Below are 288,358 nucleotides of genomic sequence, written 5' to 3'. Positions count from 1 at the left end.
AATTGAAGTTGAGTTGTTCAGTAAGGAAGATAGCAGAACTGAAAGGAGAGAATGAATTTGTAGAGGAGGAAGTCAGGCTGGTCACAGGGTTTCCACAGCAAGATAAGGAGCACTGGAAGCAGTTGTTGGGATTGAGCCAGAGGTGGGGACTGGCTGGTGGACCGGCAGGGTGGAGCTTGTGATGGGAGAGAAGGGAAAATGAGTTTCTGCACAAACAGTTTTGCCATTTCTGAGAAGGAAACCAGTGAAAAATAAGTGGGCAAAGAGTGGTAGGAAAGGGGTAGGGAATGGGTAGAGCTTTGATGCCAACTCTCAACATGCTGAAAGGGTGGGAGTCATAGTTTACTGCTAATATACTCCAGCAGGAAATTATTACTGTCCCCTTCTCAACTTTCCTTAGGGAGAAGGGAGAAGCAGAGAGGGAACTGTTTCTCAGATAAGTGTCTGAGGCACAATGCTTCCTGGGTCTAGAGCTGGGGTGGTGCAATTCAGGCATAATCCTGATCAAGAGAATGGTGCCTAAAGACTGTATAAGACCACAGAATATTCGTTTGGAATATATAATGTATTACACATACATATATTTAACCTGATAGTGTCCCCTTTAATAACATAGGATGTGTTCTATTGCTAAAGTAGCTTATTGGGAAAAACTATTTGTAATCTTACCAACATGCTGAGTGAGCTGTAGTTTGTTCTGGTTTATGCATCATCAATAGAAATGTAAAGTACATTTTAATTGAAGAAAGAAAAGGAGGACTTGTGGCACCTTAGAGACTAACCAATTTATTTGAGCATGAGCTTTCGTGAGCTACAGCTCACTTCATGGGATGCATCCGATGAAGTGAGCTGTAGCTCACGAAAGCTCATGCTCAAATAAATTGGTTAGTCTCTAAGGTGCCACAAGTCCTCCTTTTCTTTTTGCAAAGACAGACTAACACGGCTGTTACTCAGGAAACCTGTCATTTTAATTGAAGAATCCTCATCGTAAGTGGTGGATGGCAAGTGATGTGTGAAACAGAAAGAACCCAACTAGTCTGAACTTGCTGTGTAGACTGTTAGATAAAAGGCAGTTAAATAAAGTCTCTGCTTCACTTGTAAACTGAGCAGATTTAATCTGGAAGTCACAGAGGGAAAATAAATGTGGTACACGATGGATGTCATTTTTATAGTGTCATTTTCTCTGACCAGAGTTACACTATAACAGTTCCCCTGATGAGATATGGGCACCACAGGAGCCTCATGTCTTATAGAATGTTAACTGCACACCCCCTATCCTTAAAACCCCCCCAAACCCAACAGCAATAACACACGCTACAATCAACATGAACATAATTTACACCCACATCAACAAGAAACTAAAAAGCTACAGCCAGCATTGCTACGTTAATAAATTCCTTTGTTTCTAAGAATTTCCATTTGGTCTGAATTCAGTTTGAGTTATTAGAAAGTAAAAGTATTTATAAAATGCAGTGGTACCCACAAAGTGGTATTATTATCCACTTCATGTTATTCCAATATCAGGTATAATTATCTCCCTTTTAATGAGAAGAGAGGAAGAATGTTGGAATCTGAAATGTTGAGTGTAGGGAATGGCAACTGGAGACAGTATGTTTGCCACAGAAAGACTAGCTTAATGAGATAAAGGACAAGTGAGTGAGGAAATGGTTCCAGGAGGCAGGGTAGAGCGTGAGGCAAGAAAAACAGTAAAAGGAAAGTAAAAAAATGAGTTGAAGAAGGGAAAGAGCAAAAAAAAAAGAACACTAGAAACAGAAACCAAGTGACAGCAAAGAATGTGGCAGGGAAAAAACAAAGAAATCCAGCTGAAGAGAGGCAGTATGTGAGCACCTAGATACCACTGAGTGCACCACGGGTAAATTTAAAATTTATTACAAGCATTTGTGTGGCCCCAGCCACCACAGTACCTGGAACCATGCTAAGATGTTTTTGTCCATTCATTTACTACATCCAAAAAAGTGTCAGTAGTACCTCATGACTGAAGGTTTTGAAAGCCATAGTTCTGAATGCCTCTTCCATCTACTGCAACATCAAGAACTGAGCATTCCTAGTTACTGAGATCTAAAGCACTAGAAGACTTCTGATGTGCGAATTGGCCTTATCACTTCCCTTTTCTGGAAAAGATCATCAAAATGTGATGAGGACATTCATATCAAGAGATTAATTCTAAAACAAGAGCTGGGTGTTCAAGGTCTGCAGGCAGCTTGGACTTGCTTTGGAAGGCATTTATAGTTCCCCCTGCCCTAGTAGTGAATCTAAGCATTTCCCTGATATTCACAAGGGTGTGGATCCAACTGGAAGATAATTGAGTGGCTGTAATGTAGCAAGTCTAGAATTTTTGACCTGGACACTGGATGAAATTCAGGGAGGGAAGATGGCGCAGTTAGTCTCTCCTGCATTGTCAGAACTACAGTGGCTTCAGAGAAACACTCTTAGCTCCGACTGATCTTTGCTGATGAGCAAATTGAGATTTCCTCATAACAAGAAACAGCTGGTTTTGAAGTCAGTTGGAGTAAATGTGTTAATCCAATCGTCTACCAGGAACAGTTCTGTGCAGAGTAGTAGCTTTTTTAAAAGGTTAGAGAAGAAGGTGAGTTTATTGTACAATATTTTCCTACTCTTCTGGCATTTGCTGTGTTAGCAATATGGGGTGCTGTCTTCTTGCCTCTAACTGTTCCTTATGCCTCTGGAGAAATTCTGTATAACGCTTCGCAGAGGAAATGTAGTTATGTAACATAATGTCACCTTAAAGAACATTATTATAGAAGAAATATTGGAGAACTTTTATACCGTATGAAAAGAAGTTTGGGATTCTGTACCCAAGATTCTACTAGGTGTAGCATGTGTGCTGAGGGGTTGCAGGGGAGCCAGTTGTGGCTGTGAGATCCTAGGGCCAATTTTATGCAGGTTGACAGTCACCCCCACAGGGTTATCTACTAGCCAGGAATTGCTGGAGTTCATCATGCTCTGGTGACAGTTCCTCCTCACCCCATCTCATCCATGCCAGGGAGCATCAGGATGGGACATACCAGGGCTAGCTGCATTGACGCCACACCTCAGCTAGGAAGATCTGGTTATCTTCAGGCTTCTTTGCACTATCAGGTTAGACAAGAGATTCTGGCCCTTTGAATTCACATAATCTAAACAGTATTTTTCCCTCTAAGGATGTTATTACTGGTGAAATTGAAAACACAGCATGAATTACAAACTTATTGTACCTGTGGAGCGTACTTCATTTTGTAAACATATTGGCGTACAAGGATGAGAACTAGTTCAAGCAGAGTCAGCTCTTAGTTTATTGTGGCGTTCATAAAGGAATCTGGACTCTGAATACACAACAGAGACCAGCAACCTATGCTTCCCACTGCTTGCTTGGCTGAGCCCTACCTGACTTTGAACAGCATCTGGGTCACTAACCTACTTTTTAATTCTTGTAATGGAAATAGAACAAAACTCATGATGAAAAATCTTAACTCTAATGAAGTTATTTTATATTATTATTTTGAGTGATGCCCAAGGTAGTGCTAGGTGCATTCCAATAAAGAAAGATCATTGTAGGGTTTTATTAAAAAAATAAAATTAAAGGAAATTTCAAAATGAAAAGTCACTTTGAATTGAAACTTTTCATTTTGAAAATCTCCAACTGAATCACTGATTTTTTTTCCCCCCAGCTGAAACAATTTGGTGAAATTGACACACATTCACAAAGTGTTTAGTTACCACTGAATCTTGATTTTTCTCTGGGAAAAAAAAAAGGCAAAAATTTTTGCTCAGCTCTTCATTGGATATTGAACTCTGTCATGCCTTTAGGCAGAAGAGTAGGAGAACCTGAATGCACAGCTGTGTTATATCAAGGGACAGCTTAGTCAAAATTTCAGAGCTAGTTTATCTCTACTCAACAACATTCTTGCTCTCTTTTCCAGAGCCAAGTTCCATGGAAGCTCTTTATTCCCAACACATGGGAGCTCTGCATGGACCAGGTTAATCCCACAGAAGGACAAAGTGGCTGCTCAGGACCCTAGAAGCTCAGAAGTGGATGGAGGACACATGCATTGGAGTTCCCAACGCTTCTGTTGGACTTCACATGTCCTTACTTCTGCCTCTCTCATACAGCAGCCCAGAAACTTGTACTGCCTGGAGGAAACAGTAGTGCCCATGATGCTGCTTGCATGGAGGAGAAGGAGGCAGGCAGGAATATACCTGAAACTATCTGCCAGAGCAGGTGCTTGTGGGGGGTGGAGATAGGAGTGGTTGGATGGATGTTCCAGAGGCTCTGCTGCCCCTCTGCTATCTTTTCCCTGTATTTTTGGCTTAATTGGCCTTTTTGCCATCTAAGAGATCCTGCTTGACAGGAGGTAGCAGGCAGAAGTTATTTGCTCCTCCCAGAAGGCCGTCAGCTGGCGATGCCCCAGCCCTCAGGGAGGATGTCAGGTGCAGAACTGCCTCTTTCCACACTTGACTCTTCTGTATCTCCCTTTCTCATGCATGGGTGGGAGCACCAGAAAAAGATACACTTTTGGTTCTCTCCTCTCATAGGCAACTGTAACTGGAACCATTTAGATACCCTCCTTTTTGTCATTTTCAACTCTAGCTACTTAAATTAAAAAAGTAAAGCAGTGGCCTCACCATTTATACCCTTAATCACGCTTTGCAAGTGCAGCTGTTTGCTTATATTTTATAAATAAAGCCCCACGTTCATTTTAAAATGTTACTCTAATAGATTTTTTTTTTTAAAAACCCCTAATGAAGCGGGTCTGGGTTGCCTTCAGATAATGTTGTGGGGAACAGAGCAGAGAAAAATGAGCAGTAAGCCGGCAGTTATGCTAGTCCACTGTACAGGTAATTTGCCCTCACTTGTCTCCTTCACTAAGGCCTAGAGGACTGAACTGTTCCTGACTAATTTCAGCACAATGGTTCAATATGTCCACATTAGTCATGCTGACTCATGTTCTGAACCATTGACGTTTCGCCCCACGTCCATACTAACTCTGCTCTAAATCATTGCAATTGCAAAGCTTTGTGGGTAGCTAACCCCCAGCCCCCAGCACAGATTTCAAAAGCAATGAGTTCTGGTGGTGTTCAGAAGGACAGTGGTGCACACTGGGCGAGTAGGAGGAGGACTGTCCAAACGGTTTCAGTCTGAACTATCTTAGTATTGGCTGCACAAGCACAAAAGCAAGTTCAGCCTAAGCTGGTATTTAGTCCTGCGGAAAGCAAATGTAATCCAAGTGATATCTGACAGGAGCGCAAACCACTTGGGTGCGAGGATGTGAGTTGTTTTACAAGCACTTTAAGAGGCCTGTGTGGTTCTGAGCTTGGTAAATTTCTCTAGTGTAGACAAGGTCTGAGAGTGGAGATGGGGAGGAGCAAACTGACAGAGTTATTACCAATTTTGGGGAGACGAGTGCTAAAAGTGGAGGGAGCAGAGAGCCCAGAGGGAGGAGAGGTAGCTGCTGAAACACATGTAATTTCTAGATTGCATAGGAGGAAGCCAGGTGATGATTCCCTTTGATCCCCTTCAGCAGCAGTGGTGGCAGCATGCTAAGAGCCCAGTTGCAGAACTGTTACTCCTGTTCACCAAACAGCTTAGCACTGCCAGAAAAGAAAATTGGATTGAAAGAACAATTGAGTAGACAGAGGAAAAAAGTACACTAAAATAAACAGGCAAAGAAAAAAGGAAAAGAGGAGTAGGGGAAAGTAGAGTGGATTGAAAAAAAACCTGAAAAAAACCCCAAGGGAGATGTACCAAGGAAACTTTTTAAATATTGAAAATCTAATACCAAGACACCTGTGGATAATATGAATACATGTGATTCTTGCAGAGGAATCAGCTTTTGAGGGGAGCTCCCACTTCCCTAGTCGGACACTGTTCCATCACTCTCAATCCCTGCATCATATTCTCCTTCCAGCCTGTGACCCACTGCTCCTGATTTGCTGTATTCCTCGTTATACCCCTCTCTTAAGTTGAAGACTGGGCCCGAATATCACCTGTCCTGCAGTTTGTTTGTCCACTGTACCCCAATCCTTAAATCCATTCCTATAGGAAAGAGGTTAGGCCATCTAGTCCTTTCCTCTACTAGTACATGTAATATGTATTCTCTATAATGCATTATACAGAATTATCACTAGGGCTTTATCCAGTCTATTTTAAAAATACATTAAAATGCCCCCCCCCAACATCAGATTTATTTAGGTGGCAAAGTCAAGCACCTGAAAGTTAGGAAATGGCACTTTTACAGTTGTCTAGGCTCTTTAATTCTGCTGCCTTGTGCAGCCAACCTGTGCACTGAATGAGGCAGATGGTGGTCCAGTGGGAAAAAAACCCAGTATGTCATCATGTAATTGAAGACTATGATAATGGATATACACAAGGGAGATGAATGAAGCTTGCATGGGCAACCATAAATCTGGCATTTTAAAAAGTTTTGAGTACTTATCTTTGCAACCAAAACAACATTTTTTGCATGTAATTTCTTAGGGTTCCCCCTCCCCCCCAGAAAAACAAATTTCTTATGTACAATTGTAACAAACCCAGATTTTATGCATCACCAGCAGTGTTAGGACACTGAACCTTCAACACTGTAGCACAGACACCTACCATGTGAGCTTTAGGCGTAACTATGACAGCTGGTAGCCAGCAAAGACTTATCCCCAAGGTGGAGGAGGAAAGAGATGGGCCACTCACACCACATGCTGGGACTATAGAGTTTATGGAAGGTGCCTGGCCCAGCTCTTTCCCGCTACTCTCTGGGATTTTGAGACACTCCTGTCCCAGATGGGGCTTCCAAAATGGGGATGGGCTTCTGGGGCCATGTACCAGATATGGTGATAAAGTCACATATTGGGGTGGGGATCCCAGCCTGGACTGGCTATCTTCACCTCCTACTGCTACAGTTGCTCTGGAAGCTCCTATGGCAGAGGCAAGAGCCTAGCTTGAGGACTTTCTCCTGCTGAATTTTAAAGACTATCTGCAAATAACAGAGGCGTTAATAGTGTCTTAAAAAAAATGACAATTTTTTTCTATAATGGAAGGTGTCAGGCAATCTAATTAGAAAGGTCTCTATAAGCTCCTAGACTTTCTTAGGACCACTATTTCACACTCACAGTAAGTTTTCTAGACCTGGTTGAAATTTTTCTGTTTGAACGTTTTTCCATCTCAGAATGCCTTTTTGACAAAATTGAAACTTTCTGCAGTAATGGGTTGATTTTGACAAAATTTCATTTTGGAAAAAAAATCAAAATGAAGCATTTCAATAAGATCTATTTTGGCCTATCGGAGTGGAATGATTCCTTTTTACATTTTGAAATGACTTTCAACATTTTATATTATCAATGATTACGGTATAAAATAAACTATGGAAATCAGAACAAATACATTTCATGTTCACTGAAATGGAACATTTCAATTTACATAAAATTCTCAAATTTTGTTTTGTGGAAAATATCAATTTTTTGCTGTTATTCGAAGTTGGAATGAAAAATTTTGCAATCATTAAATTTTCCATGAAATAAAAATTCTAGTTCCCACACAGCTAGTTTTCCCTATTTTTTTGGTACAGATTAAATTTTCCTTTTTTTAAATTTCATCCCATTACCCCACTTCCCTTTCAGGGCTCAAAGTGAACAAGCAGGGAGGCACTTTGAAGGTAGGAAGGAGGCAGTCACCTGGGAAAGGAGTACACCAAATGGGTTGTGAGTAGAGTTTCACTATTATTCCCTCTTTCCCATTTCATTTGGTGGGGAAAGTAAGTCTTCAGCAGGGAGTTTACTGTATTTCTGCCTGCACAAAGGCTCTGGCCTCTGTTGCAGTACCAGGCATGCTAATATTTAAACTAGAGCCTTCTGCATGTATTTCTAAATTTTTATTACTCAATTGATGTCCTAGATGCAGACCACAATTTAATGTACTTTCATCAGTAAAGTGTTGACAGTTGTTCTTTTGGTAAAACTGAAGGATGCTATCAGAATATCTATCATGTATAGCACGCAGAAGTACAGCAACAATTTATTCCTCTTAACACTTAACAGATGAGGAGATAGAAATGTTAAAAATGTTTCTGCATTGGAAGCACCAAAGCAAATAAACAAAGCCTTCCACCCCCAAAAAACCAAACCAAACAAATAGGGTCAAATTCTGCTCTGAGTTACACTACTTTAAATAATACTGGAATAACCCTTGGAGTCACATTGTCCTTTTCAACCCTCTTCCCCAGACCCCCATTTACAACTTTTGCTTGGCATATTTGGCTAAGTTTTAGTAGCTCTGATTGTCAGGCAGGGGCTGAGAGAACAATTTGGTACCATTTGTCTATCTACAGGCATGAGAAGGAAACTGAAATGGGAAGAAAATAGTCAAGATCAATGGAGAGGCCAAGAAATATGCAAAGGGAACTAAATAGATAGCCCCAAACCAAAAAGGAGATGGCTTCTCACTTTTAGGCACAGTGAGCACAGGGTGGCATTCTGTCTCAGAAGGCAGAAATTTTTCTTGTACTCTCCAGGTGTAGGGAAAAGCATACAAACTATTAAACTTCTTGATGGTGTTGGGTGGCAGAACTGAGCAATACTCCACCTGCTCACACAAACCCCTTTGGGTTGTAGTGTGCTCCCAAGGAAGTAGAGATGCAGCCGACCCTCTACCAGGACAACAGTTCTACCTGGCCGTTATCAGGGCCACACAAAGGACAGGGAGGTCTTTTTGTGCCCTCCCTTTGCCCACAAACTGTGCACCCACATAAAGGCCAGACAGAATATAGTCCTAGGACTTTATCCCTGGTCAGAAGGATGAAGTTGTAAGGGGAAGAAATTAGATGTGGAACAAAATCAGACAAAATAGAAGCTTAATTTTCTTTTCCCAGGATGGAAGGAGAATCTTCCTTGGTGAAAGATATGGATCTTTTTTTTCAAGCATGAAATTTGACATCCTCCTCCCAGTTCTGCATTAGGAAATATGCTGGAAAAGTTTAAAGGAAAAAGTGGGATACTTCAAGGTCCTGGCGAGAGTCCAGACAAGTTGGAGAGGTGCTTTGTACCAATGAGAATGGTATTAGGAAATTAAGCACTAGAAAATTACAACTAAAACAGCACTATAGCTTACTAGGATACTGTTTCTAAATGTGGGTGAGAAAGTGAATGGATACAATTCTCTGGAGAGCTATTTTTACTGAGATTATGCAGCACTTATGCACCCCTTTTGGGAAAAAAAATCATTTTGATATACTTAAGAGCAGCGAAGCATAAGATCCTAACTGTAGCACTGGCTTGTACAGCAGATCAACAAAATGTCGAGTTTTTTTTCATTGCCTCACTCTGAACACAAATCTAAAAGCAGACAATAGTAAGGTAAAAGGGGTCTTTCCTCAAATGGTGAGCTAAATATTGATCAACAACTAAAGATGAAAAGTAATTGTCAGATCTACCTGTGTTGCTTAGATATAGACCAGTAAGAAGAAATTATTTCAGGCATTAGTTATTCATTAAACTACATTACGCTTAATATGCTGTGCACACCTTATTACGTAGTTTTGAAATTCTTCTAAAAAAATAAAGAAAATTTAAGTTTTATTTGTAGAAAATATTATAAAAAGTGACCAACAAAGAGGTCTGAGGGAAAACTATTATTCAGTAGAGGTATTGAAGGTTGTGTCAACAACAGTGATGGTGAAATCTTGCCAGACAAGTCAAACAGCCAACCAAAGAAGACCTTTTGAGAGATGGCATGACTGAGGCTTGATCTACACTACAGATTTATGCCAATATAACTATGTCACTCAGGGGTGTGGAAAAAATTCCACATCCCTGAGTGATGCAGGTGTACTGACCTAACCCTTGGTGTAGACAGCACTATGTCGGCAGCAGGGCTTCTCCTGTCGACATAGCTACCGCCTCTTGGGGAGGTGGAATACCTATGCCGATGGGAGAAGCTCTCCCATTGGTGTAGGTAGAGTCATCACTAAGCACTACAGCGGCACAGCTGCATTGTAAATCAGCATTGTAAATGTAGACAAGCCCTAAGCAGAACTTCTTTCCTCTCCCACTAGGATTCTAGAAGCGGTTTACATTGCTCACTCAGAAAGCACCAAACTGAAGGCTCAACCGATGCCCTCAACTTGTTTCTTCCTTAATGATGTTCTAGCTTTGAATTTAGTTTATTTTTAGAAAATGATTATCAAGTAAATGTGGCAAGGTAAGTCTCATTAAAATCACTGTTAAAATATTAAACTATAAAGCCTGCACAAAACTAAGTTAAAGATGCTAATCCGTGTTAAGGAAAAGTTAGCTAAAGTTGACTAGCCACACTTTGAAAAAAAATGAGGTAGAAAATTGCCACATTATCACTTTTCAATTCCAATGATCTCCTTTGGTAACCTGGTATTTCTTTCATTATGCATTGTGTTGGCAGAGTAAGGCATTGAAATAACTCTGAATCTGGTTCCATTCTGCTCTTTCAACTATGGAACATGGAAGCATAAAAATGCAGCCTGTTTATCAGGGATGATTTAATTGGGGATCGGTCCTGCTTTGAGCAGGGGGTGGGACTAGATGACCTCCTGAGGTCCCTTCCAACCCTGATATTCTAGGATTCTATGATCAGTTTCATATTCTGAGTAGCTTTGCATAATGACGGGTTTCAGAGTAGCAGCTGTGTTAGTCTGTATCCACAAGTACTCCTGTTCTATATGCTTAGTAGGAAACCATCACTGATGTCTATTAAAATCTAATTACCCTAGTGGAATGTACTCATTTCAAGCTTTATTTCAGCTAATGCCATGGTTTCAGAAGTCTTCTTATTTGCCACAGGGCAAGGGAAAACTTAAACGTAGCTTTAAGGAACCCTGGTCTTAACGTCTACTGTAGCCACAAGCAGGCAGTAATTTCTCTGTTCCTAGGAGATTATTGTACTAAACGTGTTTTATATAAATATCTTCCAGTTACGGTGGAACATTTTGGTTGAATGGCCTTAAACTGAAGCATGGGGAGATGTAATATCTCAAACAGGGTCTTGGTGAGGGAAATTCACTAGGATACAGTGGAAGGCCTTTCATCACTCTTAACTCCAGTGGTAGGGTGATCCAGGAGCCCATGTCTCTACACTGCTTTGTAGTGTGAGGATGGGATCTGTGAAAGCCCCAACTAGACTGGAATGGGGTTAATGGTCTCTGGGGGTAGAATGGGGAAGAGGCAAATGGACCTAAGACTATGCAGATCCAGTGCTTGGGAACAAACCAAAAAAAGAAGCTGCAAAGGGGTAATGTTACATCACTGTGACAGCTGGGCAAATTGTTTTTGGCCAATAGCTGGTTAGCTAAAAAAATGCATTTGGGGCACCAAAACTATTTATGGATTCAACTAATAGTTTTGGCTGGTGGGAGGGGAGAACCTGGGAGAACCTTTTGTTTTTTGGAAACAAAAATTTCAGAAATGTCAAGATAAACAGTTTTGAAATGTCATATTTGAAACATTTCTTTGACGTGAATGAAATTAATTTGATTTGATGAGAAAAACTGAAGAAAAAAAGTTTTTGTTGGAAATGACTGAAATTTTGGAGGGATTTTTTTTAGGTCAGCCACCAAACTGAAGATAGTCACAAATTGGAGAAAGTCTAGAGAAGAGCAACAAAATGATTAAAGGTCTAGTAAACATGACCCATGAAGGAAAATTGAAAAAAATGGGTTTGTTTAGTATGGAGAAGAGAAGACTGAGGGGGGATATGATAACAGTTTTCAAGTACATAAAAGGTACACAAGGAGGAGGGAGAAAAATTATTTTCTTTAACCTCTGAGGATAGGACAAGAAGCAATGGGCTTAAATTACAACAAAGGTGGTTTAGGTTGGACATTAGGAAAAACTTCCTGCCAGGATGGTTAAGCACTGGAATAAATTACCCAGGGAGGTTGTGGAATTTCTATCATTGGAGATTTTTAAGAGCAAGTTAGACAAACACCTGTCAGAGATGGTCTGGATCCGGGCAGGCAAACTTTTTGGCCTGAGAGCCACATCGGGTTTACGAAATTGTATGGAGGGCCAGTTAGGGGAGGCTGTGCCTCCCCAAACAGCCAGGTGTGGCCCGGCCCCTGCCCCCTATCTGACCCCCCCTGCTTCTCTCCCTGACGGTCCCCCTGGATTCCTACCCCATCCAACCCACCCTATTTCCTGTCCCCTGACTACCCCTCTGGGACCCTTGCCCCCATTCAACCCCTCTGTTCCCTGCCCTCTGACCGCCCCAACCCCTATCCACACCCGCACCCCTTGACCACCACCCCGAACTCCCCTGCCCTCTATCCAACCCCCTCTGCTCCCTGCCCCCTTACCGCGCTGCCTGGAGCACTGGTGGCTGCCGGCGCTACAGCCGCACCGCCCAGACCACCAGGACAGGCAGCCGCGTCGCCCGGCCGGAGCCAGCCACACGGCCGCGCAGCACAGAGCACCGGGTCAGGCCGTGGGCAAGCTCGCAGCCCCATCGCCCAGAGCATTGCACTGGTGGCACACGGAGCTGAGGCTGCGGGGGAGGGGGAACAGCAAGGGAGGGGTTGGGGGTAGCCTCCCGGGCCAGGAGCTCAAGGGCTGGACAGGAGGGTCCTGTGAGCCGGATGTGGCTTGCGGGCCGTAGTTTTCCCATCTCTGGTCTAGATAATACTTAATCCTGCTGTGAGTGCAGGAGACTGGACTAGATGACATCTTAAGGTCCCTTCCAGTCCTATGATTCTATGAAAAAAATCAATTATTCACTCAGCCTTAATCCCTGTGATATACTCCTGATTTAGAAGGTGGTGGAATATTTTATTCCCTCAAGATCTCTGAATTACTCCAGCATTATGTGGCCACAAATGAGGCCTGGTCTTCGGCACAAGCCACCAGTGGCTCTCATGGTTCAGCACAAGCTGTGCAACTCATGGGGCTGCCCTGTCTTCACCTCTGATCTCATTGCTGAAGGGAGAGAAGATGTTTGCTGCATCCACTGGATACTGTCCTTCCACTGATGAATATGAAGAGGAGAAAGGCTGATAAAGGAAATTATAGTCCTATTAGTCTGATGTGGGCCAATATGTCATTATTACAACTATCTCCAGGGGCCTCATTTCAGATGGGGGCCCATCACATCAAATGCTGTAGAAACACATGGGAAGAGATGGTTCTGGCCCAAAGACCACACAATTTAACTAAAACAACAAGAGAGGGAAGGTGGCAGGGGAGAATGAAGGAAACAGGAAATGAAGCACTGCTTACATAGAATAGCTATGTACAGAATTAGATTGAGAGAGTTATTTTTAGTTATATGTAAAATATAAACAGAAAAATATTGATTTCAGTAATCCCCAGTGGCCTAATCTTTAATAGGGGAGTAGATGTGAATATTTTGAGAGAAAGCTGTCTGATAAGGGACAAGTCACATACATTTATAGAAATAGGTCATGACAGACCAAACAGACTTCTTTAATATAATTGCCAATTTAATAGTCAGAAGGGACATGATGGCTTTATTACAGTATATTTGAATTTTAGTAAGATGCTGAGGAGCACTGTCTAAAAATCTTATCAAGAAATTGGATAAAGGTCAAATAAAAAAATACAATGACAGAATAAAAACTGGCTAACAGGGACACCTGTGGGCTTTAATAGTATGCTCAAATAAATTGGTTAGTATCTAAGATGCCACAAGTACTCCTTTTCTTTTTGCGAATACAGACTAACACGGCTGTTACTCTGAAACCTGAAAAGGGGGAACAATGACAATATCAATTTAGGTGCCATATGGATTATTATTTAGACTATGCATATGCAGTGTGTATGTATATTGCATTTTACATCATGAACAATAGTAGATTATGAGAACTTGTGGCACCTTAGAGACTAACCAATTTATTTGAGCATAAGCTTTCGTGAGCTCACGAAAGCTTATGCTCAAATAAATTGGTTAGTCTCTAAGGTGCCACAAGGACTCCTTTTCTTTTTGCGAATACAGACTAACACGGCTGTTACTCTGAAATAATAGATTATGCTACTCTACATATTTAGCACCAGATTTTGGCTCCTCTTGTGGGGGTGTTCAAGCAGGAGGACAACACTGGCAACCAACTCTATTGATTCCTTTTTGGCATGCAAAGAATCCTGCGTGTTGTTCTGTGAGCCAGAGAGAACTGGGGAGGGGTGTTTGTTACAGGCTGCAGAGCTAGTAACCAGAAAGAGGATGGAACAAGGGCAACAGTCAAGACTCTCTTGTACACTAGCTGAAGGTCTAGGGCACTGGAGGAAGCATACATTGCACCTCATTAAGGGGTGTAGCAATTGCCACTTTTCCATGCACTCCTTCTGCAAGCTGCATTCTATGGGGTTTAGCCGGTGGTGTTGCTGAAGTCATACTCTGTCGTTTTGCGATTTTAAACAGTGCAATCTTAATGTTCCATTAAACCTAGAGTTTGATATTTTGTGACGTTTTCTTTAAAACAAAAAGATTTTAGAAGTTAGGACTTAAATGGGCCCAACTAAGCGCAAAGTTCACACTTTAGGAGACTCATTGTCAACACTAGATTCTTTTGTTGGAGGTAGCAACTGCAGGAGCACTAGTGTAGACAGACCCATAGGAACTACCAAGGTTTTAATGAGCATGTTGTCTACACAGTGGTTACAATCAGACATGCCAAACCCGTGAAAAAAAATGCAGAAATTGGGCTTGTTTTTGGTGTAATTGGCTTGGGAGTTGCTTGTAGGCTAGTTTTTGGCTTGTAGCTTCTTTTTTTTTTTTTGATTGGCTCCCGGCAAGCAGGGGCAAGGGGGGAGCAAGCAGGGGCAAGGGGCAAGCAGGGGCCAAGGGAGAGAGAGTCAGGGGTACACAGCGGGTCCACCACAGTCCCAGACTAAACACCGGGGAGATCTAGTCACATAGAGTGTTGGGGTTCTTAGGAACTGGCTTGCTTTGGCCTGGTTTTGAAATGGGATTAGCTTGATTTTTGGCTTATTGTGAAAGTTGGGGTGCTTATTTACTGTGTGAAAGTTGGCAACTGTGGTTACAATGCAATAATCTGTCTACACTAGTGCTCCCACCAGTGGAACTGCACTGATTGTAGCAATGATGGGTAATTTAAAGAAAATACTCTAGCATGGACAGCTAGTCAGATGAATGTTTTGGGTGAGTGGAGGGAGGGGGAGGGAAGGTGACATGGAACAGAATTCCAGCTTATGTTGTCGATAGTATTAGGATTCAGATAATAATCAAAAGGTCCAAATGTTGAAGTCTCACAAATGTAAATTTATGAATATAAATTTATGCACGCATCATTAAATGCAAGCCACAGTGCATCCAGGGCCCTAAAATATACCCCAGCACACCCAGGACCCTACAATTATTACTGGTGTGGCTACTTCAATGTAGTTACATCCATGTCTACAAGTAGGGGTTTGTACTGGTAGAACTACATTGCTATAGTTACACTGCTGTGAATTTTTGAAAGTTTTCATGTTGGGGCTGGCCCCAAGTTGAGCTGAAACTGGCTAACAAATGCACACCACTGAGTGTGTTATTGCTTACAGGAAGAATGGCACTTTCCTTAGCCAGCTCCAGCTGGCATCTTGCCTCACCATAGAGCTCCTCTTCCCAACTGCAAGGAGTTCCATAATTAGGAGATAGTAAGTTCATGACTCTTTAAAGTACAAAAATTAATGGTTATATTGGATTGATAAGAGGAAACTGCTGAGATCAGCAAGCCGATCGTGGACCCTCTACCACTTTGGGCTCTTCTGTTTTATCATCTGACAAAAGAGACTGCCCTAGAAATGCTACTCTTCTGCTAGCTGTTTCTAAGTTCAGCATCAATAAGATTTGATACAGTTTTTCATAATGACATGGTGAAGGAAGAATTTTTCACTTGTAGACATGCTGGGAAACTATTTTCTGAGTAAAATATTGTCAGAGTAAAAAGGCTCAGCCAAAAGAACACAACTGGAAGGCTTAAAGCTTTTCCTCTTAAAACTGAAGATTGAAGCAATTTTTCATGAAAAATGAAGGATTAATACAGTGATGCCTTGTTTTGTTTTTGTTTTTTACTATGGGACCCGATTCCTGAAGTTTGGTTTCAGTAGTACTCACGCAGGAAAAGCATGAATCCTGAATTTACAAAAGTAGTAAGTCAAATCTCTCCCTCACACAATATTAAACATTCAAAATATGCCAAAAGACAACAATCTAACCAACTATGTTTTTCTTTCCCAAGGATGTGATAATACCACTTACACCACTGTTATATTTTCTGAGTTAGTGGCTGCCCTCCATAACACCAGAAGTATGTTAGAAGTAACAGTGTTGAATCTAGGAAGAACATAAGCATTAAAAAAATAAAGATTTACAGATATGGACATTATGTGCTTCCACAAAATTCTATTACTGGAAGCTGAATTGAAGTTAAAGTACTTTCAAAAGGAATTGGAATAGGATGGGAGAAGCATTAGACTTCAAAGTCTGTGAAGTTTAGTATGTGTGTATGTGTGTTGTTAGAGCCTTATTATTATATTTTAATATAATTTCAAGACATAAGTAGGGGAATTTACAATGATTAACTAACATCCCACTGAGCTGGGGTGGGAGAGACCCCATCCTGTACAGGGTTAGTTCACTCTGTCATTCAATCTGCCCTCGGTCTCCAGGCCATGAGACCTAAGGGAAGGAGTCCATAGAGACGCCTTGATCCACAGGGCTTTACGGTCCACTGGCTGGAGTCTATGGAATCACCTTGCTCCACTGGGTAATAGGGTCATGTGACCCACATCCAGGGGCTAGCTCTTCTCTGCCGGGCAGTAAGGCCTAGCGGCCAGAGTCCATAGGGTACCCCGTGGTTTGCAAGGCAGTAAGGCCCATTGGCCAAAGTCATTAATGATCCACTGGATTCGCCAGCAGCCAGGTCTAGCAGCCCGAGTTGATGGAGATACCCTCCAGGCATATCTGTATGGCCGAGCAGCCAGAGTCCATAAAGTTGCCCTTTGGGTGGGGCTGTATGGCATAGCGGCTGGAGCCCATAGGGTCACCTTCTGGGCATGGCTGTATGGCCTAGCTGCCAGTGTCAATGGAGCTATGCCTCCAGGCATGCCTGTATGGCCTAGCGGCCAGAGTCAATAAAGTCACCCTCTGGATGGAGCTGTATGGCCTAGTAACTGGAGCCAATAGGGGACCTTCTGGGTGTGGCTGTATGGTCTAGCGGCCAGAGTCAATAGGGTAGCCCTCTAGGTGGGGCTGTAGGGTCTAGCAGCCGAAGTCAATAAAGTCATCCTCTAGGCGGGATTGCACAGCCTAGTGGCAAGAATCAATAAAGTTGCCCTCTGGGCAGGGTTCTATGGCCTAGCTGCCGGAGTCAATAAAGTTGTCCTCTGAGCAGGGCTGTATGGCCAAGCGTCCGCCTTGCCGGGGGGGGGAGGGGGGTGGTGGCAGTCAGATAGGGGGACCTGGGCCCTCCCTGCTCCATCGGGTTCCAGCCCAGGGCTCTTGCCATGGTGAGTGAGTCCGCCACTGGGTCGGTGGGGATCCGTCTGCAACACGCTGATCAGCCTCGGGCCAATGGCTTGTCCCCTCCTGGGCTGCTTCCTACCCTGTCACTCCAGTTTGTGACCTGTGCGTCTTCGGGGTCTCTGGGTTCTTCAGCTGGTGCAACTCCCTGTAGCTCAGACCTCCCTGGGGTGTCCACAGGTAGCTGGGTGTCCATGTGGGTCTCGGCACCTCTGGCTTCCACGGTCCAGGGCGCCAGTGGTTCCTGGGCAGGAGCCAGCAAGAAGCGTCCTCCCTCTCTGGCGGTCAGCCCCAACTGAGCCGTGCTGCTCCCTCTTCTGCTACACCTGGAGCATGCCCAGTAGGGACGTGGGGGCATGGCTTCCTCTACCCACAGTGAGGAGTTAACTCTTCTCCGTCCAGTGCGGGGTGAGTTCACCCCATCACACCCACACTGAAGTTTTTGTATTGGTGCTGGATCAACTTTAATAGAAGTCTGCAAGCACTTCTCAGCACTTCTTAAACCATAGCCATGTGACAGCATGCATGCCCTTGTATTAAAGGACTGTAGTACAATTTTTGTTTCTATAAGTACTCCCAACAATATTGAATAGGATTTTGGACTACTTGTGCACCCTAAGTCTGTAGATAGGACAGTGGAACTCATGGACGCATCTCACTGAGCCATTTATATATACATTCTCTGTGTATATAAAATCTCCCCACTCTATTTTCCACGGTATGCATCCGATGAAGTGAGCTGTAGCTCACGAAAGCTCATGCTCTAATAAATTTGTTAGTCTCTAAGGTGCCACAAGTCCTGGTTGTTCAAGCATTAGTTCAGTTTCACTAGCAACAGTGGGAGCTTTAGGGGGCAACAAGGAATTAGTGTCTGCTGGTGTTTTAACCCCAGCAATGGGTTTCACAATACCTGCTACTTCTGACTGCTTTCTCTCCCATCCAGACTGTTCTTGCTGGCTGCCCCAGTGGTTGAGCTCTGAGGGAAAATGGCAGGTTTTCTCCAGTGCAGGACACTTGACTATGGAATTTATTCCCTCTTGCAGTCTAACGGAACCTCACATTGATTTGTTTTTTGATATGTGTAACATGCATGTACTCTCTGGTTTTTCCATAATTTGAGGGTGTAGTAGAGTGGGGTTGGGAACTGTGAAGTGAAAGAGTCAGAGCTGAGTGTCATATGCACCCATTGTTGGCTAAAGTTTGTTTAAATTTTTTGTAATACGCCCAGATATGATGTGAACAATAATTATATTTACATAAAAAGAATAAGACCCAGTGGGGCTGGAAATAACATTTTTAAATGAAAGCTTACATTCTGCAGAACACAATAAAAGTCTATGGGAAATAGGCTGGGAGATGCTGCATCCTCTGAATTTGTGGATTGTTCTCACAAGAATTTGTCCTTCTAGTCCATGATCTGCATGTGATGTTGTCCCATTCCTATGCCTCTCAGGAAGGAGTTAAGCAAAAACAAAGCCGAGTTGTTTAGAAACAGGTCCTTTTGGGGGTGGGGGTGGGGATGGGGGGGAATAGTTGTAAGACAGAGACTCTGCCTTCTAAATTTCTGATCTGAATATTAAGCATCAACAAAGCCTTTAGTAGCAGGAAAATACACACCACACTGGGGAGCATACAGCATTTTTAAAAAAAATTAGCGATGAGCAGCCTGGTTTGGCGGGCAAATGAGGAAAAATTGGTTCAGACCTCAGGCCAAACCTTAAACTAATTTTTACCCAGCTGGATGTTGTCTTTGAATTTTGTGCACTCCACGGTTCCCTGGATAAAGGGGATAGATGTGAATGTTGCCTCTGATTTAGGGAAGCCCCATAGTTCATGAGATTTTTTTTTTAAATCTGCTGGTGAAAGCCCCCAGAGGGGCTGAGAAGGATGCACAAAAGACAGAAATAGGATCCAAGTTCCTCCAAGTTTATCTTGTTTGTTATCATGAAATGACTCAGAAATAACCAACAATCCACTACACCCTAATAGGAGACGTTGTAAATGGGGGAGGAAGGGAGCAGGAAGCATCTCCTTTTACACCGAGTCACCCGCCAGTGAGTGATACTAATGTAAGTCTTCACACCCAATTCCAGTTATCTTCAATAAAAGCAATGTTTATTTGCCATAGGGTAGACAAAGGTAAAACCAAAAAATCACGATAAAAGTCAGACAGAATGCAAGCACAGTAGACCAAACTGAGAATCAGGAGGGTCACGACTCCATTTTACTGGGGTCACCAGGGCTGGCATTAGACTCATTGGGGCCGAAGGGCTCAGGCTCCGCCCTGAGTGCCCCTCCCCCCTGTAATTTTTGTTGTCAGAAGGTGGTTCTGGTGCAATGAGGTTTGAGAGCCACTGCAGTAGACAGATACATTTGACTCAACTAAAGTCACAGCAAAAGGCGTTTCAAGTGGTATGAAAGCCTACTTTTTAAAATTTGTTTACAGTGTCTAAAGTTAGGTAGTTAAATCCTGTTAAACATCTGAAAAAAAAGGAGTGATTTTCAGAGGGACTGAGTATTGCAGCTGTCAGTTGTGCAGAACAACCCCAGTTCCCATTACTACACTAATTCAAGCCACTTACCTGGGTGCCTAATACTAGGCACCCAAGTTTGAAAACTTTGGTTAAAGTTTAAGCTTAAAATACAGTTACGTCCTGTCTCATTCAGCTGTTGCTACATTTTTGGTCTAAACATCCAAGCTTCAATCTCTGGGAGTTTGTGTGTGTCTCATATCTGAGCAAGGTATGTAAAATATCACTTTTTCCCCCTTGATGCGCCTTTGCCTTTGATCTGAAATGAAGCAGTTCCCAGTTCAATGTCCTTTCATGGAGGGGATCCATCAACTTTAGAGTCCATGCCCAGTAATGCATACTTTTCTTCTCATCACTCAAATGCAAGTTGCTTTTGCTAGAACACAAGTGCCACCCCCACATGGAGTTGCCTCACCAGATCCTCACTGTAGCAGCCACATGCCCTAGCCTGTGGATTCTGGAAGTTGTAAAACCAATTATCTGCCATTGTTCCATGTTTGCTTTTTGCATTTTTTTCCAGTTACATTGATCAGAACAATACTGATTTGCATTTAATCAGATAATTCCTGGTCTAGTTCCATTGTGTAAACTGGACTGCCAGGTGTTCACATAAAAACCCATTAGCGTGTTTTCCTTCAACATCTCTTGAGACAGAATGGCCTATTACCATGAAAATGGAAACAACCCCTATTCTCAAGCAGGTTAAGTGTTGCACGGCATAACTTTCAGACTACTAAATATTAATCTTACCATTTTTTTAACAACGCAATTCATATCAGACAGGCGAGACACTGTCACACATAATATCAGCCGCAAGTTGAAGGATTTTTTTAAAAAAAGTTTTAACAAAATCAATGCAACTGTTTCAGAATTATGAAACCAGGGGGGAAAAAAGGCACACACACCTCCCATATGTTCCAAATTAACTGTTGTGTTTATATAAGCAAATGATAGCTGAAAATAGAAACTTCAGCCTAGATCTTCAGCTGGCACAGCTCCACTAGTGTTAATTGGACTATGTCCATTTATATCAGCTGAAGATCTGACCCTTTAAATTTCATTAGTTTAATAGCCCTAGTAAGAAAAAGTTATGCTAGCTGGTCACATTTTATACATCTTTTAAAATATTCAGTCAACATTTTAAAAGACGTACAGTTGTGCTTGTATATTACACAGGAAAACCAAGGCCCACCCACTACTCTGGGATGCAGCCCAGGGACCCTATGCCCAGTAACAATGGTCTGCTTAAGCTCAGACCCTGTTGTTGCTTCTCTAGGCTCTTTCTTCACTATTTTGTGGCTCACCCTCTGGGTTACTACTGGAGCTTCCTCCACTCCCCACGACCACTCTCCCCTTCTTGGCTGCTTGCCAGAGTCTATGGTCCAAGGCAGAATCCCAGGGCCTACTCTCTGCCTAGACCATCTCCCTGTATGTAGTCTATACCATTCCTTTCTTGGGACTGACTACAGAGCTCCTCCCTACAGCCCTTCTTCTGTTGCAAACTTCCCAGCTTTGTACAAGCCCAACACAGCCCTGTCCAGCTGGACTTCATCTTCAATTAGTCTGTCTAGCCCTGGCTCTCCCCCAGGTGCAGGCTACATGGTTAATTGGTCCCTTCTGAGCCATCTTAACCCCTTCAGGGCTGGAATGGGTGTATCTAAGAGCACAGGCACAAACAAATGGAGAATCACGGATGACTTAAAAATCTTGATATAGTTGTGTTCTATGTTTTCATAATGTCATTAAGCTAGATAAAGCTAGAACATTCGGTATGCATAGTTAAGAACATTTGAATTACAGATAACTCAACCAGCCTTGATTTAGGTAGGGATGAAGTGCTTGAGTAATGGAGCAATATTGAGACAGCTCCAAAGATGACAGGAGTGCTAAGCACCTAGTGTGTTGCCAGTGTGTTCAGGCTCATGCGTCTTGAGGTCAAACACTGGAGCTAGCGATTCCCATAGAGGTAAGCCAGAGAACATTGAATTTAAACATATTCTGATATGTGTAGAAATAGGACTAAATAAAATGGGATTATTGAATGCACAGAGATTTCTGCCTTTTACAAGACGTTTAGTTAGTCTTTTTTTTTTTTTACTCACTTTGTGAATTACAGAAATTAAAAAGATCATTCAAACACCTGGAAAATAAAATGTAGACTCTTTCACCTATAAGTGATGCCTCAGATGTTGCAAAGTGAGCTATATTAATGTTTCTGAAGAAAGCAAGCTTTATTTTGGGAGAGTTTCCTTGACAGTACTTCCCAGAGAGTTCACGCCTAAAGCTGGATGCCCTCCCACACCAACAACACCCCCCCCTCCGCCCAAAACGGTGTGTATTCATTTTGTACCACTTTTCCTCTCTTTCCACAACTCACAAAAGTGTTCCTTCAATAGATAAGCTCTGCCAAGGTTGTAGAAGGAACAGTGAGTGAATTTATGCATGATGTGCATCTTTAGGGAGTTAAATAAATGAAGTCTGAATTCTTTCCATTTATTGTAAATCAGAGTTCTGATAACAAAGGCCCTGTCTATATCATGGATGGATGCAGCCCATCCATTTTTAAAACCATACTTAAAAGATAAGTTATAGCACAATAACGTGTTGTACAGTAGCTAGTCAAACTGTATTAGAAACCAGCTTAGCTGGAGCCATGGCTATGGCTATGGCTAACTCTGTCTGAGTTCCAGTTTAGACCCAGCTGAAAGGGTTACTTTTAATGTGCCCTGAGGATATTGAACTGGTTTTTATGATGTGGGGGGGGGGGGAAGGGAAGGGGAAAAGGTGGAATGAAAAACTCCAGACTTTGGTTTGGAAGGTCATGGTGCTGATATGGTTTTCTTTTATTAGCCACTATGGTAGTTCATATGCAGCAGCATTGGAGCTAGTAGTTCTAATAGATAAAGGCCACTAGATGCTTATTTATGCAGTGATCTCAACCTGGTGATATAAGCTTTAAGGAGATTGTGACATTTTGCTGGTATTGCTGATTAACTCATTGGAGTGACCAATGGGTACAAGATACATTGCATCATACAATTTTTAGAGATGAAATCACTTACGAAATATAGTACATACTTGATCAGATGCATGGAGTGGAAAATACAGTAGGAAGATATATATACATACATAATACATATATATTCAACTGTATTTTCCACTCCATGCATCTGATGAAGTGGATTTTAGCCAACGAAAGCTTATACCCAAATAAATTTGTTAGTCTTTAAGGTGCCAAAAGTACTCCTTGTTGTTTTTGCTGATACAGACTAACACAGGTACCACTCTGAAACCAGTACATACTTGGTAGTTTTCTTTTTTACAAGTGTTTAATAGTGGCTGAAAAGACAAACAATGTTTCATGTGGCACAAAATAAAAGGAAGTCCATATTACACCATTACCATGTGTGACTGGATTTCCACTGTGGTGCCCCTTGTGGCCTGTCAGAGCATGACCCACCTGGCAGCAGCTCTCCACTGGTATGGTTCTGTCCCTGTGTGGTCTATGGTAGTGGGCCAAGGTCCACTTCAGTCCTACTTCCTCTGGGGTGTTAAGGCCCAAAAGGAAGTCAGGAACAGACAAAACAAACAAACAAACCCCCACCCCTGAAAGGAGGGCTGTCAGGGTTCCTTTCCCACTCTGAACTCTAGGGTACACATGTGGGGACCCGCATGAAAGACCCCCTACGTTTATTCTTACCAGCTTACGTTAAAAACTTCCCCAAAGAACAGACTTTGCCTTGGCCTTGAACTGTATGCTGCCACCACCAAGCGTTTTAAACAAAGAACAGGGAAAGAGATCACTTGGAGACGTCTTCCGCACAAAATACCCCCCAAGCCCTACACACCTCCTTTCCTGGGGAAGGCTTGATAATAATCCTCTCCAATTTGTACAGGTGAGCACAGACCCAAACCCTTGGATCTTAAGAACAATAAAAATCAATCAGGTTCTTAAAAGAAGAATTTTAATTAAAGAAAAGGTAAAAGAATCACCTCTGTAAAATCAGGATGGAAAATACTTTACAGGGTATTCAGATTAAAAACACAGAGGATCCCCCTCTGGGCAAAACCTTAAAGTTACAGAAAACAGGAATAAACCTCCCTCTTAGCACGGGAAAATTCACATAAAACAAAAGATAAACTAATCTGCTTTGCCTGGCTTACCTATACTGGTTGCAATATTGGAGACTTGGATTAGGATGGGTTGGAGAAGACGGATTTCTGTCTGGCCTCTCTCAGTCCCAAGAGAGAACAACCACGTAAAGAAAGAGCACAAACAAAAGTCTTTCCCCAGCCCAAGATTCGAAAGTATCTTGTTCCCTTATTGGTCCTTTGTGTCAGGTGCCAGCCAGGTTAGCTGAGCTTCTTAACCCTTTACAGGTAACAGGATGTTGCCTCTGGCCAGGAGGGATTTTATAGCACTGTATAAAGAAAGGTGGTTACCCTTCCCTTTATATTTATGACAAGGGTAATCCAAAGAACCTTCAGCAGACCCTTACTCCTCCATTCAGGGAATGTGTCTAAACAGTCCACACTTCTGCCAATCCTCCAGAGTCTGGCTGTCCCTTCTAGCAGAGGCGTCTCCAGCCAGCAAACTAGCTCAGTCTTGGGGCTGTAACCAGGCTTCTCTCCCCTCAAGAGAAGCAGTTCTACTGCTTTCCTTCCCGGCCAGCCCTGGGCTAGGCTAGGCCTCCACCTTTTAACTCCCCCTCCACACCTACAGCAAATGTCAGGGGTATCACAGCAGTGTCAAGTGGGTCACAGGGTCTCCTTAACTGCCTCATTGCCAGTGTGGGACCTACCTACCTCATCACACCATTTTAAAAAGTTAGCCATGTGTGCAGATCCATCCTTAGTATAACTCCATTGTGTAGAATGGATACACAGTTGGGGGGAAAAAGTGGTCAAACTGGATGTACACCATCCAGTGAAGAAAGTCTTAAAGAAATATTGTCAAAGAAATAGGGGCTGGATCCCTAGATCCACCGAGACCTGGGTGGCTCATACCTGCCTCTGAGGGTATGTCTACACTACAATTATTTCACTAGTCAGGGATCACCAGAGTGCAAAGCACTTTGGCTACACACCCCTGAATCCCCCGCCTACCCCTGACATGCCCCCTACCCTGAATGGGCAGAACAGACTCTGCTATATCTTTATATTGCCTGGAAATTCTCCGCTGGAGAATCCTCCATTGTTCTGTTGGAGCAGATTACTGGCTGCCTTATACAATCTGAGTAGCACAATGCAGCTAGCCAGAGGGCTGAGGATCTGGTTCATAGCTGTGAAACAGACACCATATAATGTGTCTAAATTTAATTAACCTAGTAAATATGAAATGTATCATTGCTGCTGTTGTGCATGAGCCAACAACATTATGGAAATTAGAAGGAGAGGGTGATACGTTGCAGTATTTTTATGTTTGTAAATTACACCCACCCCACTCTCCTGGTCCCCTGTCACTTAGTGCATAACAGATATGGGGAATGAATGGCAGAGCGCACAACTCCTCATCATCTTAAAAGGCGTGTGCAGAATACGGGCATTGGGATAGAAGGAAGGAAGGATGGATGGTGCTTAGACAGAAGCGTTGGTCTCCTGTTTTCTGAATAGGCCACTATATCAACAATCATCCACTGCCACTTTAATTGCATACATTTGATAGGACGGTGGCCGGGAGCAGGGGGGAAGAGAGAACAACAACAAAAACAGTTCTTCACCAGTCACATTTTTGTATTTCTGATTCCTTCTCCTTCAGTCCAGAAAGCAAACAATACTAACGTATTCTATTGTCGATTTGCCTATATGGGATATTGTCCCCCAAGCCTTGAGATAGAAGGCTATTTTTTCTGCTAATCCAATCCTCTAGAGGCATTTTAGCAACTAATCGGGATGAATCAAATCATTCCTGCTGCATATGATTAATTCTGAGCCAATCTAATTTTTATTAGTCATGGGTTTCAGTTATCTAGTTTTGCATGACTAGAATTGCCCTTGAGCATATGAAATTTCTTTGTAGATTTGATTTGAAAATGTAGTGGGTAGCTCGCCCCTCTTTCAACCCATTTTTGATGATTGCAAATCCAATTGTGTCTAGATTTGCACCCTTCTTGGTACATGTTGTAAAATAAAAACTGTGTGATGGAACTTGAAAAATCAACTTGCTTACCTAATTGTGTGAGTTTTAAAAAGTGAATTTAGGCCTTGGAATGAGATGTACAACACCCATTAAAGGATTAATTTATGGAAGTCAGCTCTTAGAAATTGCTAAACAAGATTCACTTATTACTGGATCACTTGTTTAGTCAGTCAGAGTTTGTTCTGAAGATACAGTAGCTCTGGTCCTCTAACTGCAGTTTACACTAGCTGAGGATCTGTGTTTCAGTGGCTGGGTGCATTATCATATTGTATCCTTGTAGGAGCGAGGGTTCGGTAAGAAGCTCACATAAGCTTCCATTTTTTGCTCACGCAGTTTGAAGTAGTTCTCTTCTGATTATTTAGTTGAATTGATCTGTCTTAATGAAGGGCTAGACTGCCTTTCCCCGTATCTATTGGTCTCCACACAAAATAGGTTAAACCAAGAGAGCCTATGATTCTCCCAAGATCTGCATAGAACTTCAGTGATCCTTTCAAGGTCAGGGCTTTGAAATGAGGGTGGCAACAAGAGAACTAATCAGCATTAAACACTGATGGTGTTTTTTCTGGCGTTGAGAGTGGAGTGAAAGTGCCAACTCAGTTCACAGAGGCAGCCATAACATAGTCAGGGCCAAAAAGAGGTGGTTTGGAACTAATGATTTAGAAATTAAAGGCTCCATATACTATTACAAATCCTCTCAGCCATCCAGTCCCCAGTTTTAGGCGCTGAACCTTCACACAGGGTTTTGAATATCGGATCCTAAATAGATATATTTGATTATTAAACAAGAAGCAGTTTTGACTCTTGCCAAATGGTATCAGAACAAATGCAAGAAAAGCTACAGCATTTCCTTTAATAACATTTTCTCTTTACAAAAAAATCCCATAGAGATGCAGCAGACATATGTGATAGTAATATTATGTGACTTAACTGATGCTTAGAAGCATTTGGGAAAACTTTGACTGACTGGCGCTTACAATTGCTAATGAGGGGATCTCAGATACAGGCAAACAGTAGAATAAAGCAATTTATTTTTCAGCATGACATTGCCCCATCTGAGTTGAAAAAACCAACAAACAAGCTACATGTGAGATAATGTGGGCCACTGAGCTGTGCAGCAGCAGTGGTTTTGTGAAGAAGCTAATGACTGGAGGCCAATCTCTGTAATCTAAGTGTGTACACATGCACCCTCTCCCTCTCATTAGCAGTGTCTGAACATTCATCTTCCCCACCTGGGGACAGCAGGGTGCCTGGGGGACAGCCAGGAGAGAAGGCAACTAGGAGTACTCTTTTTCCTACACAGGTCAACTTCTCCCTGGCTGGAGACAGCACCTTCCCTACTTGTGAGAAGCAACTCCCTCAAAATAAGACTAGAACAGTTATCCTTTGAGACACCAAAACACTTCAGAATAGCATCTCTTCTTTTAGGAAATTGACTCCTTCGACACAATGATCAGCTTTGTCACATTTGTCACAAATGTCTACTGTTCATATGGTCCTTCCATTAGCCACCTACTTCCCCTATGCTCCCTGGTTCATCTATTAGAAATTAGCTCTGATTTTGCTACTGCGGGGTGGAAGCGAGGGGAAGCTTAAGTATATTGGTTCTTTGCCTTTTTCCTTTAAAACTAGCGCTAGAAATTTATGCATAGAGATAATGCAGACAGATTGATCTACACTAATCTCATTGACAGCTCCCGTGTCCAGCTCTCATTTTAAATGCCTTTATTGCCTTGCAAAAGCAAAAAGATCCTCAACCACTAGATTTTACAGAGCACACAGCTACTAATTTCTCAGGGGAAACAGTCACAGGGAATTCCATATTGTAGATTCACAATGAAGAAAAAGTTGGCACCTGCATGTAAAGTTACTCCATTTGTAGATGTCAATAAACATTCAGATTGTAAAACAGGCATAATCGCTCAGAAGTCCATACCGTTGCATTTTCTTGCAGTTGTTTGTTTAGTCTCAATGACTTCCACCCAAAAAACATATTCCAGAGGTGTAAAGTTTTGCAACCAAGTACAATGCTAACCTTAGAGGGGTAAACTCTGAAGTTGATACCATGCATAGTCCCACTGAAGTCAGTGGAGCTACTTGTGCAGTTAAATGCTACTCAAGATGAATAAGGGTGTCAAAGTCTGGTCCCTAGTGAAATTTTCTATGAGCAAGATTTTTTTTAAATTGAAGACATACTGTAAGTGTTAAATGTGACTTACATTTTATAGCCTGTCTCCTGCAACAGTTTGAACAGAGATTAACAGTAGAGAATCAAACATCTTGCTCATCATTAGCCATCTATGTACCCAGTTTTTCCCTAACTGAAGCAAAGATACAGGAATCCAGCTACAAACGTGATGAATTCCTTTTTTTTAAAAAAAGATGTAAATTAATAATGCTCTAGGCAGGCACGATTTTTCAGGGGATGGAGAGTACACACTTGTTTTTACTTTAATTCCTGATATGGCACACTTTTTATTTATGTACTGGATGACATCAAGCTGAGTTTCCTCTCGCGTTAGAATTCTGAAAGAAGCCTCCTCCTGTCCACCATTCATGTGTAGAAACGGCTCCAAGCGGTTAGAGATCTGGGGCCACTCCAGTCGTTAGCTGCCATTTGTCCATTACGCAACATCAGTGTGAGGATAACTAAGAAACCCGTAAGTAGAGTTTATATGAAGTTTAAATGGAGCATCCGAGTGATTTAGTTTAATTGGAAGAGTCTTGATATGCAAGGGACAGCTTTCCCACACTGTAAGAAATCCATATGTTGAAATACTTCTGTTTTTAGAATGTCATAGCATAACAGTAAAGAGTTGCCAAAATGAGGCCACTGTGACTGCCCTGCTTTGGAAATAAATGATTTGACAGAATTGCTCATTGTGCTGCACCCACCACATCCACAGCATATTTACAAATGCAAAAATTCAAAGCTATGCCGTCTGCTTCATTATGACAACACATGAGGCAAGTCAGGGGGTATGTTTTTGGAATGGCACACAGGACGTTAGACTCAGAACTCCTGCTAACAATAACAAGAAGTGGGCATTTAATGCCGTTTATAGGACTGGAAACGTATAAAAGCGTGTGTTGTGATAGAGATAGATAAATAGGGAAGGATTTTTAAAATCAGAATGCAATTTCTCTACCACACATTTTGGCAATAGTAAGTATTTCCTAGTAATAGATCCAGTCTGCGTCTACTGAAAAAGCAAATGTATCTAAGGAAGTAGCATCAGTGCTATGCATTTTAATGAAATTTGCTCTCCAACAAATGTCATTTCCTCCCTCTTGTGAAGGTTCCTGTGATTCTATAAAAAAGAAAAGGGATCTGCTTTGATTTCTGGAAGATTTCCATATTTATTTGCATGACATTAGAGACACCTGGATTCCCTTAAACCACAGGTTGAAATCCCAGCAGGGTTATCTGTCTGGATATGTAGGTTTTTATAGGGTTATCCATCCATGTGATATGCAAATCCCCCAACTCAGCACTTTATCCCAGGCAGATGGATTGAGTGTCATGCAGAATACCTTGTGAAGAGTCTTTCCAATGTGACCTTAAGAACCAAGGTTCTGTCTGTTGCTCTGATTGGACATAAGAAATCTCTTATCACTTCAGTACAGTAAGGATTCATTGTCCTTAGACCACATTCCTTACCACACTGTTGTGTGCTGTGCTACATCCTGGTTAGATGCCAGTCACCACCCCACACGTGGCTGGATTTCTGAGTCATGTAGTTTACAAAAGGCTAAAATCACTGCTGCTGCAGGATATAACTGAGTAAGTCTTGAAAGGAAAGTAAGTAAAGATTTTATTGTAGTGGTTTAGCAAACCCACTATAAATCTTGATCTATAAACTTCCACATTATTGAATTTAGGAAACTGTATTTAGGTCAATTCCTTTGTGCCATGATCACTGTGGTTTACAAACAGAAAATGCATTGCTGGCAATTAATGTACTAGCAATTACTGGCACGAAATGGGATAACTACTTTTTGCTAAGGCCTTCTCCATCTAATTTTGAACACCCAGTACCTCCACTGGACATCTTGAGAGAACTGGGAAGCTCCCATATTGATGCTTATCCTAGCATTTTTGTTCAGGAAGTCACTCAATTTCCCCTCCCCCTCCCCCTCCCCCCGCATTCAGCAGGAAACAGTTGAAGTTCCTTATCTCCATTACAATCAGGTGTTTAGAGCAGTGGTTCCCAAACTTGTTCCGCCGCTTGTTCAGGGAAAACCCCTGGTGGGCCGGGCCGGTTTGTTTACCTGCCACATCTGCAGGTTCAGCAGATCGCGGCTCCCACTTGCTGCGGTTCGCTGCTCCAGGCCAATGGGAGCTGCTGGAAGCGGCGCGGGCCGAGGGATGTACTGGTCGCCACTTCCAGAAGCTCCCATTGGCCTGGAACAGCGAATCGCGGCCACTGGGAGCTGCGATCGGCCGAACCTGCAGACGCAGCAGGTAAACAAACCGGCCCAGCCCGCCAGGGGCTTTCCCTGAACAAGTGGCGGAACAAGTTTGGGAAACACTGGTTTAGAGGTTGCCCATACCCTTTTTCAAAAAGAGAAAAAAATGTGTCCTAGAACTTAGAAGCAACACAAATATAGAATGGGACCCGAACTTCCTAGATTTCGGACTGGGAATGATGGGCTGAAAAACATGCTAATATTTTGATATTTCTGCTTTAGAGCAATTTGAGGAGCTTTGTTGCAGTGTAATTAACTGTAGTGAGTTATTGTGCCTTGTCGTATGTAAGGCTGTGAGGTCATTATAAGGGAACTTGTGACATTTTTAACTTTCCTGAAGCACTTGCGAAATGAACATAAAAGTAAAAGTAGACACTGTGTCTGCTCCAAACTGCTCTAATTAATGATAAGGGGTCTGATAAGTAAAACAAGTTATGGAGCTGTCATGGAGGATTAAAGCCTGTTCATAAAGAAGCTACACACCGTGCAAATGGGTTTGTTGTGCTTTATGTTTCAGAAAGAGTGGACAATGCTTTTAGCCATGTGAAATGCAACTTTACTGCCTTGGTAAAGTGCTTTCTTCCTGTATGCCAGCAACACTTATTCATGATGCCTCTGAGGGAGAAACAACTCACTCTGAAACAATCAAAAAGAAAAGGCACAGACTTTGATCTAAGATATAAAATGTAATGAATGACACCTGCAAAGACCACTTCACTTCAAATGATATTGTTAACTTGCTTTGGTCCAAAACAGGGGTGATGATCCAAATAATAGATTTTTTTTAAAAAGGAGGAAACTTTACGGATCCATCATCTGCTCTAAGTGTTGAAGAATGCTGCTTAGCATTTACCATAAATTTTGGCTTTTTAGGTTGACACTGTCCCTTTCAGTGTCACATTTCTAACAAGAACCCCCAAAGACAGATAACTGTGGTAAAATTACTGTATGTGATATTTTGTATGCCCTCCCCAATAGTTAGCCTACATTTGTAGAATCAATCATTGCCAACTAATAAGACCCATTACCCAACGTGACCATGTAACAAGAGACCTATATTTTGTTAGAGTACATAACTGCAAAAGGGACAAGTTACTTTGGGGCCATAACTCTAAATGTTCTGTGGATTTAAGTGCGAGCCTTAGTGTTCCATTAATATCGCTCTCTGCATTAGATGTAAATACTCCTTTGACACTCTCAGCCAATAGATGTGTTGTACAGGTTACATCAAACTATGGTTACCCAAGAAGAACTGTCAGCTTGTGCTACATGACCCTTTATTGTGTTATTTAACAAGCCAGAGGGTACTTACCAGATAAGTTGTTCCAGTAAGTTGTTGTACAGAGGGTGAAATTCTGGTCCCATTGAAATCAGTGGAAGTTCAGTCATAGTTAATGACACAGCAATAGGATTGGCACAAGAGATGAGCCAAACACATTTGGAAGGGTTTAGCTAGCTCCATTTAAGTGCTCAGACACCTGAAGGAAGGGTCAATATCTTGTTACACTCCTACTTTCCATGGCAGCATAAAGCCTTTCTTAGCATCTCCGAAAATACTGTCAGGGTCTATGTCCACAGGAGTATGATATGGGGACATTAGGGTGAACTCCTGGTCCCACTGAAGTCAAAGGTGTATGACTCACCTAGCACTCCTACTGCTGTGACATGAGCTCTAATTCTTACTTAAACTGTAAATAGATAAAGTTTTAGGTAACAGTTCTCATATGCTTCAGAGCTGCCTGATTGGAAACTAGCTAAGAAAACAATGCTAAAGAAACTGTGCTGCAAACACTAAGAAATGCTCATCTCATCAGGGTACTAGAACGAATGCTATGGTATAAAAATCTGAATAGAATATGGTCCTGCTCCTACAATTATCTATGAACATGCTTCCCTTTATGCACAAGTACCATTGAAGTCCATAGGACTTGTCACATGTTTAAAGTAAAGCACAAGCCTGTTTGTAGAGAAAAGGCCTATATTAATTAAATCATGTGATCAATCCAACCTGTGACTCAAAATGCATCATAAAAGCTGTATGGAAATTTCTGCAGGTTCAAAGGCAATGGGAAACAGATTGTGCCCATTACTGCTGAAGTTTTCATGAATGTGAAACATTATGCAAGAAACATGCTGGTGTGGAAACTTCACAACCTCAAAAAGGGAGAAATCTGGAGTGTTTTCAGTTCCACTGCGAATATTTTGTATTGCTCTATTCTATAGAAAGTGAAAGCTATTATAGAATACACTTCACTCACCAATGAAATACAGTCACCTCTGGGTAAGTACTTTTAGAAGTTCCTAATTATAACTATAACTGACAGAATGTAAAGAGCTGTTTCACTTGAACACTTTGAACCCTTGTAGCTTCTTTATTTTGTGAAAAATAAAATGAAGTATGATTATTAAATATAAGCTCTATTTGGAATTAAAGTGACATTACACATTACAGCCAAATATTAAATTTCAGGCTATAGTATACAGTACTGTGTTGACTTCTTTACAGATAGCTGTGCCAAACAGTGAGATGTTCAAATCAGTGTTCAGCATAGAATAATTTGCACCTTCATGTTTCACTCATAGCTTATTTTAGTAGCTTAATTTCTACTAGACACAGCTGTGTGATCCAGATCCCCAGATTTCTGTATGAGTGAGTTGGGAGAGTTCCGTTAGTATGATAAAAAAATCCCAATGAAAAATTCTGGTAAACTATTTAGTAAATAGAACCGGAGTACTTGTGGCACCTTAGAGACTAACAAATTTATTAGAGCATAAGCTTTCATAGGCTATAGCTAGCCCACGAAAGCTTATGCTCTAATTAGAGACTAACAACTTTATTAGAGCATAAGCTTTCGTGGGCTAGCTATAGCCTACGAAAGCTTATGCTCTAATAAATTTGTTAGTCTCTAAGGTGCCACAAGTACTCCTGTTCTTTTTGCGGATACAGACTAACACGTCTGCTACTCTGAAACCTATTTAGTAAGTATAACCTTTCCTTCTACTTCTCTACAGTCTAGAAAAGAAGGCACTCTGCTCATAAAGGCTAATGGGTCTGGTAATTCAGAAAAACCTCAGACTTCTATTAATTCAAAAGTCAGCCATTGTGTAGCCAATCAGCCTGTGAGTATTTGCTGCATTACACTGCCATTTTATTGACCTCAACCTTGGATTGTAGGTACAAACATGGATAGGGTGAGTGATAGAACAAAGTTTTCATGTGCTAGGGAGGTGAGTCATCTACCATGTTGATTTCTGTACTTGGGATGGTAGTGTATACTGTGACCTTTATGCCATAGGGGCGCTGAACTGAATGCACCAAACCTGTCCCTTAACACTTAGGGTGTGTCTACACTGCAATTAGACATGCATGGCTGGCCCGGGCCAGCTGACTCAGGCTTGTGGGGCTGTAAGATGGTGGTGTAGCCGTTTGGGCTCAGGTTGAAGCCCGAGCTCTGGGACCCTCCCACCTCACCAAAGCCCATATGTCTACACTGCCATTAAACAACTCTTAGCCCGAGCCCCATGAGCCCAAGTCAGCTGGCACAGGCCAATGATGGGTTTTAAATTGCAGCATAGACATAACCTTAATCAGTGTGGCAGAATCATTCTGAATATGGTGCACAGAAAAAGCATGATTTTAAAAAATAGAGCAATGTTCCTTTGAGAGGCTCACTAGTGTCAACAATTACCCTTCCATAATCAGTTGTCAGCTATCTTCATCCTACTTCATGGGTTATTCTCCCCTTCTTAATCAAATTGGCATAAATAGGTCAGAAATCCTATCTACAGGTTTTATTCAATAACACCTCTTTCTTGTTCCAAGTCCTGTCCAATTTTCTCTTACTTTTCCATGTGTTCTGCCCTCCCTATAATCACTTCTGTTTGATTACTGCCATTGAGTTTCTGATTGTAATTCTTTCCTGATGAGAGATTTCAGAAAGTCTGGGTTTTACTCCAAGCCTTGCTAGAGACTGACCTTAGGTGAGTCATTTAGGAGCAGATTCGGCTACCTTTATTCACACTGAATAGTACTTTACTCCACGAATAATCCCATCAAACACAGAACTATTCCTGGAGCAAAGTACTATTCAATATAGTTATTGGTCTATGTCCTGGAATCTCTCTCTCTCTCTACCTCAGATCCCCACCTGTAAAATAGGGATAATGACACTTCCCTGTCTCTTTAGAGGATACGTTCATTAGCGATTGTGATGTACTTTACACCTTTGAACAGAATGACTCTGAGACAGCACTGTGGTAAAGCCTATACATAAGAACACTGCTCCATTAACCTTTTACTCTAATAATAATGGGCTATATTCTCGCAGTTCCCTCGGGATTCCATGCAGTTTCGTTTCCATGTTCTGTGCATGTTTCAATAGGATTTATTTTTCTCCATTTTGTAAAGCTTCAAGTTTGTTTGAGGATCTGGCAAGATTGTACAAGTCTAGGGTTTATTAACTGTAAGAATATAAGTCTTTCCTCCCTTGGAAGGAAATGTCATCTAGTGGTTAGAGCCAGGACTAACCATCAAGAACTCTAGGTTTTATTCCCAGCTGTGCCACTGACTTGCTGAGACACCTTGGACAAGTTACGCTGGCCCACAGCCTCAGAGGAATTTAGGCACCCACCTCCCATTGAAATGTATAGGATTGAAATGTAGTGGGCACCTAAATGCCTTTGAGGATCTGGGCCTTTGTGCCAAAGGCAAAACAAGGTTATTACCTACCTCTTAGGAGTGGTTAGAGGCTTAGTTAATTAGGGGTCAGTTAAAGCTGAGGTTGTGCATAATTATGTGGTGCACTGTGACCGAAAACACCCCTTTATTCCCACCCTACACAATAGTATAATCATCTCTGTACAAAATATGCCTTGTGAAGTATCATTTGAGAACTAAACTTCCAGATCAATAATATCATGGTGAAATGTATGTAGCAACATTATAAAGTTATGAAATCCCCCTGTATGATGTTCTTACCACATGTTCAAAACCACACAGCCCTGCCCAAGCAGAAGTATCCTGAAGGAAGAAATGTGTTTCCCCCTCAATTTACATACACGTAGTAAACAGGGTCCGCAAGATAAGAGGGAAAAGAGATGTCAGGAGACAAAGCAAATTTGCATTTCAGCAAACACAGGTAAGAACAAACCTGGAGCCTCCTTCACCACCAAAGTCCATGTCACCTTCATTACGTGTTTCAATAAATGTTGCTTTGAGGGGTAACAATCAAAAGAATCCACTTCAGAGGTTAACTGGACTATAAAAGAGGGACAGAAAACCCCAAGCAATCTCCTTCTCCTTCACCTAAGACAAAGGAGCCAGGCAGGGTCCTGATCTGAGGATTTAGTCAGCCATGTTGCTGGGAACACCTGGTAAGGATTTTACCTTGAACAAAGTCTAGCTTGTTAAGTTTTAGCTACTAGGAAGTGTTTTCTCTGTGGCTGTTTTGTAACCATTTCTGACTTTAATACCTTATGCTTGATCTCATTTAAAGCCTCTTGTAGTTAAATAAACTTGTTTTATTTTTAATCTAAACTACTCCAGTGTTGTGTCTAAAATGAACTGCTTGGTAACTCCAGTTAAAGCAGCAAAATGTTGAATATTGACCCTTTACAGGGTCAACGGCTCTTAAATATCTGAACAGTCCAGGAAAGCGCTGAGCGGAGCAAAACACGTGTTTTGGGGAAAAGTCAGGACTGGGGTCACCCTGCAAGTAGTAAGCAAGGCTGGTGGAAGCCAGAGTGGGTGACTGGTGTGTTGCTGAGAGGTTGCTGGGGTGTGAGCTGCTGGACCAGGGCTGCAGCTACACACAGACACTCAGGGTGTGACCTGCATGCTGGAAAGCTGTTTATGAGAGGCCCAGGTTGGGAGCTTAGGGTTGCAGGGCAGGTGGTGACAACCCCTCACTGGTCTGGGTTGTACCTGGAATGTGACATGCACCTCCAGCTTCAAACATTCTACTGGCAGTAGCTGAAAGCATTAGGCCTACACAGAAAGCTACAGCTTGAAGTCTGGTGCTTACTGATGTGCAGAAATGGAGAAGAGGAACCTGGCTATGGTCACACCCCTACATCCAGACACTCCCAGGTGACTGATCAGCAGTGCTGGCAGTATTTGAGGCTCCTCTTGCACTCTGGGAACATGCAACAGCATTGTGGATTGCAACATGATGTGCAGACCATGGCATCCACATTTGGTGAAATTTACCCAAACTGAACGTCCAGACCTTTTGAGCTTTGCCGATCGCTAATTTATTAATACTGTTAAATCTGACATCTTCTCAGCTATATTGCTCTGGAAAATTAAGACTCATTTGGGGAGAAGAAAGATTTTAAAAGCTATAATTGTCACACATTGCCCTGAAGTATTATGAATGCCAAAGTGCATTTGTTTTAATTCAGCTGAAGCCAATTACTTAATTTTTCAAACCCATTTATGCATAATATCTTTATGCCATGAGTAGGTGTATGTTCCCCCCCTCCTCCATAGTAAGATTGTATGGTTATATAATCATATGCCAAGAGAACTGTGGAAGAAAGAAGATTCCAAAAATCTTCAAAGAACTACAGCATTTCAAGAGCCACCAGTCTTGTTATTTATTTCTCTCGCACACGCAGTACTGTTCTGCAGAGTCTCCCTTTCAGGAGCTAATCTATTTCATGGGGCATTGCCCTCCGCAAATGACTAATTTTACTGGCCACAATCTGGTACTCACAAAATAAAATGAAAAAAGTATCAGGGATTGATTAGTTGATCTAGGCACTGGCAGTCTATACCTACATTGCTGCTCTGTGTGTATTCACAGCACCAGCCAGTGCTTCTGCCGTTCCAGCTTTGTTGTTTTGTTTTTACCCTGCAGCATTAGCACTGATTGCAACCACCAATTGACTTGGTTGCCAGTGTGAAATATAAAACAACAAAATCTATGGTCTGGCTAGCTCTGTGGATAATATGCTGTAGCACCAGTCATCTCCTGCCTGTGGCTATGTCAGCTGAGCCATCCACAGTCCATTTATTCCACTGGTGTGGGGTTGTTTTTTTTGTTTTGCTTTTGTTTAATTTCTATGAAATCAGGAATGGGACCCAGAATGCTTGGAACTTTGCCAGTATCCTGGCGAGTTAATAGAATGGAAAGAAAATAAGAAGTACACTGACCTAATTTCTTGGACTAAATATACTAGCAGTGACAAGAAATGCTACTCCAGTATTTGTTCTCAGAATGATTTTTCAGATTGAGGCTGAAGACAATACATTACAAATGGAGTTAGGGATCATAGACTGAAGAATATTCTTTGGGCTCTTGATTAACTGCAAAGGGCTCTCAACATCCCAGGGTCTCAGTTTTAAACAGACTGTTAGTTTTCAGTCTCTGCATTGCTTTCTGCCCAATTCCATTTTGATTCAAGTTTCTGTTTGCCTTCTTTGCCCCTTTAAAATTAGAAGTTTTAAAACAGCAACATTAAAAATAAACATGTAATCTCCCCTACATCTCATGAATGAGAGGTCCACGGAGGCACTCAAAGGAGCACAGACCCACTGCTCTTTTGTGTGAGCAAAAATCCACCCATCTGCATCTGTATGTGGTGAGAGACATTGTAGCATTAAAGTTTTTCAGATGCAGCGTGGGGGATCCTCTTAAAACCAGACATTACACTAACAGGAGTGCTTGAACCTATCTTCCCACCACCCCAGACCTGGTCCTGTCAATGTGTCATCCAAATAGGCACCAAGGTCCAGAGAGAGAATAGTGCTGTGGACTATCAGGAGACTGTTCAATTCCTGGGTCTGTTCCCCATATAACCTTAGGCGAGTCTCAGTTTACCCCGCTGTAGGCTATATATGGAGGTCCTTTGTAAAACACCTGGCGATCTCTGAATGAAAAAGCAATAAGTGCCAAGTATAACTACTCTCAAGCTCAATATGGCCTGTCGATTTGTCAGCATTCATAACTAAATATGCCAGAGTAATTGTAACCCCCCCCCAAACTATTTAATACTAATAAAAGTATCTATATTTCAAACCTGCCCAGTCAAACAAACGTTCTAGGATAGCTAGCCACTTACCAGTGCCAGAAGCAGAACTACAGGAGTACTGACAATGCCGTCAATAGATCCTCCCACAAAACTCCCCTGCAGTCCTTGCCTTCTTCAGTCCAGAGGCATGGAGTCTTGCCTCAGTGCCTTGTTCAATGCTTTTCAAGCTTTTCCCTTCCAGTGATCAGTCCAAAGCTGGTGGAAAAAAAAGTAGAGGTGCTAAGGTGGAGAAGGAGGAGAACTACTCTTCGGAGGTATTCCATGGAGTAGATTTACATCAGTGTAACGCAGCAGAATGTGGTTTAGTAGATATGGAGACGAAGCGATCCTCCTAGGGCAAGAAATTGGCCCAAAAATAGTTCCAGTGAGGAATTGCATACCAGGTAATATCTAATTTTAAAAAGAAAAAAATCTCGTTTAGTAAGAATAAAATTTATGCTAAGTGCTACTAGCATGGGTTTGCTAGTCCTGGGCCCATGTTGTCAGGTATACAGTTAGTGTATTTCTGCTTTAATTTATAGAGATTTTGTTGTATGGGAGCTCCTAAAAATTCAATTCATTTTAAGAAAGCCCGGATAAGGAAACCAGATGCCTGGAACAAATAAAAGAACACAGCAACAACAACAACAACAAAATCAATAGCCCTGGTTCTGATGCATCAATACTTGGGTGTGAACACATTCAGAATTGTTGTCTTGATGTTTAGTCTATTAGGTATCTATTAAGTGTCACCTGGTCCCAATTTGTCACTTTTCAAAGCCACTCATCTTCTAAATTCACCAGGAAATGGATTAAAGCTCAGGAGTTTTACTAAATATTCCACACCCCTAACATACGCCCTGCGGATGGGGGAGTATGGAAGGGGGGGGGGAAATAAATAAATCACAGCCCAAAAATTTCCCTCTTATGCCATTCCATGGCAGTAGCAAAGATGGAAGCTGTAGCATAGGCAAGGCACAAGCTCAGAGCATGGTGATAAACACGCTTATGCCTCATCTATCTTATAATTTCCAGCATTGCTATCTCCAGTGAAGCTGCACCAGAGGATAATTATTGATCTGAACTTTTCCAAGTGCAGAAACATTTCATATGGATAAAATGCTTTTATTATTCAAATCTGTGAAAGATACTGTAACCATTGAATTATGCTGTGAGTTTGCTATATTATATGTACATATGTTTTTCATAGTTTAAAGAATATTTTGGGTAGAGGTGGGTAGACTGAGCTACAAACCACTAGGAGACCATGAAGGGCATGTATTTTATTTCCTGGTGTTTTGTATTTAAATTAGACCACGGAGGCCAGAACCTCAGCTGATACAAAGCGGCATAGCTTCATTTAAATCAATGGAACTATGCAGAATTACATCAGCTGAGGATCAGAGCCCTGTAGTTTAAAATGAAAATGATGCCGTTGGTACAATAAATATAGGGTAGGTGGAAACACTTCAAGTTTTCATCTTGGGCCTTGTCTAGGTGCACAAGGCAAAGATGAAAAAAGTCTAAGTCCTCCGTTTGTATGGATCTGTTCTTCACTGCCTTTCACCTTGAAAAAGCATTGACATCTGTGGAAAATGGGCATAAAATGTTACCAAGTAAAATTTGCCAGTTGCGTGCAATTTGCACAGGTAAAAAAAAACCACCCCCCCCCCAAACGAACGACAATAGGATTGCCACACTACTATCAGAGGTAAATCGGGGGGCGGGGGGTGAGGTTACAGCACACATAGGCAGACCTGAGCTAGCTTTAACCTAGCAATGACGCTGTAGCAGCATGGACTTGAGTGCAGGCTAGCTGTCTCAGTGAGTACCAAGGAGGGCTTGTACAGGCCATGCTGAAGTCCATGCTGCCATATTTTCACTGATAGGCATATGCAAGCTAGCTTTATTCTATATGTCCTGGATTCACACCTCTGACTGCAGTCTAGACATACCCTAATAGTGTAAGGGCAGGGGAGAGTCAGGCTCTAGAGGCCAGATCTTGAGGGACATTAACGGCTTTCAGTTTCTCTTCACTGAATTGGAATTTAAGGGTGCTCAGTGCTTTGTGTTTTCTCTCCACTGCATTGTGTATTATAAATTATTATTGCATGGTAAAGAGACTACTAAAATGATTCTTAAACTGCCAAATTGTAAATTGTAAGACTGGAATAATGCTTGTCAACATTTCAAAGACCCTGTAAAGGAAAATCCTAAGGAGTTGTTTGAAAGCAACTCCAGAATGAAACAAAACAGACTGAGCTGCCAAAAAAGCAGAAGAGTCACCCATGCCTACACTCTACAAAAAAGGAATCTTCAGGGCATTTGGACTGAGGACAGAAATTATCTGGAAATCCCAGGCTGGCAAATTAATTTGAAAGCATTCTCATTTGAAGTGAATTTTGGACATGCATCTGCCAGGCAGAAGAATCCAACCATTCGGAGAACAATGGAGGATACAGCAGAGGGAGGCATGGCCAATCTCTAGCATGACTGCCTGGGATGGACACCCAGCTGATCAGAACATGACAGAATTATGAAACATTCAAGTCTACCCATCAGTACATAAAGACTAGTCGCTCCCAAATCAGCAAGCCAGTGGCTAGGAGCCAGTCTGGCAGGTTTGTGCCAAGCAGACAGCTTCCACGGAGGAAGAGGGCTAGAGTCCTGAAGACCCACCATATGATTGTGATAGTTTTAGGGTTTGAATATGGGTTTAATTCTGGGAGATTTAGCATTAGGCTACAGGTCCCAATATCCCTATTAGTAAGGGAAAGATTGAAAAGTGTTTCCAGAATCAAATCCTTCAAAGACACCCTAGCAAACACAATGGCTCCTCTGGTGGAGTGTTCTACAGTAAGCATTGGCAAAGAATTCAGACTAAATGATGTACCTGGTTTTCCTTGTCTCTTGTGCATCCTGCACAAGGAGAAGAGGCACAACTCCAAAGAGCTGAGGTGGGGCAGACCAGCACCTAGTCATGGCCATGTACCCCATTTTCACAGTAATCAGTTCTGTGGGTTGGCCACATCAGAAGGAACATGCTACATCACCCTAAAGGCTGCACACAGGAGAGCCTGAAAAGGGACTATGCCTTTAATAGCATAATTAGCATTGTAAATTCACATACAGCATTTTGATTGTCTACTGGATGGTTTTGTCTTACTTCAAAACTGACAATATCATTTATGTTAGATAAAGCTGGTAAAGTGAGTTTTACTTACTTGAATTCTTGCTATCCGTGAGGAGATCACTTTGGTACCTCTTGCTCCATGCTTCAGGGTCCCCTCTCCTAATCAACTCCCTGCATGCCTTAGAGGCTCTCTGGCTGTCAGTGCTGTTGAATCACTAAGGCAACTTGGCCCACTTCCCAGGTGTGGGCAGTTGCCTTTACTGCAGTAACGCCCTCTGGCCTCAGCTTGTGGCATTGCACTAATCTTCACTTCTACCCTCTCCCCCCTTCTGGTAACCACTTCCTGGGCACCATGATGGCCTGTCTCCGTCATCTCTGTCCAACCCTTAAAATTTCAATCCCCTTCCAGGCTAACTAAAGGTCCTGCTGAAAGTCCAAACACATTGGGAGTGTATCCCAATTTTCAAAGGAGTCCAAGGGCTTATTGACATTCTGTGGGAGCTGCACACTGATCTCCCTTAGGCCCCTTCGAAGATCCCAGCCTTGGCTTGTATGAGAGCATAGGGAGGTTTCAGAGTAACAGCCGTGTTAGATTTCAGAGTAACAGCCGTGTTAGTCTGTATTCGCAAAAAGAAAAGGAGTACTTGTGGCACCTTAGAGACTAACCAATTTATTTGAGCATAAGCTTTCGTGAGCTACAGCTCACTTCATCGGATGCATACCGTGGAAACTGCAGCAGACTTTATATACACACAGAGATCATGAAACAATACCTCCTCCCACCCCACTGTCCTGCTGGTAATAGCTTGTCTAAAGTGATCATCAAGTTGGGCCATTTCCAGCACAAATCCAGGTTTTCTCACCCTCCACCCCCCCACACACAAACTCACTCTCCTGCTGGTAATAGCCCATCCAAAGTGACAACTCTCTACACAATGTGCATGATAATCAAGGTGGGCCATTTCCTGCACAAATCCAGGTTCTCTCACCCCCCTCCAAAAACACACACACACAAACTCACTATCCTGCTGTTAACAGCTCATCCAAAAAGTGACCATTCTCCCTACAATGTGCATGATAATCAAGGTGGGCCATTTCCAGCACAAATCCAGGTTTTCTCAGCCCCCCACCCCCATACACACACAAACTCACTCTCCTGCTGGTAATAGCTCATCCAAAGTGACCACTCTCCCTACAATGTGCATGGTAATCAAGGTGGGCCATGTCCAGCACAAATCCAGGCTTTCTCACCCCCCCCTTTTTTCCCGGGACACACACACACACACACACACACACAAACTCACTCTCCTGCTGGCAATAGCTCATCCAAACTGACCACTCTCCAAGTTTAAATCCAAGTTTAACCAGAACGTCTGGGGGGGGGGGTAGGAAAAAACAAGGGGAAATAGGCTACCTTGCATAATGACTTAGCCACTCCCGTGTTAGAGAGCACTAGGGTTACAGGGGCAGAAAGCGTGAATCATTTGATGGAACCTGCCTGTTTTGATTTTGCAAGGGACAGGAATAAGATGCTGCAGGGTTGGTGAGGCCTTTTGTTGCAAAGGGACTCTGAGAGCAGGCATCATGATGAGGGTGGTGTTAATTGTTTCCATCATAGCACCAAAAAGTGTGGCTGATTCTCCTTCTGCTGCATTCTCTGCTTTCTTTCTCCTCCTCTTAGCATCCCTCAGCCTCTTTCCCCACAGCTGTGTCTTCTATTCCATCCTTAAAGGACATGCTACTATCCTCCCCATTCTATTACACCAGGATTCTACTTCACTGACTGAAGGAGCTTTCTGCCAGCTTCTTTTTTTTCTCCCTTGCAAAGATAATTGAGAAAGTCAGAATCCTGGGCTTTTTGCTTCCTTCGTGTGGTCTCCGACACCCTGGAAGCTGCTGGTTGTTTAATGGCCACCTGTTGGTCTTGTCTGGTCACCAATCTGTCACTGGCTTCCGCCTCCTCCTCTTGTGTGTCTGTGGGTAAGGAAAGACTTCCAACATGTTCCAAGGAAATTTACACCACATTTGGAAGCAGCTTCGAGTCAATGGGTGCCAAGAATATGACTGGCATAATTTTCTTGGGTCTTTCTCTAGTCTCACATGTGGGTTTGATGTATATTCAGGCAAGCACATATGGTAAAAGAATTTTAAGAAAAAGTTTATTCTACATATAGCTGGGTGAATATTGCAAAGAATGTTTTGCAAGCGCTTACACAGATATTAAAATGCAGTCCTCCAACCATCAGCACACCCACTTTTGTGTTTGTTGTCTATGAATATATTATGCCATCCAGTTTTACTGGGTCTGAGTGTTTTTAGCAATCACATTTCAGAGCTGGATGCGTGAGTATTTATGCCAAAAGTGTTTACTTCCTCGCCCATTTAGGGAACAAAAAGAATACTGTGAGAGTACTAATCAACACAACTGTGAGCATAGGTGAACCATTTGTATTGCCAGTGTTACACTGTATCAAAACTGGTTAAACACTTTATCAAATTTTGAGTGAGGACCAGCGAGGCCACATTTTTTTTCCCTACCATAAACACATGTCATTGAAATCCTGATGCCAATGGCCCATTTTGATCAGACCAACTCTTTCCCCTTTTAATAAGCAACCTGTAACCAGCAAATTTGAGACTTTTCAGGCTGCCTCTACATTCCGAGCTAGGGGTGTGATTCCAAGCTCGTGTACATATACCTGCACTCGAGTATAAATTGCAGCATAGATAAGAATGAACATAAGAGAATAAGAACATAAGAAAGGCCAAACGGGTCAGATCAAAGGTCCATCCAGCCCAGTATCCTGTCTTCTGACAGTGGCCAATGCCAGGTGCCCCAGAGGGAGTGAACCTAAGAGGTAATGATCTAGTGATCTCTCTCCTGCCATCCACCTCCACCCTCTGACAAATGGTGATAGGGGCACCATTCCTTACCCATCCTGGCTAATAGCCATTAATGGCTATTTGAATGGCCATGAATTTACCCAGTTCTCTTTTAAACCCTTTTATAGTCTTAGCATTCACAACCTCCTCTGGCAAGGAGTTCCACAGGTTGACTGTGCGCTGAGTGAAGAAGAACTTCCTTTTATTTGTTTTAAACCTGCTGCCCATTAACTTCATTTGGTGGCCCCAAAGTTCTTATATTATGGGAACAAGTAAATAACTTTTCCTGATTTGCCTTCTCCACACCACTCATGTGGTAGCACAGGCAGTGAGAACATGGCTTAGCCATAGTGAGTACTTAACCACAGGGTTCAGGTGGGTTTGTACTCAGCATGTCCACACCGTGCAGCCGCTGCCCTCGCTACCATGGCTACACTACTATTTATACTCATGCTAGCTCTCATCGGGCCAGCACGAGTACGTGTATGCAAGAGGGGAATCACACCTCTTGCTCAGAGTGGAGATGTAGCCTCAGTGGGAAATTTTCAAACTGGTTCACAGGGATTTAGTACCACTGCTTCAATTAATCTCAGTGAGTGTTGCACGGTTGAACGTTCCTTTACAATTTTAGAGGCAGATGGTCAAAGGCAATGGGAGTTGGGTGCTCCTTTGTGCCTTTGAAAATCTCCCCCCTCACTCACACAAGAAATATGGACAAATAGTGTATTTACCACATTACAATGTGCATTTTCACATTACAGTGTTCTCTCTATACTTTATCAAGGCCAGTTTCCCTCTGAATGGAAGATAGAATACAAAGGAAATGGCAATTAATTTTTGAAATAATTGGTAAATTAGTGTCTGGGATTGCTTTTACAACAAGAGACGGTGAAAACCCTCACCCACTGCGCTCAACTGATGACAAGAAAACATCAGCAAAAATAATATTAAAAGGGCAGAGAAGGAGCAGGGAAAAAAGCTTAACTTTGGGTCAAACAATAAGATTCCCAGGTTTTATCTCTGTAGAGTAAGAAAGGGCATAATAAAAGAGTAAGAGGCAGGGCCATAGGGAGATACTGTCATGAATCCTAGCATTACTGTGTGCCCAGAGAAAAACTCCGTTTATTCTTCTGGGGTAAGGCGAGCTCCATCACTGGATTCTCTTGAGTCAGAAATTCATGTTTAGTAATGTGATTGCTACAAAGGCACTCAAAGGAACCCCAAGCAGCAGGGTTGGTGACAGTGGTGCACACTAGAGCCAGTACTGACTTAAAAAAACCCACTGAGGATTATGTGACAATTCTTTATGTGATATAAGTGGCACAGAGAAGAGAGATCTTGTTGCAGTTAACAGAAATAAGGATTTTTCTCCCCCAAGCCTGAGTTTTGAAGGAAAAATAGGAGGAAATAATGAAACTGTACTGACAGACATTACCTAACGTTCAAGGGACAGCCAAATTCTAGAGCCAACTCAGAAGAAAATAAACTGGAATAAGGGTTAAAACTTCAAGAGCTAGAGAAGACAGCCTCCAGTTGGACAGTGTAGTGACAGAGCCGATGTCAGATAGGCAAATACAGATAGATGGGCACCACAGAGGGGCAGCTTGTGAACAAAACGGAAGTATTACTGGTGCCAATTGTCTTCTCATGCAAGACAACAGTTTGGTGGATTTGGGGCTGCCTGTAATAATTTATAAATACTCAGTCTTGACGGATTTCTTTTGTTATTTACTGCGTGAATACACTGAGCTAGTTCAATAGCAGGATTCTCAAGAAATACACCCAGGAAGGGCAGGGGTGAATTCTGATATACTTCTCTTCTCAAATACTTGAGACACAATGGAAGAGCAATCTGCTTTGAAGTTCCACCTCCGACACTCTGCTGAGCTCACGAAATTGGCCTTGGGCAGCCGGTCCAAATGTGTGAACAGAGATAACAAAGATTTGGGGCTGGATCTAAAGACACTCTCAGAGAGACGGAGAGTGAAGGTGAACCCAGACTCCAGAAGCTGGCGTCCTGGAGGAAGTTAAATCTGCTCATGTTCCCATAAGGGGAATAGTGAGACACTAGGTAAGAGACACGTGTAGGCCTTTTGTTGCTTTAAAAACCTAGTCTCTTATGTTATGATTTATTCTTATTGTTTTTAGAAGGCTGTTTTTGCTGGATTCCTGGTTGGTCACAAGCTCCAGAAAAGAAAGAACCGCAGGTACCCAAACACAATCAGAATTGTTGGGATCAGCACAGCTGATCCACAGGGTACTATAGTCCAGGGCCTGGTCTACATGATTCTGCCCCCTTAGAAGGGAGGTGTATTCAGGTGAAAGAAGTGGTCGGAGGAGCAGCTAACACTGTACCCATGAAAAATGGTAATGGAATATGTTGTGAGTATAGCAGTGGCAGCAGTAGAAGGAAAGCAGGAGTAGTTACATGAGAATATCCACCTGAAAAATAACCTTGTGGTAACCTATTAACAACAGGCAGAAGACTACCTCTAGCACTGTAGTAGACAAGACAGTGGACAGGAGAAGACTGGCCGTACGTGGGCATCTACATTCACAGCAGGCAATCTATTGAGTATCAAAAATTCCTTTATCCCATTCCTAAAAATACAGATACTACCTGTTCAAGGCAAGATGGCATACATGCAAATTGCTTACCAGATGGTACAACTGCCTTTGGAAGAAGCATGAGAAAATGCAGCAAAATATGGTGGAACCATATTGTCGTGTGCAAGCTAAATGCAATATATTGGCAGTTGACTTGCTGTGATTGTCTTTTTAGAAGCCAAGAGTTTTATAGGGAACTAAACGTCCTGCAGAAGCCACTTCTCTGTGGTGCCCCAGAGTTGTATCAAAGCCACCAAGCAAGGATAGTGTGAAAGCATTTGATAGTGTCAGGAAAAGCTTCATCTCGCCATGGAAATTTGAACCAACAGTCAGATATCTGATGTATAATGAAATTGGTGAAGAGTTTGTACCTTTGTCTGTCTACTCTGCCCCATCAATATACTTACATGGCCTCCATTACCATAGCATCTGAGTGCCTCCCTAGTATTTAAAAATAGAACTGACAACAAACCCTCCAGATTTATGGCTTCAGTAAAGTGACAAATGTGATGCGTGCCACCAAGAATGAGCAATGTATTATGTGCCACGTTTTGCACATTTCACTGATTTTATTGCCAATGACTTGCTATGCTGACAAAACAATGTAGAAAGCATGCTGTCTTATGCATACAAAAAGCCAATACTGCATGTGGATGTATGCATAGAGAGAGAGAGCCCCATTCAAATGCATCTGAGGGAAGAATTTGATCTAGAGTCTAGTCACTTCTGTTGCACCTTGCCTGTTCTATATTTACTCTTCTCTATTTTTGTAGATGTATAGTTCAAAGACATCATGGCAAAGGTACTTTACTGTTATGCCTGAAGCCAGCTTAGAACACCACTATAAGATTGCAAAAAAAAAAAAAAGTTATGAAATAATAAACAAGAATAGTGGGAATTCAGATTCCTACTGACCATTCTTCTTCACAGTTGTATGACAGTAGCACCTAGAAGCTCCAGATAGGTCAGAGCTTCATTGTACTAGGTGCTGTACAAATTGTAAACCAAGTTTAAACATGTCTGCCAGGGCTTGGCAGTGGTGCAAGAGCCCATGTCTGGGGCAGACACCGACATCCTGGCAGTATTTTCATTCCTTACTACTAAGTGGCCTATTAAAAGTGAACCAGTTCAATAAACCAAAGTTAACAAAAATCCTGACAACTCATTATTTTTGTCAACGTCCATCTCTTCCTGCATCTTCAACGTTTTCTTTGTTATTATCCTCCCAATCTTCCTTACCATTTAATTTGCCTCCTGTGCTACACCAGCTGACAGGTGAATCTTTTCCATTTCAGATGCTCCTAAAGCCTTGGGCACTGCTTCCTGAAGAGACTGATACAACTCTGGGACCCAATTGTTAGAAAAGTAGTTTGTACTGAATATTTGCTACTTATTCCATAAGTTTCTAGGCATCCTTAATTTGCACTAGGGCTGCCAAATGATTGAAAAAAAAATCACACTTAATTGTGAGATTATTCACCTCATACAAGTACAGTAGTGCAATCTTTTTATTGTGAAAGTACAATTTACAAATGTAGATTTATTATTGTTATTATTTACATAACTGCACTCAAAACCAAAACAATGTAAAACTTTAGAGCCTACAAGTCAAAACATGAAGGGATATATGAATGTTTAGCATATCTGGCTACAATATCTGGCAACAGTGCAATGCAAACGCCTGTTCTCGCTTTCAGGTGACATTGTAAATAAGAAGTGGGCAGCATTATTTCCCGTAAATGTAAACAAACTTGTTTGCCTTAATGATTGGCTGAACAAGAAGTAGGACTGAGTGGACTTGTGAATTGAAAAATACTCTTTCTTTTGTTTATCTTTTTTACAGTTTATCAAATGTTTATCAAATATTTGTAATCAAAATAACATAAAGTGAGCACTGTACACTTTGTATTCTGCGTTGTAATTGAAATCAGTAGATCTGAAAATGTAGAAAAACATCCAAAATATATATAATAAATTTAAATTGGTATTCGATTATTGTTTAGCAGTGTGATTAAAACTGCGAGTAATCGTGACTATTTTTTTTTAAATCTCATCAGTTTATTGTGGGTTGATCACTTGCATTAACTGTGATTAATTGCAAAAAGAAAAGGAGTACTTGTGGCACCTTAGAGACTAACCAATTTATTTGACAGCCCTAGTTTGCACATAGGGAAAAAAAATTGCTTGTGCTTTGCATGTATTTTGTTCACTTTTGCAATGTATACGGGATTTTGTAAGATGGACTTTGCTGAAGTTTGCTAGTCTTTCAAATATTTCTTCAATAGCAGAATGGATCACATGAGAGACAATTTGCAGATATTCCATCCTGCCTTCAGCACCTGGTACAATACTTTACCACTCTGCTTCACTTCCTCCTCTCCTCTTAAAGGTTATTTCCACCAGAGATTGGACTCCCTGTGCTTGATCTACTATTGATTATATATCCCACTGTCTCCTTTTCTTTTTATCTCCTACAGTACTGCAGCATGATGCCCACCTTCCCAAACATCACAAGAGCCATCATGAAATGCATCTGCAGTAACCCACACTGCTGAATCTAATTCTCCAACATTAGTCAATATGACTCATCAAATCATGTGCAAAATCAACTGATGGCAGCTCCCCCTTTGTTGATCAACACAGAATAACGTGGAGTTGGTATAAGAGCTGGGGGTTGATTTTTAAAAAAAAAAATCATAGAATCTTTTTACCAGTATATGTAATCCTCATTCAGATTACATGAGTGGTTCAGATCACTGATGTGTCAGTGGATGGTTACATATTCGGAAGGTCCTTTTCCTGAATACTGCACATCTGTTCTCTCTTATGGATGATTCATATGAAAAAAGAGATAAAACATAGCACTTGAAAATGCCACACCTGAACCCTTAAGGTAAGACAGCTGGCTAATACCTCAGTTTCTGGGACACCACTTTAATAACCATTAGTTGTTGTAATTATTGAACATTTTCTCTAGGAAACATCATTTCCATCCTATTATTTCATGTTTGAGTCCATATTAGCATAATTACTTGCTTTCTGACTACAGTCTGGGAGTTTTAGAAGCACAAAGGACATAGCTGGAGAATAAGAAACTCATTCTGGAAAGCCTCTGCATTGACAATTGCATGACTGGCTTGCCGAGGCTAATTCACATTTTTTGTTCATTTTTCCCTTTGATTGACTGACCAAAATACTTCAGGTTTCAGAGGAACAGCCGTGTTAGTCTGTATTCGCAAAAAGAAAAGGAGTACTTGTGGCACCTTAGAGACTAACGAATTTATTTGAGCATGAGCTTTCGTGAGCTGTAGCTCACGAAAGCTCATGCTCAAATAAATTCGTTAGTCTCTAAGGTGCCACAAGTACTCCTTTTCTTTTTGCAAAATACTTCAGACTTTCAGAATCACTTAGGCTCCTTGTTCCGGGGTTTAGAGATGCATAGCAACATGAAGCACATTCATGCAGATTAAGTGCTCTTTGGAGTATTAAAAACCACTTAATCTGTATAAATACGCTTCAGGTTGCTCAGTTTTTGCATTACCTTGAGAATGAGCTGTAGCAGTTAGAAGCTGCATAATGCATTTATTTAAAAGGAGATATAGAATCTGTGATACATGTATCTTCCCAGTGATTACTGTCAGAACAGCAACTTATTCTTTCTTATATTTTTGTACTTCACTGCACTGTATTAATGCAAGTGACAAAGAGCATTTCACATTGTATGCCCTCTTACATTCAGAATTTTGTTTTTATCAATGTTGATTGAGCGGATAAGCATGAGATATGTATAAGTATGGAGTGATTTTTGCAAATCAGTGCACCAAGAAGGATTTATACTTTTAAACAGCTACATGTAAACAGTATTTATTTCCTAATCTAGCTAAATATGTTAGCCCATGCTTAACAAAAGCATACCTTTTTAGTCTCCACTGAATCTAATTTTCATTTTCAACAGAGCTGAAAGAAATGATGTCTGACACACCACCAAGAGCATGATATTGGAATGTCAACTATTTTGCTTTTGGGGTTTACATCACCACATAGTCTAATAACTCCTTACACCACAATTTGATTATTTCCCAAAATAGAAAGCATGCTTGTATTGTGTAGCATTCCCACAGGATATCTTACACGCCCTCAGAGGAATCTAACTTCTATATTTAACATCTTTACAGTGGTAGCTGTGTGTCATAGTATAAAGATTCTTGTGCTTAGATATAATCCAACTTTTTCTCAGTGGTGTATATAGTAGTGCATCCATAAAACCTATCTACTCCTATCTACTTAGATGTGTAGTTCTTAAGTATCATAACATTTTGGTTAAAAAATAGGGGGTGAAATCCTGGCCCCATTAAAGTCAATGGGCGTTTTGTCATTAACTTTAATGCAGCCAGGATTTCATCTAAGGAATGGAATAGAATAGGCTGCATTCAGTTTCATCACAACTTTTGATGTTTGGCATCAGTAAGTATATTACTAAAACAAGCATGGAGGAAGCTTGTAAGAAAAAACAATCTTACATTCTGTGGGCCAGGGCATAGGGTGATTCAGTAGTCGCCCCTCTTTCCTGAGTGTATGTTGAGGCCCAGGTTAATTGTGCTGTTGAATATTCTGGGTCTGGGTCATTAATGCTGAGCACAGGGAGGTGAAAACTTTCCCCCCCCTTTACCAGTGAGGTTCCCTGCATGCCAGGCATGATTTGCCTTCAAGGAAGGCAGGATATATTATTCCCATTGGTTTTCTTAGAGGTGAATCCTGGCTGGGTTCCCATGCCAGCCCACACCATCCACTTTTGGGGCTGCACTGTCTCTAACAGCTCTGCACTGCCAGTTATGAAGGAGGTTGCAGATAGAGCCCTGTGCAGGACTACTTTCTAAGTTATACTTCCGTCCTGCCCTGCAATACCCACTCCCACTCTCTTGGGCATTGTTTCTTACATTTTTATCCTGCTCCCAATCACAAAAACCTTAGATTCCACAAATCCCTCAAGAGAGACAGATTCCCCATGTTACTTAAAAAAACACACCAATAAAAAATTGTCAGTTAATATATAATTTTACAACTAAAAATTTTGCTTAAGCCATGTCAAAAATACTTTAACTCCTGTTAAAATAGACATCAAATCTCTTTCTATTTCTCGCTTAAATTTAAGTATTAAAACCTTTATTTTTAAAAAAGAAAAACTTTCTTTACATTGCCAAAATTCTATTTATGACAAACTGCAAGAGGTTTAGTGTTTTCTGCAAATCACCACAGTCTGGTTCTTTTTGCCCATCCAATCATGCCTGCAACAAAGTACATTTTACCCACTCCTGCTATTATGACAGCGGGTCCTGTGGAACCTGTGGGATCCTAGCCCTGCTGCAGGGCTCTAGTTGCAGAATTCCCAAATGCCTCTTTAGGGCAGTGTTAACTCTCCTGTGACACACCTGAGCATCACAAAAAGGACACAGCATTTGCTGGATGCAGAGTTTAATTTTCCTTTATCTTGCTCACACACACAAAAAATGAGGATGTGGTCTGAGTCACAAATGATGCAGCCACATATTTGTCTTGCTCCTTTAGTTGCTTCCCAGGGTTCTGGCCAGAGGTTTTGATTTTTGGAACTCTTTCCCATTGTAGTTGGTTGAATAATATTTCTCAAATAATTTCACAATATTTTTCAAATTATTCAGGTTTCTTTTCCCCCATTATTCATCAATCTTAAAAAAGGCTGAATAACTCTCTCTCTCTATGTATATGAATTTCATGATACATTTTGGAATAAAACATATGCACATTTTTCCCATTGTTGGTCCAGAATTAGTACCCTCCCACATAAACTATATGACTCCTGGTGTGCATATTCAAATATTGTGTGAGATCACTGTTGTTCAGGGGTTCTTCTGTTTGGAGCTTAGTGCAGGACATGGGGCTAACCTTGTTTCCCTCTTGATGGCTAAGGATTCTACTATACAGTGTCATAATTCTTGAACTCTGTAAATGTGTTTTATATTCTGGATCATTTAATTTTGTTAGGCAAATGTGCTTCATTTTTTAATGATAAAATGTTCTCATGCTCATCTCTCATAACTGTTTTTCCCCTTTGTAACAACTGATGCATAAAGTCTAATCTTTTGTAGTTGAAGGAAGATGTTCTTTGAGGATTGATTTAGGATCTGCCTTTGTCTTACTAATTTTTAATTACATGCAGTCAGACCTGATTAATCTGAATTAGTATGCAAAGCCCATTTTTAGAACTAAATAAAAATCAGATTAACAAGTAAAGGGTACATACAAGGATGTGTTAGAAGATTGGTTAGAAGTGAATTCCTTCTTATTCTTAAACATACATGTTTCCATCCGTACAATGTCTGCCTTCACATTGACTATATAGTTCTGCTATGTTATAGAGCTTTAATTTCTTTTGGTCCTGACTGCACCTCTAAGTGTAATAAATAAAATAATATTAATTTTTTATATAGCAGAAACATGGACGTAACAAATTCAGTCCAGAACACACAAATAAGTGTTCAAAGGCTTTTAAAGGCCACACGTGTTTAAAGGCCACAAGGCACTTTGCTTAGCCCTTACCAAAGGAGTGAACTCATTGACGTAAATGGGATTTAAGCACATGCTTAAAATTAGCACGTATTGAAATGCTTTTTCTGAACTGGGGGCTTGCGGAATAGGGCTGGATATACTCACCTGTGGACAGTGTGTTCACATATATTCCTCAACTAGAACATTTAACTATATTTGTCATTTTCAATTAATGATTGCATTTTACTCAATGAAATCTAATTATTGCCAAGAATGACTTCTATTTGTCAAAACTGTCCAGTGTTGTAACACTTTCATAGCAGTTAATTCATGCAGGTTGTAGAATAATCTTAATCTAAAACATGGTATATTATACTGTGAACATTATACTGGATTTTATTTTAAAACTTTTCAAATACAATAGAAAATGCATCCATACAAAGCTGGTAGTACATTAGCTACTTTCATTTCCATTGACAAGTAGACATCCAGTGTAGACAACAAGGGCTTTATTCTTGACTGACCTATACCCTATTCATGCTCAATTTTTTGTTCTTTTTTTCCCCTGGAGTTTATTTCCATGTTGTGTACAAGAAATTAAAAATGACTCAAATTACCAAAATGGTTTTAATTGGCATGCAGTAAGTAATTTCGCTCATACATTGTCAAGATGCCAAGATGAAAAGGGAATGAAGCTCATGGAAAAAGACAGAATTGACATGAATAGATAAAAGCACTTGTCCATGAAAAGTAAACAAACTTAGAAAAAGGTCTACGTGCAAATCAGATCCAGCTATGTGACTGGGCTCACTGCATCATTCCTGTAGATTATTCATTATTATTAATTAAAATAAAAAGCTGAACAAGTTGAAGACGCAGCTGGAGACAAGGTGGGTTTTTTTTTTTTTTTTGGTGATTCATGAGTAAGGCTACGTTATAGTCATGGGTATTTTTAGTAAGTCATGGACAGGTCACGGGCAATAAACAAAAATTCATGGCCTGTGACCTGTCCATGACTTATATACTATATACCCCTGACTAAAACCTGGGGAGGGGGCAGGGGTGCTGCGGGTGTTCATGGGGGGCGGCCTGGGGGTGCTGCATGTTCTTGGGGGGGGAGGTGCCATGGGGGCTGGGGTGCAGCCCAGGACCCCCACTGGTGCTGGTGGGGGAGGCAGGCAGCGGCGTGTGGCCCAAGTGTCCTGTTGGTGCTGGAGGGGGTGGGGTTGCTGGGGCTGGCAGGCTCTCTACCCGGCTCCTTGTGGCTCCCTGGAAGCAGGGACATGTCCCTCCCTCAGTTCCTAGCTCTGTGCACTGCCCCCACCCCAAGTGCTGGCTCCGCAGCTCCCATTGGCCAGGAACCGGCAGCTAATGAGAGCTGTGGGGGTGGTGCTGGTGGGCAGAGGCAGAACATGGAGCCAGGAGCTTAGGGAGAGAGGGACATGTCCCAGCTTCCGGGGAGTGCCCCAAGATACCCGCCACCCAGAGCCCTTACCCCTTTCCGCATCCCAACCCCCAGCCCTGAACCCCCTCCCACACTCAAACTCCTGCTGCTGCTGGGAGAGTGGGGGGCGTTGGCCTGAGACTGACCCAGCAGTGGCAGATGTGGCTGGCTCAGGGGCTGCCTGAGTTGCTCAGGTGGCCTCCAGGCCAGCTGCACCGACTGCTGCAGAAGTCCCGGAGGTCCCGGAAAGTCATGGAATCTGTGACTTCCATGACAAACTCACAGCTTTAGTCATGAGCATTTTCTCTAAGAACTTTTAATACATACATATGAGACAAAAAGAAAAGGAGTACTTGTGGCACCTTAGAGACTAACCGATTTATATGAGATTAATCCATGACCATGGTGATACATTGTATATCTAATTTCTCCTGTTCTTCAACTCAAAGGCCCCAATACTGCAAACACTTGACTATGTACTTAGATTATGTACTTAGGTTCTTTGATTAACTGGTCCCTAAGTCAGGAAAACTCATTTCTTTTCTTTGTCTATGAGAAATGCCTACTTTTCCCATTGATTTGTATTTCATCTATGGGTCTCTAACAAAGATCACATTATTGGCAGACCCCAACTCATTTTCCCATCCTCCACCAAAAAAGAATAAACAGAATGCTTGTACAGTTGTTTAAAAATCTGGCACTTGCCCTTATGAACTTTAGCTGTTAGAAACTCTGTTCCAACATTTATTAAGAGGAAATACAAATCTGCCCATTTTAATGTAATTCCTATTGCCCTTAAGTCTCTTCTTTCTCTCTAGATAAATAAAAAGATTAATTCTCCCACACTCCTGAAGCTCTGCTAGGCTCTAAATTAGATCAAGCTGGGAGTTTTCCTCATTACAGCAGTTCTCCCCTGCTGACAGAAGGACTCTTGTCTCTGTCACTTGTCGGCTGCATGTCTGCTTGTCCTTACAATTAAATTGTAAATCCCACATGATCATCATTCAGCCAGGAAGAACAGTCTATCTGGGCTTTTAACATATTTTTAAAGATACATTTGTATAAATAAATTTATATATATATTACTTCTGGACAAACACTGATGCTGCTAATAAGGTTTTAGACACAGGAAATATATAGCTCTGGAAATACAGTGGAAGCTTTAATTTTCAGATTATGCTTATTTCAGCAGAAAGGCATCTCAGTTCAGATATGTTGGGTAGTCACTTGAGTTTCCTGGTCCTTTCCCTTTGTGTAGGATCATTGTTTTCTCGAGGCAAGCCTATTCTGCTGCTCTACTTTCCAGCATTTTATTTAGTTTTCATATTTATAAAACCTTCATCGGTGTCCACCCTAGACTCTGGGCCATCCAGCTCCTAAATGAAAATACACTATTACAAGACTGCAATACAAAGGCCTGACCATATCACCTGGACATACAATAAGATAAATATCCACCAGTGAGTATGAGGTTAGTCAACTAAACCCAACCTCCACCACCTCAACCAGAAACCCACCCCATCCCCAAAAGCTTAGGGAATAAAGATGGGCAGTGTGCCAGGAAGGTTGACAAATCCCAGTTCTGTCTTACCATGGTTGGGGAGCAAGTTTCAGAGTTGAAGGCCCCTCACACTGAACACCCTGCCAACAGCACCCTCCTTTTTATACTGAGGGAGCTCCTGCTTGAGCACCTTTGCTCATTACAGAGGCAACACTATGGCCCAGGGAGGGAGGTGATACCTCAGGTCATTAAGTCATGAACCATTTATGATGAGGTAAATCTAGCCATATATCAATCAGAGGCCAGGCTAACCTCCTTGTTCCAATAAGAACAATAACTTAGGTGCACCATTTCTTATTGGAACCCTCCGTGAAGTCCTGCCTGAAATACTCCTTGATGTAAAGACACCCCCTTTGTTGATTTTAGCTCCCTGAAGCCAACCCTGTAAGCCGTGTCGTCAGTCGCTCCTCCCTCCGTCAGAGCAACGGCAGACAATCGTTCCGCGCCTTTTTTCTGTGCGGACACCATACCAAGGCAAGCATGGAGGCCGCTCAGCTCACTTTGGCAATTAGGAGCACATTAAACACCACACGCATTATCCAGCAGTATATGCAGCACCGGAGCCTGGCAAAGCGATACCGGGCGAGGAGGCGACGTCAGGGCGGTCACGTGAGTGATCAGGACATGGACACAGATTTCTCTGAAAGCATGGGCCCTGCCAATGCATGCATCATGGTGCTAATGGGGCAGGTTCATGCTGTGGAACGCCGATTCTGGGCTCGGGAAACAAGCACAGACTGGTGGGACTGCATAGTGTTGCAGGTCTGGGACGATTCCCAGTGGCTGCGAAACTTTCGCATGCGTAAGGGCACTTTCATGGAACTTTGTGACTTGCTTTCCCCTGCCCTGAAGCGCATGAATACCAAGATGAGAGCAGCCCTCACAGTTGAGAAGCGAGTGGCAATAGCCCTGTGGAAGCTTGCAAAGCCAGACAGCTACCGGTCACTTGGGAATCAATTTGGAGTGGGCAAATCTACTGTGGGGGCTGCTGTGATGCAAGTAGCCCACGCAATCAAAGATCTGCTGATATCAAGGGTAGTGACCCTGGGAAATGTGCAGGTCATAGTGGATGGCTTTGCTGCAATGGGATTCCCTAACTCTGGTGGGGCCATAGACAGAACCCATATCCCTATCTTGGCACCGGAGCACCAAGCCGCCGAGTACATAAACTGCAAGGGGTACTTTTCGATAGTGCTGCAAGCACTGGTGGATCACAAGGGACGTTTCACCAACATCAACGTGGGATTGCCGGGAAAGGTACATGACGCTCGCATCTTCAGGAACTCTGGTCTGTTTCAAAAGCTGCAGGAAGGGACTTTATTCCCAGACCAGAAAATAACCGTTGGGGATGTTGAAATGCCTATATGTATCCTTGGGGACCCAGCCTACCCCTTAATGCCATGGCTCATGAAGCCGTACACAGGCAGCCTGGACAGTAGTCAGGAGCTGTTCAACTACAGGCTGAGCAAGTGCAGAATGGTGGTAGAATGTGCATTTGGATGTTTAAAGGCGCGCTGGCGCAGTTTACTGACTCGCTTAGACCTCAGCGAAACCAATATTCCCACTGTTATTACTGCTTGCTGTGTGCTCCACAATATCTGTGAGAGTAAGGGGGAGAGGTTTATGGCGGGGTGGGAGGTTGAGGCAAATCGCCTGGCTGCTGATTACGTGCAGCCAGACACCAGGGCGGTTAGAAGAGCACAGGAGGGCGCGGTACGCATCAGAGAAGCTTTGAAAACCAGTTTCATGACTGGCCAGGCTATGGTGTGAAAGTTCTGTTTGTTTCTCCTTGATGAAACCCCCCACCCCTTGGTTCACTCTACTTCCCTGTAAGCTAACCACCCGCCCCTCCTCCCGTCAATCACCGCTTGCAGAGGCAATAAAGTCATTGTTGCTTCACATTCATTCATGCATTCTTTATTCATTCATCACACAAATAGGGGGATGACTACCAAGGTAGCCCAGGAGGGGTGGTGGAGGAGGGAAGGAAAATGCCACACAGCACTTTAAGCACAGCACTTTAAAAGTTTACAACTTTAAAATTTATTGAATGCCAGCCTTCTTTTTTTTGGGCAATCCTCTGGTGGGGTGGCTGGTTGGCCGGAGGCCCCCCCACCACGTTCTTGGGCGTCTGGGTGTGGAGGCTATGGAACTTGGGGAGAAGGGCGGTTGGTTACTCAGGGGCTGCAGTGGCAGTCTGTGCTCCAGCTGCCTTTGCTGCAGCTCAACCATACACTGGAGCATACTGGTTTGGTCCGCCAGCAGCCTCAGCATTGAATCCTGCCTCCTCTCATCACGCTGCCACCACATTTGAGCTTCAGCCCTCTCTTCAGCCCGCCACTTACTCTCTTCAGCCCGCCACCTCTCCTCCCGGTCATTTTGTGCTTTCCTGCACTCTGACATTATTTGCCTCCACGCATTCGTCTGTGCTCTGTCAGTGTGGGAGGACAGCATGAGCTCGGAGAACATTTCATCGCGAGTGCGTTTTTTTTTCTTTCTAAGCTTCACTAGCCTCTGGGAAGGAGAAGATCCTGTGATCATTGAAACACATGCAGCTGGTGGAGAAAAAAAAAGGGACAGTGGTATTTAAAAAGACACATTTTATAAAACAGTGGCTACACTCTTTCAGGGTAATCCTTGCTGTTAACGCTACATACATAGCACATGTGCTTTCGTTACAAGGTCGCATTTTGCCTCCCCCCACCACGTGGCTACCCCCTCAACCCTCCCTCCTCCCTGTGGCTAACAGCGGGGAACATTTCTGTTTAGCCACAGGCAAACAGCCCAGCAGGAATGGGCTCCTCTGAGTGTCCCCTGAAGAAAAGCACTCTATTTCAACCAGGTGACCATGAATTATATCTCACTCTCCTGAGGATAACACAGAGAGATAAAGAACGGATGTTGTTTGAATGCCAGCAAACATACACTGCAATGCTTTGTTCTACAATGATTCCCGAGTACGTGTTACTGGCCTGGAGTGGTAAAGTGTCCTACCATTAAGGACACAATAAGGCTGCCCTCCCCAGAAACCTTTTGCAAAGGCTTTAGGAGTACATCTAGGAGAACCGCGAATGCCAGGGCAAAGTAATCCTTTCACATGCTTGCTTTTAAACCATGTATAGTATTTTAAAAGGTACACTCACCAGAGGTCCCTTCTCCACCTGCTGGGTCCAGGAGGCAGCCTTGGGTGGGTTCGGGGGGTACTGGCTCCAGGTCCAGGGTGAGAAACAGTTCCTGGCTGTCGGGAAAACCGGTTTCTCCGCTTGCTTGCTGTGAGCTATCTACAACCTCATCATCATCATCATCTTCTTCATCCCCAAAACCTGCTTCCGTATTGCCTCCATCTCCATTGAAGGAGTCAAACAACACGGCTGGGGTAGTGGTGGCTGAACCCCCTAAAATGGCATGCAGCTCATCATAGAAGCGGCATGTTTGGGGCTCTGACCCGGAGCGGCCGTTCGCCTCTCTGGTTTTCTGGTAGGCTTGCCTCAGCTCCTTCAGTTTCACGTGGCACTGCTTCGGGTCCCTGTTATGGCCTCTGTCCTTCATGCCCTGGAAGATTTTGACAAAGGTTTTGGCATTTCAAAAACTGGAACGGAGTTCTGATAGCACGGATTCCTCTCCCCAAACAGCGATCAGATCCCGTACCTCCCGTTCGGTCCATGCTGGAGCTCTTTTGCGATTCTGGGACTCCATCATGGTCACCTGTGCTGATGAGCTCTGCATGGTCACCTGCAGCTTGCCACGCTGGCCAAACAGGAAATGAGATTTAAAAGTTCGCGGTTCTTTTCCTGTCTATCTGGCCAGTGCATCTGAGTTGAGAGTGCTGTCCAGAGCGGTCACAATGGAGCACTCTGGGATAGGTCCCGGAGGCCAATACCATCGAATTGTGTCCACAGTACCCCAAATTCGAGCCGGCAACGTCGATTTAAGCGCTAATCCACTTGTCAGGGGTGGAGTAAGGAAATCGATTTTAAGAGCCCTTTAAGTCGAAATAAAGGGCTTCATTGTGTGGATGGGTGCAGGTTTACATCGATTTAACGCTGCTAAATTCGACCTAAAGTCCTAGTGTAGACCAGGGCTCAGAAAAAGCAAATTTACTCATCTATCTTTGGAACTCTGAACTAGCATATTCAATAATAACACATAGTTTATCTATGCCCAAATTCAGCAAAGTGGTTAGCGCATGGGTTTAACTTTAAGTACATACTTAAGTTCCATTGGGACTTGACTTCAGTGGGACATGAGCTCACACTTGAATCATTTGCTTAAATGATTTGCTGAGCTGGATTCATATTTCTGAAATGCAGCTATATCTGAAATTCATACGTGAAATTCAGATAGACAAAAAGATTTGAAACATTAAAGCTTCATGATTTTTCCCCTCAAAATTGCATTCCAGTATCACTTTGCTCTGTTGATTATTGTACTTAATGAAGATTAAGCAAAAGGGTGCGTAGGTTCAGGGGGAGTTCAAGGAGGACTAATTCTAATCTCATATGTTTACTAACCACAGTCCTTCATAAACATGAAGCAAAATTAGCATATATAGTAAAAGTAATTGCTTATTTGAATTAAAAAAATTTCCCCATGCAACTGGAAATTAACTGCCAGTATAAAGGCATTTTTTAAATTTAAGATGTATGTTTCTTACAACAGTTCTAAATTTAGATATCAGGATAAGCTTCTGGTGATGTCCTAGATATCAGGACAAGCTTCTGGTGAGATCTACTAAAGTGCAGCTTAATCTCCCTGGTGAAGTGTTGGAAGCTCCATTTCCTTCATTGAAAACTAGACTAGCCAAACACTTGTGAATATACAAGGAAGGACACATCTGATGACTTAATCACTTTTTTCTGCCTTGAGTGCCTATGATTCTATAAGAAATATGTCCCTTTACATGGGAACTTGGGTACCTATATGGCCCAAAACAATATTAAAGCTTTTTGCAGTCTGATATTAGAGGATTGTGGTAGGCATCACCCAACTACTCTCTGATAAAGGTATGCATGTGTGTGCGGGGGTGTGTGCGGGGGGGTGGTGGGAACTCACCTCCAATCTGGCTGACAAAAAAACCTCTTAGAGTAGGAGTATATTTTTTAAAAACAACACAAAATAATTATTTCATCTCTAGGCAACTCAACCTGCTACCTCAGAATTTTGTGTTGCCTATATTCCTATGCAGCTTTATTGAATATAGGTTCTTCATTTTCTTTACACTGCGCACAGCCAACCTGTGGAACTCCTTGTCTGAGGAGGTTGTGAAGGCTAGGACTATAACAGGGTTTAAAAGAGAACTGGATAAATTCATGGAGGCTAAGTCCATTAGGGATGGGTAAGAAATGGTGTCCCTAGCCTCTGTTTGTCAGGAGAGAGATCACTTGATCATTACCTGTTAGGTTCACTCCCTCTGGGGCACCTGGCATTGGCCACTGTCAGTAGACAGGATACTGGACTGGATGGACCTTAGGTCTGACCCAGTATGGCCATTCTTATGTTCTTAAAATTTTGTCCATGTAGCTCTCTCAAATTAACTATTATAGGAATATTTTTTTTAGTTACCCAGAGCCTTCTGATTGTACTGGTATCACACAAGTGAATCTTTTCGTAGAAGCTTAGGTTACCACAGGGACTGCACCAGCCTGGTCTGCTTTTTTATTTTGAGTTGTATAAACCATGCAGTATGGCACGTACTCATCCCTGCTTTGCCATGCCAACAGCTTGGCTGAACAAAGGGATTACTTTGGCACCTAAGTACAATTTCTAAACGTACAAACATTAGAATCCCAGAGATCTATGACTCACCATTCTCTTTCAGAAAAGTTCTACTCTCTGTTCCTGTTGGAATCAGGCACAAAGATAGTGAATGCAAAGGGACCTTCAGCTCTTTGCCCATCTAGGTCTGGGTTTTTGTGGTGTTCTATAGATCCCATTGCTGTGGTAGCCAGGTGCTTCCCAGGTAAATTACATTTATATGGCAAGGTCCTTGGCAGACTTCAAGGAGTCTTATGCTCTTCTCCCCCCCTCTGGTTTAGAGAAACTGCTTGGGATATACATCTATTTTCCTTTCCTTCTCTCACATCATTGTGATTATGGTGTGAAAACTTTGTCTAGGAGGAGGTGGTCTTGCAGAATGCCCTATTGGTGATAAATCACATCTCTTCTGGAAGCATGTTCCATACCTGTAGCCACCCAATTAAGAAGGGGTCTGGGAGACAGTGGAAGGATTGTATCCCAGTGATGATCTGCTCCTGCAAGCCTTTCCTGTTCTGGAGGTGGGCAGGAGCTTCTGTAAAAGTTGGAGCCTCTACAGTCCTTTTGCCTTCAGTCCCCTATACAGTGAGTTACAGTAATCCAGTCTGGCAGTCACATGTGCATGACTCACTGAGACAGATTTCTTTTCTCAGAAGAAGGAGTGAAGTTTTCTAGCATGCTGGAGGTGGGAGAAAATATTTTCTGCCAGTAATGAAACCTGATTAGCTAGGCTTAGTAATGACTCCAGTAGGACCCACTTTGTGGCACTTTGACAAATAAAAGAGAAGTCTCCTTTGTCTCCATTGTCCTCTAGTTCTTTGAAACATTTCCCCACTTTGACTGGCATCACTTTGGCCTTTCCCAGGCTGAGCTTGAGCCAGCTGCTGATATCCTGTAGGCATTGTTACATCTTTTGGTAGTGTTTCTAGAAACAGGCCCTTACTATGGAATACTCCATCTGTGCATCTGTGTGTGCGTATGCTTCATATTCTATGCGTGTGATCTCATTTATTTTACATTGGTGTAAATCCCTTGAAGTTACTGAGTTACTCATATTTGCACAGGTATTAATGAGGGGAGAGTCAGGTCCTGTTTGTTGAAAGGGAATGGGCTGACACGTGCCTCGAGTTGGTTGAATACTGGTTGTGAATAGGGTATTCAACAATTATTTTCATTTTCATTTGATAGCAAAATTATTAGTGAACACATTTTTTCATTATTCTACCATCTCCACAGTTGGTTGAACTGTAGTTATTTTCACTGCCTGAAATGTATACAATTTTTGTTGTTGTTGTTCTTTCTAATAATATTACTGGCTCTTTTTCTCATTCACGCAACAAAAACACTAACCCAGGAACCTATCCTTGCAACAAAGCCCAATGCCAACTCTGTCCACATATTTATTCAAGTGACACCATCATAGGACCTAATCACATTAGCCACGCCATCAGGGGCACATTCACCTGCACATCTACCAATGTGATATATGCCATCATGTTCCAGCAATGCCCCTCTGCCAGGTACATTGGCCAAACCGGACAGTCTCTATGCAAAAGAATAAATGGACACAAATCTGACATCAGGAATCATAACAGTCAAAAACCGGTAGGAGAACACTTCAACCTCTCTGGTCACTCAGGAACAGACTTAAAGGTGGCAATTTTGCAACAGAAAAGCTTCAAAAACAGACTCCAGTGAGAAACTGCTGAGCTTGAATTAATATGTAAACTAGATACCATTAACTTGGGTTTGAATAGAGACTGGGAGTGGCTGGGTCATTACACAGATTGAATCTATTTTCCCATGTTAAGTATCCTCACACCTTCCTGTCAACTGTCTAAATGGGCCATCTGGATTATCACTACAAAAGTTTTTTTTCTCCTGCTGATAATAGCTCATCTTAATTAATTAGCCTCTTACAGTTGGTATGGCAACTTCCACCTTTTCATGTTCTCTGTATGTATATATATATATCTTCTTACTATATGTTCCATTCTATGTATCCGATGAAGTGAGTTGTAGCCCATGAAAGCTTATGCTCAAATAAATTTGTTAGTCTCTAAGGTACCACAAGTACTTTTGTTCTCTTTATGGCTTAACTGGTCAATTAAACCAGGTTTATGCCTTTTTTTGCATTGTTGGAATAGTGCAAAGCAGCCGGAGCATGCTGGTGAATCCAGCCCATTAATTTTAACTAGAGACCGGGCCTGGAGCTGAGTCTTTAACACCTTTGGACTACAGGTCTCTCTGCCTTTTTGGGGGAATGATTAACATGACTGTTGACAGTGACATATCTTGAATCTCACTCATTTGACTAATATTTCTTATAGCCATAAAACATGATATTTCTTGCAGTTATCAAACAAGAAAAAACTAGTACTATTATCAGTGGTTTCATTTTATAGTCAGTCTCTCTTCAGATTTCATCTCAAGGATCCAATGGCAGAAACAGTACTCAAGGGGCAAGGATCTAGGGGCAGACCTACTTTGAACTACTACCCCAGTTTGTAATGGCCACGTGGGGCAGTTATACTGGGCAGTGATCACCAGAGTACAGTATGTCCTGCTCATATTTCCTCCTACTCCTGACACACCTCTTATCCCTGGGGAATAGAAGAAGGTAGTATAGAGTCTACACTTTGGGTGTCCTCAGCTGTTGGCATAGGGCAGCTTTCAACCCTGCTCAGCCCGTAGCATGGCCCAACATAATTTTAAAATATAACCTCATGCTAAAGACAGATGGGGTAACCCTAATATAAAAATACAGAATAAAAATCGCATAGTCCCTTTAGACCCAAAGGATGTTATGGATCTCAATCAATTAAGTTAGATAGGAATATTGTATCAGTTAGTAAGCCGCAAAGTTAACACAGAAAGACATAGGTGCTGGAACTGGGGGTGCTGCTGCATCCCCGGGCTTGAAGTGCTTTCCATTATATACAGGGCTCACAGTTTGGTTCAATAGCTCGCAGCACCCCCACTGTATAAATTGTTCCAGCACCCGTGCAGAAAAATCCCACTTACAATGCTTTGTCTTCAGAATAGGGATTACCTCCAAAGATTCCTTGGTTGCAGCTGGGGCAGAGTCCAGTTCTTCCCTTCCTAGAAATCTTAAGGCTTTCAAAAAATCCAGGGGCAGTTATAAAAATGCAGTTTCCTATTAAAAAACTCTGTATGCTATCCAAACAAGTTTAGAAAACTCTGGGGGCTAAATATGACTACACAATTATCTGATTCCAGTGGAGGCAATATACACTCTCATATTAAAAAGACACCCGGGGATTTAAAACTCATTTTATCCAAAGAGAAAATCAGATTTGAAATATATTGGATTCAGGAAAAACTGTAGAATCATAGAATATCTGGGTTGGAAGGGACCTCAGGAGGTCACCTAGTCCAACCCCCTGCTTAAAGCAGGACCAATCCCCAATTTTTACCCCAGATCCGTAAATGGCCCCCTCAAGGATTGCACTCGGAACCCTGGGTTTAGCAGGCCAATGCTCAAACCACTGAGCCAGTATTGCAAATCATTAATCTGAGTTAGAGATATAAGCCAAACTCATGTTCTTTACTCCATGGGACTATCCAAAATCCAAGTTTTGGGAAAATTTTTTTTGCCACTATTGAGCATCGTGCTCACTGCCATGGGATCCAGGCCTCTGAACTCATACACGTTCCAGATTTCTCTAAATTGAATAAAGTGTGACTACCCTGAGCCCTGGCTCAAGCCCTACATTCTAAATGTTAACATGGCTCCTTTGTAGTTCCCCTTGCTGCCTCTGCTTGTGCCCAGTGCTTGCTTACGAGCCAGAAGACTAGCATCAGGGGTATCCAAAGGGTTGAGGCGACCCCATATTGTCTAAAAATCCAACAGTGCAGCCAAACCTCTCACCCAGCCGCGCCTGCCTCCCCTAGAACTGTGACAGGCAGCACCGCCAGCAGTAGAGCACCTTGTTTCAATCCTCGCTCCCCTGGGTAGCAGCTCTCTCTCAAACCACATCCACCTGCAACTCAGCTAATTGGGGGAGCTCATGACAATACCAAGAACCTTGAGACAGGTTTCAGAGTAACAGCCGTGTTAGTCTGTATTCGCAAAAAGAAAAGGAGGACTTGTGGCACCTTAGAGACTAACCAATTGGTTAGTCTCTAAGGTGCCACAAGTCCTCCTTTTCTTTTAACCTTGAGACAGTGGCTTTGAATATTAGCTATTTGCACCTCAGTTCATTCTGGTCGGTCTGTGTTCCTTACTCTTAAAGTTATTTAAGTGGCTTGCTGGATGGGCCCAGGGCAGGTACTATTATCATTCCTTAAGATGCTTTAAAGTAGGCGCAAGACTGACTGATAATACACATCAACTCTGTCTCCCTGGAGGACTGAGACTGTTACCTCCTCAATGCTTCTAGAGCCAGCGAGATTGAGGAGATATTTTAGTTCAGTCCAAAACTGGACTTCCATATGTCAGTATGCTGTAGAGTTTATCATAATGCCTTTCAGCTGGGGCATATAACAGTGGATGTGTATCTCTTTCCACTTGCTCCCTGCTAGTAGAGCAGACGACACTATCCATTTTTACAGACTACATCTACAGTGACAGACTGAAAAGTGGTGGTGAACAGGAAAGGCAAACACAATCATTGACACCTCTTCACTAGCAACAAATCTGCTCTTTCACCCTGGAGATGGTGTTGTATGCTGGAGATATGTGCCCAGGATGTGCTTGGGTATGCTGCCACCAGCACAACACCCCCCCCCCCCTTTTCAAAGGTAAGAAACAAAGGGGCTGGGGTGGCATTGTGGAGAAAAAAATGAAGAAGTCATTTGGAAAGAGAGCAAAAAAGTTGGGATAAAATGCAAAGAGCATATAGAAAACAGAGAGAGGAAGGAGAGTCATACACAGAGCAAATGTTGGGGCGGATCCTCTGTACTTTCAAGGTGGCACTGCTTGGCATGGACAACGATTCAGTTCCCTTTCTCATACAGTAGTCTTATTTCTTTTTCTAGACATTGGCATCCAAGTTGTCCTCAAGTAACCCAGTTTATCAGGTTGTCTGTTTTTCTCAGAAAAATACTAAGTCAAGAAAAAGAGAGAGAGAGAGAGAGAGAGAGAGAGAGAGAGAGAGAGAGAGAGAGAGAGAAGAAATTCTATCAGTGCATCAAATGCTCCAGGCAATTTTCGTCTGGAAAAATAATAAGGAATGAAAGGGAATGTGTCTGTGAGTGCCTATGACTGACAATACATAAGCAGTGATGAAAAAGTACCTTTAAAATACATGCATCTGAATCATCTGCAGAAAGCCCAGCAGCATCAACAAGTTGCTTGGATAGCACACAAATGTCCAGGCCAACATTTGAATGTCCAGAGACATTTATATCATTCTCCTCACCATCCTACTCTTGGTGATTCTAACAAAACTAGATCACATTTTCCGTTGAACTAGGAAATGTTTCCTTCGAGCAAATAAGTAAAACAACTAGTATGAAAAAGTTAAAACTCTTAAAGATCTGGCAGTTGGTAAAGATCAAAATCTGAGCAAAGACTCAGCCAAACGTAGTAACGGCAAATGCTGTAGAAATTCCAGAGCCAAATTTAGTGCTGCAGTAAAATAATAACATACATAACCGTTTTTGTGGGGCTCATTATCATTGTATCTAAGCACCTCAAATTGATCCTCACAACACCTCTCTGATGTTGTTATTGTCCCTATTTTATAGATGATGACTGAGGGACAAAGAAATTTGGGGCTCATTCATGAGCCCAGCAGAGTGCCAAGGCAAGGGAGTAAGGGGGATATAAGAAGTCCCCTTATCCCTCTGTGCAGGGTACCTGCATCATCAAATCCCTTGAGGGTAGGGTGAAGGGCAGATACTTCCAGACAACTACACACCTGATGTTTTTCTGGATGTGGAGTGGGTGGGAAATCTGAGCCAGTGCAGAGACTAAAAGGCTAGGTATGGGTTACTTCCCACATGAAGCAAGGGGGACACTGGGTGCAAAATGTGAGCCTCAGAGTCCCTGCCCCGCTCCTGGGCCAGTGCAGCTATGCCCAGTCCCTTATTTGGGCTGGGATTGCAAGATGTCATTCAAACCTAAAATGACTTGCTACAGGTCAAACAGAAAGTCTATGGCAAAGCTGGAACAGACTCAGATCTACCAAGTTCCAGTCCAGGAGCTTAACTATGAGGCCATTCTTCCTTCCCAAAGTTCATGCCTTGTATGATTTGCTCAAACAATTGGTGTAAGTGCATAATAGTGGAATATTAATTAGCGGCATCAGTAGTTGAGGAAAATAAATATACCTTACACATCAAAGACCAAACCTACTCTTATCAAGGTCAATGGCAAAACTGCAATTGACTTAAATGGAAACAGGATCAGGTCCCAAGTAACTAGAAGCAGGAAAAGACACTAATAGTAAAGTAAAATAAAGCAGGTCCCCTGTATTTTTTCCCTAAGGCACATCTTTCTCCAACACAAATATGGGGAAAAACACAGCACTGGTGTGACTCCCACTAGAACCAATTGCTCCACTTACCCCAGCAGCTGAATTTGATCCCTCAGAATACTAAATTAGTGTAATGTACACTCACTTGCAACACCCACCAATAACCAAATAGGAGCAAATTATCCTATTTTGCCACTCTACACCTATTTTCTAGCCCGGTTACACCAGATATAAAATTACTCCCCTATTTACATCACCACTGACTTTAGCCCACTGAGTGTTGTAAGAACATAAGAATGGCCGTATTGGGTCAGAACAATGGTCCATCTAGCCCAGTATCCTGTCTTCCAACAGTGGATGGTGCCAGATGCTTCAGAGGGAATGAATACAAAGGGCATTTATCCAATGACAGGTTTCAGAGTAGCAGCCGTGTTAGTCTATATTTGCAAAAAGGAAAGGAATACTAGTGGCACCTTAGAGACTAACCAATGTATTTGAGCATAAGCTTTGCATCCGACAAAGTGAGCTGTAGCTCACGAAAGCTTATGCTCAAATACATTGGTTAGTCTCTAAGGTGCCACTAGTATTCCTTTTCTTTTGGCATTTATCCAGTGATCCATCCCTGGTCATCCAATCCCAGCATCTGACAGTCAAAGGCTTAGGGACACCGAGAGCATGGCTTTGCGTCCCTGACCATCTTGGCTAACAGACATTGATGGACCTATCCTCCATTAATTTATCTAATTATTTTTTGAACCCAGTTTATAATTTTGGCCTTCACAACACGTTCCTCAGGTTGAGTGTGCATTGTGTGAAGGACTTCCTTCTGCTTGTTTTAAATATGCAGTCTATTAATTTCATTGGGTGTCTCCTGGTTCTTGTGTTATGTAAAGGGATAAGTAACATTTCCTCATTCACTTTTTCCAAGCCCCATTCAAGATATCTGTTAGCTTTTTGACTGCTGCTGCACATTGAGCAGATGTTTTCAGAGAACTATCCACAATGACTTCAAGGTCTCTTTTTTGAGTGGTAACAGCAAATTTAGACCCCCATCATTTTGTATGTATAGTTGGGATTATGTTTTCCAGAGTGCATTACTTTGCATCTATTAACATTGAATTTAATCTTCCATTGTGTTGCCCAGTCACCCAGTTTTGTGAAATCTCTTTGTTACTCTTCGCAGCCTGCTTTGGACTTAACTACCTTGAATAATTTTGTATCATCGGCAGATTTTGCCACGTCACTGTTTACCCCTTTTTCCAGGTCATTTATGATAATGTTGAACAGCACTGGTGCCAGTACAGATCCCTGGGGGACATCACTATTTACCTCTCTCCATTCTGAAAACTGACCATTTATTCATACTCTTTGTTTCCTGTCTTTAAAACCAGTTACTGATCCATGAGAGGTCCTTCCCTCTTATCCCATTGCAGCTTACTTTGCTTAAGAGCCTTTGGTGAAGGACTTTGTCCAAGGCTTCCTGAAAGTTCAAGTACACTATATCCATTGGATCACCCTTGTCAAGATGCTTGTTGACCCCCTCAAAAAATTCTAATAGATTGGTGAGGCATGATTTCCCTTTATAAACTCTTCCCTAACATATTGTATTTATCTGTGTGTCTGATAATTCTATTATTTCCTATAGTTTCAACCAGTTTGCCTGATACCGAAGTTAGGCTTACTGGCCTGTAACTGTCAGGATTGCCTTTGAAGCATTTTTTAAAAATCAGTGTTACATTAGCGATCCTCCAGTCCTGTGGGTACATAGGCTGACTTAAGCAGAGATTACTTACCACAGTCAATAGTCCTGCAATTTCACATTTTAGTTCCTTCAAACTCTTGGGTGAACACTATCCTGTCCTGGTGACTTATTACTATTTAATTTACCTATTTGTTCCAAAACCTCCTCTACAGACACCTTAATCTGGGACAGTTCCTCAGATCTGTCACCTAAATAGAATGGTTCAAGTGTGAGAATCTCCCTCCCATTCACTGCAGTGAAGTTGTAACTAGAAAGGAGTAAAGCTGGAACCACAAATCTGGATCATTTGAATATCAAGGGGGGCTGAAGGAGGATGGTTAAAATTAGAACCCAAACCTATCCTTACCATTTAGTTTTTGAACTAATGTGGTTGGAAGTTTGTGACTGGGGGCAGAATCTAGCTCATTAATTGAACCATCCATACAGGGGATGTTCTAGACTATAAAAGGGACCCAAGCAGGGGTGGGGATAAAAGCTATCAGGGGTCTGAACACTAAGGCAGATGTGAAACTTTCTGATGGCTTCACGGGTTATTGCTGGTTTTTTATATTTTTTCTTTAGTATCTCCTCACCTACTCCCCATTTCTCCACTGTCCTCTTCTTTTCCTGTTCACACTTGTTCTGTATTCAAGCATAAGAAGAGGGAGAGCCAATACAGGGTAACATTCAGGCTCTATTCTTTCTTCCACATATACTGCACTTTCCCACCAAGCATTTTCTGAAAGTAGAATGCTTACGAAGAGAGTATAACACCCCCAAGATGACTGGGAAAGTTATCTGTTGTAATATAAACTACATGTCTGTCTCCCTTCCCTTTTCTCCTCCTCCCAATTTCTATCCTTCTTCCTTTCTCCATATTCCTATTTTAAAAAATATCCTGTTCATTTTAAAGTTCGGTCAATGCACTCTGCAGCTGTGCTCTAGCCACTCCAGCTCAGTAGTTTGTGAAGCGAGACTTGCTCGGAAGAATGTCAGAGGTACCAACTGTAATTAAGCAGGAACACCATTAACAGCATTCAGAGGAGTGCAAACTGCAGCACTGCCTTTGCGTTGACAAGTTGAGGGCAGATAATGCCCAGGAAGAAATATTGAGTGTTGCAGCCTTTGAAAATGGATTCTGCCTCATTTGCAACAACATGGTCGAATATATTCCAAGTTGTTCTGAAATGATCCTATCCTATAGCACAGAATTCCCTATTTATTGCTCCTAATGCCTCTAGGACTTTGAAGAATTGTGATAAATGAAATGCAATATGTTTCTCTAGGGTTTTTTAAAATAAACGTAAAATTCAATTTTAAAATCATTGTGTCTGGCAACCAACGTGGAGAGGGACTTTTGTTCCTTCTTTGCATTCTCCCCTATGCGGGGTACAGACTAGTTCAGTCCATCTTTCTCATTAGGGTAGCATTTAGTGTTTTCTTCATAGCCAATCACCCACAAGCTCTGCCTATATTTCTTCTTCTGGCCCTCAAAGCTAGAAAAATAGCAAAGATAAGAAAAAGGTAGAGGTAATAGATTTACTCCTTGTGCAGGGAAGAGATTTCTTCAGGGTAGAATTCTTTCCTGTTACAGGTTCGGTCTTTCAGCATTTAGAAAATACCTACCTTGACAAAATATACGGATACTGTCAAAAAAGTTTTCTGTGGGAGAAGAAAGGTTGAAGCAGACTATCCAGCCTTTCTTATCGGCAGACCATAGAGAGCATTAACTGTAGTTCACTGATAATGAGCTGTGATTATGAGTGTGGTGTATGAGAGAAAGGGGATGTGTAATGTAATGATGTGTCATTTCCATCAACAGACAGGGTGTCAGAAAGTTATTTGTCTTCTCCTTTGATAGAGAGAAATCTGTCTCCTGCTGCAGTACAATCATCATCCCACAGCAGACATATGTTTGAACTGGTAGGTTCTTCTTTTGTTTCTGGACCTCTCGGGGATTGCCAGAGTCTACCATATCTTTGATCTGCAGCAAAGCCCCATTACAACAACAATAGACAGGACATTTCAATGCAGTGAAGTCAAAGCCATCTAGTACATCAGCAATTAAGCAGAGCACTCATGGGAGAGATTGAGGAAGATTTTATCTCCAGATGCCTTTGTCCAAAGAAGGCCTTTTTCATTTTATACTCATAATGTACACAAGACCATTCAGTACATGGTTGCGGGGGACTACCCTGCCCAAAGTTTACTTATCAATTGATGAGAGCTGTGTTATTTAGCAAGCCCTGCTAACATTTTTAGTGCATATTTGGGAGATCATCATTCAAATGACAATCCTATCAAAGTGTATGATTTGGAAATCCCAAGATCCTGAGCATTATAAATGAAGATATATGTATGTGCATAGGCTATATTTTCAAATAGCAGGGGCTGATAAAGAAATAGGCACACAAATTAGTGTGTAAGTGCACTCACTTTTTTACATGCACAAGACATTCTCTAATAGTGGAAAATTTGGACCTAACTGCAAAATAATTTCCATTAGGTATGAAAAGTCTGTTTTTTTTTTTTTCAGGATAGTGGAGTTGAACGACCAAAGAGGCATTGGGAAACTCACTCCTGTGGGTGACCCCACAGCACAGGCAAGGGATTGAAACTCACTTCATTTTATACAATGAAAAACAACTTGACCTCAGTGGAAGAGGAATGCTAACCAGTTTAGGTTTGTTTGCAAAAGCGTGCCAGTTGAAGGAGACCAATGGGTCCTGGGATTGATGAATTTGACTGGAAGTGTCTGGTTTGACAACTTGGAACCTCTGTTTTATTTTTTAAGAAACTTGATATTCACTGTTGCTAAACTAATGATGATATATCTCTTTTTACAGATACATCCCTAGTTGTTTTAAAACAGGATAGACTTCAGACCACTAAATACAGGTGGCAAATCTGATTAAAAAATTAGTGTCCTGATTCACCACTGCTTCACTCTAGTTTTGCAGCAGTGTGACTCAATCATTTTCAGTGGCATTACATCCTGCCAAAATCTGGAGAAATGCAGGGGTGAGTCTAGCTGTGGATTCCTTGTCTTTTTATTCTAATTTTGAAGGTATTCATCTTTGGAATTTGCTCCCTCTTGAGTGTCAGAACATGAATCTAGTGACCATCAGGGCAAGATGCACCTATTTATGGCATCTGATTAACTTTTCTGTTTTTAACGTTCTTTAATTAAAGGGCATAGCTCCACATCTGTTTTCCTCCATTGCGTAGTCTCCAAAATTTAGGAAGAGTTTTGAACATTTCTACATTCCCTGCATTTGGGTTGAATTGGAATTAATAACATATTATGATATAAGCTGTTCTCACTGTCAGGACCTAATGGAAGATTTTTTTGAGGTGCCAAATAGGAGCAGGGCCTTAAGGTGTGGAATAGGGGATTTAGAGGTAATTTATCTTCATATAGGTCTCACTGTCTGAAGGAGCGATAGGGCCAGGCCATGAGTTGCCACATTCATGTAAAAAGAAAAGGAGTACTTGTGGCACCTTAGAGACTAACCAATTTATTTGAGCATGAGCTTTCGTGAGCTACAGCTCACTTCATCAGATGCATACCGTGGAAACTGCAGCAGACTTTATATATACACAGAGAATATGAAACAATACCTCCTCCCACCCCACTGTCCTGCTGGTAATAGCTTATCTAAAGTGATCAACAGGTGGGCCATTTCCAGCACAAATCCAGGTTTTCTCACCCTCCACCCCCCCACACAAATTCACTCTCCTGCTGGTGCTAGCCCATCCAAAGTGACAACTCTTTACATAATCAAGTCGGGCTATTTCCTGCATAAATCCAGGTTTTCTCACATCCCCCCCACCCCCATACACACACAAACTCACTCTCCTGCTGGTAATAGCTCATCTAAACTGACCACTCTCCAAGTTTAAATCCAAGTTAAACCAGAACATCTGGGGGGGGGGGTAGGAAAAAACAAGAGGAAACAGGCTACCTTGCATAATGACTTAGCCACTCCCAGTCTCTATTTAAGCCTAAATTAATAGTATCCAATTTGCAAATGAATTCCAATTCAGCAGTTTCTCGCTGGAGTCTGGATTTGAAGTTTTTTTGTTTTAAGATAGCGACCTTCATTTCTGTGATTGCGTGACCAGAGAGATTGAAGTGTTCTCCGACTGGTTTATGAATGTTATAATTCTTGACATCTGATTTGTGTCCATTTATTCTTTTACGTAGAGACTGTCCAGTTTGACCAATGTACATGGCAGAGGGGCATTGCTGGCACATGATGGCATATATCACATTGGTGGATGTGCAGGTGAACGAGCCTCTGATAGTGTGGCTGATGTTATTAGGCCCTGTGATGGTGTCCCCTGAATAGATATGTGGGCACAATTGGCAACGGGCTTTGTTGCAAGGATAAGTTCCTGGGTTAGTGGTTCTGTTGTGTGGTATGTGGTTGTTGGTGAGTATTTGCTTCAGATTGCGGGGCTGTCTGTAGGCAAGGACTGGCCTGTCTCCCAAGACTTGTGAGAGTGTTGGGTCATCCTTTAGGATAGGTTGTAGATCCTTAATAATGCGTTGGAGGGGTTTTAGTTGGGGGCTGAAGGTGACCGCTAGTGACGTTCTGTTATTTTCTTTGTTAGGCCTGTCCTGTAGTAGGTAACTTCTGGGAACTCTTCTGGCTCTATCAATCTGTTTCTTTACTTCTGCAGGTGGGTATTGTAGTTGTAAGAAAGCTTGACAGAGATCTTGTAGGTGTTTGTCTCTGTCTGAGGGGTTGGAGCAAATGCGGTTGTATCGCAGAGCTTGGCTGTAGACGATGGATCGTGTGGTGTGGTCAGGGTGAAAGCTGGAGGCATGCAGGTAGGAATAGCGGTCAGTAGGTTTCCGGTATAGGGTGGTGTTTATGTGGCCATTGTTTATTAGCACTGTAGTGTCCAGGAAGTGGATCTCTTGTGTGGACTGGACCAGGCTGAGGTTGGTGGTGGGATGGAAATTGTTGAAATCATAGTGGAATTCCTCAAGGGCTTCTTTTCCATGGGTCCAGATGATGAAGATGTCATCAATATAGCGCAAGTAGAGTAGGGGCTTTAGGGGACGAGAGCTGAGGAAGCGTTGTTCTAAATCAGCCATAAAAATGTTGGCATACTGTGGGGCCATGCGGGTACCCATAGCAGTGCCGCTGATCTGAAGGTATACATTGACCCCAAATGTGAAATAGTTATGGGTAAGGACAAAGTCACAAAGTTCAGCCACCAGGTTAGCTGTGACATTATCGGGGATAGTGTTCTTGACGGCTTGTAGTCCATCTTTTGTGTGGAATGTTGGTGTAGAGGGCTTCTACATCCATAGTGGCCAGGATGGTGTTATCAGGAAGATCACCGATGGATTGAAGTTTCCTCAGGAAGTCAGTGGTGTCTCGAAGGTAGTTGGGAGTGCTGGTAGCGTAGGGCCTGAGGAGGGAGTCTACGTAGCCAGACAATCCTGCTGTCAGGGTGCCAATGCCTGAGATGATGGGGCGCCCAGGATTTCCAGGTTTATGGATCTTGGGTAGTAGATAGAATATCCCAGGTCGGGGTTCCAGGGGTGTGTCTGTGCGGATTTGATCTTGTGCTTTTTCAGGAAGTTTCTTGAGCAAATGCTGTAGTTTCTTTTGGTAACTCTCAGTGGGATCATAGGGTAATGGCTTGAGACATGAAGCCATAGACATGAAGGTCGCTATCTTAAAACAAAAAAACTTCAAATCCAGACTCCAGCGAGAAACTGCTGAATTGGAATTCATTTGCAAATTGGATACTATTAATTTAGGCTTAAATAGAGACTGGGAGTGGCTAAGTCATTATGCAAGGTAGCCTGTTTCCTCTTGTTTTTTCCTACCCCCCCCCCCCAGATGTTCTGGTTTAACTTGGATTTAAACTTGGAGAGTGGTCAGTTTAGATGAGCTATTACCAGCAGGAGAGTGAGTTTGTGTGTGTATGGGGGTGGGAGGGATGTGAGAAAACCTGGATTTATGCAGGAAATAGCCCGACTTGATTATGTAAAGAGTTGTCACTTTGGATGGGCTAGCACCAGCAGGAGAGTGAATTTGTGTGGGGGGGTGGAGGGTGAGAAAACCTGGATTTGTGCTGGAAATGGCCCACCTGTTGATCACTTTAGATAAGCTATTACCAGCAGGACAGTGGGGTGGGAGGAGGTATTGTTTCATATTCTCTGTGTATATATAAAGTCTGCTGCAGTTTCCACGGTATGCATCTGATGAAGTGAGCTGTAGCTCACGAAAGCTCATGCTCAAATAAATTGGTTAGTCTCTAAGGTGCCACAAGTACTCCTTTTCTTTTTGCGAATACAGACTAACACGGCTGTTCCTCTGAAACCTGTCACATTCATGTAGTTTTGTGGGACCAAAAGAGGTTGCTTGCATTGCTAGTACTCATTCTGCTCATTTTCCTCTTTGGGCTCTTCTACCCATGGAGAACAACTCCACGTGTAGACAAGCCCTTAGTATTTCAGGCACAACACCAGAAATTTCACAAGAGATAGAACTCATAAGATTTCCAATGCAAAGCAGTTCAGAAGCTAAAAGTATGGCTAAGGATGAACTAAATGTGAACGGAATGTGTGAACCTTTTGAAGTTCCCCACATTGTTAGCAAGAGTTTCTCTGTTTAATAATAACCAGGACTCCTCCTTTCTTAACTATTCTGGTGCTGTATATTCAACAGAAGCATTAGCCCAATGCACAATCCCGAAGGAATCAGAAAAACAAAATAAACAAATAACCACCCCCCAAAACTTTCTGTCTACTTCTGAAATGGAGCTAACATTTCACAATAAAGCATTCTGATTCTCTATCAATGTTCTAATAAATGAAAGCTGATGCTCCTAGTACACTCACAGAATATGGGCAGGTTGGTACTGGAAATTGCATGGACTGAGGTCCTGTCTGTGCCTCATAGAGTGGCATTGAAAACATGCAAGGAAAGGAGGAGGTTTCTTCATGACATTTCAAAGCCTCTTAAAGAACAGCACCTTCACCTTTAATTGCAGGGCAAGATATTCCCACAGGCATGGACTGTTCTTTAAAAGGTTTTAAACATTTTTAATGATATTATTAAGATATAAAGCACTGTCATTTAAAAGCTTTTAAAAATAGGCTCTTTATCTTCTCCTTTTCAGTACCATTGTCTAGCTTAGGCTAGCAGAAAGGTTGTGCATGATTAGTTAATGTCTGATGATACTTTAATTGACACTATATAGAGATGAAAGCACTCTGATTTTTTTGTGTGTGTATATTTTAGTGCTCTACAAAGATGCCAAACTGACAGCCCCAGAGACTGATTGTCTTCTCCTTAGCCAGTAAGGGGCAGCATGTGCAGGATAGTTTAGACTTTGTTCCATTCAATCAGTTCTTAACTTATCTGCTGAAGCTGCCATTGGAGTTTCAAGTTACTGCCATTTGTGATGATGATTTCTGTGGACACCTCAGGAATTGGACTGACTGAAATCACTGACACATTTCACCTAGACTATGAAGCTGGGGAAAGGCTTTGTCTCATTGACTATGTCTATGCCATAAACTTATTTTCTCCTTTGTTTTCTAATCAATATGATATCGCTGAAAATATTCCTTAAAATATGCAGAGAAACTGTAGGTGTGCTCAGTCAGAGAGGGCAGCTGGTCTGGGACTCAGACATGTCCCATCTGAATAGAAGTCAGCCAATTTACATTTTAAAAGACTCTTCCTAAGAAGGGAAGTTTACTTAGATCCTGCAGAGTGGGAATGTCCTTTGAAAAGATACTAAATGTGCCTTGGTTCAAAAGAAGTCTTTGAAATTCTTCTAATGCAATCATGGTAAGTAGGAAGAAGTTCAAAGACTGTGCATTGGCAAAAATTCAGTTAGCATTTTGACATAACTTCAACCAAGATTCTAAGGATAACTGCCTCTGGTAACAACAACAAAGAATGTGCTTTCTGTATGCAGGTCTGGAGCTGGGTGGGCCAGGAAAGAACAGACTTTGAGCCAGTTGAATGTAAATGGAGTTGTGCTGTTTTACAGCAGGTGATAATCTAGTGCACAGATGTTATAGCAGTATTGCCAACTCTCATGATTTTGTCACGAGTCTCATGATACTTATTGTTTTTCTTAAAGCTCCAGCTCCTGGAGTCAAGTGGATATGCGATGATTTCAGCCTTCATTCTTAAAGAAAAAGTTAGTTTCTAGCCCTCATGGCTATGGAGAAAGCTTCAAAATGCACCCTAAAGGCTCACAATACAGAAGGGGAATTAAAAAAAACACACACCAGATCTATTATTTTTACATAATCTCATATTTTTGGTGAGCCTGACTCATGACTTGTGAAATTTTGGGGTTGGCAATACTGTTATAGGCCAGAGTAAACAAGACTGCATACTACAGTGAAAGCTTTGTTATCTGACATGTTGAGGAAATGTGGGGTGCTGGTAAGTCAAAAATTCCAGCTAACTAAGAGGGAGGGAGTTTGGTGCAGGAGGGGGCTCAGGGCTGGGGGTTGGGGCACAGGAGGGGGTGCAGGGGGGTGGGGTCTTGGAGGGAGTTTGGGTGTGGGAGGGGTTTCAGGGTGCCGGATTCAGGCGGCGCTCACCTCGGGTGGCTCACCGCAAGCGGCAACCTGTCCCTGCTGTTCCTCGGTGGAGGTGGCTCTGCATGCTGCCTCCGCCCGCAGGCACCGCCCCTAAGCTCCCATTGGCTGCAGTTCCTGGCCAATGGGAGCTGCGGAGCCAGCGCTCGGGGTGGGGTGGGGGTAGCGCAATGAGCCCCTGTGGCTGTTCCTCCTGCTAGGAGCAGCAGGGACCTGTTGCCGCTTCAGAGGAGCCATGCGGCGCCAGGTAGAGAGCCTACAGGCCCCGCGCCAACTGGACTTTTAGTGGCCCACTCAGTGGTGCTGACCAGAGCCACCAGATCTCTTTTTGAAAACCGGACACCTGGCAACCCTACTGAAGATCAGGAATGCCGGTTTATAGAGCTTTCCGGTTGGTAAAGTGCCAGATAACACAGCTTTTCCTGTACCATGTAATATTATGAGTCCAGAGTACAGTGCAACTATCAGTGTACTATCTGAGCATGCTACAGATTTATTCAAGAAGGGTTGTTTCTCTCTACCTTCTTTGGCTTGAAGGGCCTTAAAAAAAAAAAAAAGATTCTGTCTGAGTTATTGAGGAAAGGCCAGGTAGAAGAAGCAGGTGTTTTACATTTTGTTCTGAAGGCACTGAGGTTAATAATCATTCTGATCTCTTCTGGAAGAGAGTTCCACAATAGTCATGGGAGGTCATTTCCAGGAAGAGTGAGGTGTTACCTCAGGTAATTAGGTACAATCACAGAGAGGCGTTTAAAGATGAAGCCTGCAGCCCAGTTTAACCTTTGCAAATAATCACATCACTCATTACAGCACACAGCAACTGGCTGAAAGTAAGTTGATATGCCTTCTGTGTTTCTCTCTGTATTCTTATAAACAATATTTTAACTTCACCTAAAGAGCTCAATCCTGAGAAATGCTGAGAACCTTCAAGCTGCAGTTGAAGGTGCTCAGTACATTGCACGGTCACACCCATAATTTGGATCTGGCTGTTAACGTGGCATTACAGTTGACCTGCTGACTGCACATGAACATCCTGGGAGATGAAAGATACTGCCCCCTTAGAGGAGGAAGAGGCCGGGTGAGCTTAACCTGGCCAGAAGTTAACACAGAAAAGGCAGGAGAATGGCAGCAGTTTTTTCCCCACAGTGATGCCACCACTATCACATGGGACTCCATCCCAGCATAGTGTGTCTCCTGACTTCTGATTGCCCCCTTTCATAGCTTCTCATTGCCAATCCCTGAACTGTGGAATCCCCACAAAACTACATGCATTAAAAATGTCAGGTCTTTATAATGTGCTAATGGTGGATGATTTTTAATACCTTTCAGAATTTCAGAAGGAAAACAGAACTGATGTCTGGGACACACTTTATTATGGTGCACGTAACTCAGACACACAATTGTTTTGCCATGCAAGTTATCTTCTCAGTAGATAACATTATCTAACCAAATGTGCTGAAAACAACAAACAACATGACAGTGAAACTGAAAAAAGTCTGGATTTCTAGAATCCTCAAGGCAAAAATAGATTGTTTATAATGTACCTTGCAGCCCAGTGTCCACTGAACAATTTATTTAGAATTACAGAAGAATTCTGATCATGACCCCTGCCCCAGAAATTAGCCCTGAAGTGCTGTACTGCAGACTTCCAACTCTCCTAGAAGACATTTGACTTACTTTATTTCCATATCTGTTGTTTCCTCTCCATTTATTCTAACAACCACTGTTTCCCCCCTTCAACTACCCTTGCAGGCATAAGCAGAAGCTATCCTTTAACTCTGGTCTTCAGTCTGGCAAGTCACTAATTACTACTATCAAAACTGATCTCAGTAGAATTCAGTTTACTTACAAGATCAAATACAGCAGTTTAACTCAAGACTGAATATCGTTGTGAAACTTGTTGGACGAAACTGTACTTCAGAAGTTGGTTTTCGGTTAATTATTGTTTCAATGTGTATTATTGATCTGAATAAGTGGTGTAGTGCTTTTTAGGTATGGTGTGTCATTGACAAAAATTTTCTAAATGATCCTTAATGTTCAAATACTGTAATATAAATAGATAATTTAATTTACAAACATGGACAATTAACTGTATTAGAATTTGCTCCAAACAAAAATATTTCACTGGAGTATGTTGAAAATATTTGAGTCATGAGCTATTAAAAATGTAGGTGAATAACTTCTGATAAGAAAAACATGATAAAATTTTCAGTAGGAAGAGGCCCAACTTATTCACCTACATTTGCACATAAGATTACCACAGTTGTGAATGCAATTACAGCAATGATAGTGATTTAGATGGTTTATGGGCTGATATCTAATTATGGTTACTGCGCATCCAACTGTAGGTGCACAATTGTGCCTGCAAATGGGCCTTAACCAACTCAAAATGTGGCCCCTCTGATCTTTTTCTTTGACGAGCACAGAGAAGAAAATATAAATTTTGATTGCTGGGATTGAAATATGAAGGTAAGTGAACTCTAAAGTGTTCGGTAACTCATCCACTATCAGTTCATATCTCATGCTTACAGACGCGTAGTGCAGAAAAGTGGAACAGTCTAACCATTTGAGGGGCTAATGGCAGCCTCCATCAGAAATGATTGGTCTGCTGGAATATTGCAGTACTCCAAAAAATTGCATTAGACACACTCTAGCAACTTGTTACTGAATAAGTTAACTAGCACCAGTAAGTCAGAGACTTAGCTTAAACCCTGTGCTACTATAACTCACACTTCTTTGCAATGAAGCACATCAGAGGCTCTCAGTGTAGACTTAAGAAAAACTTGCAGCCATTCCAGAAAGTTGTTTGAGAAGAGTGAATACTGCAACTTCTGGTCTCAGCCAGATAATCTCTCTAATCCAAGTATTGGCTCTCACTCTGCAGGAGATGAAACAGATCTTTGATGGAAAAAAAGAACTTCGCCGCTCTTGGTCTGATTGATGACCTCCTTTTCAAAATCAAAAGGGACATGATTCTCTTGCATGTTGAACTCAGAGTATTATATAGCCTCTTAGCTTGTCGTTTTTAAGGTTCAAAGACTGCAGAATCTGCTTTGTTTGCAGAGAGAAGATTTAGAAAAGAATAAAAAAGTCATTTTTTAGGGTTTTCTCAATCCTTTACCCCATAAATTATATTTGTAAATACCATCTTCGGACTCACTGGAATGGAAAGAGCGTATTATGGCCAAAGTGCATTACACGCAGTAGATTTCTTCTTATTCTCAAAGGCTTTTGTTAAATGTGCTCCTGAAATGTGTTAAATTGTTTATGTTTTCTGACTTTGTACATTGGGAGCAATTTTATTTGGTATTGGTGCTCCAGAACCTTGACTCTTGCTGAAGAATGGAAGAATTTGCGTTAAATGACTGTGCAAAATCCTGTTAACAAAAGCCATTACTCGGAACATTTTTAAAAGTAACAACCAAGGGACCTATCAACATTGACTATTCCGTCACTGAGCCCAGGAAACCTTGTGAGCGTGTACTGGCAGAGTTTTCAAAAGATCCATCTGTGTGGGGGACAGAATGCTGAAACCAATGTGTTCTGGTCTCTAATGTTTGAGGACAATGATGCCGAGAATATGGCATTCACCCACCAGACCATTAAGATCTTTTGGATCTTAGATGCTTAGAAAAATGAGAATTAATCTATTGCAAGAAGCAATAAAAAGAAACAAAGTTTCTTTTTCCATGATAACTTTTGGTTGATGCTAAAAAACACAATTATTTTAAGTGGATTACTTCCAAAGAATAACTTATTTTGTTTTATTATCAAACACTACTCCTTTCCTATTTATTGATGAATCAAGCAAGGCAACTAGATTTATTACTTCTGAATCTATGGATAATCCTATTTCCAAATTACTTATGTGTTTGCTCTTCTGGGATCATCAGTAAGTGCAAGTCTGATGCACGACTTAAGTTCTCCAAATGGAGTGTAAGTGGGACCTTCGTGCATTGTTCTGCTGGACAGAATGGGTGAAATTCACCCATTCTGAGTAATTAAAACATATTTTGCTTTTGTATCTATAATGTGCATGGCAGCAGTGGAAAGGGTAAGGAATTTTATGGTGCTGCTTTATAGCGCATCATAAAGCAGACAAGCAGAAGGGCTTATTTCAGGTTATACCGACAATAAATCTTACCCTGTGAGGCATTCATGTGATGATCCTGTGCAGCTGATTTTGGGAGTAGACTTGCCAAACAGTATCAGTGTTGATGAAAAATAAAAATAAGGAATACCCAAATACTCCCGTTTCCTAGTGCTATACAGCAATTTTCAGCAGACAGAATCATTTAGGTTCAGAGCGTCTTTGTGATATAACATGACCATAGAAGACATGAGTATCTTGTATATCTGAACTGGTAACTTGTGGCTCTTCAACTGTAATAAATTTATCTTATAATAGTTTATAGTAAAGTAGCACCTTTATCTGAGGACTTCAAAGCAATATACAAACATCAATTAAGCTTCTTAAAATCCTGTACAGATTTTATCCATTTTATAAATGGGTAAATGGAGGAAAAGAAAAGTTGTGAGACTTATCCAAATTCTGACATTTTGGATTTTGTTTCTCAAAGGAGCAAGGAATCCTTGTGTTTGAAAGTTGTTTTTTTTTAAAGTGAGATGCACTGGACTATTTGCATTACACATCCTCCTCTGTGCCTGATTGATAGAGGGTGAGAGTCTTTTATAGCTGGCAACTACAGAGTCCCCACTTCACATGGTGGCGGTCCTCCTGGCTGACACACCCAGGGCTGAATTAAAGAGTTTCAGAGCTGAAAGCTTTTGTCACTGTAACAAACACAAATCCTCGGTCGATAGTGTGGCCAGCTGTCATGATTTTGTCATCAATCTTGTGCTATTTGGATTGTTTCCAAAAAAGCTCCAGCTCCTGGAATCAAGATATTGCATGAGAATCTCAGCTTTCATTGAAAAATAAGTTTCTTGTCCTCATGGTTGCCAAGAAATGGGTGAAAATGTGACCTGAGTATTCCCTAAAGGGGCCCCAAACCAGCAGCTAAAAAAGCCATTTCTCCCTCCCCCCCTTGAATTATTTTTCCAAAAAAATCTCAATGTTTGTAAGTCAATCTCATGTTTGTCAGGCCTGACTCACGACTTTTGAATTCTTGGAGCTGGCAGTACTAAGATGGGGCACACAGAGGAATGTGTAAAATGCCCTGACCAGTAGATTGCAGGTGCATGACAAAAACAGAAACATGAACCTATAGAAGGGCTGGAGCCTCCACCACTCTGTACAGAGGAGAGAGTATGAGCTTGTCTGCCCTCCAAAACTGAGGCTGACTTTTTGAACCCATTCTGCCAGCTCCCACGTATTTACACAGAGCCTGTGTTTCCTGTAACAATTAGCTGGAGTTTGTCTACTTGGGCTTGAATGAGTGCAGCTGTATTGTGAAAAAAACACTCAACCTACAGAGTGATTGGATTAGCAGTTGAGTTTGTGCTATAGCCTGTAGCCGTATCCCCATTGCATTACTAGCTGAAGTGTCAGCAGCACCCACGTTTCAATGCCAACCCCCTCCGACAGGCCAGCTAGCTCAAATTTATAGCATCGCTTAACTCTAGCTAGAGATTTGTGTGTGTGGATGGGAATGTGGTTAAGGGCAACTCTCAAGTTATAACCAGTGCTAACCATGCAGTAAAGGAAAGCCCGTAGAAATGTAAACTGCTCAGAATACACAATACGTTAACACCCAGCCTTGGATCCCAGAACCCTTGACTCTGAATCCTTTGCTGTGATTGCCACCCACTTTTCTTCTTCAGTGATTTCTGCCTTCCTCCATCTAGCAATGTTAATAGCAATAGATGATCTGATGTCCCTTTTCCTACTCTGACTTCCGTTTCTCTATGTGGGTAACATCCTTGCTGTGCTATGTATTGGCCGGAAGGAAGCAGGGTACTGCAGAGGAGGATCTCACGTAATTTCCAGCCTATTCCTAGTCTGCAGTGGCCAAGCAAGAATGTTCTAAGTTTTCTGAGCTTTCAGTCTCAGGTCACCTGTATTACAACTTGATGTGCCACATCAGTGCCATTGAGCTGGCTTCAAAATCAGAGCTTTGTCATCAGTGTCTCCTGAGTCAAATTACACGTGTTCCAAAGGAATTAGTGTTAAACATAAAACAGACAAAAGGAAACTGTATCACACTTGGATGACAACAATGCATAAACCACAGTGTCATCAACTGCACAGCATGAATGTCCTTCTCCAGCTGTGTCTATACATGATTTCCATTAATTATGGGTATTATTGATACTTGGCTACACTGGGGACATTTCCCCTAGGCTACTTTTATATTAAGCTATGGTTCTTCCAAACAATTATATCGCTTCCCCCCATTTATTGATTGTAGTATTTAAAAAAACAAAGCAAAACAAAACCCAACCAGCGTGATACTATGCGCTTTTTCTCTTTGGCCTGTCATTTATGAAAGAATGATTCTTTCCTTGCCTGCCCTCTTTTAATTTTAAAAATCACACTTAATCTGTCTTTGAAAACCCAACAGTCAAATTCATCCTTGGTATAACTGCACAGAAATCAGTGTAATTACACCAATGATGAATTTAGTTTTATGAATTCAGTTAGGCTCTGAAAGCTTTTTGATGTTTTATTTTATTTATCTTTTTTTTAAAACCAAAGCTGCTTTGGGACCATATTAAAAATACAAAGTTAGTAACACTGGCTGCAGTAGAACCCCAAAAAGGCCATAGAATCCTTTGACAAAAAATATACTTAGAGTACCATCTACAAAAATGGCTATTTTCAGCAATATGCCTTTTGAAATACTTTTGCATCTCTTGACTACAGAAAGCTGTTTGAATTCAGACAAATGCGCTGCACACAAATTCATTTCAGGGCTGATTCATTTTATCTGCATGTCTTCTGTGCCAAGTGAGAACATTAGGCCTCTTTAAAAAATGATGGGGGATAATAAATGCTCCAGGCATTTGTTTTGCTGAAAAGAAATAATGGCAGAGGAGCATATGGTGAAATATATTTTTAATTACTTTTCAACAATGTTAAATGTTTTTCCCTTATTTTCATATTTAATGTTCTTGATCAAGCTTGCTAAATTGGCTGCTCATAAGGAACACCACTTTGTGCAATAACACATGACTAATTTTATGGGTAACATTATATATCACTGTATATCAGCAACATTTTACTGCAGGAGCTTTCGAACTTTGTTTATGATGTTTTATGTCACTGAAGGAAGCTGTCTCCCTATTCCTCCCCCTGAGCACAGCTATCAAAGTCTTTTTTGTTTTGTTATATTTTTGTTTGTGGATATCAAGCAGGAAATGTGCCATTCCAGTAGACTAAGCACGAGGAAATCCACCTGGAATTGACAGGCGCCACCATCCTCTATTTTACAGCTTCGCTTCACGGTCACCCCACCTTACAGCCCCAAACTAAACAAACAAAACCCAGACACCTGTAGTTGGCCCTGCTAACCAGAGAGAACCTGATTACATCAAAAGGCAACTGTTTTTAGAACTGAGACCGTTAAGGCCAGGCTGAAAATATCATCGCTGCAGATGCTGCCTTATGCAGTGGATGGACCTATAAAGGGAAAATATTGGCTTATTGTGCAATACCACAGAAGCAGCAAACTAAAGTCACAGGAGGAGAATAACAGTAACTGAGTGCAAATATCATAGTTATTATTAGGGTGGTGCCTTGGCACTGTGCAAACAGAGTAGCCGAGAGTCCCCGCCCCAAAGAGCTTACAATATAAATAGCTCTACTGTGTGTATTTAATTAACTGTGATGTATGAAAAACTTGTAGGAACAAAAACAACAACAAAAAAAGATAATTGGCAGTAAATGTCTCAGCAGTCAACAGAACTCCCTTAAAATTCCCCTCCTCCTGCAGACCCCACACCTCCCCCGCATCCATCATCAACAGCAGGAGCAAATAGATACATTGTGCCGAATGCCCTGAAGATCAGAAGACTCAGGCTATTACAGACCAATGGAAAGAAGTTGTTCCAGAGCTGAAAGTCCCTGCCATCATCACCTCCTCTTTCAGCTCCAGTGCCTCTTCTGATTGCAGCTATGGCTGGAAGGAAATAGGAGGTCTCTTTCACGTGCACAATGCTGCTCTTCTCACTCATTGCCAGAGCTTCTGAGGCACTGAGAGTTAAAAAAGCAGGATAGCTTTATCCCTCGTGCTTTAAAACTGCATTTGAAAGTTATCTGATAATAATTATTATAGCAGCACTCAGTCTGGGAAATGGGAACCACTACAGGAGTTAGGGCAGTGGTGGGCAACCTGCGGCCTGCAGGCTGCATGCGGCCCAGCAGGGTAATCTGATTGCAGGCCACGAGACATTTTGCTGACATTGACTGTCCGCAGGCACAGCTCCCATTGGCCGCGGTTCACCATTCCCAGCCAATGGGAGCTGCGGGAAGCGGAAGCCAGCACGTCCCTACGGCCCGCCGCTTCCAGCAGCGCCCATCGGCCGGGAACTGCGAACCGTGGCCACTGGGAGCTGCGGGGAGGCCATGTCCATGGACAGTCAATGTCAGGAAGATATCTCATGGCCCGCAATCAGATTACCCTGATGGGCCACATGCAGCCTGTGGGGTTGCCCACCGCTGAGTTAGGGGATGTCTTTCTCAGGTCTGGGTTTGTGGGGGTACCATCTGAAGCCAGTCAGCAAGGAGTGGGAGCCACTTTGATGGCCAAAGGATGTGTTGTCCCTTTCCCCCACCCATCCTCCATGAACAGAGCCAATCTGAGGAACGAGAAATGCCTTGCGGGGCTAAAGGGTGCACTCCTCCTACCCCCAATGATTCCCCCCAAGAGATCTGGTCTGGGAGACTGGAAGCCATGCTAGCTGGGCAGAGTGCAGTAGAGGTAAACTGAAGTGCTGTTCCCATGATAAGGCACGGGCAAGGTAGAACTGCAATGCTGGTGCTGGGAACCGACTTCCTTATGTACCTGGATGAAAACTTATTGGTCAAAACATTATTTTTGGCCATTTTTTTTTTTTTTTCAGATTTGGCAACACAGATGTTTTGCAAATTCGCTTTGTTTCTGTCAAATTGTTTCAGCTGAAAAAACCTAAAATACTTCAAATACTTCCTTTAATTTAAAAAAAGTAAAATAAAACAAGGGTAAATATGGTCAACATCTAAAATGAAATTTTCAATTGTCATTTAATTTGGCCCACAATGAATTTATCTGATCTTTTTATTTGTTGAAATGTTTTTTTAAAAATTCATTTTTGATTTGTCTGGAAACAATTCCCTCCCCCCTGTCCCCGATGTTTCAGAATTGCCAGCAAACCAAAAAATCCATTGTTTTCCCAGCTCTATTTCATTATTCTACCTGGAGACTAAATAAAGTAAGAGAGTTGTTTGTGGGGGGCACCTGAAAATGGCCTTTCTCCCCACTTTACCTGGGCTGTGGGCCCCAAGAGTGACTGGCCCGTCCCAAGGTTAACAATACTCTGGATTTTTTTAAGTCTCACTGTGTCAGTCTTTTCACACTGCAGCACAGGGACAGCTGGGGGCTGCTGCTCCTGACCACTGATATACCTCATAACACTGCTGTGTAGTGCATGAGGTACTCTTTCCTTCTCCCCCTCCCCTGACTGTCCCTGGCCCTTTGGAAGTATCCTGTGGATCAGGGGCTGCTGGGCACGCCAGAAGATGCATGTAGGACTTGGGGGCTGGAGTATGCAGATCATTAACCTAGTGAGGCCTTGGGAGGCCTGGAAGGCAGTGCTTGTGTTGCCAGACATTGGAGGTGTTGGGGAATTGAGCTATACATGCTAAGGGTAGGAGCTAGCAAGGTCCCTCATGACCCTGGGCACCCCTGGGAAGTGTCACAGCTACCAAGGGAAGGTAGTACCTTGTGGCAGTAGGCAGCAGCCACTGGGGTTCTGGGAGTCACATGGAGATTCTGGAACTCAGCAGCCACAGAAGATGTTAACAGCTACAGAGTCTAACCAATTTATTTGAGCATAAGCTTTGGTGAGCTACAGCTCACTTCATCGGATGCATACTGTGGAAAGTATAGAAGCTCTTTTTATACACACAAAGCATGAAAAATGCGTGTTTACTACTACAAAAGGTTTTCTCTCCTCCCACCCCACTCACCTGCTGGTAATAGCTTATCTAAAGTGATAATAGCTTATCTAAAGCTTATCTCTATCAAGCATTCTTACAACTACAACACCCACCTGCGGAAGTGAAGAAGCAGATTGATAGAGCCAGAAGAGTTCCCAGAAGTCACCTACTACAGGACAGGCCTAACAAAGAAAATAACAGAACGCCACTAGCTGTCACCTTCAGCCCCCAACTAAAACCCCTCCAACACATTATTAAGGATCTACAACCTATCCTGAAGGATGACCCAACACTCTCACAAATCTTGGGAGACAGGCCAGTCCTTGCCTACAGACAGCCCCGCAACCTGAAGCAAATACTCACCAACAACCACATACCACACAACAGAACCACTAACCCAGAAACCTATCCTTGCAACAAAGCCCGTTGCCAACTGTGCCCACATATCTATTCAGGGGACACCATCAAAGGGCCTAATAACATCAGCCACACTATCAGAGGCTCGTTCACCTGCACATCCACCAATGTGATATATGCCATCATGTGCCTGCAATGCCATGTACATTGGTCAAACTGGACAGTCTCTACGGAAAAGAATAAATGGACACAAATCAGATGTCAAGAATTATAACATTCATAAACCAGTTGGAGAACACTTCAATCTCTCTGGTCATGCGATTACAGACATGAAAGCTGCGATATTACAACAGAAAAACTTCAAAACCAGACTCCAGCGAGAGACTGTTGAATTGGAATTCATTTGCAAATTGGATACAATTAACTTAGGCTTGAATAGAGACTGGGAGTGGCTAAGTCATTATGAAAGGTAACCTATTTCCCCTTGTTTTTTCCTACCCCTCCCCCCCTAGACGTTCTTGTTAAACCCTGGATTTGTGCTGGAAATGGCCCACCTTGATTATCATACACATTGTAAGGAGAGTGATCACTTTAGATAAGCTATTACCAACAGGAGAGTGGGTTTGTGGGTGGGGGTGGGGGGGTGAGAAAACCTGGATTTATGCTGGAAATGGCCCAACTTGATTATCATGCACATTGTAAGGAGAATGATCACTTTAGATAAGCTATTACCAGCAGGAGAGTGGGGTGGGGGGAGAGAAAACCTTTTGTAGTGGTAAACACCCATTTTTTCATGCTTTGTGTGTATAAAAAGATCTTCTATACTTTCCACAGTATGCATCCGATGAAGTGAGCTGTAGCTCACGAAAGCTTATGCTCAAATAAATTGGTTAGTCTCTAAGATGCCACAAGTACTCCTTTTCTTTTTGCGAATACAGACTAACACGGCTGTTACTCTGAAACCAGCTACAGAGTCCTTAGTTTTAACCTCCAACCATTTGGAACATTTTAAAGAATTAGGTCAGTTTATGCCGCAGCAGACAGCAGTTTCCCTTGGGTTACAGCTTTGTGCGCGGGAGATAACACTTTGTATAAATCAAGACAGGCTGTAAAAAGTTACCAAAGCTGTGAAATTCTGCTTGCCATGTTGTTATGGCAGTGAATGTGTTTTATAAAATGTTTCAAATCTACATCCTGATTTTTTGGGGCTTTTTGGACCAGTGATGAGGTTGTGCACATTGCATAATCCCAGCTGCCTGTCTTGATTTTCCTTTACTCTGTTTGCAGAGAATAAAGTTTATGTTGTTTTGATTGCTGCATTTTATTGGTATATGTAGTCGAAGGTCCCTTTAAAAATGCGAGACTCTTCTCCAAACAGAATGGAGAAAGTGATTGGTGCTTCTTTTGAGCATGCCATTTCCATCTCTGCCCTATTTAGATGTTAGTTTTGGAGAGGACAGCTCCCTGACTGCAGTGGGAGGAACAGATCCTGCCATCTGCAACAGCTGAACCTCATGAGCTTCTGAATGGTTTGAAATTGCAAACATCCTCTTTGCAAAGAATCTGTCAGAATGCTGGGATCATAATATCCACTTTGTACTTACATGTGCTAAATACATGGTATTTACTAGCAGTATGCGCTGTGCAAACTGCTAGTAAATACTATGGCAGCAAATAAACCGATTTCCTGTTTTGAATTTCAGTCCTTTGTCTATACACAGCCTAATCTCCCTGTGCTAGAGTTGTGCCACAAACCCTAAATTATCCACTAATTTTACAAAGTGGAAAAAAAAGGTCCATTTAAGCATTTAACATCTCTCTGGAGGAGCTAAACATTTTATACATTATACACCAGTCTCACTTGAATGGAATACTTGTCCGAGCCTGATATCTTGGAAAAGAAGAGGGCTCATTATGTTGGTGAGGTAAATATGTTGTGAATGCACTATTTTGTTCTCCAGCTAAGTGGCAGTGAGGAGTTAATTTTGAATAAACTGGGGTTTTTCCATTTTTGGCCTACCATATTAATACTTCATCATGAGTATCCGTTACTGTTTGAGAGCTGGGATAAAACAACTTTTTGAGTGGAGATCTGTAGTGTCACTATAGCTCAAATATAAGTAATCACATACTGAGAAATCAACTCGCAAAATCCTATCACTTTGATACCATACGTTTCTTTATACTGATCCTTCTGTATTCTTCCCGGTATGCTACAGTGTACTTTAGATTTTTATATGTTTGAAGAGAAGCCTCAAATATCCTGCAAAGGTATGTGTACACCTTCCACATATAGTATATCCATGTGTAAATGGGGTTTTTATAGGTGTGTTTTGTGTGTGTGTGCGATTTGGTACACATACACATCTTATTTGAGATTTTTAAGTGCTGGCATTCCTGTTCTTCATGCAGAGTCAAGTGAAAGAGTCTTCTCCTTTACCAATCCTGTATCTGGAGAAGCCCATTGTTTCTGTGTGTGCCTCATTGACTGTCCCTCTATTTCCAAACCTCAGGTGAATTTTTTAACTTTGCGTACACAGTGCCTCTTAATTCTACTCCACTTCTGCTATTATTTAATGCTGTAAAACACTTTGTGATCCATTTGTAAAACAGACTCTAATTTAAGGTCCAAATTATACCTGGACAATATAGGCACGCTAGCATAGGAAGACAGCTGAAAGTCCCTTCCAAGCCCTGCCCTAGCATACCCATGTGGCGGGCAGCCATAATTTGTATGGCTGCACTCCTGAAATACAAGAATGGAGACTGACCTACTCTGAGTCCATATCTCAGAGGTGAGGTGTCCTGAGGCATGGCCAGCCCCCTCGTACCTTTGTGCACCATGTTGTGTCTGCAGAGCAGAACTGGAGCTGGGAAAACACAATCCACTACCATAAAAGAAGCCCCAACTCAACAAGATATTAGATGCATGTGCCTAACTTTGTCTGCATCAATAGTCCCCTTGAAGTCATTGGGCCTGCTCATGTGCTTAAATTAGACATGTTAAATACCTTGCTGAATCAGGGCCTGATCCATTAAGTGCATCAACAGGAACAGTACAGCCAAACATGTGACACAGCAAATAAAGAAAACAATGCACTATGTTCACACAAACTCATTTTTGGTCATTTTAAAAAATGACTTCTAGCAACAGCAGGGATGGAGCATCAACTGTTAACTTGCTTTTCCTAGATTTTTCCTAACTTTCTCAGTTTGGTTCCAATTATAATATTACTTCACCTAGTGTTATTTTTCTCTTCTTTTCAGCGTGTCATTTTCCAGTAAATTGTTTACTACCTGATGTTTGTCAAGTGTTTTCTAACTGTTTCTCATTTTAATAATTTCTTGATTTTGCTTTGTTTTGTTAAATTTTGCTGTTTAATAAGGCCTTGTGCTTCATTTCATAATCAGGGGAGTTGTTGTGAATGCCTAGTTTTAGTTGACAATACTTTTGCTAAAGTACAAATGAATTAGTACACAACCACATTTCTGGAGCTAGAGCATCTGAACAGACAGCACACTAAAGAGAGTCTCACTCTTGAAAAGTAATTTTCAAAATCCAATTAAAGATCTTACCTACAAGATGTCTCATTTTCTATTCAAAATAATCTGCAGTCTACATTATTACTGTATCATTCAGAAAAAAAGACCCTGAAATTAAGAGAAACATAATACAATCTTAGTGTCTGTTATGCAGTTTTCTGTTTATTGAAGCCTTCATGTAAAATCTGCTTGTTTCCAGGGAATGAAAATTGCTCATTATCCCAGATAATGAAAGAGAATGATGTCATCTATAATTGTTGGTTCAGGGTACTTACTGTACCCTTCTATTAAAAATGGTTTGCATAAAAAAGATTCAGTAAAGAGAGTAGCATTTAAAGGATCTTTTAAAAAAACCATACACTAGATTAATTTCTTACATGCAATTCAAACTACTGAGGTAAATATGTTTTTCTGCATAAAATAGTGCAGTGTGCTTCTAAAGTGACAGATTACTGCTTGAGTCTGTGTGATCTGTATGTTGCTTAATTAGTGACACCTAATGTGGATTGTGTGTATATTATAAGATTCTCTTATATGAATAAATATCTTAATATATCTATATGCATATGTATATGTGTATATACTATATACATGTTCCATCATTTTGTTTATATGATGACATTTTTGCAGTATACAGGAGTATTTTCCAAGTGTGTGCCTTGTTTTATTTCCTCTGACTAATCACATGTAAGATAATCTTTACTGGGTGAGAAGGTTCGCATTAACAACCTGTGCCTGAATATGACAGTTCTGTAAACAGCAGCTGTACAGGGTCAGTCAGTAGATCTAGAAATCAAAACTATATAGGCCTTAGTCACAGCTCGTGAGACAAACACTATGCGTTGGAAATTGACTGTCAGCCAACCTATATTTGAGAAGTTGCTCTAAACTACACATCACACTGTCTACAGCAGGAATATTTGATACACAAAAAAATCACTGATACATAAAAGTCAGCTCCAGACTCCAGTAACAGGATATTAAAATCATTCAACTAGAAGGACGTTCTAAGAGGAACAAATGTTTGTGCCTAAAGGGCTGGAAAACCAGTTTAGACCCAAACTCCCATGAACATCATGTATTCAGAAACGTTGAGCTTAGGCTCCAACTGGAAAAGTGAGCTTTATATCTGTGACTTCAGTCAGCCAGTTAAAGTTTATCCTTCCACAGAGGAAAGAATAAGCACTGGAACAATGAACCTGAACAGCTACAACTAGAGGGAAAATGGACAAATTTTCAAACAAGGAAAATGAAAATTAACAAAATAATAAAGAGCAACGGAAATATATTCAAATGTATGCTTGTATAATCACTCATTTCTTCTCCACCCTGGTCACTAAAATCCTTGCCCACTTCTGCATCATCTCTCGCCTAGACTACAATAACTGAAACCTCTGGGCTAGTTTCATCCCATCCATCCTCCATTTCCAACATATCCAAGACACAATTACCAAGATACTCTTCCTCCCGTAACATTGACTCACCACTCCTTTTGAATTACTTCCCCGATTCTTCTCACCTTCCATGGTGAAAAGTGCTATGTTATATTTAAATCCCTCTCGAAAACACATTTCTTCTGCCTTCAGCACTGACCTTTCCAAACCACTTCATCCCAAACTGCCTGTGTAGTTTACAGGAGACTCAGGCCTCTGTGCAGTGTTCCAGTGGCATATGGGGAGAAGTATGGGGAGAAGCTTTTGCTTTGAGCAGGGGGTTGGACTAGATGACCTCCTAAGGTCCCTTCCAACCCTGATATTCTAGGATTCTATGATAAGTAATTGCTCCACAGAGGACTACAGGTGAGTTCTCCTGGTATAGGAGCAGCTTATGGTTGCCAAGAATCTCTTCCTATGTTTCTGAATTGTTTCAGCTGTGTCTAAATTAGACTGCACATTGCTAGGGAGTAATGACCATGTGGTTTTTATTTGCTTGCACAGCACCAGACACACCAATGGTGCTTTATAAATACATAATTTTTGTCTTAATTTCCTGACTTGTAACTCTGGAGGGAAGGCAGAAGGATTCATCCTCTTCTTTCTCCACATTTACATGGTCACAGGCTGAAAAGTTTGGGTATTCTGCGCTAATAGCACATCCTGTGTTTTTATGAGAGTATTATCTGTGTCACAGAAATGCCTATCAAATTGTCTCAAGACTCAGCTCTTCAGCAAAAAGTCATCTTGGCAGAATTTGTAAAAAGTGAATGGGCAATCTTTCCCCAAAGCAGTTTCACATGGAAGCCTGGAATGGCACCTGTGATGACATATAGGGCCATATTTTCAAAATAGCTCATGCATTTCGTGTGTCCCAGCTCGGAAGTTGTCTATCTAAGATGCACATGCAAATATAAGTTTTGCACACTCAGACAATGTACAAGTCTTATGGGTGAAAATCTAGACATTGAGTTGCAGCTAGGTAGAAAATTTGGATCCAAATTTTCTATCCTGGCCTTTAGGCTCAAATCTTGGGCAGCAGTGCACATTCTGAGCACCGGTCTATATACTGTTCTGATACACAGGGCAGTACTGAAAGCAAGATTGTCCTCCCAGCCTGTGGACCTGCTGTAGAGCTATTCCGTGGCCACTACAGCAGCCATGAGGAACATCTGCAAATGTTCTATGCGGGTGACAATAAAAGGGTTCACGAAACAGCCAATCCTCTGGCCTTGCCTCTGATTCTCACATGTACCAGCCAAGTTCTTCTCCCCACCCTCATGCAGCCCCCCCGCCCCCCCCAGTGCTGCCTGTGTGCTAGCACGTAGAAAGCACCCACAGAGATGAGCTTTATACTTTGCAGAAGGTGTAATTCCTCCCACCCATGATTCCCCAAAAACCCTATCCCTACCGATAACCCAGAGCAATAGTTTCAGGACAGGGGAGAAAGCTCATGTAAACTGCCATTTGTCAGGCTGAGAAAGAAGTGGTACTCTCACTCCTTGATCTGAGCAGTTGGCATATAGGTCAGTAGGTCATTGAGAACAAAAGAGGATAATTTCTGTCTTAATGAGGCAAAGATGGCTTAGTTACTCCTGACAGATGGCAACAGCTATGAGTCATGCATATTTCATATATTTTTCCTACCCAAGTAATTTGGACAACCATTTACATTAACTTCTTGATCTTCCCTGTGGTGCCAAAATTTGTATGTACTTTCCTAATTCTAAACTCTCTTTGTATTATATAGGGTGAGAGGGGAGGAATACAGGTGTGGTGATATAAACATTTATCAGCATGAGATCGGAATAGCCAAATTACTTACCACAAATGAATGACACCCGTCCCAAATGAGGACTGGTAGCACCTCTTTACCACCTGACTTCATCTATATTCTGGATACACCACACATTTAAAAGACAATATTTGTAGAGAATTTTCTAATTGCTCATTGGGATTATTTTTTATCCTTGGGTCTATAAAGGGTGGTCCCTGAGTAGTGCTATGGACTGTGCAGGGGAGTGTGTAAGTCTTTCCAGGGCCGATGGAAGAAAGAAAAACTAAAATTTGGGTCATGACAGTTTTTGTGTTAAAAAATGACAGGTTTCAGAGTAACAGCCGTGTTAGTCTGTATTCGCAAAAAGAAAAGGAGTACTTGTGGCACCTTAGAGACTAACCAATTTATTTGAGCATGAGCTTTCGTGAGCTACAGCTCACTTCATCGGATGCATACCGTGGAAACTGCAGCAGACTTTATATATACACAGAGAATATGAAACAATACCTCCTCCCACCCCACTGTCCTGCTGGTAATAGCTTATCTAAAGTGATCAACAGGTGGGCCATTTCCAGCACAAATCCAGGTTTTCTCACCCTCCACCCCCCCACACAAATTCACTCTCCTGCTGGTGCTAGCTCATCCAAAGTGACAACTCTTTACATAATCAAGTCGGGCTATTTCCTGCATAAATCCAGGTTTTCTCACATCCCCCCCACCCCCATACACACACAAACTCACTCTCCTGCTGGTAATAGCTCATCCAGTGGTCAGTTTGGATGAGCTATTACCAGCAGGACAGTGGGGTGGGAGGAGGTATTGTTTCATATTCTCTGTGTATATATAAAGTCTGCTGCAGTTTCCACGGTATGCATCCGATGAAGTGAGCTGTAGCTCACGAAAGCTCATGCTCAAATAAATTGGTTAGTCTCTAAGGTGCCACAAGTACTCCTTTTCTTTTTGTGTTAAAAAAGCTACCTTGGAATCTTTCATGCATGGAAACAACTGCTTCCCCTCTTCAGAAAGCTGGGAATTGCTCCTTCCAATTGGTTCCTAGCTCAGATGCACTGCAAGATATTAGGTTTTAGCCATTCAATTTTTTTCTGATTTCAGGTGCTGCTTCTTAGACAAGTTAGGGCTCATTGTTTAAAATAAAGATAAAGATAATTTGCCTTTTAAAAAAAAATCCTCCTTGCATTATATCAAACTTGGGTTTTCTTTGAAGCTACCTGGTGTTGACTTCCTTGAGATAGCCAGATTAGTTTGCTATTTGGAGTCACAGTTTAAACAGTTTCCAGCACTTCAAACGTGATCAGTTCCCAGCAGTGCTGGTTCATATTTTGTAAAACATACCTTTTACTTTACTGGGGTATTACCAGTTTAAATTTTAGTTTTTAAATCCAACCTGAAAAAAATCCAACCAAGACAGGCAGAGCAGATGAACAGTTTTTGAAATTTGACGGATATGGTAATGAAAATATTTTGTTGCTTTTCAACCAGCTCTAAAAAGAAGGCAATAACAGTCAATCAAGATTTCAATGCATATTTGGGAAGGTCTTTTATATGCATTTTTCTTCCATGTATTATAAGTGTTTAAAATACAGTACCATTCTCTAATATCCTGTTTACGAATACAGATTTTTTTTTGTTCCAGCAGCCCACTCACAGCACGCAGCACCAATCAAGAATATTGGCTTCTATTTTTAATACAGATGGTTAGATATTGTCTCCCTTCCACCTACCGCATCCCCTTGGTTTCCTTTGGCTGGATATGTTTTACAGCCTATAGGAAGGACAGGTATTTTGTATAGTTGTCAGTAGAAGTCTGATATTTGTACCACTAGTTTCTGCCAGGCTTTCAAGTCACTACCACAGTCATCACATTTAAAAGCAGATCTCCTGGGAATGACATTACAGCAATATTGATTGTCTCCTGATGTGACATCACTCCTGCAGGTACTAGGTATTTTCTTGGCAGCATATCTCTAGGTTACACAGAATGACACAGCTGATGCAGGGCAAAAAAGAACTGAAGTGCATTGGCAGTTCTGAGTGGGGCACGTCTGCATAGCACCTGTCTGCAGCTGTATCCAGTTCTGTAATTAAGATGTTAATAGACTACTGAGCACTCCCAAACATTATAAAAACACTAATTTATTCTCATTACACAGCTGTGAGATAGGTCAGTATTGCCATCCCTTTTGTAAAGATGGGGAAACTGAGGCTGCCTTACTTGACTAAGGCCACAGTACCAGAGCTGGGATTTCACTTGTACCTGACTCCCAATCCTACACTCTGGATGCACCTTTCTTCCTGCCCAACCATTTTCATTATCACTAAAATTCAGCGGATTCATTAGCAAAACTGGTAAATGGGTCTGTGATAGCCAGTAAACAGTTTAATTAGGACTCAATTGTGACCCAAGGAAGCTCTTAATGCCAACTGACAAGGAGGTATGGAGAGGTCCACATATATTATGATTCTGCATGTACATTTAGGTTTGCCAAGGAATGTCATGTGAGGTCTTAAATGAAATCCTTGGGTTTCACTGGTTATTAATATAATTGGGGAATGGATGCACTGTTATTTATATATACTGAAAATATGCTCTTGTAGTGAGTATCAAGGTGTTAGTCACCAGAGAGGTGAAAAAACAGACAAGAGATTTTTCTGTCAGACAAGAGATGTTTATTCATCTGTCTGTCAGGATGTAATTTAAGCATTGTCAGTTAACACAACGGGTGCCCATTTACATCAAATGAAATCAAATGTTAAGTTATCAAAGAGACGTGAAAGTTAACAAGGGAGCAGCACACAGAAGACCAAGCCCTGGGTAGTTAGCCTCTCTGTGAACAAGGATAATGAACTCTGGGGGTATATCTGGCAGGCAAAAATAAGACACTTCCCTCATCCTGCTCCAAAGAGGTAAACAAACATTCATGAAAACAGGATCCCAGCCAACATTGGCTGAAAATGCTGCAAAGGACTTTGGTGATTTAAACTGAAGATTAACTTGTTAGTTAAGTTTAGTCTCTCGAAAGCATGTTATGTTTTTTTTTTGCATGTTTCCAATATCCTTACTCACTATCACTTGAATCTAAACTTATTCCAGTTTTCCATATAATTACAGCGAAGTGTGGCAATATTAAGCAAAGTACAGATCCTGAGTTGAAGCTTACAAACTGGTGTGTGCTATTCCAACTAAAACCCCTCCAACGCATTATTAAGGATCTACAACCTATCCTAAAGGATGACCCAACACTCTCACAAGTCTTGGGAGACAGGCCAGTCCTTGCCTACAGACAGCCCCGCAACCTGAAGCAAATACTCACCAACAACCACATACCACACAACAGAACCACTAACCCAGGAACTTATCCTTGCAACAAAGCCCGTTGCCAATTGTGCCCACATATCTATTCAGGGGACACCATCACAGGGCCTAATAACATCAGCCACACTATCAGAGGCTCGTTCACCTGCACATCCACCAATGTGATATATGCCATCATGTGCCAGCAATGCCCCTCTGCCATGTACATTGGTCAAACTGGACAGTCTCTACGTAAAAGAATAAATGGACACAAATCAGATGTCAAGAATTATAACATTCATAAATCAGTCGGAGAACACTTCAATCTCTCTGGTCACGCAATCACAGACATGAAGGTCGCTATCTTAAAACAAAAAAACTTCAAATCCAGACTCCAGCGAGAAACTGCTGAATTGGAATTCATTTGCAAATTGGATACTATTAATTTAGGCTTAAATAGAGACTGGGAGTGGCTAAGTCATTATGCAAGGTAGCCTGTTTCCTCTTGTTTTTTCCTACCCCCCCCCCCCCAGATGTTCTGGTTTAACTTGGATTTAAACTTGGAGAGTGGTCAGTTTAGATGAGCTATTACCAGCAGGAGAGTGAGTTTGTGTGTGTATGGGGGTGGGGGGGATGTGAGAAAACCTGGATTTATGCAGGAAATATCCAGACTTGATTATGTAAAGAGTTGTCACTTTGGATGGGCTAGCACCAGCAGGAGAGTGAATTTGTGTGGGGGGGTGGAGGGTGAGAAAACCTGGATTTGTGCTGGAAATGGCCCACCTGTTGATCACTTTAGATAAGCTATTACCAGCAGGACAGTGGGGTGGGAGGAGGTATTGTTTCATATTCTCTGTGTATATATAAAGTCTGCTGCAGTTTCCACGGTATGCATCTGATGAAGTGAGCTGTAGCTCACGAAAGCTCATGCTCAAATAAATTGGTTAGTCTCTAAGGTGCCACAAGTACTCCTTTTCTTTTTGCGAATACAGACTAACACGGCTGTTCCTCTGAATCCTATGGACTGGTAATTCTGTGAGTAGCCAGTGTCAGGGGCTGGATATCACAGAGAAATATGTCAAAGGGACTCCCGGACTGGATGCACCTATTGTTAATCTGCAAGGCAAAGTGAGACCTGGCATAGCCTGGAGGAGAATGCATGAGTGGCTAACGGGCTCGTGGTGTTAGGGAGCTGATGCCCAACTAAGCAAAAGTAAGGCTCCTTTACCCTGGAGACAGGGGGCAACAAGGTGTCTCACAGTCCTGGGTATCCTGAGAAATGTCACACCAGTCCTGAAATGTTTTTACATACAAAACTCCCATTAATTACAGTGGTAGTTATTTGCAGAGAGCCTGCAGGGTCTGGTATTAGCCATTAACATCTATTTCTTGATGAGGAAAATGAGCTGTATGCATTACTTACTGGCTATTGAGAAGTCCTCAGAGCTGAGTACATTCTTGATGTAGCTGGTTCTCTTCCTGTTACATCACATGTGTGCTTTAATCTGACAATACACAGCATGTGCGTGTCACAGTGCATCAGTAATGTCAACAAAGTTCTTAAATAACTCGCAAGAAGCACCATATGCTTTTTTACATGGTGGTTTTCATCACTGCTCCCCATCCCCACCTAAATTGTGCTATTCAGACTGATGCATTGTGTTGCAATATGTCAGGTCACTTTGCTTAAATCACCTTCCATGATGTTACATAGTCACAATACAACGTGACTACTGTAATCTACACTCGTGCATCACTGTAGGATGCACCACAGAGGGAAGGTGGCTAAAAAGGTGCTTACCAAGGCATTGCATTGAAGGAAAGATTAGTTTGCTAAATAAAACTGTTGTAGAACTTAAACAAATGTCCTGCATTATCACCCGCAGCAGCAAAAACTAACAACAAAAGAAACCCTAGTGCCTGAATTTTTCTCAGGCATTGTACAGTAATTATCTGTCCTTTTTCTGAGGCCAGCAAATACTGCATACTTGAATGTATCCCTGTTTGAGACAGCAATCATTATTTAACATAGGAAGGGTGGCATGTTCTTTTTAGTGGTAACTTCAAATAGGAGAGTAGGAGTGAATACTATTCCATGCTATATGAAAAACTGTGTTATTCTCTCTCCACCCAAAATATCTAATGCTATGTAGTGTTAAGGTTTTGTTTAACTTTTGTCTTAAAGTCTTACAGTTTCCTTCTCTCGACTATCAAGCCTGCAGAATGAACACAACAGTAGATCTGCCAGACATCATCTGTAGGGAGATAACCCCCTCCTCCATAGTACCTACTGTAAGCAGGACAATTTTGAAATTACTAGGATCTGTTCCAGTCCTTTCTAAATGTTATTGCCTGAGCAACAGGAGAGGAGGCTCTTTGGCCAAATTTAATCACCAAATTAAATCTTCCAAATATAATGGACTGAAACCATCAGCTATTGTAGGATTTTGGCCTGGGCACCTTTGGATGCTAACTACCAATGTGTCAGCTCAGGATGCTATCATTTTCTGGAGTCTAAACCAAGAAAAAACAGACTGGATGACCTTACCTACAAAAAAGCTTCTGCAAAAAAAGCTAGCTGCCTGTTATGGTAGAATATGCAAGTGGGTGGGAGATTTTCTCTCCTGAATTTCTAAGACCTACATATCAGGTTGCTTCCCTATCACATCTTGCATGAGGTAACACCAAGTGGCTGCATATGATCTGTCATAACCAGTCATAATTTCCCCCATTCCCTTTGACAAGCAAACAAACTCCTTGTGACCACAGGAAGACGGACCTAGTTTACATGAGTGAAAAAAGTGTGTTCACTCACTCGTGTTTAAATCCTAGTGTAGGAAAGTCAGTTGTAGTTTTACCCTTTGTATTTAGCTGGTTAAGGTCAACAGGCTCATTAAAACATGTTCTACTGTGGTATTTTCCCCCATCTATGCCTGGCTTTTTGACTTATTTGGAGTGTTGAGTGCTCACATGCCAAGATGACAGACTTCTTAGAAGAGTCTCAGATGATTGATATAGGTAGGAGAATGTGCTCAGTTTTATTTATTTATTTACTTGAAGTCTTATAGTTGGAACAAACTGGAAAGATTGTCCACTGCCCACTACCACAGTAACTACAAAAACCACGTTAGTTCTGAATGCAGGCATAGGCCATACAATACTTGCTCTAGCTAAGAATTGTTACCTAAACTTCTGTTGCTGACAGGATAGTCTGAAAACATTAAGTCACTCCATACTGGAGGAAATATTGACATATAACAAAACTGACACACAATAGATTTAATAGATGGAGACATGGAGCAAATAAATAGATAAACCCTTTAAATTTTAAACTCTTTAGAACAGTAGCAACCGTAGTTTAAATTTTAAGCTCTATTTATACTGTCATTTACACATTTCAAGGTGGGACAACTCCCACTCAGTGTGGAAAAAGGTGACTGTGGGTGTTAAAAAAAAAAAGAGAGAGACCTGTCTCCTAATTAGAAGTTTTCAGCAATATATCTTGCTGTGAATAAAATAACCTTTCTTGAGGAAAAAATAGAGCCATTATGCACACATCTGTGCACACTAGAATAATAGGTGTTTAAGAACAAGGTTTTGGATTGCTTTGATAAAATTCTGCATTAAATCAAGTTGTTTCAGCCCTTGAATTCATCACAAAGGGACCACTTCCCCATGCACATTATCTTTTCATATGCCATTTCTCACCATACTACTTTCTGATAATTTTGTCAGGAAATGCTCTTTTTTAAAGTAATCTTTTCTAACACTGGTACATACATGCCAAAGCAGAAGTGGAAGGGATAGACAGTTTACGCAAAATCTGAACTGTGGAAGAATAGATATTTTAGAGATTGTATATCAACCTAAGAACTCTAGGTAAGAATACATGTAAGAGAAATATAATTAATGTTTAATGACAACTTTCTCTCTTGCAAGCAGATAAATAGATGCCCTCTGTCTGTCTTTCTCTCACACATATATAAATATATATTCTGGGTTTCTCAGACAGACTAAATGTCCTTCCATTTGATAAATCACATACTGTACAATATACTGAAATTCATGATGATCCAATTATCCTTCCAAGTTTGTATATATTGATTGTCACAGTGTAGCCAAATCAAAAAGAGCATTAATAATTATATCAAGGTAGGATCACAATTATTTATTTAGCTTTGTAATCATAAAAAAGAGTTTCACAAACATGCAGAAAATAAAGGACCCAACTTTGCTCCACAGTGAAGTTAATATAAAAAATGCCAGTTAAGTCATGTATCTCCACTGACGAGTTTGTATTTAAGGAGCCATTCTGGCTCCCAGTGAAGTTCTGTCAATGAGACTGGGTGGTTGAAATAGTGAGAGGAGTACTGTGAATCTGCTAATAAGTTGTCAGTCTCAAGTAGGTTCGGCTCCCCATCCTCTTCCTCATGTTCATACAACAGTTTCAAGTTTGATACGGATGGCCTGTAATTTGAAGGCAGGTCTTATAAAGCTTTTCTATAGTCCCAAAATATATTTTGAACTGTGATACAACATGATGCACTATCAGGAAGTGACAATGTGATGTCTTGTGTCCGAAACATACCATGCTAATGTAGCAACTTGCACCACGGCACAAACATTAGGACATCACAATGGAGCTAGGTTTCAGAGTAGCAGCCGTGTTAGTCTGTATTCGCAAAAAGAAAAGGAGGACTTGTGGCACCTTAGAGGCTAACCAATTTATTTGAGCATGAGCTTTCGTGAGCTACAGCTCACTTCATCGGATGCATACTGTGGAAAGTACAGAAGATCTTTTTATACACAAAAACCATGAAAAAATGGGTGTTTACCACTACAAAAGGTTTTCTCTCCCCCCACCCCACTCTCCTGCTGGTAATAGCTTATCTAAAGTGATCACGCTCCTTACAATGTGTATGATAATCAAGTTGGGCCATTTCCAGCACAAATCCAGGTTTTCTCACCCCCCCCACCCACAAACCCACTCTCCTGTTGGTAATAGCTTATCTAAAGTGATCACTCTCCTTACAATGTGTATGATAATCAAGGTGGGCCATTTCCAGCACGAATCCAGGGTTTAACAAGAACGTCTGGGAGGGGGGGTGTAGGAAAAAACAAGGGGAAATAGGTTACCTTGCATAATGACTTAGCCACTCCCAGTCTCTAGTTAAGCCTAAGTTAATTGTATCCAATTTGCAAATGAATTCCAATTCAACAGTTTCTCGCTGGAGTCTGGATTTGAAGTTTTTTTGTTGTAATATCGCAACTTTCATGTCTGTAATTGCGTGACCAGAGAGATTGAAGTGTTCTCCAACTGGTTTATGAATGTTATAATTCTTGACATCTGATTTGTGTCCATTTATTCTTTTACGGAGAGACGGTCCAGTTTGACCAATGTACATGGCAGAGGGGCATTGCTGGCACATGATGGCATATATCACATTGGTGGATGTGCAGGTGAACGAGCCTCTGATAGCATGGCTGATGTTATTAGGCCCTGTGATGGTGTCCCCTGAATAGATATGTGGGCACAGTTGGCAACGGGCTTTGTTGCAAGGATAGGTTTCTGGGTTAGTGGTTCTGTTGTGTGGTATGTGGTTGCTGGTGAGTATTCACTTCAGGTTGAGGGGCTGTCTGTAGGCAAGGACTGGCCTGTCTCCCAAGATTTGTGAGAGTGTTGGGTCATCCTTCAGGATAGGTTGTAGATCCTTAATAATGCGTTGGAGGGGTTTTAGTTGGGGGCTGAAGGTGACGGCTAGTGGCGTTCTGTTATTTTCTTTGTTAGGCCTGTCCTGTAGTAGGTGACTTCTGGGAACTCTTCTGGCTCTATCAATCTGTTTCTTCACTTCCGCAGGTAGGTATTGTAGTTGTAAGAATGCTTGATAGAAATCTTGTAGGTGTTTGTCTCTGTCTGAGGGGTTGGAGCAAATGCGGTTGTATCGCAGAGCTTGGCTGTAGACAATGGATCGTGTGGTGTGGTCAGGGTGAAAGCTGGAGGCATGTAGGTAGGAATAGCGGTCAGTAGGTTTCCGGTATAGGGTTGCGTTTATGTGACCATCGTTTATTAGCACTGTAGTGTCCAGGAAGTGGATCTCTTGTGTGGACTGGACCAGACTGAGGTTGATGGTGGGATGGAAATTGTTGAAATCATGGTGGAATTCCTCAAGGGCTTCTTTTCCTTGGGTCCAGATGATGAAGATGTCATCAATATAGCGCAAGTAGAGTAGGGGCGTTAGGGGACGAGAGCTGAGGAAGTGTTGTTCTAAGTCAGCCATAAAAATGTTGGCATACTGTGGGGCCATGCGGGTACCCATAGCATTGCCGCTGATTTGAAGGTATACATTGTCCCCAAATGTAGAATAGTTATGGGTAAGGACAAAGTCACAAAGTTCAGCCACCAGGTTAGCCGTGACATTATCGGGGATAGTGTTCTTGATGGCTTGTAGTCCATATTTGTGTGGAATGTTGGTGTAGCAGGTTTCTACATCCATAGTGGCCAGGATGGTGTTATCAGGAAGATCACCGATGGATTGTAGTTTCCTCAGGAAGTCAGTGGTGTCTCAAAGGTAGCTGGGAGTGCTGGTAGCGTAGGGTCTGAGGAGGGAGTCTACAGAGCCAGACAATCCTGCTGTCAGGGTGCCAATGCCTGAGATGATGGGGCGCCCAGGATTTTCAGGTTTATGGATCTTGGGTAGTAGATAGAATATCCCAGGTCGAGGTTCCAGGGGTGTGTCTGTGCGGATTTGATCTTGTGCTTTTTCAGGGAGTTTCTTGAGCAAATGCTGTAGTTTCTTTTGGTAACTCTCAGTGGGATCAGAGGGTAATGGCTTGTAGAAAGTGGTGTTGGAGAGCTACCAAGCAGCCTCTTGTTCATATTCCGACCTATTCATGATGACAACAGCGCCTTCTTTGTCAGCCTTTTTGATTTTGATGTCAGAGTTGTTTCTGAGGCTGTGGATAGCATTGTGTTCTGCATGGCTGAGGTTGTGGGGCAAGTGATGCTGCTTTTCCACAAGTTCAGCCTGTGCACGTCGGCGGAAGCACTCTATGTAGAAGTCCAGTCTGCTGTTTCGACCTTCAAGAGGAGTCCACCTAGAATCCTTCTTTTTGTAGTGTTGGTAGGGAGGTCTCTGTGGATTAGTATGTTGTTCAGAGGTGTGTTCGAAATATTCCTTGAGTCAGAGATGTCGAAAATAGGATTCTAGGTCACCACAGAACTGTATCATGTTCGTGGGGGTGGAGGGGCAGAAGGAGAGGCCCCGAGATAGGACAGCTGCTTCTGCTGGGCTAAGAGTATAGTTGGATAGGTTAACAATATTGCTGGGTGGGTTGAGGGTACTGTTGCTGTGGCCCCTTGTGGCATGTAGTAGTTTAGAAAGTTTAGTGTTCTTTTTCTTTTGTAGAGAAGCAAAGTGTGTGTTGTAAATGGCTTATCTAGTTTTAGTAAAGTCCAGCCATGAGGAAGTTTGTGTGGAAGGTTGTTTTTTTATGAGAATATCCATTTCTGAGAGATCATTCTTTATCTTTCCCTGTTTGCTGTATAGGATGTTGATCAGGTGGTTCCACAGTTTCTTTGAGAGCGTGTGGCACAAGCTGTCAGCATAGTCTGTGTGGTATGTAGATTGTAATGGATTTTTGACCTTCAGTCCTTTTGGTATGATGTCCATCTGTTTGCATTTGGAGAGGAAGATGATGTCTGTCTGTATCTGTACAAGTTTTTTCATGCAGTTAATAAGGTAGAGAAGGGTCTGATCCATAGAGTTTGGATCCAGATTCAGAACAGAATTTAAACATCTTCAAATCTTGGAAGTCAGCATATCTCCATTATGACTTACAGCAGCTGAGGATCTGAACCAGTGCATTTGACTGTGGCCAACTGAAGACACAGATCCAACTTGTGAAGTGAGTCTTTGATCTGAAGTGCCAAAATTTGAGTGAAGGAGAGTTGGATCTGTGGTTCCAGTTTGGGTCCCTTGGTGGATTTTTCTATAAGTCCCCAGTTAACTGCAGCTCGGGTTCATAATAGTATGAACTCTAAGCCTGGATTCAGACAAAGCATAATTTTTTCTATATTTTTTTAAATGGACATAATCCTTCCCATGTAATTGCAAATAATTTTAGCCAATTATACATTATATGTATGTCATTCCATATTGGGGCTTTCATTACATTGATATGTTACTTTCATGGTTTATGATGTCTGCAGGGCTTTTTCTGTGAATCTGCACCAGGAAGCGTGTCATAAATATAAAGGGAAGGGTAAACCCCTTTGAAATCCCTCCTGGCCAGGGGAAAGCTCCTCTCACCTGTAAAGGGTTAAGAAGCTAAAGGTAACCTCGCTGGCACCTGACCAAAATGACCAATGAGGAGACAAGATACTTTCAAAAGCTGGGAGGAGGGAGAGAAACAAAGGGTCTGTGTCTGTCTGTAGTCGTCTTGGCCAGGGACAGAACAGGAATGGAGGCTTAGAACTTTTAGTAAGTAATCTAGCTAGGTATGTGTTAGATTATGATTTCTTTAAATGGCTGAGAAAAGAATTGTGCTGAATAGAATAACTATTTCTGTCTGTATATCTTTTTTGTAACTTAAGGTTTTGCCTAGAAGGGTTCTCTATGTTTTTGAATCTAATTACCCTGTAAGATATCTACCATCCTGATTTTACAGGGGGGATTTCTTTATTTCTATTTACTGCTATTTTTTATTAAAAGTCTTCTTGTAAAAAACTGAATGCTTTTTCATTGTTCTCAGATCCAAGGGTTTGGGTCTGTGGTCACCTATGCAAATTGGTGAGGCTTTTTATCCAACATTTCCCAGGAGAGGGGGGGGTGCAAGTGTTGGGAGGATTGTTCATTGTTCTTAAGATCCAAGGGTCTGGGTCTGTAGTCACCTAGGCAAATTGGTGAGGCTTTTTACCAAACCTTGTCCAGGAAGTGGGGTGCAAGGTTTTGGGAAGTATTTTGGGGGGAAAGACGCGTCCAAACAGCTCTTCCCCAGTAACCAGTATTAGTTTGGTGGTGGTAGCGGCCATTCCAAGGATAACGGGTGTAATATTTTGTACCTTGGGGAAGTTTGACCTAAGCTGGTAAAGATAAGCTTAGGAGGTTTTTCATGCAGGTCCCCACATCTGTACCCTAGAGTTCAGAGTGGGGGAGGAACCTTGACAAAGCGTCTTATCCATTTCTCAGCAACAATGCAGCTACTGATGCAGTATCGGCCCAATTAATCAGTTATGTCTGAAGAGCCTGCAGAGCTGGGAGGAAGGCTGTGAAGGTGACACAGTTCATACTCCTGTGACGGGTTCTCCCAGAGTGCCACCTGGAACTGGGATACCACTGAGCCCTCTGACTCACCATCCTGGGCTCTTAGCACTGTGCTGCTGTGGTAGGCTATAGATGGCTCCCAGCAGCAATCACACAGGCAGGGACACACTCAGCTGTATTTGCCTGTAGGCATTGACCAGCTACTACATGAACCAACAATAGAGAGGCTACAGCCAAAATAATCCCAAGCCCCCAGACTAGGACGCCAGAGCTGTACCGCCCTGCCCTGATCAAAACCCCGACCAGTATGAATTTATTACCCAGTTCATCTCTCCCTCAATGTGGAGAGGAATATGCACACTTGTGGTAACCAAGCTGAGATTTTCCCCTGACACTTCAGTCAAAGGCAAACTGGTTTAGATTAACACACAAAACAAGTGTATTAACTACAAAAAGATAGATTTTAAGTGATTATAAGTAAGCAGGCTTGTAGGTTCTCAAGCCACATGCTGCACTTGCTTTGCAACGTGGGCTCCCCATCCCCATCCCAAGTCCTTTTCCTTAGGAGCTTCTCTTAAGTGTTGAGTTGTGGGGGAGTGAAGAACAACAGATGATGTCATTTCCTGCTTTATATAGCTTTTCCATATGGTGGAAATGCTTTGTTCTAAACTCAGTTCCCAGACCAGCTTATGGAAAAACACAGATACCCAAAATGGAGTCCAGAGTCATGTGGGCTGGTCACATGCCTTTGCAGAGTCAGAGCAGCCATTACTTACAGGATGTCTGGAGCATTCCCAGGATGGCTCACCAGGTGGGGGATAAGGTTCTCCTAAGGCCTATTGTTTCCCCTAATGACCCATTACCCTGAATGGGCTCTTCACAACCAGATATTTAGACTGGAAGCATCTTGCCTAGTGGGTGTCACCCAGGTGTGACTACATGTGAAATACACATACATAGTCAATATGTATAACTTCAGATACAAAAATGATACATGCATGCAAATAGGATAATCATATTCAGCAAATCATAACTTTTCCAATGACACCTTACATGACCTGTCTTGTACAAAATACATCATAATATCCCCTAATCATATCATAATAATACCACTATTAAGAATATGGTGTGTCGTGTCACAACTTGCACCCCACACCCCCCCATCCCTGGGCTGACTGTATGGAGAACTAGTCCTCTGGCATATGTTAGAGCAGAAAAAAGCATCTCAGACCTAACCTTTAACACCACTGCTCTTGTCAACCTCAGCCTCTCAAGCAGAGATTTCAAGCAAGCTGAATGATGCCATTTTTACCTTCAAAAGGAGACTTTCATTTTAAAAATTGCACTATATATAGTAATATACTATTAGTAATAGTTATATGTTGAATCCTCAGAATAGCAAGAGTAGATTATGAAGATATGGATATCAATGTATTTTTAGTCCATGGCATGATTTTGCAAAGTTTGGAAATTCTTTTATTTCCAAAGGGAACTTGAAAAAATATGCTAGGCTTTGGGGCAGTCAGAATAGCGATATTTATATATGACCAAACTGTTGATAACTCTATTTACAGTCCAGTGGGACTCTTTCATGTGTAAGGGACTATTCAAGGTGAGTAAAGGTATCAAAGTCTGTCCCATAATAGAAAAGTTTAAAATACCCTTCTGTATATTGGTATATAATAATTTATATACCATGGTGCATTTCTCCCACTCCCTTTTCTGATACTTGTCTTTTAAGATGTAAGCTTTCCAGGGGAGGGATGGTGTTTACCTTTGTGCAATGGGGGGGTCCCAATTGGGGCCTCTGGAAACTACCATAATATTTTTATTCCCTAGGTGACTCCATGTACCCATGGGATTTATGACAATTCAAAGCTCAAACCATTTGCCAGTGACTCCACAATGCCTAACACAAGAACAGAGGCAGTTCAGAGTCACCCAGGAATGCCACCCCAACTTTTACTAGGCTATCTGGGATGGTTGGTACAGAACACTACTATTTGCTCATTTAAAAAAAACTACACTTGCTGATTACTATTAGTAATTTGGTTGCCATGTCGATGGCTTAGTGCCAATTGCCGGCTTCAATGAATACTCCCTCACCTTACCTTGGGGGATTCTCATCCCCTGCTCTGGCAGAGCACAATGGTTGGACACCTGGCTTAACCAGCTCTCCTGGGATTCCCCGGCTGGAGGTGTGGCCGGGAGAAGAGCCTCATGGCCAGAGTGCGGCTGCACTCTAGTGATCCCTGGCCCTGAGGGGCCATAACAAGGTGACAGAGCAGGAGGGCTGCTCTAAATTGCATCAGGCTGCAGGAAGCTACAAACAACTCCTTTGCATCCTGCTCCCTTTCAGCTACATACAGCAAATACTGGGCACAGCAGAGAATCAGAATGCAAATGTGTGTTAAGAGATGCAGCAGATTTTAGCAAAAGGAAAACTGCAGAGATAGGACAGAAAACTGTAGGAGCAGTAACATAAGGTTACATAACAGTGGTTCAACCATGACTTCACTGTGATGGTAGAAAACTTTGGCCAATCTCCTTGTTCACATTAGGTGTAGAAGGAAAGAGTAGAAGCAATATACTGTTAACTGTAGCCTTGCCACATATGCAGTAGACTCTACGCCACCATTTCTGCCGTGAAGCTAATTATGTAGTCATTTTCATACCACTTACATGCTGGCAGCATCAGTGCAGACTCACATACAGTCAATGCCAGGTGAACCTCTGGCAGGAAGGTCATTGCTTAGCACTGTACTGAGAGAAAACATTGACCATGGCTCCAGCTGATTCCCCCCTGCTCCCTCCCGCCTCAGGTAACAGAAATAACTAACGTGTAGATTTTTTTTTGTAATGAGAATAAATTTACAGCAAATGTATGTTTTCTGCTATTTATTGTGCCTCTCTATTGCGAATGTGTATGCACTGAAATATTTTTAATGAAAGTTCTCTTAAAGTGGACAATGAAGAGACTGCTAAAACAATCATTATGCAAAAGATAACTTTGATGCGCTCAGCTAAAGAAATCGAAAGCTCATGCTCAAATAAATTGGTTAGTCTCTAAGGTGCCACAAGTACTCCTTTTCATTTTTGTATTTGTTACTGCTATCTAAATTCCTTTCAAACAGAGCATCTAACAGTGTAATAAGCTTGTTCTGGTATGCTGTTCCTCTATTACTCTGTACATTATGAGCTAAAGTTTCAACCAGTTTCAAACTTAAACATGCAAATTTTTGCACGCACAATCAATGTGTTTGCCAAACTCAGGTTTACAAATGCCAGTTAAGGAAACAGGCCCACAGTTAAGTTATTGGAGCATCTGAAATTTGACCATCTCCTTTTTTGAACTCTGTCCATCATCGGGGGGAAAAAAGGATGATTTATTAAACCACCAGGGTGACAAACTCAGTTTATCTTGGATTCCATCACAAAATACTTAGCTGATCTTTGTGATAGTCTCACTTACTCAGTCATTCTATTTGACGTTGGAATATGTACAGAGTGTTTTGTCCTATGTGCTCTTTGTCTGCTGATAGTGAAAGCGGATATTGTGCTCCCTATTCATAACAAGCACTTGAAGGTGAACCAGCTATATACTAGTGGTTGCAACCAAAAGTTCATTTAAACAAAAACTACTCATCTTGGAGTTGAGTTCAATGGGGGAAAGGCCAAGGATACAGAGAAATCTGCTCTTTAACTATCCTTGTCCATTATCTAGCACACATTAAAAGGTGTGGATTTATCGCTTTGAAAATCGGCAGTTAAAAAGGACAGTGTCAAGGTATTAGAAATCTATGGCCAGGTTCACCAGTTCACTCCGGTTGCTTTGTGCTGCTCCAGTGATGCAAAAGCCATATTTATAATTGCTTTGTTTGCTGGAGCAGTGCCGAACAGCAAGAGCGTACTGATGATGTTGTTCCACATACTGTGGCCAAGATTTTCAACAGGAGCCTTGAGTTTGGCTCCTAAATAAGAGTCTCGATTTTCAGAAATACTGAATACCCATTTGGTCCCGCTTATTTACATCCAGTCACGTCCAGAAACTTATGTAGTTGCCTAAATATGGATTTTGATGCCTAATTCCAGTCTCCTAAATTAGAAAATATTCACACACATGTATGTAGATGCTGAATTACCATTCTTTGTAACTTCTTGGAAGTTGGAAATTTAAAAGTTTTTCCATGCCAAAATGATTTTGTGCTTCTATTGTCCTATGAGCACTCTTTTCCATAGTAGGGTTACTCATTGTGATGAGTATTGTGCAGTGGGCAATGATTCCTTTTCATTCTAGTAAAAGAGCATGAAAGCATTTGCTTATAAAAATAAACACCCGAACACTGCGAACAGCATAGAAACAAAGGAAGACCAGATCTGGGGCTTCTGCCAGCTTTGCGAGTCAACCTTTAGGCAAGGTCTCTGGAAAAATAATAAAAGTAGTAGTGGAATGGATAACCTGGTCCTTTTCAAGAGATTAATGATAGTTAAGCCCTTGGTTCAATGCAGTGGTGCCTTTTTCCACAGGCAGAAAGTCAAGCTAATTGTGGAATTAGCTTTTCATGCCAAAGTAGAGAGAATCGTCCCTGTTTTATACTGAAGCGGAATAGTCCTCACAGCCAAGACAGCTGACATGTTTGTTGCATTGTGAGCTTCTTGCACTATTAGCCTTTCCTTCCTATATGTATTATGGACCACATCCTTAGCTGGTGGAAGTTCACATAGAATAACTGAATTCAGTTGAGATAAGCTGATTTACACCACCTGAGGATCCGGCCCTGAGAGGTAACCTTTCAAGTTCATGTTTTGTCCTGAACCAAATCCCTGGTCTGAACAGCCCAACATTGCTGAAGTTCAAGAACTTGAACCCAGATCTGGATCAGAGAGTTTTGCAGTTGTCCTTTAATAGTTCTATTATAGGCTGCAACAGAACCATAGGTCCAAACATCTCAAGTTTCCCCAGGGTTTGAAATCTGGGTCAGAATTTTATGGCTCATGCCCCTCTCTAATCTTCCCTAAAATAGCAGCTTTTCAAATCAAGTGGGAATAAGATCTCTAGGGCCATCAATAGATAAGGAACATTTGCAGTGTCAGTAGGAAGAAGAAAAAAGATAATTTCCAGGACTTAGGGGAGTTTGCCATGCCAATTGCAGGGCCTTCAGCAGTGGAATTCAAGGCATTTAGCACCATTAATGGATGCAGAAGGAAGGAGGGGTTGAATTATTTTTCACTGGTTGTCAGGTAAGGGAGAGTTTCTGGAATTAAGCTGGTTGGTGGGTTGGGTCATCACTGGGAAGTGTATCACTGTTTTGACAGCTGCAGGGTCATGCTGGGGATCGAAATTGAGGGAAAACTGGGAAGGTTGGGGATAACTTCTCACTTGTCACTTGGAAATGTGGGAAGCCATAGAAATTGACAGGGATTAAAAGAGGTAGAGCTGGCTGGAGAAACATAGATGGAACCATTTTCCAGTAGTATATATGGTTCCAGGGAAATCCAAATGCTTGGCAAATTTAGGTTGATTTCACTGGAATTTTATTATGGAAGAAAACCAGAAAATAAAAGTTCCAGCACTGTTGAAACATCCTCTTTCAATATTTTCAGAAGAAACTACTTGATTTGGGGGGAGGGGGAGGGGGAGGGGGAGGGGGAGGGATAGCTCAGTGGTTTGAGCATTGGCCTGCTAAACCCAGGGTTGTAAGTTCAATCCTTAAGGGGGCCATTTAGGGATCTGGGGCAAAAATTGGGGATTGGTCATGCTTTGAGCAGGGGGTTGGACTAGATGACCTCTTGAGGTCCCTTCCAACCCTGATATTCTATGATTATTCATTTTGAAACACTTTTTGATGGAATATTTTGACTTACAATAAATACAATACGAAATAAAAGTCAAAATGAAATGAAATGTGTCAATCAACTTGAAATGTTCCCCCCCCCCCCCAAGAGTTTTCCTTTATGGAGAAATTCAGAATGTTCAGTTTTTGGTGCAAGACAGAACAAAGTCCAATTTCAAAATCCTTCTCAAAATAGAGCTTCTGTACTCCACCTGTCTCTAGATGGAGGTTCAGGTTAATTGTCACTGAGGAGGAAGTGGTACTGAGAAGGGGAAATTTGGGCTTCTCTGAGCTAGAGGTGTTGAGAAATAGCCTCTCTTCCTCACATTTTATAGGAGGATTCCCAGACCAGAGTGTTCTTCTGAGCTGGCTGAATGGGAAAATGGACTGCCTATACCCTGCCACACTCCAGAGATGGAGTCCTGATGCGTGGGCTCTCTCCCAGCTCTTCCTCACACAGGCACCCACCATTTACAGTGGTCTAGTTCAGGAGGGGGAAACAGAACCTTATCAAGGAAGAGCTGGAATGATACTATTTCTGCTCATGCCAACTTAATTTAACCATTGGAGGGCTCTGACTATGGCGCTACATTAATCACATGTCTGGGTCCTGCATCTGCAAAAAAAACCCCTCTCTAGAGGGAAAACAATAGGTTTATGCACAGCATTTCCTTAAACTCTCCATATGATTGGCTGAGAAGTCGCAAAATGGAGGGGACAGGAAGCATCTTGTGATTTTCTAACTTTAGTGGTGAAGAGAGTAGCTGATCCTAAACATATTATATACATTTTTTGTTAATTAAATCTACCTTTCAGGGCATTTTAAATGAATAGTCTGTCAGCAGCTAATTCCAAAGTACTTCCCTTAAAAAAAAAAGAAAAAAAGAAAAAAGCAGGTCCTGAGAGCATGGCACTAATATTGTGTCAGCTGTCTGCTGTCGTTAAGAATTCTACTAGTACCTGGGCTTTTAAATTAAAGGCAAATCACAGTGAGAGGCATGGAAGGCAACGCTGCTGCTGTTTTGTATCATCTCAGTCCCTTACAGTGTATTCTCAAGGGGACTCTTTCACAAAGTTCCTAACCTTAAGACAGACTTTCCAAAGGCTTTCATCTGCAGCAGAATGGAGTATCGTGAAACCTATGTACATCCTCAGGAGACATGGCAAAGGTTACTAGGCATTATTGACCTGAAATGTAATAATGTCCCTCAAGACTAACCTTGAAAGCTTTATGCTCTGAGCAAGTAACACTATCTAGATCATCCTTGGTCTCTGGGAATATTATAACTTTCCAGAATGCTGAAAAAGGGCAAAAGGAAATTACCTCCTTTTCTGCAATAGGCCTGCAAGGTACTCATACTTTGACCGCACAAATCACTTCTTTCTGTTAAGTAGGTTGTTATACTGGTATTGTCAATAGACTATCATGGAGGGTGCAATCCGGGTGCATGATGCCTTAATGCCTTCATTTCCAAAGAAAATAAATATGAGGATTAAATACAGACTAGATGAGTCTTAGGGTACAGATTCTCAGATGGTGTAAATTGACTGAGTTCTACTGACTTAATTGGAGCTACACTGATTTTATACTAGCTAAGTATGTAGTTTACATCACAGAATAAGGTACATTTTACTATATAAAAGAGATTTTTTAAAAGGCAAGGTTATTTAAATTTTTCCCAGTTAGAGGCATAGACAGTTTGCATACAGAGCAGCAGGTGACAGCTGCCATCACCTTTGGTCTGGAGGGATTCCATCTAAATCACCCGTACTTCGGTTAAAAAAGAAAAGAAAGAAAGAGAGTGACCATGGGCCACATTTTAAATGGAACCTATACTTCAGGCACATTGGGTGGGATTTTTCAAAAGCATCCAAGTGACTTAGAAGCACAACTCCCATTGACTTTTGATAGATCTTTCCATTTTGCATTTCCCATTCTTCTGGCTTAAGAGAACCAGCAGGCCACTATGGCGGAAAAGTGGTGCTTCACTATTCTCCTTGGTATGATATGAGTGGGGTTCATTTATTTATCGGAGGGGCTCCAATTTGTAGGTTCATGCTCTGGAGCCTTTACATAACATAATAAAACTGCTCCTCACACCAATAATCAGCTGCCCCATAACTTAAAACACCAACTCAGGACAACTGTAAAAGTGAAGTCATTTAGTTAGAGTTATAAAAGTGCTATGAAGGCACCTACCCGTATGCTGCAGGTGCCCTTGACATGGAGTAACACTACATCCAAAGTGCAGCAATGTAAGAGAACCCACAACATTCCTTCCCCGCACCCCCAATCCATTTTCAAAAGCCTGTGTGTGTGTGTGTGAAAAACAAGCCTTGCAATGTGCCGTTGAAGGTCAATTAGATTCTGGCTATTTGGGACCAAAGTGGGGAACAATAATGAAAACAATACTCAGCACTCTCCCCATCCCTCAGCACACCTCTTTCCCAAATGCTTGTGGGGAGAGGCAGGGAGTGGGCCTTGTAGCATATTCAGAAGTTACTCCTGACTCTGGAGGACCAAGGGAAGAAGGAAGCTATGGAATCTGAGCCTTCCTGCAGAACATCCACAAGCAGGTCTCTTGTTTGTCACTAGAGGGCTCAACCTTGAGCAACTTGAACTGCCTGATTTTCAGAGAGAGACATTCCTACCTTTAGCTACTACACATGTGACATGACCTAGTAATTTCAGTCGAGTTCCTGGTGGACAGGGATCTGCATTACAAAAGCATCTTGGTAGCCATCTCAGTAGAGGTGCCAAGGAAAAACTTGAAAAATGAATTCACATTTCACCCCCAAGAGGCTGTCCCTACCAGAACAGCTGAAGTTAATCTGGCCCACCACATGCCATTCTCAGTGGCATGCCATACCTCTGTAGAATGTTCTCCCTGTCCCATACTCTTGTGGCATGCCAGCTGGTAAGGAGGGGAGGAGGTTTGTCCACCGAGATGGAAAATGGGAATGTGCCCAGGACTGATGGAAGGAGTTAGAAGAATAGTCAGTGGAGGTTTTTTTGATATATATAAAAGAGCGTGTGGAGGGACTGGGAGATTAATGAGGGGATATAAACTGAAATGCCCTAACAAGGGCTGTGCTAAGGCAGAGACATTTTGATTCTCCAGCGTTTCAAAAGATCACCACAGAGATCTGTCAGCAAAGAACAGCTTGTGCTGTACATCGCATAGCACAGGGGGCATGAGTTCTAAAGCAGGCTACTGTTTCAAGCTGTCCCTGATGGGCAAAATCCTCCTGCAGCTGCAGGTTTGGCAGAACAGCTTAAACCAGCCTTGGTTCTTATGGGTCAAGGACAGGCTTGAGGTGCATGTGTGAGGGAAATCTGCACTCTCTGCCCTTGTTGTACCTCCTCTGCTGATAAACACCCTCCCACTCAACAGGACTGGGACCCCTACAGAGATCTCTCAGAGTGGCCACCATTGTGTCAGGGTGAAGGGGAAGCATACCACAGAAGCCGACCTCGGTGCTTCGTGACTGTGGAAAGGAGCACGGGGTGTATATTGGTTGAGTGACTCTTTGATAACGCAGTACTTTAACATCATTAACAAGTGTCACAGTTCCACACGTGCGCATATCTTGATAGCTGTATTTCTCTTTCTCCATTTTCTAGACATTTAGCATTTTTCTAGCCATGTGTCATTTAAGCAGACAGAGACAAGGAATTTATGGTTCTTAAACCATTCTAATCCATAGTATTTCTTCCTTTAATTGTGGTTAATAGATACTACCAAAACACCTCTTTGCTCAAAGCAAAACCTCTTTATCCACGTATTTCCTGCTCCGATTTGAGCGAGTAGCTTTTTGAGGAAAGCAAACATTGTAAACCACAAACCTTCTAGAGCAGGGGTTCTCAACTTTTTTGAGCCCCCCTCCCCCCCAACATGCTATAAAATCTCTACAGCCCACCTGTGCCACAATAATTGGTTTTCTGCATATAAAAGCCAGGGCTGGTGTTAGGGAGTAGCAAGCAGGGCAACTGCCTGGGGCCCCATGCCACAGGGGCCCCCGCACATTGCTTAGGCTTTGGCTTCAGCCCCGGGTGGCAGGGCTCAGGGCCCTGGACTTCAGCCCCATGCACTGGGACTTCAGCTTTCTGCCCTGGGCCCCAGAGAGTCTAATGCTGGCCTTGCTTGGCAGCCCTCCTGAAACCTGTTTGCAGCACCCCGAAGGGCCCCAGATTCCTAGTTGAGAACCACTTTTTTAGAGCAGTAGCTCTCAATCTTTTCCATACCAGGACCTATACGAAATCTTCCTCCCTGTTAGCCAGGCTCTCCTTCCTATTTAGCAATAGGGACTGTGGAATGTTGTCATGGTCCCTAATACCATCATTGAGACCCCTGGATCTAGTGAATGATGAATCTTAGGTTTGAAGGAAAAACAAAAATAGAAGACAGATGCTGAACCTCACCAGTGCAATTTCCATAAGTATTTGCATTGAAAATCTTTTGCTTTGTGTACACTAGACAGGTAATTTCCAGCAGGGTAAGCAATTAGATTAGTGTAAGTGACTATAGGTTATAACATAAGGAGGGTCAATTACGTCAGTTTTCTTCCTAGCAATGCATGACCATCAAAGCCCTTTTAACACAGTTAAGAAAATGGCTGTCTTTTCCCTGTTACCAAAATGCAGCATTCACACCTAATGCTGCATCAACACTAAACTCTCCCCACTTTCTGTAAGTACTCTGAATCCTGTAACTGCGCTTCTAGTGATGATATCAGTCAGAGTCAGGAATGAACCCACATCCTCTTGTTAACTCCCACATCATGTTTATACGAACTCCAGGCTCAGCCCTTCATCTTTCAACTTGTGAATGGAGAATTTGCAGTGGGAACTGATAGCAGCCTTTAACATAGAAATCAGGAAATACGCCTGTGCATTTCTGGTAAGGAGGCAGCAATCTGCACTCAGTTCCTTGGGGACTGTTCAGTGACTGGTCATGTCTTGTGAAGCATTTACTATCCTTTTTGTGACTGAAAGCGTGACCTACATACTCCTTATAGTCAGCTGCCTGTATAATAATCTATGATCATACTAGCATCAAGGTCTCCTGCATGTAGTGCGTTGCTGGTTTCTATTGTTAATTCACTTTTATTTTAAACCTTACAGTGATCCTGGGACTTCACCCACCCCCACTCCCAAATCAAAGGATCTGCAGTGTAGTGACATTCTCTATAAAATAGAAAGCAGGACATGGCTTCCACTGAATCTTTGTTAGTCTTCCTGTTGGCCAGAGGGGGTCACTCGTGAGAGACTTGAAGATTCCTTACTCTCCAGGGATGTCTGCATTGTTTTCATAGCATTCCAGACCTTAGGCACTTCTGAAAAATTTGTCTAAGTGACTTAAGAGGCTAATTGCCATTTCTAAAAATTTGATCTAGACATTTAGAAGCCTTTGTGTCATTGACATCAGGGGACTTAGGCTTCTAAGTCACCTATGAAAATTTTGTTCAGAGTTTGTACCCTGACCAAGCTCTGAACCCAAATGCTGCTCCCAGTCCTGCTGCCATTGAGTCAAACCTCTGTAAATAATCTTTTCAAGACTTTGCCCCCAAATAGGCTGACCAGACAGCAAGTGTGAAAAATCGAGACAGGGGGTGGAGGGTAATAGGAGCCTATATAAGAAAAAGCCCCAAATATCAGGACTGTCCCTATAAAATCGGGACATCTGGTCACCCGACCCAAAAATGACTCACAAAGGAAAGTTTTGAGGAGAACTTGCATTTTTTTCTAGCTGCACGGGGTTTAGAATAAAACTGGTGCGTGAGAAGCACACTTACTTGAATAGAATGCTGTGGGTGACACTTCTGGGTGAGAAAATAGATAATGAGCCAGTTACTTTTTGGAAGCACTCAGTTTAGAGAAAGTTGTACCTTTTTTCTGTCGCATCATATTGCCTGTAACTAGGCAGATAGGCAAATGGCCTTCTGATGAGTGCTCCCTTTCAGCCTGCTTGAAGCAGCTTGGTGTTGTGATGTCTGTCATATGAGCTAGTGAAGGTTCCGGGAACAACACCATGGACCCCCAGTAACATGGCCTACTCCTCCCAGTGTTTCTCAAGCTATTATGCAACGTTCCTGTGCTCTGTTAAACTGTTTCTGCGTTTCAACACCTGACATGGCTGTACTTCAGCTTCAGTGTTAGACAAATTAATCACTAAACAGTATACCATAAGGGGTGGTTGCAATGCAGATCTAACCTGTTCCACATCATTTGAAGCAATGAGTCTTGGCACAAGTTCTTTATGCTTGTGCTGTGAATCCACCTGGAGTTTACCTCATTCCTGGCAATGAAGGCAAACATCTGAGGGCCATCCTTGGAGAAAAGGGATTTAACCCTTTCACCTGGCAAAGGGCATTGTCCATGCAACTCATCGCCAGCATGTGGTGTGCACAATGAATTTGTAATGTGCTTTGGGATCTATTTTGGCTTAGAGGAATACATAATTGCAAGGCTATTATTATAAATAAAATATATTTTAAGCTAAATATATTTTTAAACAAGTTCTGTTGCCATTGATATCAATTATTGATTAAAGGAACCCATCTTGATCAAATAAAAGAAATGTCATTTTAGGTATGATTTGTCACATTGTAACAGCTTTAAGTATTCTGTATTATATCAGACATTAGCACTAACCCAGGGGAAATTTTATGCTAAATAATTAGAGGACGAGCCAAATCTGAAGAGGTTCCGAAGGAAAAGAAAGGAAAATAATTTTCAGAACGCAGAACCCAGCTTCTTCTAAAGAGAAAGACTGAAATGGAAACAAGCCGTCTTCTTCTCTTCTTGGTAATGGAGAGCAGTAACATCACATGATAAGACCCAGATTCTAAGGACTAAATTATAAAGAACTCTCAGATTGACCTGCCAGTATTCTGGAAGATAGCCCACTGTGTAATGAGGGAGTAAGAAAAGGCAACATTTTTCCATATGCCTGTGATGCCTTCAGGAAATCTGACTGAATATGCTGGGTAATGGACACAATGGGATTATACTGTTCGTTTCTCCCCTGCCACATGTTTAAATTATGCAACAGAGTTTGATTGGTGGCTTCTTTGTGCTGAGACGTGCCTAATCATTTCATCCCTGGGGTAAAAGAGAACATTATTTAAAAGGGAAGTGAGGTTAGAAAATAAAGCAGCAGCAGACACACAAAATATTGGCAGCAAAATTGAAGGACTGAAGCATCCTCCTCAATATATTCAGGCAATCCGGAGAATCAGAAGCAAAAGATTTCAGATGGCTTGGGAATTTGGCTGCCTCTGCAGCAGATACAGAAATAATTGTACATTTCAGCTAATCACTTAGCCCATAAGATAAGTTAACAGCTAAGTTGCCATCTTGTGAGCAAGAAGTGAAACTGCTTACTCATGTTGCTCAGAGTTTCGGTTATTTTTTGCAAAAAGTAACTGTCAGCAGTGCACTGTGGTATTACAGCACTTTGGCAAAAAGACAGGCTGTGGACTTGTGGCCCCGACCAAAAGCTCTGTCTGAAATTGTTTCATGTATTAGAATGATAAGTGTAACTATCTTTGCAGTGCATCATCTGAAAAAAGACTAATGGCAAATGCAAAGAGTGCAAGAAATCTGATAGTCTAAGGTTACTCAGGTTCTTTACTTTCTTTACTCAGGAAATATGCCGAACACAGTGCTTACTCTTCAGTTTGCTTTCCTGTAAAGCTCTCCTGCATAGTGGCATTGACATATGTTGAATGCTAAATTACAAGCAATACAAACCAAATAATTATTTACTGTAGATGACTGGGCAATTCAGAATAATGCTATGTATGATCCTTAAAGTAATAGTTCTTCATTCATTAGAATTACAAGCTATGCGTTGATGGTGTAGAGAATCCTTTACATTTCCCCCTCAGCAATATAAATTAACTCCCAGAGAGATGGAATGTTCTTATTTCAGACTCTTGGTCTAGAATTTTCAGGAGAGGATTTCTTTCTGTTTGTGTCTCTTACTGCCTCTTTAGTAACAAATAGCTTGCAAGTTCATCACTTTAGGGATGTATCATTTGTCCTATCACATTTTATATTAAAACTGTTTCTAATAGATATTAGGAGATTTATTTATATAGCATCCCTCACAAGTATCAATTTGTTTTATATAAAGGAGGCCAAATGTTCAAAATTGACTTCTTAAAGCCCACATTTCTGCATGCAGATGGGCATTAGCAATGCACAAAGGCGTTCCACAGGTGCAAATGTGAGAGGTTGTAGCTAGTGGCCACATTTGAATATGGGGCCCTGTATAAACAAGGTTCACTTCACCTACCATTGAAATGTTACCACCTCCAAGGTGGAACTCAGCAGCCCTTCTGCACAAGCAGCTCTAAACCATAGCTTTTAGGGAGAATGCCAGGGTGAAATCGGGACCCTATTGAAGTTTGATTGACTTCAGTGCAGCCAGGATTTCACTCCTGAAATCTTATGCAATAGTTGCATCCGTGACTCAGAAAGGGGGCAAATAGCACAGAAAAAAATACACAGATGATATTGAATTGAAAGGGGTTGAGAAGGCAGAGAAGGTATGGGAACCCAGAAGTGTAATAAATAAGCAGTATGTGTGAAAGGAGTGCAGAGGGGCATGTTTCTCCAGGAACTGCGAGGAAAGAGATTTGTTATGAGAGAGATTTGAATAATGACAAGTGGAATGGGGTCAGCTACCTCCTTAGCATAATTCATCCCACTGTCTTGCTCAGACCCCACACAGGACAAGGTGAGGAAGGATGGGAAAATGGGGTCAAGGCAGGAATAGAGGCTAGCAGCAGTAAAGCAATTCAAAACTTAATGTACTGTTTCCCTTTAAAATGTATAAGCAGAGGCAGATTAAGGTTTGGTGGAGCCCTGGGCCAGAACAAGGGACTTCTGCCTACGGTCTTGCCCCAATTCTGCTGCTTCCCCCCATGGTCCCACCCCATTCCACCCTCCCCCTCACCTGTTTGCTCCTTTCTGCTCTCCCAAGACCGGAGAAGCTCTGTCTCCCCGCCATGCCCTAGGGCGCAATGGGGAGTAAAAGCTCCCCCAGGCCTGAAGTTGCGGCAGGGAGCGAGAGCTCCTCCAGTCCCAGGGCCACAGCCGGGTCCAAGTGCTCAGGCTTTTCCCGGTGCTTCTGCCATGCAGTGGGGTCGGGATGCAAGGTCTTCCCCCACCCTGCCCCGGCCTCCCAGCACTGCTACTGGGGTCAGGGTGTTGGGGCTTCCCCTGCCCCACCTGCCTGCCCACCCGGCGATTCTGCTGTGGAGCAGGGTCAGGATGCAGGAGCTTCCCCTACCCACTTGACACTTCTGCAGGGGGGAACATGATTGCGGTGAGGGGGCTTCCCCCACCCCGCCCAGCCCACCACTGCTTCTTCTGGGGCTCTGGGCTTCTGCCATGCAGTGGTAGATTTTTGCCAGGGCCCTGAAATTGGCCAGGGCCCCTGGGCATGGGCCCTATCGGCCCAGTGGCTAATCTGCCACTGTGTATAAATGGAAGGGTAAAGTGCTGAGGGGTACAGGAGACTTCAGAATCAGGATTGCTGGCTTTGTGTCTCCTGCGGATTCCCTGGAATTGTGTGGCTTGAGGCTAAAAATCTGTTCTACAGAATAGTGGGAGAGAAAGTAAATATCTCCCGAACAGAAGAATTCAGCAGAAATGCCATACGTTTTCTACTCCCACAGTTCTGGGCTGTGTGTTTCCCCTTGTGACGGGATAATCTTGGCCAATGTTCAATCAGAAAAAAAAATCCAAGGTCTAGGAAACAAAAAAGTTTTCTGGAACCAGACATTCAATGGGAGAAGGATACTTGTTAAGCAGTCATCCTGGGATAATAGTAGGCAGTAAACTAGATAGAAGTAGGTAATGAAATATGGTAGCAAAAAAGCCAGTGTGATTTTGCTGTGTATTCAAAGGCATAACTCCTCAGACTAGGAAAAATATTATTGTCTGTACATCTCTGGTGATTAGAACAGATTGGGAATTTTCTGATGAAATGTGTTTTCATCAGAAAATGCCAATTAGCAGATTCCAAAATATTTCATGGGAACATGCTGGGTATGGTGAACTTTTGTAAAGATACAGGCAAGTTTCAGTCAGAAACCTGCCTGATTTCCTGCCAGGTAGTCTGATGGACTCCTGGGGATTCATGGCTTCTGGGCTCTCCAGTTCAGGGCAGCTCTATCATGCAGACTGCTCTTTGGCTGGGGACCCCAGGTCTTCTAGATTCCTTGATGCGGATCCAAGAAACCATAGGAGCCCCAGCTCTAAATCAGTCTCAGATCCTAGCGTGGAGACAAGCTTTCAGGGTTTGGCTCTGGGGCAGTCCTGCCATGTGGACTATCCTGGGTTGGGGCTTCTGGACTCCAAAGCCAGCTGCTTACACTGAACAACTCCTGAAGCCTGATGAGGCAGCTGTCCAGCAAGTTGGACAGCCCAGGGAGCCAGCTAGCCTGAGAGTCTGAAAGTCATGGAACAGCTGCATGGCAGGTGTGCCTCAGAATGGCAGAACCTAGAAGCCCTGGCAGCAGCTAAGTGAAATTGATGTGATTCCTGTCAGTTTCACAGCTACCCCCCACTGAGTAGCAGTAGTGAAACTGACAAGAATCATGTCAATTTCACTCAACCACTGCCAGATCCATGGTGTTTTCAAAACAAAGTATGTTCCCTGTGTTGGTGCTTCCAAAGTGAAAGTCTTTGAAAAGTTACAGTTAGTGGGAAATTTAGGAAAAAACAAGCAAACAAACAAACAAAAAAACCCAGTTTTGTTCCAAATAGGGAAGAACCCAAATTTCAAACAGTTGATATTTCTTCATGAACTGGAAATTGTGTGTTTCAACCTAATCTACTGTGAGACTACACCTGGAATTGATTTACAGGATGAGGACAGTAGTATATTGTTTGACTTGGCCAAATGGGGAGTAAGGGAATAGTCTAAAATATGTACAATAATAGTCTACAAATATGTAGAAAGTATAATTATCAAGGAGGGTTAGGAATTGTTGAGGATGATCATGGGGTATAACAAGAAATAGTGGGCTGATATCAAAGCTAGGAAAATATAGGCTTTATAAAGTGAAGACAAATTTTCTAATTGATCTTTTTCCTTCAGGAGCCGTGTTACTTTTTAAACTAGACAGGCAACGTATTGGAGAAAATACCTTAGATTATAATCTTCCACTAGCAGTCAAAAGGACTAAATGACGCAGTAGGTCTTTCATCACTAATTGCTGTATTTGTATGAGCAATATTCAACTGAAAATGGGGGTGGGGGGATGGGGTAGAGATGGAGAATTTAATCGTATGGGATTTGCCCTTCAGCAGATCTTAAAATGACCTTGTGAGATATTTCTCATCTGAATCTGGAGTAAAGAGAAAAATATATAGCATAAAAGTATGCAGCCATGGCTCGTGAGAAGTCCTCTTGAGTGCCTAGAGTTCTGTCCTAAGGATATCATGGAAGCTTCATGGTGAGATTGAAACCAGCATCCCTGGAAGCTAAGGAACTATTTCCAGAAAAAGTGAGTTGAGGTATGTTCCCCACAGTTTACAATCCTCCAAACCCCATAAAACTGTTGAGATTTCTTACCAAGTCCATTTCCCAAGCAGATGTCTTATTTTTAAGAAAAAAAACCTCGTTATATTAAAAATTAGAGAATGTGGAGAGATGAGAAAAGATGCACACAGAGGTGAGAAGGTCTAGCTTGGGACTTAATACAAGTCAAATGTGGAATTAAATGGTGCCATAGGAACCTATTGAAGTGCCAGATTAATTGGGTTTTCGTTGATTTTTACCATTTACATATTTGTGAAATATAGCAATTGCTGGCCTTGTTAAAACTGGTGTTTTGGTAATAGTTGAAGATACAGCCTCACACACCATTTTCTTCTATAATTATTGTTCTACTGGAAACCTACAATTGGATCTTGAAAATGATAACATTTTGCTGTATCTCAGAAAGTCAGTCAGGTAAGAAGTCAAGAAATAAGCCAGGAAAAGAGAGAAATATTATTCTGACTACATTAACTGGTTTAAATAAAAATGACACCATTATGTTTCCTTCAGTGGCATTGTAGTTCCTTCCCTAGTTTTCTATAGGCTTATTATAAGAGATAGAATTGAAAGATCGTGGATCACTACCAACAGGAAAAGAAGCTTCCTGGAAAAAAAATGTCAAAAGTCTTGTTTGATTCTCATATTCATTTTGCAAACAGTTCATTCATTGAGACTTGACATGACAAAGTATTCTAGTGTTCACAAAGTGTGAAAGAGACAGACTCCCACATATCTGTGAATGATAAATAAGATGCATCTGGGATAGACCTAAATTTTGGGGAGGTTGTTCCTTTGTGGCCATTCCTGATTCACTAGCAGGTTGCCACTTAGTGTGAGACCATCTCTGCATCTCACAGTTTTTCCTTAATCCCTGCATGCAAGATATAGAGTAGAGGGGGAACAAAATGACGGGTTTCCCATCAGTTTTAGAGACACCAGTAACAGATGACAAACAAATAAACAAAAAACAGCACACCACTGATTTATACTAAAACTATATATAATGCTGATCAAGACACTCTGGAGACATAATGTGTGTGTGGCACTGAAGTTTCATTGTATCAACTGTCATTTATCCAAAGGAAATCACAATGAGAACTCAAACAAAAGTTCTTTGTAGAAGTAAATCCACCTGCACCAAAGAATCATGAATATATCATAACAAATATTCTTTGCCATCTTCTTCTATAGATGTTAAGGGCTAAACCAATGAAGCTATACCAGTTCATACCGGTGGAGGAGCTGGCAAATGTTGCTAAATATATTTAATATGACAGTCTGTTATAGAAAATATCAAACTGAAAATTCCTACTACAAAAAATAGAATGGTAAAGCGAAGCTGAAATGCTTTAGTTAAAATGAATTTTAGAATGTTTTAAGATCCCAGACCAGCAACAGAATGTTTAAACACACAAATAAATTCCATGTAAAAAGATCAGATTATCTTTTAATACCATTTTATACCTGCCACTGACCTCAGTGGTATTAGTCTTGATTTTTACACAATTGTAAGTGAGAAAACACAGGCCCCAAATATTCTGAACAGCTTCTCTTTGGCTTATCGGCCAAGATGTCAGTACAGGTTTCTGTGCTTGATATGGACACAGTGACAAAATGAGGACAGACACATCGATGGATTGGGCTGCAACTTTTATTAAATTTTAACACAGGGGAGGGGCACTACCCACCCATCACCAATACTCTCCTATACCAGGCATTTAATTTGCTCCAGTGCAGGGCTTACTTGGCTCCTTATTATATAACCTGCAGACTCTACCCCCAAGGACCCAGCTTTCTCTCGGAGTCCTAGCACCCTCCCCCTGATGTGGATGCAGAAGGGTGGGGACCTTGGCCCACTAGGTCTGACCTCAGCCCCTCAAAGGACTGGTTAGTTACCCATGCTTTGCTCTCAGGAACACCTCTTAGTTCAGCTCTCTCCCTGCACTGGCTAGCCCTAGAGGGGTACAATGGAGAGTGAAACTGTCGTGCAGAGATTAAGCTGGTATCCAAGAAGCAATGCAATAAATCCCAAATAAATTCTGTGTATAACACACAACACTATGGTTGAAGTGGTGGTAGTGACAACAGTTGAAATACGAAAGTTAATAGCTGGTTTCAATCAAGTCAGCAAGGACTTTGAATTAAATACACTTTTAAGGGCTAAGAGATCATGCTCAAAGTGTGTACATTCATTATGACTGGTATCTCACTTAGAGCCTGATCCAGAGATCATTGGGCAATGCTATATTTTGAACCCAGTTGTGATGAGAGAGCGTGAGGAACTATTGGTTCATGAGTCAGAGAATACCCAGTGACTTCAATGAGCTTTGAATCCAAAGGCCCCCATGGACTTCACTGAGCTTTGGACCAGGCCCTTATTTCTGATTTACACAGCTCTAATGCAGTCACTGGGGTTACAACCTTGCAAAATGACCCTATTCATAGCCAGATAATTTGTGTATGGAAGTTCCTGCACATCACTTTGCCTATATGTTGTGCAGTCATGTCAAGTTAAGAAAGATTTCTTCTAAGTCACTTTGACATCAAACGCATTCAATATATGTTGATATAGTTATTGAAGCTGGTTAGTTCAACATCAATTAATTAGCAGCATTTAACTGGAATGCTAATTACTACTCAGCTGGGTAACAATGTCTCTGTCACAAACTTTAGAACTCATTTTAATTTGAACTTGACATCAATATAAACACGACAATAGCATTTTGCCATTACATATTGCCATCAGGTATTTTTATTTTCTCTTGGGAGCTGACAGAATATGATTCATTATGACAATATGAATATAAATCCATGCACAACAATAGGGATTTATAATAATATTAACATAAATACCATCATCTATACTGAATCTGTCAACTTTAATACCCAAGATTTTTTCCTTACATGAAGTACATTTTCCTGTGTCTATAAATGTCTTCCTTAATATACATTTATGATTATTAAGCTTATGCACTGAGTCTTATTATGCAAATGAGGGTTATAGCACACACTCAAAGGCAGTGAGTCTCCATACATCACTTTTATCTTTTAATAAGTCTTATATAAAGCAAGTAGTTTAAAAACTCAGCCCTATTAATTAAAGTTGGTCCGCATTCCTCAATTAAAAATGATCATAGTATAGGATGTCTATGGAGTCACTAATGACCTGTTTCCTGATGTATCTATTTAATATGACACAAAAACCACACTGAAAGAATATTACAGACTCTGTCAGAAAATAATGAAATGAATTTACAGCGTAGGGTGAAACTTACTCTTATCTCCTCTGACATATAGATACAACCGAGGACAACATTAAGATAGTCATAAAGGTGGTGCCACATGATGCATAGGTATTGGAGGGCATATGGTACATTTCACTCCTAACTGAGATCTTTGTCTTGCTTTTAGTGTTTTACCTTCGAAACTTAATAGTTTTTTTAATCTAGTTTTTTTTAGTGTAGTTGTTAAAAGAAGCAAAGGAAGAAAAAACAGTGTCACAGACACCTGTGAAAACCTCCACAGCAATAAAGGTATTGAATTGTGATGAGATCTAAACCAATAGCAGAGGTCTCTAGGGAAATCTTCATATGCTGTGGATCTTCGATTGAACTAGACCATCAAAAACATCACGTGGGAGTAAAGTCTTCTCTCTAGCCATTCCACACACCCTCCCCACATTTTAAATAGAAAATTACAGCTGAATACATTAGGACAAATCTTCTTGAGGTGAAATTGTGAATACTATCTTTTAGCCCAGAAGATTTTGTAAATCCTCAGGGAGATCCTGGGAGATAACTAAATATTATTTTCCTAATTTTACAGGAAGAAAAACATAGGCACATCTATTAAGGCCTTGATTTACCAAGTTACTTAAGCACATGCCTAATTTTAAGCATGTAAGCAGGCCCATTGATGACCTCAGTGGGACTACTCATATGTTTAAAGTTAACTGGGCTTAAGTGCTTTGTGCATGAAAAAGATTTGCTCAAATCCACTCACATTGGTATTGGAATCAGGATTAAAACTCAGGAATTTTGAGGTTTGACCCATGTCCACACTGGGGGCACTTTACCAGTATAGGAATACCATTATACTATCCCAGTGAAGCACTTCTGGTGTGGATGAAACTATACTGACACAGCTGTGCTCTGTACTAGGATAGTAACTAAAACAGGCTATTTAAGGAAGGGAAGCTTTGCAAATATAGCTGCATCTACACTAGGGACTTCTGTTGGCTACCTATGTCAGAGAGCGCACCTCATCACATCCCGACTGACAAAACCAGAGCTGCAAAAGCTCCGAGTGTAGACCTGGCCTTAGTATGGTGCTCATCTATCCAGAGCATGCTGTCTCTCAGATATATCTTGTCATGTATGAATTAAAAATGTATTAATTAAAGCTATTGAATCAAAAGGTTAACTATATGATTTATGCTGTCTGATTGTGTCTGCCTAGAGAGAAATATTAGGCTGAATTTCTATTTACCCCAGAAGACATGTTTCCTTTTAACTCAGAAATATTTGTTTTACCCTGGGAAGTGGTTAAAGATTCATGGTATCTTTACAACATTTAGGTTAACTCAGGCTAAATGATTTGCAACATTATTGTTTTGACTCAACATAAAAGTGTACATGAATGCAATTAAATTGCACAGGAAACAGTATGAGTGACTATCAACAAGGAAGGCTGCAGTCACTGCTGTGGATATTGTGCAAATAAATTCTGCCATAAGATAAATAGATTCAATCTGGTAAATGTTTTTCAAAAATTTGGCAGAAAATGGCACAAAATTTGTGCCAAAGTTTTTCAGTTTTTTTGGGAGAGGGTGTCTTGTTTTGTTTTTTTACTAGCTGTAAAGTAATTCGATAGTTTGTGCATAAATGATGCACCTGGTTTGGGTTGTAGTCTGCCATATTTCCTTAGATGAATTGAGACTGATCCTGTGCAATTTGCTTAAGTACATGTCTAACTGACTTCACTGGGAATTATGGTGGAGTAAAGCTGGTAAGATCAGGCTCTTGGCTGGGTGTAGGAGTCCTTTCAACAAGGAGCCAGCATCAGAGTTAAACTGATTAGAGTCGTGGTTAGAGTTGCTGGCCAGACCCACATCACTGCAGGATGAATGTTTCTTTGCACAAGAGTTTGGGGTCTGATTCACACTGGGCCCAAGCTTGGAGCCTGTCTACCCCGGGTACCCTCAGAAGTCCAGGACAATTCTGTGCACAGAGGGTTTTTCTTATATAAATATAAGCCGAGGGGGGGGGGGGGGGGAAGAAAGGTGAAGAGAGACAACAAAAGAAAGGAGACTGAGACAGTAGTGTTGACTGAAAGATTTTTTGATGAACCTACAATGTTAAGGAGACATGTTTTAAGCTGCATCTCTGAGCTGCTGTTTTTGCCATCAGTATTGTTAGGCATTGTTCACTGGCACAGAGGACCTTCTTCAGAATTCTAGCTATTGGATCTACCACTGAAGAGGTGGCAGAGTTTAACAATTAAGGGCGGGGGGAGAAAATCTATTCTTATCCTGCTTGAAACATCTCAAGTGAACCTGTCTGGAAATATATTGATCTGTGGTACTCAGTTTAAATATTAAGCCACAAAAAAGCTGTATCAGAATACTGTTAAAGGTCTGATTTAAATCAGCAAAAAGGACTAAAAACCTGGATAGAGACACTGTTCTTAAAAAACAAAAACAAAAAAACCATTTCAGCACAATAGAGTTAAGAATAGAGGGAAGCACAGAATTTTATACTTTGCTCTCAATTTCCTTGCTTTTAAAGGTGCATAAGACCCTAGTGTGTGTATCTGTCTGAATTTGCATTGTATGCTTTTTATTGTTGTTCTTAAGGGGAAAAATAAACTGTTTGATCATACAACAAGAGTGTTAGCCTTTTACCCAATTGATTACAATTTGTTTTATTAATATATGCTATCAGACTTTAAAATGGTTACTTGGTAGCCTGGTATATCTAGTGGGGATCAATTAAATCATTATTATATACCAATAGTGTAAATACATACAAGGCCTTTTTATACATTGCATATTATTTATTCTGTTGCCCTACGAGCCACATCAGACTCACCATAGTCTGTTGTATCAGGGCATATAAGACAAAAATGTTAGGACAGGTAGAAAAAATTACTAATCATGTGCAGTGCTTGAGTACCCTTGCTTTTTACACAGTAATGCGCTGCAGTTTTCCATTGCCTTTATGGCCTGATCTAAAGCCCATTGAGCATCTTTCCATGGACTTCAATGGGCTTTGCATCAGGGCCTTAATCTGAAAAAGGAAAAGAAAAGAAAAGAAGCCCAGAACAAACAGTAAATTAATTAAGTCTCAGGGCACTCTTGAGGGATAAGTCAGCACTACTTTAATGTAATTAGTGACTGTTAAATTGAGGTGCATAGAGGTTAAATTGTCCAAGGTCGCCCAATAATCCAGTGGAGCACCTTAGGAACACAACCCAGCAGCCCCCTACTCCAGCCAATATCTGACACTGCTTCAAATTACCACACAATAACAGGCCATGTTCTAGCCAGATTTCATTTTTGAAATTGAAGTTTCGGAATTATAAAAGCTTAAAACAGCATGTGACACTCCCTTGGCTACAATCTGGACTAATGGACAGCTGTGTCCCCTCAACTCTCCAATCTGGGGTGCCTTTTATTCTGCTTCGCTATGAGAACAACCGCTCCTGGTCTGTTCACACAGAGCCTTTAGCATGCAGAATCACTCCAAGCTGAATATATGAGTGCTTCTAGCCATCCATTCCTGAATAATATTTCAGAGTGACAACCAGTCTCAGACTTGTCCCCAGAAATGTACATCTTGTACTGCACAGCTCTTTCGTTCTGGATAATACAAGCACACAGAAAGTCCATCATTTCATTAATAGAAAATGATGTACATAAACCCTGTTATCACAAAAGGAGGTTCCCAATTACTTTCATCCAAACACACTAGCTTAATAAACTTGTTTTATAGTTTATCTAACTTTAGAAAGATCAATTTTAAGTGATTACAAGTAATGAGGCATAAAAGTGAGAATTGGTTACAAAGAAATAAAAGATAAAATGCAAAATCATACCTCACTTAACAAGCTAAGTGAACTTAAAGCAAATGGTTTTCTCTCACAATATATTGACAGCATTCTGGCTGGATTCCTTGAGCCAGGAACACTCCACCAGTTCACTGATGCTTCTTTTGTCTTCCAAATGTTGTTGACACTGTGAGTGTAGATGAAGGTAGAGAGGAGATTTGTATCCTTTGTTCCTCATTTTTATATCTTTTCCTCCTCTTTGAGAATTATCTCTAGTGGGGGCTCAGGTGACAGCAAATCTGTCTGCCAAGATGTAAATTTCTAGCTCACACCCTTCTTCCTGCCAAAGAATGGCTGCTTATCCAGGTGACACCTTGCCGAGGTGTTAACTAGCCTTTTGTCTTTAAGGAACCGGCTTGGGCTGTTTCCCCAGATTTGGAATATGCCTTAGGGCTTGTCTACACTGGCAAGTTTCTGCGCAGTAAAGCAGCTTTTTGCGCTCAAACTGCAGATGCGTACACACTGCCAAGCCACTTTGTGCACAGAGACTCCTCAGTTGCAGTGCTGCAAAAAAAACAACACCACCTCGATGAGAGTCGTAAGTCTATTTGTGCAGAGGCTCCAGTGCTCGATTGCCAGGGTAGACAATTGATTGCTTTCTGCACTGTAATTGGCCTCCGGAGCTGTCCCATCATGCCTCAAGTGACCGCTCTGCTCATCGTTTCGAACTCAGCTGCCCTGGAGACATGCGCCCCTCCCTTTTCCAAACACCGTTTCTGACAGCGGTTGCATGCTGTGCTGCTCTTCTCTGGGACACTTTTGTGGCTATGGTGGGCTTTGAGCAGCATTTGGCCTTGCACAGAGCTATGTGTTGTTTGTCTCAGCAGCTCATACTGACAATAACCATAAGGACTAGATTTTTTTAAAGTGAAAGCTTAGATGTGATCACCAGATAAGTCCTGGTATGGAGTGACCACAATGAATTGGCTCAGTCCAAACCCTGTGGTCCACAATAAAAATTCTGCTAGGTACTTCTCTATATCAGTAACACAATTTGTGGTACTATAATTTACACCCAGATTCAATAAAAACCTCCATCCTGAACAGGGCCTTTGTGAACTCCAGGACGTGGGTTTTACTGAATCTTGATGTTCGCTGTTGCTTTAAATTATAGACTTAAACTAAAAGGGCACAATATTAATAAATATCGTTCTATTAAGGCACACAAACCAAAGCCAAAATAATGTTAGAGATCTGATTTAAAACACAGCAAATGAGGAGAGTTAAGAGTAGTGAATAAATATCAAAGAGGACATTTCATTTATAAATCCATTTCAGTCCATTGGAGTCCAGTCTAATTTTAATGGAAAAGCAGTAACACTAGAGCTATATGAAAGCTTCCTGCAGACTTCTGAAGAAATCAATATTGGAGATCAATACCAGGTGTGGGAGTCAATTTCATATTTGGGCTTGTTTCTTGTGAAAAATAATGTGTTACAAATAATTTATAATATTAATACTTTCCACTTATACATTGAGGTTCCCTATCATCTTGGTCTAGGAGCTCTCTGCTTATTTATAACTAACCCAGTGAGAGTTTCTAGTCATGGGTTAGGCTGTGCTATCTCTGTTCCAGGGTGAGGAATGGGGCAAGAAGATCCTTCTCTTTGCACTTCCTGCGTAGAGACAGGGCAGAGTCACAGGCTATGTCTACACTATGAAATTAGGTCAATTTTATAGAAGTCGATTTATTAGAAATGGATTTTATACAGTCGATTGTGTGTGTCCCCACTTAAGACCATTAAGTTGGTGGAGTGTGTCCACAGTACCGAGGCTTGTTTCGACTTCCGGAGTGTTGCACTGTGGGTAGTTATCCCACAGTTCCCGCAGTCTCCGCTGCCCTTTGGAATTCTGGGTTGAGATCCTAATGCCTGATGGGGCAAAAAACATCATAGCGGGTGGTTCTGGGTACATGTCATCAGCCCCCCCCCCCACTCCCTCCGTGAAAGCAATGGCAGACAATCATTTCACACCTTTTTTCCTGGATTACCTGTGCAGATGCCATACCACGGCAAGCATGGAGCCAGCTCAGCTCACCATCACCGTACGTCTCCTGGGTGCTGGCAGACACGGGATTGCATTGCTACACAGCTGCAGCTCATTGCCTTGTGACAGCAGATGGTGCATTACAACTGGTAGCCATCCTCGTTGTCTCCTCGGTGCTCTTGACTGGCCTTGGTGAGGTCCGTTGGGGAGCCTGGGCAGACATGGGTGCTCCTGGCAGACCTCGGGGAGGTCTGTCAGGGGTGCCTGGACATAAATGGGAGTGACTCAGGTCATTCTCTTCTTTCAGTTTTGTCTAATGGAGATTCAGTCCTGCCTGGAATACTGGCAGAGGGATAGCTCAGTGGTTTGACCATTGGCCTGCTAAACCCAGGGTTTTGAGTTCAATCCTTGAGTGGGCCATTCTGCCTCAGGCCAGCAGCACCGCGAGCACCCAGGAGATGATGACAGCTAGCAGTCGTACTACACTGTCTGCTGGTGAGCATCCAGGAGACAACGACGGCTAGCAGTCGTATTGCAGCGTCTGCTGCCAACCTACCCCTTGGTCCTCACTCCGTGAAAGCAACAGCCGACAATCATTTTGCACCTTTTTCCATGCAGGCGCCATATTGCTGTCAGCATCATCATCCACCCGCCATTTCCACTGCCACTCTGCTCTCCTGCAGACGCCATACCATGGCAAGCATGGAGCCCGCTCAGATCACTGTGGCAGTTATGACCATTCTAAACACCACACGTATTATCCAGCAATATATGCAGAACCAGAACCAGAACCTGCAAAAGCAGGCGAGTAGGTGATAGCAGCATGGTGAGGAGAGTGATGAGGACATGGACACAGACTTCTATCAAAGTACGGGCCCCGGCAATGTGGACATCATGGTGGAACACAGATTCTGGGCCTGGGAAACAAGCACAGACTCGTGGGACCACATAGTGTTGCGGGTCTGGGACGATTCCCAATGGCTGTGAAACTTTTGCATGTGTAAGGGCACTTTCATGGAACTTTGTGACTTGCTTTCCCCTGCCCTGAAGCACATGAATACCAAGATGAGAGCAGCCCTCACAGTTCACAAGCAAGTAGCGAGTTGCAACGCCAGACAGCTACTGGTCAGTCGGGAATCAATTTGGAGTGGGCAAATCTACTGTGGGGACGGCTATGATCCAAGTAGCCAATGCAATCACTGAGCTGCTGCTATCAAGGGTAGTGACTCTGGGAAATGAGCAGGTCATAGTGGATGGCTTTGCTAGAATGGGATTCCCTAACTGTGGTGGGGCGATAGATGGAACCCATATCCCTATCTTGGCACCAGAGCACCAAGGCAGCGAGTACATAAACCACAATGGGTACTTTTCAATGGTGCTGCAAGCACTGGTGGATCACAAGAGATGTTTCACCAACATCAATGTGTGATGGCCGGGAAAGGTACATGATGCTCGCATCTTCAGGAACTCTGGTCTGTTTCAACAGCTGCAGGAAGGGACTTTATTCCCAGACCAGAAAATAATCACTGGGGATGTTGAAATGCATATATTTATCCTTGGGGACCCAGCCTACCCCTTAATGCCATGGCTCATGAAGCCATGCACAGGCACCCTGGACAGTATTCAGGAGCTATTCAACTACAGGCTGAGCAAGTGCAGAATGGTGGTAGAATGTGCATTTGGGCGTTTAAAAGCACGCTGGTGCAGTTCACTGACTCGGTTAGACCTCAGTGAAACCAATATTCCCATTGTTATTACTGCTTGCTGTGCGCTCCACAGTATCTGTGAGAGTAAGGAGGAGACGTTTATGGTGGGGTGGGAGGTTGAGGCAAATCGTCTGGCTGCTGATTACGTGCAGCCAGACACCAGGGCAGTTAGAAGAGTACAGGAGCGTGCGGTGTGCATCAAAGAAGCTTTGAAAACCAGTTTCATGCCTGGCCAGGCTACAGTGTGAAAGTTCTGTTTATTTCTCCTTGATGAAACCCCCCGCCCCTTGGTTCACTCTACTTCCCTGTAAGCTAACCACCCTCCTCTCCCCCCTTCGATCACCGCTTGCAGAGGCACTAAAATCATTGTTGCTTCACATTCATGCATTCTTTATTAATTCATCACACAAATAGGGGATAACTGCCAAGGTAGCCCGGGAGGGGTGGTGGAGGAGGGAAGGACAAGGCCACACAGCACTTTAAAAATTTAAAACTTTAAAAGTTATTGAATGCCAGTCTTCTGTTGCTTGGGCAATCCTCTGAGGTGGAGTGGCTGGGTAGCCAGAGGCCCCCCCACCACGTTCTTGGGCGTCTGGGTGAGGAGGCTATGGAACTTGGGGAGGAGGGTGGTTGGTTACACAGGGGATGTAATGGCGGTCTGTGCTCATGCTGCCTTTCCTGCACCTCAGCCATACGCTGGAGCATATCAGTTTGATCCTCCAGTAGCCTCAGCATTGACTCATGCCTTCTGTCAGCAAGCTGACGCCACCTATCATCTTCAACCTGCCACCTCATTTCCCATACCAAACAGCCATTGGGTTGGCCATTTAAAATGGGTTGGCAAATTAAAAGGAGGGGCTGCGGTTTTCAGGTTAATGTGCAGCACAAACCCAATGAACCCCCCCCCCCACACCCAATTCTCTGGGATGATCGCTTCACCCCTCCCCCCACTGCATGGCTAAGAGTGGGGAAGATTTCTGTGCAGACACAGGCAAACAGCCCAGCAGGAACAGCCACCTCTGAATGTCCCCTTAATAAAATTACCCTATTTCAATCAGGTTACCATGAATGATATCCCTCTCCTGAGGATAACACAGAGATAAAGAATGGATGTTGCTTGAATGCCAGCAAACACCAGGACCATATGCTGCCATGCTTTGTTATGCAATGACTCCAGACTACGTGCTACTGGCCTGGCGTGGTAAAGTGTCCTACCATGGAGGACGGAATAAGGCTGCCCTCCCCAGAAACCTTTTACAAAGGCTTTGGGAGTACATCCAGGAGAGCTTTATGGAGATGTCCCTGGTGGATTTCTGCTCCATCTCCAGACACATTAACAGACTTTTCCAGTAGCTGTACTGGCCGCAAATTAATCATTAAACATGCTTGCTTTTAAACCATGTATTATATTTACAAAGGTACACTTACCAGAGGTCCCTTCTCCACCTGGCAGGTCCAGGAGCCTGCCTTGGGTGGCTTCAGGGGGTACTGGTCCAGGTCCAGAGTGAGAAACAGTTCCTGGTTTGCGGGGAAACTGGTTTCTCTGCTTGCTTTCTGTGCGCTATCTTCAACCTCCTCCTCCTCATTGTCTTCCTCGTCCCCAAAATGCGTATCCCTGTTGCGTGATAATCCATTGATGGAGTCAAAGCACGGGGGTGGGGCAAGTGGTGGCTGCACCCCCTAGAATGGCATGCAGCTCATCATAGAGGCGGCATGTCTGGGCTCTGATCCCGAGCGGCCGTTTGCCTCTCTGTTTTTTTGGTAGGCTTGCCTGAGCTCCTTAAGTTTCATACGGCACTGCTGCAGGTCCCGGTTATAGCCTCTGTCCTTCATGCCCTTGGAGATTTTTACAAATGTTTGGGCATTTCGTCTTTTGGAACGGAGTTCTGATAGCACAGATTTATCTCCCCATACAGCGATCGGATCCCGTACTTCCCATTCAGTCCATGCTGGAGCTCTTTTGCAATTCTGGGACTCCATCATGGTCATCTTTGCTGATGAGATCTGCACTCACCTGCAGCTTGCCACGATGACCAAACAGGAAATGAAATTCCAAAGTTCGCGGGCCTTTTCCTGTCTACCTGGCCAGTGCATCTGAGTTGAGAGCGCTGTCCAGAGCGGTCACAATGGAGCACTCTGGGATAGCTCCTGGAGGCCAATACCGTCGAATTGCGCCCACGCTACCCCAAATTCGACTCAGCAAGGTCAATTTCAGTGCTAATCCCCTCGTCGGGGGAGGAGTACAGAAATCGATTTTAAGAGCCCTTTAAGTTGAAGTAAATGGCTTCGTCGTGTGGACGGGTGCAGGATTAATCAATCTAACGCTGCTAAACTCAACCTAAACTTGTATTGTAGACCAGGGCACAGTCCATTACTTGGGGAAAAACAGGGGTTGATCCCTCTTACCATTTCCAGTGGATCAAGCCACCCCAAGGAGAAAGGAATGAGGATGAGCCTCCACCTGCCCCTCTACACCAGCTGGTGGAATTGGTTTTGGGGGAAAAGACTGCATCATCCAAATGCCCGGGGCAGTATACATAGCATGCCCGCACACTGAACAACTGGAACAGTAGATCATACAATATGGCCTTACAGGAGAGTCATGAATAATCCAGCATAAGGAGGGTTTGTGTTTATTATTACAGAAGCATATACGGATAAGGAAGAATTTGGCCCATTGGTTTTACAAAGCTGGGTTATGAAGACAGAGGTGTTGCCCGTGTTCTGGAAGTGCAGTGACAGCTATTAAAGATTTATTGCATATGTAATCTTATTTTTTGCATGTCTCTGTTTCAAGTCCTAAATGTATCTAATGATATTACCATAAATATGAGATGGGTAAAGGTGCAAAAGAATTTCTAATCTATGTCATCCTGAGAAATACGGCTGTGTTTCCTATTAGAATCTGAATGTGAATACATATGCTTGGAACCTAGATCCTTTGCATACATAAATTAGAATAGGAATACTGGGTCTTACTCACATTTGGGCCTAAATAGAATTTTAAAAAGCCACATTCCCCTGCTCCAAGAGCTGCAACAGACCTAGTGTGTCTTGTGGGCCATTATTTTCACCAAAAATAAATAGAAAATAAACCCTTTCTAGCACACAAGTATGGAATAGCCATATTTCAAATTTCTTATTAATATGATGGGGCTACTCCCCTATTTCTACAGCAACAGAAGGAAGATACATGGGATCTAAGACTCCTACCCCTCCTTTCCACAGTAACGAAGGGATCCCAGGATTTACATATTGTCTGAACACAACCCTGCCCATACTAGGAGATGTAGTGATATGCAGAAGTTCCTTTTACAGCAGAATCAGGAGCACAGGAGCTGAGTATCTTGACTGTCTTCTCAATAGTTCCTGGATCTGCCCCCAACTGCTTTGTCCTGCCTCAGTTTCTTTTGTCTTTCCATTATTCCCTCTTTGAAAAGGGGACCTTGCAATTCCAACACAGTTCTCAGTACAACACAGCATCCTCAGTACATCCACATACCTGGGGTGGCTTGCTCCTTTTCACAACCTAGCCTTCCAGCCAGGTCATTTATAATCCCCCCCCCCCTTCTGGGGTAATAAAAAGTCCAATAAGGCAGAAGTCTAATAACCCTGCCTCAGGCCTTCAGCCCCACTTTAGGCTTAATAATCTTTACCTTCTGTTATGTCAGGGTTTTTTTTACCTCCCTTTCCTTGGGAGTCAGTAGCAGAACTCAGGTCCTATCTCCCCTCTGGGATCCAGCCCAGGGACCCTGTATTAAGCAGCTAGGGTCTGCTTCCATAGGCTTGCTTCTGTTCCCCTGGGTCAATTCCTACCTCCAGGCAGATGCAGAGTCCCCTCAGGCTCCCTGGAAGTATAAAGTCCCCCTCCAGCTGTCTGGGAGATCTTGCCCTAAGTTCCTTTTCCTTAGAGTGCTCCTCCCTATTCCTAGGGAGCAACTCCCCCTCTCCTCTGCAGTCTCCTCTCTCTTAAAGGCTTCTCTTTCTAGGAGTCATCTTTTTATCTCAGCTGTTGCTGGTCAGCCGCTGAGTCACAGCTGGGGGAAGTGACTGTTTTGCCCATTAACCCATTTATGGCTGCTAAAGTGTAAGGTTTATAACCGCATCACAGTGCCCAAGAAAGATTTTATACCATTCCCCATAACCTCCAGATACCCTTTCACCAAAATATCTTAATTTAAACATCCAAAATTTTAGCAGTCATAAAATACCTAAATAAGAACTTTTGCAGTTAACCAAGTCTGACTTTCAAAGGGGTGGGCTTTTTGATCTCATAAAGATCTGAGAGCATTTTGTAGTTTACACTTGCACAGAGGTACTTCAAAAAGATTTGATCATGGAAAACATAGTGAGTTATTCTTAATTATTTTTTAATCTCAACACCATTTATTTTTGTGTGATTTCCCAGTAAAAAGAGGTTTATTAGAAGATACAGAGAGCAGTAAATCTAAACACACACAAACATGCATACAAATTATATACCCATCTTGTTCCTTCCTCACATAAAAACACTGAGCTGAAAAAATCTGGTTTGTTTCCCTCTAGACAGTGCACTGCATTCTCTCCTCTTTGGTGGGAGGAAATAGGTGTAGGGCACATGGGACAGAGAGTGACCAATCAGAGAGATTGCAGATCTACAGGAAACCCAGAGAAAATTCTACAGAGCTCTCCTCTCTGTGTGGCATGTTGTATGAAAGCTGTGATATAGAAACAATGTGCATACTGTATAACAATGGGAGAACATTATCTGAACAGCCCTGGACTGAGACCATTTGATAGGCTAGGACTTTTTTTCTATGTCATTTATAGTTTGTTCATATGAATAATTTAAATTACCTGAACCCATCAGCAGAAGTTAGGGTACCCACATATGGAAGTAACTGAACCACCAAAGCATATTTTTCCCACTTAAATAATTGTTTTCATTGATTTTATTTTTTCAAGAGACTAGGTGGAAGATTGTAGGTTATATATGGGCGATACAGCATCAGAAGAAGAATCCTTGCCCTTTGAGCTTCCATATTTTCTACATACTTTATCTTTTCTTTCACAACTAAATTAACCCAAGACTTTTAAAATTAGAAATCTAAATGGTACTGCAGTTAAGATTTCCATAAAAACTTAACTTGTATGTAGTTTGGTGAATGTAGGAAATGCTGCAAATTCAGCAATAATATTTTACAATTTTGACAGCAAGGGGTGTAACATAATTACAAATACAATTAATACTGGGATGTATTCTAGAGGTGGCACTCATGTGCTCTGCAATATAGTGTTGTTGTCTTCATCCCCACAGGCATTTCCATTGGGAGCAGAAGTAGCTGGGTACCGATTACAACTTCTTGGTTTTTCTTTTGCAGGTATATTCTATGGATTCCTTTGCCATGTATAGTGTTATTCTCTCAGAGTATAAATGCACCAAAAAGTAAAAAGCTTTGTACGCTTCTGGACCATTATTTCAAAAGGAGCTCTCCAGCTCCCTTGTCTCATTACTATACCTGACAGCTTCGTCCAGCATCTCCCCCATCTCTCTTCAGAGCACTGGCAATGACCAAATTGGCCAGGGCGTACAATGTCTCTGGCCATTATGGAGGACAAAATACGGATTGAACTGAATGGGATTTGTTTGAGTAGCCATTTTTCTCTACGACAAATGACTGCTTTCTTTAACACACCTGATATAAGTGGAGAGCCTGCCAATTTGCTGAATGTTACAAAGATGTAACATAAAAGCTCCTCCTCCTCTTCCTCCTATTGAGGCCTGTAAGTTGTACTTTTGGAGTAGAAGGTGCCAGTCCAAACCCTGAGAAATTAGCCCCAAGATCTTGAGGTCTGAACCTGTAAACCTGAAACCAAAGGGTGCTCAGCCTGGAGAGCTTGTGGGCTCAGGCCCCCTAGGGAACCAACCCTGCAGTACTAAAAATCCCAAACTCCCAGAGCCATACTGTGATTCTTGCCTGCATAAGGAGTGCTGAGTCATGTCAAAAGACTTTTCATCTTGGGTATGTCTGTGGGCTGCATCCATTGGTTCTTCTGCAGAGCAGACAAATTGCTCCCTCTTCGCGCCTGCCCCCACTTCTTCCCCATACTTTGATGGAAGAATCAGGAGGTGATTCTATAAGCAGATCCTCATGGGATGTTTCTCCCTATCAGTCCTCAGCTGCACACTTTCCACAAAGAAACAGGAAGGGTAGGATCTTGCTTTCATTTTTTTTTCTCAGTCTGTGTTGAGGCAAAACTCCCATTTGACTACAAATAAAGTCCTGGTTTAATAAGGCAGATTGAGTGAAAACTGACTTCATGATTTAGCCCCAAGCTTTTTACCAAATATCATTTTTACCTATTCTGCTCAGTTTTATTTTATACAGTGATTGCATTAGTTTTACAAATCTAGACATTTCTCCCTGGAGACTGTTTTATCTTTAACAATCTGCCCCAGTAGCTTTTGCAGATGTAACCTGACAAACCCCAGTCGTCCGCAGGCAGGATCGAACCTGAGACCTCGGGAGCTAAATGCATGTGTCTCTACTGCATGAGCTAAAAGCCAACTTGCTGTTACCTAAGGCTCTACAACAAATTCATTAATCTCTCTCTCTCTAAGTGGTCTCAGTGCCACCAGGTGGGACAGAACACCACACCCTGGAGGTGTGCGGGTTACACAAACACCAGGAAAACAACTCTTTATAATTTTTTTTCTGAGGGGCAGAAAAAATCCCTCCCCTTCTGCTAAAGAAGTCATGTGGGAGCTTATTGCTATTCACCGAAAGGATGTGTTCACTCAGACTTAATATAATTTATTTAATTTATGACATCACATAACTTGATAAATTATGAATTAAAATATCATTATTTGGTGTGTGAATGCTTGCCATCCATTTTGATAGCAAAGTCATCCTGAAGCTTTTGGAAAAAAAAAAAAGCTTCCAAGTAGCATGCAACGACATCATTAGCAGCAGCAGCACAGAAAGATCCCCGCTGTTTGCAAAGAGGTGACCCTACATAGCACACTGTTCTGCTTGGTCTGGCTTTGGTGATTTACCAGATTTTGGTCCACACGTTCCAGATTCTAGTTCAAGACTAAACAGAATATATTGTTTTACACTTTGAGTAATAACTATTCTGTATGTATAAGGGTTTAAATATGCCACCTGCCCATTGCCAGTAATTACAGTTGCTGATTTTATATACCAGCACGAGACAAAGAAGCACCTTTCCAAATAACTAATATGCACATCTATCCTAGAATGCAGTTTTAAATCTTGTCTAAGTGAATTGTTCTTCCATCCTTTATTGAGTATGTATTTAAATGTGTATGTGTCCGTAGATGTCTGCTTGCAGTGCAGCAGGGCTTGTAGGGATATGCTTTGTGCACCTCAAAAAGTTTTCAAGTTCTCCATTGAAATCTGCTGAGCTGCATCCGTTTACAGCAGCAGATCATTCCTCAGATGGGTCAATATTTTGACTTCGTTGGGACTAGGCACATATTTAAAGTTGTACATTTGCTTAAGTGCTTGGGTTCAGATAAGGATCTACAAGATTAGATCCTCCCCACACTCCATCCCTTTTGCTCTGGTAAAAGGATTGGAGTGGCATAAATAGGCTCTACAAGCCATGGATCTGGTTGGGGGAGGATTTCACTACCACAGGAGCTAGTGAAGATCCCCATTCTGAGGACTTCCTGGCAAGCCCTGGCGCAGGTGTGCTGAGAACCTGGGGTGATAGGGTCACAGACAGTGCTGCAGAGAATCTGAGTGGCACTGCTTTGTGTAGGGCAGGCCAGGGAGGCTGCTGTAACTTAAAGAGCTCCTCAGGGCTACCTAAATTATCTAGAGGGCTGCTCCAGCCTCTTCAGGAGGGTTCAAAGAAGGTGTAAAGCCACCTTAGCTCCCTTACCCTTTGGGCTGTAAGTTTATGAGGATACCAGTATTGCACCCCAGTTTCCCATGTCACTAGCCAGTGCCCCTAACCTCCATACCACAACAATATGCTGAACCAACGCTCCTGACCACCAGCCTTAGTGCTCAAGGCCTGGGGCCCTACGGCAGCCATGCCCCAGACTCCTGACTGGCTGGACAGATAGCATCTCATTAGATATGAAAAGCACAGGCTTTAATAATTAATTTCCAGTACATTCTGGCAGGGTCAGAAGGTGAAATGGCAGAACCCTAAAAGGCTCCAAACCCCACAGAAGTGTTGATCTGGTGCTTCATCCAAAACTGGCTCAGTCTAACCTCTCGCCCTCTGGTTTGAGCTGTGGTAAATATCATGAGAAAAGTTTTCCTACAGCATTTTAGTATTTACACTTCTGGTTCTACTAGAAGCTATGAAGTGCTGAGAAGCATGAGTACCACACAGCTAACTAAACTTTTCTCAACCTCAAATCATTTTATGTGTGCTTGGCTCAAACTTCAGGTCAAAGATTTGTGCTGCGTCTTGTTTAATCTGAACTGATTTGCCCATTCCTAACAATGACCTCAGTGAATCCAAGAATAGAGTCTTTTTTCTCTCTTTGTGTGATTCTAACTACTTGACTGCCTATAACAAAAGGAGATGAAAAATGACTTTTGTTTTTAATGTGCAATAATACTTGGCTGAAATTCTTTATTTGGTACTTCATTTTTAAAGGAAGAATATCGGGACTAGCTCCCAGCCTTGTTCAGCATTAGACATTCAGTGACTCAGCTGCACTTCCGGGTTGAATTTTCAGCTGTGCTGCCTGACGCGAGGATCTTAGGCTGCTTCCCAGTTTCTCCTGACCCATGATTATAGCTCTTATGCTGTGTTTAAATGAAGGCTGGTTGAATTGTTCCCAGGGAAAACAAATCCAGCACTACACAGGCATCACACAAGTTCTGTAATAAGATGCGAACCAGATTAGTTTGGCTCAAAGGAACACAGTGCAAATTCATTGGTGCTTTTCTGGCTTTTAATATACTTTGGAGGACCTAATGGGAGCCAATTTCGGTCGTCGTCATACATTTCAGACATGAAAGGAGAAGTGAAATTGGAACAGCAGCGAATTTGGGTGGTCTAAGTGTAGGCACAAGTCTGTGTCTGCCTACCTTATTTACAGCAAGAACACAAAGCTGTTTGTGGAGCGTGCTGTACATTAGTCAGAGGCTGAAAGGTAGTTGCAAGCAAACCATAGCAGTGATAAGGGAAAAACATGTTTAAGAGTTCTTCCTGTGGAAAAAAATATAAGCAAAGAAAACAGGCAGTGTTTATTTTGTGGGTAGAGAAGTTTCTCTGGGGAACCATCTGAGACAAAATACATGCATTCTTTACATTATACACTTAATTCTCCTATCATTTAAAATAGTTTAAAGCCAGTGTAAACATGAGGACTCGCAGCTCATATAAACTTAGAGCAAGGATAGGTTTGAAGAAGTATGGAGAATGAAACAGCATGGCAGTTAAAGATTGAAAAAATTGTTTTGAGAAGTGGAGATATGGTGTTTGGATGTGGGGACATGTATATTTGTATGTAGAAGATCAATGGTGAAGTTCAGAATTTGAGTTTAGAAAACTTGTATCATTTTCCCAGCTGCGGCTCAGATTCAGCAATAACTTTAAGAACAAGCATAATCCTGTACAAGTCAAGGGGACTACTTGCATGCTAAAGTTATGCAGGCACTTAAGTTCTTTGCTGAATCAGGGTCTGTGTGCAGTTCAGCTGACCTCAGATTTGAATCCCTACTTCTTTCTGTCTGCCCTGAACTCATGTAAACTCTGTACTTTAAGGACATGTCTACACTGCATACTAAGGCCAGGGTCTGACTCAGGTTTGAGCCCAAGCCCCACTTCTGTCCACACACAAATGAATCTGACTCAGGTCAGCAAACACTGAGAACCCTGGTCCTAGAACCTGCTATGAAAGTGGGTCTGAGCCAGAGTCTCACTGCAATTTGGGTTCAAGCCTTGTCATTTTGCAGTGTGGACACAGTTCAAACAGCAGACTGGAGTGAGAAAGTCTGGTTGGTCAGGATGGATGAGTTAGTGGGGCTGTGAGAGCTGGGTCCAGCAATTGTAGACCTAGATTTACAAGGGAGTGTGGATGCTCAAGCATGGGCTTGGAAACACCAAGTCCACAAACCCAGGTCCCACAAAGATGGCCTCTGTGTGCCATGTAAACATACCCTCTAATGCAGTGGTGCTCAACCTTTTTCAGTCATGCCTCCCCCAGTAATGGACTATGTCTTTGTCCCCCCCTCCATTACTGCACAGCCAAGGCTTGCTCTACAGTAGGGCTTGGCTGAAGGCTGAGCTGGGGGAGGAACTGGAGATGGGAGAGGGAATGAGAGCAGATCTGGGCTTGGAGGTTGAGCAGGACTAGGGGTTGAACAGGGTTGGGGGAGGAATGAGGCTGGGGGCAGACCTGGTCTGGGGGAGGAGTGGCTATGGTGGCTGGCCCCAGCCCTGCCTCTCCACAACTGTTCCTATGTGCCCCCTTGGAGGTGTGCCACACAGTTTGGGGACCTTTGCTCTAGGGGTAGTGGATCAAATATGCTTGATAAAGTTCACACAAGTAAAAAGGGAAGAAGCCGCAAAGCAGGGCACATGTTCTCTATTATTGGACAATACAGCAAGCTAAGTATAGTGCCTTCAGAGCAAGAGAAGAAACAGATTACAATGCAACTGTAGGACCAAAGATAATTAATTTAGTAAAACATTGATATTTGTTATATTAGTTTTTGTTGTTGACTCATCTTAATTGGATTAGCAGGGAAGAACATTCAGTATTCTATTAAACTGTAAACTGTGTTTAAAGAAAAGGCTCATAAATTGAGCACTGAGTACTTGATAGACAATAGGTTACATTTTTGTTTGCAGTATTGCTGCAGAGACAAGGTGGTGAGCTAATATCATTGGACCAACTTCTGTTAATGAGAGAGACAAGCTTTTGAGCTTTGTTTGTTTCAACATTTCTGCTTTAGCTGACAAGTCTGCAGAGGGGCCAAACAGTCCTGATACTTCCTATAAAGAAAATTGTCAGACAAATATTTTATCAGGAAAGAGTTCTGGCTGTAAATATAGCTTCCTTACACAAAAACTTAAATACAATGGGAAAACAAATCAAATCCTGATATATTAGAAAGCAAGGAAATTCAGTATGGAAGTTCTAATAGCCACCTTAACTCTGTCTTTGTATCATTAACCATCCTCTAACCATGGGCACCAGACCTTCTCTAAGCAAAATATACTTTCTCATTTATAGGTATAGAACACTGAGTATCTCACTCCATGTGACCAATGACACATTTGAAGATGAAACAAACTGTTATGAAGAAGTTAGAAGGGGGTTAAAAATGGAAACTGGTTAATGGCCTTGATTCACTCTTGTTGCTCTATTATGTATTTGAACGTTCTGACAGAAGGTCAAACAACACATGGACTTTTAACTGAGTCTCCCTTACTTCTGTGCTTATGAGTTGTCCCTTTTTGTTGTTAACTAAAGTTTTAGGACTAGATTGAATCTTAAGATTCAGCCCTGAGTAACTCTCCCACCTCAGGAGCAGCCCTGGGAAGGAATTGTGACTCATAATCGCAACTCTCCTCTTGCTCAAGGGGGAAGTAAATTATTGTAGTTCTTGAAAGTATGCACCTTGCTTTCCCCTGGATGCCTGATCAGTGAGTGGGGACAAAGCAAAGTCTCCATTAACTTTCCATCCCTGTCTGCCCATTCCCCTCTGAAATGACTAGGGAGACGATCTAGAGGGCTGGGACTGTGGTCTGAACCAGACCCAATATCTGGGGGGCGCTGAAAAGGTCTAGTCTTTGCTGCCTGGCTGAGATAGATAACTGCATCGTCTATCCTCTAGCATACACTTTAAAATGAACAGCTACAGTTTTTCTGGCTAATATGACAGGTTCTCCACGTGTGGAAATCCCATTGACTCCAATGCTAGGGCCACACACCAGAGGCATGAAGAATCAAGAGCATTGTTAGCACTAAGCTACTGAAGCGGTGTTATAATCAGAAAAGTGCAAAAATGACACCTTCTTTATTTGCCTCACATGCAGAGCTAGAAAGTATTGTACCCTGCCTTGTGCATGATCAGCTAAATTAGCAGCTAAGTTTTGATTCTAAAATCTTTATTATTGGTATTGATGCATAAGGAACACTGCCTGGCTTCCAGTGATCCTGTAGTGCTGGCTGTTGGAAGCATTCTGTTTTGACTTGAAAAGTGAGCATTATTTGATAAGGAAGTCACTGGGAGAGAATAAATATGAAAAACCAAGATATCATTTGTATGGAATCCCTTTTGTGATTGTAGCAACTCCACTTCAAATAAAGGTTTATATATATACACCCACCCACCCTCCCACCCACACCCCTTTATTTACTGTTTGTACTCACTTTGACTAAAGCTGAGACATGAAGACTATAAACACAGTAAATGTAACCACACAACATTTCTGGAGAATCTGAGAAAATCTACCATTATGTTTTGTTTCTGTTGATCCAATACAAACAATAATGTCAAACCCTGTATTCCTCATACGTACATGTGACATGTATTTTTAAATTTTACATTTAATTTAATTGGCCCCCTTCTTTAAAATGTACTATACACTGCAAATGGGAAAAGTGTACATTAAAACATCTTGAGGTAAATATAGAAATAGAATTAAAAAATTGGCATTTGCATTGAGATCTGTTGGTGATTAGAGACTCGAAGACATGAAAATAACAGAAAAACAGAGCTGGGGATAGTGGAAAAATCAGAGTCATTTTGCCTTCTGGCCTTTTCAGTAGTGGACAAGCTTTAGTGGCTAAATTGGAACAACATGGCAAAATCCCATCCAAAGAGAAAAGCAAAAACCAACCACCAACGTAGTAAGGTTTGATTGAAAGTTTCATTCAGTGCATTGTTCAAGCAACAGATGAAATTTTGGAACAAACAAATATTCCCAGCAACTGCCAGAATAGCCAGTCTTCCTCTTGTTATCTTCATCATACTTTGATGGATTGCTGGAGTTTTGACTCCTACCCAGTGCCGCCACAGAATAGTTCAAATTAACCTCCCTTTCTTAGATTTTTAAAAAAAAAACACCCCTCCAAATTCAGGTCCAACAGATATATGGCTTTTGAAAACAACATTGCTCTATTCTAAAGCAAAAAAAAAAAAAAAGTGGACATAATTTATAGGCAAAAGGCTTGGTCTGTGACAGTGATGTGGATTTCCCTGTATTCTCCTGTCAACCTAACACTCATTTACATCCCTCCAAGTCAGTCACATAAACAAGCAGATTACAATTGTTCATGTCTGATATATTTCATAAACATTTATGCAAACACATTCTGCCTCATTCAGACCTCTCCATCCCCACCAAAGTCCAGGGTGTTGCACAGGCATGATCAATGGCAGCCTTCATGTACCAAAGTACATGAATAGTGGGGAAATCCTTTCACATTGTTGGCTTATGAAGCACTCAGAAAAGAAGTGGTTGCCCACACAATCTGGATGCCCACTGGATACCCACTGGTTTATTTCCAGAGCTCAGATGCAAGCCCTGCTGTAATAGGAATGAGAAAACCAGCTCAGTAGTTAGACAAGGCAGCAAAGCATCCCTCATTGCTTCAGAATTCTTACGTCCAGCAGTAGCTTTACCTCAGATAACCACATTATAAAATACATCTACAATATTTCAAATGTCATTTAAAAGAAGGTTATCTTCCAAAATAAAATGATGAGACTTGTGTAGTCTCAGCTCTCTGCTAAGCAAGAGAGCAAGCTTCCTGCAGCACAGTGCAGCGGGGAGGTGAGGAGACAGGGCTACAGACCTGACCTCTCCTCCACCCCAGCCCTCAGAGCTGGTCTTCTACACAGCAAAGCAACATGTTACGTTGCTTCTCATGCTTGTGGGCCTTGAACTAGTGCGCTAAAAATAGTAGTTTGGACATTGCAACTTGGGCTGGGACTGAAGTTCTCAAGCCTCCCCGACCAGCTATGCTTAAGAGCCCGAGCTCCAGCCCAAACAGGAGTGTCCACCCTACTATTTTTTGTGTGCTAGGTCGAGCCCGCTAGTGTGAGTCTGGCTACCGAGGGTGGGAGGCTCGCTTCCAGCTGCACTAGCTATATCGCAAGTGCTCCCATAGACAATGTGGATCTGCACTGGCCCCAACGTACTGCGGCAGATAGAGCTGGTTGGGAAATGGTCAGAGGGGTTTTGGGGTTTTTTTTGGGGAAAAAAATAATGAGAAAGAAATGAAACAATTTTATTTTTTCAAAGCTTTCCATGGAAATTTTCCCCTTTTTTGGATGCAAAACAAAACCAAACAAATAGTTGGCATCATTTTGAAGTTTCTGAAAACTTAAAAATAACACCAGCGCAATGTTCAGCTTTTGGTAAAGGAAAATCAGTTTTTGTTCTAGCATTTAAAAGAATCCCAGGAAATTTAGGATAAAATAAACATTGTCTGAAAAAAAAATCATTAGAAAAAGACATTTCTCATCAAAGAAAAGTTTTGATGGAAATTGTCAGCCAGCTTACTTACAAACTAGATCTATATAATTTTTACAGTTCAAATAGCTGTTATATCATCTATTACATTGGGTTTAAGTAAAATATACCATGGCAACTTGGCAACTCCCAAACACACATGAGTCAACTTCCACAGCCCTGACCCAGGGCAAAAGGTAGATATTGGCCCTGCGTTGCCACGGACATCAAAAGGAGCCACACATCCCTGTTTAAGGGTGCCAAATTTACATGGCCTTCAGTGGCACATTTCACTGAATAAATACTAAATGATAAGTGCAGGATTTATCCTAATATTAAATATCACATAAAAGAAGTGGTTAAACTGGTCAGAAAGCAACTTTTTTGTCTTGGAAAAAAATTTGAGATTTTGAAAAAAATTCATCCTGACTTGGAACAAAAAGCTGACTTTTTGAAATTTGCTTTAGGTGAACTGAAATGTTTCATTTTGATAAATCTGAAACGTTTCATTTCAATTTCAATCCTTTGTTTTCTAATTTTTTAAATATAAGATAAAGTAAATTGCAAAACAAAATGTCATTTAAAAATGAAAAAAGAAAAGGAGGACTTGTGGCACCTTAGAGACTAACAAATTTTTTTGAGCATAAGCTTGCTGTAGCTCACGAAAGCTTATGCTCAAATAAATTGGTTAGTCTCTAAGGTGCTACAAGTACTCCTTTTCTTTTTGCGAATACAGACTAACACGACTGCTACTCTGAAACTTGTCATTAAAAATGAAAGTCATTTTTCCAATTTTTTTCAAAATAGATATGATTTCATGAAAAAATTCAGTTTAATCAAAATGGTATTTTCCAAAGGAAAATTTCAATCACAATTTTGCAATTAGCTCTAACCAAATATAATTAATGAATGGAATTGGTAGATGATGACTGTGAGAATAACCTTTTTATACTCTAAAGACAGTCACACAAAGGGGAAATCCATTCTAGACAATCAGATTTCAGGATGAATTACAACGATTAATTGAATAGAAATTAAAATAATAAAGCTTCAGCATGTCAGAAACTACCGTGCTTAACAATTAACTATGGAGACTTTTTTAGCTACTGAGCTAGGGATTATGGGATCTCTTTCCTGCTGAACTCTGTAGAAAGCCAGCTGGCAGCAGAAATGTGTTTCCCAGTGCAGCAGTCCAGAATATGCACGCTTCTTGTCTGCCAAAGGCCTTGAAAGAATTAGGCAGCAGTTATACTAGGCAGCCTCTAAAAGGTCTGCTGCAAGGATGGGATGGAGTGGTCCTTATGCCTCATGAAATCTGGAGAGAAAGGAACTGAGGGACCAATGTGGCCCCAGAATATAACAAATTGGGAATCAGGTTTCAAGGCCACACTGAAGACAGCACAGGTAATGTAGAAAGTCTGGGAACTTTGGTGGAGACAGCATTGACTGAGAATTTTGGGAAGAGGTGGGTTAATATACATTCTATTTCCAAGTAAATGCGGGGTGTGGTCTGCTGCGACCCCCTGAGAATAGAACATGCAGGGTTTGACTACCCAACATGTATTGTTTGTTCAGTTCTCTTTCACATTGCTTTGTGGAATTATTACGACAGCCAGATTTTTTGCAAGGTAAAAACAGGTAACCCATCGAACACATTTCTATCATCAGACAATATGGCAGGTATAGGTGCCAACATGCCTTTTACTGCCCAGATCATGTGCATTAATCTTCTTTAACTGTGTCCCGCTTGTCTCCCAGATATAAAGCCTACCTGATCATCCTTAATTAATTTTAACAATTTTTATTCTGTTTATTCATAATTATTTTTCTAAGTATTTTAGGGTCCATATTCCAAAGAGAAATATATCTACAATCAACATATATTGATTGCCCTTGAGAACTATGGAATATAACTGGACTTTGGAGTACATATTTTGATTTTGGAATCTAATTCCAGTTTTCCCAGTAGTGTAGAAATAATGCATTTTATCATACAGTTTCAGGGCTAAGTAGTAAGCCCCTTACTAATATTGGTGAGCAATTACTTGTTCCTTGAAAAAATCTGAATGTAGAAAATATGATCAAAACAAGGATAAGTCGTTGCTCACAGAAGTAATTCAATTGGATCACTAACGGGAGTAATGTGTTCCCAGTCTTTCCACTAAACATGGATCTTTTGAACTGTCTTATTATAACGGCTTGATGAAATTCAATTTTTGTTTATAATTTTGATGGATAATTGTTCATTTTAAGTATTTTTTTATCAATTTAAATTTTCACAGTTGCTGGAAATTATGGTGGTGGTGTGGGGGAAAAGACAAATGAGGGAGGTCAGACAATTATTTCTTGACAGTTGACACTGAAATTCAAAAAGTTAAAGCTTTATAACCATTAAAACACAAATTGTCAACATCACATCTCAAATGAACAAAGTAAATAGCCGTAAATCATACTCTAATAAGCTCTCAAGCAGCATTTTGCCTGCTTTGCCTATCTGTAAATTTTGATTACCAATGGAAATATTGTCCGTTTGTGTGTGTACTTGATGTTTACTGACATTTACCAATAAAAATCCTATCCTTGTAAGCCTAATTATAATACTAATTTTTGCAGTACATCAATACCTGATGTGTTACCATATTTTAAATTATCTGTTAACTAGATAATTTCTTTTAACCTTCATCATCTCCCTCCTCTCCCAGCCCCTTGTCCCATTTGGGATTTATCTGTTTCAGATAGAACCCCTCCAAAATATGCCATAATTTTTAGTGATTAAACCAAGGCAAATAATATAAAAATATTCTCAGATTATTTCATAGTTTTGCATGAATTAGCACATTTGTGTAATTTTTGTTTACTTGCGGGGAACATCCTTGAAATTGAACTCTGTTGCCACAATGTTCATGGAAAATTAACCACAAAGTCACATGTACAAGTATTAGAGGAAATGAAATTTTAAGTTTGTCCTCAAGAGTACTCCTACACAAATGCTTGTATGCTCATTCCATTAGGGAACAGAAATAATACCATGTGATTTATTTGAACAGTAACATTTTAAAATGTTTTACTGTAGACGTATAGATTGTCAACATTTGACTTATGTAGCCTAGTTGTATCTGTTTATAAAATCATGACTTTCTCACAGATATTCATGAACAGAAAAAGAGACTAATTTCATCAAGTAAGTTATATGGTGCAAAGGCTTTGCTGACTCAGATTTAAATATATCCTTATACAAATGTTTGAGGTTTTAGTTTAAACCTATGACCTCTAAGCAAATTTTATGCCACTTCAGATCCTCATTATGACCAGGGACCAAAGCAGTACTGAGGTCAGAGCAATCTAAGAGCTCCTCTAAATTGTGCCAGGAAGAACTCCACTCCATTAAGGGATGACTCCACCAACCAGTGCTGCATCTTACCACCTGACTGCCCTTTCCCCTCCTTGCCCCAAACCCCATCTTGTGTCAAAGCTGGGGGAGGTGCTGAAAGAAGCCTTGCTTGCCAGTTGAAGGCAACAGCACAAAGGGAACATAGTAAGTGCTGAGGATCTGGTTCTCTTATTGATTTGTAGTGGTGGTATGAGAGTAAGCAGTGGGTGGTCAAATACTTAAAACAGGTCTTGATTTGTCCATTTGCTTAAACTGGCTTGACAATGATTTGCCAGCCTTGTTCTCATTTAGTGGATATTCTACTTTTTCGAGAAAACACTGATTTATTCCACATTTTTCTCCTGCAGTAATCTAAGCATTGTCAGAAGGTTTGTTCACCTGTTCTGATAAAAATGTATCTATTGCTTCTGTTAAATCTGAGGTATTTTTCTCATTCTTGGCTGAGATTTTAATTACTGATGTAACCCTTCCTAGTTTCCTAGCACCCTATGTTTACTTATCAATAAGCCACTCTCACTAAAGAAAAAAAACCCTTTAATCATAGAATCATAGAATCATAGAATATAAGGGTTGGAAGGGACCCCAGAAGGTCATCTAGTCCAATCCCCTGCTCGAAGCAGGACCAAATCCCAGTTAAATCATCCCAGCCAGGGCTTTGTCAAGCCTGACCTTAAAAACCTCTAAGGAAGGAGATTCTACCACCTCCCTAGGTAACGCATTCCAGTGTTTCACCACCCTCTTAGTGAAAAAGTTTTTCCTAATATCCAATCTAAACCTCCCCCACTGCAACTTGAGACCATTACTCCTCGTTCTGTCATCTGCTACCATTGAGAACAGTCTAGAGCCATCCTCTTTGGAACCCCCTTTCAGGTAGTTGAAAGCAGCTATCAAATCCCCCCTCATTCTTCTCTTCTGCAGGCTAAACAATCCCAGCTCCCTCAGCCTCTCCTCATAACTCATGTGTTCCAGACCCCTAATCATTTTTGTTGCCCTTCGCTGGACTCTCTCCAATTTATCCACATCCTTCTTGAAGTGTGGGGCCCAAAACTGGACACAGTACTCCAGATGAGGCCTCACCAATGTCGAATAGAGGGGAACGATCACGTCCCTCAATCTGCTCGCTATGCCCCTACTTATACATCCCAAAATGCCATTGGCCTTCTTGGCAACAAGGGCACACTGCTGACTCATATCCAGCTTCTCGTCCACTGTCACCCCTAGGTCCTTTTCCGCAGAACTGCTGCCTAGCCATTCGGTCCCTAGTCTATAGCGGTGCATGGGATTCTTCCGTCCTAAGTGCAGGACCCTGCACTTATCCTTATTGAACCTCATCAGATTTCTTTTGGCCCAATCCTCCAATTTGTCTAGGTCCTTCTGTATCCTATCCCTCCCCTCCAGCGTATCTACCACTCCTCCCAGTTTAGTATCATCCGCAAATTTGCTGAGAGTGCAATCCACACCATCCTCCAGATCATTTATGAAGATATTGAACAAAACCGGCCCCAGGACCGACCCTTGGGGCACTCCACTTGATACCGGCTGCCAACTAGACATGGAACCATTGATAACTACCCGTTGAGCCCGACAATCTAGCCAGCTTTCTACCCACCTTATAGTGCATTCTTCCAGCCCGTACTTCCTTAACTTGCTGACAAGAATACTGTGGGAGACCGTGTCAAAAGCTTTGCTAAAGTCAAGAAACAATACATCCACTGCTTTCCCTTCATCCACAGAACCAGTAATCTCATCATAAAAGGCGATTAGATTAGTCAGGCATGACCTTCCCTTGGTGAATCCATGCTGGCTGTTCCTGATCACTTTCCTGTCATGCAAGTGCTTCAGGATTGATTCTTTGAGGACCTGCTCCATGATTTTTCCAGGGACTGAGGTGAGGCTGACTGGCCTGTAGTTCCCAGGATCCTCCTTCTTCCCTTTTTTAAAGATTGGCATTACATTAGCCTTTTTCCAGTCATCCGGGACTTCCCCCGTTCGCCACGAGTTTTCAAAGATAATGGCCAATGGCTCTGCAATCACAGTCGCCAATTCCTTCAGCACTCTCGGATGCAACTCGTCCGGCCCCATGGACTTGTGCACGTCCAGCTTTTCTAAATAGTCCCTAACCACCTCTATCTCCACAGAGGGCTGGCCATCTCTTCCCCATTTTGCGATGCCCAGCGCAGCAGTCTGGGAGCTGACCTTGTTAGTGAAAACAGAGGCAAAAAAAGCATTGAGTACATTAGCTTTTTCCACATCCTCTGTCACTAGGCTGCCTCCCTCATTCAGTAAGGGGCCCACACTTTCCTTGGCTTTCTTCTTGTTGCCAACATACCTGAAAAAAGAAAAGGAGTACTTGTGGCACCTTAGAGACTAACCAATTTATTTGAATTGGTTAGTCTCTAAGGTGCCACAAGTACTCCTTTTCTTTTTGCGAATACAGACTAACACGGCTGTTCCTCTGAAACATACCTGAAGAAACCCTTCTTGTTACTCTTGACATCTCTGGCTAGCTGCAGCTCCAGGTGCGATTTGGCCCTCCTGATATCATTCCTACATGCCCGAGCAATATTTTTATACTCTTCCCTGGTCATATGTCCAATCTTCCACTTCTTGTAAGCCTCTTTTTTATGTTTAAGATCCGCTAGGATTTCACCATTAAGCCAAGCTGGTCGCCTGCCATATTTACTATTCTTTCGACTCATCGGGATGGTTTGTCCCTGTAACCTCAACAGGGATTCCTTGAAATACAGCCAGCTCTCCTGGACTCCTTTCCCCTTCAAGTTAGCCCCTAGGGGATCCTGGCCATCCGTTCCCTGAGGGAGTCGAAGTCTGCTTTCCTGAAGTCCAGGGTTCGTATCCTGCTGCTTACCTTTCTTCCCTGCGTCAGGATCCTGAACTCAACCAACTCATGGTCACTGCCTCCCAGATTCCCATCCACTTTTGCTTCCCCCACTAATTCTACCCGGTTAGTGAGCAGCAGGTCAAGAAAAGCGCCCCCCCTAGTTGGCTCCTCTAGCACTTGCGCCAGGAAATTGTCCCCTACGCTTTCCAAAAACTTCCTGGATTGTCTATGCACTGCTGTATTGCTCTCCCAGCAGATATCAGGAAAATTAAAGTCACCCATGAGAATCAGGGCATGCGATCTAGTAGCTTCCGTGAGCTGCCGGAAGAAAGCCTCATCTACCTCATCCCCCTGGTCCGGTGGTCTATAGCAGACTCCCACCACTACATCACTCTTGTTGCACACACTTCTAAACTTAATCCAGAGACACTCAGGTTTTTCTGCAGTTTCGTACCGGAGCTCTGAGCAGTCATACTGCTCCCTTACATACAGTGCTACTCCCCCACCTTTTCTGCCCTGCCTGTCCTTCCTGAACAGTTTATAACCATCCATGACAGTACTCCAGTCATGTGAGTTATCCCACCAAATCTCTGTTATTCCGATCACGTCATAGTTCCTTGACATCACCAGGACCTCCAGTTCCCCCTGCTTGTTTCCAAGGCTTTGTGCATTCGTATATAAGCACTTGAGATAACCTGTTGATCGCCCCTCATTCCCAGTATGAGGCAGGAGCCCTCCCCTCACAGACATTCCTACCTGTGCTTCCTCCCGGTATCCCGCTTTCCCACTTACCTCAGGGCTTTGGTCTCCTTCCCCCGGTGAACCTAGTTTAAAGCCCTCCTCACTAGGTTAGCCAGCCTGCTGGCAAAGATGCTCTTCCCTCTCTTCGTAAGATGGAGCCCATCTCTGCCCAGCACTCCTCCTTCATGGAACACCATCCCATGGTCAAAGAATCCAAAGCCTTCTCTCCGACACCACCTGCGTAGCCATTCGTTGACTTCCACGATTCGACGGTCCCTACCTAGGCCTTTTCCTTCCACGGGGAGGATGGACGAGAACACCACTTGTGCCTCCAGCTCCTTTATCCTTCTTCCTAGAGCCACATAGTCCGCAGTGATCTGCTCAAGGTCATTCTTGGCAGTATCATTGGTGCCCACGTGGAGAAGCAGGAAGGGGTAGCGATCCGAGGGCTTGATGAGTCTCGGCAGTCTCTCCGTCACATCGCGAATCTTAGCCCCCGGCAAGCAGCAGACTTCCTGGTTTTCCCGGTCAGGGCGGCAGATAGATGACTCAGTCCCCCGAAGGAGAGAGTCCCCGACCACCACCACCCGCCTTCTCCTCTTGGGAGTGGTGGTCGTGGAACCCCCAACCTCAGGACATCGCATCTCATGCCTTCCAACCAGCGGAGTCTCCTTCTGCTTTCTCGCCCCAGACATATCATTTGGTCCACTCTCCGCAACGATACCTGTGGAGAGAACATGAAAGCGGTTAGTTACCTGTGTCTGTGTTACTGGAACCCGGACATTCCGCTTACCTCTTCTGGAGGTCACATGTTGCCAAGCTTCTTCACTGGCCTCTTGGCTCCTCTGTGCAACCTGCTCTATATCTTTAGAGCTTTGTGCCCCTAGAAGCCTATCCTGAGTTTTGTCTAGAAAATCCTCAGTTTCTCGTATGCAACGCAGGGTCGTTATCTGTTGCTCCAGACCTTCAATCTTCTCTTCCAATATGGAGACCAGCTTGCACTTTGTACAGACAAAGTCGCTTCTGTCCTGTGGAAGAAAGACAAACATGGCACATCCAGTGCAGGTCACAACAGCTGAACCCCCCCTTCCATATCACCTTCCTACTATGAGCTTCCTCAGAGCAGTTTGCAAGACGTAAGCCTCACTGGGCTCACTCCAGACGAACTCCCAGGCAAACTCCTGCTGCGAGCTGCTCTGCTGTCCCCCGCTGCTCAGCCGCCAGCTGGTTCGCGAAGCATAATCCATTTGTTATGTCTTGCACAGGCTTCCTGTCTTCAACAATTTAAACACTTAATTTCTCTCACATCCATTTTAATGTAATTATATCCACTCTGACTCTTAATTCCACCACAGCATTATCACCAATTGGGATTGACCCAGTTTCCTTTTGTTTCATACCCTGTACCAAAGGTCCTGAGATTAGGGTGTAGTTAGTCTTTGAGAATGTAGAATATAGGCTGACTGGGAGTGTAATCTTTTGATATAGGGTTCATCTCTACAAGGCAAATTCATCACTGGAGTAACTGAACTGAAGTTTGTGACGTTGTTCTAGTGAATAATTCACCCCTATGTGTCAATTAAACCACTCCCGTTACATGGTTCTGTTTGTGCTTTCATTCCTGAACCTCTTACATTTGCCCAACATAGACTCAATCATCTGATTTTGGTCATTCCGTTATAATTCATTCATGACCCATTTCTGCTAGTCTAATTACTCAGGGGCAAAAAGGTTGTATTATTTATATAGCACTACAGATGCCCATCATGCTTCACAAAATGAATACGGGCGGAGTGCTGGCCCTGTTCTTACATTCTGTGACAAGAACAACAGGAAGAAATGACAGACGCCATGAGGAGTTGCGAGGGAGAAATGAGGTTGCAGACAGACCTTGCCTTTGCTTTGGGGACAATGTGCAGCTCTTGATGGTTACACACATTGCCTCTTTTATTTACACTGATGTGTCATCGTGGCCTTGGATAAATTAGGCAGTCTCAAGGCTATGACCATTCTGTGCTGAAGTGTTTATTTTATGGCAAACAAAAAAGTGACAAGTTGTAGAACACTAAAATACACTTTCAAAATTCATCAAAACCAAGTCCCTGCTCTACAGAGAAAAACTAACCCAGAGGAATGCTTTCTAGCCAAAAGCCCTGCAAAGGAAAAATGCTTTGGATAAACTGTTTCTAGGACACATCTCCACAGACAAACCCCTGCTAGCTCTGTCTCTGCCTCACCTCCCAAAGTGAGGCTGGCTTTTACATATGCAGACAAGTGATCTAAACCCTCTTATTACTCCTCCAAAATTAAGCCCCACAAATTCTCTTACAAAACTGAAGCCAGCATCTTTGTCTTTAATTGAGCCCAAGTTGTTAGACTGTAAGGCTTATATCCTAAACGCTTTGGGAGGGCGGGGCAAGGATTGTCTTTATTATGTGTTTGCACAGCACTTCCTGGTCCATGATTAGGACTCCTTGGTACTATGGTAATACAAATAATAAATAATAATACTGAGTTAATAATATGGCTAATACTATAGTTTAAGGGTCAGATGAGGATCTGGTCCTCTAAATCACCTTGAGGAAGAAAGTTTTGAACAGGTATTTAAAGTAGAATAAGAAAAAAGGGTGGTGGTTGTGGTTAGTCGAGGGCTTTAAAGTATAGTGGGAAGCCAAGCAGGTTGATGTAAGATGTGGGAGTGTAAAATGAATCGCTGGCCTTGAGCAGAGAACATATGAGTCAGTGCATATCTGGCTATGATTAACAACTGTTCCAGGAACTAGAATTGTGAGAAAGTTATAACTCTTAACATTCTATGCTTATGGGAAGATATGGCATAGAAAAAGAAAAAAAATACATTTGTATTTTTTCCTTTAAAAGAAAAAGGATGTTGAAGGGTCGGACAAAAGCTGTCCATAGACCCATATGGATTGTCCATATGGACAGTAGTACATTTGTATAATGCTGAAAGAGAACTGTGGTACCGCAAGTGATATCACCAATTTCTGACTTTGTATTTGCTTATACAACGAACCACTAAGAACAGCTGTGTTTAAGAAAGTGTTGGTCCTACCCCCTTCCTCCTTCCCAAACTCGGACTGAATTGTTGCTACCAGAATTGAGAGCCACAGCTTGATTAGGAAAAATATAGTTTCCCCAATGCTTGATGCTGAGTGCCACATCACATCATGCTATAACCCGACTACATGTGTCATTTTGACAAGATGTTGACTTACATGTTTGTCAAAAGTTAAATGAATTAAGAAAAACAGAAGCCAGCAAATGTAGCTGCTTCAGCTCCTACCGTCCACCCTCTTGTCCTGAGGCAGTCTGTCACTTCCTAGAGCAGACAAGCTGAATTTACATAAATATAGAGCAGCAGGTACAGGAAAGGCCTCCGAAACTTCTGTACATTTAGCACCATTGGAAAATAGGGAGCTGCAAGCTCAATTACATGGTAAGAACAATAAATGCCCTACTCCCTCCCCTACTGAAAACTGAATGTGCCATAACTGTGCCCATGGACATTTTAATTAGCTCCTTAGAACTGATGGGAGGTCATTCATATTCAAATTGTGCCTCTGACATTGTTCCATTTGCTGTTTCTGGTTTGGATGTACTGGAAATCTTGCAAGAACACTCTGTATCTCTTCCTCACTACTTATTTTTCATGGTGTCTGTTTTTCACTTTGATACATTTTACTGCATTCTTACTCTATGGACCAGATCCACAAAGGTACTCAGGGGCCTAAAGCCCAGATACAGTGCTTAAGTCACAGTTTTAGGCATCACTTTGAGCCAGAAACCCCTGCTTGGCTACTGAAGGCACTAAAACTCACTTGGCACCTACATTTTTGTTGTTAAATTTCTCTATGTGCCCAAGTTTCTGCCTCTGCACAGGCACTCTGTGGCCTCAGGATGTCAGTCTCACGCCTAAGCCCTGGCACAATCTCAAACCAAGTGAGCTCCACCTCATCACCTGCAGAGCCCAATCTGGTAGGCATGCCTAACTCCACACAAGATGGCCAAAGTGATGCTCTCAGATCCTTGAACCCAGTGGTTAGTGCACTCACTCAGGATGTGGAAGGCCCTCGTTCAATTCTTCCCTGTGCCTGATGTGCAGAGGGGATTTGAACTGTGGTCTCCCAGCTCACACTTGAGTGGGATATGGATTATTCTGTTAAGGAGGGATTTTTCAATCTCTCTTGTTAAAACCATTCCACTTTAATGAAATATTAATTGGGCCAGAGAGAGAATCACTCTGTAGTTCAGTGGTTGGAGATGGGAGACCTCTCTTCAAATCCCTTCTCTTTATCAGGCAGAGGGAAGAATTGAACTGGGGTCTCCCAAATCCTGGGTGAGTGCTCTATAAAAGTCTCCATCATCATCATAAGCTCCTCCTTCTCCCCAGCCCATCAGGTGTTCTGTGAGGAGTTACAGAGGCACCTAAGCCCTTTCTTGCAAGAATGCCTTAGGTGCTGAAACCACCTGACTCCGGCTGTGGATCACAGTCAGAGAGGTAGGTGGCTCCCTGAAGGCTGAACTTAGGTGCTAAACTTCGTGAGAGAGGTGGGGCTTAGGACACACCTTCTCATCAGCATGTTCCATTGGTTTGCTTAAGTGGCTTCCTGCCTAACATGCTCACTTTTGTGAATTCTATTCTCAGGCCCCTCTCTCTTCCCTCCTTTTTATAGCGAGCCTGGGCATCTATCTCGAGCTATGTGGATCCCGGTGATTTTCAAGGCATCTAAAATTTAGGTGTTGCAATGCTCAGCTAAATCCCTTTGTGGAGCTGGGCTTACCTGACTATTCATGCCAATAAAGTTATGCACGTGCTAAAGAGTTTGCAGGACTGGGCCTAAATTATCAAAGACTTTTAAAATCCATCACATAATCCTAATATACCCGTTAGACAACTTGGCCCACAGAGTTTATGAACTGTGGAAATAGTAGACTATAGATGTAAAGTATATAATACCGCACCATTGTGACATGGGTACATGGAACTTCTGACAAATATACAAAGACTAAAGACTTGCAGTTTTAAGAACTATCTTGATTTATTGTAAACAAATCAAATCCAGTTTCAAAAGTAGGCTTTGGGCCCTGCTCTCACCGGAGATGTTGCTGGAGAGGCTGGCTTTCACCTTCAGAGATGGTTCCTGAGATGCTTTCTGCTTAAGAGTAACTTGTCTCTTACCTTCATAGAGGGAGCAGGCTTAAGCATTTCTCCTTTCCTCATGGTGGCCCTGTTTTAAGTAACAAAATAATTGCCAGAAGAAACAGTAGGGGCTTATTCTTGGTACTTTGTCTACCTGATCATTATTTCTGCTCTCTGGCCAGCGCTAAATTGGCAAGTACAAAGAAATCCTCAGGGTTTAAAACCTTGCTAGAACAAGCTGTTTTCTCCAGTCACCTGTCAACACTTGTTTTTTCCTGAGTAGGCCGCGCTTTCCTGCGAAAGCAGACCAGGCTATTGACAGCTAGATATTGCCTTTGAGGTGTTGCCTTTTTGACTGTCCTTTCTGAAAGCATATCCTGGTGTTGTACTGACAGAAGACGAAGAACAGCTTGGAAATAAAAAGAAGCAACGTACACTGGCCTACATTTTTGAGATCACAGGGGAAAAAAGAAAAGAATAGCAAAAAAGTGGTTACTTCTGTGCCCACCTTTCTTATTGCAGTGACAGTAAAAAGGCAACAGTGCTTATAAGTGTTCCACAATATTAAAAGAACATATGACACATGCAAGCATCGTGCCTAACTTAAGACACTTTTACATATTCTAGACCTAGGGTTGCCAACTCTGACTGAAGTTATTCCAGGAGATTTCTTTTTCCAACATGATGTAATGTCATTTTCTCAAAATATACTATTAAAATCTCCTGGATTGCTTTCAATAGTCATTGGGAGATGGATGCTGATTCCGGGAGACTCCTGGACAATTCTGGAGGCTTGACAACCCTATCTAGACCAGATTCACAGCTAGTAGAAATCAGCATAGCCCCATGGAAATCAATGCACTCTTGCCAGAATAAGCACTAAGGTTGTACGTGCATCAGGGGGCAGATTTTCTATCTTTCAGTAAAGACTTACCATTATGTTACTGTTTAATGCTACTATAGTTATCCTTTTATGTGTATTAAAATACTGGAACAGGGGAAATAAAAATTTGCTACCTCAATGTGCCGTACATTCTCTCAAGCATTCATGTATCTGGGATCTGATTTTAGCCCACATTGTTCTGTGCTACTATGGCTCTGTATCAGCAAAGTACATTTTTCAAGTGTCTTAGATAAGGAGTACTGGGAGCCCTTCAGCTGTCCATTACTGATCTCCTATATACATTGAACATGCCTCATTATATCAGATGTACAGAACTGCACAGAAGGTGATTATAAGTAATCATTGCATGTCTGTAGAAAGCCCTCATAAGAGTGATTTTCCTGAACACATTTTGTATCTTGCAAAACAATTAGATATATAAAATATTATAACTTTGAAATGGCAAACATTAATTGAAATTAATGAGTGATATAGTTTGTAGTTGAAAGAAACAACACTTATTAAATCAAATCCAATCATATAAACAAGAAAAATCTTGAGTTCTCACAAGTAAACAATGGCAGTTAAGAAAAATAATAAAAATGAGGGTCAGTTTTCATCAGCAATAGGCAGAGGCAGAATTACTCAGTTGGAGTAAATGGATTTTGGTTAGTTCATTATTATTTGTAAAGTTATGTTATTCATAATTATTCAGACAACTGCCAGATATCTATGAAAAGGTTCACAGATCCCAAAAGTTCCATGAATTTAATCACAAACTTTTATACTCATCCAAAGCTGCATACTGGAAATGCTGTTTTATAATTTGCTATTTGTTGTTCACCATTCATTAATCTCTAGTTTTAAAAGTTTTAATAATCCAATCAGAGAGAAGAAACAGTACCATGTGATCAGTTACATACCATAAAGAAAGAATAGCAAATAATCAAACTGAACAGTTCTTTAACAACCCATAAGCTGAAAAATATTTCTTTTAAGTGCTTCATGAATACATCTAAAAAACAAATGTATTTGTAGAAATCAGGACTGGATCAATAAACAATTTGCAATCAGAAAAAAAGCTACAGTTGCCGTGATTATTTTTTACAATTAACAATTTGACTGGCCTTAATAGTTCATAAAGAAGTGAGATACTAGATAAGAGTTTCACAGGCAAGAAGTTAGATACCAACACTCCCATTGTATAGTTTAATTCTTTGAAGGTTTACTCAGTAGTATTTTATGAGAACACACATCTCACAATGAACAAATTCTCCCACATATAAACATTCCAATGACTTAGCTATCACTTCAGGAAAACTTGGCGTTTCCCTTTTAGTCTGGGTCAAATGAAATTCTGTGCTTTAAACTGTCAGTTCAAGCAAAACCATCCCAGATCTCACCTACTGTAGCTTTCTTGAAGTGTCACCTTCATGGCTGTCTGGTTTAAAGCTTAAGATTGTGTGCTTGGGAAGAAAAAATGGCTCAGAGTTTGCAAAAAAAGAATGAGGACTCTCTCTGCAATGGTGTTTTTCGGGGAGCTGTCAGCTGCCTTTCAGAGCTGAGAGAGTTTGGAAAAACCTGGCTGATGTTAATGTTTACTTTTTTCTTATTTTAAAAAGCTTGCCAGCCTTAGGGGCCCTGGGGAAACCTAACTGAAGTAAATGGGGAAAATTGTCAAGTTGAAAAAAGAAGAAATTAACCATTTGATTGCTGCACAGCAGACCATTTATGTTCAGCTATAAAACACCTGGCATGTTGCTGAGTGTTCCATGTATGTCCTAATGTTCCATTGGAGTATCAGTCAATGTGGGTAGAAGGAGGACCAGCGACAAAAAGGTTAAACACCTATAGGTGATGTTTTCATTTTGGGTTCACATAATTCATCTCTGCCTCCTCTCCAGCTCAGGTTGGTAGAAAGAGCCCAATCTGGTGCTGAGCTAGACTCTATCAAATCCAATTGGATTCACTGGGGTTGATGATGTTTGACAGCATAGAATTTGGCCCAGTGTTTCCACTATCTCAGTATTATTATTGATGTTTGTCAGGTGCGCTTAAGAAGGGCCTAGATGAGTATCAGTGTGTTTGCAAACTTTGTTAGTTCCTAATTGAGTCTGAAAGGAGTTCTCTCACCCCATACTGAGATATGCCTATAACCCAAAATTCCCAGCTCTCCCTCGTTTCCCCTGCCGTGTAACTTTCACGCTTGTGTCTGAGGCCAGCACCAGCAATGACATTAAAAGATGCCAGAACAAAGTAAAGAGGAGGACAATGGGATCAAAGGACACTCCCACAGTTTTGCTTTGAATTGTAGCAAAATGTAAAAGTATTCTAAAGAACCGTTGCCGAGCAGTGTCCTTTTACTAGACATTGCTATTCAACATCCCAAGACTGCTGTTCAAAACAGTGGTGGGAGCCCTGGAGAGGAGTGACTCTTCAGAAAAGCAAAAAAGAGAGGGTTATCCTTATGCTAAAGGTGAAGATGATATTGCCACAGGGCAGCCCTTTTCCTACCTTGTGAGTGCCACTACCTAGCCTGTTCTTGTGGTCTCCTGACCACAAACACACACAGGTTGTTTCACTTTACCACATATGAATTTATTCTTCAGTTCTGTCGCAAAACAGAACATACCACAGATGTACCGCAGGATGAGCTGACCTACACATGACTGTCTCTCTTTTCCTCAGCCTCATCTCTTAGCTCCCCTTTTGTTCCTTTTCCTCACAAATATATACCCTCCCAATTAATGAGTCAATTGCCTCATCAGCCCAGCAATTGCCACCCAAGTGTCAGTAATCAACAGAAACAGGTTAATTGACTTCTTTAATTAAGCCTGTAGTTTTTGCGGTGCTGCAGCAACCTCAGTTATCAAAGTGCTACAGCTTGTTCCCTGTCACACATATAAAATCCTTTTAAAGAGGCTTCATCCTGTTTTCCCTTCCCTAAAAGTAGTGTCTTTGCTTTTGGGGCCAGATCTTAAGCTGATTTACATCAGCTGAGGATCTGGCCCTATTTTTTTTTTTTTTTGCCCTCCCAAATTAGTATTTCCCTAGGCCAGACATACATCACTCCACCTGACACAATTCTTGATTATGCAACTTAATTTTACCGTTGTATTGACTAGAAGATCCCCTGCTGAGTCTTGGAGTGTTAGCAAAATGTAATTTATTTATTTTTAGTGTTGCAGTGGGACAACTCTGAAACTTTTCAGTACATCAGTGGTGAAGAGGATGCGGGGTAGGGATACAGCACATGGCTACATGTGATCATCTGGGCTGTCTTTTAGTCTCTTATATTTTTTAACATTGTCCATCTTGGTCTATGTTGTTCTTATGTAAATATCAAATAAAGTCCCAGCAAGGCAATCATGGTGTAGAATATAGAAAAACCAGGTCTCCTGACATTCTGTAGATATGATTCTATGAATGTAGAGCTGGGCACAATTGCATGTTTTTTACATCTTACATTCCTGCCACTAAAACTGATGCTGAAAAGCCCCAGAGTTGCAGGACCCAGGATGACCTGCCACTGAAAGACCCACAGTGATGGCTAACTCCTCCGGAAAGTCACAACCTTTGGATTTGGATGCCATTTGAACTAGAAGGGTGACAATGACTGAATGTGGACTGGTGTCAGCCCCCATTAAATGGTTACCTGGGAAGACAAGTGTCCCTGAAAAAATGAGATGACAGCTGAGCTTTCCTTCAGTGTGCTAGAGTTATTACTCCATTCAGAGTCAGTGAGTGTGCAATGTGTAGGGAGTGAAAGAACTCACTGTAGCGTGGTACACAGTACATGGAGCTGCAAATAGGGTCATTCTTCTGTTCAGAGCCCCAATGCCCACAGTAATTAACTTCACATGCCATAGCTGAGTGCCGAGGCTGAGTTCAAGTGAAGTGATGAGGAGCCCAGCCCTGAAGGGTATGGTTGCTTGAGTTCTTTATTACAAACACAATGAAAAAAGTAATAGTTTTTGCTATACAATTTTGCTGTGCTTCTGCTCAGGAGATGAATTTTGTGTGTTTTGTATCTCATGAATTCTGCATATCTTATTCCCTAGAATTTGGTGTAAAATGCACTTTTTTTGTATTGCTAAGTAACATGACTAATTGCACAAACAAAACAGACTGCAGCAACTGGCCCTGATTTGTACGTTACAAAATTTATATGTCAGGCACCATCAGGGGGTCTCTGAGAATGAGTGCCTATGTCATTTTAAATGTCCTTTATGCTCTAAATTTACACGGCATTATCTTGGGGCGAACAGAATGTTTTAATCGCTTTGTTTTATAAGATTAATGAGGGCAAAGGTTGTTTGGGCTTAAATTTATTTTTTGAACTGTCCTAGATAAAAGATTTGCAGTTCTGCAGGTGCAAGCTTTTCATTTAACAATTTGTGAATACCCCATCTGGATGTAAATAACATTTTAAGGAAACAATATGTGCTGAATAGCTCCCTTGTTTCAACAACAACAACATGGTCTTTAGTGAACTAAATTACCCAATTCTAGACTGGATACTACACTATAATCCTTTCTCTCCTGTATATTTATGGTACTAAGGACAGTCACCAATTGCATTTTAATTTTTGAATCATGCATGGAACAGACAAATCAGATGGGAGACAAAGGGAAATTATTTGCCACTAATTAGCATATACCATAGTTGTTTCATCTTTCCCTTCTTATACTAAGCTATTATAAGTCTGCCTACAAACACAGGGTAATATTCATATCGTTACTCAAACTGTACTCAGCTATCTGTACTCAATAAAATGCTCACCGAAGATATTGACAGTTTTCCCTTAGTAAAAACTGAACAAGGAGTACAAGATGTGATCGAGAAATCTGGAGGCAAAAGGACTGTCTATTATCCTTGTAACATAAATTCTTCCCTTATTCTCTTTTCCTCTAATCTAGAGGCTTCATTTAAACTGCATATGTACAGGAGAAGACTATGACGGGAGGTAGATAAGAAACAGGAGGGAGGTAAAGGAGACCACTACTTCTTGTAAGTAATTGAATATCAGAAATTTCAAGAGAATCCCCTTCATCAGTTCATCAGGAAAGTTCCATCATTATCTTCCGTACTACTGGTAAGCTCCCCTCTTGGGTTCTGAGTGTGTGCACTGGTCTCTGGAGGTTGAAGGCCCAAAGTAAAGGAACAGCGCTCAGGTGTGAGCCAAACTCCCATTGCTCTACAAGGGGTCCTTGCACAGCAAAGATTACAAATGCATTGCAGAGAAGAAATCTGCAACCCTTTCCTAAAAATTACTGATGATGAAATCTAAGATTACTTAGAAGTTCTGGGGTTCTTACTAAGGGCAGAAATTCTCCCATATTCTACTGTAAACTATAGAAATGGACGGTTTTCTGACATCATCTGGGTGCTCCAGTACCCTCTACAAGAATCCTTTGCCTGTTCCCTTCATCCTCCAGGCTACAAAGACAATATAGTTCTGCTCTGCAAATGGGATCAGACCCTGACAAAGGGTGTCTGTGATCTGTGGAAGCAAAAAGATAGCTTTGGACTGCCAAGCAAGAATGTCTGAGAAAGGAGGCATCATGTCCATAAGAAGAACATCACATGCAACTCTGCCCTGTCTAGTTGGATTATGTTCTGAGATTTTGGGATATAAAGGGAAAATATAGAGTAAGCCAGCTCAGAGTCCCAATCCTTAGAGAAATGAATCCATTCTTATTGGTATTGGGTTAGTGTCTGGGAACAGGTTTATTGACGCCTGGGTTCCGAACCAATTATTACAAGTCATGCACATAAGATAGAGTAGCTGGCTCCAGAGGGCTCAGATTCCATGCTGCTGAGCCAGTCTTGTGTGTTTGACAAGCTTCTCTGTGGGTAGTCTATCTGCAAAGGAAGTCATAACTCCACCCAGGATCAGACTGATGTGGCCTCTGATGGTAATGAATCACTCTTGATTTGTATTGTGACAGTGTCCAGAGGCCCTAATCAGGGGTTGAGTGCAGTTCGAACACATAGGAAGACATAGTAACTTCCACAAGGGGTTTACAATGTAAGGCCTGTGAGATGTGGGGGAAGGGCTACAATTTTTATATGTACATCCAACTGGTCCTCAACCTACTTTTTCTTCTAGGCATCATGGAAGAAGGAAATCTTGAGGTGAGATCAGAAGGAGATAAGGAGAGTAGCATTGCAGAGGCTGTTCCATGCACGGAGAACAATGTGGAAGAAGATACAAAGTTAGCATTGGGAGAAGTGGACAAACAGTTGTCAAGACTATCATCAGTTGAGGAGTAGAGATACAATGAGTGATGTGATAAGATACAAGAGTAGCTAAATATGGAAGGGTAGAATTATGAAGGGCCTTGAAGGTGAAGACACAAGGTTTGAACTTGATGTGGGAGCAAAGGTAGAACTAGTGGTGGATTCAAAGAGGGGATGATGCTTTCAGAATGATCGGTAAGGAAGCTGATCTTAGCTGTGTTTTGAATGCAAAATAATTGAATAAGCTCCACCAATATGTTCATTAACAAACTTACTGACCCTCTTTTTGTCTGCCTATTTATGGCCAAAGTGGTGCTGTGTATAATATACAAAGCACCAGTACCCAGAATGTAAGAGATATATGTACTCTCAAGATCAGCTTCAAACTTGGGCTATATCTAAAAGTTGGGGGAAGCATCTACTCTATGAATGAGCTCATTAATGGTGCGGCTCTGATTTGAAATTCTTTGATAGGCTAAGTATGTGAAGTTAAGCCAAACTACTGCTGCTCTGCTAGTCTGGGTTTTGTCTTCTGGATAAGTGGCAGCCTTTCTGAGGAGTAATACAGATAGTGCTGCTCTACCTAAAATGTTAGATACTTATTAGCTAACTTATAATGAGAAGGGAATTCCATCAAATCATGACTCTGTTCATTAAATGACTTCTAAAATGATGGGTAACAGAAAGAAGAGGTTCTTAGAATATAAAGAAATGTCTTTCTGTATTTTAATTTAGAAAAAGAACAGACATTGCATGTGATGTCAGACTTGTAAATCTAAAAGGGTAATGCATAGTTTTATTATCTTACATACTTTTTTAGTGGAAGATAAGAATTACTCACAGTACAACTTTCAAGGGCTGAACTATGCCAAATGGCAGACACAGTACAATGTATCTTTTTGTGATTTATGACCCAATGTTGAGAGTGATGGGCTGGAGCCCGATCCTGCAACCCTTCCTGATTCAGCTCGACCTATTCAAGTCAATAAGATTACAGTTGGATAGGGCCCTTGTTTTCAACTGTTTGTAACATATGTATTTCAGTGACAATAGTGCAACTATTTTTTTAAGAACTGGAATGTTAGTCTAATCACTGATAGTAATTGTTTTCCTTATCGTTGCTGTGCTAAAAGTGGGAGAGTATTTTCTTTTTTTACAGCTGAAGGATGGAAGACTCATTTATTTTTTTTTTATGTGGCTTGTATTAAGGCATAACAGAGTCTCACTGGATTGAATTCTGTAAATTTCCCAATCTGAATTTATTGGAGGCTGTTGCCAAGACTAATTCAGTTGCTTCTTTTTCATATTCATTTATATTTTTAAAAGTACATTTTATGTTTTCTCAGGGCCTTTCTAACTACCGGGATTCATAGCATGTGTTATGTAGGTGCCAAGATGGATACAAAAAAATTCAGGAGAATTCATAAATTTAACAACTGAAACAACTATATTTGGAGAGCATAATAATGGCTCTTTTGAGACAAAACAGTCGTACACTTTTATGCTAATCAGCCAATTTGCTATTGCTTTTCTTAATGGCAAAAGGTGGTTTTAGTGCACAGAAGTTCTGCTCTATGAATGATAGATTGAACATTAGGACATTAAGTCATGTCAACTCTTTCTCTAAAATTGGGACTCTGCTGTCTGCACAAGTACATTCATATTACAGAAGGCAAGAAACTGATCATGCTATTTAGTTACTTCGGGGTAGCATTTTAGAAGACAGTCTAAAGCAACAGCTGGCTTTTGTGCCACTTCCAGTGCTTCCCATTATTTTTGTTACAGTCAATAGCTGTATTATTGTTACCTTGTTCACACCAAAAAGAGGGGTTGATTTTAATAACTATCATATTCTGTGAATTACGGTCGCATGATGTAGTAGTAATTTGACAATATTTTGATAAGCTGGCCAGTGGCTATCTCATAGTTTTTTAGTATTTTGATAAGTCTACAGTAAACAAGAAGGCAACACCTTAGAAAGTAGGTAATGGTGAAGATGAACCAGAAATGGGTTGAGCTGGACCAGTTTTTATTGTGAGCTCAGATGAAATGAGAGTGTTTCCAATTTTGGAAGGTTTTTAGGTCTGTCTTCAGTTTCAGGTTAAGTAAATACTGAACAAAAGAGTGGACAACTAGTAGCAGTGAGTTATCCCAACTATTTTACTGACCAGAAGGCACTCTAAACTGGTGGCCACTACCAGGTAATTCTTTTTTACATCAATTCTAGACATATTTCATCTAAAAGGGGAGAAAGATTAGAATGACAAATTAATGCTGATAGGAAGCTCTTGTGGTCTATGCTAGGAGGCAAGCAGTCTCACCACATTAGTATTGACTGTCCTGCGTCACATTATCACTAATAAAACACCTACCTTTGTTGCAAGCATACCTGCTGCTTCTTTCTGCTCCTTACTCCTACCTTCACCACAGCTCAACAATGGCAGTCACGGACTACTGGTTAGAGGGGCCAGCTAGAGAAAAACTTATAAGATAACAGTGGTCACAGGAGAGGAAGTAGGCTTGGTTCTCACCAATAATTCAAGTATTCATTTTCAGGATGAACTAATTCAACTCATCTCCCATGTATAGATGTCATTAAACTACACTGATATGTTAAAGAGAAGCTCTTGTGATTTTTATGAGAGAAATATACTGTAATAAATACTCATTACAAATTTGAAAAGTGTCTTTGCTATGGATTGCATTGGTGCAAGTTTACAGTGTGACTATAATCTACTACCTTGGAAATATATCTTCTAGGCTCAGCCACACAGGGGAAGAGAAAAAAAGTGATCATTCATTTAATGCGGCTTGCTTCCTGACATGACTAGTATATATCTTTTGTGAAAATAATCTACTCTTCCTCCCCTTTCTGGAGCCCCCGTGTTCCATATATGAGGGGATTAAAGACCAGAGTTGTTCCCAAATCCAGATGTTCTGTCACTCAGCACACCAAGAACTTGAACTTGTGGGGTGCTGAGTGCCTTCATTTTTTAAAGCAAATTTTTTTACTGGTGATCCCTTTCACATAGCAAGCCTCTGAGTGCAACCCCCCCCTTATAAATTAAAAACACTTTTTATATATTTAGCACCATTATAAATGCTGGAGGCAAAGCGGGATTTGGGGTAGAGGTTGACAGCTCGTGACCCCCATGTAATAACCTCATGAGCCCCGGAGGAGTCCCAACCCCCAGTTTGAGAACCCCTGTTTTAGAGCAAGTACTCATTATCTCTTCGGAGGAGCTAGCCAGAGACTTTAGACAGTAGGGACAGAAGCAGCCAAAGCAGGGACTGCTGTGGAGGAGAGGGGGTAAAATGGGGCCTAGTCAGGGCCACACTTCCCCATAACATCCCTGAACCCAGAACTGTGGAGTGGAGTACCGCTCCCCAAGGCACTAGGACCCAGGTTGTGCTTCCTGTGGGCAGGGGCAGAGAGGGACCGGCCAGCCTCTCTAGTCACTAGAAGCAGAAGCAATGACCTCTGGTCCTTTGGACACTTGGAGAACTTTCTACAGTTTTGACAGGACTTTCTCTGTCCTGTCCCCTGCCTCATAGCATCTTCACCTCACCTTCAGTCTACACTTGTTCCTCTTGTCCTCGTCTCCCTTTGAACATCCCCTGTCCCTTACCCTTTCTTTCCAATTAGCTTATCCCCTCTTAAGCCCCCCTCCTTTCAAAAAATAACCATGGAACTAATATGTTTGCCACCATAACATTGTTCATTCTGCCTGTATGTTCTACTCCTTACCACACCCTGTGTCTGTCTTGTCTGTTTAGATTGTAAGATCTCTGGGGAAGGGGCCATCTGCTATTCTGTGTTTGTACAGCATCTATCACAAATGGGGCCCTACTCTCGGTTAGCCCTTAGGCACTACTGTAGTAAACATGTTAAATACATAAAAAATATCTTGGACATCCAGGGCCCAGGAAGACAAAGGACTGATTGCATTGTAACTTTTGTAATGGAATTTTGAATATATCTATAGCATTCTGACATTTTGGACTTACTTTACCAATATTTATTAGTTTAATAGACCCTTACAGTTTAGGGAGCCCATTGTGACTGTTACAGGCATATGGTTAACTTATGCACATGAGCTGAAATTTGAATGTAAGACCATGCAATGACAATGATTTCAGTCCAGCTTCCAGCTGCATACACTAATTGTTGCCATTTAATATACAATGCAGTTTTACTCAAATAACACTGTTGAACATAAAAGGAAAGTAAGCATTTCAGGGTTGTTGTTTTTTTCAAGTTGTATAGATTGCCAGCTTTTAGGAGAATGTGGACATAATTGTGTAAGTGCTGCTTCCATTAAAGAACAGCTGATAAGGCTAATGCTTTTGAAACTGTGTAATATGAATATGTAACATCTAAAAATAGTAACACTGTTTAGTGATTGTATATTCTTAACTTTTAGAATACTCAGTGCTGGGGGCTCTATTCTGCACATACATTCTATATCCCATCCCATGAAATGCAGGAAAAGGTAGAAGAGCAACTTTCTGCAGGTTGCTGACCTAATTCTAAACTTCTCCGGGGACAGGGTGTATTTGTCAAGACAGACTCAGAGGAGTGACTCCCAAAGAGAAACAATCGGAGTTGGAGACTAGAGATAGATGGGTTTGGGGGATCTCTTATCTATCAGCCTCTTAATGACCATACCATAAAACAATTTATCTACTGTCAGTTACAGCTGCAGTGAATTCAGAGAAAAAGAAATAACTATGTTGCTGTTGGAGGACAGAACAAGCAATTAAATACTCAAACTATATGTGGGAAGGAAGCTTCCTGTGTACTTGAAGACTCATGAAGATAAATCTTTCCTGTAGACTTCAGTATGAAGAATTTTTTCACCCAGAACACTTCCTGAGACATTAATCAGTAATTGTCCTAACAGTTCTGAAATTCATTTTGAGATGTGTTTAAACAAAATAATATTTTGGAGAAAAAAATCATGAAATGTAAGATAAAAATAAATTGTGTCTAGATGCATAATGTGCAGAACATTGTTAGGCAGGCCCTAAACTTTCTTCCCAGGGGCTGAAATATTTACTTAGACATCCAACATGGTATAAGCCAGCTCTTTTCTCTGAATCCTCTCGGAACAGCATGACAGTCAGAGTGCTCACAGAGTTTGTGTCTGTGAGAGGAAATCATCTCTTCTCATAGTCCTTTGGCACCTTTGGAATCCAGGCATTAAAAGTATCTTGTAGCATTTTGTGATTACATCAACACATCCAGCCAAGATAATTAATTCCCTTGGGCCATGCCCACTTATTAGCAGAACTACATTCCTCTTCAAATGCTGGTTTTGGCTAAGTTGTTGTTTTTTTTTGGTTTCCTAATATGCACAGATATTGTTTCTTTTTGATCTCTCTATGTGTCACATTAATGCCAAAACAAAAGGAGTACTTGTGGCACCTTAGAGACCAACAAATTTATTTGAGCATAAGCTTTCGTGAGCTAAAGCTTATGCTCAAATAAATTTATTAGTCTCTAAGGTGCCACAAGTACTCTTTTTCTTTTTGCGAATATAGACTAACACGGCTGCTACTCGGAAACCTGACATTAATGCCAGTGATTTATCCTCTGGACATTGTTGGTATGTTCAGCTCCTGATTCCTCCCCTATGAGTTTTCTAAACTAACAATAAGCAGCTAATTGGAAAAAGTATATAGTTATTTAGATAAGAGATATCAGGTGTATTAAGATGTCAGATTACAAATCTTAGAGCTTTAAATGTAATCTGTGGTCAAATACCTTTATTGCTAAGCACATTGACAATGGACAGTCATTTCAATACCCCTGAAAGGTAGCTGTGATATTTACAAAAATATCTGATTGACATACATTGTCTCTTCACTGCCTACATTACAATTTCATCTCTTACAATGGCAAGGTGTCAGCTTGGAAGTGGCTCAGACCTCCAGCCTTGGGCTATGTGGCAGACAACAAAGGGTTCATATGAGCAACCTACTGAGAAGAGAAAAAAACATCTTTTTGATAGTTCCCTGTTGTGTGCCAGCCCTGCCACATTACTGCCACATGCCTGTTTTCAAAGGATTACATCAGTTCATATTTCGCTACATTAATTCAGCATATTTGGAGTAAACAGCATATTTTCAGACCAGAAGTGTTGTATATAGCAGGTTAACACGTACAATAATAATAATTAATAATAATACTCAACTCTTAAATAAGCAGCACAGTAATTCTTATCCTCTCCCCAAAACGAAAAAATGAATAACGTTTGAGAAAGTTAATTGCAATACACTGGACCTAGTGCATGTGAAAATGACTTCTAGTGACTATGTAGCCTACTACTTTCCCACAACAAAGGAACTTCACCTTTACCTCATGTGCCTCCAGGCTTATACTCATGTCACTACAGGCTTATACATTTGGTACTGCAGGTCCAAGTTTAATACCTGCTGATGAACATGGCATTTGTGTCTGTGGTGGCTATGATTGATAACAAAATGGCATCCGAAATGTGACTTCAGCTCCTGTGGACCTCAGATACATAGAGTGACCATATTTCCCTATGCTAAATATGGGACACCTGGTAAAATTACTCATATTCAAGCGAGTTCAATGGCAATCAATCAGAACTATGCAGTACAAACATTCAAATTAACAAGTTGTTAATACTGCCTAGTTGGATTCTTTTTATTTACCTCCTTATCTTTAAGGCTTTAAGATTCACATAGGGAGGGATGACACACACACCCCTACCCTCCCCCCCACACACGGGGAGATGTGACACACACACACACACACACACACACTCCTGTATACCTCTCTCACTCAGAGGGGGGTGACTGACCGACCTGCCCCTCCCTGCCTGGCGCTTTCTGCCCTCCATGCCTGGCTGGGCCCCCGGGACGGACCTACCTTTCCTGGTACCTGGTGCCGTGTCTTCCCAAGGCAACATGGGAGGGGCACACAGGGTCACATGCCTCCCCCCCTCCCCGTCAGATTTCTGCCAGGTTCATATCAGAATGTGGTCAGCAGCAGCCTTTAGGCACTGTGCGTGAGGGAAGGAACAGGAGCTGCTTCCAGCCGCAAGGGAGGAGGAGTAGGGGAAGGGTTTACCTGGCCCATGTCTTTGTAGAGCTCATCTCTTCTCTTCCCACTGCCCCCCCATGTGACTGGAAGCAGCTTGTCCCTTCCTGCCTGAACAGTGTCGAAAGGCCGCTAACACCTCCAGGCTGCTACTGGCCACCAACATAACCCAGCCACCTCCGGCTACAGTGCAGGCATGAAGGGGTTAAGCCCTAAGGATGCATTATGCACCAGGGCCCATAGAACCTGACTGGAGGGGCTTCAGTAACCCAGTCAGAGAGGTGGCTCAGCAGGGGAGGGTAACTAGGGGATGGAGCAGCCCCGCACTCCCTGGGACAGGTGAAGAGGGTGCTAAGCCCCTGCTCGGAGGGCTGTTATGGAGCCTGCAGGTTTGGGGCATGAACAGGCTGGAAATTGCTCCTCCCCACCTCCCCCCGCCACTCCAGAGCTTAGCTGAGGGGCTGAGATGCTTCCCTGTGCCAACGCTGTGTGGGGCTTTGGTACATGCAGGGCTCGGCTCCTCCTGGCCAGTGCTTGGGCTTTCCCGGGGCACTGGCCCAGCCAGAGGTAGTGCGGGAAGGAAGGCCAGGCTGTTGGTGAGCTGAGCACTCTGACCAGGGGCTGGTTCTCCGCACAGCATTGGGAGTAGGACGTGCCCTGCTGGGGGAGATATTGCAAAGCAGCAGGGCTTGAGGGGGGGTGGGCAAAGGGACAAAGCAGGGAAAGGAAAGCAAGAGGGGAGCATGTAAAGGGCCGATGGGTGGGCAGCAGAGGTGATAGGTACCTGGCTGCTACCTGGCGCCTGCCACCCCCATCGTGGCCACTGGAGCCCCCCATTCACTGATGGTGAGCAGGCGGCTGGCGAGCAGGGATCTAGCCAGCAGCAGGACCCGCCAGTACTGATGTGGGGGACATAGAAAATACAGGACAATTAGACCGTTTTAAAGAAAAAGTTGGTACACCTGCAGGAGGACTTAAATACGGGACTGTCCCTTTAAAAACGGGACGTCTGGTCACCCTATAGATACAGCTAGAGCAAACTTCTCTTACAGGAGAAATTTGTAATTCATTGACAGAGTGCATGTGATCATGACTTGTTCTAATGGCTGAAAGTCTGCTTCTTTCTCACATGGTGGTAAAGGTTTGATCATCACTGATGATTCTTGGGCTTGTTACGCAATTTAACTGTACAAATTGAGTTGAACAAGACAGAGGAAATGGTGTTGGATGAAGAATGCTAAAAAGAGGTGGAAATTACATTCAACCTCAAAGCTTTTCCAGGAGATGCTAGTTGGTAATGTCACACTGAGATCTCCCAGCTGGAAATGTGGCAATGTGGAAAATTCTATTATACTGACTACTAAATTCAGTGCCTTCATCATTTTGAATTGTTTCAGGGTTTGGAAGGTTAAATTTCAAAACATTTTGGCTAAAATATTGTTTGAGTCTTCTGAATATGTTAAGATTTTTCTGAGCATGAGACTATATTGCAAATAATTAATATAAAATATGTAAGTTTCTTAGTAGAGTTATTCCTTCTCCTTCTAACCATTTTATACAGAGCAATATAAAATTGGTTCAGAGGGGGCATATCTAAAATGAGATTTAATCATAGAATATATAATAATATTAGTGGAGAGGAAAAAATATGTCATAGGGAATGTTTAGAATAATAAGTCTATCCTAACAAAATCTGTGGATAAAAGGAGCTCAATTTCTGTAATGGATTTTTTAAAATAAAACGTGAGATTCTTCAATAACTAAACGATAATTTTTTTTATATGAAATACTATACTAATTCAGACCAATAGTCCTAGGGAAAGTTTCTTCCTAACCCCCATCCCTCAGAGGTTGACTAATGTGGGATTTATATATCCCTTTTCAGAGGAACAGCCGTGTTAGTCTCTATTCGCAAAAAGAAAAGGAGTACTTGTGGCACCTTAGAGACTAACCAATTTATTTGAGCATGAGCTTTCGTGAGCCACAGCTCACTTCATCAGATGTGTGATGAAGTGAGCTGTGGCTCACGAAAGCTCATGCTCAAATAAATTGGTTAGTCTCTAAGGTGCCACAAGTACTCCTTTTCTTTTTGCATATATCCCTTTATATCTCTTGCAAACTTGTTTTTTGTTTGATCCTCCTTTGAATACTGTTAATCTCTTGACCTTGATATCTTGTGGCAAGGAGTTCTACAGGCTAATTGTGTGTCATATAAAAAGGATTTATTTTTATTAGTTTTAAATTTGTTGCCTATCAATTTAATTTACTACTCCCTTGTTGTTGTATAAGACAGTATTATAAAAAGGTGCATAGAAGTGTCTTCCTTTTTAACTTCTCTATTCTATTTGTTATTTTTATATATTTATTATGTTCCTTTATATTCAGATTTGTCTAAAATAAAAAGCCCCATTCCTTTCAATCTCTCTCCATATGGAAGTTTCCCCCCCTAAACTGCTAATATTCTCATTGCCTATCCCAGGAGCACCTCTTTGTATACTATATGATGTTTTTATGCAGGGATGATGTGAATTGAAACCATTATTCCAGGTGAGGACAAACCAATGGTTTATATAAACATTATATAATATTTTCAGTATTATTTTCAATCTATTCTCATGTCCATTTTTCTGACTGCTACTGCACATTGAGCGGCGGACATTCACTCAGCTGTCCATAATGATGCCCAGGTCTTTTTTCTGGGATATTACGGTTAATTCAGAACCCAGTAAGGTTTATGCTCTGTTCAGATTATTCCTTGCAATGTGTATTGTTCTACCTTTGTCAGCACTGAAATTCATCTGTGATTATGTGGTCTGTTTACCCAACTTTATTAGATCTTTCTGAATTTCTTCACAGTCTTCTCTGGTCTTGACAAACCTAAATAATTTTGTGCAGTTTACAGATTTTGCTACCTCACTGCTTGACTGTAGGTAGGCCTATGGGTAGGGCCCTACCAAATTCAAGGTCCATTTTGGTCAATTTCAAGGTCATAGGATTTTTAAAATAGTCAATTTCATGATTTCAGATGTTTACACCTGAAATTTCAAAGTGCTGTAACTGCTGGGGCCCCGACACAAAAAGCGGGTCCTGGGGAGTCGCAGAGCTGTTGTAAGGGGTCATGGGAGTGCGACCCTCACTTTTGCACTGCTTTCAGATCTGGGCTCTGAAGGCAGCAGTTGCGGAGCTTCCTGCAGGTGGGGGACATTCATGGAGGTCGGTTTGATCTTCCCCATGCTGCTGGAAGCGCCCCAGCTGGGAGCTCCGAGCTGCTAGTCCCAGCTGAGCTGGGGAGGGATGGGACTTCATCTTCTTCAGCACAGCTGCTCTTGGCAGGGAGATCAGACCCACCTCCCCTGTTTCCAACAAAGGTGTGCCAATTTACAGCAGCTGAGGATCTGCCCACCAATTTTTTAGAGTACATATCTTTAATACAGGCAGATAAATGTTGTACTGAGTTCCCAGCTAACACGACTGAAAATGGCCGAGTGATGGAACCCCTGAAAAACAGGGTTTCTGGAGAAAAGGTTGACAAGCACTCAAATAATGCTACTGAGTGAACAATTGCCTTCACAATCGATGTTGTGGGGATAGTGTTATGCCAGGGAGGAGGCTGTTGGGTTTAATGGCTGCCAATAGTTCTGTAGAAACCTCCTTTAAGCCCTCAACACTGTGGTCCCAGGCTGCTGGGGACAAGTCCCCAGGGGCCTATCATTTTTATTTAAAAGGATGGGTGCATTTTTATGCAAGCAGTTATTCCAGGGAGATCCTGAGCCTAGAGCCACTATGCGGACAGTGTTTTTATTTGATGTGGGGGAAATGACATGGAACATTTCTGCTACTGAATGTGCTGACAGACAGTGCAGCCGCGGAACTTCCTGCAGCCGGGGGGAGGTATCCAGAGGTGGGTCTGATCTCCCCCTGAGAGAGGCGGGGAAGGGGAAGAGAAAATCCCATCCCCCCCCAGTTCCACCAGGACTAGCAGCTAGAGCCTGGTGTATGCCCCAGCCCTGTCCCTCCCTCCCAACAATTGCTAGATTTCACAGGGGAGATCTGATTTCACAGTCCATGACAAGTTTTTCACAGCCGTGAATTTGGTAGGGTCCTACTTATGGGTTTGGGTATCAGTTCTCTTAATCAACCAATATTGTAGTTTATTGATTATTTTTCTTAGAGCATTTTTGTATAAATTTTCATCAGTCTTTTAAACTAAATTATCTCCTATTACTGAGATTCATGACAAATGGTATTTAGCTTCTTTGTATGTAAAGAGTCTTTATACTCCGAATATCATGCAGATCATCATTTTTTTAAAATAATGAGCAATATAATAGCTCAGCTCTTGAATTCTAGATTCTATGAATTCAAATGGTATTAAATAAAAATATTTTACTTCTGAAAAAGCTTTATCTTCAGAAAAGCAGTATTACTGGGAGTTCTTAAATAGCACCTTCATATGGTAGTCTAGGGCCTGAAGCAATGCCCATTGAAGTCAATGGGAGTCTTTCCATTCACTTCAATGAGCTTTGGATCTGATTCATGAGTAAGGCTTTTCCAGCACAGGTTGATATGTATGTAGCATATGGAATTATTGTAAAGATCTATGATTAGATGAGTTCATTTTATAGATGAGATTTTTTTTTATATGGAAATCTGAACTTGATAGCTTTGATCGTTTTTACCTGAATTAAATGGTATTTGTTCTATCTTCAGTACCCATGTGGCTCCCGTTGCCACAGTATCTCAGCACCTCACAATATGGAATAGAATTGTCCTCACAACACCCCATAAGGTAAGGTGGTGCTATTATTTCCACTTTTAGAGGAAGGAGGTGAGACATAGGGAGTCTAACTGATATGCCCAATAACACATGGAAAATCGGTGATAGAGCAAGGACTCGAACCCAGACTGGCAAAAGCCAAGGTTAGTTTAAAGCCTAATCATGAGACCATCCTCCTCCATTCTTCTCTTTAATTTGAAATAAATATTGATGATTATAGTGTTTTGGATGTGCAGGTTGCTACATTTTATAATAAAATATCTACAGCTCTTTATAGAAAAAGAATAGATTAAAAGAATTACTTGTATCCTATTTGTTTTCATTCTGAAGTTATAATTAGGAGTTTACCATATTCCCATTTCTTGAGTTAGGAGAATATTTTCTAATCAGACAGAATTCATACATCTCAGTCATGTATATAAGTTTTATACCTATGTCGTATGAAGATGATCAGATAAATGTATAAGAAGCATTGATAACACACAAGGAGTATTTGATAACATTTGAAACTAAAATTAAGAAAATTGGAATACCTTTTGTTACTACATAGTCCCATTTAAAAAAAAATCAAGAAAGTCATTAGAAATACTGAGATATATTAAGATTAAATAGTAGTTCATCTGATCTATTTAAGGAATTGCCAATGATTTTTTAGAAGAGAAATAAGAATTTATGCCTTACTGATTCTATTGATTACATAAAAACAAATCATTTGTCATCTGGTCCTTGTCCCAGGAGTTTTGCTTGTTTACCATGAAGTAATTGTGGTGGTGCTTCTTAAAGAAACAAAGGGTAAATAAGCACCCATCTCCAACTGAAAATCAATGGCAGTTGGATGCCTAGCTCGCATTTGTAGCTTTAAAAATCTTCCACTGTAACAATACTTTAAAAGTAGCTACTTTAATCATCCATTAATTGATTGGAAAATCTCTATTGATATATGATAACATTTGATATACTCATATGACCTTGTGGCTTGTCATATGTGAGAGAGACCGGTAGACCTTTGAAACAACGAATTACTAAGATAAATCTGAAATAAGGATGGATGATATCACCTCGCCTCTTGCTAGACACTTTATAGATAAAATTCAGTCTGTTACTATATTGTGTTTAGTTTGGATTGAACATATTCTTAGATCACATTGAAGTGGAGATGGATACCACTACCCTTACTCATATTGCATAGTTTCTTACTTTGTGAGTAGTCCCCATTGATTTTGGGGAGTAAGATAATGCTCAATGTTAATGAGGGTGGCATAATTACAATTTTTGTCCCTGCTTGGACTGAATGAAGATAATTCATTGAATTCCTTTTGAGGAAATAGATTAATGTATTTGTTGATATAAAATGAGCAATAGTCCCACAAAGGCTATATTGAACCAGAGATTATGAAGGCCATGTGTGTTGTACATCCTCGTGGGATTCTCCCCCCTCTGCCCTTCTAGGGGCAATTTACATTTTTTCCTCTCTTAAGTGAGTGTTTCTTATTCCATTTAGCTATATTGTTTTCATTGACTATTCTCTGTGATTTAGAAAATATTCATTTTCTAACCTCAGTCACACTAAGACTGTCATTGCTTGCGTATTGCATAAAGCCACTACATACAACCTGTGAAACATCCTCTTGTGTGTGATTTTAACCCTTCCAATTCTTTTTGACATGTCAATTCGTATTTACCTCTGCTATCATTCCCTTCTATCTTCCACCTAGTCCACGGTCCCATTATAACAGGCCAGTGCTGTATGAAGTACATTTAGATAACCCATGTAATAACCTATTCTTATCCTCCTTAATCCTAGTCCCCTGGCTTCTCTTATTTGTTCAATTTACTTGTTGCATGTCACTTTAAATTACGTTGTTAGATCTTTGCAACGGGGATGTGTTCTCCTTTGCCTAGCATGAGGGACCCTGATCCTGATTGGGGCCACTAGGTGCTATGACAAAACAAAAAATAATAAACAACAATAATCTATAACTCTAACGGAGCACAATACAATAGGACCATCCTTCAGTGCAAACAAATGTTTTGCTTCTTAAGCTACACACTTCTGCAGCATTTCTAGTATTATGCGTGTGAAATTAGCCATATACTAACATGGGAGCCTTGGAGCCATCAAACTGGATGATAAGTTGAGGTTTTTCCTATGTTTAAAGTTTACTAATGTTTTAATACAAATCCATGGATGGAGCAGAAAACAAGAACTTCCTTGTGATACTATGACAACAAGACAAAGAGAAAGGAAGCCTTTTTGTTTCTCCAAATTTAGACTGGCATTCTTAGGCCACCTCTTCACTTACCAGTAGATCAGTGCAGCGGTGTTAATTTAGGGGGTCTACTGAAGACCAGCTAAATCGATGGCAGAGTGCTCTCCGGTTGACTCCAGTACTCCAGCTCCCTGAGAAGAGTAAGGGAAGTCAGCGGGAGAGCATCTCCCATCGACACAGCGTGGTGTAGACACTGCGGTAAGTCAACCTAAGCTACATAACTGAAATAGCGTAACTTAGGTCGACTTACCGTGGTAGTGTAGACAAGCCCTTAAACTCCTTAGTACTTTGGAAGTGTGGAGGTTGCTATGAGTGGAGGAAAGTAATATCATGCCAGTTCAGCAAGGTATCAAGTGTAAAAAAATTAGGAAATTTCAAAGCTGCTTATCTGGATTCAAAAAAAGAAAATAAATTGAATGTGGGTTATTTAAAATTTGGTCATGCATTAAGTAAACAAGGCTAGGTAAATGTGTACAGCATCTGCAAACATGTACAATATTTTAAAAACATTTTTCTTTTTTAGCCAAATATTTGCTCCATTTAATAGCTGTCTGTTTACTTAGCACATGAAATAATTGTTCAACTCTTCCTTTTTTAAACACAGGATTTTAGAAAGATGAGTTTACATTAAGAAAAAATCAGCTTTACCTACACCATGCTAAATTGTTTTAAAATAACGATGCCAACCTAACAATATAGTCCGGTGGCTTGAAGCTTTTAATATACAGTCAGACACCTCTAAACTCTTCGGAGACCTTTTTAATGCCATTAATATGCTCAGTAAATTAAGTTATTACAATAGGCTAGCCCAAAACTGTATCAAGATATCTCACTTTTATCTGATCCTTCACCAGAAGCATATACTGTATTTCTGTTTTCTTTCCAAAGCAGAGCCACTGAAAAGCTGTGGATTATTGGGAAATCTTATACAATTGAGATGTCACATTTTCAAACTATCTGGAGAAATAACCAGTGGTTCAAAAGGTGATATTTAACTTAAAATAGAAACCACCCTTGAATTTTTAGATCTTCAAGTGACTTGGCTGAGCTTCCAAATCAAACAGATACAAGTGTATATTTTCCACCTGAAATATAGCCTTAAGATGAATTCTTGTTCATGTTTATGGGAAACATTTCTGCTTCCATAAGGACATCTAGTTAATTCAAGATCATTTTAAGAGAGGTATGCTTTTATAAATAATATGCTCAGTCAGTAAGCAGAAATACAAGTACGTACCTCTCAGAGCAAAGATTCCTCTTGAAAAACTAATATATATTGGAGAGACCATACAGTACTTCTCATATACTTGAAGTGTACTAGAATCACTATAGCATATCAAACTATTTTTTCCTTTTATTAAGGTCATATGTTGACTTTACCACTTCAGTTTTATTATCTAAGATCACTGAGGACTGAATTCTCTATTCCTGACTTGACCAAAATTTCCACCTAAATCAAAACTTGGGCAAAGCTGGCTGAATATCATATAACAGTATAAGTTTACATGGTGACCTGCAAACATCATGGGAAATCCTCTCCCCTCCCACAGGGGTCTGAACACAGAAGAGTATTGGTGGAACACACTTCAACACAGGGCAAGAGGATAACTCTGTGCCTCAAAGCTCAGGGAGAGTTTGGTATTGCTGATTTAACAGCTGATCCTCCACTCCCCAATAGCCCTTGGAGAATAGAGCAAATTGATTATCTATGACATGGAGGAGCATCCCTTTCCTTTCCCATCCCTCCCTCCCTGGTTTACTCCATCTCTGTGATTAGCTTTGGTAGACAAGGTAAGGCATGATTCCAGCCCCAAGAAGCTTTTGTGCATCAAAGTCATGTTGCACTTATTAAATATCATCATGCTTTTGATATACACTGTGACAGGGTCGGGCCAGATAGCTACAAGAGAGTGATAGAAGGCAGCTATATTAGCCCCAGATTAAGCAGGTCCCTTTTTGCTGGTTAAGGTAACAGGGGTGGTTCCAGAACAATCAGGAACTTTCTGGAACCAGTTAAGGCACACAGGCTAATTTGGACACCTGGAGCCAATTAAGAAGCTGCTAGAATCAATTAAGACAGACAGGCTAATCAGGGAATCTGGTTGAAAAAGGATCTCACTTCAGTCAGTGAGGGGTGCGCAAGGAGCTGAGAGTGAGAGGGTGTGCTGCTGGAGGACTGAGGAGTACAAACGCTATCTGGCATCAGGAGGAAGGTCCTATGGTGAGGATTCAGAAGGTGTTGGGAGGAGGCCATGGGGAAGTAGCCCAGGGAGTTGTAGGTGTCACACAGGTGTTACATGAAACACTGTAGACATCTGTGATCCACAGGGCCCTGGGCTGGAACCTGGAGTAGAGGGTGGGCCCGGGTTTCCCCCATTCTCCCCAACAGGATATAGGAGGAGTTGACTTGGACTGTGGGTCCCACCAGAGGGGAAGGTCCCTGGCCTGTCCCCTGACCCACATGGTGGATCAGCAGAGACTGCGGGGATTGTTCTCCTTCCTTTTCCCCATGCTGGCCAGTGATGAGGTTAGCTGAGTGAATGGCAGGTTTGAGCCACTAGCAAAAGTGGCTAAACTGAGGGCTGCTGTGAATCTCTGAGGCAAGCAAATCCGCCTATAAGCACAGGACCCACCAAGGCAGAGGAGGAACTTTGTCACAACACATTTAATCAGCTGATGCCTCCATATGTAGTGCAAAAACTGACACAGTGCTAATTGCTCTGGGGGAGGGTGCCTTGCATCAAGAGCCAGATATGCAATATGTAAATGACCACTTAGATACACACCTTTTCTTTTTCATGATAAGTAAACTTATCTATCAAGCTGTGTCAGGGACTTTGGCTCAAATGCTCAAAGGTACTTTGGTGCCCAACTCCCACAGATTTCATAGAATCATACGGTTAGAAGGGACCGCAAGGGTCATCTAGTCTAACCCCCTGCCAATCTGCAGGATTTGATGTGTCTAAACCATCCAAGACAGATGGTGATCCAGCCTCCTTTTGAAAACCTCCAGTGAAGAAGCTTCCACAACCTCTCTAGGCAGTTTGTTCCATTGTTCTACTGTTCTTACAGTTAGGAAATTTTCCCTGAGATTTAATCTAATCAAATTTCAAGTTAGGAACATAAATATTGAAAGTTAGGAGCCTAAATTCTTTTGACATTTTTTCTTTTCTTTTTTTATTTTAATTTAAATTTCAAATCCTGAAATTAGAAAAATGATGACCAGCTCCAGTCTGGAGTATCAAGATGGCTGACTCAAGCCTCAGTCTTTTGCTTTCCTGTATGTACAGGTCCTTGATGCTGAGTCCTATAGGAAAATAGATACACAGATCGTAGCTGTGCAAGAATAGAGGATTTCAGAATCATTTTGTGAAAGCAGGGTTGCCACCTTACATGAGTTAGTTGCAAGTCTTGTGATAGTTAGGAGTTGTCTCAAAGCTCCAGCTGCAGAAGTCAGGCATGGAAACCTCATCTTTCAGTAAACAACAAAAAAAAAAGTTTCTAGGTCTTGTATTTGAGGAAGAAAGCCTGAAAAAATGAACACTAAAGACTCACAAACCAGAAGACCATTAAAAAAACTCCTAAATTAATTATTTTAAAACAAATCTCTTTATTGTTGAGACAATCTCATGGTTTTGGGGGCCTGAATCATGAGGTTAGAGTGCTTGTGGTTGGCAATAATGCATTTGTGCTCATTTCAACAAATTACCTAGCTGGGAGAAATCCCTCACATAGTTCAGTTTCTTATACCCTTTAATCCTGTTGAGGATGTCAACAAAGATGGTGGCAATGGGAAGATTTTATCTAGCTATTTTGATATCCCCTTTTTATAGTCTCAGGCCCCAATCCTTCAAAGAGTTCTTTATTCTTGCGATAAACTCCAGTCAATAAATCAGACCCATCGAGCTCATCACATGATCAGAATGTTGGGGACACTGGGGCATGGCCACTAGGTAACTCAAGGGGATAGAAGACCACGAGTGTCGATGAAACCCCCTCGTACTAGGCCCAGGTATCCTCGGCCCCCCATCCCGCCTGGAGGCACTCACAGCAGCTCTGCGTACTAGGCCCAAGTGTCCTTGGCCCCCCCGCCTGGAGGCACACACAGCAGTTATGCTGAGAATCTGCAACAATATGCCTGAAACTAAGCAAGGCCAAACAGGGCAGATATGGAAGAACAATGCTGAATAAAGCAGCTTTATGTATAGTTTAACAAATGATACAGAGAACCAGGGAACTAGCTGGGAACTGGATTGGCTGGCTATATGAATACTTGGGGCAGCTTGCTATTGGATAAGTATGCTGGGGAAAAGGTTGTATAAAAGCCTGTGTAACTTCCTGCTCTGTGTACAGGATTTGAGATTCAAATCTCCCTGTACCTATTTGAAGCTTCAAATAAACTTTTCTGCTTCTCCACCCTGTTGTGATTATTGGGTGTAGCACACCGGGTAACGAACCACTCAAGCTGTTGTTCAGCCTCTTGGCACTGGGTGCCGGCAACAAGAACCTAAGTGTTTGCTTAAATTACTGAGTTCCAGTCACTGGACAGGGGGCAGATTGTGTGCATGTGATAAGAAATACAGGTCACTGTCAATATGAGTGTACGATGAATGAGAGCAAATAGGTACAATATGTATATTTATTTTGATAATTAGCTTATATTTTCTTTTATTTTGTGGCATGTCTTGCAGTAATCGTGAAATATGCAAGTCATACTTTGTTTGAGAGACTCACTGGATTAAAAGGATGTCTAAAAGGCACTGTACCATTAAGAAGGCTTGATTTGAGAAGGAATTGTTTAGTTTCTCTGAGGAAGAATAAATAATTAAAAGAGTCTGACTACATAGCTAATATTACAGTATGTAAATACACAGCCCAGGGAGGCTTGGTGTATAATGCATTAATTTATGTGCTGTTTAAAGGTACCTTATCTTTCGGTTTTGTTATTTGTAAGTTAGACTGTGTATTTGCTTAGGCAACAGCATGCCCAGCAAGAGCTGGAAAGCTGATACTCTTACTGGGGGTCCAACTTGCAATTTGGAGCTCTCAGGTAGAGAGAAGTGGTCAGAAGCCAGGGGTTCTTTTTCTATATGGGTGGGAACCATGAACTTTGACCTTCATTCCCATCATCCTCTAGGAAATGTAATTACATAACTACATGTTGTGGGAGGTTCTTTTTACATTTTGGGTGACAAACATAATTTTGCAATCTTCTTTTCTTTTTAACCAAAGGGTGGTGATGGGTTTGCAGCAAATGTGTTATAGGGATATCTTGGAATGCAGAATACACATACTCTTTTTTATTTGGAAGGCTGAGTTGACCAGAGAAGGCAGTCCTATTTTAGAAACGAATTTAGCAGAGCGCTTAAGGATGGACTTTAGTACGCGCTTATTTAATGAAGCAATTAAGCACATGTTTACTTCCCTTTGAAATCAATGGGATTTAAGGAAGTGCTTAAAGTTAAGTGCGTGCTTAAGTGCTTTGCCAAAAAGGGCTGCACTTAAGCAGGTATATAAATGCATTGCTGAATCAGGACATGACACGGTTCTGCTAAGCTACATGTAACAGGGCAGCCCAGAAGAAGTTTAATTCTAGACGTAGGCTCTAGGCCAGACGTATTAATGCTAGCTTGTGCTGCAGAGTAGTAGTTAATTTCTTGGCTGTAGGATTGGATACTTAAAATGTATATTTTTTGTCTTTACCATTTGTTTTCTTAATTTTTTAAAAAAAGTTTCCATATTACTCTTTCCTGCCTCTTTAATGAGCCTTTCCAATATCTCTCAGGTGCCACTACCTTAACAGATGCTGCTAGATTCTGTGATGTGAGCATCGCGCCTGTAGGGATGGACTGAGACCACTAAATATTTTGCTCATGCTATCAAAGACCTATCAGTGGGTAAAAAGAAAAGGAGTACTTGTGGCACCTTAGAGACTAACCAATTTATTTGAGCATGAGCTTTCGTGAGCCACAGCTCACTTCATCAGATGTTTACCGTGGAAACTGCAGCAGACTTTATATACACACAGAAATCATGAAACAATACCTCCTCCCACCCCACTGTCCTGCTGGTAATAGCTTATCTAAAGTGATCAACAGGTGGGCCATTTCCAGCACAAATCCAGGTTTTCTCACCCTCCACCCCCCCACACAAATTCACTCTCCTGCTGGTGCTAGCCCATCCAAAGTGACAACTCTTTACATAATCAAGTCGGGCTATTTCCTGCATAGATCAAGGTTTTCTCACATCCCCCCCACCCCCATACACACACAAACTCACTCTCCTGCTGGTAATAGCTCATCTAAACTGACCACTCTCCAGGTTTAAATCCAAGTTAAACCAGAACATCTGGGGGGGGGTGTAGGAAAAAACAAGAGGAAACAGGCTACCTTGCATAATGACTTAGCCACTCCCAGTCTCTATTTAAGCCTAAATTAATAGTATCCAATTTGCAAATGAATTCCAATTCAGCAGTTTCTCGCTGGAGTCTGGATTTGAAGTTTTTTTGTTTTAAGATAGCGACCTTCATGTCTGTGATTGCATGACCAGAGAGATTGAAGTGTTCTCCGACTGGTTTATGAATGTTATAATTCTTGACATCTGATTTGTGTCCATTTATTCTTTTACGTAGAGACTGTCCAGTTTGACCAATGTACATGGCAGAGGGGCATTGCTGGCACATGATGGCATATATCACATTGGTGGATGTGCAGGTGAACGAGCCTCTGATAGTGTGGCTGATGTTATTAGGCCCTGTGATGGTGTCCCCTGAATAGATATGTGGGCACAATTGGCAACGGGCTTTGTTGCAAGGATAAGTTCCTGGGTTAGTGGTTCTGTTGTGTGGTATGTGGTTGTTGGTGAGTATTTGCTTCAGGTTGCGGGGCTGTCTGTAGGCAAGGACTGGCCTGTCTCCCAAGACTTGTCTCACAAGACTTGGGAGACAGGCCAGTCCTTGCCTACAGACAGCCCCGCAACCTGAAGCAAATACTCACCAACAACCACATACCACACAACAGAACCACTAACCCAGGAACTTATCCTTGCAACAAAGCCCGTTGCCAATTGTGCCCACATATCTATTCAGGGGACACCATCACAGGGCCTAATAACATCAGCCACACTATCAGAGGCTCGTTCACCTGCACATCCACCAATGTGATATATGCCATCATGTGCCAGCAATGCCCCTCTGCCATGTACATTGGTCAAACTGGACAGTCTCTACGTAAAAGAATAAATGGACACAAATCAGATGTCAAGAATTATAACATTCATAAACCAGTCGGAGAACACTTCAATCTCTCTGGTCACGCAATCACAGACATGAAGGTCGCTATCTTAAAACAAAAAAACTTCAAATCCAGACTCCAGCGAGAAACTGCTGAATTGGAATTCATTTGCAAATTGGATACTATTAATTTAGGCTTAAATAGAGACTGGGAGTGGCTAAGTCATTATGCAAGGTAGCCTGTTTCCTCTTGTTTTTTCCTACACCCCCCCCCCAGATGTTCTGGTTTAACTTGGATTTAAACCTGGAGAGTGGTCAGTTTAGATGAGCTATTACCAGCAGGAGAGTGAGTTTGTGTGTGTATGGGGGTGGGGGGGATGTGAGAAAACCTTGATCTATGCAGGAAATAGCCCGACTTGATTATGTAAAGAGTTGTCACTTTGGATGGGCTAGCACCAGCAGGAGAGTGAATTTGTGTGGGGGGGTGGAGGGTGAGAAAACCTGGATTTGTGCTGGAAATGGCCCACCTGTTGATCACTTTAGATAAGCTATTACCAGCAGGACAGTGGGGTGGGAGGAGGTATTGTTTCATGATTTCTGTGTGTATATAAAGTCTGCTGCAGTTTCCACGGTAAACATCTGATGAAGTGAGCTGTGGCTCACGAAGGCTCATGCTCAAATAAATTGGTTAGTCTCTAAGGTGCCACAAGTACTCCTTTTCTTTTTGCGAATACAGACTAACACGGCTGTTCCTCTGAAACCTATCAGTGGGTAATGGCTCTGGGGCATTAATGACTTGAACCAGTGACTGAGAAGGTAGATCCCTTGAGTCTTTAATTCATGTCAAGTGAAAACATATGAGTAGCCCTGATCTGAAAGGTTAGTCAGTTCCAAACTTTCCTAGCAGCATTCACCAACCTTTCTATATAGCTACACAATAAAAAGCTAGGATATTTATTTTCTTTGGCCTATATACTGCCCTTCCTATGTAACACTCTACAGAAGGGAAGCACATACTGATACAGTTCCATTGCTTTAGGATAGCCACCAGATCAACCCATCATCCCTTTGGGACCAGTGGACTGATGCAGTTCCAAAGAAGAGGGTAATGTAGCTGTGATTTTTCATGTTGCCTTTTTTAAGAGTAGGGGATCTGCGCACAAAGTATCATGATGCCTACAAAAGGTTAGTGGAGACCCCACAGATTTGAGGCTTCCTTGGCTTCTGCACAGTCCCCACTCTGTTACCTAGCAATCAGGGGCTTCTAAGTTTGTGGTGATGCCACTGATAGTCTACTCACTAGCCACATACCGACACTCCATCCATGGTGGATGAAATGCTCTGGAATAGGAGTCCTGGCTGCTATGAGCAATAGTAAATAACGTTACAATGCACTTAACTTTCAATCCTGCACTAGCAGAAAGGGATCATCTAGGAACTGACCTAAGTGATTTTTCCCCAGTATTCCTCTGATTCTATGTGACTAGAAGGATTGTGTTTTATTTTTATTTATCAATGATCCTTCACCACAGACACAAGGTGATCAGAGATGATGGAATGCTATAGAGCCGTGCTGTACCATAGCAGCTCAGAATGCAAGAACAATGAAAATGTATTTCTCTTCCTTGCCTCACTGCGTTCTTTCTAAAACTTCCCTTTTCTTTGTCTGTAACATTGCCAGCATACATTAACTGCTACTTCAGTCTGCAGCAGGAGAAATTTGCAATTATTGTCACAGAAGGTTTAATATATTTTAAGGCAGCTCTGCTGTCCACAAAAGGGCTGTGAACAGGAGGTTGTAAACTAGAGATGCTCCATTTATCTTACCTATGACAAGGAGTAAAAATTTAGGAATTCCCAAGTGCCACTGATGACTGCTGTAGCATCCTGTAATTAAAGGCTGCATTACATTTGGATGGTAGTGGTGAACATTGCTGTTTGAAGACTACAGCCAACACAGTATCTTAATTGAACTGTTAAAAAAAAACCATAGGGGATCAATAAAAAGTAAGATTTGTTAGAATTAAGATGTTAAATAAAAGAACTGGATAAAAGAACAGGCTGGAAGCAATGGAATCTTTATGCCTCACTTGGTGGGAAGCCAAGAGCTTCTGAAATCAGTCAGTACATTTTATTTTTGGCATGGGTAGGAGATACTGGCTCAGGTATAATCTGAGCCTCTAGAACTTTTCACAAGGTTTGGGGAACAGAGGCTTTTGAAAGCTCCTTATTGGTTTTCCTTTGATCTGAGCAATTCCTAGAAAGGCAGGAAGTAGAAGCATTAGTGCTATTTTCTTTCTTTTGTCAGGCCTTACCTTCAGTGAACCGCTGCAAGAGAGGCGCCTGGAGCAGCCCTGAGAGCCCCTATGGTGACTGTACGTCAATGTCAGCTTTTTAACCAGTAGCCTGTTTTCAGCTTGAACTAATTTCTCATGCTTCCTTCCCCACTCCTACCACCTTGAGAGGACAGCTACGGCCCCATGTCCTGCTTCAACAGACATCGCAAAGTCTTCCTGTGGTATTTTCATGTGTCCCACAGTTCTTACCAAAGCTGTGATCTGAATATCACAGCAGAGCTCAGAGCCACAGAAGTGTGAGAGGCTGGTAGAGCAAACTAATACAGTAACAGCATTACACTGTCAGTCCTGAGATTTCTGTTTCCTGTTAAGATGTAAAAATCTTTCTATCAAGACTGTGTAAAGGGCAGGAGGCTTAGTACTGCTTTCTCCATTAAAAAGTGGCTGTGGTGTATCTCAATTCTTTGTATTCTCAATTGTATTATTATAATCTCAATCAACAACATTTGTTGTCCTTGAGATGAGACTTGGTAGGTGAAATCTCAAGGGTATTGACTGATTTGGGGGCAAGTTAGGGGGCGATTCAAAATCTGGCTTATGATGCAAAGTTAGCTTCAACCTTACCTACAGATTTCAGAGTAGCAGCTGTGTTAGTCTGTATCCGCAAAAAGAACAGGAGTACTTGTGGCACCTTAGAGACTGACAAATTTATTTGAGTATAAGCTTTTGTGAGCTACAGCTCAGTTGGATGAAGTGAGCTGTAGCTCACGAAAGCTTATGCTCAAATAAATTTGTTAGTCTCTAAGGTGCCACAAGTACTCCTGTTCTTCTTACCTACAGAGTGACTACAGGAACTGGTGCGCCATAATTAAAAAACAATAGGTCAGATTCACCACTTTGCATAGTTCAGGCAAAGAAAAGCAGGTGGAATATACTAGTGAATCTGGTCCTGTATTTAAATAATAGTATGGATCTGACTACCTTCACTCTTTCAGTGCCTTTCACTGGAGGCTCTTAAGTGGCTTTGCCATCATTAATACAGATATTAGGTGCCTACCTGTAGGGATCACTCAGCGTTGTTAAGATCTTTCTGTTGGTTCCTAGGGTAGCATCAACATAAGATTCTTTTTTTATTTTTGCCCCAAATTTTCCACTGTTGCTACCATCAGTGGAGCTGATACAGTGGGAACAACAATGAGAGAGCGTTGATGTAGGCACCCTTCCTCAATGCAGTTGGGCATGACACAGTGGCAAAAATGTCAGAAGCAGTCAATGCCTTGCTTACATTAAATTTGCTATTTCACTGCTGGTAGCAATGGTGGGAAACTTTGGTAACAATCCTAGAATACATATGGCCTGAGTTTCAGTACTTCATAACTGTTGGCAGGGCTCTCTATATTGTGGGCTCCCTGTTATGGAATGTATTTTATTTTGCTTTTCATGTTTGGTTTTGCAGGCTTGTTCTCGCTAATATGTGTTATGTGTTTTAATCTATGTTGATGAAGTGCCTGGCTGTCATGGAGGTGTTACACAAATTAGTAAATTAAATAATATATGTTGGTGTATCTGTGATATTCATAAAAGATGCAATAGGAATTTGCCCCATAACATGATCTAGCCAAGAATATACCTACAATTCCTTAGCAAATACCTGGTGAAACCAAACCCCCCAAAGAATTGCAATGTATGTCATAAGATATCCTGAAAACAGACCTGGCTTCTTCAGTAAGGGAGGGGTACATTTCTACCCCTCATTTATTCACGTATATTCATTGAAAACACACTTCATGAGTGAAAGGTATTTCACATGCAAAGTTTGCTGGAATAATCAATTCAGATTCATAAACAAAAGGAAGCTCTCTGCCTATGTGAAATTTTTTTATATCTTTCAGCTAACTCTGATGTAAATGTGAAATCCAGCAGACCTCATGTGGATTTGTGTCTGTGAGTCCATAAAACAATGAATGGCTTATACTTATCCATATATATTGCTTAGTTCTCTGTGGTAGATATTGTATTTTTCAGTTAATAAGTCATTTGAAGTACTTATTTCAAAATTCAATGTACTTTATTAATGTTAGACTAGTTTTAATTTTATTTAATGGATTTATACTGTCGGAGAAAATAACACCAAAAACAATGAGGAGATGTCTGCATTTTGTTGTACAGCATGCCCGTTAGTGAAATAAAAGGCATGCCACAGTCTAGCCTGTCCACTTAGGCATGCTACACCCAAAAAGCCAGCTTGTAATAAACCTTTTAGTGCACTGAAAGGCATGCTACAAAACGCTGTGGTGTTCCAACTGCAAAATGTTACCATACAATACAGATTGATAGGGTATATAGTGTTGCTGAGTTACATGGAATGTGTGATTGCAGGATTTGCTAATAGGTTAAGAGAAATGGGGGTAAACATTATGACCCCTTTGCACTGCTCAAACAGTTGAAAGGGACTGTACAACTGCCCCAGATGAGCAGCTGGGAAATCCCCAGCTAGTGCAGAGCTGTAAGCCAACTCTTCCTGGCACCGCACCTTGTGGGTTGTGCTGGCCAAAGAAGGGAATATGGCTGGAGCCCGCTGGGTGCCAGTAGTACCTGTCTGTCATAAAAAGCCGCTAGCAGGTTGTTGCAAGTTTCATAGATTCATAGATACTAAGGTCAGAAGGGACCATTATGATCATCTAGACCGACCTCCTGCACAACGCAGGCCACAGAATTTCACCCACCCACTCCTGCGAAAAACCTCTCACCTATATCTGTGCTATTGAAGTCCTCAAATCGTGGTTTAAAGACTTCAAGTAGCAGAGAATCCTCCAGCAAGTGACCCGTGCCTCATGCTACAGAGGAAGGCGAAAAACCTCCAAGGCCTCTTCCAATCTGCCCTGGAGGAAAATTCCTTCCCGACCCCAAATATGGCAATCAGCTAAACCCTGAGCATATGGGCAAGATTCACCAGCCAGATACTACAGAAAATTCTTTCTTCGGTAACTCAGATCCCACCCCATCTAACATCCCATCACAGGCCATTAGGCCTATTTACCATGAATATTTAATTACCAAAACCATGTTATCCCATCATACCATCTCCTCCATAAACTTATCGAGTTTAATCTTAAAGCCAGATAGATCTTTTGCCCCCATTGCTTCCCTTGGAAGGCTATTCCAAAACTTCACTCCTCTGATGGTTAGAAACCTTCGTCTAATTTCAAGTCTAAACTTCCCGGTGGCCAGTTTATATCCATTTGTTCTTGTGTCCACATTGGTACTGAGCTTAAATAATTCCTCTCCCTCTCTGGTATTTATCCCTCTGATATATTTATAGAGAGCAATCATATCTCCCCTCAACCTTCTTTTAGTTAGGCTAAACAAGCCAAGCTCCCTGAGTCTCCTTTCATAAGACAAGTTTTCCATTCCTCGGATCATCCTAGTAGCCCTTCTCTGTACCTGTCCAGTTTGAATTCATCCTTCTTAAACATGGGAGACCAGAACTGCACACAGTATTCCAGGTGAGGTCTCACCAGTGCCTTGTATAATGGTACTAAAACCTCCTTATCCCTACTGGAAATACCTCTCCTGATGCATCCCAAGACCGCATTAGCTTTTTTCACAGCCATATCACATTGGCGGCTCATAGTCATCCTATGATCAACCAATACTCCAAGGTCCTTCTCCTCCTCCGTTACTTCTAATTGATGCGTCCCCAGCTTATAACTAAAATTCTTGTTATTAATCCCTAAATGCATGACCTTACACTTCTCACTATTACATTTAATCCTATTACTATTACTCTAGTTTACAAGGTCATCCAGATCCTCTTGTATGATATCCCTGTCCTTCTCTAAATTGGCAATACGTCCCAGCTTTGTATCATCCGCAAACTTTATTAGCACACTCCCACTTTTTGTGCCAAGGTCAGTAATAAAAAGATTAAATACGATTGGTCCCAAAACCGATCCTTGAGGAACTCCCCTAGTAACCTCCCTCCAGCCTGACAGTTCACCTTTCAGTTCTGACCTCAATATGGTAGCTTTCCTTGCTGATCCCTCCCATCTTCCACTCCCTGTATGCTTTCTCCTTTTTCTTAATCACCTCTCTGAGATGCTTGCTCATCCAGCTTGGTCTACAACTCCTGCCTATGAATTTTTTCCCCCTTTCTTGAGATGCAGGCTTCCGATAGCTTCTGCAGTTTTGATTTAAAATAATCCCAGGCCTCCTCTACCTTTAGATCTATAAATTCTTCTGTCCAATCCACTTTTCTAACTAATTTCCTTAATTTTTGAAAGTCAGACCTTTTGAAGTTAAAAACCCTAGTTGCAGATTTATTTTTGTTAATCCTTCCGTTCAGTTTGAACTGAATTAGCTCATGATCACTTGAACCAAGATTATCCCCTATGAACCATTTCTTCTATGAGGTCCTCACTACTCACCAAAACCAAATCTAAAATGGCATCCCCTCTGGAAATGGGACAGGGGTAAGAGGCACCTTACATGATCTGAAGAGTTGGTTCAGCAACTACTTGATGAAGGAATCCATCAGCTATCACATTTCGGAAAATCTGAGCCCTATTATTATTACTAGCATTCATCCTCCAGTCTATATCTGGGAAGTTAAAGTCTCCCATGATCACACAGTTTCCATTAGTTTCCATTAGTTTCCATTTAAAACATTAAAAGGGGCTCTATCCATATCCAAATTAGATCCCGGCATTCTATTGCACACCCCAAGCACTATCCCAGGGGAAGCTCTAATAGTTTTCTTCCCCAATGTAATTTTTGCCCAGACGGACTTTGTCTTATCCATTCCATCGCTTCTTATTTCTTTATGTAAGCAGCGTCAGGATGAGCTCCACCCTGACATCTGGTGGTGAGGTGTGGCAAGTTGTGGAAAAGAACTTCAGGGGCCGATCTCATTTGCATAGGCACACCCACCACGCCTAGAATGGGACCATAGCTGCCCAAATGGTCACTTTGGCTGCTGTGGGATCCCCAGTGTCTCTGTTATTGGGGCAGGAAGAATAAATTGTTATTACCCTGATTATGGGAACTGTGCTTGGAACTGTACGTGGCCTTTTGTTATGATGGAGGGATTCACCATCAGCTAAGTAGCACTCGCTAGGCAAGGGTCATGGGTTCCAAAACTGTGTGAATGGAGAGAGGCTGGGGACAAGTATTAATATGTGGTGGCATGGGCCCCTTGGTGAGGGCCTTACATGCTAATTGCACTTCCTCCTCTCTCCACTGTGGAATATCAGAGCTAATTTTGATTTCATTAGAAGTCTAGTTATAGGCTGCTCAGCTCATTTTGGGCTGACAGTGCACCAGCACTGGGGCTCCCCTACTACAAGCTGAACTCACCTAAGAGCTGAAATCACTGAGTGTTGTGTTAAGTAGTGGGGGAGCCTGAAGCTATATTGTGGAGTGCCTTGCGGACCGGCTGGTGGAGCAGTTTGTGGATGGCAGGAGCTGCTTGTGGGCCGTGGAGCTGAGCAAAGGAGTTCGTGGGGCGGCTGGCAGAGCGGAGCGCAGCTGAGTGAAGGAGTTCGTGGGGCGGCTGGCGGAGCGGAGCGCAGCTGAGCAAAGGAGTTCGTGGGGCGGCTGGCGGAGCGGAGTGCAGCTGAGCGAAGGAGTTCGTGGGGCGGCTGGCGGAGCGGAGCACTGCTATGGAGCTATGGGGCAGTCAGCTTCAGATCATGTAAGGTGCCTCTTACCCCTGTCCCATTTCCACCCAGGTTGGGAGGTAAAGCTCCGCAGATAAACTTTCGAACTCTGGGGCTGCCCTGACCAGGGACAGAGACTTTTGGGGCATTGGACTTTTGGGACCTTGGGTGATTTGGGGTTGCTGGACTCAAGAACCAAAGGGAAAAGGGCATGCCCCAATTTGCTTGGGGTGGGTTTTTTTGCTCATGGGTTGTGTTATGAATCCTGTTGGTGGTGTTTCCCAAACATAATGCCACATTGTTTCTCTCTGTTATTAAAAGGCTTTTGCTACACTCAGACTATGTGCTTGCGAGAGGGGAAGTATTGCCTCTTGGAGGCGCCCAGCGGGGGTGGTATATATTTGTCCCAGGTCACTGGGTGGGGGCTCGAGCCGGTTTGCATTGTGTTATTGGAATGGATCCCCTAGATATTGAACCCGGCCCTTGTTGCTGCCAACTCTGACGGGCAGAAGGGTTACATTTACATTCTACCTCATCATTGATATACAATGCTACTCCACCACCTTTACCTTTATTTCGGTCTTTCCTAAACAGCACATACCCTTCAATACCTGGAGTCCAGTCATGACTACTATTCCACCATGTTTTTGTTATCTCTATAATATCTGGTTTCACTTCCTGCACCAGTAGCTCTAGTTCATCCATTTTGTTACCTAGGCTCCTCGCATTGGTGTACAAACATCTTAATTTTTGCTGTTTGGCCTCACTCACATTCTGCACCCTATTAGGCATGGTCATTCTACAGCCAGTATAACCTATTAGACTGGTATCCACACTGCCCTTCCTCCTTATATACATTCTCCTGCCCACGGCTGTATCCTTTCTTACTTTGTTTTCTTCCCTCTCAATGCCACTATTTCCTTCCCTACTCGGATGAAGTCCATCCCGAGAGAACTGTCCTCTATCCATGAATGCCTCCCAGTGGCCATACATCCCAAAGCCCTCCTTATAGCACCACTGCCTAAGCCATCTGTTGATAGTCATAATCTTGTCACATCTTTGTTGCCCTTCTCTAGGAACAGGCAGAATCCCACCAAAAATTACCTGAGCCTCAATTTCCTTAAGCGTCTTCCCCAGCCTACCATAGTCTCCCTTAATACTTTCCAGCAAGAATCTAGCCGAATCATTTGTTCCCACATGAAGGATAATTAGGGGATTCTTTCCTGCTCCCTTTAGGATCCTTTTCAACCTCAGGTCTACATCCCGTATCTTAGCACCTGGAAGACAGCATAGCCTTCTATTCTCTGGATCAGCTCTGGTTACAGGCCTGTCTATTCTTCTCAGTAAAGAGTCCCCGATCACATAGACCTGCCTTTTCCTGGTGACAGTGCTGTTCTCCAGTCTATCCCTCTGGCTGCAAGTTCTTTCCATTCCTATTCTCCCTTGTAATCCTCTTCAACCCATCCTGTATCTTCCTGGGGCTCATATTTGGTGTAGTCTCCGTTGACTCTTCCTCTTTTCCTAAGGAATAGCCGCTCTTCTCTTCTTCCTTGCCCTTCCACCTTCAGTGATTACCTGCTCAGCCCCTTTTTCATTTTCCAACTCTGCAAACCTATTCTTGAGCTCTATTTCTAGCTCATGATCACTTGAACCAAGATTATCCCCGACAACCATTTCTTCTATGAGGTCCCTACTAGCCCGTCTTTTCCTCTGCCTGGTTCTTTTAGTCACATGCTTTCACTGACCACTTTCCTCACCCAGTCTCCCCTCAGAATTCACCAGTCCCGCTTCCATCTGCAAGTCTGATCTTTTCCCTTCAGATACCTCATGTCTTCATGTCATGCTCCATAATCTGCTCAAACCCCTTCCTAAACTCAACCAGACTTTCCACCTGCATCTCCAAACCTTGGATCTTTTCCTCCATCAGCTCTATCAGACAGCACTTCATGCACACAAAACTCTTACCAGGTATCCCCTCCAGGATCTTGTACATACTGCAGCGTCCACATCCAGTCATCTTCATTGTGTCTTCCATGACATGAGTCACTCCCACTGCTGCCTCTGTATCTGTCATTGCCTTCCCACCTAAATCCTGTTAAACTGGGAAACACAAACCACACCAAAACACCACCACCCACAGCAAAAACAAACTCCAAACAAGCACCACAAGACAAACTCCCCTTTTTACAGCTCTGGTTGCTGGCTCCTGTACCGCTGCCTGACTGGCTGGCTCCCTTTTAGGACCCCTAGTCAGAGAAGCCCCGCCCCCTGATCAGGGCTCAGCTTCTCTCCCAGCACAAAGCCCCCACAAGCCTGTACATATACAAATACTACAAATACAAAACCAAATACAAATACCTTCTCCTCCAACAGAGCTCCCACTCAGACTCCCCTGTTTACAGCTCTGTTTGCTGGCTCCTGTGCCGCTGCAGCTGTCTGTGCCACTGCCTGACTGGCTGGCTACCTTATTAGACTGCTATAAATCATAACTGGGGATGAACTCGTGTCCAGCTGCCCTGGGGATCAAGGGAGCACAAAAGTGACACATTTTAGTCAATGTTACCAGTGAGGCCCCAGGATAGATAGGAAGTGCACTCTGAATAGAACAGGAATAATGAGGCACGTGGTAAATTGAAAATGCATAGGGTAAATTGAAAATACATGGGTACATATCTGGCCAAAATATGGATATGAAAGTCTCCTGCCCAGTTAGATTTATACACACAGATCTGACAAAGCGTGCAGAGTAATGGTATAACACATCCTCCCTTTAGGACATGCTGAGAGGCACACTTTTTTCTAGTTTTCTCTTGAACTACGTTTGGAGAGATGATGAGCCCGGCAATTCTTTGATATGTGTCTGAGCCTGGGCTGGCACAAATCCTGAAGTACAGAGGAATACACAGATGGAAATGTTAAACTTTTCCAAACCTCAAAAAAATTGCAGTGGAAGTTGAGGACTGTTCTTATTTTAGCTGATCTGATTAACCTATTTCTTTGAAGTACTTAGGTTGGTATCTGATCTTAAAATCAATGTTAAATTCTGTGTTCTGACATCTGTCTGTCTGCTATGGGTTTTGGTGTTCATTATATCCAAACATTCCTTGTTCTTCCAGGGGGGTTCCTTCAGCAGCAGAGGAAACCTAGAGGTTTTCCCTTCAGAGTCATTTCTGAGTAGTTCCATTGGGGACAGCAAGTTCCTCCTGGCAAGAATTAAAGGGTTTGACCTTCAGAACTCATGTATCTCTCAAGCTCAGCATGAATTGCAGAAGATCTAATAGTAAGACAGCATCATTCACATGGAGTCCCTGTACCTCCATATTCTCTTCAGCACTGGGCTCCCTACTTTCTTGGAAGAATGGATCCCACTGGAGCAATGGTGCAGGGAATCCTGAGCTGGTGGCTGTCCCTGGAACATCTGTGAAAGGGAAGGTTCCATAGTATGGAAAGGAGCTGAACAAAAGGCTAGGCAAACAGAGGCTGTATTTGCTTTTGCATCCATACCTGCTGGCTATAGGGTGGAGCGTGTCTGTTCTGCCCTCTGCCTATATGTCAATCTTTGGATTCCTAGAAAGCCCTCTTAAGGTCTGGGGATAGTATCAGTGTGGAGTGAAGGACAGTGCCTCAGATGTTGCTCCCTATTCTTTCCAGAAAAAGCGGAGATATCAGATGATCCTGCAGGAAGGATTTCCCAAATTTGGTTACAAAGCAATTTTGTCTCTGAAATTCCTGAGACTAGGTGGGTGAGGTAATATGTTTTAATGGACCAACTTCTGTTGGTGAAAGAGACAAGCTTTCGAGCTGCACAGAGCTCTTCTTCAGGTCTGAAATTCCTGGCACACTGTGTAGGTATCTTTTCAGCATGTGAAATGTTGGTGTTAAAGTACAAAGGAGATGAGAAGTCATTAGTGGAGATGCCCAGCAGGTGTTTTTTAAAGTTAAAGGAGTTGTCTTTTTTTTTTTAACTTTAAAAAAAAATATCAAAAGGCAAAGCTTATATCAGACTAAGTGCTACAGTCTCAGAGCTTGAAAAAGGTCATTGATAAAAATGCAAGACTTTTCTTAGCGAGAAAGTCATGAAAAAATTCCCTGCCTGAGTCATTGAAGAACTATTTTTTCATCACTTTTATGTTTAAAAGGTGTCAACCAATTCAAGTTATTTTTGGTATAAAAATAAAAAAAATAACATCAGGAATGAAAACGAATTCAGGAAAGACTTAGTCCTGCTGCACTCCGTGCATCACAAACTGCCACCGAAGTCCCTGAAAACATTGGATGAACCAGGAATTCAAAATAAGGCCTCAGATTTCAACAGGACACCAATTATGATGTTTGAGTTATAGAGCACTTGTCTTCCCCTCTTCCTGCCTTGGAAATAGTTTTTGTGTGAATTTAGTGCACCTGAAAGATGCCAGAGTAACAGCCTGCCCTGGAAAATGAAGGCTTCTGTTTATCCACAAAACAGAGAACAAGCAGCAGCTGCGCAAGCTTCCTTGTGCAGCCTCTGCCCAGTTCTGGAGCGAAAACCTCTAAGGACAATAGGGTAGTTGTGTCTTTTTCCGTCTATGCAGCAATAATATATGAAGAAACCATACGGGCATGGTGGGTCCAAAGAACCATGTTTACTAAATACAAAAAACATGCAAAACCTCATTACATATACACATTGCAGCTTTGGCTGGTTTATAAAATGTAACACATAGTGAGCACCGCTAAACTGTTTAAAGGGATACTACCCAATTCTTAAACACTACAATAATTTAGTCTTCATGCCCATTCAATCTTTGACCTGTCTGTTGATATTGCAATACAGGTGTCCTCCATTACCAAATGAGTTGTATTATGAGATGTCCACAGAGGAAATCCACTCAATATTAGCAACAAAAAAAAAAGTGTTATTAAGGGAAATGCAACCATATCCTGGACTATAGTAGTGCTATCTGTTGGTATCACTTAAATTACAGATATAGGGTTAGATTCACCCTTACACTCCAGCTGCTTTGGCTACACAACACAACCATGAAGCCAGCCAGTTATACCAGGTGTGTTCTGCTTTGCATTACTGGAGAGCAAAAAAGCAGTCAGAATGTATTGGTGAATCCAGCCCACAGTTTTTAGGTCCCAATTCACAAGCATGTGCCTAACTTTAAACAAGAGAGTAGTTCTATTGGCTTCAAGCCTAGCATAACTGTCTGAGTTTTGTGTCACCAAAGCAGCAGGAGTACACTGGTGAATCTGGTCATCAGTACGACTACTCCATGCTTAAGTACCTTGGTGATTCAGGGCAGCATTCACTCTTCTTTGTACCTAATTCACACTTTCAATGGAAACCGCCAGTAGCTAGAATATAAAGTACTGCTCCACTGGAACCCTCTGGATACATTATAAAACATGAACACCACTTTTTTTGCAATTCTGTAAACAAGAGTAAGACAAAATTAATGGGCATCACTGGAATTACTGTATATTTTCAACAACATATGCTTCAGGGGATATTGACATTTGCCAACTAACAATTAATCACCCTGAAACATCTCATTTTGGACATATGGGAAGGTGATAGCAGCATGTGAGCTGCACAACTGCTAAAGAAATCTGTTATTATAGATGTCAGTCTGAATTATAGGTGATGTGGCAGTGAGGGGTTACCTAGAACCAGTTGCTACTGGGTATTGTTAAATTGATCACATTTGCGTCCCCATCTTTATTGAAAGGGTCAGCAAAACCTTCCCATATCAGCCTATTTTGTAATCAATAAACTTGTATCTCATTATATAGTATTCTGGCTTCTCTGGACTCTATTGCTGTAACTCTTGATGGCTGACAGAACATTAAATGAATTTCCATAAATTTGAGGTGGCTGCATTCTGCCTCTGGTAGAAAACCTCAGCAAGCAGGACGGGGAAAAAAGGAGGGACTGGTACATTTTAAACAAAACTATAGAGATAATTGAAATAGGAGGTATGGTTAAATAATGGATATACTTGTTGATTTTGCAAAAAGAAAAGGTACTCCTTTTGTTTTTGCGGATACAGACTAACACGGCTGCTACTCTGAAACCTTGTTTATTTTGCTGGATTTCCAGCTCCCAAATCAGTTAGAAGGAAATGGGTGGATTCCTTTCTTTCTTTCTTTCTTTCTTGCTTTCTGTGGTAGCATGATGGTATGTTGTTCACTTGTATTGAGCGTATTACACCCGGGCACTTGTGCTAGCTTCCTTGCTTCCTATAAAGATAACGAAGACTTAGTTTCTGTAGATGTAGGCCAACATTTTCAAATTTGGTTATAAATCCATATATAGGCACCTAAATAAAATGGCCTGATTTCAAAGGTGCTGAGCACCTACAACTCCCATTTATTTCAGCAGGATTTGTGAGTTTTCAGCACTTCTGAAAATAGGGCCAAAATCTATCCCTTTGCAGGACAGCACAAAAGTACATGCTTAACTTTAATCACGCACCTAAGGCTCATTGATTTAGATGGGACTAAGACTAATTTTAATCCTTAAAATTAAACAGGTTTTTGAGTGTTGCCCTGGACAGAGACACTTTCCAAAATAATTGCCTGAGAATGGATTTAGGCACACAAGTTTGAATATTTAGACCATTTGAAGTCAAAATTTCCTATTTCCTACCTAAATCAATGGGATTAATTATGTGCTCGGAGTTAAGCATGTTTAGGTGGTTTGACGGTTCAAAACCATAATGATATTCATTCTGCTTCACAAGAATAAGTATAAGCTGCATGGTGTGCGAGGACCAACTTCTGTTGGTGAGACAGACATACTTTCGAGCTACACAGAGCTCTTCTCAACCTGCAACGCAGTCACAAATACAAATTGTGTCATTTGCTTAGTGCAATGCCAAACATATCATATGTGGCCAATAAAGTTTTTTATTTAGTTTTTATGGGACCAATTATTCTTTTTTCCCCTGTCAGATTTAACCAGTCATTTGGAAGCGTCATTGGAACAATGAAATAGGAGGGAGGAGAAAAACCTAAAAACAGAGCCCAGTGCACTGTAAAAGTTCCATTTCTCACAAGGACTTTAGGATAAAATCTAATAGCAGGCCACTGCTGGTTTGAATAGGAGAGAGTCTGCTTTCTGTAGTTTGCATACAGAAGATAAACTCATAGTTTCAGAGATATGGGTCTGACAAAATGTTATATGGTATCAATCATATAACACACAGATTTTGGGCTGGAATCACCACTCTGTTATGTTAGTTTTATGCAGGCACGACTCCATTGATTTCAATGGATGGATGTTGTTCCAAATTTAAGTCCTGATTCACCGCTCTGTTACAGCAGCTTTATGGCAGCATAACAGAGTTGTGAATCAGATGTTAAATCTGAAACAACATCTACTGTCACTTCATTTTATTGCAGATCACATGGTGACTGCATGCATAGTTGCTATGTAATTTGTGCTTTGCAGGTGCTGGTAACTTAATTTTAGAAGATAGAAATAATCCTGGACATGTTTGGTAATTACTATGTTAATAACAGAGTAATTGCACTGTTATTTCTTGCCTACAAATTACATAGTAGTTGCACTTGGAATTACCATAAAAATGAAAAACTTCTTCAGTAGATGCCAGTGAAAGATTGCTTTATAATTACAATATAATTACTTGGTTATTGGTGTCTGGCAAGAGAAAGGATTGCACAAATTTTATATACAGTATTGTACTGTCACAGCTGCCAAAGGTCCCAGGATGTCATTGTCTTGAACAATATCCCTGGAGTCTCACTAAAACCCTTGAAAATATTCTCATTAAAGAGTAAAAAACTGATGTCCGTGGGAGGTGGGCCTGCTCATTGAACAAGTACTTTGTGCTCACAATAAAATACTACTCTACTTAAACTATGGTGACCAGACAATAAGTGTGAAAAATCGGGACAGAGGGTGGGGGGTAATAGGCACCTATGTAAGAAAAAGCCCCAAATATCTGGACTGTCCCTATAAAATCAGACATCTGGTCACCCTAACTAAAACTAAGGGTATGTTTTCACTACCTCCTGGATCGGCGGGCAGCGATCAATTCAGCAGGGATCAATTTATCGCGCCTAGTCTAGATGCGATAAATCGACCCCCGAGTCCCCTCCCGTTGACTCCTGTACTCCAGCACCACGAGAGGCTCAGGCAGAGTCGATGGGGGAGCGGCAGCAGTCGACTCACCATGGTGAAGACACCACGATAAGTCGATCTAAGTGTAAGCAGGGGAATAGTCCCGCTCTTGTGGGGAACTTTCCTGGCTTCTGCACTACCCTGGTGAAGTGGGCTAGCGAAAGGATCTGAGTCCTCGCTCCCACTTCCTTTACCCAGTGGCCTCCCTTCCCTTGAGGACTCCCCTTCCGTTCTCCTGTCTGGCAGAGTCCTCGTAACCCCAACAAGGCTGGGCCCAGGATTCCTGTGGGGTTCGACCCCCAACCCTGCTGGGGTCACCTAGGACAGGGGCTAGGGTGTCCCCACTCTGGGGTACTCTCTCCACACTGGGCACTTCTCTGACCCACTGACCATTACATATAATTTAAAGCAAATGCAAGTTATGTAATCAACAATTAATTTTAGAAAGAATAAGGAAAAATGGGAAAGGTTAAAGGAAACACATCACCCTGCTCTGTGGCAGGAAACATCACAAACAGTGTCTCCGGGCAGTTCACAGTCTGTTCCTTGTAAGTCCCAGGCCTTCTTCTCAGGTCCTGGCTGTGCTGCAGGGATGCCGTGGGTTGGATGCTTGCTCTGGTGGTGGCCATACGCTCTCAGGCCCTAAGTGGTAGGACCCTTCTTCCCAGTGTCGCCCCTGCCCTGTCGGGGTTACGATCCAAGCCTGGCCTGCAGAGCCTCTTGGCTGAGGCATCTCCCTGTGCTGGGCCCACTGCCCAGGGTCCCCCGCACTCTCCCCAGCTGCTCATCGCACCCAGCTCCAGACTGCTCCAGCCCCAGCTCCACCACTCTGTCTCTGCACTGCTGCTGCTGCTCTGCCTCCAGCTGCCTGGGCTGCTTCTTTGGCCCCTCTGCCTCTGGTTGCTGCAGCTCTGCTCCCAGGCCAGGTCTGCTCCGCAGGCTGCTTCTGTGACTCTGCTCCCAGCACTGACCTGCTTCCTGGGCTGCTTTTCTGGCCCCTCTGGCTCTGGTTGCTGCAGCTCTGCTCCCAGGACAGGGCCTGCTCTCTCTGGGCTGCTTTTCTGGTCCCTCTGGATCTGGCACAGCTCTGCTCCCCAGCTCAGCTTGGGCCCCTGCTTTCTCCTTAGCTCGGCCCCACTCTGTCTGACCCAGGCAAATCCAGCTCACACGGAGGATGGGACCTCCCTGGCCTCCTGACTGTCTGATTAGCCTGCCCGACCTGTCATTCAGGCTGACCTGGAGCATTGGCCTCTCCCCATTGTTCCTGGGTACTGTCAGTCTCAGGGTCCTGATTTCCCATAGACCCTTCCCCTTTTAGTACTGGGAGCTAGCCAACCAAAACACCCCCACTAAATGTTAGTAAGGGGGCAACAGTCCCCTTACATAAATAAACATCGACTTCAGCTAGCTGAAGTTGCGTAACTCAGATCGATCCCTGCCGCCTCCCGCCCCAGTGTAGACCAGGGCTAAGCCTGCTGCAATTGTAGAAGGACTATTCTGCCTCTTCGGTTTGGAGGAGGAGGAGATGGCTCAAGAGGAATAAATCAGTGCATCAGAGTGTGTGGCCCAACACAAGATGTCACATAAGGGGCTTCCAGCACTAAGCTCCCTGAGACAACCCCATCATGCTCCCCAACCACAATGATGACTGCTTATTTAATGATGTAGCCTAATCCCCTGTGCCATTATCTGCCTGGCAAGAAGTTGCCCCTTAGAGGATCTTGCCATGAGTTCCAGGGCTTCAGACAGAAACTGTGACTCAGTTCACTTCTCAGGGCTTGGCAACTTGTAGTAATAGCAATAGTTAGCACATAGGGGCTTTAAAGTGCATTTCAAACACTGAAACATTTCATAACTTGTGAAGTCATCTGCTAGGGAACTGTAAGATTTTTGGGTACTTTCCTATCGCTTATACAATTGGGCAACAGCATAAATAAGGCTGGTTCAATTAATTGTCAAGATTTTGATAACCTGAACTCTGCAGAGTGCTAGATCAGAGCTTTATACAAATGGGTGGCATTTTTCAACTGTTCGGAACAGCACTCTTTGCATAAAAATGCGAATACGTTCTATGATTCTTCATGAAAAAAATAGGAGCATCAGAGAAACTCTGACTTTGTTTTGACTTTTTAAAATTCAAAAATGTTCAGAAAAAACCTATTTGCTAGTTTGGCATTTTCCCTAGTGGTTATGCAGCTATAATGTCAATGTTCTGATAGGAAAATAATGGAAAATATATTTTCCACTCGATTCAACTTGAATTTGACAATCCATATAGACAGATGATGGAATGATTGAATGTAACAGAGGCAGAAAGAGCTGGATTCACAAAGAAACTTGGGCATCACCACGCCTAACTTGTCAGCACTTGTAGAAAACCACTGGGATTCACAAAGACTAAGTTTGGTACCTAGACTCCCTATACAATGAATGGGGAGAGATCGGAGCCTCAGAAGGGGATTTACAAAAGCCAGCACCCTTGGCGGCTCCCTGCCTAAATTGGCCAATTGGAGATGTTAAGTTAAAGGGTGTGTGCTAATCCCCACCCCTCTTTTTGGAGGTAGGTGGCCTTCCTTTGGGATTTTCAGCAGTGAAGTCCTGCTTGGTGTTGGATACCTAGGCCATTTTATTAGGAAAAGGCCCTTCCTTGTAACTTTCAGCCAAGTGGTTAGGGTACTTGCCTGCGATGTGGGGGACAGACCTCCCTAGTTCAAGTCCCCTTTCTGCTTGAGAAGGAGATGGGATTTGAACTGAGATCTACCACCTCTCAGATAAGTGCTATGGTATATTCTGATGTCTGGGGCTCCCTCAATCTCTCCCGTTGAAGCTGGTTCACTGTGAATAAACAGTTTAAAAACAAATAGTGGACCAGTGAGAGAGAGTAAGCAAGCAATCATGTGCACAAATGAGAATGATTCTATATCCTGGGGGTTGGAGCGTTCCCCTGAGAGGTAGGAGACCTAAAATCCAATCCTCCCCTTCCAATTTAATTTTTTAATTATTTATCCACAGTGGAACAGCTGCAGTGGGAGAGATTGAGGGAGCCCCCATCAGCATATCCCATAGCCCAGAGGTTAAGTCATTGCTTGAGAGGTATCTGATCTCTGTTCAAATTCTTTCTGCCTCTGAGGTGGAGTGGGGACTTGAACCAGGTCTCACATCTGAGTACCCCAATATGAGTACCCCAATAGGAGAGTGGGGTGGGGGGAGAGAAAACCTTTTGTAGTGGTAAATACCCATTTTTTCATGGTTTGTGTGTATAAAAAGATCTTGTGTACTTTCCACAGTATGCATCCAATGAAGTGAGCTGTAGCTCACGAAAGCTTATGCTCAAATAAATTGGTTAGTCTCTAAGGTACCACAAGTACTCCTTTTTTTTTGCGAATACAGACTAACACGGCTGTTACTCTGAAAGAAGGCCAATGGCATTTTGGGCTGTATAAGTAGGGGCATTGCCAGCAGATCGAGGGACATGATCGTTCCCCTCTATTCAACATCGGTGAGGCCTCATCTGGAGTACTGTGTCCAGTTTTGGGCCCCACACTACAAGAAGGATGTGGAAAAATTGGAAAACATTCAGCAGAGGGCAACAAAAATGATTAGGGGACTGGAACACATGAGTTATGAGGAGAGGCTGAGGGAACTGGGATTGTTTAGTCTGCAGAAGAGAAGAATGAGGGGGGATTTGATAGCTGCTTTCAACTACTTGAAAGGGGGTTCCAAAGAGGATGGCTCTAGACTGTTCTCAGTGGTAGCAGATGACAGAACGAGGAGTAATGGTCTCAAATTGCAGTGGGGTAGTTTAGGTTGGATATTAGGAAAAACTTTTTCACTAGGAAGGTGGTGAAGCATTGGAATGTGTTACCTAGGGAGGTGGTGGAATCTCCTTCCTTAAAGGTTTTTAAGGTCAGGCTTGACAAAGCCCTGAGTGGGATGATTTAGTTGGGGATTGGTCCTGCTTTGAGCAGGGGGTTGGACTAGATGACCTCCTGAGGTCCCTTCCAACCCTGATATTCTATGATTCTGTGATTCTATGATTCTATGATTGGTAGCTAAGTCCTTTTGGGAATCCAGCCCAAAGATTTCAACTAATCAGGGACACTGAAGGCAAATAAATATGTTTTTTTTTCCAGTTAGCATTCAGTTACATTTTCATGAAGTACTTCTAGCTGTTCACTTTGCTCCCTTTTACCCCTCAAGGACTGTATATATCTTGTTCTTCACCTCACCCAGTTCTCTGAATTTCAATAGGAAAATCTGGGATTTATGCAGAATCATGAGAAAGGATATAAATGGTGGTATCACTGTATCCTGCTTTTCTTTGCACCCAATCCTTTTGGATTCAGTTTGTTTAAAACTAATTTTGAAGGGCTGGCAAAGCACACAGTCGCTTAAAAGTAACAGATTTTTTTGTGCTTAATTAATAATGCATTTTGGTTGAGATAAGCACTTTTAAAATGTTTTAGTGTGTATGACAGATGGGCTCTTTTTATTTTCGAGTATTTCTGCCTTTCTCTAATATATTGCAGTTTATTTTTGAAACCTACTTGCTGGGGTGGAGAACAAACTGTAGTCTACTCTGAAATATTACAAATAACTCAAAGGGAAATACAGTGCTTGGAAGGAATACCATTTGCTAAAGAGTATTTGCTAACAGACAGAAGGAGAGGCACAACTACTATCTTGTTTGGCTTCTACAGCACTGTAAGGAGTGGAACAAATGTACTTTGGGAGCTAGAAATAAAGAACTTCTACGCAAATATTATAATGGGACTTCAAGACTTAAGTAAACAAGAAGTTGCTGGACTCTTGCAATATTCTCAGAAGCCAACATCCGTGGGGTAAAACAATGATTTCTTCATGGTGCTTAGGATTTTCTGCATGATTTCGGTGAGGTGTGTTCATGCTTATTGTTGTTATGCCAAACAGGAAGTTTCCAGTAACATTTTCTCTTTCATTTTTTGAAAAAACCCTCTTTTTATCTTATGTTCCACCAAGCTGCTAAACCAAGATAAATTCCCTTTTCGGATTATAAAACGTTTGAAGGGTTAACTAGAATCTATGACTGTAACAGCACAAAGAGGACAGTTACAAGGGTTCCCAACTTGAGATTTAGATCACTGGTTTAATGATGAATGTCCTAATGGACCAGGTTCTTGGAATGAACCAGTTCTTCACCTTCAAGGCTTCTTGATGAAGTGGCAATTTTCTGTCAAGAGCATTCAAGCAGAGGGGTGTCATATGGAATAGCAAGAAGCATCTGTTGAGCTGGAAAATAGCTGTTTCAACTTCATGCGTTTTTCCTAAAAATCAAGTAAACCCTTTGTCCTACACATTGTTGATCCATGCTCCATTGCCTGAACTTAAAGTAGCTTTTCTGGTCAAAGGAAACACAAGAATTGAGAAGTGGGTGGATAAACCAAGGATAGTGGAGAGAAAGAGCAGTCGGTGTGGTTGAGGCAATGGGATGAGACTCTGGGCCTTGATTCTGCTCTGTAAAATAGGGGCAATATTGCTTCATTTCTCCCACTCGTTGTTTGTCTCGTCTATGAGTGTAAGCTCTTTGGGGCAAGGACTCACCGCTTGCTATCTCTATATACAGCACTCAGCAAGATGGGATCCTGATTTTGATTGGGGCTTCTGAGTGTTACAAATAAATAATAAATAAGAGGTGCTCTTTATGGATCTTTCATTTCATGTCCTGGATTTACAATAGAGATAGGTGATCTATTCTAAATGGATTCAGGAATCTAGTCTTTGAATCCCTCCTTTTTACAGACTTCCTTTATATAAAACTTCTAATGAGACCAAGTTCAGCTGGTTTGCTGATTCTTAATATGCTATAAAAAATCTCCTTTTAGGTTAGACTTTTGATTTGGTCTTCTTGTAGTTTTGTGTATAACTGTAAATGTGGGATTGGACCAACATCTTTATGCATAGAAGGCCTGATTCTGCACAGTCTTGCCTCTTATGTAATGACTGGCATCCATGCAGAGTCAGTGTAAAACCTTCAAGTGTGATTTGTTAGAATCTTTGCATATTTTTAAACAGAGCTAGTTGGGAATTTTGCAACAAAACATTTTTTCTTCAAACATTTTGTTAAAACTTCTTATGGGAAAGGGTCGGTTCCCACAAATCTCTCGACTCTAAACTTTTTTGGGGAAAGTTTTGAGATTGTTAAAATGTCCCATTGCAACATTTTTTAAATGAAAACTCCAGTTTCCCAGTGTGAAATGACTTTTTGTTTTGAAATTTAAGCTAACTAAAATTTTTTAAAAATTGAAAATAAATGTATTGATTGACCTGCACCAATTTTTGGCTTTCTGTTCCTGAACACTTTTTAGAGATTGATGTTTCATCCCAAGTCAGGATAGGAACATTTTTTGAAATCTTGACCATTTTTGCAGGGGGAAACTATTTTCCAGTCAGCTGTACTTGGCTGTGTCTATAAATGATACAGACCCCATACATCCATTCCATCTCCTATTGTTGTGTGAGCCTAGTGACTTGGGGCATTCTCTCACTGACAGTGATTTTACACTGGGGTAGCACCACTGATTTCGGTGAAGTTCAGTGACTACTTTCACTTTAGGATTTGACTCATCACTGTTCACGATTTTCCACACACTAGTTGTACTCTCTGAAGGATGATCTTTATTTTATAGTAATAGAACAAGTTATAAGTGTGGAGTTCAGTGATTGCTCAGTGCTTAAGGTCCTTGCAAGAGCTCTGCTTTACTTTGTGTGTGGTTCCAATTGCCTGTGCATACAGGCTTCATAGAGCCCCACTGGGACTCTGTCTGGGAAGCTCAGCCTTTAAAGGCATAGACCCTAATACTCAGTACAGTCTTTATACGAGATTGCGGTGGGCACCTAATCTGTAGCTGTCTGCTTCTAAACCGAAAATAGTATCTGCTTTTGCAATAAAGAGGAGAAAAGCTGGATGAATCACTGATTCAAATCCTGCCTCTGAATCAGGAAGAGAGAAGGTTTTAATTCATAGCTCTCATCTCTGAGGTGACTGCTTTAATCACCATCCTATAGAATCATTCTCTTTAGTGCTTTGCCTCAATGAATATTTAAGTATTTATGCAAAGTGGAACAGCTTTAAGAGAAACACTGAGCTCATCCCAGCCCCAAATAGCCTTCTGTTTAGAATACTCACCTAGAAAGGTAGAAATCCCAGTTCAGATCCCTACTCCTGAGTGGGGATTCAAACCTGGTTCTCTCATATCCCATGGAAGTGCTCTAACTACTAGGCTAAAAGTTATAAAGACACAGACACATGCTCTCCTTTTTCTGTCTTGGAAAAATGTTTTCCCAGACAAAAAACTTCATCCAACTATAAAGAAGGGTACCTCTGTCCATTTAAATGAGCAACATATGGAAAATAAATCAGATACAAGCTTGCAACAGATACATTGCAAACCTTGGGTTAGCACCCATTTAAAAATGATAGTTTTCTGTAAATCACATTGTGCCATCAAATCAATGCATATGTATTATGATAATTATTAACTAGTATTATTTATTTTGCATCATATCTCTAATATTCCACATGTGTATGGTGCAGTATAAAGAGATTCAGTACAGGTCCTTGCATTGAGGAGAAATGACATTATATAATGCGAGGACAGATGACACGGGGCAATAAGGAAGAGGGAGACTGTTGGGGTACTTATATTTGGGTTGTTTGGGCACCAAGGATTTTCTGCAAGGATCTGAAGGTGGAGAGTGAAAATGGAGATTAGAAATTTTATGATTGAACATTTTTATATTGGAAAATGCTGTTTGTTAAAAGTGAAATGAATGGAGGAAATATGTCACCTTTCCTGAAAATTCATTTGGAAAGAAAAATTGAAAACACATTTGGATGAGATTGAAACATTCCACTTTGACCTTTTCAGAAGAGAACATTTCAATATTCCATTTCAAAATGTCTTTTCATTTCAATTTTTAAAATTTTATATCATATCATATAAAAGAAAAAAATAAAATCAGAACAAAATTTTTGGACTGTGTGTAAATGTAACATTCAGAGTGACCTAAGAGATTCTTTTTTTTACTTTTGATTTGTGGGAAATGTTGAAATTTTTATGTTTTCGTTCAATTCTGGAATGGAAGACATTTTGAAATTATGAAAGACCCCTGTGAAAAATTCAGTTCTTCATAGTTCTGTTGGAACGGAAGAGTAGGGCAACAGGGAAGAAACAGCATTTAGGTATGGATACATCTACAAAGGGCTACAGAATTAGCAGATTATAGGATCTGAGTGGAGTAGGGTCTGGAAACATGAGAATGAGGCAGAACCTTGGAAGTGAAAAGGAAGAGTTTGAATTGGGTGGAGATTCAGGGAAGAGATGATAGCAGGTAACACACAAGCAAAGTTTATTTTTAGTGTAATGCATGTTCTACTTGGGCTTTTTAAAAATGAAACTGCATTGACTGAATGCACAAAACTACTTGTAGAAAACTAGTTGATAAATTGCATAGTACCCTATTGGCTCATCTATATGCAGAAAACACTGTGTGTAGTGTTTTGTGATATTGTGCATTAAGGACACCATATTAAAAAGATATATTGCATGTAGGCATTCTGTATTAAATACAAAATTGCAAGCTACTCTGAGACCTGCCTAACAAAGAGAACTGCATTATAAAGGGAAAATAACCTGACAACATTGTTTTTATTTTATTTTAGTTTAATGTGCCACTATATAGTGTTAGAATATCTTATATTAAAAGTTAATATTTTTTTTTGAATAGGTGGACTTAAGTAGGCATAAGACAAATCTAGTCTTAGCTAGCAAATCACTTTTATATTAGCCAAAGCAAAACCTTCACAGTGAATGTACGTAAATCACTAACTTTCAGTGCACCAAAGGGAATGTACTGCATACTATAACTTAAATACTAATGAAATCAACTGAAAATGATAGTCATTAGTCAGCTGGGCCTTGATAGGGTTCCCTGTGGACTGATATAAATTCACCGTTAGAAATGTATTTCCTTATAGTCCACAGTGAGCATTTAATCCTTCAGTAAAGCAGATTTAAATTTGATGTTTAATGTGTGGTTTTATAATTTCAGGTCTCTTATGTTTCCATATTTGGAGCTTGTTTTTAATCCTCTTTAAGTCACTCTAAGTTTTTTATCTGCATTCCTTCATTTTTATGTGCACATTATTGGCCTGTGCTAGACATACAGCCATGAGTATTAATGATAATCAGTGGAAGTGAACTAATTAGCAAATAGCTCAAAATAATGACTCCTCTTGCAAGCCAAATGATCCACTTTGGTTTCAGTTCATGAAAGGGATATATTATGAGATATAGATTTGGGTGTGGTGTTTATAATGGTACCAAGTAAGAGTAATTCTTTGCCTCTTATGGAACACTATCAAATGGTTCTAAATATTTTTCAGTGTCTGATGCTGACAAATTATGGGCTAGTAAATCAGTGGCTACTCACCCCTGTTATGTGTATAACCTTTGGAACCCTGAGCCAGGCCATAGAATCATAGAATGATAGGACTCGAGAGGTCATCTAGTCCAGTCCCCTGCACTCATGGCAGGACTAAGTATTATCTAGACAATTCTTGATAGGTGTTTGTCTAGCCTGCTCTTAAAAATGTCCAGTGATGGAGATCCCACAAACTCCCTATGTAATTTATTTCTGTGCTTAACCACCCTTACAGTTAGGAAGTTTTTCCTAATGTCCAAAGTAAATCTCCCTTGCTGCAATTTAAGCCCATTGCTTCTTGTCTTATCCTCGGAGGTTAAGAAGAACAATTCTTCTCCCTCTGCCCTGTAACAACCTTTTATGTACTTGAAAATGGTTATCACATCCTGTCTCATTCTTCTCTTTTGCAGACTAAACAAACCCAATTTTTTTTTCAATCTCCCCTCATAGATCATGTTTTCTAGACCTTTAATCAATTTTGTTGCTCTTCTCTGTCCACATCTTTCCTGAAATGTGGCACCCAGAACTGGACATAATACTCCAGTGAGGCTTAATCTGCATGGAGTAGAGTAGAAGAATTACTTCTCGTGTCTTGCTTACAACACTTCTGCTAATACATCCCAGAATGATGTTCACTTTTTTTGCATGTGTTATACCATTGACTCATATTTAGCTTGTGGTCCACTATGACCCCCTGATCCCTTTCCGCAGTACTCCTTCCTAGGCAGTCATTTCCCATTTTGTTTGTGTGTAACTGATTGTTCCTTCCTAAATGGAGGACTTTGCATTTGTGCTTATTGAATTTCATCCTATTTACTTTAGACCATTTCTCCAGTTTGTCCAAATCATTTTGAATTTTAATCCTATCCTCCAAAGCACTTGCAACCCCTCTGAGCTTGGTATCATCCACAAACTTTATAAGTGTACTCTCTATGCCATTATCTAAATCACTGGTGAAGATACCGAACCGGACCCAGGACTGATCCTGCAGGACCCCACTCGTTATACCCTTCCATCGTGACTGTGAACCACTGATAACTACTCTCTGGGAGCGGTTTTCCAACCAGTTTTGCACCCACCTTATAGTACCTTCATCTAGGTTGCATTTCCCAAGTTTGTTTATGAGAAGGTCATGCGAGACAGTATCAAAAGCTTTACTAAAGTCAAGATGTACCACGTCTACCACTTCCCCCCATCCACAAAGCTTGTTACCCTGTCAAAGAAAGCTATCAGGTTGGTTTGACATGATTTGTTCTTGACAAACCCATGCTGACTGTTACTTATCACCTTATTATCTTCTAGATGTTTGCAAATTGATTGCTTAATTATTTGCTCCATTATTTTTCCAGGTACAGAAGTTAAGCTGACTGGTCTATAATTCCCCAGGTTGTCCTTATTCACCTTTTTTATAGATTGGCACTATATTTGTCCTTTTCCAATTTTCTGGAATCTCTCCTATCTTCCATGACTTGTCAAAGATAATTGCTAATGGTTCAGATATCTCCTCAGTCACCTCCTTGAGTATGCTAGGATGCATTTCATCAGGCCCTGGTGACTTGAAGACATCTAATTTGTCTAAGTAATTTTTAACTTGTTCTTTCCCTATTTTAGCCTCTGATCCTACCTCATTTTCACTGGCATTCACTATGTTAGATGTCCAATCACCACCACCTTCTTGGTGAAAACCAAAACAAAGAAGTCATTAAGCACTTCTGCCATTCCCACATTTTCTGTTGTTATTTCCCCACCCCTCATTGAGTAATGGACCTAACCTGTCCTTGGTCTTCCTCTTGCTTCTAAGGTATTTGTAGAATGTTTTCTTGTTACCCTTTACGTCTCTAGCTAGTTTGATCTGATTTTGTGCTTTTGCCTTTCTAATTTTTTCCCTACATACTTGTGTTATTTGTTTATATTTATCCTTTGTAATTTGACCTCGTTTCCACTTTTTGTAGGTCTCTCTTTTTATTTTTAGATCATTGTAAAACTCCTGATTAAGTCAGTGTGGTCTCTTGCGATATTTCCTATCTTTCCTACGCAGTGGGATAGTTTGCTCTTGTGCCCTTAATAATGTCTCTTTGAAAAACTGCCAACTGTCTTCAATTGTTTTTCCCCCTTAGACTTGCTTCCCATGGGATCTTACCTACCAACTCCTTGAGTATGCTGAAGTCTGCTTTCTTGAAATCCATTGTCTTTATTTTGCTGTTCTCCCTCCTACCATTCCTTAGAATCATGAACTCTATCATTTCATGATCATCACTCAAGCTGCCTTCCACTTTCAAATTCTCAATCTGTTCCTCCCTGTTTGTCAAAATCAAATCTAGAACAGCTTCTCCCCTAGTAGCTTTCTCCAGCTTCTGAAATAAAAAATTGTCTCCAGTACATTCTAAGAACATGTTGGATAATCTGTACCCTGCTGTGTTATTTTTCCAACAGATGTCTGAGTAGTTGAAGTCCCCCCCCGCCAAGTCCTGTGCTTTAGGTGATTTTGTTAGTTGTTTTAAAAAAGCCTCATCCACCTCTTCTTCCTGGTTAGGTGGTCTGTAGTAGACCCCTACCATGAGATCACCCTTGTTTTTTACCCTTTTTACCCTTACCCAGATAATGTTAACAAGTCTGTCTCCTATTTCCATCTCAACCTCAGTCCAAGTATACACATTTTTAATATATAAGGCCACACCTCCTCCTTTTCCCCCTGCCTGTCCTTCCTGAGCAAGCTGTACCCTTCTATACCAATATTCCAGTCACACGTATTATCCCACCAAGTGTCTGTGATGCCAACTATGTCATAGCTGTGTTTATTTACTACTGCATTTCGAGTTCTCCCTGCTTATTCCCCATACTTCTCGCATTAGTATACCAACATCTAAGATACTGATTTGATTTTCCGCCACCCCAGTTCTGTCTTGTCTCTCCTTTATCCCTGCTATAACAGCCCATGCTACCCCCAAATTCGAAACCTTCTCCCAGGTCTCCATGTTTTTGACTTACCTGTTAGCTTTGGTCACCTTCCCCCTTCGAACCTAGTTTAAAGCCCTCCTCACTAAGTTAGCCAGTCTGTATCCAAATATGCTCTTCCCCTTCCTCGTTAGGTGGACCCCATCTCTGCTTAGCTGTCCTTCCTCCTGGAACAGCATCCAGCTGAAGCTCTCCATAACATCTCAGATATAGGCCCCTGGCAGGCGGCATACCTCCCAGGATGCCATGTCAGGGTGACAGATGGGTTCTTCTGTCCCCCTCAGAAGAGAGTCTCCAAGCATGCAACTGGACAGGAAAATAAAAGTCAGCTTAAAAATACTAATTAAAATACTACTAAAAATATTAGTTGCTAAAATTGGATCCACAATTTAAGTGAGAGGGAGAGAGAAGAATGAAGAGAAAAGCAATTATTCTTATGAAAAACAAAGCCTTCATAAGGAATTTGTTCGCACAAGGCCAGGTAAGAGGCTGCAGAAAGGGCAGTTTCCCCTCTCACTCAAACATATGGCCCTCTTGTCCACGTTGTGGCATCTATTATCTCATTTCCCTAGAGGTCCATCTCCACTGTGTTTGCTTTCTACTCATACCTTCTGTTAGCTAGCTGGCCTCTGCCCTGAGGAGTGTTGTAAGCTGAGAAAGCAGGAAATAAAGTTAGCAATGCAGTTACAGCAATGAATGCCACAGAAACAAGATAAATGTGCCACTTCTATTCAATTAAAAAATAAGTAATGTTGATGCTGAGAATGTTATTTTCTGACATTTTTTATTTTTCACTGACTTGATGAGGGGTCATGTAAATCAATGAAAAATAATTTTAAAACCCTTGTTATTGTTACCCTCTGTAATGGATTTGGGACTGTTCTGTAATAATTTGTGAACACTGTGTGTTGTATGAATACTGTGTCTTGGCCTGGTTATTGGTGTGATTGCTGTCTGAGAAAATAGGCAGTGTGGAAAACAATGGCTCAAGACTGGCCACCCCTGAGCAAATACTTCAGAGTTGTTAAGGGATAGTGCTAGATCCAGTGGCTCTGAAGACTCTGGCTTTTACTCCTGCTGAGTCTAAAGGACTAGTTTTGACAAAAAGGGGTTGAAGCCTTGGAACACAGAAGAAGAAAAGAACTCTGGGAGGATTAAAAGGGACTATCTCTTAGGAGAGGAAGTTGTTCCCTGGAACCAGAATGAGAGACAGCGCCTCACTGGGGGTGCCTGAAGAAGTTAGGCCTGACTAGATTACCATCAGAGGATGAGAAGCCTAGCTAAAATGGACGTGTGTAGACTGTTCTATTAAAATCTTTTTTTCTCTTATATTTCATTCCTACTGCTAAAATAAACAATACTTTGGTTTTAAGAGGGCTGACTGGGCATTATATACACCACTGGTCACAGACTCCTGAAGGGAAAAACTGCTGGTGTTTGAACTCACTTGGACCTGCAGGGTTAGCAAGGTCAATACACAGAGTGCAGTAGCCCTGGGCCTTGTCTTGGAGTGAGAAAATTGTGAAACCCCACCCCCCTGATGCTTGATGCTTGAGGGAGTGCACTCAGAGACCAGAACAGGGACAGAGGTGCACTGGGCCCTGTAATTGTGGCACTCTCCATGGGCATGTTTAATTTTTGGCCCAAACTTTCACTGAGCTCAATGGGAGTAAGGAGTACAGGATCACAGACAGGCTATATAGTTCAGTTTGGCTAACTATAGTTCATTAACCACTTTAGAAATCTAATTCTGATTGGCTTTATAAGAATATACATATGTTTTCAGGCAGGGAAATCCTTGCAGTTTGTAACAGTCAGAACAGATCAGATGTCAGATATCAATTGGCTTGCTTATTTGCATTTGAAGTGGGATCAGAGTCATAACAGGGATTATGGAAATGACATCTCGGGGTAATACACGTCTTTACTAGTTATCTCAATCAGGACATACTCTTTTTAACAACCAGGTTCACTGTAGTGTCTGGAACACAAAGCTGGCTTCTTTGTGCTTTATGCACCAATAATAAAGAGCTCCAGTGAAGGGGAAAATTGGAAGGAACCAGAGGAGGTACAGAAGTGTGAATATCAGCTCCCAGTCTGCTTTCTCATTCTCCTACACCTCAAAGATACCTCTGTATGGGAGCTTCCTGGGGAACTAGATTTGGGGATGTGGAGATGGTGAGAGATTGACGTATGAGAGCTGGGGATGAGCCACTCTCTACAGCTTGTTCAAGGGCAAGGAGACACAACCCTGGAGACTGAATCTCCAGAGTGACTCCTATGTGCTGACGTACCCCTCCAATGCTACCAACCCTAACGGGATCTCTCTGCCAGGTTACTAGGTATTATTAGGCCTGATCTACTGGAGTCAATGGAAAGACTTCCATTAACTTCAGAGGGGTCTATATAAATCCCACCGTATCCCCCCTCCCCATTTTTTTTTGCTGATGGGGAAACTGAGGCACAGTGATGTTAAGTAACTTGCCCAAGGTCACACATGAAGTTTATGGCAGAGCCAGCAATGCAGCCCAGAAATCCTCATTCCCGTACCTGTGCTTCAGTCATGTTTCCTCAGTACATTAAACAGATAATGCTCAGAAGTCTCAGGAACCAGATGTTTTTGCCTAAACTACCTCTTCTCTGACAATAACAACATTTTAATATTGAGACTATTTTAACAGCACACATGAGTGTTTGGGAGCCACTTGATTTCCCCTTGCTTCTGTTATATTTATTTGAGAGATTTGTCTCTGTGTTTTAGTTTTAAATTTTATTTTAAGTACAGCTGATGGCAGCTATTAATTCTGGCTGCCCTATTTTTCTGTTTTCTTTTTCCTTTAACAATGTTTTTTCATTGGCTTTCATCAGTTCAGCCAAGGCCTGTGAACCTGGCAAGTTTGAAAGAAATGTGTGGGGCTTGTTCATTACGTTTTACTTAAATAGGGTGCAGACTGCTGTGATGTGAAGCCAGGAGATTCAATGCAAGCGAGCAGCATAGCTACCAATGTTGAGAGGAGAGACTTGGAGTTTGTCTGGTGTTCTATCAGTACTATCCTCATACATGCATTGCTGATTAACTGCATTACTTACACAGGGGGTTATACAGTATGTGAGATTCAAACATTTAAGCCCCAGCATGTTCACTTGTTCTGTGCATAGCTAACCTTAAAACAAGGAACATTTAGTTAGGGCTACAGCTGAGCAAAACGCTTTGATGTTCATAAGCATGATCTGCTTTTCACTACGTAACAGTGTAATTTCATACATAAGAAAATGTGTATTGATTGACACATATATGTGCTTGTGCATATATGGGTGTTTATGTGCATGTGTGTATATAAATGTGCTCCTACACAATGTGTGTACACAAATGTCCATATATTTGTCTAGCTATACTTTTCTTCTGTTGCACTGTTTCTTCAGTGCACAAATTGCACTGAAATACAGGGACAAGCACATCACACTTTTTTACTAATGCTGGGGGCGGAGGGGAAAGAGAAGATCAATATGGTATATTTTTTTCTCTGTGCAATGAAAAGCATGGTGGTGGCTGCCACTGACTGATGAAGAATTCTGCAAATAATTAGTCTGTGCTAAAGCACCTCATTACATTACTCCATCCTACTTTCCCCCTTCGCCTTCTTGTTTGCTTCATCGACTGTTATATCTTGTGTTTTAGTCCCTTGGAATAGGGACTGATAATTTTACTATATGCTTCTACGATGGCTAGCACAGTGGATCTATGACCCAGTCAAGATCTCTAGGTGCTATTAAATACAAGACTTCCAGATGTTTTCATTTTGCTATTTTGGTTTTAAAAGTTCACAACTCCAGACTTCGTTCACATCACAAAATTTCCATAAATATTAGGGAAAGAAATGTTAAACCTCTGGGTCTGGATCAAGTAAACTTAAAATTCTCTTAATTGCATCTCTTTTTACATTAGATCTGCTTAAAAATTCTATTCAAACAATAATGTCATCATTAAGGGCCTTTCAGTGTGGCAGAAGTGACAATAGTTATTTCCAATATGTAATTAGGACATGTAAAAATCTTCACTATAAACAGAATTTTAATACCACAGACATCACCATAAGAGAGATTTTATTTTATGGATTGCTTTTATCCTATTTTGAGCCTCAAGCATGAGCTGATATCTTTGTTAATGTAAAATGAAACAATGACAGAATCACATCTTGGCATTGAAAGTTGTTTTATATCAGCTTTTTCAGCAGCTTCAGAAAGTTCTTCAGTGTTAAGGAAGTGTAGGGGCAGATCTGATGCAATATACAGAGTTTACTATGTTAAGCAATATTCCATGCTTAGACATTCACTCTCAATAATTTAATTTCCATTAGTGTTGATTTTATTTTTATCAGTAGGTATGAAGATAATGATAGAAGAAACATTAATATTTTTTAGAATGTATGCATTTTAGAAGTGTTTGTCCTATCTGATTTAGCTAGTATTAATTTTCATTTTCAATCTTCATTGAAACATACACAAAAGAACCCCTCATCCTCTTAAAGTTTGCTGTTCACACTAGAGCAGAGGGATGTCAGATACTATCAGGTACTAAATTAGCAAGGACATTTTCAGTGAAATCGATTTCTTGAGCCTTTGGAATCCTTGAAATCACTCAAAGTCCTTGTTGCTTTTCAGGTACCCCATTAATCTTTATAGGGTTCTATTGACATTGCTGGCTGTGGCTTTCCTTCTCTGCTCTCAGAGCAGTTGGGAACAGACCACAAAGGGCCAGGGATTCAGTTCTAATTCAGCAGAATCCACATTAGGTCTCTCAACAGAACAGAAAATGATATTGAATGGATTTGTAAAGACAGGGGTGTAAATTACAACAAAGGTGGTGAACTGCTCCCTGATAAAGCCACTGCCAGCAACGATCTCATTGCTGAACTACCTTTGGTTGCCTGTAAGTGTGGTTTGAAATCTAATAAAGATCTGGTTCAGAGCTGAGTTAGCCAGTCTCATTGAAATTCTGCATCTTCTGATAATGAATAGGGGAAAAAAAGCAGGGAGTAAGGATTTTGGTTGGAGGGAAGGAAGGAGGTGGATTGCAGTTGTAGGGCCCCATTTACAGGGAGACAAACAGCAATCAATGTAATAGCGGTAGAAAGCAGTCAAAAAAGGACAAAGGCTGCAGCCTGACATCTTTTATTCCTGAGCCCAGGTGGAGCTATAATTGGCAGTCCCAGCTTGGAGATGAATACAGTGCAAAAGAGCTCTTCCCTTGGAATGGCAGACAAAGAGTGCCTTGGGTATTTAGGAGAACAAGCAAAGAGTATCTATAGTTCTTTAGAAAAAAAGCAGCCAATGTAGTCATGGGGGGAAAAAGTTGGCATGTTATGAAACTTGTGACTGGAATTTGTGATTGCCATACTACTTGAACTCCCTATTATCCCATTTAGCTCCCTTCTCCCCAGTTCTTATAAAGCAGCAGCAACAGTCCGCTAAAGAATGCCTGACGTCTGCCCTAAGTGTTGCTGGTCACATCTTCTAATTCGTGTGCCAAATACTAACCTTGTTATTTTCAATTAGCAGAGGTGACAGACAATCCAGGCAGGTTCTGTTATGAATGCTGACATTTAGATTTAACTAAAGATAGTGATAGCTTTTCTGCTAAACAGGAAAAAGAAGACACTTTTTTTCCTGGAAAATCCTCACCTACTGCTTAGAATTCCAGTTACAGGGCCATGTTCTACATGTGCATGCCCTTCTTGTTAAAATGTGAGAAATTAAATATAGACAGACAGCTAAAAGTGATTCATGCCCTTTTCAAGGTAACTTACTATCAGTTCTTTGCTTTCTCCTTTCCTCCCCTCCCCCATTTTCAACCCTGTAAAAAGTCTTTTGATTAAGTTCTTCAAGAACCTCTAAGTGCAGACCAAAAAGTACACAGAGTTGCCCATAACAAGTACTTTATTTCTCTTTTGTAAACAAAGCAACAAGCCTGCAAGAAAAATATCTGAAAATACATAAAATAGACCAACTAGGGAAGATCAGTATTTGTATCTCCTAATAATCTAATTACTGCATTAAAATTAGTCAGACATCTACTCTTCCAATTAACCAGCACAAAATGCTCATTTTCTTTTCAGAAAGCATTTTGAAGTCTGCTTAACTATCATTTAGTCTGGGAGGTACATAGATAAGATAGACAGATGATGTGAATGTGTTGGTTTATTCTGGTGTCATGAACAAGAATAAACCAGTACTTTAGACTCTGATGATGATAATGTGAATTGTAATACATGGCCATTGACCTTGCTTACATTTCAAGTTTTAATTTGAAAAGTTTTGATGAAAACATTTAAAATCTCTGGAAGCTGAAGCTATCAGTCATGATTTTCCATCAGAACATCTGTATATGTCTGATTTATGTAGTGTACTCTTTGCCAAAAGGCCCCCTTGTCAGCATGACCAACAGAAGTGCAAGCCAATGCTCTAACCTGTGGCATCACCTCAAGGAATATCAAGCTAGAGGAGTAATAGGGTGACCTATGCAGTCCTTGTCCTCTATGCTGAGGAGGCCAAAATAGATTGTAATTGGGGCCAAGGATAATGGTGCTGTTTTTTTTGTTTGTTTGTTTGTGAATGGGACACTTATCCAGTAGGTAATGGATTTAGGTCACATAATCACGGGAAGTCATATATAGCCCTGAACAGAAGAGTTGTGGGGAGTTTATTTTATTTTATTTTATTTTATTTATTCTCTAATTTTTAAAATACTCATCACAACCGTCTTTGGGGTCTTGAGCATATATTCACGTAATATGGAATAAGGTAGTAACTGTCAGCTCAAAAAAGACAGACCCTGGTTAACATAAATACACCTTCCTTTGCCCAAAGCCTAAGTAAATGGATGCACTACTAGTCCATTCCTTGAGGGTTAATGCACTCAGGATCTACCAGAGAAAATGGGAAAGAGTTGAAGACCCTCCACTGAAAATGATTACCAAAAGAAACTACAGCATTTGCTCAAGAAATTCCCTGAAAAAGCACAAGATCAAATCCGCACAGACACACCCCTGGAACCCTGATCTGGGATATTCTGTCTACTACCCAAGATCCATAAACCTGGAAATCCTGGGCGCCCCATCATCTCAGGCATTGGCACCCTGACAGCAGGATTGTCTGGCTATGTAGACTCCCTCCTCAGGCCCTACGCTACCAGCACTCCTAGCTACCTTCAAGACACCACTGACTTCCTGAGGAAACTCCAATCCATCGGTGATCTTCCTGATAACACCATCCTGGCCACTATGGATGTAGAAGCCCTCTACATCAACATTCCACACAAATATGGACTACAAGCCGTCAAGAACACTATCCCCGATAATGTCACGGCTAACCTTGTGGCTGAACTTTTTGACTTTGTCCTTACCCATAACTATTTTACATTTGGGGACAATGTATACCTTCAAATCAGCGGCACTGCTATGGGTACCCGCATGGCCCCACAGTATGCCAACATTTTTATGGCTGACTTAGAACAATGCTTCCTCAGCTCTCGTCCCCTAACGCCCCTACTCTACTTGCGCTATATTGATGACATCTTCATCATCTGGACCCATGGAAAAGAAGCCCTTGAGGAATTCCACCATGATTTCAACAATTTCCATCCCACCATCAACCTCAGACTGGTCCAGTCCACACAAAAGATCCACTTCGTGGACACTACAGTGCTAATAAACGATGGTCACATAAACACAACCCTATACCGGAAACCTACTGACCGCTATTCCTACCTACATGCCTCCAGCTTTCACCCTGACCACACCACACGATCCATTGTCTACAGCCAAGCTCTGCGATACAACCGTATTTGCTCCAACCCCTCAGACAGAGACAAACACCTACAAGATCTCTATCAAGCATTCTTACAACTACAATACCCACCTGCGGAAGTGAAGAAACAGATTGATAGAGCCAGAAGAGTTCCCAGAAGTCACCTACTACAGGACTGTCATAAATATAAAGGGAAGGGTAAACCCCTTTGAAATCCCTCCTGGCCAGGGGAAAGCTCCTCTCACCTGTAAAGGGTTAAGAAGCTAAAGGTAACCTCGCTGGCACCTGACCAAAATGACCAATGAGGAGACAAGATACTTTCAAAAGCTGGGAGGAGGGAGAGAAACAAAGGGTCTGTGTGTCTGTCTATATGCTGGTTTTTCTGCCGGGGATAGACCAGGAATGGAGTCTTAGAACTTTTAGTAAGTAATCTAGCTAGGCATGTGTTAGATTATGATTTCTTTAAATGGCTGAGAAAAGAATTGTGCTGAATAGAATAACTATTTCTGTCTGTGTATCTTTTTTATAACTTAAGGTTTTGCCTAGAGGGGTTCTCTATGTTTTTGAATCTAATTACCCTGTAAGATATCTACCATCCTGATTTTACAGGGGGGATTTCTTTATTTCTATTTACTTCTATTTTTATTAAAAGTCTTCTTGTAAGAAAACTGAATGCTTTTTCATTGTTCTCAGATCCAAGGGTTTGGGTCTGTGGTCACCTATGCAAATTGGTGAGGCTTTTTATCCAACATTTCCCAGGAAAGGGGGGGGTGCAAGTGTTGGGAGGATTGTTCATTGTTCTTAAGATCCAAGGGTCTGGGTCTGTAGTCACCTAGGCAAATTGGTGAGGCTTTTTACCAAACCTTGTCCAGGAAGTGGGGTGCAAGGTTTTGGGAAGTATTTTGGGGGGAAAGACGCGTCCAAACAGCTCTTCCCCAGTAACCAGTATTAGTTTGGTGGTGGTAGCGGCCAATCCAAGGACAACGGGTGGAATATTTTGTACCTTGGGGAAGTTTTGACCTAAGCTGGTAAAGATAAGCTTAGGAGGTTTTTCATGCAGGTCCCCACATCTGTACCCTAGAGTTCAGAGTGGGGGAGGAACCTTGACAGACAGACCTAACGAAGAAAATAACAGAACGCCACTAGCCGTCACCTTCAGCTCCCAACTAAAACCCCTCCAACGCATTATTAAGGATCTACAACCTATCCTGAAATCACAAATCTTGGGAGACAGGCCAGTCCTTGCCTACAGACAGCCCCCAACCTGAAGCAAATACTCACCAGCAACCACATACCACACAACAGAACCACTAACCCAGGAACCTATCCTTGCAACAAAGCCCGTTGCCAACTGTGCCCACATATCTATTCAGAGGACACCATCACAGGGCCTAATAACATCAGCTACACTATCAGAGGCTCGTTCACCTGCACATCCACCAATGTGGTATATGCCATCATGTGCCAGCAATGCCCCTCTGCCATGTACATTGGTCAAACTGGACAGTCTCTCCGTAAAAGAATAAATGGACACAAATCAGATGTCAAGAATTATAACATTCGTAAACCAGTTGGAGAACACTTCAATCTCTCTGGTCACGCGATTACAGACATGAAAGTTGCGATATTACAACAAAAAAACTTCAAAACCAGACTCCAGCAAGAGACTGTTGTATTGGAATTCATTTGCAAATTGGATACAATTAACTTAGGCTTGAATAGAGACTGGGAGTGGCTAAGTCATTATGCAAGGTAACCTATTTCCCCTTGTTTTTTCCTACCCCCCTCCCCCTCCTCAGACGTTCTTGTTTAACCCTGGATTTGTGCTGGAAATGGCCCACTTTGATTATCATACACATTGTAAGGATAGTGATCACTTTAGATAAGCTATTACCAGCAGGAGAGTGGGGTGGGGGGAGAGAAAACCTTTTGTAGTGGTAAACACCCATTTTTTTCATGCTTTGTGTGTATAAAAAGATCTTCTATACTTCCACAGTATGCATCCGATGAAGTGAGCTGTAGCTCACGAAAGCTTATGCTCAAATAAATTGGTTAGTCTCTAAGATGCCACAAGTACTCCTTTTCTTTTTGCGAATACATACTAACACAGCTGTTACTCTGAAACCTGAAAATGATCTGGCATCAGTCCCCAAATGTTTAGATAGTTAGCAAGAACAGGACTCAGTTCATGCAGGGCTTTAAAGATCAGCCTCATGAATCACACCTGCAAACAGGAAGCCATTGACCTTTTGGATCACTAGTATAACAAATTCCCTATGGCTTATTCTGATAATCAACTTGATCATCACATTCGGTGTCAGTGGTCAATTTAAGCAGGGCAGATTATAAGGGTCCATCCTGTAGGTCACAATGGCATGGATAACTGTGGCAAGATCCACATCTGAGAAAAATCATTACAGCAGTAGTACTGATCATAGATGAAAAAAGGCACTTCTGGCCACCAGAATCACTTTGAACTCCAGGAGTAACCAAGTATCTGGTTACGTCCCTATACTGCAAATGGCACTGATAAAGAGCAGGCACGTCTCTCAGTGGTGGGACAGACATCATCCCTGCCATAAACTCTAGATTCTTTCTCCAGGAAACTAGCTTCAGCCAGTTTTGCTCTCATCCAAGTTGCCCTCTCAGCCAGATACTAGGGAAATGAAGACACTATGCTGTGCAGCTCTGATAAAAAAGAAATACAGAAGCTGCATCATCATCAGTGTACTGATGGCACCACACTTCAAATCACCTGACAAACTCACCCATTGTTCTTCTATACAAGTTAAACTTGAGGAGTGACAGGATAGACACCGGCCAGAGCCTCTGTTTGGATAAGCAATTGCCCAACAAGAACCCTGGGGAAATTTCTGAAAGTAAGAAACTGAACAAACTCAAATGCAATCCCATTCAACCCTGACATAGTTTGCCAATGTAAAAATAGCTTTGTTTTAGGGTTTCATTACAAACTTGACTCTCAGATCATGTTCATTAAAAGGTTCATTAACATTCATTAACTGATCAAACTTGAGCTAAGTTTAGAGCAAAATGGACATTTTGCATATTGTTGATTAATAGATTAGCCAGCTGATTGACTATATTTAGACACATAGATTTTAAGGTGAGAAGGGACCATCATGATTATCTAGTCTGACCTCCTGCACATCGCAGGTCACAGAACCTCACTCACCCATTCCTGTAGTAGGCCCATAACATCTGACTGAGTTACTGAAATCCTCAAATCTTAATTTAAAGACTTCAAGTTATGTTTGCTTAAGTTCAAACCAGCGAGTAACCTGTGGCCCACACTGCATAAGAAGGCAACCCTCTGTTCCTCAGAGTCTCTGCCCACTTGGAAAATTCCTTCCTGACCTTAAACATGTCAATCTGTTAGACCTTGAACATGTGGGCAAGACCAACCCACCAGATACCTGGGAAAGAATTCTTTGTAGTAACTCAGAGTCCTTCCCTTCCAGTGTCCCATCTCCTGCTGTTGGGGACATTTGCTAATAACCATTGCAGTTAGGCCATATGCCATTGTAGGCAATCTCATCATAACTTCCCCTCCATAAACATATCATGCTCAGTCTTAAAACAAGTTAGGTTTTTTGCCCCCACTGCTTCCCTTGAAAGGCTGTTCCAGGTCTTCACTCCTCTGATGGTCAGAAACCTTCATCTAATTTCAAGCCTAAATTTATTGATGACCAGTTTATATCTATTCGTTCTTGTGCCAACATTGGCCCTAAACTGAAATATCTCCTCTCCCTCCCTGGTGTATATCCATCTGGTGTATTTATGTAGAGCAATCATATCTCCCTGCATCCTTTGCTTTGTTGGACTAAACAAGCCAAGCTCCTTAGGTTTGCTTTGATCATCCTAGTAGCCCTTCTCTGCAACTGTTACAATTGAATTAATCTTTCTTAAAAGTGGGAGACCAGAACTGCACACAGTATTCCAGATGAGGTCTCACCAATGCCTTGTTTTATGGTAATAATACTTCCCTGTCTCTGTTGAAAATATCTCGCCTGCTGCATCCTAGGATTGCGTTAGCCTTGTTCATGACTGCATCACATTGGCAGCTAATAGTCATCCTGTGATTGACCAATATAACCTTTATCCTCCTCTGTTGCTTCAAACTGATATGTCCGCATTTTATAGCAAAAACTCTTGTTGTTAGTCCCAAAGTGCATGACCTTACATTTTTCATGATTAAGTTTCTTCCCATTTCTGTAACTTCAGTTTTCAAGGTCATTCAGATCTTCTTGTATGATATTCTGTTCCTCCTCTTTGACAAAACATCCCAACTTTGAATCATCTGCATATTTTATTACCACAGTCCCACTTTTTTGGTGCCAATTTCATTAATCCTTGAGGAATTCCACTAGTAAGCTCCCTCCAGCAGACAGTTCACTATTCAGCATGATTCATTGTAGTCTCCCCTTTAACCAGTTCCTTACCTATCTTCCGATTCTCATATTAATCCCCATCTTCTCCAATTTAACTAATAATTTCCAGTGTGGAATAGTATCAACTTGAAGTAGATTAGATCTACTGCATTTGGGACTGGTGGTTCATTATGAAAACTATTTATGAACCCAAATAATCAAACATAGCAATTTATTGATTAAAAATCACTATCAGTACAGTACAGAAAATAAAGAGTTAATATGGACCAATCCCTCTGTGAAGCAGTTTGTCACAGTGCTGTTCAGTTCACCTTACTGAGAAGGTGTGCTTCCCCCAAACACGCCCCCAAACTAGCTATATTTATAATATACCTGTTTATAAGTTTAAAGCACTCTATACATCACCCAAGATTGATATTCACCAATCAGCTTTTTTCCTTGTTTTTCTGGTACCAGGGTGTACTCCTTATCTCTTGTTTTTGAACACAGCATTCCAAGCCAGTTGGGCCATGAAGACCCTACCTTGTACCCTGGTAGAACACTCATATATCTTGATTTTGACAGGGTTTATACTTGCTAGTGCCAAATGTAACATATAGCCTTTTAGGATATTGTGATAGCCTTGTAAGGTATTGTGTGATATATATCTGTTGATGTAAGTGAACAAGAGTGAACTTAATACAATTTAGCATAGATCTGTGCTAACATTCATATATGATATAATGTCTATAACATTAATGTGATGTGTAATGCATATTAATATAGCATCCAAAACATACAACGTACATGTTGGTTAACAATAGTTTTGACAAGGAAGAAGTGAATCTTAGTGGTTTTGACTGAGCTTTATTTTTTCAATTGAGGTTTGCAAAGTCAAAACTGTGGACACACGCACACAAAAACTGAAATATGTTCACTTGGCTCTCCGCAAAATGAAATTGTGATGTTTCACACAGCCCTAAACCAAGACATTGGATGGAAAAGATGTTTGTTCACTCCTGGTGATCCAGATTTGAGAGTCTGCATAACCTACTACCAGTCTCCTGAGCCATCCATTTCCTGTCTTTTCACTTTTTAAACCAGTGCATTACATTTTAAGGCAAGACTTTTAATAAGTCTTCTATGACTCTCTGTCACTGTCTCAGACAGCTTCTATGACTTCCCCACTTCACCTTGTAACATTTCTGAACATGCTCTGTTGGTCCTAGTAGTAGATGTGTTGTGTATCATATGTTTCAGAGTAGCAGCTGTGTTAGTCTGTATTCACAAAAAGAAAAGGAGTACTAGTGGCACCTTAGAGACTAACCAATTTATTTGATCATAAGCTTTCGTGAGCTACAGCTCACTTCATCGGATGCATCCGATGAAGTGAGCTGTAGCTCACGATAGCTTATGCTCAAATAAATTGGTTAGTCTCTAAGGTGCCACTAGTACTCCTTTTCTTTTTGTGTATCATATGTTATCATCAGGGAATACAAATCCTGAAGCAAGATAGCAAAGGGAAGTGAGAAGGCTTGTAAAGAGGCATTCTGGAATGTCTGCTTTTTTCTGGGACATACTGTTGCTTATGGTAGGGACTGGAGAACTTTTTGTGGATTGAAGTTTGGCAGACCTCACAAACTATTTTGTAGGGGTCAAACCACCAGTCTAAGATCACAAACATTTTTTCCTGGAATTTAAGCCCATTTCTCCTTCATGGTGATGATTCAGCTTAAGCAAAAGTATTTCTAGCTCAAGGAAATGCTGTGCTATGTGAGGACACTCTATTCAGTAAGCTATATGTTATTTATATTTAATTGATATTTTCTCTGTCCCACTCAGTTTCTTATCCCTTTCTCACAGTTATTCACAGTTCTCAGCATTTATCACTCTGCTCACTCTCTGATCCATTTTTTCATCCTGGATAAAAATGTCAAAAGCACCTAAGTCACTTAGGAACCTAAGGCAATTGAAAGTAAATGGGACTCAGGCTCCTACACAATTAAGATGCTTGTGAAAATGGGATCTAGGCTTCTAAGTCCCTTAGGTGATTATTTAATTTAACCCCCTCTACTTGTGAGGAAGATGACAATGTTGATTTATTTGTATTGCAGTAGCACCTAGGAGCCCCAGTCATGGAACAGGGCTGCATCGTGCTGGGTGCCAAACAAACATATAACCAAAAGACAGTCCCTGACGCAAAAAGCTTCAGGTTTTTTCTATCTATTCCCTCCCTTCTTCATTTTTCAGTCTTTCCTAAGCAAAACACAAATCTGATAACGTTCAAGTTTAAGTCTACAATGTTTGAGTGGATTTAGACTTAGAGAAAACTGATTTCACCCATCTCTAAGTCACAGAAATCTGCAAAAGCTGAAACCTATAAGAAAACAAAAAACAACCCACCATATAAACAAACAAAAAATGCTGGATACAGTTAACAAATGATAGTATTAAAAAAACAAACCTAAAGACAATATTTTTTAGGTATAACCAATACTTAATATATAATATAATTACTAGGCAAATATGAGTTGATGCAATACGATTTTCCAAGTGGCCACACTTTATCTGAAGTAGTTGTGCCTATGGATTGTATATTTCTTTGGCTGGAATGTGATCCATAGGTGTAATGGATGTTATTTGTGAATCAAGGGTAAAGTGCATCCAAGTCTCTTTGATTCCAAATCAATGGGATCATTTCCCTTTTTCTTTTTTAAAAAAGGAGTACTTGTGGCACCTTAGAGACTAACCAATTTATTTGAGCATAAGCTTTCGTGAGCTACAGCTCACTTCATCGGATGCATTCAGTGGAAAATACATAGAGAACATGAAACAATGGATGTTACCATACACACTGTAATGAGAGTGATCACTTAAGGTGAGCTATTACCAGCAGGAAGTGGGGGGGGACCTTTTGTAGTGATAATCAAGGTGGGCCATTTCCAGCAGTTGACAAGAACGTCTGAGGAACAGTGGGGTGGGGGAATAAACAAGGGGAAATAGTTTTACTTTGTGTAATGACCCATCCACTCCCAGTCTCTATTCAAGCCTAAGTTAATTGTATCCAGTTTGCAAATTAATTCCAATTCAGCAGTCTCTCCTTGGAGTCTGTTTTTGAAGTTTTTTTGTTGGTTAGTTCTCACAGAGGATTCCCCTGGAGAATAGCTAGGCTTTTGCTTTGGGCAGGAGTAAAGGGAGAAGGGTTTCTTATATGAGAGTGTCTGTATGTATTGTTCACTGGTCAAATTTACATTAAAAAACCAATACAAAACTGTAAACTATTTAGATTTCCCAGATCATGGTAGAATCCTTCAGATATTTCCAAATCAAATTCCCCATTCACCCTGCTGGATGTTGCTAAAAGAGTCACAAAAAAGAATGGGAATCACTTGTTTATAAAAGAGAAGAAACAGGAAAGATTTTTAATGAACTTTACTCTCTATTTTTCACAATCAGAAATGTCAAATGATGGAATTACAATTTGTTCTTTGGGTTGTTTCAATCTAGGTTTCACATAACAACTAAGCATATCAGACATTTTGATTCTGCTTCATTGTAGGGGCACAAAAGATCCAACTATATATTAATTCATTATTAAAATGTCCAGTCTGTGGGATAAAATAATGGGCTAGATCCTCAGGTAGTGTAAATCAGCATTGCTACATTGCAGACACAGAGTTTAAGAGTTTTAGAGTTTAAGACCAGAAGGGACCACCAGATCATCCAGTCATGGAACTATGGTAACTCACAACAGCTGAGGCTCTGTCCCATTTACTTTTATTTATTGTCCTGTTCCATTTACAGTACATACCATTAGTATGTATAAACTGAAAGTGGTCCAGATTTTTGCTTGGCCTACTGAGATGTATGCAGCAGTGGGCAGGGTGTCAGGAGTCTTGTCCTCTCCTTCTTTACACAGTCAGCATAAAAGCCAGGCAGAATTTTAGCCCCTTATGGCAAAAAGTTTTTTTCATGTCCTCATGAAGGATCTTTACTTCCATATTTTGCTCTTCCATGTGTACAGAAATTCCACTAACCACAAGGGGACTTCTGCACATATGGGGAGAGCAGAATACCTGAGTTAAAATCTGTCCTGGGGAAGGAGAAGAATGTCATTCTTAAACTGTGACTCTCCTCCTCCCATATTCATAATAGGCTCCTTTACATATTCTCCGCAAAACAGGGGATGGGGAACATGCATGAATGTGCAGACACTGATATCATGGCATTGCATATCTGAGACCTGGATTCATTTCTTAGTGATGCTCCTTCTAACTATATTTCTGGATAAGCAGGAAGTGATACTTTCCTACCTCATTTTGCAACTTTTCCAACTGAATTCAAACATTTGTACTGAAATACAAATATTGTGATGGAGATGTATCCTATATTGTGATGCTGTGTATCCTAACCCTCTTTTCAGGGGAACTACCTATGAATTCACCTGACTGTACAGACAGCTTAGGTCTGACTTAGAAAACATAGTAAAATATAAAGCGTCAAGAGTCAGAGTCTAAGGCCCAAAGATAATCTAGGCTCATCTCCTGTATATCATAGCCCACCAACACCACCCACACACTAAACCCAACAAACATAATTAAAGCAAAATATTACAGCCCACAGGAGACTAAACTAGCAATTGCCACAGGCAGAGAATAGGAGGGACTGAGGTGCACCAATACAGAGGCCTCGTAATGGCAGGTAATTGATTGAGACATAGGGAGATAATCCTTCTTCTCTTCTGAAAGCGGGGTTTTCAGCTGCTAAGTGGTACAACTCAGTTATATAGTCAGTAGTTTCCTTGTGGCCCCTGCTTTCCCAAAGCACTGGTGGGCCATTTCTGGTATGCAGCTTTAAGACAGATAATGAAACTCATTCTGAGCCATACACGGAGAAACCTAGTAATCAATATAAAACATTTGTATTTATGATTAATAAAAGTGGCCTGAAAATCAATGTACACTGGAGACTGGAAATGGTACTGATTTCACTACCATTTCAAGACCAGCTTTAAAGGCATCTACCAATGTCATCTGCACACTGACACTAAAGTAATTTCATTTGGCAGAAATCAGTTAAACGCTTTAGGTTTAAAAATGATAACATATTAAACAAGACTCTTTTTGCTGAAAAATCATTGAATCTATGATGAAACATTCCATAAGAAAGGCATATTCCAGACACTCCCCCTTCTCCCCACACACAATGGGCCAGAGCTCTGATCAGTGCAGGAGAAGGAGAGGGTTGGGATGGGGCAGGCCATAAGGAACCAATTATAGCTTTCTGATCCTGAGGGCCTGCTCTGGCCCTCACAATGCTTAGAGCACCCTATGCCAGTGTATCTGATCTTTTCCTGTTCTGCATTTGGATGATACTGAGATCTTGCAGAAAAGCCAGAGAGACACACACAGACCTGCCACAGACTGGAACCTCAATCTCCCATATGCCAAGTGAGGGCCCTAACCACAGGCTATTAGCTATAGCTTGCTATTGCTTGCTCTCATTTTGACCACGGATTCCTTTCTTGACCTGAGGAACCTTCCTAACAAATCAGCATTTTCTGACAAAGAACAGGTTTAGCTGAAATATTCCCAATCAGCTCTGTTCACTACAGCTGGAAGTAATCGATGTAAGTGGGTAGATCTTAAAGAGGTTAGATAAATTAACATCTGTAAATATGCAGACATAATAATAAATTATGGGTGATCAAATATCATTATTTCAGAGCATAATGTGATCTGTAGGGATCAGTAAGGAATCCTTTCTACTATACAACCATACTCAATTTGGTTTGTTTCTCCCTGTAACAGGGCAGTTACCCCACTCCTGTGAAAGGCTAGGCTGATTGGGGAAGCAGCCACAACTGTGGTCATGCCCCAATCAGGCCACAGCTGGCCCTGATAAAAAGGCTGTGAGCCAGAAGCTGAGTCAGTCTCTCTCTAGCTCTGGAAAGAGAAGGACCTGGCTGTGTAGGAGAGAAGGGTATCTGAGGTAGAGTAGTGCTGGGGAGCTCCAGCCTGGTAACTCCTGAGGCTGCAGTCCTTGTGCAAGGCCTAAAGAAGGTACTGGGGCTGTAGAGGTACAGTCCAGGGTTAGGGAAAGGATGCAGGTCCAACCCCCCCTTGCCAATGATGTGTTGTCATTACACTGCAGTCTGCCCCAGTGAGCGGGGGGCTAGATGATGACTAGCAGTATCCACTGAGGTGAGGTGGGCTTAGAGCGTTGGGGGTTCCCCTGGAAAGGGAGACCCAGAGTGTGGGGGTACATCTGGGGCAAACCCTGAGGTAAAGGGGCACCGGGGTCCAGGAGGGACACGGGGCCAGTAGCAAGTGAGGCACGGGTCAGGAGGAGGTGCTCCATATGCTGGATTCAAGCTAATTCCCAGGATCACAGCAGGAGGTGCTGTGCTGGTGAGTCTTTGCTTTGCTACATTCCCTCTCTCCCCACATTTTTTCACAATAGTTGGCACTATCTGGCATTCTTTATGACTGTCTCAGTAGAGCTTGTGGACTAAGGGGGCAAGGAGAGTGAATTAATTTTTCACCACTGGAGATGGTCACTGCAGATCAGAATTGAGGAATATTAGTGAGGATTACTGTAGGAAATTTAACATTTCTTCTGTCTTCCTGGCCTAAGTGAAAGTTACCCCTTATACAGAAGTCCAGCACAAAGCCAAAGAAACACTGATGTCCCAGTTAAGCCTTCAAAACTGCACTTAAGTGGAACTGACTTTCTGCAATTTCTTCCCCTGTGAATAAGCAAAGGGGTTTGGGATGGAATTTTCAAAAATTCTCTTGCCACTGAAGTCAATGATAAAACTCTCATTGACTTTGAAAGGAACAGAGTTAAGTGAAAAATGAGTTTTTCTAAAACCCCCAACCTTAGTTTCTAGATTATCATTCCAGCACTTCTTGTGAGGAGGGGAAAGGATTTTAGACTTGGAAGGAAGAGGGATTAAGAATAGATACCAATGGAAGTCACTATATTCCAAAAGAGAGGCTGATTTCAATCCTGTAAATATTTCCATTAGTCCACTACTACTACTACCATCATTACTTTACACTAGTATGGCACTTGCTATTTGTGTATAGCAAATGAATGGCTTTACAAACCTTACTGAATTAACTTGGAACGTATGTGAGTATTCTCCACACATTACAAATGAAAAAATTGAGGCAATGAACAGTGAAATGTCTTGCACAAATATCACTCAGCAAGGCAATGGAAGAGCTGAGAAGAGAACCCAGACTCCAAGTTCTGTGCTTTTATCTAGCTACATTTTAAGTTACCTTCATTTTTTTCTTAACAAAAACACTTGAAATACTAAATCATTGAAGGACTTTACTGGCAATTGATTTTTTGCCTTCAGATCTCTTCACCTACAGGTCTTGGTCACTTTAGCTTTGTTAAATTTTGGGATTTTTTTGTTCTTGAAGAGGCTTCAGTTGTGATTTAAACTTTTTCATTTTATTTTATTTAAATGCTCTGTCCAGTTTTGAGACTTATTAATGATTATGATTAACAGCATAATAAATGTTAAAAAAATCTTTAATTTTGACAGGCCGTTTCCACTATCTAATCTTGCAAGGTGTCTTGGGGAAAGAGCAAAAAACAAAACACTAATTGATAGCAAAGAGAGCCTCCAAGTTGCCTGAATATTTTAAAGGTGGATTAACTATAACGATTGTCCACAAACAGAAGAAGGCAAGAACTATATCTCGAGAGGTTGGTTAGATGTTTACTTTGTAAATGTTTTTTGTACCCTACAGGTAGGATTAAGAAAAATCAGAAGTTTGGCTTTTTACTGACTTCAAATCTTGATCCTGCTAAGAATGAAAGTGAATCTTGGGTCTTTAGAAACACATATACAAAATAAAATTGCTTCAGATGGTCTTGTGTCATGAGAGCCATTTTACTATTTCCCCAGGTCTACTCGGATCATTCCCACTAGCTAGGATAGTATTATGTCATCTACTATTCTGTTCATAGTGAGGCCAGACTTTCTAAACTGGCTTTCAATTTTTGCTCCCATAGTTTTACATTAACAATGGTTTACATCCAGAAAAATGAGGGCTTGGTGTAACTTGAACTAAAAATGTCGGGGTAAGCTTGTGGGCCATCTCACTAGTCAGTGTGTCAGATAAAGTTCCCAGCAGCAGCAGAATTTTGATCCCTTTCTTAAAATATGGCAGGGTCAGTGCCAGCCTCTTCCTGGTGTGTGTGTGTGAGAGGGGGACTAGACAGAAAATTGTGTGTGTTTGGGGGGGACTATGCCCTCCCTCACCACAAAGCCCCACCCCCTGCTCCTCCTCAGGTAAATGCCAGCCCCACTCCTTGTCTCCCCATATAAGGCGTATTCCCATGGCCAGGTCAGAAGCCGAAGCTGGAGCCGGGCACTGCAGGGTGGCAGTGCTGTGGTGCTCCCCATCTCCTCCTGCTGCTGGAGCCTGGGGCCCCAGGACTGCAGCTGCTCCTCAGCTCCCCACTGCCAAGGAGCCTGGGACAGAATGGGTCAGTCCAGGCTGCTGTGGGAAGCCCGGACCCTCCCTCTGCCCTGGACAGGACAGTCCCAGAATGTACATTTCAAGTCCTGGTCCTGAGCTGAATGACTCTAGGACAGTGTTTGTCCCAGATTCTCTGTGGCACCACCTCGTGCCAGCCTGAGGCTCAGGGGTGGTGACAGTATCTCCCCTCACCATGAGGCCCACCCATTGCTTCTCCCCCTCCCCCCTCCCCCCCCGCAGGGCAGAAGCTGGAGCTGAGCAATAATAAGAGCCACCCAGGCTGCTGTGTGGAGCCCTGGACCCTCCACCTGCCCTGGACGGAGTGCCCAGATGTGTGGGGACACGGGCCAGGGGCTGCTCTTGGGCACCCTGGTGCCCCACCAGCACAGGTGGAGGCTATGGGAATCCCCAGCAACCCAGGCTTCCTAGGCAGCTCTTAACACTGCCTGGCTCCGGCTTCCAGCCTGGCCGGGGGGCAGGGCCTTGGGAGAAGAGGAGGAACAGGGGGTAGGGCTCCTGCATGTGTCCAACTTTTGCATTTTGAAAAGGTGGTCACCCTCACCTGGGTGGCACACCCCAGTGGGCAGAGACTACAGTCGGGGTCTCTGGCGCCCCACCCACCTTCTGCCTGCACTGCTGCTGGCAGTGGTACTGCCTTCAGAGCTTGGCGCCCGGCCGGCAGCCGCCACTCTCTGCACTCTGCCTTTAGAGCTGGACAGCCTGACAGTGATGGCTGCTACGAGTGGCTATGGGGTCTAAGGCAAATTTTGGGGTGACTATAGTCCCCATAAACCCTCCTCAATGCTGTCCCCGAAGGATGGGTTTATTTGTCAAATCCAAAATTAACACAAATCAAAATAGATAAACCACATCCCCTCACCTAATCCCTGGTCTCAGACACATCATCCCTGAGCCAGCTAATTAGTCACAGGTAGGGGCTGATCCTATCTCTCTTGAAGGGCTATCCCACCACAGCCTCAGAAGAATGACCCCTCTGATATAAACTGCAAGGGACTTATGGGTAGTGTAAAAGTCTGCATTTTTTCAGTCCTGTAGATAATTGGCACCTTCTCTGTGTGTTGTTTGCTAAGTAGCTTTCACCCTAGTGAAAATTTCACAGGTGTTCAGAACAGTTAATTCATTTTGGATAATTTGAATTCAAAATGCTCAAAGTCTATCTGAAGTTAATGCTGAGCCCTTTATTTAGTCTCAGCCATACAAATTAGCTTTGGGATTAAACTGCCACAGAAGTTTTCAGCCTGCGCGGGAGTTGTTGTTTTTTAAATGAAATTTGAAATTGATTGGCTTAGTGGCTTTTAATTTATGAGATTAAGCAGCTCATTTAAAATACTAAACAATAAAACCTCGACTCCAAAGGAACCTGTAAAATGTGGCATTAAATAAATAAAACAAATACAAAAAACAGTTCCAGTGATGATATATTGATTCAGAAAAAGCTTGGGATCTGACCTAAGAGATTATATCTACTTTTTTCTTTAGACTGCAGCAAAGGAAAAAAAAAAACATGGGTGATTAAGGAAATGCAATAAAACACACATGCTCAACCTAGGCTCAAAGAAGGTCTGCACTGGCATTTTGACAATACTCTGTGCCACCCCAGGCTTGCTTAACATGGAGCAGATTGTGGCAACATCCCTCTTTAATGTGGAAATGCTACCCCTGGAAACTAAAAGTTCCAGCGTGCCATCCTCTTTCTTTATCCAAGTGGCTGATCAGTTTAGGGTTGGCGGTTGTGCTGGGAGGACCAGCTGTCTGGCAGTGATTAGAGGAGACAATGCTGTATTTGCAGCACACCAGCACTATTTTAAGGATACAGACAGCACTGCAGGTGATCAGATATGCTGAGGGTTTATTGAAATGTGGAAAAACACTAGTTTCAATTAAATTGGGTGAGATATTAGATTGTCTCTCCGAACCAGGACTATCTGACAAATATTGCTAACCGATCACTTAGATAACCCCAAACCCAGCACCTAGAAAGTTCTCCCTTAATTTAGTTAAAAAATTAATGCCACTAGGGCTGTTTGTCCTTTTGGCTTGCAGAAGCAGAGCAGGTAGATCTGGGATGAGGGAGTACCAAAGGGATAAGTACTTGTTCTGTACCATGCTCCCTCTTCTTCTGATTGCATCAAAGTCCTCCTACAGTTACATCATGGGAACTGGGATACATGTGGGCAGAGGTAGATAGAGACAGTGTGGAATGCTTCTTTTTGCAGCACAGTCCATCCTTCACCTTCTGAGATTTCCTGCATGAAATAATCAGAAACCATTTGCTGAGCAAAAAACTTGAGACAAAATTTTGGGGAGACCAATAGTTGTCATGGAGCCAGAAGAGACGGGTCCACTGTATAGTTTCCCATAACCTTTTAACAGTGTCTGTGATATGAATGGGCCTTGCTACATATGAGGATTTAGTAGTCCAAATACTGTTCTTTTTCTATGGGGAGGGGAGGCAAACTTTGCCCCCACTCTGCCTTCAATGGAAATTCCCTGACTTATGAGTCATAGAGCTCCATCTCTCTATCTGTCTATAGTTTTCTCCATATATGCTGGAGATATGGCCAAGTGAAATTAGTTATAAACTCATTCTACTTAAATCACTATTTCTATACATTAACAAAAAACCTATTCTATACCCTTCTTTAAAATTAGAAAATTACCATAGAAATTATTCCATGCTTTTAAAGACACATTCTTATACTGGGGAAAACTTAAAAATAGTGAAGCATAAACTCAGTTATATTCCTTAGTTTACCTATCTGATTTTGCTCCTTAGGAAAAAAAAAAACAAATATGGTCTTACTAGTTGTCTTCCTTGATAGAATGGCCAAACTGCATAGCAGAATAGAAATCACCAGGAACATCTGAATTTGAATTTAAGGTCTGCCAGTGATTTACTATGAACCTTTGGCTTCGCTCTTAACATGGCTGCACAGTGGACTTAGGGTGAGTTATTTGGTCCCATCCTTCCCTCTGCATACCAGTGATAGGGCTCCTCACATCACAGCTCAGGGGCACATGGGAAAAGCAGAGTCTGTGCACTTGATAATCCCCATGTGTCATAAATATAAAGGGAAGGGTAACAACCTTTATGTTTGCAGTAATATAAAATCTGTCTTGCCAGAGGTACAGAATCCCCTTACCTGTAAGGGGTTAGTCAGTTCAATTAATCTAGTTGGCACCTGACCAGAAGAACCAACGGGGAAAGAAGATACTTACTATTTCTGTAAATTTAGATGTATCGTTCAGTAGGAACTGGATTACTTGCTTGGTCTCTCTCTTTGTCTCCGGAGAGACCACACACAGAGCAGAAAAACAAAGCCTTCCTCCCCACACCCCAGATTTGAAAGTAATAGCAAGGAAATGCGTTAAATTATCTTTTGTTTTAGCTTGTGAATTTCCCCTGTGCTTAGAGGGAAGTTTATCCTTGTTTTTTGTAACTTTAAAGTTTTGCCTAGAGGGGAATCCTCTGTGTTTTGAATCTGATTTCCCTGTAAAATTACCTTCCATCCTGATTTTATAGAGGTGCTTCTTTTACTATTTTTCTTTATAATAAAGTTCTGTTTTTTGGTGTGTTTTTCTTTTTTTTAAAAGAATCTGATTGGTTTTAATTCCTAAAAACCCAGGGATTTGGTCTGTGCTCACCTGTACCAATTGGTGAGGATATTATTCTCAATCTTCCCCAGGACAGGGGGTGAATGGGTTTGGGGGGAATATTTTGGAGAACAGGAACTCCACTGTTTTTTTTTTTTCCTTGAATCTTTGTCTAACTCACTTGGTAGTGGCAGTGAATACCATCCAAGAATAAGAAGGGATTTGTGCCTTGGGGAAGTTTTAATCTAAGATGGTAGAAATAAGCTTAGGGGGTCTTTCATGCGGGTCCCCACATCTGTACCCCAGAGTTCAGAGTGGTGAGGGAACCCTGACACCATGCAAGGAAGTGAGCTGGGAAAAGCAGAAAGTGGACAGAACCATGGCTCTCCCCACAATCCTTGGTTCCCCACCTGATCAGCCCAGTTAGCTGAGTCAGGTAGACATGGGGCGGGAGGAAAGCAGTTTGAACCCAAAAAGGAGGTGAAGCAAATTTATCCCACTTCACCACCACAGGCAGAATTACGGCTTACAGAGACACAATTTCTTTCTGGAGCTCCTTCTGAAGCATTGTAGCTTTGTACTATACCGTAGTGAAGGCTGAGCCTAAAAGCCCATTTTCATCCTTAGTATGAATTTTATCCTTGTGCATAGGGCCAGTACCAGGTCCCTGCTTTGCTTAAATTAATAACATCTGCATTGCTTAATGGTAATATTTATACAGCACTTACATCTGTAAGATAAGGCTTAAATGGGACTTAAGTGGCACATTGACCTTGTGTATGAACAAATTTCACCGTTAAATCCTCTGTCTCATTTTCCTCACCTATAAACCAAGGATAATGTAACACTTAATTTGCACAGAGTTTGAGGATATATTAGTTAATGTTTTTCTAATACTTTGGAAATGTAAAGTGCTACACGAGTGTTAAACAAGATAACAAGAATAATAAGATATTTTAAAACTATACCTCCTCACACTGCATCAGATTTAGGTAGAAGAGTGCAGCTGTTCAGACTTCATCCTTTGAGATAAAGTTGTTGGAGCACAATGTAGCAATGCTTGCTTTTGCATTCTTCTTGTCATTAGAATCACTGTTGTGACATCACATTGTGACATGAATATATTTTAGCACTGTTTTGTAGTGAGTATATCTTCAAAAGAGGCCTATGTGCAAATTTAAACTTGTGAGTATACATTTCTGGGCACTCCAACAAAACCCTGGTGTTCTGGGTGCAAGCAACATCTGCCTGAGCAAATTACAGGCAGATGTTGCTTGCACCCAGAACATGCCTCTACAGCAAACAGGGAAAGATTAAGAATGAGCTCTCAAAAATGGATACTCTCATAAAGAACCAACCTTCCACACAAACTTCCTCGTGGCTGGATTTTACTAAAACTAGACAAGCCATTTACAACGCACACTTTGCTTCTCTACAAAAGAAAAAAGACAGTAAACTTTCTAAACTACTACATGCTACAAGGGGCCACAGCAATGGTTCCCTCACCCCACCTAGCAATATTGTTAACCTATCCAACTATACTCTCAGCCCAGCAGAAGCAGCTGTTCTATCTCGGGGCCTCTCCTTCTGCCCCTCCACCCCCACGAACATGATACAGTTCTGTGGTGACCTAGAATCCTATTTTCGACGTCTCCGTCTCAAGGAATATTTCCAAAATACCTCTGAACAACATACTAATCCACAGAGGTCTCCCTGCCAACACTACAGAAAGAGGGATTCTAGATGGACTCCTCCTGAAGGTCGAAACAGCAGACTGGACTTCTACATAGAGTGCTTCCGCCGACGTGCACGGGCTGAAATTGTGGAAAAGCAGCATCACTTGCCCCATAACCTCAGCCATGCGGAACGCAATGCCATCCACAGCCTCAGAAACAACTCTGACATCATAATCAAAAAGGCTGACAAAGGAGGTGCTGTTGTCATCATGAATAGGTCGGAATATGAACAAGAGGCTGCTCGGCAGCTCTCCAACACGAGTTTCTACAAGCCATTACCCTATGATCCCACTGAGAGTTACCAAAAGCAACTACAGCATTTGCTCAAGAAACTTCCTGAAAAAGCACAAGATCAAATCCGCACAGACACACCCCTGGAACCCCGACCTGGGATATTCTATCTACTACCCAAGATCCATAAACCTGGAAATCCTGGGCGCCCCATCATCTCAGGCATTGGCACCCTGACAGCAGGATTGTCTGGCTATGTAGACTCCCTCCTCAGGCCCTACGCTACCAGCACTCCCAGCTACCTTCGAGACACCACTGACTTCCTGAGGAAACTTCAATCCATCGGTGATCTTCCTGATAACACCATCCTGGCTACTATGGATGTAGAAGCCCTCTACACCAACATTCCACACAAAGATGGACTACAAGCCGTCAAGAACACTATCCCCGATAATGTCACGGCTAACCTGGTGGCTGAACTTTGTGACTTTGTCCTTACCCATAACTATTTCACATTTGGGGACAATGTATACCTTCAGATCAGCGGCACTGCTATGGGTACCCGCATGGCCCCACAGTATGCCAACATTTTTATGGCTGATTTAGAACAACGCTTCCTCAGCTCTCGTCCCCTAAAGCCCCTACTCTACTTGCGCTATATTGATGACATCTTCATCATCTGGACCCATGGAAAAGAAGCCCTTGAGGAATTCCACCACGATTTCAACAATTTCCATCCCACCACCAACCTCAGCCTGGTCCAGTCCACACAAGAGATCCACTTCCTGGACACTACAGTGCTAATTAACAATGGCCACATAAACACCACCCTATACCGGAAACCTACTGACCGCTATTCCTACCTGCATGCCTCCAGCTTTCACCCTGACCACACCACACGATCCATCGTCTACAGCCAAGCTCTGCGATACAACCGCATTTGCTCCAACCCCTCAGACAGAGACAAACACCTACAAGATCTCTGTCAAGCTTTCTTACAACTACAATACCCACCTGCAGAAGTAAAGAAACAGATTGATAGAGCCAGAAGAGTTCCCAGAAGTTACCTACTACAGGACAGGCCTAACAAAGAAAATAACAGAACGCCACTAGCGGTCACCTTCAGCCCCCAACTAAAACCCCTCCAACGCATTATTAAGGATCTACAACCTATCCTAAAGGATGACCCAACACTCTCACAAGTCTTGGGAGACAGGCCAGTCCTTGCCTACAGACAGCCCCGCAACCTGAAGCAAATACTCACCAACAACCACATACCACACAACAGAACCACTAACCCAGGAACTTATCCTTGCAACAAAGCCCGTTGCCAACTGTGCCCACATATCTATTCAGGGGACACCATCACAGGGCCTAATAACATCAGCCACACTATCAGAGGCTCGTTCACCTGCACATCCACCAATGTGATATATGCCATCATGTGCCAGCAATGCCCCTCTGCCATGTACATTGGTCAAACTGGACAGTCTCTACGTAAAAGAATAAATGGACACAAATCAGATGTCAAGAATTATAACATTCATAAACCAGTCGGAGAACACTTCAATCTCTCTGGTCACGCAATCACAGACATGAAGGTCGCTATCTTAAAACAAAAAAACTTCAAATCCAGACTCCAGCGAGAAACTGCTGAATTGGAATTCATTTGCAAATTGGATACTATTAATTTAGGCTTAAATAGAGACTGGGAGTGGCTAAGTCATTATGCAAGGTAGCCTGTTTCTTCTTGTTTTTTCCTACCCCCCCCCCCCTCCAGATGTTCTGGTTTAACTTGGATTTAAACTTGGAGAGTGGTCAGTTTAGATGAGCTATTACCAGCAGGAGAGTGAGTTTGTGTGTGTATGGGGGTGGGGGGGATGTGAGAAAACCTTGATCTATGCAGGAAATAGCCCGACTTGATTATGCAAAGAGTTGTCACTTTGGATGGGCTAGCACCAGCAGGAGAGTGAATTTGTGTGGGGGGTGGAGGGTGAGAAAACCTGGATTTGTGCTGGAAATGGCCCACCTGTTGATCACTTTAGATAAGCTATTACCAGCAGGACAGTGGGGTGGGAGGAGGTATTGTTTCATATTCTCTGTGTGTATATAAAGTCTGCTGCAGTTTCCACGGTAAACATCTGATGAAGTGAGCTGTAGCTCACGAAAGCTCATGCTCAAATAAATTGGTTAGTCTCTAAGGTGCCACAAGTACTCCTTTTCTTTCTGAGCAAATTAGTTACCAGATATGGTGGCCAGGTCCTGGGATGTGCTGGGTCCTCTGTGTTCCCATTGAATTCAGTATTCTGTCGGAGCTGCTGAAACTGATAGGGTGAGAAGGTTCTCTGAACCCCTCAAGAGCCTTTCATCACCTGTCAGGATCATGATCTAACCATCCAGTTTGCATCCACAATCATTTGAGGGCTGAGAAATGCACGTGGCCCAAATTGTGCCCTCAGAAAGGTAGGTATGTGATTTTGATTGTGTAAAATTAGAAGTCAAAATACATCTAATTTGAAAACATGACCTTTAAAATTAGGATGAGTGTTTAATATACTAGAAATTCTTTGTCTTCTTGACCTCTTCTGTACTGGAGGCACTGCAGTTGTTTCTGTAGAAACAGATTGATATGTCATAGACACAGGGTTATAACTTTCCTAAGCACAAAAACAAAAAAATAAAAATAAGCTGGGTTTTGAGGGACAAAGCTCTTCAAACACTACCATCTTTAATAATAGCAGGGGGAATAAAGAACATTGCTAGTTAATTAAATTGCTTTTTATATAAATGTGTTGTGGGTTTTTTTTTTTTGTTTCTGTGTTTGTTTTTTCAAAATTTGCTCAGTGTCCCTCTTTAAAGGAACTCTAAGGAATTTCTTCAGGCTCTTTAGTTTTCTGTTCATTTTATTAGAATTCTTTCTACTCAGTTTTTCTTCATGAGGAAATTTTAAATTCACAAAGGAAAGGGAACAACTATTTTGGCCAGTCAACATTAACATCATGTAATCGGGTTAATGCAGAACTATCATCAGGCAGAGCTATTGAGAGGAATAATATATTTTCACCCTAAACTCTGCAGACCCAGTTCCACAGCTTTTATTCAGATAAGATTCTTATCAACTGAACTGGCAGTTTTCCCTGAGCAATCAGTAGAGCTGGCTGAACTGTTTATGGCAAAATTATTTGACGAATTTTTCCTCATTCTAGGCATGTTGATTATCCATGAACAAAGGTCGTTTGTTTATTTAATTTGTCCATTTTCAACTATATGGAAAAATACTTTATGTGAACGCATTTAGCCTGCTATTCCCAAACTGCTCACATTAACTATTTAATATTTATTATTATTCAATAATTATATTACAGTGGCACTGAGATGCCTCAGCCAGGATTGGGGCCCTTTGAACTAGGTGCTACACAAACCCATATGTATGTGCCCCAAACAGCTGACTGTCTTAGGCTCTGATCTGCAGTTGTCAACCCCTTAACTTGATCATGCAATTTACTTCAGTGGGACTCTGTGCAGATGCATCTGCACAATCTGCCCATGCACTGTCAATAGCAGGCCTGAGAGCTTAGATGCTAAGTGCCATATGAAGGGTGAAGGGAGAGGGATAGAACTAATTATTCATACATATAAACATTTGCTATTTTTTGCTTTGTTATTCTATTTATAATAAGTGCCAAATTTCCCCATCTGTCCCTCATTTTAGTCATCGTGAAACTAGTTGACTTCTTATAGGCACCACTGCAAAGATGGGTCTTAGAGATTTAAAGAAGTGAAGGGTAGGGGAGGAGACATTAATTCACAGATGGTGTTTGTAAGGGACAGTGTGGAAGAAGATACAGAAATTAAAAGCTGACAAGCAAGCACATATGGCTAGCATTATTGGAGGTGGGGAGACAATCTGATAAGAGACATGAGTGAATAGGGAGGACCAGAGTTGTGAAGAACCTTCAAGGCTGAGTTTGATGATGGAAACAAAATATCATGGTGTAAACTAAAGATATTGGGCTGATACTCTAAGGACATGGGTATAGAAGTTATCACTATATTTTTAACAATGACATCCATTAGGATGTGGAATAGTCTCTTAAGGAAGGTGGTGGAAGCCCCAGTGTTTGAGTCATTTTGTATTAGAATAGACCAAAAACTTAAGGAAATAATGTTGGGAATAATGCTGCACTGGAAAGGTGCTGGACAAGATGCTTATTTCTTAAGGTCTTTTCCATAATCTCTTCATAGGCAGCTAAAAGTATAGGATGATGATTTTATAATTTACTGTGTGAAGTATTACCTCAGGACTAGGGATGGGTGAGATGGTCTGGACTGTATTATTTCTCTCTAATATCCTGGGACTGACATGGCTACAGCTACACTACATGGACCAAATTATGGCTTTTGCCCCTTCCCTGAACCAAACCTGAATAGTATCTTCATTTTCAATTCAAATTAGTTTGGCTAATTTTACACGTAGAAAAAAAATCCTAACATTTAAATGCTGTATAGACAGTATAAGTTTTACATATTAGACATATACAAGATCATATATTGACTCAAACAGTAGTAACCAATATGAAATTAGCCCCATTCATATGTTAATTTACAACCTACACACACACATATACATAATGTAATTAAAAAATAACCTCACTATGTATATATAGGAAGCACCTAGGATCTTTCTTATATGTTCTCTCCCATTTTTGGCAACTTCGCATATACTGGCCCCAGTTGTGCCCTTAAATACAGTGTGATAGGGTCAGGCCGGATGGCTATAGGAGAGTAGTAGAAGACAGATATATAAGCCCCAGGCTAAGTAGGTCCCTTTTCCCTGGGTAAGGTACAGTCTTCTGGAGACCATTAAGACAGGCTGATTAGAACACCTGCAGCCAATCAAGAAGCTGCTAGAATCAATTAAGGCAGGCTTATCAGGGCACCTGGGTTTTAAAAAGGAGCTCACTTCAGTTTGTGGTGTGCATCTGAGGAGCTGGGAGCAAGAGACACTAGGAGCTGAGAGTGAGAACGTGGACTGTTGGAGGACTGAGGTGTACAAGTATTATCAGACACCAGGAGGAAGGTCCTATGGTGAGGATAAAGAAGGTGTTGGGAGGAGGCCATGGGGAAGTAGCCCAGGGAGTTGTAGCTGTCACACAGCTGTTCCAGGAGGCACTCTAGACAGCTGTATTCCACAGGGCCCTGGGCTGGAACCCGGAGTAGAGAGCGGGCCCGGGTTTCCCCCCAAATCCTCCAAACTCCTGGTCAGACACAGGAGAAGTCGACCTGGACTGTGGGTTCAGAAAAATGGCCAAGCTGAGGGCTGCTGTGCAGCTCCAAGATGAGCAAATCTGCCAATAAGTGCAAGACCCACCAAGGTAGAGCAGGAACTTTGTCACAACAGTTACAATTCTTCTTTGAAATTCTTCTGGTGTCACTGGGACCTCTGTCTACATGATTGAGGCTGATGTTTGCCCCATGAGGTCTAGTCACATTGGAAGTGACAGACTATCATGACAGTCTGTATTAATGGTATTTTCTGTCTCATCAGAAACAGACCAAGTAAAAAGGACATAGGTTGTTTTTTTTTTTTTATAAATGGTACATCATTCATAGAATCATAGAATATCAGGGTTGGAAGGGACCTCAAGAGGTCATCTAGTCCAACCCCCTGCTCAAAGCAGGACCAATCCCCAACTAAATCATCCCACCCAGTGCTTTGTCAAGCCTGACCTTGAAAACCTCTAAGGAAGGAGATTCCACCACCTCCCTAGGTAACGCATTCCAATGCTTCACCACCATCCTAGTGAAAAAGTTTTTCCTAACATCCAACCTAAACCTCCCCCACTGCAACTTGAGACCATTACTCCTTGTTCTGTCATCTGCTACCACTGAGAACGGTCTAGATTCATCCTCTTAGGAACCCCCCTTCAGGTAGTTGAAAGCAGCTATCAAATCCCCCCTCATTCTTCTCTTCTGCAGACTAACCAATCCCAGTTCCCTCAGCCTCTTCTCATAAGTCATGTGCTCCAGTCCCCTAATCATTTGTGTTGCCCTCTGCTGGACTCTTTTTCCAATTTTTCCACATCCTTCTTGTAGTGTTGGGCCCAAAACTGGACACAGTACTCCAGATAAGACCTCACCAATGTCAAATAGAGGGGAATGATCACGTCCGTCGATGTGCTGGAAATGCCCCTACTTATACAGCCCAAAATGCCTTCTTGGCAACAAGGGCACACTGACTCATATCCATATCTCATTGTTTTAGTATGATACAAAGGTGTGTTGTCTTTAAGAGTCCACTTTCCTATTTGTCATAAACAAATCAGTATTCTTCTTCTCACACAAGTCTACTATGAAAATCCTAGGCTACTTATATGACATTCATTTATAAATTACGTATATTCTTTTCCACATAAGAGGAAGCACCAGAAATCTCATGAAACAGCCTATTATTATGAGACTTTACCTTATATATGCAGCCTTTGGATAAAATTTGGCTACATTTCCATACCAAGTTCTCATTTTGCTGTGAATTTGTTTTGTTAGTCACATCAGTTAAAGTGGATTTAATTATCATCATTATTCAATAATAATTTCAATAATAATAATAATATTGAATCTATTGTCATCCAAAGGTAAGACAGGTACTGAGTGAAATCTATTTTAAGAACAGATCAGAGCAAATATTGTTGGTTATAGTTTTCTAATCAAAGAACTGGAGAACCTACCTTATGAGAGGACACTTAAGCAGTTTGGCTTGTTTAGCCCAACAAAATGAAAGATGAGGGGAGATATGGTTGCTCTCTATAAATATATTTGAGCAATAAACACCAGGAAGGGAGTGGAGTTATTTAAGGGCCAATGTTCTCACAAGAAAAGTGGATATACACTGGCCATCAATAAGTTGAGGCTTGAAATTAAATGAAGGGTTCTAACCAAGGAATGAAGTTCTGGAACAGATTTCCAAAGGGAATAGTGGGGTAAAAAGCCTAACTTGTTTTAAGACTGAGCTTGATACATTTTTGGAGGGGATGATATGATGAGATTGTCTGCAATGGTACGTGGCCCATCCATGACTGTTATTCGCAAATATTTTCAATAGCCAGAAATGGGACCCTAGAAGGGGAAGGCTCTGAGTTGCTATGGAGAATTCTTTCCCAAGTGTCTGGCTACTGGGTCTTGCCCACATGCTCAGGGTCTAACTGGTCACCATATTTGGGGCTGGGAAGGAATTTCCCCCCACATCAGATTGGCAGAGACCCGGGGCAGGCTGGGGGAGGGAAGGGAAGGGGTAGTTTCACCTTCCTCTGCAGCATGGTTGCATGAGTCACTTGCTGATTGGAACTAAAGTAAATGGTGGATTCTCTGTAACTTCAAATCTTTAATTATAGATTTGAGGACTTCAGTAACTCAGTCAGAGGTTATGGGCCTACTACAGGAGTGGGTGGGAGAGATTCTGTGGTCTGCAATGTGCAGGAAGTCAGACTAGATAATCATCGTGATCCCTTCTCACCTTAAAGTCTATGAATCTGTGTTTTGTAAACAGGAATTAAGTAGGCATGTATATGCAGGTCCCAAATTTGGATAATATTTCCTTTCTGCATTTGCAAGTTCAATTGAAGACATGCATCTTTTTAAAACTATAAAGAAAAGACTGGCTTTTCTCAGCCATACTTCCAGCACTTCCAAAGTTCCACTTCAAAAACTTAATTAAAAATAACATTTACCGGAGAGTCATTTTCTTCAGGGGAGCACAATAAAAGAATTAACCAAACCAGTCTCACTTTAATGTGAAAATGGACTGGTAATACCTTTCCTCTGAACCTGATCTATCTCACCTTCTACCCTACTGTATGAGTGATAGGAAAAAAATGTGTACGAGTGCATTTCTAACTTGCTTGAACAGAATAGGTTTGAAACCTAGTCTTATAATGGAGCTTTATAAAAGGCTCCATGCTCTGTGAACATGGCTCCTTTCCAAAGCTTGTTTGTCATTTCAGTACACTAGACCACTAAGGAAAAAAGAAATCAGTCTCCAAAATAAATCCTTCCCGGAACACCTTTGAAATTCACTGAAGCATACTGCAGGGGGAGGGAATGGAGGAAATTACAGGCCAAAAGAGCCTACTCCAACTCTTTCTTACACAGCTACAATTAGGAGTGAGAGGGAGTGGCTAGAGAGTGCACAGGCATAGAGTACAGCCAAACAATCAAGACAGAATTCTATGGTTAACATTAGAACTGAGCAAATAGCTACTAAAAAAAAATCTGTTCAATTTCCCTTCTGTGTGTGAAATATTAGCAAAGAAATTGCAGAATATTGGACTCTATTTGTGTGTTAGGGCTAAGATCTGTGTGCCTACAGAAAAATTGGACAGAAAATCCAGATTATGTGGGGAGAACAAATCCTCTGCTATTTCAGGTTTATTTTGAATAGGTTTTATGTAACTAAAGCAACAAAGAAAACCCAAACTTAACACGTGCTGGCTATGCTCCCCTCACGTTTTAAACACTTATACCCCAATCCTGCAAACACTAATTTCAGTGGAACTAGTCATGGGTTTAAAGTTAAACACACACAAATGGTGTTTGCAGGATCAAGGTCTTAAATGCTCTCCCCTTAAAAAAACAAACAAAGAAAACGGTATAAGAGGGCAGCTCTTCTGTCTCTACCACTTCCTCTCTTGGTTTAGACACATCAACCTCCCCTTCTCCCCTCCCCCGCCCAATAGCACAAAGTCTTTTTAAGGCTCTGAACATAACTATGCTCAACTGCATCTATTTCCTATCTGTGAGTGCTTCTATAATCTGACTATGAAAACCCCTGCTAGGATTAAACTCAAAAGCCCCATACCATGTCCATCCAGGGGGCACTCAACGCTCCAGCACATTCTTTTGTTATTTAACCAATTTGACCATCTGCCCTCTCTCAGGCCTGGCCTACACTTACAAATTTTGTCAACACAGCTGTGATGGTTAGAGGGTGTGTGTGGAAAAAATCACCCCCCTAAAGGACATAGCTATGACAAAAAAGCTCTAGTACATCTATACATTATAGGAAGACCTTATTCTATCTGGGATGGGTGGGGGAGGGACATGTCTAAACTACATTGGCAAAAGAATTCCTGTAGTTTTTGATTTGCCAGTATAGCTGTAAGCCTTTGTAGTATAGACAAGCTCTCAGTCTGAATCTCCCGTCACTTGATGCTAGGCATAATTTATAACTAAGTTAGCTACCTTTAGTGCACCTGGCCCATTTATCTAAAATGGAGCTTAATGCAGTAGCCCCATATCAATTTTCTTCCTTTTGTCCTGTCTGTATTGATTTCTGAGTACTTCTGGAAAAGCAAGAGTAGTGCCAATTACTACAAGAACTTGTGAGACTCTGATTCATACCCTGTGAGTCAGGGGAGCATGTTTATGCTAATTTTCTTTGGGAGACTGACAAACGGAGACTGACATTTCCTTTTTTTCAAAAATCTGAGACATAAGGATACTCAGTACATTACCTATCTTTCCTGTGAATCATAAAAAACATGTTTCAAACCACAGTGTTTTGCCCACTGTTACAGGACCAGCCGTGTGAAAAATTCATAACCAAACCAAGTAAAATTGCCTACTTAGCAATCCTGCCTTTTTTCAACAGTTTTATGAAATTGCATGAAAATATTCATGATTTATCATGGTTTGGAGATGAAATTGTGAAAAAGTCAATGTTTCAGATTAAATATAATCGTATAATGGATTTTTTTAATACTGGGTGTGAGTCCCAAACTCAAATAAAAGTCTAGGGGCTGCAATCCTTGAAGTTTAAAGTTGAAGGAAATATTCAGAAAAGTCTGCGTGAAAAGATTCTGCTGAGTTTTCTATTGGTCTAATATTTATTCCTTTTTTTTTTTTTTTTTGCTTAGGAGAAAGGAAATCAATGAATTGCCTAATATGTAATATTTTGGAGCTGGATCCTCAATTATGGTCAAGATTCCCTCAGGGTATCTCAAAGCCACATTTCACATTACCCTGTTGCTAGGACAGGCTGGGCCCCAGTCTGCCCCTCAAAGCAATTTAGGTATAGAGCAGCGCAAATAACTGATTTTTCAGTTCACTGGCAGTTTTGAAAAATTAAAAAAAAAATCATTTCAGGTTGACCCAAAATGAGAATTTTTCACAATTTTTGTTGCGTCAAAAAGTTGAAAAAAATTCATTTCAGGCTGAACGAAATGTTTTCTTTCAATTTTGTGTGGTTTTTTTTAATTTTAAAGTATAAAAAGTATAATAGAAGGAAATTTCAAAATGAGAAGTCATTTTGAAATGAAAAATTAATTTTTTTTTAAAATGTTGAAATGTTTTGACTTTTGGCTTTTTTTTTTACAACAGCAATTCAGCAAAACCAGCATGAATTCAGCAAAATGTTTTGGTGTCCCCAAATCTGCACTCCCTTACCCCCCAAAAAAAAGGGGTTAGGCAGAAAAATTTCCCCTAGCTATATTTGGGAGCTAAATCCTGCTTTCAAAAGTGTCTAAGTCACCTAGGTGTTTCTGAAAATCGTAATTTATAGACTAAGGCGGAGAAAGAGAATGAGGGTGGGAAAGGATACATCATACTGTCATGACCAGGAGAAGGGCAGTCAGACATAGTGGTCAGAGCAGAAGTTGGGCCAGGGGTGAAAGTTGGCCAACGGGGGGGGGGGGCGGGGGCAGGGGCAGGGGCAGGGGGGGAATGGGCAGAGATGTTAAAGTGCTGCTGTGGCAGCGCTTTAAGGAGGGTCCTTTGCCAGGGCAGCGCTTTAATGTTGGTGCCCCTTTTGCCCCCCCCCCGGCCCCCAGCAGTACTGCTGGTAGGGACCCTACTGGCAGGGCTGCCAACAGGGGAGGGGGGCAAAAGGGGCTGCTGTTAAAGTGTTGCCACAGGGTGCTTTAACATCGGCTGCATACGGGCTGGTACCGGCTTCTTACCAGTACGCCGTACTGGCCCATACCAGCCTCCTTTCACCCCTGAGTTGGGCCAAGTTAGGTACCAGCAGGTCTGAGACAGGCCAGAGGACAGACTGAGGTTCAGGCATCAGGAGACAGGCAGGTTCATGTTACTGGGAGGTCGGAGTCTGAGACAGGCCAGAGGGCAACCTGAGAATCAGTCATCAGGAGGCAGGCAGGATTAGGTTACCAGGAGATCAGGGTCAGGCCCCAGGTTATAGACAGCAACTGAAGAGCAAAGTCAAGGACAAACCAAGGTTGGAAACCAGGGTCTAGGGTCTATCGTGAGTTGGGTCCAGAGCAGAGATGGACAGGCAGTCTCTATTGTAGCTCAGACCTGTCATGACTTCCTGTTTAAGTCCTGGTACTGGTCAATCAGTGGGCTGTGAGGGGCCAGCACTCAGGTCCTGCTGGGTGGTACTTCCTGCCGAGCCTAGTCTCACAGAGTCCTTCCAAGGGAGCCCAGCCTAAGCCTCCAGAGGCAATGCAAAGGTGTCAGCAACTCAGAATTCCCACGGTTCCAGCCCTGCAGGTTCTTACACATTACAAGCAGAGTGATCAGACTGATACATGGCACATGTATTGTCTGGGCTATACTTTTTGTTTGTGTGGTTGTTTTATTTATTTATTATTTTTTGTGCATACATTAGTACTGGGTGAGCTCCTTAATTTGTTATTTTAAACTGGCTGCTTTCTTGCAGGTATTCTGTCAGCAGTGGGGCTTGAGGAGGGATTTGAATTATGCGAAGAGATACAGAATAGACATCACTAATGTAAACTTTCCATATATCAAGTCACCAATGAATTGGGGATATAATCTAAATGACGTGCCCCCTCCCCCCCCCCGGCCATTCATCATCACTAAATTCCAAACTGCAAACAGACTTTGAATGCAGGAACCTACTTCATGTTTTCCCCCCCTTTCTTTTTGTTTCATAGATACCTGTTGGAACTGAATCAAGCTATAAAAAAATTACAAGAACACATCCTATTCGGCAGGAGTTAAGGATAGTGATTTTCTGCTGCTTCTGTAGTCATTTGCCCCTGTACAAAGTGGGCGAAACTACTACCATGTCAGGAAGGTAACACTTTACACCCACTCTGCACTCTTCTAAATGACTGCACAAGATGCAAGGCAGTGGAGAATCAGGACCATAATCTCTTTATCTAAGTCAATTTATGATGTTCATTGGACAAATTGCCAAGCCACAACCCACTCCTGCTGTGCCTGCAGAGAGCTGAGCCATATTGTGAAAGGAACATATGGCCCTTCTAACAGCACTTATGTTGTAATCAGGTCTCAGCATGACAGAAAGATATGTCTTAGATGCATTCTATATAGACATTTCATTCATTCGTTCCCATTTGTTACTCGCTCTGTTATAGACTGGGAAGGATTTTCAGCTTAATAAGGATGATGCAAATCCCCTGAATTGTGATTTGAAAAATGCCACATATTTACATTCATAGCTAAGTTCTGCAGGCTTGAAAAACAAGTTTCAATGCAGTGTTCTGTAAATGCTGCAGTGCATATTAAGGGCCATGTAACAAGTTGTTTTGCCCCTGAAAGGGCTGGAGGCCTGGGGCCAGCCAACCCTGATTACGAAGGAGCCACACCTTAGAGAGATCAGTTAATTTACCTGTTAAACATAGTAGCAGTTGCGGGGAGGAAGAGGCTGGGCAATACTCAGGATTCAGAGATTGCTAGGAGTGAGCAGGCGCTAGCAGTGAGTTCTGGGAGTTGGGACTGAGACTCCAGCCAAGCAGGGCCTCAGATTGGCCATCCAAAGCATGAAAGGCCCCAGACAGGATGGCCTGGGACTGGGAGTAGGAAGAGGAACTTTCTTTGGTGTAAAAAGAAAAGGAGTACTTGTGGCACCTTAGCGACTAACAAATTTATTTGAGCATAAGCTTTCGTGAGCTACAGCTCACTTCATCGGCTGCTACTCTGAAACCTTTCTTTTGTGTGTATTTTTGTTGGACTTAGAATTCACTTTTATCTTAATAAACCCAGCCCCCAAGGAGGGATGTTTTTGGCCACAAAAAGGTGTGTGGAGTTTCTTGAGCAACCCAGTAGGGGGAACTGAGGTGAGGGGGCATTATCAGGGCTGCCCTGAGGCCAACAATAAGTCACTGTGACCATGTTAAATAAAAAAACAACACAGCACCATACAATTAAAGAGAGAGAGAGAGGCGCCATGTGCCAATTATCAGGTCTAGAATGTGGTCAGTCCTTAAATGGTCATCCTCTGGAGAGGAGCCAGCTCCCCTTGCACACCCAACGTAAGGATTGGCCAGAATTGTAGCCCTGGCTCATGAGCTGCTGCTGAGATGCTTCCCCACTGGAAGCAATTCACCTGAAAGAGACGGGATGGGCAGAGCCATCAACACCCATCCTACAAGATGGCTATTGTATGTGGCGTACGCTGCTTTCCATAAAGGGGCGTGACAGATTATACTTCTGAACATGACAAGGGAGCTCAGGAAAACTGAGCCTCTGATCCAGGGTGCCTTCAGATTTCCTGGGCTGGGGCAGATTTGCACAGCCCCTTATTGTGGCCTGTGGCTAAAGCCACAACGTAGCTCAGAATTGACAACTTCCTTGTCACCTACAATGCTTGTGTGTGTGTGCACATTTATTGCTATGTTATTTGTACAGGCCAGTGTAGAATTAATTATCCAAGTAAGCAGTGGAAGATTCTTTTTCCATAGTGCCCTTGACTGGAGGAGAGTATGGGAAGCTGAAAGAAACAATGCTAATTGAGAAATAATAATGATGACAATGATAACATACTGTAGATAGGGCTGTCAATTTGATCTAACAAGTTATTCAATATGAAACATTTTTTTCTGGCAATCAATCTTTACAAGTCAATCCAAATGGAAAGCAAAATATTTGGCAGAATATTTATGATAAAAATAAATGCAGCATGGGGAAAAATGTGCAGGAAGTAAAGAAAAACAACAGCAACAACAGGGAGTCAAAGGACAATAAAAACAAAGAGGGAGGGGAGAGACAGTAACACGTTCAGTGACCTGTACACTATATCTCTCATAAACAAACAGAACATTATGCTGCATACAATATAATTGAGCTTCCTAATAGAATTTCATTATGTGTTGAATACATTAGGCATGGCTGTCCCTGTAACATTGTTATGATTCATCAAATGTAGTTATGTGGTGAAAGTTTCAAAAGTACATTATAGATAGAATAAAATAAGTTAAATGAAGATCACACCAAATGTTTACATTCCTTTGTCATAAATGAGGGAAATGCCAATAAATTCGAGTCTATTCTACCTCTGGGATCAAGAATGTTCATTCCTAAAAATACCATCAGATACTTTAATATTTAGTTATTATATGTAGGTTTTGATAGGTTCAAAGCTCTGTGCAAATATTGACTAATAAATCCTCAAACACCCTACTAAGAAGGCAAATGTCATTATCCCTATTTTATAGATTCAAGAGTGTTGAGGTGACAACACAGGACTCCGCATTAGTTCCGTGCCAGAACTGGGATTGAAGTTCTTGATTTCCTGACTCTCACTGATGTGCTCTTTCCTCCAGACTATGCTGCCTCCCCATTTGTTTAAACAGATTTATAGTATTTTTTCTATAGCCCTTATCTGAAGCCAATACCACTGGTGCATTTCATTGGTTTAGTTGTATGAGCTCTGAAACTGAATCTCATAATCCATTCACTGCTCTGTTGCATATTGCTGGACATGAATTAGGCAGCTCTCCCTTTATTAAATGAGGATCTGAGCGTTTCATGGATTATAGATTTTAAGGCTAGAAGAGACATTATGGTCATCTAACCTCCTGCATAAAACAAGCCATAACATGTTATGAAGTGATTTCTGCCTCAAGCCCATAACTTCTGTCTTAGCTAAAGCATATATTTTAGAAAGACATTGAATCTTGGTTTAAAGACTTCAGGTAAGAGAGAAATCTGCCATATCCCCAGGTAACAGAGTAGCAGCCGTGTTAGTCTGTAATCACAAAAAGAAAAGGAGTACTTGTGGCACCTTAGGGAATAACCAATTTATTTGAGCATAAGCTTTCGTGAGCTACAGCTCACTTCATCGGAAGTTGTTTCAGTGCTTAATTATCCTCACTGTTAAACAATTTGTACCACATTTCTTGTCTGAATTTTTCTAGTTTCTGCTTCCAGCATTGGATCTAGTTACAGCTTTGTCTCCTAGATTAAAAAGCCCTCTACTATCCGAAATCTCCCCATGTAGATACTTGTAGGCTGTGATCAAAAATCACCTCTTAACAGTCTCTTAGATAAACTAAATAGATTGATCTTCTTTAATTGGTCACTGTAAGGTAGAGTTTCCAGAGCTTGGATCATTCTTGTAGTTCTTTTCTGTAGCCCCTTCCAGATTTTCAATATCTTTTTGAATTGTGGACACTAGAGCTAGACACGTATCCCGGTAACAGTCATGGAATTTCATCCTAACCATTGTATCCATGAATAGTGTTTGTACTTTAGTGGACTGGGCATCAACCTTCTATGTACTGATGTGCTGTATGGACCTTGAGAAACATGTTGAGATCCAGGGCCTTAGTGAGTAGAGGCCCACTGTGTCACTGCCAGGAACATGGTTTTCCCCATCCACGGGCAGTATCCCTTCTCTCCGTATGTTGGATAAAGGACAGAATATAGTCCTGAATTTGTAAAATCATGTCTTGTTTGCTGTGAAAAATTACATTTTCCCGACAGAAGTAAGGGATCCACGCACTTTACATGGAAAGTGTGTCACTTAAAGCTAATTTTAGCATGATTTGACTGTATCAGGAAGCTAAATCAAACCACTCATATTTGAGTTTCCAACACACTTCCACCTTTATACATGGAAAGAAGTTGTAATTTTACTAAGGTAAGTTTATTAAGTATATCTTGTTCCTTTGTAGTATAAATGTTCTGCTAGCATTACCAATCTATCAGTTAGTTTTACATGCCGCATTGCTGATTCTACATAATAATCCATTTTATCATCACCTTCCCCCTCTTGTGCCTTGCTACCATGAATAGTGTAAAATAAATATTACACGATATTACTAATCCTTTTGACTGCACTGTGGTTGAGGGTATGGATGGATACATTAGCCTTTATGGACGGATACCTTTATGGGTGGATCTCTTAGTCTTCATTAGCCTGAACAATGAAGAGATTGCTTGAAATGTGGCCTCAGCACATCACATGTCCCATCATTTTAAATTTAAGACCAAATAGAGGTGCCATACTGCTTTTGGTATGAATCTGGTCATCCATTAAATTTCCTACATGCATCAAATGGGCAACTGCTGAATAGACATGAAGATAAGGTATCTAAGAGAGGGGTCTGTAACAAATAGCATACAAGCAAACCTTGCTCTTTGGTTCTTCTGGTCTTAGGTTTGTATAACAGTATAGGAAAAAGGGATGGATGGCTAATGGTTTTCCTGTCTGGCAAAAAAAAAAAATGAGATTTTTTTAAAGTCTGTCCCAAATTAGGACAAAGTTGTAATCTAAAATTTTCTTGAACCAAAATATTTAATTTTGATAATTTCAAAAAGTTTAGCTTTATATTTGACTCAACTTTTTTCCAAAAAAAAAAAAAAACTTAAACTTTGAAATGAAAAGGCTTTTCAAAGCAAAAATTTGGAATTTTTGGCTTAAAAAATGTTGAAATGGGACAATTTCAGAACTTTCGTTTTCAAATCAGGAAGTTTGTTGAAGCTGATCCTTTCCCACAAAAAAGGTTTCCATTTCAACAAATTGACATTTAAAAAAAAAAAAAAAGGAAAAAGAGTTTCACTGAAAAATTCCCAAGCACCTCTACATGGTGCCCACAAATGGTCAATAGGAACAATGGTCCTGGTGCCTTATTTTCCTTATTACTAGCCCCAGAAGTACCTTAAAATACTTTAAATGTTAAAGTCTGCCATGAAGTATGCTTGCTTTTTCTCCAGAGCTGATCCTTGCTGTGCCATCTGTAACTCAAGTTAAAAAATGCATATGTAGAGGTAGAGTTTCCTTCTTGCTTAGGAACATCAGCCTTTATGCATCAGCTAAAAGCTGTCATTCCACATTGTCTGACAGCACCATCTGGTTCTGAATGTGATATTTTAGCTCTGGCCATTTCTGGAGATAGTAGTGCCTCCACCATATTTAACTCAAGTGCTTCTACTTCTGCTGCATCTGCTGAGTGTGTCATGCTGATGCTGTCTCTCCAAATGATCCAAAAGCCAGATTGTTTAAATAGAAGCAATGAATAATTCAATAAGAAAAAGACAGAACAGTAAGTGGGCTAAATCCTTAGCTGCAATGGTGCTGTGATTGGTGCAGCTGAAGAAGGAAGGCACCCTTCACAAGCTGCCTGTAGCTTCAAGGGTTTTTTACAGTAGCTGAAAATCATGGGGAGAGAGGGGAGATGTGGCCTTTGCCCTTCCCCAAATTCCAGCCACTAAACCGTGACCCTGGAAGGGAGAAATGATGTCTCTGCACCACCGAAGGATCCTTCTATACAGGTGAAATCCTCCAGAGATCAGAGTTAGGGCAAAGCTGTAGACCACAGCCCAGATTGGTGCCCAGATGCTAAACTCTTTATTTAGCAATGGTTCTAAAATTATAGTAATAACTCTTCCATTTTCTGGTGGAGAAACTTTATGCCAGGAGATATAGGGATGGATTTATTGGTATGCTCAAACTGCTACCACTCTGGTGACAAAAATCAGCTATAAATCTGACTTAAGGTACTGGTTAAACTGGGTTTATGGCTGCCTTGCACCGCTGGGGTCGTGCAAAGCAACAGGTTTTTTCTTTCTGGCCCTCTGTCTGGAAATTATCAAGCCTTAGGTGTACCCTCAAGGAAAGAGACAAGGGGACAGAAAAAGGGAGAAGGATGAACATCTATCTACTGATGTATAGACTAGGAGTCAGATATTAGATCCCCATTTATTAGTTTACTTTAACTTCATCCTTTCATAATGCACAACTGAAAAATGGAACGATACAACGAAACAAAAAGCTCAAATAGGTCTCAGCTTGCCAGGGAAAGTAAGAGCACCAATTTAAAAAGTGACACAATTGGGTGAGTAATTGCGTATACAGTGGACTGATAGTGGCACTAATATTTCAGGAGTATTTGAAGACAGTCGGCCAGTTCCTCAGTCTTGATATCAGCCTTTTGCACCACTGTGAGAGTGCAAAAAATCATAGAAATGCAGGGATGAGGGGTCGCTTATTCTAGGACCATTTGGAGCAGGGGAGAAAGTAACAGAAGACTTACTGGTATGGGGGCCCGGCTCCTGGCCCCCGGGAAGGGCGGGGCCTCGGGCAGAAGGGGAGGGGCTGGGGGGGGTCAGCCTTCCGCGCTGCCCAGCCCATGCCGCCCAAGCCTCCAGCAGCAATTTAAAGGGCCCAGGGCTCTGATCACTGCCATCATAGTGGCGGCGGTGGGTGGGCGCCCCGGGCCCTTTTAAATCACCAGACCCTGGGGCAGCTGCTCCTTTTGCCCCACTCCCCTTCACTGTCCTGCCAGTAGGGTCCCGACGGGGGGTGGTGGTGGTGGTGAGGGGGGCATAAGAGGCAGTGATGTTAAAGCCATGGCAGCGCTTTAACATCAGCTGCGTACGGGCCTGTACTAGCAGCCACTTCTTACTGGTACGCCATACCAGCCTGTATGATTTGGAGAGACAGCATCTCTGTTCTGAGGCAGGATGAAGTATACCTTAGTCCATTCCTGACAGGTATCTGTCCAACCTGTTCTTAAAAACCTCCAATGATGGGGATTCTACAATCTCCTTTGGAAGCCTATTCCAGTGGTTAATTATCCTTACAGTTAGAAAGTTTTTCCTAATTTCTAAACAAAATCTCCTATCTCCAGATTATGCCAATTACTTCTTGTCCCACCTTCTGTGGATGTGAAGAACAAGTGATTACCATCCTCTTTATAATAGTCCCTAACATATTTGAAGACAGCCTTTTTTAAAAAAAACCCTTTCCTCATAGCTCAGGCTAAACATTTTATTATTTTTGTTGCTCTCCTTAGGACTCTCTCCAGTTTGTCCACACGTTTCTTCAAGTGTAGCACCAAGAACTGGACACAGTACTCCAGCCGGGGCCTGACTAGTGCTGAGTAAAGCAGGACAATTACCTCCTTTGTCTTATAGAGGACACTCCTATTAATGCAACCTGGAATGATGATAATCTTGTTGCAACTGCATCACGCTGTTGACTCATTTTCAATTTGTGACTTTGCTGTGATTATAACTCCCAGATCCTTTCCAGCAGTACTACCTCCTAGCCAGTTATTCCCCATCTTGTAGTTATGTATCTGATTTTTTTCTTTCTTAAAAGGACTTTGCATTTTCTTTATTGAATTTCATCTTGTTGATTTCTGATCAATTCTCCATGTTGTCACAGTCATTTTGAATTCTAATCCTGTCCTCCAAAGTGCGGGCAACCCCTCCCAGCATCGTGTCACCCTCTAATTTTATAGGCATACTCTCCACCACACTATTCAAGTCATTAGTGAAAATATTAAATAGTACCGGACCCAGGACAGACCTCTGTGGGACCCCCTTAAATGCATTCTTCCAATTTGACAGTGAACTATTAATATCTACTCTTTGAGGATGGTCATTCACCCAATTTTGCAAAGAGATCATAAAGCTGACCTAACTAAGCAGTTGAGCAGTGGTTTCCAAACTTGTTCTGCCACTTGTGCAGAGAAAGCTCCTGGCGGGCCTGGCTGGTTTGTTGAAATGGGAGCTGCTGGAAGTGGCGCGGGCCAAGGGATGTACTGGTCGCTGCTTCCAGCAGCTCCCATTGGCCTGGAGCAGCGAACTGTGGCCACTGGGAGCCACAATCAGCCAAACCTGTGGACGCGCAGGTAAACAAACCAGCCTGGCCCGCCTGGGGCTTTCCCTGCACAAGTGGCGGAACAAGTTTGGGAACCACTGCAGCTGAGGATTCACCCAGCGTGGGGTAATCCCTGTTGGGCAAAGTGCTGGCGTAGAGAGCTCTACACCACCACCTACTGGCCACTGTGGCACAGGGATACATTCAGGGGCAAGGAGCCTGGCAGGATCACTGCTGTCTTCTAGTGATCCTCTCTGTCATAATAACCTCTCGGAGGATGTTACCAGCCAACATAAATGAGAACAGCTTAAGGCCACTCTTATTTATGCTGGGAGCCAAATTGGCCTTGGCAAACCCAAGGAATCAGGTGGGGCCACCTGTGGCTCTTCTCTCAGGTGTTACACTGAGTTCAGCTCAGATGGCTCCAATAGGTTACATATTACACCTTTGGCCTAGTTTCATGGTGTCTCAATGTTTTAGTATAGAGTTTTCGGGAAGACGAATAAGAACTACACAATTAGCAAACAACAACAAAAATGGGGTTGATTGATTTAGGGTCTCTGAAGGCTTGTTGGTTTTTTGGAGAACTAGAACAAATCTTATCAGTGTTCAAGGTAGAATTCTGTCCTACACACATCACCAGAGAATACTGAACAGTAAAAATTACACACTACAGAATCATTGCTTAGCATAAAGCACATTCTGAATAGAGATATGCCACAGCAGAAATATCCTTCTTGCCTGGATGCTCATCGGTACCACTGAACTACATTCTTAATGTACAGGTATTCTGAAACAATGGACTTAAGTCACTGTTTGGAAGGATGATTTCTGTAAAACAGATTGTTGCAGCTTCAGCCAGAGTGCTGGTTGGAGCTATCCCGAGGATAACAGCTGTCATTGGAGGTAGGTAAAATAATCAAAATCCCCAATGATCTTTTTCATGGAGTTATCCAGCAATCATCTTGTTTTCTTTAAATCTGACCATCTACAATGAATGGAGCAAAACTGGATTTAGATTGGGGGTGTGGGTAGCTGTTCTGCAGTTGTGGGGCAAGAAGGAGATTGAAGCAGTAGCATGCAGCTACATTGAAATCATCGTAATACCATGGACGCTGCATGCTGGGCTGGCTCCTGGCACAAAAAAGAGCAAACTCACCAACCTATGGCTCTATGGCAGTGGTGGGCAAACTGCAGTGCGCAGGGTAGTCCACTGGCAGGCCATGAGACAGTTTGCGGTTCGCGCAGGGACGTGCTGGCTGCCACTTCCCGGAGCTCCCGTTGGCCGGGAATGGCAAACCGCGGCCACTGGGAATGGCGGGCAGCCGTGCCTGTGGACGGTCAAAGTAAACAAACTGTCTTGCAGCCTGCCAGTGGATTACCCTGACTGGCCAGAGGTTGAAGCTCCCTGGTCTTGCCGCCATCCCCTGGCTACAACTCCGACATGCATTTTGTTTATAGGAACAATGAGAACAAGCATAAATTACTACCCATCATAAGGCATTAATTCAATCATTGCGGAAATAGTCCTTTAATACAGACGTATTCAGACATTCCTAATACATAAACACAATGCAGTAGCTCAAAAGGGATGATCAACCAGTTGCAGAGTGAAAGTCTAAGAGGAGATTAATTCCAGATATTAAATCTTTGCAACACTCCTTACTCCTCAGTCTGAAACCTCATGACTTCCACCACTAACCACAGAATAACACAATCATTCTGGAAGTTCAGTCTTGCCTACAGGCAAGAACTTGTCCTGTCATAGCAGGAACAAAACTAGCACAGAGGGACATTCATACCAGGCATGGCAATAAGAGTCATCAACCAAAGAAGCAGTGTTCTTACATGTGAGTTTAAACTTGGGAATGTCATCTTTATAAATGTCTTTCTCAAACTGTTTCTATACCAAACTAGATTCATCATGAGTATAATCAGTTCCAGCAAATGGTGTGGCTTATCTCTAGAGCACCTATTCATAGTTACTGAAAAACTATATAAGCATACTGGAGAACAAAGAAATGAAGCTGAACAGATTTTCTCAACTTAACCTTTTGATTACTTAAATAGCTCCCCCAACAAGTGTATCGTCTGAATGAACACCCTGCGTGACAGGAGAGAGATCATTACAGATGCAAGGACAGTGACTCTTCTCCAGCTATGCTCCAAAAGGAAACTTTTTTTTTTTTTTTTTTGCAAAGACAAATGTACTGGTCTACATAAAGAGACTTTAATGGATCAGAGAATGAGTGAATCCTGTTAAATATATCAACACTGTCAAACCTTTTGTTAAAACACATTTATGTAACAAGAAAACATTGACTAGCTAGGCCATAACAAGAAAAACAAATTTGTTGCCAGATTATATTTATGCTCTTGGCATCTAGCTAGCACATGAACTGGGCACTCCATAGCTAGGCTAGCTAGCGCTAGATGTAGGGTGTTTGGGCTGGATAATTGTGAGCCACTAGTGTAGTCAAGAGTAAACAGAGTTTATCCACTTCTTATTTCGGGAATATGGAATTTACTTTAGGTTAGTTTACCCAGTTCTTTTTTCTACCACTATACCACTGCTGTGAACCCTTATTTACAGTCTTTTCGCTATAAATTCCAGTGTAATATACTACTTTGTACCCCATCTCTAACTCACGGATATATTGGCAAGAAAGAAGAGGCATAAATCATAGTCTGTTATAAAGAAATACAAGATGCCTGTTGATCTTTTTTAAATTTGAGGAATATGAAGAATAAATTCTTTTCTGCCTATAAGTTCTATGATTCTTTGAGGTAGGAGAGATGGATGAAAGTTGAGAATGGAAGAAAGATGGGAGTTCAGGGAATCCACAGTTAATCAGTGGAGGTGAGGGAGTAAAGCTAACATGGCTGTTGGCGATCTTTAACCCAGAGCATTAGGTATGTTTGGGGGTATTTTAAAGAACCATTGGCACCTGAAGCCCAATGGAATTTCTGGTGCATTCATTTATGGTAGTGCAGAAAAATCAAATCAGTGGATAGCTTTGGTCCGCATATATTCACTAATGAGCAGTCACCTGGTGGTGGGGTGGGGTAGGATGAGGCTGAGTGATATGTAAAGAAGAGGAGTCCATTTAGAAAGTATAGTCCAATATATGGCAGCAGCCCATATTCTATTTAAAAGAACTGATTTTATTCATTACAATGATAGTATGGAATAGAGAACAGAAAGATAGTGCCTGTGAAAGGAATAATATACAGCACAAATATAACTTCTCTGCCAGGAAGGCCTAGCTTACTTAATTCATCACAGCATTTGATGCTGCACCCTGTATGACTTTTGGAGAGCTCTTTAATTTGTATCACACAAGAGACGGGTTTTAATAAATAAAATGTTTGCATGGAACATGTTTTGACATCCCTTCCTCTTCAGCTGGCCTACTGGAGGATAGTGTGTTCTGTACCTAACTGGCAGGAAATCACATTTTGGTTAGTTGCTCATCAGTGGGACAGGCTCAGCAGTATGCTCCAGTTGCACTGCCCTCCCTTCAGAAATGGGAGCTTAATAGGCTAAAGGCCCTTCTATAACCGACTGTAAGAGTTTTGGCTTATTGGCCAGGGTATACAAAACTGCCCTTTGAGATAACTGTATTTTTCATAGGAATTTGCCAACAAGAGGTGGTGTCTACTGGAAATAAACTTTGCTCATTTCTCTCCTCCCTATATTCAATATGATTCATATGAAGATGATAATTCATGTAAATCACGAATCGTCACTGTTCATAACACATTTACCAGATATTATTGTTTCTATCCTCATTTTATATCTATAGGACATCTAGGAACTGATTTTCAAAAATGACCTCCAACTTGTGGGCTCACATTAATCATGCCAATATATTTGCATGTGTAAGACACTTTTCATTAAAGCCCCTTGAAGCATTTTACAATGATTTACTAATTAAGCTTCAAAACACCCTTAAGCCTCACAATATAGGAATATGTAGCTATTGTATCACTCACTTCTGAAATGCAGGCATCTTTGGAGCGGAGCGAAGCAGCCATTTACAAGCACACAACATTTAGAAGAAGAATTGTATGTCCTACTGAAATTGTAGGAGGAATCTGAGTAAGTAACTGAGTTGGAGTTTGGCCAGGACTATGTGGTTAACATCTTTGCTCTTACAAAAAAAAGTGCTATGGGACCTTAGATTTTACAGGAATCTGGTTTTACATCTCATCCAGAAGACAATAGCCCTAATTCTGCTCTTAGCTACACCAGTATAAATTAGAAGTGGCTCCACTGAAGTGAAGTTACACCAGTGTCTCCTGTTACATTGGGAAAGGCAGCGCCTAATGAATCACTAATGCTTCCCACAACATACAGTTATTCCCTGCTTAACCTGCGAGATCAACTAAGAACACAGCACAAGAAGGTATGGTTGTAGGCTCATATCTAACTATGTTCACTGGACAAAGTCGGATAACAGAATTGAACAAAAGAAATAGTTAAAATTAGAAAGCTTTATGTTTATGATTCAGGGCCAGATTCTCAAATGGTGTAAAATGAAAATAATTTCTGGAAATATTAGACATGAGCATTGATGGCTATTTGAATTATTTTCGCTTGTTCTTCTACACGTTTTGTACGTTCTCTTTAACTTTAATAATATGACAAACATAACACACTACATGTTTACTCTGTTCAGTTATCAAGATCTGTGTTACTTACCAGTATTTTATTTTAAAGATGACATTAAATTCACAGCTGTTTCAAATGGAACATAAAATCCACCAAAAAGCCAGATTTGCAGAATTTTGTAGAAAATTGCAAACATTCAACTGTCATCATACACAGGATTATAATGAGTATAAATAACCTCCATTTAATATGTGAGGATTTTTTTAAAAGATGTCTGCATTGAAAGAGAACTCCAGGTGCTTTTAGAGTTATTTGGGACATTTTCCAGTTGACAATATGGAAATACTGTCACTTAAGCCAGGGAGCTTGTTGCTATGGGGACACAATAGCAGCAGCATTTGATAACTTGGCAGTTGTTACACTGGCAAAGAGAGAAACTCAGCAACAGGGACTGTTGAATAATTTCAGGTGGATGTGCAGTAGGGATAGATGAAGTGGTTCAGAAAATTAAAAAAGAAAAAGAAAAATATCTTTTCAACTCACAATCTCTCCTTCGCATATTGTCTTTTTGGTACAATATACTGGCTCAGAAGCTTTAACACCTATGAAACTAGTAGGAAAGACAGCCCTATTAACACATATAATAATGGATTCACAAATGCATTTTGGGATGGATATGCATTAGACAGCACAGTATAGCACACATGGCAATGAGATATGGCAGCAGAAAAAGCCAATGTGAGTTTTGGTTGCTCACTTCTTAACGTATGTGCAATGTACCTCGAGTGGCATGTGACCAGGATTCATCACTGAATTTGGTCCGCTGGTTGGATCATAGCTTCCCTGGCCCAGGCCAGGTACTGATGGGAAGTGCGACGTGAAAGCTGATCCATGCCCCCCACTAAGACATGTCTTATGATAGAACAGGGAGATGATAATCTCTTTCTAAATTGCTCTGATGATACTGTAGCTAGACATAGAAAGTTGTGGACAAACTGTAGGGAACTCAAAGAAGCATGACAAATGTGATCAAAAGATGGAGGGATTGGTTTATAATGAAAGATTAAAAAACTAAATTTGTACACGTTGGCTGAATGGTTACTAAAAAGATGTATGATAACTGTGTGGAAATATTTGAAGAGTATGTTTTGGATAGTCAAAGATATCCTTGGGAAGAATTGGGATGAAATGAAAGAAAGAAAAATCTAAGTTAAAAAAATCTCCTATAGTGAAACCTATAAGATTGTAGAATATTCAGGGTCATCTAAGGGGAATGGTGAATGCCTCACTTAATCATTATAAATGGGACTGGACAATGCATAGTAGAAAATATACTTTAGGGAACAATCATGCGCTGTCAGGAGGCAAACTAGATCATGCAATAGGTCTTTCTATCTCTAATCTTGGAACGCCAAATCCTGTTGACTTTACTGGAACAAAATTCCAATTAATATCTGTAAGGACAGCAAGCTTTGACCTATGATTTTATGATTAAACACAAAGAACCAGTACACCAATGACAATTCAATAGTGCACTTGTGGTAGTGCTGGGAGCTACGGAACAGTGATCTTGGATTCTGCTCTATCTACCAGTATTACATATTATGTGTAAAGGAATTACATATCAAACCACTAGAAATACTTCAAGTGTGATCACCATAGTCTTGTATCTTTGTTCCAACAAATGAACTTTCTTTGTTCCCTTTTCTAGTTTCTCCTTCCATATGCTCTTAAAATTATCCCATTCGTTTGTAAAGTGCCTGAATTTGTTTTTCTTCTCAATGCCAATACAAAATCAAAGATACAAGACACACGTAGGGCTAGATTTTCAGAGATCCTATGTATTCACAATTCCAGTGGAAGTCAATGAGAGCCGCAGGGCACAATATCTCTGAAAATCAACCTATATGTAGATAAATAAAGAAAAGCATATGGATGTTGTACATGACACACAATAGGAGAAATCTCTTAAGAGACCCTGAACTAATGCAGCTACTGCAGTCCAACTTGCAATCAATAGGCCATCTCACCACAGGGGACAAACGGGTATTGAGAGTTATTGAACATTGCCAATTTTCACCGTGAAGTTATTTAGCACAGATGTTTCCATAATTGTGACACACTGGGAAAATCCACATGCTCAATAGCCCTCAAACTCATGCTTCCATCTGTGCAGTGTGATGGTCTACAGTTACTGCACATGGCTGCAATATAAAACATACAGGAATACTGTCTGGCACAAGTTCTATTGGAAGATTTTTCCTAGTACCATCTGTGCTTTCTTATTTGCTTCTATTCCTGTGTTTCTGTATTTATATTTAACACAATTATAAGCAGGCAATATAGATTTTATATGTGCTGGTGAAAATGAGAGTGTATAAAGAACCATATAAAGTTGGTAGTAAAGTTATAAAGCTCTCACAAGGGATAACAGCTGACAGAGTGAGATTTAATAGTTTTCCTATCTGCGTCATTGACTCCATTTTGACCCACTATGGCAGTGTCTGAAAGTTGTTACTATAGCCACGCCAAGGATTATACCTGGACTAAGTTTCAGGGCCAAGATTCAGTTAAGAATTTGATGACACTGAAAACACTGGAAGTGTTCTTGTGTGATTTGGCCCAGTATGGTGGAAATCTTATGAAATCAAATGATCTTGAAAGATTTTTGCCATCAGATATTTGAGATCAGCCATTCTTATTAGCTTCCATCCACGTTCAAATTGGTTTAACAGTTAATCTGGAACCACAACAGTGGGGATGGGGTCAAATGCAGGGATTAAATTAGGAGGTTTTTCATTCCCTTTAAATCTATAGTGGCTTGAATTGAAAGTTTTAGCCCTTCTTTTGTTATTACTAGTTGCTGGTGTTCCCTGGCTCACGTGGGATGAGGTGGTAGACTCAGTCCAGTTTACTAATGGCCAGTGGCACACATCACAAAAACTGCCTTAACAGTGATCGCTCTCAGCACAGAAGCCAAGATCTGAAAAGGCTGGAGGGTGAACTGTTCTCTCACCCCTACATGTGGACCCTAAAGGTTAGGGCTGAGAGACGTTGGAGGGGAAGTCTGAGGAAGCTGGCCATGCTGTTGACCACTCTCTTTGTTAAAAGATTTCAATTTTTAGTGTTGTCAATTTAGCAATAAACTTTATGAAAATAAATCTTACAGAAAAGATACCAGACCATTACTCTTGGAGTGTCTTACATTTCAACAACCTGCAATGGCATATACATACATCACATGCAGTCAGAGGCTATGAGGTCTCACTCATTTCTATTAATGGTGTTTTTATTCAATTCAGTTGTAAATATCACATATTTTTGCAAGTGGTTTGCTAGATGAGTAAAGCTATGGAACTGGACCGGAGGGCTAAGCATAGAGGATGACATGCATTTGTAGTTGTTTTGTCAAAAATCAGATTGCAATATAAATATCATCGGTAACAGCTGAATTTTTAATTGTTTTCATTCTCTTTCCTGTTGGTATCTGCAATATTTTCTCTTTCTGAACGCCCCTTCCTTTCTGCAATACTGTTGTATGTTTGGAAGAAGAGAAGAATTATACAAAAAGCACAAAAGAGGGTAAGTCTTCTATTGTGCTTTTTGTATAATTCTTCTCTGCCGCCAAACATATAACTTGTTTTTGTTGCACCCTCTCAGAAACAGCATTGAAAGCCATATCAACACAACTTCATCACATTAAATACAGAGGGAGTCTGCCTTTCTGCTTAGATTTCATTCTGTTCATATTCTTGTTTGCAGCCAAATATTAAGTGTGCCCACTATTTATTTGGGGCTTGATGATTCATTTAGGCAAAGCAAGAGGTGCTGCACAAATTGCACCACTGCAGGAAAGATTGTCCCTCAGAGACATCCCTTTCTGGTACAAGTCCCTCCCTGTTTGCCTTTGTTCTAAGGGAGACGTAGTAATTTGATACTTTTCTGTACCAGCAGCAAATGATGATACCTCCTATGCTGGCTGGTTCATTAGGTGGTGGAGCTAAAGTTACACCAATCCTATCCCTCTCTATCCACATATTATATGGGGAGGAAGTAGATATACATCACTCTCTGATTCCTTTGTGTTCAGACCCCCAAGTTCTGGGTAGCCTTCATCGATGTGTAAGTGCGTGCATGTGAATTTGTGCGTGTGTTCTTATGCCTCCTTACTGCCTTGCATGAGCATGAAATATGAGTCACAATCTAGCCATTATTTTTAAAACAGCCAAATTCAGGCTACTTATATTTGAATCAAAATACTATCCACAGTCCTATTTACTCCGTAATGAAGTCAGTGAGAATTCCGATATCCAAAGACTGGTATTTGGAGTAGGAAGGAATGTTACATTCACTTGTCAGATAGGATAGTAATTCTGCTGGTATTTCAGACTCAAGGAGGAGAGTGTAAATAATGGCTAAGGCAGCAAATGTGTGGGGGAGAGTTTGATGGAAGGGAGTAGGAAGCGGTGACTGGTGATGAAATCCGTTAATTGCTGTCTCTGGTAAAATAAAGTAGGAAAACAGAAAGTGTGCCAAGAAGTACAAAGGGAGTAAGCTACCTTTAAAGTCATCCAAAGAGTCCAGAAAATTGGAATCAGTATTATTTTCAGTCACTCTCCCTAAGCGGCCATTGATTTCAGAAGCACCAAGACAAAGAAATCAGCTGTGTGACAGTTTTACACCCTGAAGCAGTAAATCCTTGTTGAGGTATTTGCAAAAACTGCCCTAAAATTTCAGTCAAAGGAGAGAAAGGGTGGACACCTAAGGACAACAATGCTGTCATGACATTTAGAAAGGAAAACTTTGGCCCAAGAGGAAAAGGGCCACGAAAACAAGAGCAGAGGTGGCCATGATAATGTATGTATAAACTGGGTGCTACCAGTCAAAAAATAGGTGCACTCCTTGCTTGTAGATAAATATAAGCATATGGCTACATCCTGCTCACACAAGGAGTTGCACTGATGGCAATGGGCGTTCTGATGTGAAGTAAGGGGTGCAGAGTTTGGCCTATGAATATGACACTACACTACCTGGAGTACCATTCATAGAAAACATAACTCTTAAATAATCTACATATTCCACAACAAGTGAAATATTTCAGAAAGCAAATCATGCGGTGGTAACAGTGAGATGTCGAGCAATCAAAGACAGAATTGGTAGAAAGATACAAGGGCAGTTTTAACCTATTAACAGAGTCCTCTGTTCATTCACTGACTACATGTATCTATTGCATGTTACTGCAGTTGCAACTAAAACCATGATTCATTGGCAAAGCTAAATAGGAGTCTTCCTCTGGTCAGTAGGATCTGTATAAAGTTTCTGTCAGCGGAAAGCTCTCTTTATCTAACATTTTATTACAATCCCGTCTATAGGCAAAATTCTGAAAGCAATGGCCTCTCTATATGCTCTTTAGTTTCCAGAAAAAAAACATATTTCATGAGACTGAAGGTACCATATTGTCTAGAATATCCCAGAGTGCAAAAGGGACTAGTAGACTATTGTGGGTGATGTAATATCTTTAACTGGATCAACTTCTGTTGAAAGAGACAAGCTGTTGAGCTCCACAGAGCAATTCTTGGCTCTTTCACCGACAGAAGTTGATCCATCTTGTCCAGGGGTTCTCAAACTGATGGACATGACCCCCCGGGGGTTGCCAGGTTATTATGCAGGGGGTTGTGAGCTTTCATCCTTCACCCCCAAACCCCGCTTCACCTCCATCATTTATAATAGTGTTAAATATAAAAAAGTGTTTTTACTGTATAATGGGAAGTCACACTCAGAGGCTTGCTGTGTGAAAGGGGTCACCAGTACAAAAGTTTGAGAACCACTGGTCTTGTCTCTCTCATATCCTGGAACCAACACAACTACACAACACTACACATACTAGAATACTAACAGCTAGCTTATATCAGCAGCAAAACAAAAAGAAAAAAAATTGTGTACATTTATCCTTCTCCAATTTCTCCCTGAGTTGTCCACCATGTTGTGCTCTAGTCCTTACAATATCTATCATAAGCATAGCTGGAGGCATTATGATATACCAAGCAAGATTTTTAGTCTCAGTAATGAGAATCTAGATCACTTTCTTAAAATATGTCCAACTCCCCAAACTTATATATTTACCCTTGTAACTCAAAAGAGGAGGCAGATAAGTTACAGAGTAAAGAGGATTAATAGACTATAGTTATGACTAATCCACTGTGGGTGAAAAAAGTCTCTGTTGTAGCAGACAAATGATACAATTCAAATATCTGTGTGCCAGGTGTATTTTGGCTGCTCACATGGAGGTATGTCTTACAGCAATGGTCTACTTAGGGTTAAGCAGGAAGAGGGGTCCATAAAAGAAAAATAAATAAATCTACAACTCAGCACATTTGTTTTCTCTGATTTCCTTTAAAGAGTTCTTCCCTAGAGTCACCACCAAACACCTGGTTCTTAGTATGACCGGTTGGGGATGAATTTGAATTTGTCTAATAGCTAATGGGGTGATTACTATGCACAGTGCAGATATCTACGAAGAGTGGATATTTTGACTCTAGCTTGTCTCTAACCTTGCCCTCTGTGTGTCAAGATAATATTCCATAAAGATTTAATAAGACATAATGAGTAAGTGAAATTTATGAAGCATGCTTATGGGATATTTTTCTTACACTGAGATTTTAATTCTTGCAGGTCTAGGACGTTAAATAAATGGAGATTCATTTTACAATGTCAAAGGTAACTAACTGCAAGTCGTTTATTTAAATATCTCTACTTGTTTTGCACATGCACAAAACAATGATGTTTGGTATTTAGTATTTATGAGTCCTTGGGAACATTAACAGTGCTAATTTGGCACATCACCATGCTGTATATACAAAAGAGAGGGAAAAAACCCCTATCCCCCTAACAATCCACTGATTACAGTAATAATGTAATGCTCTGAAAATATGAGGCAAATCATTAACCTCTCTGTCTATTTGTAAAATGACTATAATAAGAATATATTACAATAGAGAAATATGTGAGACTAAATTAATTAGGGTCAGATTCTGCCTGCACTTTACTTGAGTATGCAGTAGCATAAAGCACATCTGACCATCTCAAACTCTGCTCCCCTCTACTCCTCCAGGGACACAGGTCACCCCAAAAAGGGATTGGAAGGAGGTGGGGCCATGGCTTTGCCTACTCTGTGTAAGGGCCATCCCTCTGTATTGCTCAGGAATACTGGGATTTCTGCCTCATCATTCTCTCACTAAAGCTTTGTGGATTAAAACTTCTTCTTACTCTCAACAATGGGTTATGTTTCTATGGCACTTTGAGATCGCCAGATGAATGATGTTGTATAAGGGCAAAACTTCAATTTGATATATACAGTGTTACTTTGAAATTTGCAAGAATGGCCTATCTTTGGGCTTTCACAGACTGCTACACGTGATCATAATTTTCCAATCAAGTTCTTTGTGAAAATCCCAATAAGAAGATGAATGAGACAATCGTCTATTTATCTCCTGTTGAATACATACTTTCTTTTCTGCTCCTAATAACCAAACACTACCACTACTAGACCAAGTAGGAGTTGGCTGAAGTGTTGCAGCCATGTCAGTACCAGAATATTAGAGAGACAAGTGAGGTAGCATATTTTATTGGACCAACTTCTGTTGGTGAGAGAGACAATAAAAGGAGGGCTGTCAAGCGATTAAAAAAATTAATCATGATTAATTACTCTGTTAAACAATAATAGAATACCATTTATTCAAATATTTTTGGATGTTTTCTACATTTTCAAATATATTGATTTCAGTTATAACACAGAATACAAAGTGTACAGTGTTCACTTTATATTTATTTTTGATTACAATTTTTTGCACTGTAAAAAAACAAAAGAAATAGTATTTTTAATTCACCTAATACAAGTACTGTAGTGCAATCTCTTTACTATGAAAGTTGAACTTACAAATGTAGAATTATGTACAAAAAAGCCTGCATTAAAAAATAAAACAATGTAAAATTTTAGAGCCTGCAAGTCCACTCAGTCCTACTTCTTGTTCAGCTAATCGCTCAGACAAACAAGTTTGTTCACATTTGCAGGAGATAATGCTGCCTGCTTCTTGTTCACAATGTCACCTGAAAGTGAGAACAGGCATTCACATGACACGACACTGTTGTAGCTGGCATCGCAAGATATTTACGTGCCAGATGTCTTAAAGATTCATATGTCCCTTCATGCTTAAATCACCATTCCAGAGGACATGCGCTCATGCTGTTGAATGGTTCTACTCAATAATAATCCAAAGCAGTGCGAACCAATGCATGTTCATTTTCATCATCTGAGTCAGATGCCACCAGCAGAAGGTTGATTTTCTTTTTCGGTGGTTTGGGTTCTATAGTTTCCGCATCTGAGCGTTGCTCTTTCAAGACTTCTGAAAGCATGCGCCACACCTCATCCCTCTCAGATTTTGGAAGGCACTTCAGATTCTTAAACCTTGGGTGGAGTGCTATAGCTATCTTTAGAAATCTCACATTGGTACCTTCTTTGCGGTTTGTCAAATCTGCAGTGAAAGTGTTCTTAAAATGAACAACATGTGCTGGGTCATCATCCGAGGCTGCTATAACATGAAATATATGGCAGAATGCATGTAAAACAAAGCAGGAGACCTACAAGGAGTTCAGTTTAGCATATCTGGTATGTAAATACCTTGAAATGCCAGCTACAAAAGTGCCATGCAAATGCCTGTTCTCACTTTCTGGTGACATTGTAAAGAAGAGGGCAGCACTGTCTCCTGTAAAAGTAAACAAACTTGTTTGTCCTAGCAATTGGCTGAAAAAGAAGTAGGACTGTGTGGTTTTGTAGGCTCTGAAGTTTTATATTGTTTTGTTTTTTAGTGCAGTTATGTAACAAAAAAAAAATCTACATTTGTAAGTTGCACTTTCACGACAAAGAGATTGCACTACCATACTTGTATGAGGGGAATTTTTTTTTTTTAGTTAATTGTGTGAGTTAACTGCGATTAATTAACAACCCTAAATAAAAGATATTGCCTCACCCAGTCTGCCTGAACCTGTCCACCTAACTCAAATGTACCTATTGAAGCCTAAATTCTGCCTTGCAGGTAGCCAAACTATAAACCCAAACACTAAAATATGACAAACCTCGAGAAAGAAGCTTTCCACAATGATCACCCTGGAGCAAAAATGGGACCTTAATTAATGAGTTTATGAGACTGTGACCAAAAAAAAATATTTTTATCCCTCCCTTTCTCTTTTTTGTGTGTTTGAAAGAGAGAGAGGGTCAAAAGTATATATATATATATTTACACGTGTGTAAATATGAGCCAGATCCTAATATAATTTTATGGTGAATAGTCATGGAAAGTGAATTCTTAACTTTTAAACTGTAATTTTTTGTCCAAATCATATTTTGAATTGGGAATTGTATTGTACAAGTAGCAAGTAATGCTGATCTATTCAGTTATATAAATCATCCACTTGGGAGCAGAGACAAAGCCCTGTGGCTTATACAACTAACCAACACTGTGCATGTTGTAAATTAAGGGTATTTGCAATACAATTATTGTGATTCATTTGCAGACCCTGAATTATACATCAAAGAGATTTTAAACTATTTTGGAAAATAAGTAAATTTGAGAATTTTGTAAACTGGTTGTCAACAATTTGCAAACAGAAATAATGATGAAAGCCATTGATTTAATCCGTTATTAGTGGTGATATATTCAGAAAGCTCGAATAATAACAATCACAGGCAGCATATGATAACTGACTTCACATATGTGGTTTATTATTTGACAGATAATCTGTTAATTCAGCGGGCTTTTTGGTACTTAATTTCCTTGTCTTTTTAATTGGCTATCCAAATTGGAATTTTTAAAAGAACGAATGGAAAAATACAATTGTGTAATTTAAATAGAATACAAGGAAAAGATTTTCTGAGAATACATTTTCCCAAGACCTAAACATATCTTGTCTATGCCTTTTAGAGATTCTGCATTGACTTCCATGAACAGAAAGGCAAAAATGGAATTAAAATGCTTCACGTTAAAAAAATAAAATAAAAATCTGGCATGTAAAACATGTGTCTTTACAAATCAAGTAAGTTTGCTTCTGTCTTGACTTCTGGACACATGTTGAGGCCACTAGGACCTGACCCTACAAATGCTTATTAATACAAGGTTTCAGAGTGGCAGCCGTGTTAGTCTGTATCCGCAAAAAGAACAGGAGTACTTGTGGCACCTTAGAGACTAACAAATTTATTAGAGCATAAGCTTTCGTGAGCTACAGCTTACTTCAACAGATGGACATCATACCAAAAGGAGTAAAGGTAAAAAATCCATTACAATCTACATATCACACAGACTATGCTGAGAGATTGTCACACACTCTTAAAGAAACTGTGAAACCACCTGATCAACATCCTATACAGCAAACAGGGAAAGATTAAAAATGAGCTCTCAAAACTGGATACTTTCATAAAAAAAACAACCTTCCACACAAACTTCCTCATGGATAGATTTACAAAATCTAGACAAGCCATTTACAACACAAACTTTGCTTCTCTACAAATGAAAAAGGACACCAAACTATCTAAACTACTACATGCCATGAGGAGCCACAACAAGGGTTCCCTTAACCCACCCAACAATATTGTTCGTTTTCCAGCTATACTCTTAACCCAGCAGAGGAGTCTGTCCTATCTCGGGGCCTCTCCTTTTGTCCCTCCAGGCCCACAAACATGATACAGTTCTGTGGTGACCTAGAATCCTACTTTCGACGTCTCCGACTCAAAGAATATTTCCAACACACCTCTGAACAACATACTAACTCACAGAATCCTTCCTACCAACACTACAAAAAGAAGGATTCTGCGTGGACTCCTCCTGAAGGTCAAAACAACAGACTGGATTTCTACATAGATTGCTTCCGTTGATGGGCATGGGCTGAAATTGTGGAAAAGCAGCATCACTAGCCCCATAACCTCAGCCGTGCTGAACACAACACCATCAACAGCCTCAGGAACAACTCTGACATCATAATAAAAAAGGCTGATAAAGGAGGTGCTGTCATCATCATGCATAAATTGGAATATGGACAAGAGGCTTCTAGGCAGCTCTTTAACTCCACATTCCACAGGCCATTATCCTCTGATCCCACTGAGGGTTACCAAAAGAAACTACACCATCTGCTCAAGAAACTCCCTGAAAAAGCACAGAAACAGATCTGTGTAGACACATGCCTAGAACCCTGACCAGGGGTATTCTATCTGCTTCCCAAGATCCATAAACCTGGGAATCCTGGACGCCCCATCATCTCAAGCATTGGCACCCTGACAGCAGGATTGTCTGGCTATGTGGACTCTCTCCTCAGGCCCTATGCTACCAGCACTCCCAGCTATCTTCGAGACACCACTGACTTCCTGAGGAAACTACAATCCATCGGTGATCTTCCAGAAAGCACCATCCCGGCCACTATGGATGTAGAAGCCCTCTACACCAACATTCCACACAAAGATAGACTACAAGCCATCAGGAACAGTATCCCCGATAGTGTCACGGTAAACCTGGTGGCTGACCTTTGTGACTTTGTCCTCACCCACAACTATTTCACATTTGGGGACAATATATACCTTCAAGTCAGCGGCACTGCTATGGGAACCCACATGGCCCCACATTATGCTAACATTTTTATGGCTGACTTAGAACAACGCTTCCTTAGCTCTCGTCCCCTAATGCCCCTACTCTACTTGCGCTACATTGATGACATCTTCATCATCTGGACCCATGGAAAAGAAGCCCTTGAGGAATTCCCCCATTATTTCAACAATTTCCATCCCACCATCAACCTCAGCATGGACCAGTCCACACAAATGGTCCATTTCCTGGACACTATGGTGCTAATAAGCGACGGTCACATAAACACCACCCTATACTGGAAACCTACTGACCACTATACTTACCTACATGCCTCCAGCTTCCATCCAGGACACACCACACGATCCATTGTCTACAGCCAAGCTCTAAGATACAACCGCATTTGCTCCAACCCCTCAGACAGAGACAAATACCTACAAGATCTCTCTCAAGGATTCTTAAAACTACAATACCCACCTGCTGAAGTGAAAAAACAGATTGACAGAGCCAGAAGAGTACCCAGAAGTCACCTACTACAGGACAGACCCAACAAAGAAAATAACAGAACACCACGAGCTGTCACCTTCAGCCCCCAGCTAAAACCTCTCCAGCGCATCATCAAAGATTTACAACCTATCCTGAAAAATGATCCCTCACTCTCACAGATCTTGGGAGACAGACCAGTCCTTGCTTACAGACAGCCCCTCAACCTGAAGCAAATACCAGCAACCACACATCACACAACAAAAACACTAATCCAGGAACCTATCCTTGCAACAAAGCCTGTTGCCAACTCTTCCACATATTTATTCAAGTGACACCGTCATAGGACCTAATCACATTAGCCACGCCATCAGGAGCTCATTCACCTGCACATCTACCGATCTGATATATGCCATCATGTGCCAGTAATGCCCCTCTGCCATGTACATTGGCCAAACTGGACAGTCTCTACGCAAAAGAATAAATGGACACAAATCTGACATCAGGAACCATAACATTCAAAAACCGCTAGAACACTTAAACCTCTCTGGCCACTCAGTAAAAGATTTAAGGGTGGCAATTTTGCAACAGAAAAGCTTCAAAAACAGACTCCAACGAGAAACTGCTGAGCTTGAATTAATATGCAAACTAGATACCATTAACTTGGGTTTGAATAGAGACTGGGAATGGCTGGGTCATTACACATATTGAATCTATTTCCCCATGCTAAGTATCCTCACACCTTCTTGGCAACTGTCTAAATGGGTAATCTTGATTATCACTACAAAAGTTTTTTTTCTCCTGCTGATAATAGCTCATCTTAACTAATTAGCCTCTCACAGTTTGTGTGGTAACTTCCAACTTATCTGTATGTATATATATATCTATCTCTATGTATATATATATATATCTTACTATATGTTCCATTCTATGCATCTGATGAAGTGAGCTGTAGCTCACGAAAGCTTATGCTCTAATAAATTTGTTAGTCTCTAAGGTGCCACAAGTACTCCTGTTCTTTTTATTAATACAAGTAGTCCTGGTGAGCTCACTACAAGGCTAGATGCTTGAGTGAGGATATTCAGGACCAGACAATTTGTCCTGTCACAGGCAAAAATTCTATTGCTGTGAATGGAAGTTTTGACTGAGTAAGGACTCAGTAAAAACTAAGTAAAGATTTCAGGATTTGGGCCTATATTTGTGAAAATGTCCTCAATTGTACAGAATTGCATACACACATTGCACTGGGTAGCTCCTCCTTCTCCTTTTGTTAAAGTATTTGTCCTTTTTCATCTTTTCAAAAATGATTAATTCTTATTGGGCTTCAGTATTAGAGTTCTTCAAATACCCAGAGGCAGGGGAATTTTAATACCTACTATTGTCTGTTTCTATCTTGGAGCAGCCTAGTGATGTCAGCATTTCCACTGACATGCCACATGTTTAGATAGAACTATGTTGGCCAAAGGTTAAATATGTTGCACCCACTCTGCACCATTTAACTGCAGGAAGTAAAAATAATTTCCCCACCAGCTAACCCCTACCAGCTATCTAGGCCACTGGTGCAAAATTCACCAAACAAGAATAATTTAATACAACTGAACCAAATGAAGATGGAAATGGAAACATTTTATGAAAAGCTTTTGTGGATCCCTTATCTCTCTATTGTCTGTGTCTCTTTGGCCACGTCTACACTACCCGCCGGATCCACGGGTAGTGATCGATCTATCGGGGATCGATTTATCGCGTCTAGCGAAGACACGAATTAATCGCTCTGCTGTCGACTCCGGAACTCCACGAGGGTGAGAGGCGGAAGCGGAATCGATGGGGGAGCAGCGGTCGTTGATCCCGCACCACGAGGACGTGAAGTATGTAATTCTGAGTTGATCTAAGATACGTCGATTTCAGCTATTCTCGTAGCTGAAGTTGCGTATCTTAGATCGATCCCCCCCCCGCCCCCCAGTGTAGGCCAGGCCTTTGTGTACTATTGTTCTGGGATATAGCCCATTCAGTATAGAGAGAAATAAGTGACTGACTACCTTTCCTGACTTCTGCAGGTTATGCTTTCAAGAATGACAGATAAACATTGAGTTATGGTGATAGTCATTGGCAGTGCAGGTGTCAAAGTACCTGCTTTAACAAGAAGTTGCTATATGAAGCTGTAGCTATGTCAGTCCTAGGATATTAGTGAGACAAAGTGGTTGTGATAATGTCTTCCACAGACCCACAAGCTGTGTGTGGCTTGAAAGCTTCTCCCTTTCACCAGCAGAAGTTGGTCCAATAAAAGATATTAACTCACCCACCTTGTCTCTATCTTGCCAGGCAATTCCAACACTCCCATATGGACATCTGATCCAGTCCATTCTGGGCTATATGCCACTAGCCTAGGTGCTCTCCAATTTATCTTTCACACAGATGACAAAATACTGGGCCTAATTCAGTGATATGCTCTGGTTGTTTTGGCCAAATGACAAAATGCATCCATAATAACCGTAGCTTAATCAGCTAATTAAACTTCGACTTTCTGGCTGCTTCAAAATCACTGGAAAGGCACTAAGCAGCCAGAGTGTTTTGGTAAATCTGGCCTGCAATTTCCATGTCAAAACAGTAAGGATTTCCATAAGACCTGAAGCACAAGTTTATAGGTTCTGTATTTATCTAGCTTTTTTTCCCTGGTTGTTCTTTGTGCAAACTCAGAGGATAACGAGTAGGTAGCTAGATGGTTTCAGTAACTATAGAATACTTGCCTCCTAGGGGTAAAGTAAATTGAGCAATAGTAACTACTGCAGCTAGTTGAAAAATGCTTGCTGGAACAATTTTTTTCAATCAGAAATTGCAGTTTCATCAAAATTGAAACATGTGTGATAACATCAATTTTAGTGAAATTGCTCATGAGAAAAGGTCAAAATAAATATTTTTATTTTTCTCATTTAAATTCAGTAATGTCAAAATATTTTATTTTGATAAAGTAAAAATGTTTCATTTCAACTTTATTGTTGCAATTCATTTTGTTTCAACTATATTATATTTATTCATGTTTCAACACTATCAAAACAAAACATTTTTACTAAAACTGATAAAAACAATATTCTGCCAAAGATTTTCTGATCAGAAAATGCTGTTCTAGCTAAATCAGGCTGCTTTACAAAATTATGTTTATTTCACTGAAATTTCATTTCAGAGAAAGAAGAGAAAAAATAAGTTCCTACTGTGTCCAAAGTCCCATTTGAACTTTTTTGGGGAAAAAAAAAAAGTTTCAATTTTTCCTTTCAAAGGAGTTCTTCTTTTGAAAATTTTTTTTATATTATCTTGTGATACAGGGAGCAGTGGGAGAGTGCTAGAGGGGAAATATATTAGCTCAAGGCTAATTAAGGCGTGGTTTCCTGCAGACTAGGGAAGGTGGCTGCAGGTTAATTGGAGCACCTGCAGTCAATTAGGGCCCTGTTAGGAACCTAACAAAACCCCCTGTGTCAGGCAGACAGGGAGGGAGGAGGAAGGACTGGAGTTTGGAGGCATGTTGAGAAATTTGGAAGACCTGAGAATTGAAGTAAGGGAGTCTCTCTTCCCCCCAGTGTCTAAGGACTGAGGTTAACCCCACCTAAGGGGGATGAGGGTAAGAAACCTACATGGGTTGAGAGGGGCTTGGGCTCAGAGCAAGGAGCAAACCCAGACCCCTCCCCTGCTTCCCTCCTCTACCACCTTCCCAGGCTAGTAGCAGGGCCCTTGGCACCCAAAAGCAGGAGCAAAGGGTGGCATCTTAGCTCCCCACCAAGAAAAGTGCAGGACCCACCAGACTGAAATTGGCCATCTTGTCACAATCTATTATGTTATAATATAACACTTTAAAAAGTCAAACTAAATGATTTTGTCAAAATTAAACATTTTGATTACACTAAAACAATTTTCTTTTGACTTTTCTTACATTGAGAATTTTGAAAACTTTGGATTCCATTCTGAATCAAAATGAAAACAAATTCTGAAATCTCAAATTCTTGCACAACATGAACTCTGCATTTTTCTAGTTTCAACCTTACTGAAATAAAAGAATTTTTCATGATAGAAATTAAATGCACCAATGATTTCAAATAGGGTTGTTTTTTTCTGAATTTTCCTCTTATGGGAAATGTCAAAATTTTGACTTTTCATTTTGATTCAGAAATACGAATTTATCGCAGAACAGAAATTCCATTTTCTGACCAGCTCTAGTAAGTACCTACAAAACATGGAGCAGTAACCTCAAATATATTGGTTGGCAAAATTAGCAGTCAGAATTAAAAAATCTTCTCCATTACATTGTTTTGCGCCAGGTTACATCTGTTGTGCCACAATAAACTATTTCACTCTTTTTTGCTATTTTAAGAAAGCTCCATTATTTCAGGTAAGCAGTGCCATGAAGAACTCATTGACTGTACTCCTCGCACACCAATGGATGCTTCTTGTTTGTGGCGACTGAAACTAATTTTGGTTTATTGTTCATTTTCAGTTTTTCTCAATCTGTCTCAAATGGGCATCTTAACAGTCCTATGATCAGAGGTTGCCTCTTGCTAGTGCTTTGCAGGTCAAGCAAGACAGGCTGCAGAGAGGGAGCTCTGCAAGCCTCCTCCTGCCAAGAATCCCATAGTAACTGCAGAATACTTATTGAATGAATCAGAATGA

The 288,358-nt window shown here is 41.6% G+C and overlaps 1 long non-coding RNA gene across 1 annotated transcript; it reads left to right on the top strand.

Moving 5' to 3' along the window:
* Nucleotides 1-50,021: 50,021 nt before the first annotated feature.
* LOC142070779 (uncharacterized) lies at nt 50,022-173,646 on the top strand. Its single transcript, XR_012666713.1, has 3 exons — nt 50,022-50,175; nt 169,697-169,872; nt 170,890-173,646. It is a non-coding gene; the product is annotated as an uncharacterized LOC142070779 (long non-coding RNA).
* The last annotated feature ends 114,712 nt before the right edge of the window (nt 173,647-288,358 follow it).

This window comes from Caretta caretta, chromosome 2 (genome assembly GCF_965140235.1).
Source record: "Caretta caretta isolate rCarCar2 chromosome 2, rCarCar1.hap1, whole genome shotgun sequence".
NCBI lineage: Eukaryota > Metazoa > Chordata > Testudines > Cheloniidae > Caretta > Caretta caretta.
This window is presented reverse-complemented; position numbering and strand designations above follow the sequence as displayed.